At 44.2% G+C, this 288,358-nt stretch overlaps 2 protein-coding genes and 1 long non-coding RNA gene across 4 annotated transcripts; 2 read left to right on the top strand and 1 right to left on the bottom strand.

The window, feature by feature from the left end:
• The first annotated feature begins 84,041 nt into the window (after positions 1–84,041).
• On the top strand, positions 84,042–235,467 carry UBASH3B (ubiquitin associated and SH3 domain containing B). Its single transcript, XM_070473461.1, has 14 exons — positions 84,042–84,582; positions 199,188–199,241; positions 199,960–200,146; positions 201,642–201,840; positions 205,299–205,468; positions 210,560–210,768; positions 214,606–214,738; positions 217,092–217,212; positions 218,028–218,150; positions 219,415–219,507; positions 220,749–220,893; positions 228,190–228,296; positions 229,610–229,719; positions 230,929–235,467. Exons 1-14 carry the CDS (start codon positions 84,422–84,424, stop codon positions 231,064–231,066), a joined length of 1,950 nt encoding a protein of 649 aa, XP_070329562.1. The 5' UTR covers positions 84,042–84,421; the 3' UTR covers positions 231,067–235,467.
• On the bottom strand, positions 214,695–249,203 carry LOC139037150 (uncharacterized). Its single transcript, XR_011489977.1, has 7 exons — positions 249,040–249,203; positions 224,211–224,291; positions 221,413–222,249; positions 218,070–221,018; positions 217,828–217,978; positions 217,069–217,714; positions 214,695–216,799 (listed from the first exon to the last, which is right to left on the bottom strand). It is a non-coding gene; the product is annotated as an uncharacterized lncRNA (long non-coding RNA).
• CRTAM (cytotoxic and regulatory T cell molecule) lies at positions 249,074–277,389 on the top strand. Of its 2 annotated transcripts, XM_020879283.2 has the most exons (11): positions 249,074–249,092; positions 249,214–249,303; positions 256,927–257,070; positions 259,892–260,044; positions 261,776–261,919; positions 263,343–263,504; positions 266,551–266,631; positions 269,338–269,421; positions 271,820–271,966; positions 274,063–274,149; positions 276,502–277,389. In XM_020879283.2, exons 2-11 carry the CDS (start codon positions 249,258–249,260, stop codon positions 276,630–276,632), a joined length of 1,179 nt encoding a protein of 392 aa, XP_020734942.2. In that variant the 5' UTR covers positions 249,074–249,092; positions 249,214–249,257; the 3' UTR covers positions 276,633–277,389. The 2 variants fall into 2 exon arrangements, with proteins under 2 accessions (XP_020734942.2, XP_070329563.1); XM_070473462.1 differs by lacking the exons at positions 249,074–249,092; positions 249,214–249,303 and adding an exon at positions 249,318–249,413.
• Positions 277,390–288,358: the final 10,969 nt, after the last annotated feature.

The raw sequence follows: 288,358 nt of genomic DNA, 5'->3' as shown, positions 1-288,358 counted from the left end.
AACTCAACAGACATTTCTCCAAGGAAGACGTACAGATGGCAAAAAAAAAAAAACACATGAAAAGATGCTCAACATCACTCATTATCAGAGAAATGCAAATCAAAACCACAATGAGGTACCATTACATGCCAGTCAGGATGGCTGCTATCCAAAAGTCTACAAGCAATAAATGCTGGAGAGGGTGTGGAGAAAAGGGAACCCTCTTACACTGTTGGTGGGAATGCAAACTAGTACAGCCACTATGGAAAACAGTGTGGAGATTTCTTAAAAAGCTGGAAATAGAACTGCCATATGACCCAGCAATCCCACTTCTGGGCATACACACCGAGGAAACCAGATCTGAAAGAGACACGTGCACCCCAATGTTCATTGCAGCACTGTTTATAATAGCCAGGACATGCAAGCAACCTAGATGCCCATCAGCAGACAAATGGATGAGGAAGCTGTGGTACATATACACCATGGAATATTACTCAGCCATTAAAAAGAATTCATTTGAATCAGTTCTAATGAGATGGATGAAACTGGAGCCCATTATACAGAGCGAAGTAAGCCAGAAAGATAAAGACCATTACAGTATACTAACACATATATATGGAATTTAGAAAGATGGTAATGATAACCCTATATGCAAAACAGAAAAAGAGACTCAGATGTATAGAACAGACTTGTGGACTCTGTGGGAGAAGGTGAGGGTGGGATGTTTCAAGAGAACAGCATTGAAACATGTATATTATCTAGGGTGAAACAGATCACCAGCCCAGGTTGGATGCATGAGACAAGTGCTTGGGCCTGGTGCACTGGAAAGACCCAGAGGGATCGGGTGGAGAGGGAGGTGGGAGGGGGGACCGAGATGGGGAATACATGTAAATCCATGGCTAATTCATTTCAATGTATGACAAAAACCACTGCAATGTTGTAAAGTAATTAGCCTCCAACTAATAAAAATAAATGGAAAAAAAAAAAAAGTACGTGGAAGTGTGCAATGACGTAATATCTATTATGGAGGAGTATCTAGTGATGAATTAGCTAGGACCATTCCTGTTAGTCCATCTACTATAAAAAAGAAAATTAAACCTAGGGTTTATTATGGCTGGAGATCATTTAATATTGCCTCTGTGAAGGGTTGCTAATCAACTAAATACTTCCACTCCTGTTGGGATAGCAGTAATTATAGTGATGTAATATATGCTCATGTGTCAACATCTATACCTACTGTAAACATGTGGTGAACTCATATGATGAAAACTAAAAATCCAATTGATATTATAGCTCATACTATGCCTACATGCACTATTCCCTCTGCTCACTGTTGACCTCACCTTTCACTCAATAACACTAACTAAAACATCAAGATCCAGGGGAGGGACCTGAGGGAGGGTTGGAGTGGGAGGTTAGGGTTAGCCGATGTGAATTATAATATAATGCACAGAATGGATAAATAATAAGGTTCTACTGTATAGCACAAGGAACTATATTCAATCATCATTAAAAATAATATTTTTAAAAGGATACACATATGTATAACTGAATCACTTTGCTGGAAAGCAGAAATTAACAATATTGTAAATCAACTATACTTCAATAAAAAAATAATAAGAAAGCATCAAGATCCATCTCAGGTGTCACTCCCTCCCCTGACACAGACCATGTTAGAACCCCCTACTCTGCATCTTCAGAGCAGTCCCTGCTTTGTGTGAACACTGATCAAAAGTACTTTTGTTGTTGTTGTTCAGTCACTAAATTATGTCCAACTCTTTGTGACCTCGTGGACACATGGACCTCCTCTGCCCTCCACTATCTCCCGGAGTTACTCAGATTCTAGTCCACTGAGTCAGCGATGCTCTCCATGCATATCAGCCTCTACCACCCCCTTCTTTTGCCTTCAATCTTTCGCAGCATCAGGATATTTTCCAATGAGTAGGCTCTTTGCAGCAAGTGGTCAAAGTATTGGAGCTTCAGCATCAATCCTTCCAATGAATATTCAGAGTTGATTTCCTTTAGGACTGACTGATTTGATCTCCTTGCAGTCCAAGGGATTTTCAGGAATCGTGTAGCAATTGGTTTATCCGCATCAGTCACAAATACATCAACTTCCAAACAAGGACTGTGTCCTGTGTATCTTTATATTCCCTGAGTATTGCAATGTCGATCATACAGTAAGATACAAAGGTGGGTGGCTGAGTAAACCAATTACATAGTCAGGAAGCTTAAGTGTTTACAATACCAGGTATAGAAATCCTATGACTTTAAAAATGATTTTGACTATATATTATGGTAAGCTTGAATTTGAGCATCTTGCCCACATTCATGCCAGGCAGTGCAGCCAAAAAAAAAAAGTAAACAAACCATAAACACCCATAGAGTTAACCTCACAAAATTAAAAACTTACTGATGTTAATGAATATCAGAAGTGACAAACTAGGATAATTACACATTCTGTTCTCACTTTAAAGTTAAAGCAATGCTCAGTCTTTTTCATGAATGGATTGAATATTTTGCAGATGAGACATATGTTTTTAAATGTGTAAATCTGATGTTAAAACTGAGAATCTAAAACTCCTAACTCTTACAGTTCCCTTATGCATTTTGTCAACTCGGTTATGAAATCATAAAACCTCTGGATTCACAACGAACTTTGCTGTACTCATCTCACACACAGAAAAAGGAGTCTTAGGGTCTTGCCTGTCTCTGAATTCTCTTCTCTGTGTAACTATTGGATGGCAACACCTCACTGATTTCAGTGTAGCAGCGTTAGATGTTTTACTACCTGCTAGGGACTTTCCCTTTTTACTCCACCTTTCCACTTGTCCTTAATATTTTTTCCTGCTGCTTCTCCTTGGTAAAATTCAAAAGTGCAAAATGATTGCAGTGTGATTTTGAGTTTATGTTGAATTTTGAAGGATTACCATCCAATAATATTTTGTTTCCCTAAAGTGAGGCATATACTAATACATGTATTATCTTTTACTAATAAGTGTATTAACTAAATATTATTACGTCCCATCTTACAAATGAAGACATGAAAGTACTGTAATCCCACAGTTTAATTCTAGCACTGACTACCCTGGGTTACCCTGGCGGCTCAGACAGTAAAGAATCCACCTGCAATGCAGGAGACCTGGGTTCAGTCCCGGAGTTGGGAAGGTCCCCTGGAGAAGAGAATGGTTACCCACTCCAGTATTCTTGCCTGGAGAGTCCTATGGACAGAGGCACCTGGTGGGCTACAGTCTATGGGGTTGCAAAGAGTCAGACATGATTGAGTGACTAACACACAAATACACTAACTACCCTACTTATCACAGACCCCAGAGGTCAAGGGGCACAGTGCCCAACAAGACTGCCCAGGGCATCCCTGGCAGTCCAGGGGTTAGGACTCATGCTTTCCCTGTTGTGTTGGGTTGGGCTTGGGTTCAGTTCCTGGCCTGGGAACTAAGATCTCACACTCTATGCAATGCAGTCACATAAAAGGAAAAGACTGCCCTAACTTCAGATGCCGGTCATGCGTATGCTTATAATGTATATAATACATGATAGTATATTATGAACTTCATAAGTACACATAAAACAAGAGGTGAAGCTCAAACATGATTCTTACAATCAAAATTTAGAGGAACATAATCTGCTACCACCAGTAAATTACTGCGATGATACTAGAATGAGGCAATGTATTCTTAAACCGGGAAAAGATGGAACAAATGTGAGAAACCCACAGGAATCTTTACAACTCAGAAACTGTGAAATAGTGACATTTAAAAAAAAGTATGGTTAAAAATAACCACCAAAGGGCTTCCGTGGTGGCTCAGTGGTAAAGAATCTGTCTGCCAGGGTAGGAAGCATGGGTTTGACCCCGTGTTTCCAGGAAGAACCACATGTGCCGCAACTAAGCCCATGTGCCACAGCTACTGAGTCCAGTTGCCGCCGCTGCTAATGCCCCAGTGCCCTAGAGTCTGTGCTCCACGGCAGGAGAAGCCGCGCGGTCAGGAGCCTGCACGCTGCAACTGGAGCGGAGCCCCCGATCGCCACGAGAATAGCCCAAGAATCAACGAAGACCCAGCACAGCCAAAAACTTAAAAAACTGATCATCGTAACCACCAAAGACAGTTTTGAATGTGGTAGTTTAACCCCAGGTCCCTATGTTGAAATATTTTAGAGGCCCTACATATTTTTAAATGATTTGAAATAATCGTGTGAACCTTCTGAGCCACCTGGGAAGCCCTGTTTTATCCCACTGGTTCTCAAATACTCCTTAGAGCGATGTCAAATCTTGGTAAGTTTTTCACCCGTTTGTAAATAATAAAAATAAGAAAGGTGTGATGATATTTTAATTAATCCAAATATACCATTAAAAGAGCTGTTCTTTTTTTTTTCCTAGAAAACACTGTGGAATATTGTCCTTTAAGGATAAGGTGATAGTAACTATAGACGCTGGATTTTTAAAAATTTTAGTGGCCAGACTAAAAAGTTGCAACCATGAGCTGGCTTTATTTATTTTTTCAGACTTTTTGTTGGGTTTTTTTTTTTTGCTTGGTTGCTTGTTTATACTTCTTGTTTTATTATTCATAAAAGTTAAGTCTGGGAACCATGCCCTTTTCAAACTGCACTCTGTCCACCAGATGGCGGAGCAGCTCTACTTTTGCCTTCCTGAGGCTCCACCTTCTGTTCCCTCTGCCGCTTTGCTCTTGGCAAAAAGCATCAGTGTATCTTTTGAAAAATACCTTATTTTCCTCTTTTTAGGACTTTCTGCTAAGTAAAATTTGGAACAGAAATACTTTACATCTCAGCTTAGAAATGAATTCCCCCCACAGCGTTGTGTTTACATTTGCTACCTATTTTTTTTAATTCATTATCAATCTCTATTAATAAAACAAAGACCTAACCGAGCTGCTTCAGAGGTATAGAAAGATGATGTGAGGAAAGGAGAGAACAATCTATCCTAAACGTTTATCTTTCTCCCTTCTAACCCCAGCCCTTATCCCTAGCCACCTCCACGCGCGCGCTCACACCCACACACACTACAGCTCAGAATGTGTAGGGACAGGACAGGGACATTCGGGGAGGGAAGAAGCAAAGGGCTGTGACTCCTTGGAGCCACTTACCGGAAACAAAAAAGAGCGCCCCACTGCCACCCAGCGGTACACGTGAGCTGTTTCTGTCTAGACAGGCGGACAAGACCTTTGTGTCCCTGCTTCACGTGGGCTTTCTGTGACACCTGTTACAGCGCTGTCCTGTCCCCCCCAGCACCTCATGGTGTCAGTTCCGAAGTGGGTGGTCAGTATATTCACAGATGCCTGTGAGGACTTGGTCGGTCTCTCCCACCTTTAACAGTCCCAGTGAACATTGCAAAGGACCTCTCATGCTCCCTAAGAATGAAGGCCTTACCCTAGCACCCCACTATTATTTGAGCAAGAGCCTCAAAATCAGGGCATGCAGTCCGTTTTCTCTAACCCCCCACCATTTCAGAAAGCCTAAGTAAGTCTTCGATTCTCCTCCAAAAGCTTTGTCTTAGCAACAACTCCCAGGTCTCCCTAACAGCATCTTTCTCAAGCTCCTGGGCCAGGAACACAGAACCTAGCAGAGGACCAGGGTATCTCTGGGTGCAGAAGAAGGGAAAAAACGGCACCATGTTTTTCCTACTTCAGTTTGGCCAGAGGAAGTGTTCAGAGTACCCGAGCTCAGCCCAGAATCTCCCTCCCTTCCTCCCTGCCCCCCTCCCCTCCTCCTCCCCCTTCCTCTCTTTCTCTCCCTTCTTCCTTCCCTTCCTCCCTCCCTTCTGCATTTTTCTTCCACTTCCCAAGCCACCACTCTTCCACACTTTGGCCTGTGACAGATCTGGGTTTAAATTCAGATGGCCTCCCTTGCTAGCTGGATGACATTTTCATGTTTCTCGACCTTGTTTCTCATCTGTGAAATGACAGTACCGGAATCTCAGCAGCCCGCTCTTGTAGGGCTTCATCCTTTCAGTCTAACCTTTCTTTAAAAACACCCGCATGCCTCCAAATTACATGCTCTGTTCCTACCTTGTCACCAAAACTCATTTTTCTTCAGTGTCAGGCTATGTCAGTTTCTGAGAAAGCAAGCTCACTGAATTGATGTACAATCATGTGAAAATGACTAATAACAGTCTCTCCCTCTTGGATCCTAGCATTACATAATCCTCTGTCAGAATTTTAGAACTGCTGAATGTTAGAAATCAGAGAGAGCTTAGAGGTTGTCTGGCTCACATCCTATATTCTCCAAAGGATGCAGCTGAATCCTGAAGATGTTTAGTGTATGGTCTGAGTCCCAGAGTATTTCCTGGAAGTGCCCAGGCTGGGACACAGTAGATTCAACATCCAGACCTGTGCCCAGATTCCTTCCAACATTCCACACTGCTTGTGGGATTCTGGTCCTGCCTGTCTCCCTTGACTTCTTCCCAATGTCTGCTTCTGAACCTCTTAGTATCAGTACAGTTCTCCTCCCCCTCACCTCTTTCTAATTATCACCATCTCACTTAGGTGATGCAGCAGCATCACTCACAGACCGCAGTGCTTGGAATTCTTTAGGGAATGGCCCTCAACTCCACACCCAAGATAATCTAGAATGGAGTTACTTTGTAGGAACAGGTAGAAGAAATTTCCCGGAGACGACAGTATGAGCAAAGGCATGCAGGTGTGGAGTGCTGGCATCAGTGCCTATAAAGCACTGCAGGGATGTTCCTGGTGGTCCAGTGTTAAGACTCCATGCTTCCACTCAAAGAGGGGTGTGGTGTTTGTGGTCAGGGATGCTCTGCATGCCAAATAAATTGGTCAAAAAAAAAAATTGCAAACAATGTAAATACAAACTGAAAGGAAACAGATCAGACCTGAGTTTCAAGTATGAGCATAAAAACAGCTGATAACAGAACAAGAACAGGAGAAAATGATATGGTTAGGATAAGGCTACCACATCTCGTAAAATGGAGCAGGACCACATGGTCTGTGCCCCCACCACCACCACCATGTCCTCTGCCTGCCTTTTGTCTGTGGAAAACTTTATAATCAAATAATAAGTTTAATCAGAGAAGTGAGAAAAGCTGCAACAAAGGAAAACAGTCTCAGGAGACTAGATAATAATCACACAGTCATTAAGCTTAGTCAAGGACCTTTAGTGCTTTCTCAAGGGCTGCAGATAATATTCTGAGCCATATCCTGTGAGCTGTCTTATAGACACCAAAACACCAGGTGGAGAAGTTAACTACAGGATGGCCAGACTGTGCCCAGGACTTGAGCTGCCACAATTCCAAGAACTGGCTGCAAAGAAATGGGAGTAAGTGCACCCTGGAACCAAAGATTAACTGAACCTAAAACTACCAAGGTGATGCTAGTCAGACCACTGGTGATCAATTGAAGATGACTGTTAGAGATGACTGTGCTGCTTCCGCATGGAACCTTCCCCCACCACCTGCCCGCTCTGTCTATAAAAGCTCTCACCCCTGCTTGTCAAGGGTCAGTGGGGTAGGGGCGAGTTGACCTTTGGACAGATGTCTGCCAACCTCCCCTTCAGTTGCCAGCATCTGAAATCAAACTTTCCTTTCCACCAGCCTGGCCTGCTTATTGACTTTTGAGCGGCAAGCAGCCAGACACCCCCATGCATACCTTTCCGTAACACTAGTAAGTCGATTATGGGAGAAAACCAGAAAGTTGGGTGGCAGGTGGGAAGAAAATCTGTGCAGAGGAGTAAGAGTGATTGGACAGCACAACTTTATAAGGCTTTGTCCTCACTGATGGTCCTACCCCTCCCATCCCACTGCCTCTGGAAGCTTTATAAAATATGAGTGCTCAGGCCTTCTTGGAAAATTAAATCAGAATTTCTGGGAGTGAGGTTGTTATAATGTTTATGTCCCCTCCCCCATCCCCTCAAAAAAAAGTCATATGTTGAAATCTTAATCCCAAATGTGATATTCAGAGGTGGGGCCTTTGGGAGGTGATCAGGTCATGGGGTGCAGCCAGTGTAAGCCACCCAGTCCACAGTATTCTATTACAGCAATCTGAATGGACAGAGGTCTATGCATTGGTTATATTTTCCCTTGACGTATCATTAAAAATTTCAAACCTGCAGTGTAACTGGAAGAATTTTATAGTGAATATGAGTAAATCTACTACCACCTAGATTCTACCACTAACATTGTTAATCTTACTTTTCAACATGGAGTATTATTAATATTAACTTATTTTGGTATATAGACCTTTGAAATTGAACACATATATATATTCATGTGGCTCAAATGATAAAGAATCTGCCTGCAATGCAGGAGAGCTAGCTTCAACCCCTGGGTCAGGAATATTTCCTGGAGAACTACATGGCAACCCTCTTCAGTATTCTTGCCTGGAGAATCCCATGGACAGAGGACCCTGGTGGGCTACAGTCAATGGGGTCGCAAAGAATCATACACAACTAAGCAACTAACACTTTCATATGTTCATGTAACCACTACCTAGAACACAACAGTCCATCACTCAAAATTTCCTCATTCTCTTTTTATAATCACACCCTCTCTGCCCTTCTAACCCCTGGTGACTTCTGATCTGTTCTTCATCACCACAGTTTTGTCTTTCTGAGAATGACATATAAATAGAAACATACATTATATAACCTTTTGAGAAGGTTTTTTCACTCAGCGTCATACCTTTGGGATTCATCCAAGCTATTACAAACATCAGCCGTTTATTCATTTTTATTGCTGAGTAGTATTCTATTTTATGCATATAATGTAAGCCATCTCTTAACTTGTCGAAAATATATGGGTTGCTTCCAGTGTTTGGCTATTACAAATAAGTTTGCTATAAATAATGTGCACAGGTTTTTTTGTATACTTAAATTTTTCATTTCCTTAGGGTAACTAACTATCCAGGAACAAAAATACTGGGTAATAGTATTTATGCATTTAACTTTGAAAGAAATGTCCAAGGATGTTTCCAGAATGGTTGTTTCATTTTTTATTTCTATCAACTATGTGTGAGCATTCTAGTTATTCTGCATCCTGCTCAGCACTTAGTATGGTTGGTGTTTTAATTTTAGCAATTCCAACATGCATACAGAGGTATCTCATTGAGATTTTAACTTACATTTCCTTCATGCGTAAGGACGTTCAATATTTTTCATTATTCATATTTGTTGCCCATATATCCTCAATGTGAGGTGTTTGCTCAAGTTTTGCTCTTTTTAAAATTTGGTTGTTTGTTATCTTGCTAATGACTTTTGAAAGTTCTTTATATATTCTGGACACAAGTATTTTTTTTTTTTGTCAGATACATGATTTACAAATATGTTTTTTATTCTGGAACTTGTTATTCTCTTAACAGTGTCCTTCCCACTTCAAGTAGAATGTAGAAATTCTACCACCATGTAGGGCTATTTACACATGCTCTTTTATGTTATAGTTGTTTAATATATTACATCTACATACATTAAAACCCCATCAGGCAATGTTATAATTTTTGCTTTTAAACACTGACTGTACTTTAGAGAACTCAAGAGAAGAATCATAAAACTTGATTTTTTTTTTTAATAAATAGGCAACAAATACAGAAAATAAGGAATGCTATTGAAGAAAAATGTTCACCCTTACGGAGGAGATTAAGGTTTTCATTGAGACTGCTTTGCTCAAAACTATGCATATAACTGTAGAAAATCATATGAGGTGGTTGGCTTCCTGGGAAGATATTACTTAGACTAAGAAGTGGAAATTTAACAGATCAATTACCGTCAAAGGACTAGAGTTAAAGAAAAACGTAGAAGGGGCTTGACAGGAAAACTGTCAAACACTAAGGGCAGTGAACAGATACTGTGTACATACTATATCAGGAGAAGTAGCTGACAAGAGGTCAGCGGGCTGCTTGCCTATAGCAGATGAGCCAAGTTCCAACAAAGATCCCCTCCCCTGTGCCTGGGATGTAGATCGTGCCGGGCTGTCCAGTCCCTCTAGTGGCTCGTCGTGGCCTTCACAGTCCTTCAGTCTTCTCCCTGCAGACTTCCTGCTTCATCCAGGTTAGTAGGCTTTCCTGCACACAAATCACCGCCTGAAATACTCCTTCTGAAATACCTTCCACACCCATGACAGTCTCCCACGGCCTCTGGTTTTAAAGGTGTTGATGGGTGTTCATTCACCTAGGGGACTGCGCTGTGAGGCCTCACCTGCCTTACTGCGCTTCTCAGCACATTGAGACCTGCAGATGCTCTGATGTGTCCTGGACGGGTTTAGCCTCTGGCGAAGTGCTATGCAGACAGCTGGCACTTTGGGAATATTCGCTGAATTTTGTTTCAGTAAATATTCTCCTCGTGTGTCTTCTACATTTTGTCCCTTTAACTGGACTGTCAGACCAGTTCAAGCATGGTTTACCTTTTTCTCCAGTTGTCCACCATTTCTCGGAGTCACCCTGGATAGATTATTTTAGAAGGATATGAGTAAACCAAAAAGTTAATGCTGCGGCCCTTCTGGGAATGCCTGGTGAGTCTCTGTTTCATGGTCTCTCAAAATAAATTACCGAACAGTATTGTCTCCTGAAATGGTAGTAGATATTCTGTAGAAAGGATGGGCAGCCTCTATATTGACCCCAATGGTCACTACCTGTGGTATTCAAAGTCCAGTGTAATCCCTTCCCATTGAGTATGGGCTTGATGTATTAATTACATCTAATGAATGAAATATGACAAGTTGGCTGTCATTTCTAAGATTAGGTTATCAAAACACTGTGTCTTAAAAAGAAGGACAAAGTCAGACACAACACGTCTTGATTTGAAAAGTTGTTATAAAGCTACAGCAATCAAAACAATATGATACTGCCATAAAGACAGACAGACACACCAGTGGACTAGAATAGAGAGCCAAGAAATACACGCATATCATATACATATATCATCAGATGATGTTTGACAAAGGTGTCAAGACACTTCAATGAGCAAAGAATAGTCTCTCCAACAAGTGGTAATGAAAAAATTGGATATCCTTATGAAAAAAGAAAATGAAGTTGACTCTTACCTTAGCCACATAAAAAATTAACTCAAAGTAGATTACAGACATAAATGTAAAAGATAAAACTATAAGACTCTTTGAAGAGAATAGGAAATGACACTTCATGACATTGGATTTGACAGTGATTTCTTGGATGTAGCACTAAAAGCAGAGGGAACAAAAGAAAAATAGATAAATTAGACTTCATCAAAAGTTTAAAAAATTGTACCTCAAAGGACACTATCAAGAGAATGAAAAGGCAACCCACAGAATGGGAAAATACATCTATAAATCATATATATGATAAGAGATTAACATCTAGAATATATAAAGAACTTTCATAATGTAACAACAAAAAATCCAGTCGAAAATAGGCAAAGGACTTAAATAGAAATTTCTCCAAAGAAGATAAACAAATGTCCAATAAGCATGTGCAAAGATGCTCAATATCACTTAATAGTTAGGGAAATCCAGATCAAAACCACAATGAGATATCACTTCATACCCATTAGCATGGCTATTCAACAAGATCCTGGAAGAACCCACATGCCACCCAGGAGCAGCTAAGCCCGTGCCACGACTACTGCACTTGTGCTCTAGAGCCTGGGAGCTGCAACTACTGAAGCCCACGGTCTCCAGAGCTTGCACTATGCAAGAAGAGATGCCACCTCAATAAGAAGCCTTTGCACAGCTACAGAATAGCCCCCACTAGCCACAACTAGAGAAAAGCTCTTGAAGCAAAGAAGACTCAGCACAGCCAAAAATAAATAAATGTTTTAAGAAAGCTAATGTCATGATTTATGAGGCTTTTCTCCTATAATGAAACATTAAAAAAAAAAAAAATCTATCCTCGAACTTCCCTGGTGGTCAGGTGGTTAAGGCCATGCAGTTCTACTGCAGGTTTGATCCCTAATGAGGGAGCTAGTTCCCACATGCCACATAGCGCAGCCAAAAAATAGGGGGTGGGGGGAGGGAAGTAGAATTAAAAAAAAAAAAAAGAAAAAGTCCATCCTCACTCCTGAAAAGACAATTCAAGGTTCATGTGAACTCTAGCTGTTCACATTCATGAAACAGTTAAACTACAAAACAGTCATGAGGCGGAAGTTATATTTTTTAAGCCCAGCTGCTTCAGAGGGACAGATATTTGAGAGGGGGACATGGGAAGCAGTTGTGGGGTAAGGAGTTTATAATCATAGGATGGAAATCTCTTGAGAATAACCCAGCTGGGAAGTTGTTCTTTCCCTGCCAAAATTCGTTCTAAAAATCCCCTCACTTAATGACCTCAGAGGGTATTATCTTAAGCTGGAGCAAGTCTGTGAGCATCTAAGCAGACTTCAGATGCAATCAGAACAGAAACTTCCAGACCAGTGCAGATCCAGGTGGTGAACTTGAAGCAGTCCCAGGATGAATGACCAAGGACTGTTTACAATTGATGTGTCCAAAGGTGATGGTGACAGTGAGATGGGTACCATTGGGACTTGTAGAAAACAGTTGGACAATGACCTCAAAGAGGGGTGGAAGGAACTTAACCAAAATCACAATAGACATTTACCAGGCATTCCTGACCAAGAGGTTCACGAATGTCCTGGCAGCGAGGTATTGGCTAGAATCAGTTCAGAATTATTATTGTTGCAATTGCTCTGTCTAATGTTGAGCATGTTTTCTGTCCAGAAAGAGAATCATGTTATGTCTGTTGTGGATGAAGGATGCTGTCTGCCATATCAGTAAACAAAGGATGCTGCAGCCATCAAGCCAGCAGCCTCTACAACCACCCCCAACAGTGCACCGTCAGGATGGAGAGAAACAGGATACTGTTTCAGGATACTGGCCCTAGTCAGTTAAGGTGCATCTCAGAGAAATGATTTCATGAAGTCCAGAGCCTTGCATCTTCTCATACTTTGAAAAGTGCTACAGTTATTCACTTTAGATGTTTTGTTTTTCCTTTAATTAATAGTAATCTTTTGGTGTTCCAACTACCTGAGTTTTTTTCCCCAAAACCTCCTATATATCTTGGCTCTTTCTTTCCTATTTTACAGCAGTCCCTCAGAGTTCTCTGAGAGGCTGTCTCAGGCTTGAATCCTCAGTATGTTCACCAAATAAAACAACATTTTCAACTTCCAGGTTTTGCCTTTTTTTTTTTCAGGCCACCTTATGTTATTTTTACTCTCACAGTGTTTTTGGACATAAATTCTATTGTCCTGCAATACACAAATGAAAAGAACATTTGGAAAGGTTTAGAAACTTGCCCCCAAACCACATTGGCATTAAGTGGTAGATGGAGGATTCCGGTAAAAATCTCCAAGGTCCAAGCCTTTTTCAGAGGGCCACCTCTGGTCACTGCAACACAGAATGTCTCTATCAGTAACATTTCTTTTCTATAGTTTGTTGACTAGGTCTTAACTGGCCAGTAAATTCAGCTCAATCTAGTAGTTAACACTTCACTCACTGTGCAATCATGTTACTTTTATAATTTAAAAAATCTGGGACTTCCCTGGTAGCCCAGTGGTTAAGAATCTGTCTGCTAGTGCAGGGGACATGGGTTCAGTTCTTGGTTGGGGAACTAAGATCCCACATGACTCGGAGCAGCTAAGCCTGCACCACAGCTACTGAAGCCTGCATGCCTGGAGCCCATGCTCTGCAACAAGAGAAGCTACTGCAGTGAGAAGCCCGTGTCCCACGATTACAGAGTAACCCCCACTCTCCCCAACCAGAGAAAGCCCGCACACAGCAACAAAGACCCAGCACAGCCAAAAATAAAGAAACACAATAGTTTAAATCTAAAGGCCTAAGAATACATTAGCGACTGTATTCATTTGCTATGGCTGCCATAACAAAATACAACAGCCTCAGCGGCCTAAATAACAGGAATTTATTTTCTGAGAGTTCTCTTTTGGAAGCCAGGAGTCCAAAGTCAAGGTGTCAGCAGGCTTGATTTCTTTTGAAGCTTCTCTCCTTGGCTGGCAGCTGATCACCCTCCTGCTGTGTCCTCACATGGTCTTTTCTCTGTGCACACAAGTCTGTGTCCAAACTTCCTCTTCCTTAAAAATATCAAGCATATTAAATCAATGCCCACCCTAATGACCTCCTTTTAACTTAACTATCTCTTTAAAGAACTTATCTCCAAATACGATTACATTCATAGGGCTTCAACCTAGAAATTTGGTGAGGACAATAACAGAGGCTCTAAGAGCCTAAAAAAAAACCTATGGATGGTGTTTTTATTGAATTATTAACAAATATACCCATCATCTTGGCCATCAGGGACCCATCCCCAAAGTTTCTGTCACTGTGACTCTTAAGGGATCCTGGAATGGATTAAAGCCCAGGATCAATTGGTTAGAAGATTCATGAGATTGTGCTTATATAGCACATTATGAAAATTGGATAGTGTTTCAGTTTCCATCTGAATTGCATAAAAGGTTTTCAAAAGATTTTACATTAACTCCCACTGCCCTCCTGAATCACATCTCCAGTCACCATGGAAGACCAGTTGGAGGAAGCCTTAAAGACCCACTGATTACATTATCGTAACTGCTTTTCACTCTCTTGGGAATCCAGCAAGGTTTACAGACTCTTGATGATTGCCTGTTGTTCCTAAGTACAGAAGGGATCTGTGTCTGTCCTCCCAAAAGAGAAGCTATAGGCTTGCAACCAAGAAAAGCACATATTTTGTTTGCAAATTTCCTGTGAAAAGCCTATCTTTGCTCAGAAATTATACATATTTGTGAAGTATTCATTAAAAAATAGGGAAGGAAATTCTCAGTGTCCAAATAAGATTTTTAAAAAGCAAGGCGGGGATGAGATGCCCTTATAAAACTTGCTTCAGGGACTTCGCTGGTGGTTCAGTGGCTAAGACTCCATGCTCCCAGTGCAGGGGGCCTGGGTTCATTCTCTGGTCAGTGAACTAGATCCCACATGCTGCAACTAAGACCCGGAGCAGCCAAGTAAATAAAAATAAATATTAAAAAAAAAAAAACTTGCTTCAAATTATGTAAGAGACATGTTTGAATAATACAATTGGCCTACAGGTTCTGCACTGAAAACAATAAAAAAAGGGGGAGAGGGGTCAGAACACGTCCCTCCTTCTAGGTGCGCCCCTGGTATAATGGCAAGGACGTGGCTACAGACACAGCAGCCGACTCCTCAGTCTTCTGGCTGTAAACACTAAGTGAATTGAACCTGTTCTGAGACTCTGAACTATTTGTATGATTGAAGACTTCCACCCTCAGAAAGAGGTCAGGAACCATGCTTAGAATATAGAGGCATTTCTTGACACTACATACTGACGTCCTGACGTTTTCCTCTCATTGTGATTAAAAGAATCAAACTATGGGGATTTCCCCAGTGGTCCGATGGCTAAGACTGTATGTTCCCAATGCAGGGTTCCAAGGTTCAATCCCTGGTCAGAGAACTAGACCGCACATGCTGCAACTGAAAGATCCCACATGACACAACTAAGACCCAGCACAGCCAAATAAATAAACTATTAACTAAATAAATAGAACCTAGAGGTTATACTTTTTTAAAAAAAGAAGCACATTATGAGTTGCAGCCGCAGAGGAGGAGTTTCCAGTTTGGCAGGCCTAACACAGCCCGTGTAAGAAAGACAGAGGTTCTCCTTACCTTTCGGTCTGGGAGTCTTATCTTGCCTTTTGCTCTCCCAAAATACATGGGATCACTAAGAGGTCAGTCTTTTGGGAAAAAAGGAAGTCTTCCTATGTTATTATATATGAGGTTGTTTATTTTCAAAGAGATGACATTGGAGGGGAAAACGTGTTAACATACAAGGAGGGACAAGAAAATGTACAAAAAGGACAAGCAGAAAGTTGATAATGCAGATATCTAACCATCTCTATACGTCTTTCTGAAGGAGCTCAGCTACAAACAGGGTCTAAAGGAGGGTGTGAAGGTTTTCTGCTCTCATGAATTATCAGGACTTTGAGAATTGTCAGATCTCTTACGCTTTTTCTACTGCATGGGTGTGTGCTAAGTTGCTTTAGTCATGTCTGACCCTTTGTGACCCTGTGGACAGTAGCCAGCTGGGCTCCTTTGTCCATGGGATTCTCCAGGCAAGAATCCTGGAGTGGGTTGCTATGCCCTCTTCCAGGGGATGTTCCCAACCCAGGGATTGAACTTGCATCTCTTACATCTCCTGCATTGGCAACCAGATTATTTACCAGTAGCACCACCTGGGAAGCAAGCTTTATTACTGCTCAATACTAATATAATACTCCAGAATGTTATTACTAGAACTACAAAGATTTTCCTGGCCCAGATTTTTCAAATTTTATTTAGCTATAAAAGTCACAACTTTTTAAAGGAACAGAAGAATGAATGAATGAGTAGAGGACAAGAGAAATAAGAAAGGAAAAAACTAATCATTACTTAATATGTGAAGTGGAGGGAAGGAGGGGTCACTGTTCCTGAAGAAATGAGGGGTGTGGGGACTGACTAAACTCCCACCTTCTTTTTTTCTTCAATATTTATTTATTTGGGCTTCCCAGGTGGCACAGTGGGAAAGAACCCGCCTGCCAATGCAAGAGACGCTAGAGACGCAGGTTCTATCCCTGGATCAGGAAGATCCCTTGGAGGAGGAAATGGCAACCCACTCCAGTATTCTTGCCTGGAAAATTCCATGGATGGAGGAGCCTGGCAGGCTATAAATTGAGCCTTGTGTGTAAATTTCACTCAAGGAACTTGAGCAGTGTTTCAGAGAGGATTCCCTTCTCTTAATTAGTTACAAAGAATGATTCCTCTGTACGGAAATATCCCCAGGCATTCCTTACCAGACAGCAGTATATTTCTACACACCCGCGTCCCACCATGTTTCTCGGTGACACTCTTCTCCTCCCAAGTTCTCCCACCACCTTCTGTGACATCCCAAGTTCTTCAACTCAGAAGTCTCAGGGCTTCTCCCTCAGCCCTCCCCGTCTCCTCCCCAGTCTCACTCCTCCGTTATACTTTCTCTAATCCTGGCATCTTCCCCTCTCTGACTTCAACTTGTACATTTTGCAGCTTCTTTCTCTTCACCATCCTCTGAAAAATTCAGTGTAAATGGAAGCAAGAAGGAAGTCAGAAATGACCATTCTGTTTTGCTTCATGGACATGAAGTGTGTCTCCCATCTCTGAGTCCCAAACTTGCTCTCCATTGAAATCACATGGGTTCTTAAGGAAAAACTGATGCCTGGGCCCCACCTAAGCATCCTGATCTAATTTGGGATGGAGTGCAGCCAGGCACCATGACTTCTAAAAATCCCCCAGGCCAAGTCTAATGGGCAGCGGGTGTTGGGGGCTGCTTACCTGTAGGCATGAGACATGGGTGCCCAACCATGGGCATCTGCACATGGGTGCCCTGGGTGCCCACACAGGGGTATCCACATGAGTGTCCACTCATAGGTCCCCACACATGGGTGCCCACTCATGGACATCCACATGTCTGTCCCAGTGGCAGAGCCCAAGGGATTTGGAGTAAATGGGGGGCCATTTTAAAGATTCACAGCCAGGCTAATCCCTTCAGAACAGAGTCCTGGACCCTTCCACCAGTCTTAAATTCAGATTGTCATTCTCGAGCAAATGTAAAAGCAGGATTATGGAGCAGCATTGAGTCAAAACTGAAAAGTGTCATGAGGATGTTCCTGGTGATCCAGTGGTTAAGAATCTGCCTGTCAATGCAGGAGACACGGGCTCAATCCCTTGTCCAGGAGGATTCCATATGCTGTGGGGCCACTGAGACTGTGCTCTAGAGCCTGTGCTCCTCAACAAGAGAAGCCACCCCAGTGAGAAGCCCTGTACCCCGACAAAGAGCAGCCCTTGCTTGCTACAACTAGAGAGACCTCGCAGCAACAAGAGAGTCAGCACAGCCATGAGTAAATTAATTTTTTAAAATACATTCTTCAAAAAATAAATAAAAATACAAAAAAAAATAAAATAAATAAATAAAAACACATTCTTCAGGATAAAATCTACCTTGTACTCATCTTAAAAAAAAAAAAAAGTACCATGAGTTGCTCAGCAAAGAAATAAAAAGGGAGCAGGGAGGGAGAGAACTCATGATTATATTAGTCTGTCAAGTACAAGGTGGAAGCCAGTTTATTTTCATACAGGAGATGTTGACTCTGGTCAAAATTTGATCATCAGCAGAATCTACACTCTAGACATGATAAACCTGAAGCTTAGGAAAATGGTGTTATTGTCCTAGTGTTAGACAGCCCGATTATGGTAGACCCAGACCTAGAAAAACTCAGGTGTCCTGAGAACTCTCAGGCAAGTTAAAATTGCCGTTGAAATTCTGCGGTCAGTTCTAATGAGGTGGATAAACCTAGAGCCTATTATACAGAGTGAAGTAAATCAGAAAGAGAAAAAACAATATCGTATATTAACACATATATATGGAATCTAGAAGGCTGGTACTAATGATCCTGTTCACAGAGCAGCAGTGGAGAGGCAGACATAGAGAACGGACCTATGGACAAGCGTGGGAGAGACGAGGGAGGGGATGAGTGAATGGAGAGAGCGCATGGATGCATATACACTGTACTCTGCTTAGTCGCTCAGCCATGTCCGACTCTTTGAGACCCCATGGACTGTAGCCCACCAGGTTCCTCTGTCCATGGGGATTCTCCAGGCAAGAATACTGGAGTGGGTTGCCATTTCCTTCTCCAGGGGATCTTCCCGACCTAAAGACTGAACCCAGGTCTCCCGCATTGCAGGCAGACTCTTTACCACTGAGCCACCAGGGAAGCACATGCGCTAAAATATGTGAATAGCTAGCCAATGGGAATTTGCCATGTAACTCAGGGAACTCAAACTGGGGCTCTGCAATAACCTAGAGGGGTGGGAACGGGCAGGAAGTGGGAAGTAGATTTAAGAGGGAGGGGACATATGTGCACCTATAGTTAATTCATGTTGATGTATGACGAGTCAAATCAATATTGTAAAGCAATCATCAATCAATTAAAATGAATAAATATTAAAAAAAAAACAACCCCCCCCAAAATCTGCTAACATTATTATCTTAGTAATAACTCATTACTACCACTGATTTTTACAGTAATAAGTGCACTTGGCTGTGGCATTGCCCATAGTCAAGAGCACAATGATGAGTACTTCTCCAGTGGTCCAGTGGTTAAGAATCCACCTTTCAATGCAGGGGACATGGGTTTGATGCCTGGTTGGGGAACTAAGATGCCACACGCAACTAAGTCTGAGTGCCACAACAAAGATACTATGAACAGCAAGACTCAATGCAACCACATAAATAAATAAATATATAAAACACAGTGATGACCTCAGATTGCCCCTCCCCTCAAAGGAATTCTTGTACTAACCCTCTCCAGCTCTACCTCGCTCCCCAGTCTCTGACTGAATTTCCTGATGATGAGATCACAAGGTTTTCACTGAAAAGTGACACACATTAGACTGAGTGACTGGGTGGTCCTGAAAACAGGCAGCCCTGCATGTTGGTTTTTAAGCCAACACTCTGCTCCCCAAAGGGAAGAAGCCTTCTGCTGAGTTCACTTGAGTCCCTAAAGCAGTGGTCCCAGCCTTTTTGGCATCAAGGACGGGTTTTGGAAGATAATTTTTCCGTGGACCAGTGAAGGAGAGGGTGGTTTGGGGATGATTAAAACTCGTTACATTTGTTGTGCACTTTATTTCTATTATCATTACAGCAGCTCCATCTCAGATCACCAGGCATTAGATCCTGGAGGTTGGGGACTCCTTCCCTAAGAAGTGACTGACAACCTGCTGGAGAGGGAGGTGCCGTGCTTGCTGCCAAGCCTCAAAGCCCAGCCCTGGCTCTCCGCTGACTAAGGAGCAGGGTGGCCTTGGCCGGCTGTGCCCACTCCACGTCTAGCAGATGCGGGCCTTGCACAGGACAGTCTCAAAGGGCCCTCTGACTCTTGGATTCACAGATTCCGTGGTCTGACTCACAGAAGAGCCATGCAGAGCCAGGCAGATTCAGAAATTTGCAGCTCCCTGGAGTTCCATAACCTTAACCAAGTAAGCTTCTTGGAGTAGACTCAGAAGTTGGGGGAATTGAACGCCTCGTTTGTTGTTGGGCCACCTATGTGTGTACAGAGAGATAGCATCATTATAGAGACACAGAAGATCAGATTTTCCAAGATATTTCATATTTTAATTGTCCTGCCCCATCATCCCCATAAATGTAGTTTTTTCAAACTATAGTGCTGGTTATTGGATAAGGAAGCAGTTTCGAGAATTCCCTGGCAGTCCAGTAGTTGGGACTCCATGCTTTCACAGCCGAGGTCATGGGTTCAATCCTTGGTCAGGGAACTAAGATCCCACAAGCCACATGGTATGGCTGGGGTGGGCTAGGGAGAGGTGAAGAAAGCACAGTTTCTATTGGCATAAACATTTCAGACCAGCTCCCTATCCTTGACTTACAGAAAGCAAATGTACAGTTGCACAGCCTTGCTCTTTGGATTTATTCTACAGAAATTGCACCTTTATGTATTCTGTCTGAAAATAAAAGCCACTTAGAGCACTCCCACATGTGTTACCTCCATTTAAAGTTTTAGGAATCATTTGCTTTGTCCATGAATGCTTCATCATAGGTGGTACTACAGGATGTTATCCTACTTTGCAGATGATAAAATTGAGGCCCAAGAAGGTTAAGTATTTTGCTTGTAGATGTCAGAGCCTCTGCTGACTCTGATCTTCCAACTTTATTTCATGTTCATTTTCTTTTTTGTTTTTTATTTATCTATTTTTAATTGGAGTGTAATTGCTTTACAATGTTGTGTTAATTTGTGCTGTAAAACAATGTGAATCAGCTATCAGCCTGCAAACACCTGCCTCTGGACCTGCTCATTCTAAATTCAAAACAATAGAAGTTTCTACCCTGAGAAAACTTAGCTACCACTTGATTTGGGGTCTTGAATTTGGCAGCTATAAAACAGGTTTACTGGAATGAAACAGGGATTAAATACTGGTTCAGAGTCAATGACTATAAACAACTCGAAGGTTCAGAGTTAGACTCAGGACTCAGTGATCAGGCTCAGGGTGCTCACATATCCTGGATCCATGATACTGATCTTTATGGTCACCTAAAGCTGTGTTGCGGCTTCCCTGGTAACTTAGTGGTAAAGAATCTGCCTGCCAATGCAGGAGATGTGGGTTTGATCCCTGGGTTGGGAAGATCCCCTGGGGAAGGAAGTGGCAACCTGCTGCAGCCTTCTTGACTGAAAAATTCCATGGGCAGAGGAGCCTGGTGGGCCACAGTCCATGGGATTGCAAAAGAGTCAAACACAACTTAGCAACTAAACAACAACAACAAAGCTGTGTTGTGCAATGAAGCCTGGCTATTTGTAGTAGACGTCAGACTGGGTGTTGGAAGCAAGGGTCCTTCAGACTGACTCAGAATGGAATTGGTCTCTATTCTTGCTATGCAAGTAGCCTGGTGGGCATCACCTGGGGCTCATTAAAATGTAGACTCCGCACTCTACCCTAGAAGCACTGAATCAGAGTCAACATTTTAACAAGGACCCAGGTGGATCATGTGCCCACTCTGCCTGAGAAGCTTATCTGTACTCCCCTGCATCCTTGAGATTTTACAAATGCAGCTTCTTGTCCGGCACCCTCTGGCCAACGTGCCAGCAGGTAGGGGAGTAGCTGTAAGTCCACTGCCAGCATCTTGAACACTGAGATGACACACCAGGGCTCAGCAAAAAGGTGATAACAACTGTAGAGCATCGAGCACTGTTCGGGGCACATGGGAGCCCGTGGGCAGCAGCCCGTTGGTCCATCATGTAGGAGGGTAATGAGATCACTAGATCTCACTATCCTTGACCTACACTTGAGAAAGTGAGACTTTAAAAGCCAGCATCACTGAGCTTTCCTCTCACTGCCTGGCACAGATTTTCTCAGCTAGGTTTTCTCCCTCTGTCCTCCCACTGTCTTTGCTCTTGTTTCTCATGGTCCCTTCTCCTTGTGTCTTTCCCATCCCACCCACCCACCACCAACACACACATGCACACACAGAGTTAGATTTTCAAAGTTAAAAGAGATGTGAAGAGCATCTCTTCTGATTAGGACCCAGGAGAGAAGCTTCTGCAAAGCCGTTTGCATTAATTACCCCATTAATTTCTTGTCCCAGGGAAAGCTCAGCAAAGCCTAAAGCCTTCCTGCAGGCAAACACCTGCAAGACCTGGCAGTGGACTCAGGGGACTCTGGGTGACTGAGGCGGTAACGAGAGTGCTGGAAAGGAGCCAGCGAAAGGCTTCCGTGCAGGTGTTCAGCATAATAGGGTGTTAATTGGATAACAGGTGGAGACACAGAGGGTGGGGTGAGCGAAGAGTGAATAGGGCAGAAGCTGACTGCCATAACCTAATTTTAACCAGAGTGGAATTTTCCTCCTTTTTATTTCAGTTTGGGCTCCTACGCTCAGCCACAATAGAACAGAACAGCACAACATCATTTGTAACACCTAATATTTAGAGCTGCTTTCTAAGTGCTGGCCCTGCGCTACATGCATTGCACATTTTATCCAAGATCATCAGAGCAGTTCTTCAGGACAGGTATGAAGGGCTTATTTTCAGAATGCAGAAGCCACGGTTCAGAACAAGATGAATAATTGCTCAAGGGCACACAGTATGTGGCAGGGCTGGTATTCTTCGCCTTAACCCACTGCATGGTACAGTCTTCCTGTATCAGTGTTCTTCTTAGAGAGGCAGCTAGGAAGCCCATTAGACTGTGTGTTGGTCACCCTCATCTGGAGGTTGTCTTCAGGTCTGGAGGCCACCTTTTAAGAGGAATGGAGGGACAAGGAGTCAATCAAATAGATGAGATTTGAGAAATCAATAGTGTGTGTGTGTGTGTGTGTGTGTGTGTGTTAGTCACTCAGTCATGTCCAACTCTTTGAAACCCCATAGACTGTAGCCTGCCAGACTCCTTTGTCTGTGGAATTCTCCAGGCAAGAATACTGGAGTGGGTAGCCGTTTCCTTCTCCAGGGGATCTTCCTAACCCAGGTATTGAACCTGGGTCTCCTGCATTGCAGGCAGATTCTTTACCATCTGAGCCACCTCCTGGGCAATAAATCATCAGAGAATTAGCTAAATCAGGGCTCAGCAAATTACCGCCCAAGTCCCAACCCACCCCTGTTTTTGTAAAATAAAGTTTTATTGGAACACATCCATGTGGTCTGTGGCTCCTTTCATGTTACAACTGCAGGCCTGAGTCATTGCGACAGAGATTGTACAAAGTCTAAAAATCTATAATCTGGTCTTTACAGGAACAAATTGCCAACCCCTAGGCTAAATAACAGAGAAGGCAATGGCACCCCACTCCAGTACTCTTGCCTGGAAAAATCCGTCCATGGACGGAGGGGCCTGGTGGGCTGCAGTCCATGGGGTCGCTAAGAGTCGGACATGACTGAGCGACTTCACTTTCACTTTTCACTTTCATGCGTTGGAGAGGGAAATGGCAACCCACTCCAGTGTTCTTGCCTGGAGAATCCCAGGGACGGGGGAGCCTGGTGGGCTGCCATCTGTGGGGTCGCACAGAGTCAAACACGACTGTAGCAGCAGCAGCAGCAGGCTAAATAAATTATTGCCCATAAGCCTAATCACAGAGACCCTGCTTTGAATCACTGCTTAGGGCTGTCAAAGACACTGGGCATATTTTACCCAAAACAGAAGACTCAAGAGCACATAACTGACATTATGTAGAAATGGATTTGCTTGGAATCCAAGGGGCAGAAATTTCCAGGACATGGGTTTTTTTTTTTTAGCTGAAGCTAAAGAATTTTCTGTTCCTAACGTTTATGAGTTAACTTGTAGGGTAATAAGTTCTCCATCACCATTAGTAATTAAATAGTCAGATGAGCATCCACCTCATCCAGGGGTGAGAGAACTTCCCTGGTCATCGATTGATTAAGCCTTTGTGTTTCCAGTGCAGGGGGCATGGGTTTGATCTCTGGTCAGGGAAATAAGGTCCCACCAGTCCAGGTGATGTGGCCAAAGAAAGAAAAAGGAAGATGACATGATAAGAGGCCTTGTTCTGAGGAAAGTTACAAAGAGCAGAAGTTTTCCGTCCTTTACCTGAGACCTGTGAGTGAAATACTATGATTTTAAAACTATTTTAGTTGCCTCAGTGTATCTTTTTAATCACCTAGCTTTCCTGACATTGGACAACAGGGTTATGGCATTATATGCATAAAACTTTAGTTTTTTAATTTATAAATTAATTTGGAAATATTTCTAAAATGTGTCACCTATGTTCCTGCTTTCTTGAACAGAAAAGGCAATAACTTGCCTTCTCTTAATGATTTGGGGTTATATTAGAGGGGCTCCCCCCTAAACAAGACATTTCCTCTTGCTGTTGGGGATGTCGTTCTATTCTTCCTGTCTCTGGCCTTTTGTTTTATGTTTCAATTTTGTTTTTTGGCCATACCACACATCTTGTCAGGTCATAGTTCCTCAACCAGGGTCAAACCCATGCCCCCTGCAATGAAACCATGGAGTCCTAACCCCTGGACCATCAGGGAATTTCTTCTGGCCATGTCTGAGGAGGGGCTTCCCAGGTGGCACAAGAGTAAAGAATCTGCCTGCCAATGCAGGAGACACAAGAGACACAGGAGATGTGGGTTCGATCCCTGGGTGGAGAAGATCTCCTGGAGAAGGAAATGGCAACTCACCCCAGTATTTTTGCCTAGAGAATCCCATGACCAGAGGAGCCTGGCAGGCTACAGTCTATGGGGTCACAAAGAGTCAGACACAACTGAATGACTAACACTTTGACTTCTTTCATGTCTGAGGATGTCACCTTAGGCAATCCCTCACTTCCATCTCTACATCAGTCCTTCATTGCAAGACCTCAGACAACCAAACCAACTCACTTAGGCTGAAAAAATATGTTGGGATCAACAGACCTGAAAGTGGTTCCATTCTCTACTGAAGCAGAAGGTAAAGGATACAAGCTTTGTGAAATCTGTTTTCTTCTATCTTATGCCGCTTCCTTCTAGGTTCACAGCTACCCTGCAAACACTTGAGAATGCTACAAGTCAAAAGCTGATGAGTGAGGGACTTCCCTGGTGCTATAGTGGATGAGAGTCTACCCACCAATGCAAGGGACATGGGTTAGATCCCTGGTCAGGGAAGATCGCACATGCCTCAGAGCAACTAAAGCCCATGTGTCACAACTACTGAAGCCCAAGAGCCCTAGAGTCCATGCTCTGCAAAAGAGAAGCCACCACAGTGAGAAGCCTGGGCACTGCCACCCAGAGTAGCCCCCACTCGCCACAACTAGAGAAAGCCCACGTGCAGCAACGAAGACCTAGTGCAGCCAAAAAAAAATTAAAAAAAAATAGATTAATTTTTTAAAAACAGGATGAATGAAACATCACTGCAGTGTGAGGACCTAAGTGTGACTCTGGCCAAAACTGAAAACGCTACATCCTCTCCTAGGTTTGGCAGAGGAGATACAGTGAACTCTAATAGAGGATGAGCTCTTGAACAGTCTCCCTCAAACCCACTTCAGATCACAGCCAGAGCAGGTAGGCAGACTGGTTTCTAAGAAACAGGAAAGGGCCATTGTACTGACCCCAGTGAATTCCTAGGTGTATACTAGTGGTACCAAACGGATGCTAAGTAGCCAGGCAGAGTCATTTCATCCATCTTTGGAGTTAAAGAGAATTGACAGCTTAAGCACACCCCATCTCCCCCTTTCTCTCGTATCTGGTCCTCCCCTTTGTAGATTCAATTTACTGACAACTTAGTTTGTGCTAGCAACTTTACTAGGCACTGAAGAAGTACAAGGATGAATAACAGGGGTGGGGGGGTGGACTTTAAAGGAGCCCCCAGCTGAGCAGGAGAATGCAGAGAAGTAAACAGATAAAGAACACAGCAGAGTGAGAACAATGAGAGAAATGAAGCCGCCTGCTCTGGAAGCACTAATTCTTTTAACAGATTTATTGAGATGTAACAGATAAAGGACTGCCCATCACGGACTTCCCTAGTGGCCCCGTGGCTAAGAAGCCACCTTCCAGTGTAGGGGACAAGAGTTCACTCCCTGGTCAGGGAGCTAAGACCCCACATGCCATGGGCAGCTGAACCTGAGTGCCACAACTGGAGAAGCCCACACACTGCAATGGGGATCTCACTTACCCACAGCTAAGACCCAGTGCAGCCAAATTAATAAATATTTTTTTAAAATAGGTTTTCAATAGCCCCACAGATAGAGTGCTAATCAAACAACTCCTGAAATGCCTGGGGAAATCCCAAATCAGGAAGGGCGAACAGGTTGTCCAGTTAGAGTCTGGAGTCTTTTGGCTTCAGAGCTCAGAATTTCTTTCCCACATGTCTATACTTCAGTCTTTACCCTGCATCCAGAGTGCATTTACGCTATGTCCCACCATGCCAACTCTATTAGTTATCTGTTCCCATGGGGTAAACAACCTTAAAGAATGGCTGAAAACAGTAGCAGTGATGCCTGATTATTGACTGGTCCTAGAATTTGACTGGGCTTAGCTGCAATGGCAAATAGAAGGTGGGTGGGGGGAGTACAAGCAGGGACAAATTTTATTTTCTTGGGCTCCAAAATCACTAGAGACAGTGACTGCGGCCATAAAATAAAAGATGGTCTTGTAAGGAAAGCTATGACAAAGCTAGACAGTGTATTAAAAAGCAGAGACATTACTTTGCTGACAAAGGTCATTATAGTCAAAGATATAGTTTTTCCAGTAGTTATGTATGTATGTGAGAGTTGGACCATGAAGAAGGTTAAGCACCAAAGAACTGATGCATTCAAATTGTGGTGCTAAAGAAGACTCTTGAGAGTCCCTTGGATAGCAAGGAGATCAAACCAGTCAATCCTAAAGGAAATCAGCCTTGAATATTCATTGGAAGGACTGATGCTGAAGCTAAAGCTCCAATACTTTGGCCACCTGATTCAAAAAGCTGACTCATTGGAAAAGACCCTGATGCTGGGAAAGGTTGATGGCAGGAGGAGAAGAGGGCGACAGAGAGTGAGATGGTTAGATGACATCACCAGTTCAATGGACATGAATTTGAGCAAACTCCGGGAGGTGGTGAAGGACAGGGAAGACCGGCATGCTGCAATCCATGGGGTCGAAAAGAGTCAGACATGACTTAGCAGCTGAACAACAACAACAAAAGTTGCAGTGGTTCTCACTCAGGGCATCTCCGTGGTGGCTGTCAGATAGTAGCTGGGACTGGGGTCACTTGTAGCCTTACTCACCCCCACGACTGGTACCTGGCCTTGGAGGACTCAAAATCTGGAGGCTCCTTGGGCAGCACTATTTTAATATGATCTCTACTCATGGTCCCTCCAGTGTAGCATGTGCAAGGCAGCCAGACTTCTTACATTGTGGCCCAGTGCTCCAAGGTCATGAGCCCCGTGGGAGAGCCAGTCGGAAGGTCTACAGTCTGTTCTTGCCTGGCCTCAGAAATCATTCAATGTCATTCCCACCACTTCCTATTCAATGGAAGTGAGTTACTTATTCTGAGCCACTTTCAAGAGGAGTTGAATTAGACTTTCTCTTTTGAAAGAAAGAGCATCTTGTCAAGAGTTTAGAGAACTACTCCATGCTGTTTGCTGCCTTGACATCCATTTTATTTGGCCAAGCATCCTCTAGGGCCTTAAACTGACATTAGCCCTTCATACAAGCTCATGCCCTAGGTCTGAGGTCTCCAACCTACAGGATCTAATGCCTGATGATCTGATGTGGAGCTGATGTAATAATAATAGAAATAAAGTGCACATAAATGTGATGAGCTTGAATCATCCCCAAACCATCCCCCTGACCCCTGCCCAGCCCAGTCCATGGAAAAATTGCCTTCCATGAAACTGGTCCCTGGTGCCAAAAATGTTGGGGACAGAACAGCCTGCAGGGCCATAAACAAACGTAAGTTCCTGGTACGACTTCCCAAGCAGCCCTCATAAGCACCAGTCTCCCTCACCTCCTAAGGCCTTCCCTTATGCGCCCCCTGGAACTCACCCAAACCTCACCCTTTGGGGATTGAATTGACCCATCCAGCCATAGCTGGGGAGCCACAAAGCACTCCCTCTGCATGTCTTAGTAAAGGCAGGTGCCCCAGGCCCTGCCACTCTATGTGCCTGTACCCACCCTTGACCTCCCTGTGTGGGCCCTCCAGGAGGGATGTGTACCTTCTCCCAGACCTGTGAGCAATAAATTTCTCTGCTTCAATTACCCTGGTAGTCTTTTCTTGAACCTTGGCTCAGTGACTGACATCCCAGGGGTCTACTGAACAAAGTGTTAATTTTCCAAAGTCACAACATGACTTTGCAGACAGATTTTAAGACTATGACACCATTTCTCCTCCTAACATCCATCAGCTGTCCCCCACTGCGTTCAGGATGAAACGCAAGTCCCCGCAGCGGGCTCTCAGAGGTCTTCTTGATCTGGGCGTTGTTGGGCTGTAAGCTCGTCTCACCAAACAACTCTGGGGAAGTCCCTGGTGGTCCAGCAGTTGAGAATCCCCCTGCCAGTAAGGAGGGCACACGGGTTCAATCACCGGTCCGGAAAGATTCCACATGCCTTGGGACAGCTAAGCCCATGCACCACAACTACTGAAACCAACACACCTAGAGCCTGTGTCCGCAGCAAGAGAAGCCGCCACGATGAGAAGCCGGTGCACCACAACTAGAGGGTGGTCCCTGCTTGCTGCAACTAGAAAAAGCCTGTGTGCAGAAACAAAGACTCAGTGCAGCCAAAGATAAATAAAATATAAAAAATAAAAAAAACAACTCTGAGGTCCCTGATTGAACATGTCAGTCCCTGGACCACTTCTGTGTTTTGAACGTGAGTGCTCCACTGCTATCCCACATTGCAGCCCTACTCTCACGCAGCTGATGTGAACTCATTCTCCATACAGCTCTGCAGAGCCTTCCTCTGATCATCGTCCCATCCTTCGGGTCTAGTACCAGCCTCAAATGCCACATGATATCCGTGTGCACTTCTACCCCACTCCCTTCACTGCAGTGTTTCTGCCTCGTGCCTGCCTGTGTCCTCCACTCCACGGTGGTTGCCTCAGTCACACAGTCAGATTTTGCTCAGCATCATCTCCCAGCTCCTATCAAACGCAGCATGTTGTAGGCCGTCAAAACATGATCAGTGAAGAAATGAGAGTCAGGAGTCTTCAAAAATTCTGCTGTGGTGCCTGGAACTTAGACTTGTACATTCTAAAGATAGGTAGGTAGAGAGATCTAGAGATAAATAGACATCTATAGACTATGACCATGCCTGCATGCTCAGCTGTGTCTAACTCTGTGCGACCCCATGGACTGTAGCCCGCCAGGGTCCTCTGCCCATCGAATTTTCCAGGCGAAAATACTGGAGTGGGTTTCTATTTCCTCCTCCAGGGGATCTTCTCAACCAGGGGATCAAACCCAGGTTTCTTGCATCTCCTGCAATGGCAGGTGGATTATTTACCACTGAGCCTCCTGGGAAGCCCAAAATAGATACATATTCTGATATCTGTATTGTTATCCTTACATATGGAAAAATCACTGTGAAAGCTGCTTAGAGACTGTATTGTCCCTGTAGCTGTGTTTAGTTAGGGTTCTCTAGAAAAAAGAGCTTGATAATTTGTGAGATACAAATCTAGGGCAGGAAAAATGAGACAAGGAAAGATTCATGGCAGTGCTAGCATTCTGGCTACTGTTCATGACAAGCCACAGTGAGACAAAGCAGATCTTTGCAGATGTGTCCATTTGGCACGTGGAGTGTCTCCAGAAATTCTGTGTAGAGAAGATGGGGAGGGGGAAACGACCTGCCTTGCCCTGCCTCCTCCCAACCCCAACCTCCGGTCTGTCTCCTTGTTGATCCCAAGTTCACTCTATAGGGAGTTAGCTCTTCCACATGTTTAAGTTGCAATTAAGGAATTTAAGTTGCAATAAAGCACTCAAATGGAGAAGGAAATGGCAACCTACTCCAATATTTTTGCCTGGGAAATCCCATGGACAGAGAAGCCTGGCGGGCTACAGTCCATGGGTTGCGAAGAGCTGGACACAACTGAACAACTAACACAAAGGATTCAAAAGAGATACTAACCATGTGTGCCATACACAAGCAGCATATCACAACGTGTGCTAGAGAACAATGCTCCTCAAACTGGAGAGTGACAGTTTGTCTTTTATTTCCAACTTATATGGCAGACTGATATTTTTGTAGCATACAATAAAAACGAATTACTTGAAAAATAAAATTTCTAAGACATTTTACAAACTACTCTCTGAGTAGTACTGCTACAAAACATGTGAGTCACTCTTGGCAGAGGCCAGAGCGAAGTTGTATGGCCAAATAAATGTGGAAAACACTGTGTGCAGACTGTGTCTTCCTCTCCGAGACGCCCTATGTGTCTAAGGTTCCCAGATACTCTGCAGTGAAGCAATCTGGTCCCTTGTTGAAGCCTGAGTTTATGAAATGTAATTGATCATCAACTCAGTCCTCACAAAACACTCATTAGAATTTATGGACTTCGGACTCATCCACTGATAAACTGAAAGTAGTGGTTTGTTAGGTATATTCAAAGAGTGAATTCAGTCAACTTAGAAGTTAGTGGGAGAAGGGATAGTTAGGAGTTTGGGATGGACATGTACACTCTGCTATATTTAAAATGGATAACCAACAAGTACCTACTGTATAGCACAGGGAACTCAGCTCAATGTTATGTGGCAGCCTGGATGGGAGGGAAGTTTGGGGGAGACTGGATACATGTAAATGTATGGCTGAGTCACCCTGCTCTACAGCTAAAACTGTCACAACATTGTTAAATGGCTATGTGCCAATATAAAATGAAAAGTTAAAAGAAAAGGAAAAAAAAATTTTAAGTTGGTACTAACGAAGTAGAAAGTGCCCAATACTAGGGGTATTGGCATCATTACAGTCTAACTAGAGAAACTGAGTGCTATGTGTAAAACATTTACACTAGCACAGGATAATACCAAGCTCCAATGAATATGGCACAGGGTACAAGTGCCTTAAAATATAATAGAGAAAATGGAAAATGCTATTAAAGGGCTTCCCATTTTAAAAGCACTGTGTATGCTTAGTCATGTCTAACTCTTTGCAATACTGTGGACTATAGCCCACCAGGCTCCTCTATCCATGGGATTTCCCAGGCAAGAATACTAGAGCGGGGTGCTACTTCCTCCTCTAGGGGATCTTCCTGACCTGACCCAGGGATCAAACCCACGTCTCTTGCGTCTCCAGCATTGGCAGGCAGATTCTTTACCACTGAGCCACCTGGGAAGCCTCCTGAATCATTTATATTAGACATTGATCATGCCTGCCCTTTGCTCAAAAGGAAGACATTATCTTTTAAGGCTGTTGTGCAAACAGCCTTATAAAGATAGTTTGGAACAAAGGCAGAAACCAAGACACAGAGAAACATGACAGACCCTTGGAGAATTGTCTCCCAACATATGCAGAGAAAACTTTAAAATGCCATTTGAGGATATAAATGAAGATTATATAAATTAAAAGATCTATTTTATTCTTGAATAATCACTGAAGGTAATGAAAAGATCAAGCATGCATAAATTAATCTATAAATTTAATGATATTCTAATGAAAATACTAACAGGTGGAGCAACAGGACTCTCATTCATTACTGGTGGGAATGCAGAATGATACATCCACTTGGAAGACAGTGTCTTCTTAGAAAACTAAACGTAGTCTTACCATGTGACCCAACAACCTCACTCTAAATATTTACCCCAGTGAGCTGAAAACTTACATTCATACAAAAACCTGCACACAGATGTTTATAGCAACCTTATTCACCATTGCCAAAAATTGGAAGCAACCAAGATGTCCTTTGGTAGGTGAATGGATACTGAAATGAAATATTATTTACTGCTAGAAATGAGCTATCAAGCCATGAAAAGACTGGGAAAAAACTGAAATGCAAATAGCTAAGTGAAAGAGTCAGTCTGAAAGGTCATATCATATGACTCCAAATATATGATATTCTGGAGGCTAAACAGGGTCCTCAGTTTTACCTGCCAAATAAAATACAATTCTCAACTTATAACTGGTGCATTTTTTTAATGTTTTTTTTTCTTAATAGTTGTCCCAATGTACTGTGTCAAAGGCCTTTAGTAATGTGGTGGTGAGGAATGGATCGAGGGGAAACTTCCTACAGTCCTGTGACAAAGTCTCAGTGTTTTATTGAGCCTATGCCTCTGGACTGTGAGCTTCACAAGACTTTCTCAGGTTTTCCTTTTCCCTTCTTAAGAGGTAGAGGATGGTGGAGTGAGCTAGTGTTGTGTGTTTCCTCCTCCAGGTCATTTAGGTTCTAAGAATACCCTGAAGGTTAAGCGCTTGTTGACTAGTTTCCCCTGAGGGCGAGAGTAGCATTGGTGTTCAGATGTTAAGTCACGTCGGACTCTTTTCCACCCTGGGTAGTGCAGCATGCCAGGCTTACCTGTCCTTCACCATCTCATTGCTCAAACTCATGTCCATTGAGTCCGTGATGCTATCCAGTCATCTTATCCTCTGTTGCCCTCTTCTCCTCTCGCCCTCAACCTTTCCCAGCATTGGGGTCTTTTTCACTGAGGAGGCTCTTTGCATCAGGTGGCCAAAGTATTGGAGCTTCAGCTTCAGCAGCAGTCCTTCCAGTGAATATTCAGGGTTGATTTCTTGTAGCATTGACTGGTTTGATCTCTTTGCTCTCCAAGGGACTTTCAAGAGTCTTCTCCATACCACAGTTTAAAAGCATCAATTCTTTGGCACTCAGAAGAGTAGAATGCTCCGGCTTATTTTAAATGGTTCCTTTTCCTCTCCTCCAGCTGGAAGCACTAGGGGATTTTTCTCCAAAATTTACTATGAGAACATGGTCAAGCTCCTGGAGGTAAACTTACAATATTGTGACGGTCCCCCATGACTGGGTTTTCGTAGAGTTTTTAATTCTCAGACTGGTACATGCCGAGCCTCCAGCAATTTGCCAATTAGAGTGCTGGTTTTCCTGTGCCTGTGCTGGCCTCCAGGCGGTTTCCATTTGTGTCTGTTCGGGGAAGCGGGGCCTTCCTGTATTCATTTGACTGCAGTGTGCCTGGTATCCTCATGCTGCTTTCAGATCCTAGAAATGTTATTGATTTTTCAGTCTCTTCAGCTTTTTACTTGCTAGGATGAAGTGGCAACTTCTTTTTTTTTTTAATTTATTTTAATTGGAAGCTAATTACTTTACAATATTGTGGTTGTTTTTGCCACACATTCACACGAATCAGCCATGTGTGTACATGTGTCCCCATCCTGACCCTCCTTCTCACCTCCCTCCCCACCCCATCCCTCAGGATCATCCCAGTGCACCAGCCCTGAGCACCCTGTCTCATGCATCGAACCTGGACTGGTGATCTACTTCACATATCATAATATACATGTTCCAATGCTATTCTCTCAAATCATCCCACCCTCACCTTCTCCCACAGAGTCCAAAAGCCTGTTCTTTACATCTGTGTCTCTTTTGCTGTCTCACATATAGGGTCATCATTACTTTCTAAATTCCATATATATGTATTAATATACTATATTGGTGTTTTTCTTTCTCACTTAACTTCACTCTGTAAAATAGGCTCCAGTTTCATCCACAGCATTAGAACGGATTCAAATGCATTCTTTTTAATAGCTGAGTAATAAAGAGGAGAGTGAAAAAGTTGGCTTAAATCTAAACATTCAGAAAACTAAGATCATGGCATCTGGTCCCATCACTTCATGGCAAATAGATGGAGAAACAGTGGAAACACTGGCTGACTTTATTTTTCTGGGCTCCAAAATCACTGCAGATGGTGATTGCAGCCATGAAATTAAAAGACGCTTACTCTTTGGAAGGAAAATTGTGACCAACCTAGACAGCATATTGAAAAGCAGAGACATTACTTTGTCAACAAAGGCCCATCTAATCAAGGCTGTGGTTTTTCCAGTGGTCATGTATGGATGTGAGAGTTGGACTATAAAGAAAGCTGAGCACAAAAGAATTGATACTTTTGAACTGTGGTGTTAGAAAAGACTCTTGAGAGTCCCTTGGACTGCAAGGAGATCCAACCAGTCCATCCTAAAGGAAATCAGTCCTGAATATTCATTGGAAGGATTGATGCTGAAGCTGAAACTCCAATATTTTGGCCACCTGATGCGAAGAGCTGACTCATTTGAAAGGACCCTGAAGCTGGGAAAGATTGAGGGCAGGAGGAGAAGGGAATGACAGAGAATGAGATGGTTGGATAGCATCACCAACTCACTGGACATGGGTTTGGGTGAACTCCGGGAGTTGGTGATGGACAGGGAGGCCTGGCATGCTGTGGTTCATGGGGTTGCAAAGAGTCAGACACAACTGAGTGACTGAACTGAACTGAATATTACATTGTGTATAAGTACCACAGCTTTCTTAGCCATTCATCTGCTGATGGACATCTAGGTTGCTTCCATGTGCTGGCTATTGTAAACAATGTTGCAAAGAACATTGGGGTACACGTATCTTTCACTTCTGGTTTGCTTGACATGTATGCCCAGCAGTGGGATTGCTGGGTCGTATGGCAGTTCTATTTCCAGTTTTTTAAGGAATCTCCACACTGTTCTCCATAGTGGCTGTACTACTTTGCATTCCCACCAACACTGTAAGAGGATTCCTTTTTTCTGCACCCTCTCTGCATATATTGTTTGTAGACTTTTTGATAGCAGCCATTCTGACTGGCATGAGATGGTACCTCATTGTGATTTTAATATGCATTTCTCTGATGATGAGTGATGTTGAGCATCTTTTCATGTGTTTGTTAGCCATCTGTATGTCTTCTTTGGAGAAATGTCTGTTTGGTCCTTTGGCCCATTTTTTTATTCGGTCACTTATTTTTCTGAAATTGAGCTGTAGGAGTTGCTTGTATATTTTTTAGATTAATTATTTGTTAGTTGCTTCATTTGCTATTATTTTCTCCCATTCTGATGGCTGTCTTTTCACCTTGCTTAGAGTTTCCTTCGTTGTGCAAAAGCTTTTAAGTTTAGTTAGGTCCCATTTGTTTATTTTTGCTTTTTTTCCCCATTACTCTGGGAGGAGGGTCATAGAGGATCCTGCTATGATTTACATCAGAGAGTGTTTTGCCTATGTTTTCCTCTAGGAGTTTTATAGTTTCTGGTCTTACATTTAGGTCTTTAATCCATTTTGAGTTTATTTTTGTGTATGGTGTTAGAAAGGGTTCTAGTTTCATTTTTTTAAACAAGTGGTTGACCAGTTTTCCCAGCACCACTTGTTAAAGAGATTGTCTTGTCTCCATTGTATATTCTTGCCTCCTTTGTTAAATAAGGTGTCCATAGGTGCGTGGATTTATCTCTGGACTTTCTATTTTGTTCCACTGATCTATGTTTCTGTCTTTGTGCCAGTACCATACTGTCTTGATGACTGTTGCTTTGTAGTATAGCCTGAAGTCAGGCAGTTTGCCTCCAGTTCCAGTCTTCTTTCTCAAGTTTGCTTTGGCTATTCGAGGGTTTTTGTATTTCCATACAAATTGTGAAATTATTTGTTCTAATTCTCTGAAAAATACTGTTGGTAGCTTAATAGGGATTGTGTTGAATCTATAGATTGCTTTGGGTAGTATACTCATTTTCACTATATTGATTCTTCTGATCCATGAACATGGTATATTTCTCCATCTCTTTGTGTCATCTTTGATTTCTTTCATCAGTGTTTTATAGTTTTCTGTATATAGGTCTTTTGTTTCTTTAGGTATATTTATTCCTAAGTATTTTATTTTTTTCATTGCAATGGTTAATGGAATTGTTTCCTTAATTTCTCTTTCTGTTTTCTCATTGTTAGTTTATGGGTATGCAAGGCATTTCTGTGTGTTAATTTTGTACCCTACAACTTTACTATATTCATTGAATTAGCTCTAGTAATTTTCTGGTGGAGTCTTTAGGGTTTTCTATGTAGAGAATTATGTCATCTGCAAACAGTGAGAGTTTTACTTCTTCTTTTCCAATCTGGATTCCTTTTATTTATTTTTCTTCTCTGATTGATGTGTCTAAAACTTCCAAAACTATGTTGAATAGTAGTGGTGAGAGTGGGCATCCTTGTCTTGTTCCTGACTTTAGGGGAAATGTTTTCAGTTTTTCACCATTGAGGATAATGTTTGCTCTGGGTTTATCATATATGGCTTTTACTATGTTGAGGTATGTTCCTTCTATTCCTCCTTTCTGGAGGGTTTTTATCATAAATGGATGCTGAATTTTGTCAAAGGCTTTCTCTGCATCTATTGAGATAATCATATTTTTTTATCTTTCAAGTTGTTAATATGGTGTATCATGTTGATTGGTTTGTGAATATTGAGGAATCCTTGCATCCTTGGGATAAAGCCCACTTGGTCATGATGTATGATCTTTTTAATTTGTTGTTGGATTCTGTTTGCTAGAATTTTGTTAAGGATTTTTGCATCTATGTTCATCAGTGATATTGGCCTGTAGTTTTCTTTTTTTGTGGCATCTTTGTCTGGTTTTGGTATTAGGGTGATGGTGGCCTCATAGAATGAGTTTGGAAGTTTACCTTCATCTGCAATTTTCTGGAAGAGTTTGAGTAGGATAGGTGTTAGCTCTTTGCTAAATTTTTGGTAGAATTCAGCTGTGAAGCCATCTGGTCCTGGGCTTTTGTTTGTTGGAAGATTTCTGTTTACAGTTTCGATTTCTGTGCTTGTGGTGGGTCTGTTAAGATTTTCTATTTCTTCATGGTTCAGTTTTGGAAAGCTATACTTTTTTAAGAATGTGTCCATTACTTCCAAGTTGTCCATTTTATTGGCATATAGTTGCTGATAGTAGTCTCTTATGATCCTTTGTATTTCTGTGTTGTCTGTTGTGATTTCTCCATTTTCATTTCTAATTTTATTGATTTGATTCTTCTCCCTTTTTTTCTTGATGAGTCTGGCTAATGGTTTGTCTATTTTATTTATCTTCTCAAAGAACCAGCTTTTAGCTTTGTTGATTTTGGCTATGGTCTCCTTTGTTTCTTTTGCATTTATTTCTGCCCTAATTTTTATGATTTCTTTCCTTCTACTAACCCTGGGGTGCTTCATTTCTTCTTTTTCTAGTTGCTTTAGGTGTAGAGTTAGGTTATTTATTTGATTTCTCTCCTGCTTCTTGAGGTAGGCTTGTATTGCTATGAACCTTCCCCTTAGCATGAAGTGGCAACTTCTAAGCTCCCTACATGTAGAACTTGAAAGCAGAAGTCCTTAACTTTTTTTAAAGTCATAAATTTTACTTTTTAAAAAAATTTGCATTTTAAAGGGGCCATTAAGTTGAAAAACAGATTACAGCTTAGGGGGAAATATTTTTGATTCACACTATATGCAGTTTAATCTCCTTAATAGAAAATGGACAAAGACAAGAATGAAATACAGAATAATTACAGATGTCTTTTAAGTATTTATAAAGGTGTTCAAATATATACAAAGTATTTTTTAAATGCTTACTTAACTACTTGTTACTTTTATTATTATTACCTTCCAAATAAAGTATATGCAAATTAAACTATTAGACATCATTTTAAATTTTCATTGGCAAAGATTTAAAAAAATGGATAATGCAATGTATGAGCATTTCTATACTTTGTTTTTGAGAGGATAATTTGATACAAATCTTGCTAAATCTTGCTAAATTTGCAAGATCATCAAGAGTGAAGAGTTATCTTCCCTTTGTGCAGCAATTTCAGTTCTAGGGTTGATCCCTCAGATATATATGTGCCCAACCATGCATGTACAAGAATATTAATTGTAACATCTTTAGTAATATAAGACTGAAAACAGTTATATACCCTGTGATAAAGCAATATAATAAAATGTAGCTCTTTAATAGAATAAGGTGGTGCTCTAGTATATCCATGGAAAGATTTTGAAAATGTCATATTAAGAAACCAAATACAGAAAAAGACTGTACTACCAATTATGTTTTTTTTTTTTAATGGGGATAATCTGGAAGGAGAAAACAATGTTTGTGGTTGATTCTAGGAAGTCGTGGATTAGGAGTCTGAGAGGGAAGACTCACCTATGTCTTTCATTATGTGCTTTTATTGCCTCAGAAAAGGAGAGGGAGAGAGAATGCAATCAAGCACACCTCTGTAGAGCCTTGCTGCTAGTCACAAGAACAGATAGCTCAGTTAATGCTTTTGAAACAGGAGAGAAGAGGACAGGGCACAACCTTTAAAAGAATGACAGAGCTGTTGTGAATACAACAAAAAAATTGGTTAGAACCTATTAGGCCCAAGATGACAGGAGATTTGACTCCCAATAGACCTCGAGCCTCATTATGTACTCCTGGTGTTACATTAGCCTATGCTGAATGACACACCCACAGGCATCATGACAGTCCTGAGGCTGACCATAAAAGGCAAAAAGTGGACAGTGGCCCAAACCCTGGAAATCCCACCTCTTCCCCAAAATAATTGAAAAAAATACCCTTGCTTCTTAGCGTATGAAATTACCCAACCCTTAAAACCAACCACCCCGTATTCCAGGGCTGCTTTTGCCTTATGAAACAGACCACATTCTGTCTATAGAATGTGCATCTCCCTAGAAGACATACGTCTTACCTATCACTTTGTCTTTCACTGAATTCTTTATGCACTGAGACATAAAGAAAAGAACCTGAGTTTCATTAAGTCCTGACACCAAATGTGTGTGCATGCACTCTCCACTTCAGTTGTCTGACTCCTTGTGATCCAGTGGTCTGTAGCCCACCAGGCTCCTCTACCCATGACACCAAGTGTGTGATTCTAATTAAAAGACAGTGGACTGAAGTCCCAATCTGAGTTGTGCAATTTCAGTTTCAGTGCTTTTCTAAGTTTAGGAAGATGCAAGTAACCTGGTTCCTAAAGAATCTCTCCTGGAAATACCTAACTGTCTGAAGCCCTGTTCTGCCAGTTCTCTTAGAGCACAGAATGCCTCATTCCACCTGGAGTTTCTTTCAGAGTGTGTTGAAGGTTAGTAATGGCAGTATCTAATAACTTAATTCTTGTAGAATCAGGTGGTGAGAGATACTCTTTAGTTGCAAGCAGGTAAAAATCTTCAATTATGCAAGATGAACAAATTATAGAGACCTGCTGTGCAACCTTGTATCTATAGTTAGCCATACTGTAGCACACTTTCTTATTTGTTAAGAGGATAGATCCCATGTTAAATATTCTTGCCACAATGAAAAATATGCTTGACAACAAACAAGAAAATAAGTAAACGCATTTTTAATAAATAAAGTCCCATACACATCAGCTGGTTCTAATCCTTAGCACAGTAACAGATCACCACATGAGGATCCTTAAGAAACCCAAATGAAATCCAATATTTTAATTTCTAAACTCAATAGGGGAAAAACAACAACAAAATCAGGCTTCAGTAAGGCATCTCTCACATTCCTACATTAATCAGCACAGTCCTTTGAATATAACAGAATCTCAAAATCTGCTCTGGGTTTCATTAATGGTTTTCACTACTATTGAACATTAGTTTATCTGCATTGATACATATAGGATATTTCCTCAGTTAAAAGCAGACTTCCTTAGACAAAAAGTCGTTGAAAATGTAAACATCATTAAAATGTCATCCCTCAGCTTTCAACTCCCTGAGGCTGATCACACCAGAGATTTTCATCTTTTGCTCAAGTATAAATTGGCTCTTAGATCAGATGGCTGTTGCGGGCCTATGCTCTTCTTTTGCAAAATAAGCGTTCAACTGTGACTGGAATAAGCATAGCAGCTGTTCTTGGGAGGGAGGGGCACACGGGAAAGAGTGTGAGCAGACTGCTCCGGCTGGCAGATGCTGTGATTTCTCTCTCGGTGCAGCAGTTATGCTGAACTATACAATTCTGCACACACACATTCCCTTGGCAAACAGACTGTTCTTTTTGATGTATGCCTCCCACAGCCTGGTGGCATCTTATGTGGGCTCCTCTGGGGACCCATAAGCCAGCCCCTAGGGATTTCTAAAGGAAATCAACCCTGAATATTCATTGGAAGAACTGAAGCTGAAGCTCTCTAATACTTTGGCTACCTGATGCAAGAGCCGACTCATTGGAAAAGACCCTGATGCTGGGAAACGTTGAGGGCCAGAGGAGAAGGGGCCGACAAAGGATGAGATCGTTGGATGGCATCACCAACTCAGTGGACACGAGTTTGAGCAAGCTCGGGGAGATAGTGAAGGACAGGGAAGCCCGGTGTGCTCCTGTCCATAGGGTTGCAGAGTCGGACATGACTTAGTGACGGAACAAGGAATGCAGAGCCCAGGGAAAACCACAAGGGGGCACTTTTGTGCACAGGTGAATCCGACTTCAGGAGACAAAACACCACCACCAGCAGAGAGAAGGTAGCTGGAGATTGTGGCCCAATATGTGAAAGGAGAGACTGCCTGCTGTAAAAGCCACTCAGGGCTTTTATTTTATTAATTTTTTTTTTTTTACTGTGCTGGGTCTTACGTGCAGCCTGTGGAATCTAGTTGCCTGACCAGGTTGAACCCAGGCCACCCGCATTGGGAGCAGAGTCTTAGCCACTGGACCAGCAGGGAAGTCCCCACCTAGGAATTTTAAAAGTGGCATAAATAGCTACTTCACTCCAATCTAGATGTGTGTGCATGCTTAGTCATGTCCTACTCTTTGCAACCCCGTGGACTGACTGTAGCCCACCAGGCTCCTCTGTCAGGGGTTTCCCAGGCAAGAATACTGGAGTGGGTCGCCATTTCCTTCTTCAGGGGATCTTCCCCACCCAGGAATCGAACCCAGGTCTCCTCTTTTTCATGTATTGGTGGATGGATTCTTTACCATTGAGCCACCTGGGACCTTGATTAAAATGAAAATAAACCTCAAACCAAATACATGCACAAAATTATTCAACAAGGGTCTTACCCGTGGTCCAATGGTTAAGAATCCACCTTCCAATGCAAAGGACACAGGTTCGATCCCAGGTCAGGAAATGGAGATCCCACATGCCTGAGAGCATCTGAACCTGTGCACCGCAAGTAGTGGGCTGTGCACTCTAGAGCCCAAGCTCCACAGCTAAAGAAAGGCCGCACGAGGCAATGAAGACCCAGTGTAGCCAAAAGAAAAAAAAATAAAATTCAGCAAGCATTAGGAGCAAACAGAAAGAGCACAGTTCATATAACTTGTTTGCCAAACACAATGAATCCTAGCTCTCTGTTCCTTTACTGCTTCAAACGTTCCACAAGGCAGGCACAGCATTCCAAAGGAAAGATTCTGGTACCCAAAGAAGCATTATCAGGTGACCAGAAGCCTCCCTAAACCAATAGCTGGACACAGGACTTCACAGGGATCGAGTCCTGTGCGTTGTTTCCCAAGGGACCCAGAGCTCAGGGACTTTTTATACTCTGTGTCTGATAGGGACAAAGTGAAGGGACAAAGTAGGTGAGTAGACAGTTCATCCCACAAGGGGATTATAAGTAGAAAAAATATGGTGACCCCTGTAGGTTAATGATTACTCAAGAAAGCAGGTTTGCTTAACCACAAAACCAAGCAGGCTTGCTCAGCAACAAAACCATACAGCAGAAGCATGGAACATGCCCCTAAACAATAAAACAATGGCAACATGGGACCACAGCCTGCCCAATCAGCTCAGTAAATTAATGATTCCTAGGACATGCTCTGCACACATGAAAAACAACAATTTGTTAACCCAGCGTGACCATGTAGGGACAAGAAAACTCCTCTGCTCAACCTGGAGAAGGGGCTGATGATGAAAACATGATGTCTACTTAAGAAAGATGGTCTTCTCCCCCTCCTCACTTTTCCTTTGATTATAAAACTGTAACCCACCAAGTTCTCAGGGTGCAGCATTTCTCTCCTCTCTGCTTGCAAGCCTCACAAGCAGCCTATTCTAATAAATCATTTCTTATCTATCACCTTGCTCTCACTGAATTCTTCTCTGTGCTGAGACACAAAGAACTATGGTACTGGAGCTCTCCAGAGCCCCAGGAAACGACACCTAATGGTTTCATGTTATCTATGTTATCTTATCCACAGGAAGGTGAGACCATGAACTCCTTTAGGAAAAAAAACAGACCTTATTCACATTTTATTCCCCTGCTGTAGGCCACCAACATTTCCTACCAGCCCTTCATGAGGTGGGGCCTAATTCCTATTCCATTGAATCTGGGCTGGTCTCGATTGCTGTGACGAATAAAAGGTAGCAGAAGTGAGACTGTGCCAATCCTAGTCCTAGACCTTCTGAAGACTGGCGGCTTCCTCCTCTTGGAAGCCCGCCACCGTGTAAAGAAGTCTGATTACCCTGCTGGAGATAGAGGCCATGTGGAGAGAGGAGAGCTGTGAGAGATGAAAGCAAGAGAGACCCGGCAAGCCCCTGCCATTTCAGCCTCACCAGCTAAGGCACCAGACATATGAATGAGGCCTCTCTGGACCTTCCAGCCAGTACCACAGGAGCAGAGACATGCCAACCCTACCATGTGCAAATTGCATAATCAGGAGGGAATAAATAGTTGTTTCTACCCACTGAGTTTTGGGATTGGTTTATTACATAACAATAGATAACCAAACACCCCCCTTGCCACGTGCCCCAGCACCATGGCAGTCACATTCACTGCTGTGGACAAAGAATGCCACCTGCCGCATCAGCAAACAAAGGATGTTGCGGCCATCAAGCCATCAGCTGCTGCAACCACTGGGGTTGATGAGCCCTGAGGGTACTCGGGATGGAGACAGAGAAGCTGCCTACCATCAAGCCAAGCCAGTCAGCCACTGCAGTCACCCTCAACTGTACAGCTTGAGGGGATTCACATTGGTAAAGAACTGGATACTGACCCTAGATAGTTGAGGTACATATCAAGGGAGTAGTTTCATTAAGCCCACACTGTTGCATCTTCCCATACATATTAATAGAAAAGCACTGAACTCACTAACTTGAGAAGTTTGTTTTCTGTTTAATCTTTTGATGTTTTGACTACCGGTTTTTGTTGCAAAAACTCCCATACATCCTGGCTCCTCCCTTACCTCTTTGGAGCAGCCCCTCAGCTATTTAAGAGGCTGTCTTCCGGGAGTACATCCTCAGAATGTCCACAGATAAAACATAATTCTCAACTTTTAGGTTGTCATTTTTTTTCAGTTGACAGAATAATAGCACAAAAGTAGGCTTGATTTCAGATGCGCACAGCAGTATATAGCAGCTTGCAGCAAGCAGCAGCAAGCATTAGCTAGAAGTAAGGTATTAGTTTATCAGACTGGGTGTCCTAACCACTGGGCCACAGGGGCCAGCAGTTAGGAACTGAGTCCCTTATCCTTGCCTGCCTAGTCAAGAACAAATTCAGTAGGGGAGGCAGAAGGTAAAGAGTTAAGTAAAAAGGTTATTGAGGGCTTCCCTGGTGGCTCAGTGATAAAGAATCTTCCTGCCAGTGCAAGAGACACGGATTCAATCCTGGTCCAGGCAGATCCCACGTGCCTTGGAGCAACTAAGGGCGCACCCCACAACTGCTGACCCTGTGCTCCGCAAGAGAAGACACCGCAGTGAGAAGCCCACAACTAGAGAAAAGCCTGTGCAACAATGAAGACCCAGCACAGCAAAGAATAAAACAAATAAATAAATTTTTAAAAAATTTTTAATTTTATGGGAAAGAAAAGTACATGTGAAAAGGCTCACAGGCGAACTCAGAGAGAGTCAAGACTTTGGGAAGCTTAAATCCTTTATAAGGGGGCAGTTTTCTGGGTCTTTGTCTTCCTACAGGCTAATCTCTTGCTTTGTCCCCCCCGCTTCCTGACTAATTTGTCTCAGGACCTTCCCCTGAGGTGCACATGGACCCCTCAGCCAAGATGGATCGCGAAGTAAAAGCTTGTGGGAAGGCTTATGTCTTCCACGCTTCTGTCCTGGAATTATCCCCTGACTTTTGACCCCAAGGAGCCTTTCTGCACACGTGTAGTATCTCCCTTATCCCCAGAAAAGGGAGAATAGCGATCCCTTTTATCCTAACAGGGTTTTTCCCTTCTCTGTCCTTGCCATGACTATTACCTTAAGGCATTCACAAGAGACAAAAGACTGTTCTTACTTCCATTTTGGAGGGCAAATAGAAGGTAAGTGATTGTAAATGCCTTAACTGGAGCCCATCTATCTCCTGTCTCAGGAAATACAAACAGGAAGCTAGTTGTAAGTATCCAGCCTGAAGCCCATAGAGGCCAGCTGTAAATGTCTAACCAGGAACCCATCAATCTCCAACCTCATGATTTTTCTGCCTCAGAAAAAAATGTGTTTCTGTGGATGAAGGTGCAGAGAAAGTGATACCTACCTACAGTGGAATACTAGTCAGCCTTGAAAAGGAAAGTGAAAGTGTTAGTCACTCAGTTCAGTTCAGTTGAGTCACTCAGTTGCATCCAACTCTTTATGATCCCACGGACTTGTAGCCCACCAGACTCCTCTGCTGATGGAATTCTCTGGCAAGAATACTGGAGTGGGTAGCCACACGTTACAACATGGATGAGCCTTGAAGACATTATGCCAAGTAGAATAAGTCAGACACAGAAAGACAAATACTGTATGACTTCACTTATATGAAGTAGTGGAAATGTCAAGTTCACAGACAGAAAGGAGAATGGTGGTTACCAGGGGCTAGGATAGAGAGAGAGGGAGTCATTGTTTAAGTTAGTAGGTGCGGAGGTTCAGTCTGAGAAGATGAGAACGTTCTGGAAGTGAAGGTGGTGCTGATGTCTGCCCAGCAAAGTTAACTATTTTTAATGTCACTGAACTGTACACTTTAAAATGGTCCAAAATGTCATGAGTTTGTATTCTATATATATATTTCAGATTATATATGTTTCAGGTTGTATTTTACCACAATGAAATATATAGTAATTATTTGATAATTTTATGAATTAGGAAATTGTTCTGTCTCCATCCCTCCTCCCTCTCTCTGCTGCTTCCCGTACCCCTCATCTCAAATTCTCCTTTAAATCTGAACATTTGGCACATATGTGTCACCCAGAATGCTAGATGTAGGTCAAAGACGTCTCTATTTTAAAAAGCAAGAAAAAGAGAAGCTCACTAGCTCCCAGTGGTTGCAAGGTGGCCAGCCCACGACGAACTTTTCAACAGCTGCACTCCTCAGTAGAGAAGGCTCAGACTCCATCTACACACTGGCACTAGGGTGTTCTGCTTCTGCCAAATGAATCAGGTGGTTGAAAATGCTAATTATTTGAGTAGGCATTTCAGAAAAGCTCTGGAGGGAAAAAAATCTATAACTAAAACCAGGTCAAAAAAGGCACTGCTTCCCCTATTTCTAGTCAGATTTGCCCAGGGTCCTTAGAGTATTATCAGGTCTGACTCCGAGTCCCCACCTCTGCCCCGGAAATCTTTGTTGACAGTCTCTCTCCTGAGCCTCTCACCCTGGCCCACTGTATACTCCATCCCCAATCTTTCTGACCTCAGGTCTCATTTTCTCACTTCACGTTTGGGTCATAACACTTGGCATCACATATGGCTTTACCATTGCTTTGGTTTAGTTTGGTTTTGCCTCTTTAGACAAAACGTAGTCCACCTCCCCTGACATTTGGCCACCAATACCTGGAATCTGAACTTTTTTTCTTTAATATTTATTTAGATCTCTTTATTTGGTTGTGCCGAGTCTTAGTTGCAACACACAGGATTTTTGATCTTCCTTGCAGCATGCAGGCTCTTTAATCACTATATGCAAACTGCTAGTTGTGTGGCATGTGGAATCTAGTGCCCTGGCCAGGGATCAAACCAAGGCCCTCTGCATTGGGAGCACTGATTCTTAGCTACTGAACCACCAGGGAAGTCCCTGGAATCTAAACTCTGGCAAAGAGCTCATGACTCGTGTCCCTGTGGACTCCCCCTCACCTGCAGATAGTTTCTCACTTCCTTTATTTCTTTGGCCATGTTGCCAGGGTAACTGGAACATCCAGAGGGAAAGAAATTAATCCACATTAGGAGGCAAGTAGATTTCTTTAACTCTAAAAATGAGAGGGGAAATGGAATTGGGAGGGGAAATAGGCAAAAACAGTCCAGTCCAGATGAAAAACAAACTCAGGTCTGAGCAGATGGATCCAATTTCACTTGGAGAGACAGTGAAGCACAGTAAATATGGTCTGGGCGTGGGGAGCAGACATTTCTGGATTCCAGTCCCATCGCAGTTCTTCAGGGTTCAGACAGGTGACTTATCCTCACTGAGCCTCAGTGTCCTTACCTGCGATAATAATACCTACCTCACGAGTTTAGGAGAATTAAAAGAGACAATATTTGTAAGCAATTCACCACAGTGCCCGACACAGAGTCAGTTCTCCATTAAAAATAATGATAATTATAACCAATCCCAAGTGAAGTGAAAAACCAAGTGAAGTGAACCAGTGCCAGGTGAAGAATCAGGAAGACCAGGATGACAAAAAAGGTGAAAATTGTGTCATGTCATGAAGTTTTTACCAAGGAAAAAAATAGATTCAAAAGTTCTCTTTGAGTATAGGATGGGGTGTCCTGTAAACAGTGGACTTTAAAGTGTTTTGTTTTCCTAATAAACTTATCTGCGGTTGCCAAGGGGGAGGGGTGGTGGGGGAGGGATGGAGTGGGAGTTTGGAATTAGCAGATGCAAACTATTCTATTCATAATAGGTAAACAACAAGTTCCTACTGCATAGCACAGAGAACTGGGTTTAATATGTGATAAACCATAATGGAAAAGAGTATGAAAAAGAATATATGTGTGTGTGTGTGTGTGTGTGTGTGTGTGTAACTGAATCACTTTGCTATATAACTATACTTTGATAAAATAAATTTTTTTAAAAAAGTGTATGGTATTCCTTCTGTAGTTGGGTTCTTAGATCAAAGATGAAAGCTGAAGGGAAACAAGTTGCAGCTCAATGTAAAGAAGGCTTTCCTTCTGAGTTGGCTTCCCTGGGGCTTCCCTGGTGGGCCAGTGGTTAAGATTCCGCCTTCCAATGTAAAGGGTTTGGGTTTGATCCCTGGTCCGGGAACTAAGATCCCACATGCTGTGGGGTGCAGCCAAAAATTTTTTAAAATAAATTTTTAAAAAAGTGAAATGACTGTGCCTTGATAAGCCATAGAATCTGAGAATGAGACTCATACTGGCAAAGGGAGAATGGCCTTTTTGACTGGATGTTTATCACAGATTTCAGGCCTAGGCTGGATGCCCATAAAGATTCCTTACAACACTGGAATTCTAGGTCTGCCATGTTCTATTGCTCAGTGTAAATATTATCAAGTATTAATTGGTCATTTCTTGAGCACCATTGTGGGGTTACAGGAGAGAAAAGAAGGTACAAAGACCTAGAGGATAGTTTCTGTTTCAAAACATTTCGAGTCTCCTTAGGCAAGAAAGATACACGATTCAATCCAATAAATATTTATTAAAGCTGACTTCTGGTGAAGCCTGTGGTTGTTGGTAGAAATTCAAAGAGGAATTAAGACAGCCCCAAGGATCCTGAGATGCCTACATCAGAGCAAGATGCTGTACTCTCAGGGTTAACTGAGTTTTTTACGTAAGTTCTACATGAATTCAGAGGGAGGAGAAATCCTTTGTTTTGAGCAGGAGCATAATTATGTATAAGCTGTAAGGCCTTGCTGAATACTTCGTACACACAACTCTTCTGACTAATCTCAAGAAAATGTGTTTTGTATTTTGATATGAGAACTTGCTATGCACAGGGTTATGGGACGGAGCCCTGAGGCATGTGCCAGATGTCAACAACCAGAGGAAACGATAGGACCTTCCACCCTCCAGAGTAGTGACAGTAAAGGCAAGGAGTTGGAAAGACAGGAAGTGAGCAAAAGGTACCCTGCTGGGCATAATGCTGAAGAAAAATAGTACCACTGACTAATTTTTTTTTTTTTTTTGGTTGCTTTGTTACTTTGTAAGTTGCTTAAAGATTACTCAAGCCTTTGATAAGTTCCCAACATATCCAATTTTCTACCATCACATCTTCACCATATCTTTGCCAGAGTTTCTGTCTTCTTTAGAGACAGAAGAAATGAATGGAAAGGGCAGTAATATTTTAATATTTATTTAGCTGCTCCAAGTCTTAGTTGCAGCATACAGGATCTTCAATTTTCATTGCAGCAGGCAGCATTTGTAGTTGCAGCATATGAACTCTTAGTTACGGCATATGGGATCTAGTTTGCTGACCAGGAATTGAACCCTGGGCCCCCTGCACTAGAAGCATGGAGTCTTAGCCACTGGACCACCAGGGAAGTCCCAAGGGAGTAATATTTTTTGAGCCTCAATATCAGATACTTTCCAAACTTGTACGGTCAGTCCATTCAAGATGGTTTGTCTCTTGCTCTCTGTACATTCCCTGCTTGACCAATCCTGCTTCAATCCTCTTAATTATGGTGCTTCATTAGTAACTGCCTATGTGCTTGACCCCTGCCCCAGCCTCTGATTTCCATGGTAATTGATGAGCCAACCTGGTATCAATTCCCCCTATAAATGGTAGCCTCCTCCCCAAAGTGACAAAGATTGCTGCCACGTCCTGCCTGCCGTCTGCTGCACTGAATAGGGTGTTGCTCCAGGAACCTGCTTCATATGTGTAAGATCTCATCCAATAAGCAATGGATGTCTCTGTCTCTAGACTCTTTCTTCGCGTTAAGGCTGGGCAACTACTAAGGCTTGCAGGCTACACCCCAACAATATTTTATCCTAGTTTCTTCTGAAGATGGTTATGTGGGTATCATAATCACTTTCATTTAATCAGTGCAGAAACTGACATACAAACATGCTAGTAAAGCACCCAAGGTAACAGTGGAGAGGGAAGAATTCAAAATCAGATCTGTCTGGTTCCAAAGCATGTGGTTTTGAAGTACCCGACACTGTTTTTCCGTGATGCTGATGGTGACCATGAGGACGATGGTGATGTCAGAGATGATGATGTGGATATCGGTTGCAATAAGCTGATGAACTCACATGTAGAATCATCATGTTCTTGGGGCAGAAGCAAGACAATGTTAGCAACCAACACAAGAGGGACCTGTAACACCAGACTACAGGGCAATAGCGCCATATTCTAAAGCAAGCCTGCCCACTTCTGAATCCCAGGAGTGAAACAGTTCTGGCAACACCGTTGCTTCCAATTTAGCCAGTTCAATATTTCATTTTTATCTTTAAGTCAGCGCTTACCCTTTGGTTAAATTTTAATGAGTCTTTTAGCAAGAGTCTTTAGCAAGATATTAAGATATTGTGCATGACCTTCAAAAAGATTGCAAATGACTTAATCTAACATGATTTTATTTATTATTTTATTTAGAGTTATTTATAAGTTAAATAGAAAAACTCTCATTTTCATGAAAAACAAATATTTTTGATTGAACAATCCAAGACACCTTGTTTTGAGTGGGAACAAGGAATTCTTTCATTTAATCCCAGTAACAAACCTGACATTCCCATTAAAGCGAAGATAGTCAAATGAGGTTACTATGCTCCCAGCTGAGCTGTGTGTTCTTAGGGTGGGGGAGAGGGAGGGAAGAAGAGCAATCAGAGAAGAGAGGAGAAATAGAATGAGAAACAGATGGTCTCTAATTTTCAAACCGGAAACTTCTTTTGGTTGTTTACCGTTTGTAATCTGAACCAAAAAACAGAAGGCAGATACAAGTGCCTTCAAGTGATAACTCCCTCTGGCTTGGAGCAAGGGAACGGGAGCCTTGGGGCCTTTGGTCCCACCCCACACATGGTCCTGGCCACAAGGTTCTGCTGGCCCTGGCATCTTCCCATTTAGGACTTGGGAATCTCTGGTCTTGGGGAACTGGCCTTGCTTTCAGCTCTGTGTGTGGTTTGCATGCTCAGACTGAGCCACACTGTAATGAGTGAAGAGGCCAGGGGCTGGGTGGTGTGTCTGCTGGTTCTTCCAAGTTCCAGCTTCGTCTTTCCAGTTTGCTACCACATTGGCTTTTCAAATGCAATGTGTCCAAAATTAATTTTGCAAAAGTTTCTCCAACTTTTCAGAATGGCATTTCTTTAGTCCTCTAACTTCAAATATTTTTCTTTTTTTTTTTTTCAAATATTGTTCATTTACCTCCCATATCTAAATCATTTTCAGTCCTCTAGAATGGGTAGATTTACTTCCAAAATATCTCTTGAATTTAATTCTTTATTTTCAACTGCACTGCCAACATTCTGTTTAAGCAGTTTTCTCACCTCGATTTTTGTAACATCATAATCTCTCTGTATCCCTGAAAATAATATTGACTTTATACCAGACAGGGAAAAATCTTGTGGTCCTTCAGGGTTGGTGTAATACATTAATTTAAATATATGCAGGCATAAAATTAAAATTATGAACTTTTTACCTATAGTAGTTATTACTAGGAACAGTCAGCCCCCCATATCTGCAGGTTCAATATCCATGAGTTTTGCATCTGCAAATTACACATCCACAGATTCAACCAAACTCATATCAAAAATATTCCCCAAAATTCCAGAAAATTCCAAAAAGCAAAACAGGAGAATTTGTCACACACAGGCAGCTATCCACAAAGCCCTTACATTGTATTTACAGCAGGAGACATAAGAGACACGGGTTCGATTCCTGGGTCGATAAGATCCCCTGGAGGGGGAGCATGGCAACCCACTCCAGTATGCTTGCTTGGAGAATCTCATGGACAGAGGAGCCTGGCGAGCTACAGTCCATGGGGTCACAAAAGAGTCAGGCAAAACTGAAGCGACAGCACGCACGCACGGATGCATACAGTATTTGCACTGCATTAAGTATAATTAGTAATCTAGAGATGGTTTAGGGTATACTGAAGGATGTGTGTAGGTTATATGCAAATACTATACCATTTTATATAAGGAATTTGAGCATCCACAGATTTTGATATCTGTGGGTGTCCTGGAATCAATCCCTTGAAGAAACCCAGGGATGACTGTAACTAAAACATTTTACATTAAAAATAAACATGCAAGACTAATGAAACTACAATACATTAAAGTGACAGTATGTTGTCCTGCTGAAACTAGTGTTAGGTAAATTTGTTCGTTTGTGTTTCACGTGTTATTAGCTGAATTCTGAGTGTGGTGGGCCACTTTTTGGGCTTCCCTGGTGGCTCAGATGGTAACGAATCTGCCTGCAATACTGGAGACCCGAGTTTGATCCCTAGGTTGAAAAGATCCCTGAATAAGGGAATGGCAATCCATTCCAGTATTCTGGGCCACGTTTTGAGTTATAGCACATTATTTTTTAAACAAATACTCTTGAAACTGTCACTGAATGATTTTTAATAGTATACCCCTAATTCTAACACACAAATATTTGTAACTCTTTCTTATTTACTTGCTAATGAGCAGTTTCAGGGCTTCCCTGGTAGCTCAGCTGGTAAAGAATCTGGCTGCAATGCAGGAGATCCTGGTTCAATTCCTGGGTCAGAAAGATCCCCCGGAGAAGGGATAGGCTCCCCACTCCAGTATTCTTGGGCTTCCCAGGTATCTCAGAAAGTAAAGAATCTACCTGCAGTGCAGGAGACCTGGGTTTGATCCCTGGGTTGGGAAGATCCCCTGGAGGAGGGCATGGCAACCCACTCCAGTATTCTTGACTGGAGCATCCCCAAGGACAGAGGAGCCTGGTGGGCTACAGTCCACGGGATTGCAGAGAGTCAGACATGATTGAGCGACTAAGAACACACAGCACAGAGCAGTTTCAAATTAAAATGTGCAGAGGCAAGATACTCAGGAAAGATGCACCTCGAAGAGGTTTCATGTTTCAAACTGGTTCTTTGGGATCCAGGAGGCTGACACTTCCATGTGCCAGGTAAGGTCTCAATTTCCTCACTCATCTCTGTATAAGCTACTTTGCAACCTCTATTCTTTAAAAAAAAAAAAAAAATTGATTGCATCAGGTCTTGGCTGCAGTACATGGGATCTTTCAATGCGGCGCATGGACTCTCTAGTTGCAATGTGCAGACTCAGTAGCTGTGGCTAGGGCTTAGTCCTCTGCTGCATGTGGGGTCTTAGTTCCCCAACCAGGGATCAAACCCACATCCTTTGCATTGCAAGGCAGATTCTTAACCACTAGGCCACCAGGGAAGTCCCACAGCTTCTGTTCTTTTCTGGTACTGTGACATCATATTGCCTTCACTTGGTTGTCAATGCATCATAAGCACAAATTCAGACACTAGAAAGTAAACTCCATAAGCAGAGGGTTTGTTTTTGTTTTGCTTTCTTGTGAAAAACATTAAGTGTACATAAAGTAAGTAAGGAGAATAGCACAATGAACCTTTTCATCGTTGCCCAGCTATAATCATCCATTTGTAGGCGATTTCATTTCATTTATATTCTCATCCACTTTTCCTCCACCCCTAGTCCCCAACTGGGCAGTTGTGAAGCAGATCCTAGACACCAAGTAAATCCATACATAAACATTTCAGCACATATCCCTGAAACTCCTTTTATTTATTTTTTTAAAAATATTAGAAGCTATTAATTAATTTATTTTTTGCTGCACTGGGTCTTTGTTGCTATGCACGGGTTGTCTGAAGTTGCAGTGCACGGGCTTCTCATTGCAGTGGCTTCCCTTGATGCAGAGCACAGGCAGGCTCTAGGGCATGCAGGCTTCAGTGTTTGTAGCACATGGGCTCAGGAGTTGCAGCTCGTGGGCTCTAGAGCACAGACTCAGTAGGTGTGGCACACAAGTTTAGTTGCCCCACAGCAAGCGGGATCTTCCTGGACCAGGGATCAAACCCACATCCCCTGCATTGACAGGTGGATTCTTAACCTCTGGACCACCAGGGAAGCCCAAGAACTCCTTTTTTTTTTTTTTCCCCAAGAACTCCTTTTAAAACATGACCACACACCATGATGATGTCTAAAAAATTTTTTCTTATTATTGATAAGTAACCAGTTAGTGCTCAAATTTGCAGAGGGAGACTTTCATCTGTTTTGTCTGTAGCTGTATGCCCAGGGTGTAGAACAACACCTGGCACATAGTAAGTGCTCAATTATTATTTGAGTAAAGGAATGGACATTGAATTTGAGTGGCAGAATTCTGTTATATAAGGTAGTTGTTCAAATACTCTAGGATATCATAGTATTTTAAGATTCTCATTAGAATAAAAGCACACAATTTGAAAATTATTGTAGAATTCTCAGAGCACTGAGAATATATCCACAAACCCCGGTTGGGTGACACTGTTATATACAATAGATTAATATATATTAATCTGCCAATTAATCTTCAAGTTCTTATTTTGGCTCTTCTGATCTTAAAAACCTTTGGTACTTCCTGTTACTTGCAGAGTTTCAATTCACATTTCTTGGCCAGGCATTTGAGGCCCTTCGGACTCTGGCTGCAACCTGCCTGGCTGATCTCTCACTGTGGTCCTCCATCATCCTGTTCAGAAGAGTCTAAGGAGGCTTCTCGTCCCTGCTCTCTTGCTTTTTCCTCCCTTCTCATGACCTTCCTGATCCCTCCTCTACTTGTTCCCATCACTAGTGATGGAAACCCTTCCTTTTCTTCAGACAGCCTCAAAGAGCATCGTCCTCATGAGATCTTTGGTGATACTCCAACTGAACTGAATCACTCTCTTGAATTCAGCTACCATTGGATGGTACATCTATTATCACAGTTTTAATATTCTACCAGGTTTTGGGTTTGAGGTTGTGTTTGTTTGTGTTATTGAAGTATAGTTGATTTACAGTAGTGTGTTAGCTTCAGGTCATAGCAAGTGTCTCAGTTTTATATATATTCTTTTCCATGATAGTTTTTACAAGATATTGAATCTATAGTTCCCTGTGCTCTACGTAGAGCATTGTTCTTTAACTATTTTATACACAACAATTTGTTTCTGAGCTTCCTTGGTGGCTCAGACAGTAAAGAATCTGTCTGCAATGCAGAAGACCCAGGTTAGATCCTTGGGTCAGGAAGATGCCCTGGAGAAGGGAATGGCTACCCACTCTAGGATTCTTACCTGGAAAATTCCATAGACAGAGAAGCATGGCAGGCTACAGTCCATGGGGTGGCAAAGAGTCAGACACAACCAAGCAACTAACATTTTCAGTTTTTCACTTGCCAATCCCAAGTGAATAGTCAGACACGACTGAGCAACTAATCTTTCAGTTTTTCACTTGCTAATCCCAAACTCCTAATTTTTCTCTCCCGCATTTTCCTCTCTGGTAAGCTTATGTTTGTTTTCTATGTCTATAAGTCTGTTTCTGTTTTGTAAATAAGTTTATTTATGTCATATTTTAGACTTCACATATAAGTGATATCATATGATATTTGTCTTTGGCTTACTTCACTTAGTATGATAATATCATTCATGTTGCTGCAAATGGTATTATTTCATTATTTTTTCTGACTGAGTAATATTTCATTGTGTGTGTATATATATATATATATATATATATGCTTTTGTTTTGTTTGTTTTAAGCCTCTTCTTAGACTGTGGGATTTTTAAGGGAAAGCTGTGGTGTTCTTTTCTGTGTATTCCCTACCAGGTTTGGCTTAGAGCTTTGTGTGATTGCTTTCAACAAATAATTGTTGACTGGGCAAAGTGAAAAGAAGCTAGCGATCTCTCTTCACTCAGCCCTTCATTCCCTTCTCACTCCTCAATTCCTTGTTCACCTCAGTTTAAGCTTAAAACTCTTCACTGGTTTCCCATAACCTTCGAGGCATCGTCTGGATTCCTTGGCTGGGCTTAGCAACCCGAGCATAGCCAGCTCTGCCTGCCTCAGGGTCATCTCTTCCTGTCTCCCCAGCGGCCCCTTATTCCTGTGGGTCCTGAACCCTGTGTGCTGGTTTGCCTTCTGCCGTCACTCCATTCTGTTTGCTAGAAACACTGTCTCCTAACTCTCTTCATCTATTACCATCATCTAGGTTTTAGCTTAGGTGGCACTCCCTTTGGGAAGTCTTCCCTGATCTCCTAAAACTGGTCCAGGCATCCTTCCTGTGAGTTCCCGTAAAACTCAGAACTTCACAATCACAGCATGGATCTCTCTGCATCATGACTGCCATCGGCCTTGTCTGCTGTCAAGAGCACCAATGTACATCTGGAAGGCAGGGTCACAGTGTCACTTGCCACGTATGAATTGAAGCCCACATTATATATGTTACTGGTAGTGATGGGGGACTGAAGAGGTGGCAGTGGTTACATGATGTGAAGTTATAGAGGAAAACAGAGGCCACAGGGAAGAGGGCCTTGAAGACAGTGTCAAGGTATCTGGCTTTATCCTGAAGGCAGTGGAGGACCCTTTAAAATGGTCTCTAGGGACTTCCTGGGCAGCTCAGTGGCTAAGACTTCACTTTCCAATGCAGGGGGTTGGGGTTCTATCCCTGGTCAAAGAGCCAAGATCCCACATGCCTCATGGCCAGTAAGTCAAACATAGAAAAAAAATGGAAACAATATGGTAACAAATTCTATAAAAGACTTTTAAAATGGTCTATATAAAATATATATATATATACATACATATATATCTGGGCTTCCCTGGTGTCTCAGTGATAAAGAATCCACCTGCCATCCAGGAGACATGGGTTTGATCCCTGGTCTAGGAAGCTACCACATACCACAGAGCAGCTAAGGCCCTGAGTCACAGCTAGGGCACTCTAGAGCCCAAGAGCCACACTGCTGAGCCCGTGAGCCCTAGAACCCGTTCTCTGCAACCAGAAAAGTCATTTCAGTGAGAAGCCTGACCACCAAAACTAGAGAAAAGCCTGAGCAGCAATAAAGACCCAGCACAAAGATAAATAAATTTTAAAAATTACTTTTTCAATCTATAAAAATAAATAAATAAAAGGATCTTTAGCTAGGGAAAGGCATCAGCACTTTCCCTGGTAAGGTTTGAAAGAGAGTACTTTAGCTACAGTGAAAAGGATGAAAGTCAGCCAAGATTAGTGCCTCCCTGACCCCAGCTTGAAGCTCTCTCACCAGCCTGCCCTGTTCTTGGGGCATTCACTTTCCAGGTCCCTCCTGACTACCCTCCCCCTTGCCAAAGCTGACTGGTCCTGGGTCCTGGGGTCTTGTTCTGTGACAGCGGCTACAGAACTAATCTGCTAATGTGCTCACAGGGGCCATAGATCTGTCCTTCTAGATAAGGAAGTGAGATATAAAGGGCATGGCCTGGAGTCACAACGCTGAAGTTAATTTTCATTTCAGTTACAGCTAGCAAGAGGCCATGAGTGAGACGCTTCTGGCTCTAAACTTCACATGAGGTTGCTGTGAGGATCAAAATCAAGGTAACTTGCAGTTTTGGAGAAGAGATTTTTTCCTAGAGGAGAAGAGGAGAAAAGGAATTGGAAAAGTTTCATGGCATAATTCACCAGGCTTCTCTGTCCACGGGGATTCTCCAGGCAAGAATACTGGAGTGGGTTGCCATGCCCTTCTCCAGGGGATTTTCCCGATCCAGGGGTTGAACCCGTGTCTCTCACATCTCCTGCAATGCAGGCAGATTTTTTACTGTCTGAGCCGCAAGGAAGCCCAGATAAGACTCAGATAATGCTCATTTTTACTGTTTTAGCTCCTTTTATCTTACGCTCCCAGAAGACCACCTTGTATTAATTCTCTATGATCTGCAAGTCTATTCCTCATTAATGTTAAATATTATAATTTACATTTAACATTATAAATATTTTATATATTAGCATAATATGAATGTTGAATATTAATATTTAACATTAATACTGTTCTGGGCTCTTGCTTGGATTTGGGTCATATTCTGATTATCTTAGGACAGGTGTAAAATGACCTATTTTAGGTGGACTAATGTGTGCATAGTAGAGCTTATATTTGTTTAATCAGATTCTAAGTCACAGGGTAACATTTTCCAATTCTGTCCTATCTGTACGGAGAGAAGACACAACCATAGTCAGGACTGTGGACCTCTGCACACCTCATTCATAGTCCAAATGGGGTCAAGTCAGAAAGCCAGACACCTCTGTTCACTTTCTAAATCATTTTTAAGCACCTCCTCAGGTGCTCAAAGCACTGAAGAATGCTTAGGATTTTTCCAAAAGTGTGATTCTCAACCCTCTCGAAACTAGACAGCGTTTAGGTTCCAAAGGAATCTCAGATAGGAATTCTCAGATAGGAATTCTCCCCAAATTGTGTAGATCATTCTTATTCTAGTTCTATTAAGGTGCAGATTGTCCACACCCCCTGCCCTCTTCACACCCCATACACACACTCAGCACTTCCATGCTGAGACAGACACAGGAGAGAGGGAAGAAGTCAAAGTCTAGAACCTGAATCCCTGGGGTGGAGCCCCGTTCTCATGCTTACAGGCCCAGGGGCTGTTTCTGTTTTCAGTCACTCAGCCTCATCCAGCTCCTTGTGACCCCATGGACTGTAGCCCACCAGGCTCCTCTGTCCACGAGTTTCTCCAGGCAAGAATACTGGAGTGGGTTGCCATGCCTTGCTCCAGGGGATCTTCCCGACCCAGGGATCGAAACTGTGTCTCTTACATCTCCTGCATTAGCAGGCGGGAACTGCAGCCTCTCACCTGTAAAATGGGGGTAACCATCGAAGCAGCCCTTCTGGGGTCACGGTGTCACAGACATGGATCAACTGTAAAGGCTCCTTGATGTTCAGATACTCCCGAAGTCGCCATTATTTCTTCCTTTGCTCTTCTCTCTGTTTGCACAGCTCAATCGAAGCTGAGTTGGGAGGAAAGGTGTGCAAAGGGGAAGACCAGAGTCCCGGGGCCGTTCAGGATCCGAGAGCATGTCAGGGAAAGATGCCGGCAAGCAGAGCAGAGGCTGCAGCTGGGGTCGGTCAGAGGAAAGCCTGTCCTCCTTCCTGCGTTCCTTTGTCCCTTCCTCCCTCTCCCTCCTTCTGTCCCATTTGGCTGCACTTGGAGAAGGTGATCAAAGAGTAGACGCCTTGAGTCTTCCTCCGGCGGGGGGGCCTTTACAGTCAGGTGAGTAAAGCTAGGAGCACAGAGGGACCAGTGGTGGGGGGGCGGAGGGGGGGGCGCTGAAAGACACTGTGGACACCCCTGTGAAGACCTGATGCCCGTAAACTGGGAAGAGCTCTAGAAAGACAGGTGAGGTACATAGGGTGGGGGTGATGTGTACTTACTGGGTTTGCAGAACCAGAACTCTGCCCTTCTAGAGGCCACTCCGACCATCATTCTGAGACAGGCTTGGGACCTGGGACCCATTGCAGCAATGCTGCAGTGCTTGCACCTGGACACACCTTTCCTTGAGCAAGAAAATACTAAGAAACTGTACGGGACTAAAAATAACTGCAAATTCTGGACCCCAAAATACAAAGAGACCAAAAAACCCAAATGCCACTTTTGGGGAGCCTGGAACACAAACAGGGAGTTGAGAGCAAAAGCAGGGTACTGCACATGCCCCCTGTACACACCACCACCTGGGGGCGGGTGAAACGCCTAAACCACCCCTCCCGTCTGGACACACCCCTCCCATCACCCCATATAAGGAACAAGCTTGCCCCTTTTTTCCCTTGCTTTTGCCTGGTGTCATCAGGGGCACCTAAAGCCTGGCCTGAATTTCCTGTCTAGCCTCTAGTCCATTTCTGTTGATGGGAAGGCCAAGAACCCTGGTTGGTATCATTGCCTTCTAGCCATTTCTACAAAACACTAAGAACAGCTTTGTTGTTTAGTCGCTAATTCGTGTCCAACTCTTTGTGACACTATGGACTGTAGCCTGCCAGGCTCCTCTGTCCATGGGATTTCCCAGGCAAGAATACTGGAGTGGGTAGCCATTTCCTTCTCACAGAGATCTTGCAGACCCATTGGTGTCTGTGTTTCAGTTTGGAAGACATTTCCTTTCTTTTCAACAACTTGATGCTCTCTGTTGTTGTTCAGTCACCCAGTTGTGTCTGACTCTTCATGACCCCATGGACGGCAGCACGCCAGGCCTTCCTGTCCTGCACCACCTCCCAAAGTTTGCCCAAGTTCATGTCCATTGTGTCAATGATGCCATCCAGCCATCTCATCCCCTGACGCCCTCTTCTCCTTCTGCCCTCAATCTTTCCCAGCATCAGGGACTTTTTCAGTGAGTCAGCTCTGTGTAGTAGTAGCCAACTGACAGGTGAAGAATCTGAGGCCAGTGTCAAGTGACTTGTCCAAAGTCACACTGCAGGAAAGCCACAGAACCTGGCCCAGCCGTGAAACCCTGTGATGAAACCCGCTGATCATAGCAGGACAGCATCCAGCATGCTGAGCTGGAACCTTTGGACCTGGGCGAGTGGGGAAGCAGGCCTGAGGGAGGGGAAGATGATCTTACTCATCCACCACCCGCTAGCTATCTCCCCCCAGAGCATCCATCACCCACGCCATCCCCCACCAGCTGCAGCTCTTCTGACCACAAAACACTTCCCACTTCACATCCTGCCCCAGACCTAGAAGTACAATAGCCGCCACAGCAAAAGGAAGCAGTTAAAGGGCTGGTTCCTCCCTCTCTCTCTCTCTCTCCCCCTCCTCCCCTCTCTGGCCTTCTCTCCCCCGACCCTGCCTTCATCCCAGCATAACGTAGCCAGGTTTTTAAACCCATTCAGATTACTACTGGGGACCTTCTGGAACTGCATTCTCCCCTTCTGATGGGCCCAGGAGATTTGAAATTGCCTAGCATTTCAAGAAATTTACTTCTTTTCATTCCTTGCAGACCATCCCTGCGAAACCAGCATCAGCTCTCCTTCTGTGGTTGTTCCCCTGGGCGGGTGAATAACACACAAAGAGGCTTCCTCTGCAGGCTTTCAGGAGTAAGCGCAGAAACAGTTAGGAGCTGGAGGGGGATGGGCTTGCACTCTGTCTCTACCTGTATCTGTTTTGTTTTCTCTTTTCCTGTCTTCCTTCCCATTCTAATGCCAGGATTACAAGTAGTCTCCTAGTGGGCTAGACCCAAGCTCACTGCAGAGAATGACTTTTCTCTATGGCAGTCATAGGCTGACCACATGCCTGTTTAACAAGGGACAGTCTGACTTTAAATATTACCTTATTGTCAGAGCCTGTGAGCTGACGCTGGGTTCAAAAAACATGGTCACTTCGTTTAATACCTCCCCCTGGAGACTTTCAAGGCTCATTTCCCAACCATGTTTCTTGGGGAAGAAAGCCAGCCTGGCTGTGTCCGTCCTGTCTTCATTTTTGTAGCATGTACTGACCTCCCCCACCCAGTTCCAAGAATTTGGAGGGAGTTTAGCATGAGAAGAGGCTGAGACGACAGACCGTAAACGAACATCCATAGTCCAAGCCCTGATGGATGATGTCCTTGCCCTCATGTGGTCCTCACCTGGTAGTAGGGACAGTTAGCTGCCTCAAATGTGAGCGCTGTCACTGCAGGATGTTGTTAAAGGTGATTCCCAATTTGGCCACCTGATGAGAAGAACAGACTCATTAGAAAAGACCTTGATGCTGGGAAAGACTGCGGGCAGGAGGAGAAGCAGGCAACAGAGGATGAGATGGTTGGATGGCATCACCGACTCAATGGACATGAGTTTGAGCAAATGCTGGGAGCTAGTGAAGGACCGGGAAGCCTGGCCTACTGTAGTCCATGAGGTCGCAAAGAGTTGGACTCAACTTAGCAACTGAACAACAAATAAATTTCCTCATCTGTCAAATGACAACAATACTTGAAACTTCCCAAGACTACTATGAGACAATTCATGTGATAACTGGAAAGCACCCCATAGAAGAAGGCTATTCTGATGCCCACCCAGTTACAGGCTGTTAGTAGGACTTCATCAACTCTGAACAAGAATGAGGAAATAATGGAAGAAAGAATGAACGAATGAATGAATATAATGTTTTACTGTCAGTGTAAGAGTGATGGGCTAAGTCACCTTTTGTGGGATTTGATAGCCTGCAATCAAATGTTACAAACAATTCTATGCAAACCACATGTGCATACAAAGATGTATGCACTGACTTCTTTTAATATTCACATTCCTTTAAGTAGCTTTTCATTTCTTTTTTCTTTAAAAAAATGTTTTATTGCAATATGGTTGCCTTACAATGTTGTATTCATTTCTGCTGCCCAGCAAAGTAAATCAGCAATGTGTATACATGTATCCCCTCTTTGTTGGATTTCCTTCCCATCTAGGCCACCACAGAGCAGTGAGTAGAGTTCCCTGTACTGTGCAGTAGAATCTCACTAATTATCCATGTTATGCATGCAGGCGTGCTCAGTCACTTCAGTCATGTCCAACCCCTTTCGACTCTATGGACTGCAGCCCGCCAGGCTCTTCTGTCTATGGGATTCTCCAGACAAGAATACTGAAGTGGGTTGCCACGCCCTCCTCCAGGAGATCTTCCCAACCCAGGGATTGCATTGCAGGCAAATTCTTGATCATTGAGCCACCGGAGAAGCCCTATCTATTTTATTGAGAGTATCAATAGTGTATATATGTCAATCCCTGTTCATCCCACATCCTCTTTGGCCCCTTGGAATCCATACATTTGTTCTCTACCTCTGTATCTCTATTCTGCTTTGCAAATAGGTTCCTCTGTACCATTTTTCTATATTATACATATGTGCAATTAATATATGATAATCATTTTTCCCTTTCTGACTTACTTCACTCCATATAACAGTGTCTAGGTTCATCCGTGTCTCTGCAAATGACACAGTTTCATTCCTTTTTATGGCTGAGTAAAATTTCATTGTATATATGTTTCATATCTTCTTTATCCATTCTTCTGTTGATAGACACTTAGGTTGCTTCCATGTCCTGGCTACATTAAATAGTGCTGCAGTAAAGGTTGGGGTGCATATATCTTTTGGACTTACTGTTTTCTATGGTGTTTATTTTCTTCTTTTTGCAGACCAGGAATGTGAGGTTCAGACTTGCCTACAGCGTGCTAGGTAAGAAGTAACAGACTAGAAACTTGAACTCAGGTCTTCTCCCTCTAAGCCCACACCATTGCCATTTCCCTCTGAAACACTCTCTGCTTCGACTTCACCCCACCCCCCACCCCACCCCTCCACCCCCAGCCCCCGGCATTCATCCAGTCAAGGTGCCCTCCTCCCCTTCATTCTCTTTCTTGCATTCACCTGTTTTATTTCCTTCACCTCGTGTATCACTTCCGCTATTGGACATCATCTTATTTGTTGTTGTTGCTTTTAAGTTTGTTAGCTGTCCTGTGAGCTCGGCTCTGTGCTGAATTTTACCTTCATTCTTTAATAAAACAATCACAACAGCCTTATGAATTTAATATCATTTTTATCTCTATCTTATGTGTGAAAAAATGAAATTTATAGAGTTTAGGTTATCTTGCAAGTTTTCACAGAGTAGCAGAGTTACTCTAAGTAAAAGAGTTCAGATATTTGGTATCTGACTGCAAATGTTCACACTTTTCAATTCTGTGCTATCTCCTAAAAGTGCTAGATGACTGTTTTTTAGGATAGTGGTGCTTTTGTCACTGTTACCATTGTTTTCAGAATTAATATATAACTTCTACAACATCTCTTAAGAAAATTGGTGACACCCTGGTATCTACTGATTTCAGGAGGATTGAGAGTTACTGAAATAAATGATATAACAGACGTGTACAATAATGGAATGATTCGAGTGTGTTTTTCAGACTCTGGGAGACAAGTAGCAGCGTGAGCCTCATTAATATCTGGCTTGAAAATGCATGTTCTTATACTTCTCTGCAGATTTTACCGAAGATCATTACCCAAGAGCATATGCTTGCTGGTCATGAGAAGGAGATGGCCCAGATGTGTATTTGGAGCTGAAAGGAACTTAACAGACTAAAATCTGCTGGCTATCACCTATCACACAAATACTAGAGTTGACTATAAATGACTGGAGATAGTAAACAGAGCAAGGATTACATCTTCTGAAACTTCTAACTGTATGGTTTGGGTAAGTCTCTCAGTTCTCCAAGTCTTGATTTCTCATCTGTAAAATGAGGAAAATAAAAACTTTGTTTTCAGAAATGGTGTAAGACGTGGGTTTGATGCCTGGGTCAGGAAGAACCCCTAGAAAAGGAAATGGCGATCCACTCCATTATTGTTGCCTGGGAAATCCCATGGACAAAGAAGCCTGGTGGGCTACAGTCCACGGGGTTGCAAAGAGTTGGACACGACTGAGCAACTGAGCGCGCACACACATAAAGGAACAAATGAAACAATTCGTATAAACTACCTGGCGTGCTGCTGGTAATAAGTAAACTTTAGTCTGGCGTGCTGCTGGTAATAAGTAAACTTTAGTCTCCTTCCACTATCCCCTGCTTTATAATGATTTACTAGTCCATACACAAGACTTGATTCTAACATAAAGACTAAGACCAATACTGCAAGTAAAGAGACTGGAATGCTAACATCTAAATGAATGCTGTCCCCAGCATAGCAGTACGTCTTGGGACATTACCCACTTGGCTTAACTATGCTGTGTTAGCTCAAAACATTTTTGGAATGCTTTTCTCTACCCGTCAGCCCTCTGTGTAGAAGACATGCGCAGGAAATGAAATCAACAACTTGCTTATTTATCCATCTCAGACTGTTACTCATCTTGAACAAGTGAATGAATGATTATTTTCAAAACAGACGAACAGATAAGGAACAAGCCACAACATTACACTGCTTTGTGGAGTGGCCGACTCAGCTCTCTGGTCAAGTATCACTCAGCTTCCCAGAACTTTTTCCAGAAATACTCAGAGAAGCACTTGTTAGCAATTTTACCAGTAGCCACTTTCTAAAAGGGGAAGTGGATTGGCTCCGAGGGACAGTATGTATTAGTCACAGGAGGTGAGGGATGGTGACATTCTTAAAAACACAGGGGACCAGAATAGTATTGCAAATACCTACAGCATTCCTTTCTGTAAACAAAGGTTCAAAAACACTAGCTTTAATGAGGGTGGTGTGTAACAGGGCTGGTGTGGGGGGTGAGGCAACCCCATTTCAGGGAATAGCAGTCCCCAGGGAAGGATTCAAAAGCTGTTATTTACAAAAAAATTTGCTTTGATTGTGAGCTTCCTGAACTACTTTACTTAGATTTCAAAGACCAATGATGTTGATACTCTTGACGAGTAATTACTAGCTAGATGTGTGGATTTATGCCTTGGGGCTCTTGCTGCCTGTGCCAGAGATTCTTTGTTGGAAGAAGGCCCGCATCTCCCATTTCGTCTCTAGCTGTGCTAACCCTGCTCCAAGGCCATCGGACCATCCCCTGCTCAGGTCTGCCAGCTTTCTTGTAAATGCATCACTACTATCAGACAGAAACCCAAAGTCGTTTGTAATGTGAAAGGCTTAACCGCAATTCCTTAAGTCCAGCTCTCTATATATTTATGCCAACCCTTCCCTTTAGCCATATCATCCAAAAGTACACTTCCCATTCCATGACACTTCACCCTTAGAATCTTCAGCTTGCATCTCCCAAGGACAAGAACATTCTCCTTCATTATCACACTTAGGAAAATCAACATTAATATAATAACAGCAGACAACGTTGAATCCATATTCAAATTTCCCAAATTGTCTCAACATATTCTTTTAGGACTTCCCTGGTAGTCCGATGGTGAAGAATCCGCCTGCCAATGCAAAGGACATGGGGTTCGATCCCTGGTCCAGAAAGATTCCACACACCACTGGGCAACTAAACCCATGTGCCGCAACTACTGAGCCCACACTCTAGAGCTCATGAGCTGCAACTACTGAAGCCCACACACCCTAAAGTCTCTTCACAACAAGAGAAGCCACTGCAATGAAAAGCCCGCACATCACAATTAGAGAGTAACCGCCGCTTGCTGCAACTCGAGAAAAGCTCCAGTGCAGTAACCAAGACCCAGTGCAGCCAAAAAATAAATAAATACAAATTTAAATGTCCTTTCATAGCCTATTTTTTGGATCCAGGATCCAATCAAGGTCTAAGTGTTGCATGTGACTGTTCTGTCTCTCTACTTTTTCCCCATGTAGAGCACACTACCTTCTCACTCTGATCTTCATGGTGCTAGGGTCTTTAATAAGCCTCGGCTCCTTGTCCTGCAGAATGTCCCATGCTCTGAATGAATGACTGTTTCCATGGGATTAGATTCAGGTGACATTTCTGACAAGAGCATCACATAGACTATGATTCTCATCTCAAGAGTCACAAGTCTGTCACTCCATGATTGGCAATGCCAAGGTCTAATTCTTGGTTAAGGTAGAAACCACAAGGTCTCTCTTTTCTCCTTCTGTGCATTAATAAATAAGGCATGGGTGACACTTTGAAATACTGTGATTATATCCTACTGTCAGGCGAGTGACTGCTCCTCGGTTCTTTGTCTCATCACAACAAAAATTTGGAGTGACGGACATTAAAGCCCCCTCTGCGGGTCACAGCTCTCGGCGGGTCACAACTCTCGGCGGGTCACAGCTCTCGGGTCTTGGACAGACCCTGTTATAGCTCTTAAATAAATCAGTGTTACAGCTCTATTTTATTTAGATAATAGCAGGAAAATCCATCTTTGAGGTGTGAGGGCAAGTTGATCCAAAGACGCAAAGAAAAGATCACCCCATCGTGCGGAAGAGAGAGAGAGATAGAGTATATACATGTGTGGGGGAGAGAGGGAGAGAGAGAGAGAGAAAGAGAGAGAGAGAGAGAGAGCAAACCCTTCGGCTCCTCTTTTTATATGTCTTTTTCTTCCCCCTGGGCCTGTACTATGCAAACTGGGCTTGGGCAGGAGCGCTGTTCTACCTGAAGTCCTCACTCCGGTCCTCGGACCTTCCTTTGACCTTCCTCTGTTCTACTTTTGTGTTCTTTTCCCTTCCTTGTCTTTTAGCCACCGCCATTTTGGACTCCTTTTCCCTATTCTAACTACCTAACACTACTCCCCAACAACCATTTTACCCAATGAATGTGAGGGTGTGTGCTTAGTCGAGTCCGACTAACCCCATGGACTGTAGCCTACCTTGCTCGTCTGTCCGTGGAATTTTCCACGCCAGAATACTGGAGCAGGTTGCCACTTCCTCCACAAAGGCATCTTCCCAACCCATTATTTATCAAACCCATGTCTCTTGCGTCTCCTGCATTGGCAGGCAGAGTGTTTACCACTTCGCTACCTGGGAAGTCTTTTACCCAAAGACTTTAACATCCCTTAGTGGTTCTTACCAGAACCTGCCATTGTTACACTGAAGGCTGCAAAATGGTGATTTTTCTAATTCTATCATTGTTCCTTCACTCATTTGTCAGCACTGCTTTGTGAAAAACTGTTTTTTCTTCCCCCTCCCCTTTCCCCTCTTCTTTTTATCTTTGAAAATATCACTATGGATTTATGGGTTTTATTTGCCTGCTATAATCCAATATCATCATTTGAGGGCAGGGAAGGGGGATGTTCAAATTGGATTTAGCTGTGGGAGCTCCTTCAATCTGGCTCCTGTGTACTCTTCATATAATCCCATTCATTTGGGGACAGTTGAAGCTTTGTGACATGAGATGTTCCAGGCCAACTTTGTAGTTCCCTTGCTTGTGACCTGGAATCAGCATCTCTCCACGGAGCCCTGCCTCTTTTTAGTAGGAAATGGTACTTGGAAATCAAAATCTATATGCTAGGAGAGCTTTCAACTACAATTTTAAGATGCAATCTTAAATCAAATTTCTAGACTGCTGCTAACCAGGTCTGGGATTACTCAGACATTATGACAGTCAATAGCAATACGTCATGACCCCAGAGGATGCTTAAACCTTCCTCCTGGGAAAATCTCTGTCTTAGATGCCCTTCTGAAGCTGAGGGGTGATCGATGCCTTCACTTGGCCTCACCTGAGAGAGTTATCTACACCAGAGGTTCCCAACCTCCAGGATCTAATGCCTGATGATCTGAGGTGGAGCCAGTGCAATAATAGAAATAAAGTGCACAATAAATGTAATGCATTTAATCATCCTGAAACTATCCCCCATCCCCTGGTCCATGGAAAAGCTGTCTTCCACAAAACTGGCCCCTGGTGCCAAAAAGGTTTGGGACCACTGACCTACATTACTTTAAGGAACTTTCCTTGCACTTAAGAGTGCCAAGTCATAAGACATTTTTGGTCCCAGCCCAAGACAGAAGAAAATTACCAGAATGGCTCTCATTTCTGCAAAACCTGGGTTTAAACACTGATTTTCTCTCATGCATCATTGCATTATCATAGTTACATTGCATAATTTTTTTCTGAGCCTCAGTCTTTTATTTTTGTCACTAAGAAAAGTGTATGTAATGTAACTTCTTTATATTGTTCTGTTTTCTGGGCGGGGGGGGGGGGGATAATAATTAAACAAGGTATTATGCCTAAAAGCGCTTGAAAATCGTAAGGAGCTATGTGAACACTATTACTAAAGAGGAAGTGAAAGTGAAAGTTGCTTAGTCATGTCCGACTCTTTGTGACCCCATGGAAATCTCTAGGCCAGAATACAGGAGTGTGTAGCCTTCCCCTTCTCTAGGGGATCTTCCCAACCCAGGGATTGAAGCCAGGTCTCCCGCATTGCAGGCAGATTCTTTACCAGCTGAGCCACCAAGGAAGCTCAAGAATACTGGAGCGGGCAGCCTATCCCTTCTCCAGGGGATCTTCCCAACCCAGGAATCGAACTGGGGTCTCCTGCACTCCAGGCAGATTCTTTACCAGCTGAGCTCCCAGGAAGAGGAGGGTAAAATTTCCAGTGGGTGGAAGCAGCATAGATAATAGAAATTCAAGAGTATCTCAGTCCCTAGTTCTTTAATTAAAGTCTTTAACCAAGGAGCAGTTTGTACTTGCATTTCTTCTCTTGGCTTCTCTTTACAGGAGCTTCTAACTAATAAGCAGAGAACCAGCCATGAGGAAACTTCTAGGATTGGTCTGAAGGCTCCATCCACACTCATGCTGGACGCAGCCCCAGGAGCACCCACAAGTAGCTAGGTGGGGGTGGGGGTGGTGGTGGTGCAGTGACTAATGTCAAAGCCAGCGCCTAAAAGAACAGAGTCCCTTGTCATTTAAAGACATGTGTTTCCCAGGATTTCCCTGGTGGTCCAGTGGCTAAGATTCCATGCTCCCAATGCAGGAGGTTTGGGGTTCCATCCCTGGTCAGGGAACCAGATCCCACATGCTGCAACTAAAGATCCGGCACGCCACAATGAAGATCAAAGATCCTGAGTGCTACAATTCAGACCTGGTGCAGCTAAATAAATAAATAAAATATTTTTTAGAAAAGACACGTTTCCCAAACCGTCCTTCCACTGAACATTGGAGGTTTCCCTAAATATCACCTCTCTTCCTGGTTCAGGCCATCTATTCAAAGAAGGTCATTCTTCCCTCCATAACCCCTACAAGTCTCTAGTCACAGGGGCTCTGGTGTGAGGTCCTTAGACAGACTTTTCCGTAAGGATGGCTTTAAGGAGATTTGCTTTGAGCTTATTCACAGCATGAACTGGAGATGTGAACTAGGATCTGTCTAATCACCAAGGAAACTGAAGGAGAGAGAAGCGAGGTTCAGGCCAGGGCTCTGAGCCAGTCCAGCCAGTGGGGTGGGAGAGAGAGTTTCTTAGCCTTGGTCTCAAGATCAGGGAAGCGAGGAAATGCAATTGCACATGTGCTATCAGGGCATCTCTCATCTCAGCTGGAATGCAATTCAAGTAAATTCAGGAGCATTTATTAAGTGCCTACTGAGTGCACAGCTCTGGGTAAGGCACATTGAGCCTTATGGAGCTCACATTGTCCCCTGGAGGTAAACATTAAGTGTATGAAATGCCTTTCACTGCACTTAGTGCTATGATAAAAGGGAAACAGAAGACAGAGTGAGTTGCAGATTTCATCGATGCAGTATGCACAAGCCAGGCAGGTGAGCTCAGGTAAGTCCCCTTAGAAGAGGTCATGGAAGGAAGAGCTGCAGGCAGGGGAAACAACATAAATTAAGGACAGGGGCCTTTTCCAAAAATATTGAGAAAATATGAACTTTCTTACTCATTTTCTGCCCCTTATTTCTGTCTTACTCATTGTCTGCTCCCATTAACCCAGATCATGCAGTTGAAAAAATTTCTCTGTCTCTCTCTTTTTACTTTTTCCTCTTTATTTTGGCTCTGGTGGGTCTTCACTGCAGCACATGGGCTCTTCATTGTGGCATGCAGACTCTTGGGGCAAGCAAGCTTAGTTCCCCAACCAGGGATCGAACCCATGTCCCCTGCATTGGAAGGCAGAGTCTTAACCACTGTACCACCAGGAAAGTACCCCTCAAAAAGCTTCTCTTGAACCTTGAAGTTCATCCAGCCTCACAGTGAATTGCTCCAAGAACTACTAGTGTAGGAGGACTAAATAATGGCCACCCAAAGGTATCAGGCCCTCATCTCTAGAACCTGTAAAATGTTTCTTGGTAAGGAAAATAGAGGTTTCACAGAAGGAATGAAATTAAGGGTTTTGAGATGGAGAGATTATCCTGTATTTTCCAGGTGGGCCCTGAATATAATCATAAGGATCGTTGTAAGGGAAAGGAGATTTCAGACAGACACTTAAGAGGAGAAGCTGACGTGAAGACAAAGCCAAGAGAGATTTGAAGACACTGCCTTCAAGACCAGAGGGATGCAGCCACAAGCCAAAAAATGCCCATAGCCACCAGAAGACGGAAGAGGCAGGGAACGGATTCTCCCCTAAAGGGTCTGATGAGGTACAGCCCCTGCTGACACCTCAATTTCAGCCCAGTGACTCTGACTCAGGACTTCTGGCTCTAGAACCGTGAGAGAATACATTTCTCTTGTTTTAAGCCACCCAGAGTGTGATAATTTTTCATAGCAGCCACAGCAATGAACAACATTCAGATTCCTCAAGAGATGAATAATCTGTTTTGTTCAGGGGACTTTAGGAAGAAAGAAAGAGAGGGGAAAAGGGTGGTCTGTTCCTTGCTGTATTCATTTAGCTTTTATTTTTCGGGTGATAGTCCAGTCACCCACCCCCAGAGATGGATCCAGAATCCCCACAAGACTAGCCACTGATGGTCTCCACTCTAAAGAGTCACATTTGTGGAAAGACTTGTCCTGTAATTTTGAAGATGACAAGGCTGACTGTGCCATCTTCTCTTCTGGGCTTTTTTACAACACTGTTCACTCAGGGCACAAATTTTCAAGCAAATCTATGTTTTTTTTCATTTATTATTATTAGTTGGAGGCTAATTACTTTACAATATTGTAGTGGGTTTTGTCATACATTGACATAAATCAGCCATGGATTTACATGTATTCCCCATCCCGATCCCTCCTCCCACCTCCCTCTCTACCCGCTCCCTCTGGGTCTTCCCAGTGCACCAGGCCCAAGCACTTGTCTCATGCATCCAACCTGGGCTGGTGATCTGTTTCACTATAGATAATATACATGTTTCGATGCTGTTCTCTCGAAACATCCCACCCTCGCCTTCTCCCACAGAGTCCAAAAGTCTGTTCTGTACATCTGTGTCTCTTTTTCTGTTTTGCATATAGGGTTATCGTTACCATCTTTCTAAATCCCATATATAAGTGTTAGTATACTGTAATGTTCTTTATCTTTCTGGCTTACTTCACTCTGTATAATGGGCTCCAGTTTCATCCATCTCATTAGAACTGATTCAAATGAATTCTTTTTAATAGCTGAGTAATATTCCATGGTGTATATGTACCACAGCTTCCTTATCCATTCATCTGCTGATGGGCATCTAGGTAAGCAAATCTATCTTAACAGACTCTTCAGGCTTATGCCATGCTCCCAACTAGCTGGGAGCTCTTAATTCACTGAGAATTGTCTCCATCAATGACAAACAAATTTAAGTTCACATGGGAGGTAAAAATATTAATGTCTGCATGCCACAACTGAGAGTTCACATGCCACAACTAAGACTCAGCATAGCCACATAAATAAATAAATATTTTTAAAAAGGATATAGTGATAGTGAGCAATCTCCACTCTCAAGTAATTTATAACTAATCTGCCTAGGCCTGAGCACTCATCATTTATTTTACTAAAAATCAATGGAAGAAAATGTAACTGTTGATCACTTCTGTCTGAAGTGATTGTTTTTCCTTCTTTATCTGATTGACATTAATTTTATGATTAAAAAAATACCTCACTGTATTGCTTCTATATTTTATAAAGCATTTACACTTAAATAGAATGAAAATGTGAAGGAAAAGAAAGGGCAGGATATTGTAAATTATCCCTGAGATTTTAAGTTTGAAATGTGCTCTGGAGAAAAAAAAAAAAAATGTGCTCTGAGTTTCAGAAGCTGGGGGCCTGAGAAGACTTCTTGGAAATTTCACTACTTTGATTGAGTGTGAAGAATGAGTAGTATTTTGAGATGTCATACTGATTTTCCCTTGTGTCATCATTTGTTTGAGCTCCTGTAACAAAATGCCATATACTGGGTGGCTTATAAACAACAGAAATTTACTTTTCATAGTTCTGGGGGCTGGAGGTCCAAGATCAGGATGTCAGCATGGTCAAGTGAGAGTCTTCTTCTGGGTTGCAGCCTTCCCAGTGTCCTCACATGACGGAAGGGGCAAGGGAGCTCTCTGGGGTCTTTTTTTATAAGGGCACTAATCCCATTCATAAGGACTCCACCCTCATGGCCTAATTACCTCCCCAAAGCCCCTCCTCCTAATCCCATTACTGTACAGATTAGGATTTCAACATATTAATTTTGGGAGAACATAAAATTTCGGACCATAACACCACAGTTTCTAAGTGGTTTTGTATTAGTCATCCAGTCATTGGGTGGTGATGAATTTCCCAATAGAGTATCAAAGCTGGGCTTACATCAGGCAGGGAAGTATTATCTATAAAGAAGTCTGTTTCTGCAGTAACCCAAATTCTCCAACCCTGATCTATCATCTGAATCTCTTCCATTTCCTCCAAGCCCTGTGCTTCTGCCATGCCGGGCTTCCAAGATGATCTTTCAAGATGACCAGATCTCTCCTGTCTTTGGCCTTTGCACTTGGCATTTTCTCAGCCTAGAACATCCTTTCTTTCCTTCTCTTTCTACCCAGCCTCATCCCACCCCTACTTTCTCATTCCACTTTTGATGGACCTTCATTCATCTTTCAACATCCAACTCAGACATCACATTCTCTGGAAAGCCTTCCCACCCACCTTTCCACCATGTTGCCCCTGTCAAAATTCAAGGAAACCTCTGTCTCTCAATCATCCTGTTTTCTCATGGTCTAATCATGCCTGTCTCCCACTAGACCTGGCAAACCTTGAACCCACCTCTATCTTTGAGCCCATTGCATATAGTAGGCAACCACTTACTGTAGACGGAAAGAGCTACTGAAAGGAAAAATTTTGTCTTTTACTTGTTAGTCACCTGACGATGAGTTTAGCAAAGGTTACTTCAATCCCAGATCTGCTGCAACCCCTTTTACTCACACATCTTCCAATAGTCTCAAGCAAGTCTGTGGTTCATTTAACAGTATATCCAAATAAATCATCCCCTCAAATGAGTTGCCTATTAAAATGTTTTAACTGATATTAATGAATTAAAGTTAATTGTAATATGCCCTGAAGCTAGATTCCGATGTCTTATTTTTCTTTTTTCTTTTAAATGGAGATACCAGTTGTTTTTATTTTTTTTTACAATTTTATTTATATATTTATTTTGGCTGTGCTGGGTCTTCATTGCTGTGCAGGCCTTTCTCTAGTTGTGGTGTGCAGGCTTCTCATTACAGGGGCTTCTCTTGTAGCAGAGCACAGGTGCTAGGACACACAGGCTTCAATAGTTGGCTGCATGTGGGCCTCGTGGTTGCGGCACATGTGCTATCGAGCACAGGCTCAGTAGTTGCAGCACATGGGCTTAGTTGCTTTGCAGCATATGGGATCTTTCCCAACCAGGGATTGAACCCATCTCTCCTGCATTGGCAGGCAGATTCTTTACCACTGAGCCACCAAGGAAATCTTTCTTTTTTTTAAAAAAAGTATTTATTTATTTTATTTGGCTATGCCTGGATCTTTGATCTTCATTGTAGCATGCAGAATCTTCAGTTGCAGCACGCAAGATCTAGTTCCCTTAGCCATGGAGTCTTAGCCACTGGACCACTGGGAAAGTCCCACTGATGTCTTAGTTTTCAATGCCAGTTCACCGCTTAGCAGCTGTGAGACCTTGGGCATGTTACCCAACCTCTCTGAACTTCAATAGGTTTATCAGTAAACTTCCCATGTAGTTATCTCCCTGACAGTATTGCTGATGGTGTGAAATAACAATATGTGAGAGTTTTAGCCTATAGTGGCCGCTCAACATATGTTTGTTCTTTTTCCTCCTAGGAGCTTCATGACCAGATGGTTGTAGGGTAGGGAAGCTGGAGAAGGAGTAGGAAAATTGGCAAGAGCAGGCAACTGCTCTGTGGTCACTGAGCACTCTTCCTCCACCCTGTGCTTTAGATGAACCAACTCATCTAATTCTCACAGTGACCCTTTGAGATTGGGTGCTGAGAGGTGAAGCAACTCTTTAACTGTATCTGCTCAGTTGTCTTTTCTGCTCCCCCACCTCACCCTACCCCCTGACTCTCAGGGCCATGGGGAAGAAGCCCTGGGGAAGCATTTGTCAATTTCCATGGTTTAAATACTCCCACCACCGCTGATTTCCTGCTAATGATTTGATGAACGGTTCCAGGTATTCCTGAAACAATGAGCTCTGCCCTGGAAGCGGGAACTGGCTCTGCACACCCACTGCAGGTCTTCATTCTCCCCTCCTTCCCTGTGTTGCAGCTTCTCTGGCCTCTTTTACATGCCTTTGAGTATTTTTACCTTTGAAGGGTTTGTATTTTTCTGTGGCTGCTGCCTGCAAGTCTCCCCCTCCACCTCTTTGTTCAGCTGCTTCCCTGTGATCATTCATATCTTAGCTCTGAGGTCACCTCCACACAGGTCACCTTCCCAACTCGCTTTTGCTAGAGGACTTTCCCACCCTCAGTTACTTCTAAGCACATCACTCTGTTTTCCTTCTTTATAGCACTTATCATTGTATGGAATTTACATTTACTCACTATCTGTTGCTTCCCTCTAGGATGTAGGATCCTTGGGAAGAGGGACTTTGTCTTCAGCACATACATAGTAGGTGCTCAGTGAATAATTGTTGAATGGATGAATTTGTTCAATGTTACATGGCTCATAAGAAAGAAAGTGGAAGTCAAACACAGAGCCCATACACTTGAACTCTCTGACTACATTACCTCAAGTTCACCTCAAGTTGTTTGTAGAATAGTCTAGAATATAGAATAATTATGTAGCCACAGGCAACCACAATGCAAAGGAATCTCTTATGTGCTGTGATGGGAATATAAACTGGTGTAACTACCTTGGAAAACAGTTTTGTATTATCTTCTAAGTAGAAAGTGCCCCAGCTTCTACTCCTAGAATTGGGTTTCCCTGGTGGCTCAGACAGTAAAGAATCTGACTGCAGTGTAGGAGACCTGGGTTTGATCCCGGGGTCAGGAAGCTCCCCTGGAGAAGGAAATGGCTATCCACTCCAGTATTCTTGGCTGGAGAATTCCATGGACAGAGGAGCCTGGTGGGCTATAGTCCAAGGGTAATTCTTGCACAGATACGATTAGAGACTTAGAAAGAGTGGTGTTTACAATAGCTAGGACATGGAAGCAACCTAGATGCCCATTGGCAGATAAAGGATAAAGAAGTTGTGGTACATATACACATAGAATATTAATTACACAGCTATAGAAAGAATGCATTTGAGTTAGTTTTAATGAGGTGGATGAAACTGGAGCCTATTACACAGAGTGAAGTAAGTCAGAAAGAGAAACACCAATACGGTATATTAACACATACATATGAAATTTAGAAAGACGGTAACAAGAACCCTATATGCAAGACAGCAAAAGAGACACAGAGGTAAAGAACCGACTTTTGGATTATGTGGGAGAAGGCAAGGGTGGTATGATTTGAGAGAATAGCTTTGAAACATATATATTGCCATATGTAAAATAGATGATGAGTGTAAGTTCAATGCATAAAGCAGGGCACTCAAAGCTGGTGAGAGAATAGCTTTGAAACATATATATTGCCATATGTAAAATAGATGATGAGTGTAAGTTCAATGCATAAAGCAGGGCACTCAAAGCTGGTACTCTGGGACAACCCAGAGGGATGGGGTGGGGAGGGTGGTGGGAGGGGTGTTCAGGATAGGGAACACATGTGTACCTGTGGCTGATTCATGTCAATGTATGGCAAAAACCACCACAATATTGTAAAGTAATTAGCCTCCAATTAAAATAAATAATTTTTTTTAAAAGAGTGGTCATAGCAGCAGAATCATAAAAGCAAAAACCTGGAAATAATCCAAATGTGACATAACAAGAGATGGACTATTATACAGCAACCAAACCAATGGACTACCCTATAGTCAGCAGTATGAATATACTTCAGTTATATACCTTAGCTATGTACTATTGAGCAAAAAAACCAAAAGCAAATCTCAAAAGATTACAAACAGCTTTATACTCTGTTATATCAAAACAGCTAACACTATTATAAATAAAATAGATAACCAACAAGGGACTACTGTATAGCACAGGGAACTATGTTCAATATTTTGCAATAACCTGTAAGAGAAAAGAATCTGAAAAAATAGATATATATATGTATAACTGAATCACTTTGCTATACACCTCTAAGTAGCACAACATTGTAAATCAACCACAGTACACTTAAAATAAAAAGGTTGCAAAGGGACTTCCCTGATGGCCCATTGGTTAAGACTTCTTCTTCCAATGCAAGGGGCACAATTTCCATCCCTGGTTGGGGAGCTAAGATCCCACATGTCCTATGGCCAAAAAACAAAACAAAACATAAAACAGAAGCAATATTGAACAAATTCAATAAAGACTTTAACAAACTCAGTAAAGAATGAAAAAATTCTTAAAAATTTTTTCAAAAAAACAGCTAAAAATTTCTTTAAGAATATTCTTTATGATATTTAAAGATTCACTAGGGCTTCCCTTGTGGCTCAGCTGGTAAAGAATCTGCCTGCAATGCGGGAGACCCGGGTTCGATCCCTGGATTTGGAAGAGCACCTGGAGAAGGGAAAGGCTACCCACTCCAGTAGTCTGGCCTAGAGAATTCCATGGACTGTATAGTCCATGGGGTCGCAAAGAGTTGGACATGACTAAGCGACTTTCACTTTCATAGATTCAATAAGATTATATGAAAAGGAATAGAAGGGAATGATGAACATAGAATATTGGATGAAGCCACCTAGAGTATGGGAAGGCAAGGAATAGGATTGTTGGAGTAGATTGTGGTCATTTGGTAAGATATTAGTTACTATCAAGGTCCTAACTTTTGCTTCAGGTGAAAGTTTTGTGGGTGCTTATGGAAAGGATCACCAACTCAATGGACATGAGTTTGAGCAAGCTCTGGGAGTTGGTGGTGGAGAGCAAAGCCTGGCGTGCTGCAGTCCGTGGGGATGCAAAGAGTTGGACACGACTGAGTAACTGAACTGAACTGATTGAATTATTAAAAATGAACTGATTAAATAAGTAGCTAGGTGGCCAAAATTGAACCACATATGGACCATGGATTATGATTAATCTAATTCTACAGTCCTAAATTCTGATGAAACAAAGAAACTGCACAAATGTCATGAGAATAGGAAGGTGAGTAGGGCACAGGGATAAACAGTTTCATTACAGCTTCAGCAAGCATGTGTCACTTTGTTTGGTATATTCATATTCACAATTCACTTAATTATCACAAAACCCTATGAAGTATATCTTGTTATTTCCATTTTAAAGATGAGAAAACAGAGGTAAATTATCCTACACTCCCAAACCTTAACTCAATCCTAGAAGGGAAAGTGTCATAAAATATAGCTAAACAGTTTCTAGGGTGGCTGGGGAGACAATGGGACAGGCAACTAGGTGGGGAGGCAGCAACTGGCACTTTTAGTATTTTAATTTCCAGAATGAAGATGGAAGAAACAGCTAACTGGCCTGAGTATTATTCTACTGATGACTTGGCATTACAAAACTTCCCCTATTTGTATAGGTCATAAGTTATTTATGTTGACATTATGTATTATGCATGATTTGGAAATATATCTAACATCAATGTACCCAGCCTCACAAAGATTCATTAAAATGCATTCTATGAAGTTTTAAACTTCCATTTTTAAACATAAATATTCAAAAATTGTATCTTGTAACCCCTGAAACCGTTCTGAATTTTTAAATGGTAAAAAATATTTTTCCAAGTATTTCGGTCCATGGCTGCTGTTTCCACTCTTTTAGGGCTTGGAGGTTATTTTTGCTTGTTGTTTTTTGTTGTTGTTGTTGTTGTTGTTGTTTCCACATACTTAGGTTTTTATAGCTACTTAATTTTATTCTATTTTTTATAAATAAAATTTCCCCCTTATGTTGCCTGTGCGAGTTGCTCAGTCGTGTCCGACTCTTTACGACCCCATAGACTGTAACCCGTTAAGCTCCTCTGTCTGTGGATTCTCCAGGCAAGAATACTGGAATGGGTTGCTGTTTCCTTCTCCTGGGGATCTTCCTGACCCAAGGATTGAACCCACATCTCCTGCATTGCCAGATTCTTAACCACTGAGCCTCCAAGGAAACCTGTACATTTGTATGTTGCCTATACATTTCTTTTTTTGGATGGCCCACATGGCATGAAGAACTTCCCCAGCCAGGGTTTGAACCCATGCCCCCTGCATTGGCCGTGTCAAGTCTTAACCACTGGACCACCAGGGAAGTCCCGTACATTTCCTTTTGTATATAAAAAGAGAAGTTGTGTGAGAAGAGGAATAAGCCTTTTTTAAGCTTGTACTGTTTATTTCCTTACACGCCTATTGTCACGTGGCAAGTCAGGGACACACAGGCTTCAGCAGTGACATTTGGGATTAGGCCTATCCAAGGAGGAAGCACAGACAATGGAGTATCTCCTATGAGGATTCCAAAATAGACCCACTGGGATTATTGCTCAGAGATGGATGAAAAGAAGTGAAAATAGACTCCCTGTGCTCTCTCTTCCTTTTGCAACTGAGGGAGAGATCTTAATTTTTTCAACATAGGAGAAAAATACAAGATTTTTGTTGGGTTTGAAGTGATGCTCCAAACTTTGTTTCAGTCTTACCTTTTCCTACCATAAAACATGGCTTCGCAGATTCAACAACCCATCAATAATTGTGCGAGTATAAGCACTGTGCCAAGTCCTATGGGCAAATTCAAGACTGTGAAGTGCTCACAATCTCCAGGTCCTTGTAACTGTGCTTTGGGACACAGTAGAAATGATATGACTCTTTTAAATTTAAATTTTATTTTTTATTGAGATATAATTAAACTATAGTATACATTTAAGGTATAGATACATATTGATTTGATACATTTATATTGTAATATGATATCCACTGCAGCATTCTACCAAGTCACACAACTATTATTTCCTCTAGTGGTGGAAATAATGTGAACTTTTTTTCTTTTTAATTGAAGTATAGTTGATTTACAATATCATGTTAGTTTCACATGTACAGCACAGTGATTCATCCATACATATATATGTATATCTTGCTTTTCATACTCTTTTCTCATAGGTTATTACAGGGTATTGAGTAGAGTTCTTTGTGCTGTACAGTAGGTCCTTGTTGTTTACTATTTTATATATAGTAGTGTATGTATGTTAAGCCCAACCTCCTAGTTTATTCTTTCCCCCTCCCCATTTCCCTTTTGGTAACATAAGTTTGTTTTCTATGTCTGTGAGTCTCTGTTTTGTAAATAAGTTCATTTGTATCATTTTTTTCAATTCTACATATAAGTGATATCCTATGATACAACAGCTTGACTTTTTAAAGTCTGTTTCACCTTAACATTCGAGCTGTGTGGACCCTTCTCCTTTGTCCTCACCCCATTCCTCAGGTGTCCCTCCCTTCCCAGCTACCTTGGGCCCCCCCACCCACCCCCACCCCACCCCACCCCTGCTCACCAATCCCACTCCATTCCCCTCTGCTTTCTCTCCTGTTAAATTATGGTCTCTCAGAACTAAATTGGGCATTAGAGATCATCTAGTTCAGTCTTTTGCAAAATGTTTTTTGATCCTGTAAACCATCTTCCCATGGAAAACCTTAAATAAAACGCCCAAGACATACAACTGATCAAATGTACCCAATTCAAAAAGAGGAAGGGAGGAGAGGATACCACGCTTTGCCCATCCTGACTTTCAGTTGATAACACCATCCTCCTCCCACAAGAGTCCTGAGGGTCCCTGGGCAAAGTCCTGGGAACCGCCAGCTTAAGTGAAGCCCTCATTTGGCAGAGGAGGAAGCTAAGGTCCAGAGAGGGGCAGAGAAAATATCTAAGTTACAGCCTGACTCCCAGTTCTGGAACTTTCCTCTGGTGCTTCTTCTCTTTCCTTACCAGATAGTGTCAAAATCTTCTGATCATGAAGAATCCCCTTGACCTCTAGGGGCCAGTGGCATCCCAGTGATTCAATATCTGAACTCTGGGGACCGGAGACATTCTGCAGACTTTACTGCCTGTGCTTGAAGGGATCACGCGATCTCTTCTCAAGGGCAGAGAGAAGCAGAAGGGAAAGACACAGGACTCGCTTTCAGAAATTATGAGTGCAGTTACTAATAACTGGGCTCATTCTGGCATCCTTATGGCCATGTTGGAAGGGCTGCCACACCAAGACAGAAGGGTTTGTGGGGACTTACCTGGAGGTCGGGGCCTTCCCAGGAGGCACTAGCAGTAAAGAACCTGCCTGCCAAAGCAGGCGATGAAAGAGACGTGGATTTGAGCCCTGGGTTGGGAAGACCCCCTGGAGGAGGGCATGGCAACCCACTCCACTATTCTTGCCTGGAGAATCCCAGGGACAGAGGAGCCTGGCGCGCTACAGTCCATAGAGTCGCACAGCCAGACGCGACTGACGTGACTTGGCATGTACACACGCACCTGGAGGTTCAGTGGTTAGCACTCACGGCTTTGGCTGCACAGGGCCTCGGTTCGATCCCTGGTTGCGGAACTAAGATCCCACCAGCCACGCGGCATGACTTAGAAAAAAAGAAAAAAGAGAGAGAAAGAGGTTTGTAGTTCAGGGAGGATTCTGACTCGACCCGTGGATGCAGGGGAAACTGACAACTCGCTTCCCTTCTGAAGCTGATGTGTCAGCTTCCTCACCATGCGAGGGCCCCTCCCACCTCCCACTGCTGTCAGATACCCTGTCTAATAAATAGTCGTTCCTCTTCTCTCTGTGATATAACAATATGGACTTTTATAAAGCTTTCCCTAGCTCTTCAAAGTCAATACAATTGAAGCACAATGCATCTTAATTGCCAGCACCTCACTCTGTGCAGAACTGAGGGCAGCTATCTTAAATAAAGTGATCGCTGGCTCCTGGCTGAAGGGTGAGGTCGTTGGATGGAGATGTTGGTAAAAGTGCCCCAAACGCAACTAACTGTCCGCATCTAAGGTGTCTGGTTTTCCACAGTGCTTTTCCCAGGCTACCTAAAACTATTTTTATACCCATCATTTCCTCTCACAGTTTGCCTAGAGGAGGGAGAAAAACAGTTCAATTTTTTGAGAGGAAACAGAGATCTACAATTCTGTGTCAAGGGACAGAGGAGTGAAACTGAGTCTGCATAAAACCAAGTTCCCTTACCAGGTAGTAGCAGTAGTGTTAGTCGCTCAGTCGTGTCTGACTCTTTGCGACCCCACGGACTGTAGCCTGCCAGGCTCCTCTGTCCGTGGGATTCTCCAGGCAAGAACACTGGAGTGGGTTGCCATTGCCTCCTCCATCCCTTACCAAGTTTATGGCTAATTTCTCTATACAAAACTTTATTCCCTTTCTCGCCCCACAGACCTCAGTCTTAGGCTAACTGAATCCTTGTCAACCAGAGTCGGATGACTAAAATTGCTGTTACTGATAACATCAATGCTGATAAAATTGCTGTTGTATCATTAGATACCATCATTAACAAACTCGGGTTTCTCCAGGGCAAGATGAGCTAACAAAACCCCTAAGTCATGTACCACCTGGCCAGAGAATTGCAAGACAGAGACATCCTGACTCCGAGAAATGCCACAGAAATGTCAGAAGATAACAATTAAGCCCAGTTTTTTTGTTCTTAAAAAAAAACAAACAAAAAGCTCTCACTCAAAGATCAAATTGGAGTGGATCTGGGGCTTATCGCCCAACTCCCTTGCTTGGCGCCTTGCAATAAACACTAAACAGTAAGTCCCCTACATATGAACCTCCAAGTTGAGAACTTTCAAAGATGCGAATGTACGTCCATTCACAAGTCCAGTCATGTAAGTTAGTTCATGTGTCTGATGTACATGGTCCCGAGTGTGTATCCTTTATGAGTGGTTGTGCTTGTACTTTACCGTACAGGACCGTATAGAGTACAGTAGTACAGTATATTTCTTTTCTTTTTTTTTAGTACAGTATATTTCAAACCCAGGATGTCCAGAAGCAAGAATAAGCAGCAATGATGTAGCTCATACTGCTAAGAAACGCCAACTGTTGTACTACTGTACTTTGCAAAGTAGTGAACTATAAGATTAAAATTAGTTTACTTTTGGTGTTTGTTTTTATGTATTACTTGTATGAGAAATATTATAACCCTATTACAGTACAGTACTACATAGCCAATTGTGTTAGTTGGGTACCTAGACTAACCTTATTGACTTATGAACAAATTGGACTTACTCTTGGAGCAGAACTCATTCGTATGTAGGGGACTTATTACACTTTCCTTTACCACAGTGTCAGTTGAATGGCTTGGCTACACGTTTAGTGAGTTGACTCAAATTCGGCTTGGTAACAGGAGGAGTCAAAAAGGTTATTATTTGAACATGTTATTTTGCTGGTTGGCATCTCTTCATCATCATCATAACAGCAGAAGTGGTTGTATGGACAAATTTTAAGAGTTCAAATCACTTACTGGCCATGTGATCTTGGACAAGATTCTTGCTCTCTGTCTGCTTCAACATCTTCATTTGTAAAGTGGCCAATGACAATATGGTGGTACCTACTTTATTGCACTGTCAAGGGATTAAGTTATTTACGTAAGAAGCTAAGAGCAGCATCAATGTGTAGTGAGTTTTCAGTAAATTTCAGTTATTTATGTAGTATAGATACTTATGGTTTACAAACTGCTTCCACAAGACAGTATCGCTTGACTAGGTTTCTGATCATTTAACTCTCAACCCAAGGTTTTGGAAGAAGTTCAGAATATCAGGTAAGATCCAGTGTCCTTTACCAAACCCATCCCAAGGAGGCTAGTCCACTAGATATGGTTTCCCCAGCCCAGTTTTGTCTCTTTCCTCTGTGTCCAGGAGAGGCCCTCTGCATGGCTTCGGGACACTTCTGCTTAGGCAGAGGCCCCCACCCAGGAAGTATGGACTTTTTCCTCATCCCTTATACAGCAGCAGATAGAACTATGCACATTGTTGCTTAAGCCCAAGTAGTCCTTATCTCCCCACTTCCAAACACTGCTGGATATTTTTTAGAAAACTTCATTCTGGGCTAAGAGAATTAAGCTGTGTCATTTCCCCCCCCGGTAAAACCCTTAGATGCTTTAGAAAGCAACATCAAAAAGCTGCTCCTTGAGAGCTGGTCATCAGCCCTGCCTCCACGCTCCAGGCAGGGGAAGGAACTGACATTTTTGGAGAGCCCAGCCCTGTGTAAGGCCAGTTACTACGATACATACAGGTAAGGACTTGGGGCTGTAGCAGGCAGAAACAGCTTGTCCAAGGCACCAAAAGCTCTGGCTCTGACGCCTCATCTGTACCATCTTCCTCAACCTCTCCGGGCTGTTAGAGGTAAACCGGGATAATAGTTATACACGCACCATAGGGTCATAAAATTTTTTTTTCCATTTATTTTTATTAGTTGGAGGCTAATTACTTTACATCATTGCAATGGTTTTTGTCATACATTGAAATGAATTAGCCATGGATTTACATGTATTCCCCATCCCGGTCCCCCCTCCCACCTCCCTCTCCACCCGATCCCTCTGGGTCTTCCCAGTGCACCAGGCCCGAGCACTTGTCTCATGCATCCAACCTGGGCTGGTGATCTGTTTCACCCTAGATAATATACATGTTTCGATGCTGTTCTCTTGAAACATCCCACCCTCGCCTTCTCCCAGAGTCCACAAGTCTGTTCTATACGGGTCATAAAAATTAAATGAGCTAATTCATTTATTATCCTGAACACAGTTATTGACACATAAAACAACCTAATAAACAAATGTTAGGTGGTAGTATAATCATTACTTGAAAAAGAGCAGCTAGGGTTTAGTCTGTGCCTTTTCCATTATACCGAGCAGGGTCCTCCTAGCTAACTGAGGACCATAAATTTGTCTCTGAATGAAACAGCTTTAACATCCCTAAGCCAAGTTCATGGTGTGGAGCTGTGGGGAGAGAGGGGTGGTTAGGACTTCCACCTTCTTTGAGGTGGGAGTAGTTTGGGCAAACCTATGATGCAACTTACTTGTCACTGCTGATCTGTGATGAAGCAGTCTTTCTTTGAATGCTTTTACTGACAGGGTACTCTTTCGCTATTGAAAATCAACCCTTTCGGCGCCGAACACCTCTTACAATTACAAAGTGTTCTTTCTCAGTTCCTGCTCCCCCACCCTCCTCCACATCCCACTTCCTCCCTCTCCAGCCTTCTTCCTCCTTTCATCTTCCTCTTCCTCTTCTTTCTGCCGTTCTCTCCCTCCCTTGTGCTTCCCCGGTAGCTCAAATGGTTAAGAATCTGCCTGCAACGCGGGAGACCTGGGTTGGGAAAATAGCCTGGAAAAGGAAATGGCAACCCACTCCAGTATTCTTGCCTGGGAAATCCCATGGTCCATCATGGAGAACACAGAAGGTCTTCAGCGTGATTCCTTGGCCAGCTGACGGGAACTTGGTCTCCAGTTGCCATTAACAATCCTCTGGGTCTTGCACGGTCTCTGGGAAGCAAACCCTTTTATCTGGATGCTATGACTTGGCCTTCTGGTCCATTCATGTCATCCATCAGTTTGCCCAATTTCCACTAATAACCCCATCTAGAACCACAGGAAACTTGAAATGGGTTGGTCTGGTGTCTTGAGGCCCCGCTGGCTCCGGATGGAAGTCATGGAGAAACTGGAGCGCTGGTAGTGACTCTCCGGAACCAGCGTACACAGGCGGCCCTTGCTGGTTCCAGTTCTCTGCCCAGAAGCACCTGAACTTTTACAGCCTGCGCCCAGCCGGGAGCAGTCACGGGCCGCGCTGCCTCTTTAAGAGAGGGGCGGGGCCCGGGTACAGGCGAGGCAGAGCCGGCCCACAAAGCTCCTTTTCCTTTTTGATCCATTCAAAAATTACTCATTGCAAATTCCCGGACTGCTGGGAGCGGAGAAGGAAGGGGGCGGAGGAGAGAGGGCTGCTGCGGGCGCCGAGCAGGGGGCACCCGGGGCCCGAGTGGCGGCCGGCCGGCCGGGCAGAAAGCGGCTCGCAGTTTTGGCTCCGGTGGCCTCACCAGGAAGCGTCAGTCTCGACACCAGGGAACCTCGGAGCGCCGCCTGCGCCGCCGCCTGCGCCCGGCTCCGGGTCCCCGAGCCCCCCTCCCCTGCCCCGGGCCGGCCCTCCGCCCTCCCGGGCCCTCCGGCTCGGGTGCCTTCCCGGGCGATGGCTGGCCGCTGAGCATGGCTCAGTACGGCCACCCCAGCCCGCTCGGCATGGCTGCGAGAGAGGAGCTGTACAGCAAAGTCACCCCGCGGAGGAACCGCCAGCAGCGCCCCGGGACCATCAAGCATGGATCGGCGCTGGACGTGCTGCTGTCCATGGGGTTCCCCAGAGCCCGCGCGTAAGTGGCCGAGCTCGCTGCCCCGGCGACCCCTCCTGCCCCACGCGGCCGGCCCTCGGCTTCGCTCCGGCTCGCCTCCCCTGCCCGGCGGGAGGCGCGCTCCCCGCTGCCCACGACCTGTTGGGGGCAGGCTGGGCGCGCGGGCGGTCCGGGACTCGGCTGCTCCCGGAGGGGGGTGCAGGGGAGGGCGCTGCGCCCGAGCGCTGGGCCGGGGGCTGGCTGGGCATGCCTACGATGAGGCGTGCCTAAGGGCGCGGGATGCCTCCGGGCGAGGACACCGGGTTCGAGTCCCCGGGACCGTGGCAGGCCCCAGGCCTCCGCGGGTGTTGCTAAGCCGTTCTCTCCCCGGGCTCCCCGAGGTCTCCAGCGCCGAGCCCCCGAGGGAGGCGGGGCCCCACGGAGGCTACGGGCACGCTCTGGATCCTGAACGCCGGCCTGGCTGGAGGATCCACTGCTGACTGGGAGAGGGCAGGGACGGACGGCGGGGCCGGGAGCCCGGAGCTCCCGCGGCTGCGGCTTTCGGCTTCGGATGTCGTTCTGGGTTCTGTCTCCCTCCGGAGTAGGAGCAGGGAGCGTAGGGGTTGTTGCGTGTTCATTGATGGGGAGGTTGGAATGAGAAGGGGAAGCAGTTCCCCCAGGGGACCTGGGTTCTCGTCAGTGGTGACGGCAGCGCAGGAATCTGTGGGTGCCTGAGAGTAAGAGGGGGTGCGTCCTCCCTCATCCCTTTTCCTCCTGGAGGGTGGGGTAGGGCAGAGCTGAGAGCGCGCAGGTGGCGCGCAGCAGCCTACTGATAAGAGGCCTGGTCGCCAGGACAAGGTAGCAGTGGCCCTAGGAGTTTTCGGAGGTTGGCCACCCAAGTCTGGACCTCTGCCTGGAAGGAAGCCAAGGCCGGGTGGCCAGGTCCTTCGTCCCCCTTTATTCCTCGCATGCAAATTTCTTAGGCCGGGACACAAGGCCTGGGATCCTTGCTTCTTTGCATGACATCACCTGCACAGGGAGTTAGGCAAACTTTATCAGAAAGGGCCAACTTGATTAAAGTGTTGTTTTTTTTTTCACGTGATAGTTCTAGGTTTCTCTTACTTGGCCTCTGGGCAAACCTTTATTCTTTACTGACTTGGCTGTAACCTCTTATCAAAGCTCATTCCTAATTTTATCATTCCACCCAACGTGCTGGGACAGGTTGGTGTACCCTATGGTCGGAAGGCCATAAAAATGAACTTACAGCTCTGCCTCACACTGACTTCCAATCACTGGGGCTCCAGTTCCTGATGCCAGAGTTACAGGAAGGAGATGCGCTGAGCTCTGCAGGGGTGTGCCAGGCATGGAAGCTGCAAGTCAGGTCCTCCTGTGTGATGGATGTGCATAGCTGTCTTTAAGAAGGGGACATAGGGGTTGGAAGTCTGTGGGTCGAAGCTGCAGAATTAGAACAGCCCCCTGCACCTGCCTTTTCTAAAATGAGGCCAGCATTCTAAATTGCTTAATTAAGGGAAGAAATACTTAACTGAATTCTTCAGACTGTCATGTTTGCTCTTAGAAGTGGTTTAATAGGACATCTTCTTTCCTGCACTGATGGGTCTTTCCTACATAGATGGGTCCAAGAGGCCTCATCTGTGTCCTGATAGATTAGGATGATGGTTTAATTTTGGCTTGTTCAATCCTTGAGATCTCATACAGCTAGCATTTATTTGTTGTTGGTGGTGTTTAGTCGCTAAGTCGTTTCTGACTGTTGTCGCCCCCATGAGTTGTAGCCCTCCAGGTTCTTCTGTCCGTGGGATTTCCCAGGCAAGAATACTGGAGTGTGTTGCCATGCCCTCCAGGGGATCCTCCTTCATCCAGGGATTGAACCTGCATCTGTGTCTCCCACATCGGCAGTCGGATTCGTTACTGCCAAGCCACCTGAGAAGGCAGCTAGGCTTTACTATGTGGTGTTCTAATCACTTCATGTTTATTATCCATTTAATCCTCCCAGCAGCCCAGTGAGAAGGGTAATTATGTGCCCATTTTATGAACTGGGAAAGACATTTTTTAGAGAGGTCACATAACTTGCTTAGGCTCACCACCATGAGCAGTGAATCTGGGATTCACACTCAGAGCAGGCATGTGTCTGCTCATCCCAGGCCTCAGAGCCAGGACCAGGATGTAGTGAATTAAAGTGGATAAAGTACTTAGAGTGGTGGTGCCTGGTACATAGTTTGAGTGATCCTTAAGTGTTCCCTCATAGCTCAGTCGGTTAAGAGTGTGACTGCAATGCAGGAGACTTGGGTTCGATCCCTGTGTTGGGAAGATCCCCTGCCAAAGGAAATGGCAACCCACTCTGGTATGCTGGCCTGGAGAATCCCATGGACAGAGGAGCCTGGCAGGTTACTGTCTATGGGGTTGCAAGAGTCAGTCACGACTGAGCGACTCAGCGTGCACTGTATTAGCTTTTGTGGCTGTTGTAACCAATTACCACACTCCGGGTGGTTTTAAAAAAAAAAACAGAAATTTATCCTCTCACAGTTTTGGAGGAGGCCAGAAGTCTTAAATAAGCATCTCTGGGCTGAATTCAAGGTGTTGGCAGGACTGTGCCCTCTACGGAGGTTCTAAGGAGAATCTGTTCCTAGCCTCTCGTAGCTCCTGGTCTGCTAGCATTGTTTGGCTTGTGGCAGCATTCCTCCAGTCTCTGCCTCTGTGGTCACAGGGCCTTCCTTTCTTTCTCTGTCAAATCTCCCTCTGCTCTTTCCCATAAAGACACGTGGTTGCATTTAGAGCCTCCCCAGATAATTCAGGATAATCTTCCCTATCTCAAGATCCTTAACTTAATCTTATCAGCAAAACCCTTTTTTAACCATAAAGTAATATGCACAGGTTCCAGGAATGAGGGCATGAAAATTTGGGGAGGAGCCCCTATTTAGCCTATCAGAGTTACTGTTATTACTAACATCACCTCTCTTTACTGAAAAGGTGATAGAGTGGGTCATGATGAAACATCCTGGGGATGGGGGTGGGTTTACTGTTCTGTCTCCTCAAATTCTCTGTTTCGGGGGGTCAGAGCCCTTGGTGATCACGTGATCTAGTCCACTTCCTTCCTGGGCTGACATCTCTTATAGTTAAGCCCAGGGAGGCTGATGTGGTCAGCCTTCCTCTTCATAACTTAATCAGGTCAGTAAGAAGAGGGTCTCTCCCCGGGGCCATCTGAGATTCCAGAGAGCAGACTTGGCGCTTCATTTTGGAGAACTGTGAGCATAGGGAGCAAGGATATCTGACTTCGATTCTGAGAGGCCTCTTAGCCTTAAGCCTGGAGTGTGATGAAATGGCAAGCGGGAGAGAACAGTTGGCAGTCCCTTGGGTTCAGGAAGACCTGGCTGTGGTGATGCTTCAAGAAGAGATGAGACTGACATCTGGAACTTGGCCCTCTGGAGGGAACGGCGGCAGCCAGGGCTGGCTGCTCTGGTTTCCCCTCTGGGTGTGACTGTGTCTGGTCTTGTTCAGCAGCAAGAAGGGCCCTTCCACTGGGCTCTGGGTGGGCTGCAGGGAGCTCCCACGCCAGCAAAGCCCAGGTCCCCTGCCAGCCTGCGTGGCGCTCTGGTCTTGAATAAATCACCCAAGCCCTCAGGGCCTGGCTGGCTTCCTCTGAGGGGAACAGGGTTAATTAATGCAAGCTTGCTAAGTGCTTGACTGAGAGCAGTGCTGAACAAGCAGGGTGACCTCAGGGTATGTTCCTCCAGCTCATTATACCCCTGAAACTGTGTTAGGTATTTTCCAGTCCAACCCTGTGACCTTTGGTCCAACTTAGACACTGCTGTAGAAGAGCCCACTGTGTGAGGAAGGATTGAGAAGTGGTCACTTTTATGGTGTGTGTGTGTGTGTGTGCGTGCATGCACACACACGAATGCAACCACAATGCAAGGAGGTGTCAGGGAGGCCTTAGGAAGGAAGATTTTAAGGGGCCAAAGTGGCCTATTCCTTCCTTTTTCTTTCTATGTGCTTAGCTCCTCCTTTTCCCCAAAGTTCTAAAAATAAAGTCCCAGCTTTGTCAAGACTGGAGTGAGGTTGGTTGGAAGGAAAAGGAAGAGTGTGTGTGTGTGCTGGGAAGGCCTGGGGCCAGGACAGGGCTGATTGTATCACCCAAGAAGGCAGGAGGAATTCTGATGGAATGTTGCTTTTATGGTTTGTTTTTGTCTTTTGTATCTTTTTTTTTTTAAACTGGAGTATAGTTGATTTACATTGTTGTGCCAGCCTCAGGTGTACAGCCAGGCATACCCAGAAATCTAACCCCTCCCACATAGGTCATCCCAGAGCTCCCAATAGAGTTCCCTGCACCATACATCAGAGTCCCATTAGGTACCTGTTTTATATGTAGTCGTGTGTATATGGCAGTCCCAATCTTCCCATATATCCCTCCCTCTACTCACCCCCTTGGAGTGTTGCTTTGCTTTCCCTACTTGCTTTCTGTGGTTCTAGGGGACAGTGAGGCTCTTTTTCTTCTCTGCTCTGCAGCTGGAGGCCAACTCTGGGAGCCATCACCCCGCAAGTGAACTTGAGGAGGCCCCCTCAATTGGTAAAGAATCCTCCTGCAGTGCAGGAGATGTGGGTTTGATCCCTGGGTCAGGCAGACCCCCTGGAGAAGGAAAGGGCAACCCACTCCATTATTCTTGCCTGGAGAATTCCATGAAGAGAAGAACCTGGTAGGGTGCAGTCCATGGGGTTGCAAGAATCGGACACGACTGAGTCACTAAACCACCACAACTGATAGAACTCTGGCCTTTTGTTTTGGTTCCATTTATTTGAGGCTGCCTGTGGCTAATACTTTGTCTAGAGCACAATGGCTGTCTAATGATTGAGAAATAGAATCTTACAAAAGAACACTAAGGCCAGGGTCTGGTGTCCCGAGTCCTAGCCTAGCTTCTGACTGACACTTGGAGAATTTAGGTCTTCTGTGTCATCCCTTTCCCTCAGTATCCCGATCAGCTGCTGTGCATGGCAATCCCTGTTTGGTGTAACTCAAAACAAGGCTTTGTGAAGACCAGACAAGCTGATGGGCAGGAAGAGACTTAGAAAACTTAAAAATAGAATCTGGACCAGGTAGATAGGGTTGTTGTATGATTGTGTTGGATTGAAAGAAAAGGAAAGAGGTGAGATGGTGGTTGGGGTCTCCAGCAAGGATTTACATGTGCAGTTTCGTCATTACTGTTTGAACAACGCCCAGCTAAAGCGCAGGACAGTGGCAGAAGGAAAGAGCAGGACTAAGCACCTTTGACTCTGGACAGTCAGCAGCGTTAGCTACGTCTCTCTGCCCAAAGAGAAAAGCAGTTTCGAGCTGGTGACACAAGGAATTGAGACGCATCTTCCAGAACCGATGAGTTCAAGTATCCAGTTTGTCTGGCCTTCTCTAGCTTACCTGCTGCTGGACGCTGGATCCCCTGTAAGTACCTGGTCAGCTCAGCATCTCTGCGTGCACGTGTGCTCAGCCGCTTCACTCTGTGTCCAACTCTTTGTGACCCCGTGGACTCTAGCCCACCAGGCTCCTCTGTCCATGGGATTCTCCAGGCAAGAATCCTCCAGAGGATCTTCCCAACCCAGGGATCGAACCATATTTCTTGTGTCTCCTGCGTTGGCAGGCGGATTCTTTGTCCACTGAGTCACCTGGGAAGCCCAGCATCTCTGAATCATGGTCAATTCTGGGTGGGAGCTGCAGCTGCTTTCCCAGGGACCTTGGGCAGAATGAGGAGACCAATCAGGGGCCCCTTGGAGTGATGGGATCTTAGAGGTAGATGGGCAAGAAAGTCTCTATTCCACCTACAGTTACCGTGTGCCCACGCACCACTCCCTTGCATTTGTGTGTTATTTTGTGGGTGAAAGTTGTGCTCCTGTGCACTCAATGTCCCTCTTGATCTTGAGAAAAGCTTCATTTTAAAGATGAGGGGACTTGAGGCTTAGAGGGACTTACTCTGCATTTGGTTATTTATGTTGCTGTGACAGCCTTAGGCTAGAACTGCAAGTCCAGTGAACTTCCGATGCTACCCAGAGCAGGGGTCCCCAACCTCTGGGCTACCGACTGGTACCTCCTGTCAGGTGAGCAGTGGCATTAGATTAAGAAATAAAATGCACATTAAATATAATGCACAGAATCATCCTGAAACCATCCTCCTGCCCCTCCCCCTGTGTATGAAAAAATTGTCTTTTGTGAAACTGGTCCCTGGTGCCAGAAAAGTTGGGGAGCACTGACCCAGAGGATTTGGCTCCAAAGGAGCATGCATTCTTTTTAAAATTTACTGAGGTCTAATTTATGTACAATAAGCTAAACTTACTTAAAGATTGATCAGTTTTGACAGATTAATGAATATACCCATAGAATCGCCTCTTCTCACCTCTTCGAGACCGCTTGTGTCCTTCACTCCTGTAAGTTTCCTTGTGTCCCCACGTGGTCAATTCCTTCTCCACCCTGGGCAGCCACCAGCCACCAACCTGCTTTGTGTCACTGGAGATTAGTCTACATTTTCTAGACTTGCATACTACTGGAATCATACAATGCCTACTTCTGGCTTCTCTCCTGATGTTTTTGAGACTCATCCGTGTTGTATGTAACAATAGTTTGTCTCTTTTTATTCCTGAATAGGCCTTATATATTCAGTTGGGCTGGTAATGTAATTATAATCCCTTGTACCCAGCGTCTGTGAAAATTCCCTATTATGCCCTAATACTACTTTCCATTTTTAGACCACTTTAGAGATTTCAAGTGGCCTCCTTGGTGGCTCAGATGGTAAAGAATCCGCCTGCAATGCAAGAGACCTGAGTTTAATCCCTGGGTCAGGAAGATCCCCTGGAGAAGGGAATGGCTACCCACTCTAGTATTCTTGCCTGGAGAATTCCACTACACAGAGGAGCCGGGTGGGCTACAGGCAAAAGGAGAAGAGGGTACAGAGATGGTTAGATAGCATCACCGACTCAATAGACATGAATCTGAGCAAACTTCAGAAGATAGGGAAGGACAGGGAAGCTGGCATGCTGCATCCCTGGGGTCGCAAAGAGTCAGACACAATTTAGCGACTAACAGCAACAACAAAGAGATTACAAAGCTGATTCGTACACATAATCACTATTAAGTTTCAGACAATGATAATTTCATGAGAAAACTGAGGTTCAGTAGATTAAGTGCCCCAGAGAGTAAAGAGAACCCTGCCTCATGACTCTATCCTGTGGTTTTTGTCAGTACCCCACCCTTGGTGGCCTCAAACTGCTTTTCACTGAGTGGATTAAAATGCTCAGAGCTAAGGGCTTTGCTTTTCAGAGGCAAGAAACCAAGGGAGCCCTGTCGCCCGCCAGCTCTCCTCCTGCCAACTGCGGTGGTGGCAGAGCTCAGCACCACCCCCATCCCTACAGGCATCTGGTGTGGGTGTGTGTGAGAGGGAGTCCCTCTTCTTGGGCAGCCAGGAACCAAAGAGACCCCAGTCACTGTCTGCATGTCACACTGACGTCTCACTCATGACAGCTGTTGGCACTGCCTGGGTTTGAAGCCCAGCTCTGCCTCTTTTCTGCTGGTGACCTTGGTTGAAGAACACTCTGAGCCTCGATTCTCTGTCTTTATACTGTTGATAGTGTTGGCTGGAAAAAAAATGCATGAGACTTCCCTGATGGTCCAGTGGTTAAGACTGGGCACTTCCACTGCAGGGAGTGTGGGTTCAATCTCTGGTTGGGGAACTAAGATCCCACATGCATTATAGCAAAAAAAAAAAAAAAAAGTGTATAGCCAGAAGTTGAGAGTTATGTTTTTCGAGGGGGGCTTGCTGAGAACTCAAGCCTAGGAGGCAGCTTCTCAGATATCTCTGGCGGACCTCTTTGAAGAGGTGAGGGAGCACTCAGGATACAAAGGAATTTTGCAGCAAAAAAACCAGGCAATAAGAACATCAAGTAGCAGTGAAAGTGTTAGTTACTCAGTTGTGTCTGGTACCCTCCTCTGTCCATGGAATTCTCCAGGCAAGAATACTGTAGTGGGTTGCCATGCCCTTCTATAGGGGTTCTTCCTGACCCAGGGATCAAACCTGGGTCTTCTGCATTGCAGGCAGATTCTTTACTGTCTGAGCCATGGAACATTAAGAGATCACTATAAATTAAAGAAAATCAGACATCTCAAGTTAATGAATGAAGCGCCTTTCTATGTGTGGGAAGATGCAAGAATTGGGGCTCACTGAAATCATTCCTTTGATGTGCACCTCAGCTCTCTGGGGCCAGCATCCTGCCTTTCTCCATCCTGAGTCCCCTAGGTGCACTGTTGGGGGTAGCTTCAGTGTCTGTTGGCTTGATGGCTGTAGCATCATCCTTTGTTTACTGATATGGCAGGTGACATTCTTTGTCCACAACCATAACTGTACTTACCTTGAAGTAAGGACCCTTATGAGGGTTAAGGTTGCTGGATCTTTGGGGAGTGGCTGTAATGCCTCAGTGGGGAAGGAGAGTGACTCCTCTCTGGTGGTGATTTCATTCTGCATGATTCCCTTTGTCTTGGGGTTCCCAGTTGCCCCCCACTTTTACATCTCTCTGCTCCTCACTGAGCTGTGGCCATGAAGTCTTAAGTGTGGAGCAGAGGTGAGGTGGATAGCCACCTTCCTCAGCATCTTGTCTTTGCAGAGCGCCCCAGGGCTGCCAGCCAAGTGGAAGCAGACCTGAGCAGAGCCCGGGCCATCCAAACTGCTGACTCTAATAAGTGGCCAGGCTGGGGATTTGAAGGAGGGCCATATGGTTATCCTCTGATTCATCTCAAATGGAATCAGACTCCAGCCCTGGGGAGAAAGAAAAAGCACACTGAAGAATGGCTCCTTCATTGGGAAGTTCTCTGGGTGCCACTGGAGGTTTTCCTAGAGGCTTATGGGAGAATCTCTGGGTTTTCTTTCCCCTGGATGGAAGGATAGATGCGGCAGCAGCCTGAGTCCTCTGGATCGTCTGTCAGGAGCTCAAGCTATGATAGCTGTTGTCCTTCCTTGCTGGTCCCTCTTGCTAACTTCCCGTTTCACTGGTGACTTTGCTATCAGGTTCTTTGCCACCTGCTGCCTAAGAGGAAGAGGCTTATGATGAAGTGCCTCCAATGGACATCCAGAAATTGTCTAGCTCCTACTGTGTGCACAGCATGCCATTAAAATCTGTGCAGGAAAACATGAATGTCAAGTTCTGCCACCTAGCACTCTGAAGTCAGCTGCTGGCTCTAGCTGGTTGCAGATCCTCCATGGTGACTCTCTGAGGAGCAGGTTGCCTTTCCTCCACCTGGATGAATAATCCTCTGCAGATAATTGACAGGCTCTGGGTTCAGTTCACACCCCACAGGGTACAAAAGTAATGCACAATGAAAGCAAGCTCTGTGTACCTTTCTTTCAGAAGCTGGCTTTGGGCTCTCACTTGTTAGCTCTTTGGACTCACATTTATCCTTTTCCTTCCCTGGGCCTCAGTGTTCCCACCTGTAAAAGGGGCTAAGGTCAACCACCCCTCAGATCCCAGTTCTGGTGACTCAGGGGTGATGTGGACAGTGTTTTCATTCCACCCAAGGATGTTTTCACCGCCTCCTGTGTGGTTTTCTGTTCTGGAGTGTTTGGCTTCTCTGTTTTTTGTTTTGCTTAGTTGTACTTTCCCCAGTGCTGTATGGTCAAATCCTTCTCCCTTTCAAGGAAACTCTTTAGGACTATTGATAGTCTAAAGAGTAAATAAGTGGAAAGAAAGAAATGAGGCAATTGGAGTGGTGGGGAGTCATCTCACTAGGATGCATTAGTATAATTTTCAAATTGGTAGAATGTGCAAATTCTTGCAAATACAATCAAAATACTGGTGAAATGAGAGAAAAGGTTAGTGCCTTGAGTCCAGCCCCCGGGGGAAAGAAATTGTTCCTTGGCACCTTTTTAATTAAAGGGACATCAGCAGCTGTTTTTGCAACAATTCCCATTGTGTTCTGTTGCCCCAGTGGAAGCATAAACATCCTTGTACAGAAAGCACCAGTGGCAACGAACTCCACTAGGACCAGCTATTGCCACACAGTGGGAAGCTGAGAGAAACACCAGCATCGCAGCTCACAGCAGTCCGGAGCACGCCAAGGGGAAGCTGAGCTCACAGATGGCCAGAGGCAGCCAAATGTTTCTGATTTCTTTCCAGCTTTTGCTGGATAAACCTTCTCTGTGAATCAGGTAGCAGGATTGTTTAGAATCCTACTTCCATGTCGATGGTGCCCCATGCAGAAATATTTAACTGTGAGCGTTTGCTGTCTAAATGTTTATTCTCTTCTCTTGGGCAGGAAGCATAGAGAGAGAAGGAAAGATACCTTCCTCCAATGGCTGCTTCTGTGTACAGTCCCTTTAAATACAGGCAAACACATGCAGAACCACACAGGGTTGCTGGGTTTCTGAACCCGAGGCATCTGCTGTCTCCTCTCTTCATCAACCTGTCCTTGAATTGCCTGCATGCCCTTCCTTTCTCCTCTTTCTGCCTAATCAGATTTCCCCCGCCCTGGAGAACTAGTTCAGCCACAGAACAGCTGACTTCCCTTCCCTTTGCTTTCTTCTCCCTTTCCCCGCCTCTTTTTGTCTCTCTTATCCTCTCTCTTTCATCTCTTTTGCCTCAAGCCTTCACCTTGTGAAGTAAACAGGGTAGAGAGCATCATCTTTCCATCACTGATGATGCGCTTTGTCCAAGGTCTTCAGCCACTTCTGACAGTTATCTTGGGGACCTCTTATATCTTGACAGTCGAAATCTTTGAAAAACAAGACTGAGAAAAAAAAAGTATATGTTTTTATCGTCATGAAAAATTCCAAGTAAAGCCATTTAAAAAAACAAAATATCTATATATGTATATATAGATACAGATATTTCAGGGTGTATTTATGGGCAACTGTTATAGCCTATTATAAGAGAAGTGGGAGTACAAAGATAATTAGATGTAATCTTTGTCCCCAGGGGACTGATGATCTAGTGTGGAAGATAGAAAATTATGATAAAATGTTGAAAATGTGATGTAAGTGGTAGATGCAGTATCTAAGTGAGACGAGGAGGAGGTGATATAACCAGACAAGGGGGCCCCGAAGTAAATTTAAAGGACAAATAAGCAGGGAGCAATGCTCTGCTTTGGTTTGAGAGGTCGGAGTCAGGGAGATCAGCAGACAGTTCAAATGATTTCATATTACACTGCAAATGCAGATAGAGGCAGAGTTTAATTTAAATTAGCTGTCTTGCCACCACCCCCTTCCCCCAGCTAAGTGAGTAACTTGTTACTGTTTAGCTTAGAAGGAAAAGGAAAAATCCTGAAGGAAACAGTTGGCCCATTAGTTGAGCCCATCTTTGTATCTGGCATTCTTTTATTCATTTTTCCATTAGGCATTTGTGTTGCTTCTGCTGTGCTGCTTGGTCGCTCAGTTGTGTCCGACTCTTTTCGACCCCACGGACTGTAGCCCACCAGGCTCCTCTGTCCATGGGCTTTTCCAGGCAAGAATCATGGAGTGGGTTGTCATGCCCTCGGCCAGGGATCTTTTCAACCCAGGGATTGAACCCATGTCTCTTATGTCTCCTGCATTGGCAGGCAGGTTCTTTACCACTAGCACCACCTGGGAAGCCCATATAAACCATAAACATGATTTAATAATGCAATTAGTGCCATATTAGAGGTTTGGAAAGAAGCTCTGTGGGACCACAGAGAAAACAATTAGTGTAACTTGAGAAGGTTGAGGAAAGCAGAGGAGGTGACAATTAAGGCAGAACTTAAGGGATGAATAGAGATTCTTTAGGTCCAAAAGAGGGAAGAGCATTCTGAGAGAGAACAGCATGAAATCCAGAGTGTATGGCACATGGGGTCTGCAGACTGATGAAAAAGATATAGAAAAGAAGTCATGAGAGATGAGAGTGGACAAATTATTGGAGCCAGATTGTTTCCTAAAGATTATGGAAAATAACGTTTGAAGGCAGAGAAGTCAGTATAAAGTGGAACGGTGCAGAGGAAAACTAGCCATGGAAGCCAGTTAGAAGGTGGTTGTAATAGTCCTGGTGAAAGATTAATAGGACTTGGATTAAAATACATTAAGAGCCAGATGCTAGACAGGTTCTTGAAATTGAAGTGACAGGATTTATGATCTGTGGGGTGTGAAGAGTAGGGAAGCATAAATGTAGCTCAGGATTTCCTGCTTGGGAAACTAGAGAGGCGGAAACATTATGAATTGAATAGAACATATGGAAGATAGATAAAGAGCAGGGGTCTGCAACCTTTTTGCACCAGGGACCAGTTTCATGGAAGACAATTTTTCCATGAATAGGGAGGAGGGATGATTTTGGGATGATTCAAGCACATTACATTTATTGTGCACTTTATTTCTATTATTCTTATATCAGCTCTGCCTTAGATCATCAGGCATTGGATCCTGAAGGTTGGGGACCCCTGGTTTAGAGGATGAGGCAATGAATTTGACTTGAGACATGTTTTAGGTGCTACAGACATACAGGTACAGATGCAGCTGGAGATGGGACGCTGGAGCTCAGAGGAATGGTTATGGCTAAGTTTCGATATTTATGATAGTAGAAGGTGTGGGAGTAGGTATAATGAACCAGGCAGCGTATAAAGAAAAGGAAAGTGGGGTGGGAGGGAGGTTCAATAGGGAGGGGACAAATGTATACCTCTGGCTGATTCGTGTTGATGTATGACAGAAACCAACACAATATTGTAAAGTGATTATCCTTCAATTAAAAACAAGTAAAAAGAAAAGGAAAGAAATTAACCCCCATGGGTAGAATTCTGGGGCACCAATTTTTGAGTAGAGGAAAGAAAAGAAACAGGTGAAGGAGGCTAAGAGGCATAGTTCAAAGGGCAGGAAAAAACAGAGATGTCCTGGAAGAAGAGAAGGAAGAAGAGAATTTCACATAAAAGATTCAGGTCAACCAGATGTTTCTTTCCCTTTGTGTTTCCAAAGTGAGTAAAAATCATTGGAAGTGAATGCAGTGGGTTGTGAATGAGATGTTTTCAGAGGATGATTCTAAAACTCTCTGTAGGGTGTCTGGTAATTCCCTTCAGCTTCCCCAGACTCCACGACCAGGACCCTGAGATGCTGCCCAGCTCTTTGTCAGCTGTTTCCACTGAGAGCTGGAATATGTTCTCTGAAACTGAGACCGCTGACAGAGCTGACTGAATAGACAGATGATCTGGGATTTCTGGTCTAAGAATCATCTGCCCTTTAGAATTCCCCCACTGCTAAGTTCCACTTTAGATTCTACCTCCCCTCCTCCCATCCCTATCTCAGTACCAAGTATCTCAAGTACCCATTCATATGACGTCCAAACTTACCTGTTCTCACTGGAAACCAGGCTGAAGTCACCTGATTATCTTTGCTGGTGTGACCCTTCATTTATTTATTTATTGGCTGTGCTAGGTCTTCGTTGCTTTGTGAGGGTTTTCTCTAGTTTCTGTGAGCAGGGACTGTCTTCGTTGTGGTGCATGGGCTTCTCATTGCAGCGGCTTCTTTTTTGTGGCGCGCAGGCTGTAGATGATCAGCCTTCAGTAGTTGCAGCACACAGGCTCAGTAGTTGTGACGCACAAGCTTAGTTGCCCTGCAGCATGTGGAATCTTCCCAGACCAGGGATCGAACCCATGTCTCCTGCATTGGCAAGTGGATTCCCATCCTCTGCACTACCAGGGAAGTCCTGACCCTTCTTTTTTCAATTCAACAAATCTTTCCCCATCCTTGCTATGTGCAGTCAATGCATTAAGCACCGTGGGAAGCTGTGCTTAAAGCATTGGGAAACTGTCTCAGTTCCTCCTGTTTTATATCTCAAGAAGCTGAGATCTCAGCCTGCCGTGTGCTAAGCTCATTTTCTATCATTTCCTCTCTCTGGTAAGTCCCTGCCGCCACCACCTGTCCATCAGGAAGAGCTCATGTCGAGGAATTCTGGGTATCCATGCTCTGTCTTTAAGACCTCAAGATTCAGGAGGTGGCTGTTGGTCAGGGGCTGGACCATCCTCTGTGTCCCCAAGAGAAGATTTTCTCCAATCTTCTAAGCCCTTGCAAATTGTTCTGCATACTTGGGTCTGTCTGTACTCAAGTACACCAACTCAAGTTGGTGTCTGTTGTACACCAACAACCTGGAGATGAGTAGGGAGGTGTGGAATCTGGATGGGTGATGGGTGATTTGAAAGGAAATGATAGAGGAAAGAAGACGGAGAAGGAAATAGCAGAAGATCTTGAATAGGGAGAATGGGGAGGAGGGAACTTGAATCAAGGTTGGATAAAGTAGATTTACTCCCCAAAAAACGAGTTGTATTTTTCATGGTAGGTTGTATGTTTCTGGGAATCGAATTTCTAAGAGCTGACAGATCCTGAAGCTATAAGCACAGTATATACCTTTATTTTTTTTAATTAAAAAAATATATTTATTTCACTGTTCTGGGTCTTAGTTGTAGCACACGGGATCTTCAATCTTCATTGTGGCATGCCGAGTTTTAGTTGAGGCATGTGGAATCTAGTTCCCTGACCAGGGATCAAACCCTGGGCTCCCTGCTTGGGGAGTCCTGAGTCTTAGCTTCTGGACCACCAGGGGAGTCCCTGTAGTTTTTAAATTTAGGTGATTTGTTGAGTGATGGTTCTTCATGAGTTGCAAAAGGATGTTGAGGAAGGAAGATGAACAATATCCTTTGTGAAAGATGTAGATAGAGACAAGTGCTCAAGAAATGTTAGTTATTATTCATAACTGAGACAGTTCCTAATATTTAGCTGCATGGTAGCAATCATTTGCTCCTGACTTGAGAGTCACCTATGACAGAAGAAAGGTTTTGCTTCAGAGTGAAGAAGCTCAGATAAAGTTCCTGACCTTGGTTGAGAATGACTCAAATATCTCTTTCAAAATAGAGTATTTCTACTTGTAAAAAAAACTGCAGAGACAGAAGCTCAGAAGTGTCTAGTTGGAATTGCTAGTAAAGATTATCTATTCCAGCTCCCGCATTTTACACAGTGTCAAATGAGAGTAGCAAATGAAGTGACTTTTTCAAGACCCATATCTGGCTTGTGGCCAAAGCTGAGCCGAGGCCTCTCAGTCTGACCGCGGTTTCCTTTTCTTACATCTGGTTACTTCTCTGAGTCCAGGCTCTGCCTCTAAGAAATCAACTTCTGACAAGGTTTTGGCTCTGTTTTCTGAAGGAATGGACTGGTCTGCTGTCTGGATTAGCCTTTTCATATATTGTGTTGGTTTTTTTCTTTCCCTTTCACTCCGCTTCTTCTTCCTGACTTTTGTTTGCATTTCAGCCCATAGAAGAGGAAGCTGATATGCGGAGAGGCCGGTTGGAATGCTGACCTCTGAGCCGCAGGCGGGGTGGGTGGGTGAGGAAGTGTCACACCAGGAGCATTGTAGGTGTTGGAGGTGATCCTTCGTTGTCTCAGTCACCTACCCGTGAGGGGTGTTCTTCTCTGGGGGAGAGAAAATTGGCTTTAGAGACAAAAGATCTGGCTCTCATTCTAGAATCTGTTACTTTCTGAGAATGTGGCTTTTAATTTTTTTATTTGTTCTTTTGGCCACACCTCGAGGCATGAGGGGTCTTAGTTGCCCAGCCAAGGATCAAACCCACGCCCCCTGCATTGGCAGCCTGGAGTCTTAACCACCAGACCGCCAGGGAAGTCCCGAGAATGTGGTTTTCAAACAGATTATTTTTATACGTTGAATGAATCAAAATAAAGCAATGTATATAAATGTAATAAAAACCACAAAAAGGCAGGCACATGTAAAGTGATACTACTATTTGTTATCAATGGTTGGGTCCTGGTACTTTGAGGCTTTTCCAGAAAGTCTGTGACCTGTTGGTTTTGTGTGACTTCTGGTAGGTTGTTCAGAACCAAGCTCCGTTCTCCCAGAGAAGCTAATTCACAGTGGGGAACATGAGAAGCCTTTTGAGAGGCCGGTTCTGTCAAAGTAAGCACTTCCTTCTGGAAACTTGAGTTTTCACTTCACCTTTTTTGGGAAGCAGGGACATGAATCATAATGAATTAGAAAGTGTCTTTTGTGAAAATGAGAGGTTTTGTGAAGTAAAGCACATGTGATCAAAGACACATATAGTAGTTTCCTGTTGGTGCTTTAACAAGTTCAGCAGCTTAAAACAACGCAAATTTATTCTCTTAAAGTTTGGACAGCAGAAGTCCCAACAGGGCAGTATGGGCTCAATTCAAGATTTCAAGAGAGATGCATTCTTTCTGGAAGCTCTAGGAGAGAATGTTTCTTGATGTTTCCAGCCTCTAGATCCACCTGCATTCCTTGGCTAGTGGCCACTTCCTCCATTTTCAAAATGCATCACCCCAACTTGTGCTTCTGTCATCATGTCTCCCATTGGTCTCCTTCTCCTCCCTCTCTCTTTCCCTTACAAAGACAATTATGAGTACATCTTTCCAACTCAAGATCCTTGGCTTATTCACATCTGCGAAGCCCTTTTTGCTGTATAAGGTCTGGAGATGAGGACATGAGCATCTTTGTCTACCACGACACGCACATGTGTAAGCACTTTGTGTGTCTCCTTAGTTCAGGTCATTTCTCACAGAGCAGAGGTCTGCCTGGCTCTCCTCACCCGCAGTTGCTATTGTTCACTCCTCATTTGCTGTCTCATCACCCTCCGTGTTCCCAATCCATGCACCAAATATTCATAGCCAACTTTTGCTGAGTGCCTACTGTGTACAGTTGTGTTGTCATTGTTCAGTCACTAAGTCGTGTCCAACTGTTTTGCTAGCCCATGGACTATAGCTTACCAGGCTCCTCTGTCCATGGGATTTTCCAGGCAAGTATACTGGAGTGGGTTGCCAGGGAATCTTCCCAGTCCGGGGATCAAAGTTGTGTCTCCTGCATTGAGAGGTGGATTCTTTACCACTGAGCCATCAGGGAAGCCCTACTGTGTACAGACAACATTTTAAACAGATGATGCATGGGTTATTTTGCTTATTTCTTATAACAGGCTTATGAGATGGGAGCTATTAATATTCTCTTTTTATAGATGAGAAAACTCAGGCACAGAGGGGTTTTTTGTGTTTTGTTTTTAAAGTTGCCCAAGATCATACAACTAGCAAGTGGTAGAGTTTAACTTGGATCAAAACTCCAGACAGTCTGACTTAGTGTGATCTCTTAACCAGCCCCCGTAGGATTGACACGTAACTGATGTTTAGTAAAAGTCAGTGAATTGCAGGAGGAAACAAGGTCTGAAGAAGCAGTGTGCTGTTGGTAGATTACACAAAACTGGTGTCGAGGGGGCAACCTGCCTTGCCCCTTGGCTTGGTTGGGGCCCCAAGTAACTGCAATGTGGTTGACTGTGTAGAAATGTGATCTGGAGTTGCAACGCTGTTATCACCCTTTCTGAAAGTGCGCGCGCGCGTGTGTGTGTGTGTGTGTGTGTGTGTGTTTGTGTGTACTACTCATCTTGGTTCCAAATTGAGAAGACAGGATTGTTCTCAGGAATTAGGACTCCTTGACATCCACCTCTCCCAGCCACCACAGGCTGCTGCCAATTAAGCCTCCAAGTGGAAACAGGAAGCCTGCTCCTATTCCTGTGGCCCCCCAACAGGGCTGCTCGGCCAGAGTGCAGAGTGGTTTGCTTCGTACTTGAGTTTGTGGTCAAAGCAACATACATTTGAATTCCTATTGCACTTTGAGCAAGTTACTACACTCCTCTAAGCCTCAGTTTCCTCATTTATTAAATGGGGATAGTGAGATCTGCCTCAAGGGGTTGTTATAGTGATTAAATGAGATAATAATGCATAGAAAAGAGTGCATAGTAAATGGTAGGTACATTGGTGAAGATCAGCAGCTCTAGAGCCAAGAGGCAGTGTAGTGTATGAGGCACGAGGGCACTCCGGGGTAAGTTAATGAACCAACCAACCAACGTGCACAGTCACTCAGTCGTGTCCAGCTCTTTGAGACCCCATAGATTGTAGCCAGCCCGCCAGACTCCCCTGTCTATGGCATTCTCCAGGCAAGAATACTGGAGTCAGTTGTTACTTCCTCCTCCAGGGGATCTTCTGGACCCAGGGATTGAACCCAAGTCTCTTATATCTACTGCATTGCAAGCAGATTCTTTGCCACTAGTGCTACCTGAACTCTGGAGTCAGGTGAGGGGCATAAGGGGACTCCAGGGGTAAGGTAATAAGCCGACCTAAATTTTTGGTGAAAGTCAGTTTCCAAGTTTGCTCCCCAGTGTCTTTATTGAGATAATTTAAATAGCCTTCATTCCACGGCAGGAGCTTGCTGAGGAATGTGAATGTGGAATGGCTCTTCTCCTAACCTCTTCTGCCTTCTTCCTGGCTTCACAACTCTGCAGAGCAGCTCCCCTCATCGAGAAGAACCCCTGACATGTCAGCAGGGTGAGGAGGATGGCAGGGGGTGCCAGAGGAGTCCAGTTGTAAGTAGGCCTGGAGAATCAATCGATCCATCAGGAGGAGCCTCGTAGGAACCTCAGACCTCATGCAGACCTGTGGCAACTCTGAGCATCAGAGCATTTGAAGTTCTTATCTCCCTCGGAATGTGAGATCACAGACTCACAACCGATGGCTGGACAGACAGCCATACCCCTTTGCTGTCTGGCTGCTTGAAGGAGCTCCCTGGATGTCACTTCATCCATCAAGACTTGGCAGGGAGGTGGCAGGTGTGGTTGTCCCATTAGGGCTGCGGCTGCCTGCCCTGCTGTCCAGTAGGGAGGGGACATGGGGCAGAAACAGAGTGGCTGGACACCAGTAAAGCCACTTCAGCAAGATGGCCTATTTCGTGTGTGACCGGTGAAGGCTTTAGAAGGGAATGACTCTCTGGGGACCTTGAGCAAACAAAGGCTGCTGTTTGCTAGACAGTGGGCTTGGAAAGATGTGGAGGATAAAGGGAAATCTCAGTGAATTTCTTATTTATTTCTCCTTTCCCTCTATTGCAGGCTGGCAAATGAGCCACTGTTTTTCTTTTTGAATTTATTTTTTATTGACGTACAGCTGATTTGCAATGTTCTGTTAATTTCTGCAGTATAGCAGACTGACTCAGTTGTACACATATATACATTCTTTTTTATTGATATATTCTTTTCTATTATGGTTTATCCCAGGATATCGAATATAGTTCCCTGTACTATATATACAGTAGGGCCGTGTTGTTTATCTATTCTGTATCTAGGAGTCAGTCGCCATGGCTTTCTGAGTTGGCCTGGGAAACAGGTAGCGTGGGGGCTAAATATACTTAGTCTGAAGAAGACCTGAAGGCATGAGGAAGATGCTGAGACAGGGCAGAAAGAGGATGCTATTAATTCAACAAGAATTTACTGAGCGATGACTTTACGCTGGGCACCTGGGATTTGTGCTGGGTGCTGGAGGTTGAAAGATGGGTAAGACCCAAGTACTGACCACAAGGGGCTCCCGAGATCTTGGGGAGGACAGACTCAAGCAGATGACTTCGATATAATGTGATAAGATAGTAAAGGAGGGAAGGTTTCTCTCCTCTAACATCTGGAGGACTGTCATGTGAAAAGAGGATGCTTAGAGTTGCTGGAAGGGGCAGGGGGAGGCGCTGATTTCAATTCACCAAGAAAACAACTTTTGCAAACCAGGGACCCAAGTCTGGTATGCTCTGCCACCCAAGGCAGTGCCTTCTCTCTCTGGTTGGGATTGATTGTAAATAAGTTTCCATATCAACCTCCTCAGAAGGACTCAAGCCTTCTAGGTTGGTGTCAAGAATGGATCTGAAGTCCCTGGCGGGGGTGGGGGTGGGGGAGCTGTGTGGTGAGGTGGACCTGCATAGGATCTGAGGTCTGTCGGGAAGAGTATGGAATCCAAGGGGTCCTTTATAAGCTTTTGGATGGGTACTTTCACATGTATGATTCTCTTCACAGCTCCAGCAGTTAACAGATGGCTTCTCCTATCTAAAATAAGAAAAAATAATGAAGCTCACGGAACTAAAATTCACACTAAGCTATTAAAGAGTGTAACAGGGTGGTCCCAGAACCAAAAGCATGAAGAGAGAAGGACCCCAGAGGCACCTCACTGACGCCCCGAGGTATTGAACAGCCAAGGTGGAGGAAGGCGGTTGGAGGAATCCCACAGTGGGGGTGTGTGGCCCTTCCTTCTAAGCCTGCTGTCTTTAAAGTGCCAAATCTCTGGGATCCTCTGAACATCCGAATCTCAGACATCATCTTTTGGAGCAGTCCCACCAGGGTTAGTTAGGCATGGCTTATCCTCACAGCAGGACTGAAGAGACATGCGTGATGAACTGAGGGAGTGGAGCACAGATCTCAGGGGGTGAGCCTTGACACTCACTTGCTGGGCAAGTGGTACCCACTGATGGGCATTTTGGGATGTGGAGATGGGCAGAGGCTGAGAGAAGCAGCAGCAAGCAAGATGCAATGAAGGACATGGCAGATTAAGTCCAGTGTAACCTCGCCAGAGCAGAACAGTGGCTGTAAGAAGGAAGAGAAAGAACTGTTAAGCTGGAGAGAAAGGAAATGAAGTGGCTTTGAGTTTCTTAGATTTGGGAGACTGGAGTTTTCAGCAGTAAGTGGAATAGCTTTAGGTCAGCCTTTCACTCCTTACAAGAGAAAATTGCAGAAAGACTGATGCTCTTCCTGTTTTCACTGCAGTTTTTGGTGATGGAGAGAATGTATATTGCAACACTTTTTTGCTAAAGAATCCAAGGCTGTTTCCTTGTTTAGTCCTCTTCACTCTGGAGTTGCTTCTGTTGCAGAGGGAGTTTTCTTCTTTGAAAGAAAAAGAAGGTTATGATAAAGGAGGAAGTGTTGTCATGTTCTTTCAGCCTTTCTCAGCTCACTGCTAAACTCCTGCCAGAATACTGAAGCACTGTTTTAGAGCTATATGTCAACGGTTCAGGATTCCTCTCCTCCTTCCACTGATTTTCTTTTAATAGGGTTGTTTGTGCTTGTGTGTATGTGTGTGTGTGTGTGTCAACACACATTTGTTGAGCCTGCACAGTGCCAGGGTCAAAAGAAACAAATACAAATAAGAAACGACCTCAGGCTACCTTGGTGCTTTCGGTCTGACAATGAAGAAGTCATCAAATAAGAATGTTGCACTCTGCTATGTGCCTAGAAATACAGAGATATGAATGGTGTTTTGAAGGAATTGCACAGGACCAAGAGAATATCTCTACTTGAAAGGTCCTTAGTTCTTCCAAAGATCTGGATATTGTCAAGTGAATATTGTATTAGGTCCTCAAAAGTGTTGGAATTACATACACTTTTCTTAAGGTTTATTTAGAGTGGTTTTAGGGTTCATAGTAAAATCAAGAGGAAGAGTGACTTCCCTGTGGTCCAGTGGCTGAGACTCTGCTCCCAGTGCAGGGCGCCCATGTTCGATCCCTGGTTGGGGAACTAGCTCCCACATGCCGCAACTATAGATCTCATATGCTGCAATGAAGATTGAAGATCCCAAGTGCCACAACTAAGACCCGGCTCAGCCAAATACATACATAAATAAAAGTAAATATAAAAAATTGAAAGGAAGGTACAGAGATTTCCCATCTACCCACTGCCCTTACAATGCACAACCTCCCCCCTAATCAATGTCACTCACCAGTGGAACATTTGTTACAGTTGATGAACCTACATCAGTTCAGTTCAGTTCAGTCGCTCAGCTGTGTCCGACTCTTTGCAACTTCATGAATCGCAGCACGCCAGGCCTTCCTGTCCATCACCATCTCCCGGAGTTTACTCAAACCCATGTCCATCGAGTCAGTGAAGCCATCCAGCCATCTCATCCTCTGTCGTCCCCTTCTCCTCCTGCCCCCAAACCCTCCCACCATCAGGGTCTTTTCCAATGAGTCAACTCTTCGCATGAGGAGGCCCAAGTATTGGAGTTTCAGCTTCAACATCAGTCCTTCCAAAGAACACTCAGGACTGATCCCCTTTAGGACGGACTGGTTGGATCTCCTTGCATTCCAAGGGACTCTCAAGAGTCTTCTCCAGCACCACACTTCAAAAGCATCAATTTTTCGGCGCTCAGCTTTCTTCACAGTCCAACTCTCACATCCATACATGACCACTGGAAAAACCATAGCCTTGATCAGACGGACCTTTGTTAACAAAGTAATTTCTCTGCTTTTTAATATCAACACATCATAATCGCCCAAAGCTTGTAGTCTACCTTCAGGTTCACTCTTGGTGTTGAATGTTTTACGGGTTTGGAGAAATGTATAAAGACAGGTGTCCATTATTGTGGTATCCTGCGGAGGATTTTCACTGCCCTAAAAATCCTCTGTTATCTACTTGCTGCTTATCTATTTCTCCTTCCCCTGCAGCCTCTGAAAACCACTGATCTTTTACTGTCTCCATAGTTTTGCCTTTTCCCAAATGTCATCTGGTTGGAATCAGACAATATGCAGCCTTTTCAGATTGGCTTCTCTTAACACTTACTGCCGCTAAGTTACTTCAGTCGTGTCCGACTCTGTGCGACCCCATAGACAGCAGCCCACCAGGCTCTGGTCCCTGGGATTCTCCAGTCAAGAATACTGAAGTGGGTTGCCATTTCCTTCTCCAGTGCATGAAAGTGAAAAGTGAAAGTGAAGTCGCTCAGTCGTGTCCGACTCTTAGTGACCCCATGGACTGCAGCCTACCAGGCTTCTCCGTCCATGGGATTTCCCAGGCAAGAGTACTGGAGTGGGTTGCCATTGCCTTCTCCCTAACACTTACTAATATGTATTTAATGAGGGCTTCCCAGATGGTGCAGTGGTAAAAGAATCCTCCTGCCAATGCAGGAGATGCAGGAGACACAGGTTTGATTCCTGGGTGGGAAAGATCTCCTTGATGAGGAAATGACAATCCACTCCAGTAGTCTTGCCTGAAAAATTCCTTGGAAAGAGAGGAGCCTGGCAGGCTATAGGGCTCTAGGGGTCGCGAAAGAGTCAGGTATGACTGAGCATGCATGTGTGCATGTATTTAATGTTCCTTCATGTCTTCATGGCTTGATTACTCAATTCCCTTTAGCCCTGAATAACATTCCATTGCCTGGATGTACCACAGTTTATTTATCCATTTACTTAACAAAGAATATCTTGGTGGCTTCCGATTTTTGGCAATTATGACTAAACTGCTGTAAACCTTTGTGTGCAGGTTTCTGTGTGGACAGTTTTCAACTGCTTTGGATAAACAGCAAGGAGCATGATGGTAAATACCATTTTTAATCCTCCTTTACGTGCCAGTCACTAGCCTCAGCTCCTGCAAACACAAAGTCACTCTTCACTGAAAGCCTATTATTAATAGACCTGTTGACAAATGAGAAAATGGGAGCTCAGAAGGTTATCTAACATGCATTTAAATGGCAGAGCTGCCAGCCTGAGTTTTCCCATTAGAACCACAATAAGGCACCTCAGTTTCTGCTTTACTGGTTTATTTTCATTCCTGGATCACTGCTTGAAACTCACACACAGAACTCTAGCACCCTGACTGGCAAATAAATGTTGCCAGCAACTCAGCCAGCTGCCGTTTCCTGTGTTTATAGACCACATAGCAGGAAAGTGTTTTAAGAGCCGTTTCGAGTGTTGTGTCTGCTTCTTCATGCGAAAGTGTGGATGCCGCTGCTGAGAGGAAGGATGGGGACGTGGGATGCCCTGGGTCGGGTGGCGGTTCCGGTTTGGTGGGGATTCGGAAAGGAATGCGTACCCCCCTGGATAAGATCAGAGTCTTTGTTCTGTTTGGTCTGACACCAAGTGGTCTCAAAAAATCAATGGACAGTGAGGTCAGAGTTCTAGAACTGACTCCACCATCCATCTGTCTTGTGACTATGGTTAAGATAGTCGGTGTCCGCTTTGCACATCTGTGCCATTGAGTTTCAAGGACCTCCGATAAGCCAAGCACTGTGTAGCTCCATGGGCTCCAGAGACAAACAGGATGGGCTCCTGACCTTCTGAATCCCTGAGATTAGGAAGGAGGGAGGTATGGAGGCAACAGATAATCATCAAAGAGGCTCATTGTGCTGCCGCCGTGCTTCCTCCAAGCTTTCAGTGGCCCATCTTGGAACTGTAGGGTGTTTGGAGCTATTGCTGCTTTTTAAATCATTTTTTGGGCTGCGCTGGGTCTTTGCTTTCTCTAGTTGTGAACAGGGGCTCAAGGGCACGCAGGCTCAGTGATTGTGGCCCGAAGGCTATGTTTCCCTGCAGCATGTGGGATTAAGATCCCTGACCAGGGATTGAACCTGCATTCCCTGCATTGGAAGGTGGGTTCTTAACCACTGGACCACCAGGGAAGTCCCTCTGGAGTTTCTTAGGGACAGAGAGACAGATAGCTGGTGACAGCTTACATCTGTTGTGAACCTACTGTGTGTTGTTTACTCTTTGTTTAATCCTGAGGAGATTTGTAAGTAGTATTTCCATTTTACAAATGAGAAAAGTGAGACAGATCAATTTCTTAAAATTATCCAGCTGGTAACTGACTGCAACAACATCCCAGAATTCATGTGACTTCAAAGCCTTATGCCTTTCTACCTCACCTAACAGCTCTTTGAAGATTTCATTTCTTGAGTTCCGAGATAACAACAGTCCAGCATTGCTCCACTATTGAAATGACTTCTGTCTTTCCCTTCAGTGTTTCTGGGTATCAGTGTCAGTCAGGAATTGACCACGCCCTGGCTACTGCCTTTCTCGACCCTTCTCTCCCCCAACCTTCTTCTCTCTGACCACTCAGCTCTCATTGACAGCTTAAGTTCCTGCATTTTTGAAACTGCTGGGTCTTGCTCCAATTTGTTAATGAATTGACAAATCAACAGATGTCTTCTTGGGTGCATTTTTCTCTTAGGTGCAAATGTATACAGTCTCTTCAAGTATATGCTCTTTTGAAAGTTTCTCAAAAGATTGTATCACCTGTTTCTCATTCCTCCACCCACCTGTCTACTCTCATATCAAAGCAGAATGTGTGTGTGTGTGTGTGTGTGTGTGTGCGCGCGTCTGCACGCGTGCTGCCTCAGCACATTAGATGTGCCCCAACCCACATCTCTGTGAGAGTGCTTTTGCTATCACATCATCATGGTTGGTTTACATTAGTCTCCCAGGCTAGATGTGTCTCCTTGGGGTGATAGTGCCCTGGTTTTTTATTTCTCTAGCACTTTGCCTGGTGTCTAGTACTTGGCAGGAACTCAGTTCATTCATTCATTTCTTTATTAATATTTGTTATTCTTATGCCCTGTGGGTGCTAGGGAGACAATGGCAAGCAAAACCAGAATTGTCCCTGCCTTCCTGAGCTGAATAAAGGTTCACTGGAGGAAACTGAACTTGATCAACTTACCCGTGAAAGACGGCTGCTGTCTTAGTCTGTTTGAGCTGCCCTTAAGAAAGTACCATAGCGGGGAGGGATAAATTGAGAGATTGGGATTGATACATATAACATAGTTAACTAATAAGGACCTACTCTCTAGCACAGAGAAGTTTACTCAGTGCCCTATAATGACCTGTATGGGAGAAGAATCTAAAAAAGAGTGAATGTATATGTATAACTGATTCCACTTTGCTCTATAGCAGAAGCTAACACAACATTGTAAATCAACTATAGTCCAATAAAATTTAATTACATATATATATATATATATATATTGCATGAGTGCTCAACTGCTCAGTAGTGTCTGACTCTTTGAGACCCCATAGACTGTATATGATTAGGCTCCTCCGTCCATGGGATTTTTTTCTTTTTCAGGCAAGACTACTGGAGTAGGTTGCCATTTCCTCTAGGGGATCTTCCCAACCCAAGGATTGAACCGAGGTCTCCTGCATCGGGAGGCAGATTCTTTACCACTGAGCCCTACACACGCACCACACACACACACACACACACACACACACACACACACTTACACACAAAGTAACACAGACTGAGGGGCCTAAACTACACGCTTTCTTAGAGTTTGGAGGCTGGAAGTCCAAGATCAAGGTCTAGCAGGTTTAGGGTTCTGGTGAGGATGCTCTTCCTGACTTGCAGAGGACCACCTTCTCCCTATTTCTTCACATGGCCTTTGCTGGGTGGGTGCTTGGGGTGAAGAGAGAGACCGGGAGCTCTCTGGTTATCTCTTCTTATAAGGACACTACTCCTATCAGATCTGTGCTCCTCCTCAGGACCTTATCTGACCCTCATTCCCTCCCAAAGGCCCCATCTCCAAATACCATCATACTGGAGGCTAGGGACTCAGTAGATGAATTTGCAGGGCTGGCATGAGGATACATTCCCTCCAGCCCATTGCAGCAACTATCAGTGACCTTCTGGAGAGACTGCCTCAGTGAATTTAATGATAGGAATTTGGAGAGAAGGAGAGGTGGGGAGGCTGCGTGTAGAGCAGGTGGAGGCACATTACAGGGTAATCTATGGCTCCATCTACACACTCTCTTCCCCACCTCCCCCTCCCCCATCCTGGGCTGACAAGAAGGGATCATCCTTGCTACCCCTCTTTCCCTTATAGTTGCGCTCAGCCTACATCTAACTGTCTGATCTACCTTCCTCTGAGTGTGGCTGGCCAATAAGGAGATAGAAGCCATAAGAAATGAGAAGTGAAATGCACGCAGCCTCAGAGAGAGAAGGTGGTGATGGCTGTATCTTTCTCAGGCCTTTCACTCCCCACTTATAAGAGATTTGCATGGGGTGGTCCCAGGATAACTGACTCACTGCAAGGGGTGGTGATTCTGCCAATACTGCTGCTGGGACCTGCCCCAGAGAGGCTACAAGCTGAGTTCTCAGGCTCTGCCCTGGGCTCAGAAGTTCTCTGTCCTCCTCAAAGTGGCAGCCATGGAAAAAAGCTGCTATTCCCTAACCCTCAAAGAGTCTCAGAGTACAGGCAGAATTTCCCTCTGTTTGAAATGCCATGAGACTAATTCCTTCATCCATTTCTAAGTCACAGCTTAGGGAAAAGAAAACACACACCAGGATTCTGAAGGTATGGGCTGTAGTCCTAGCTTTTCACATGATGGCCTGCGTAATCCTGGGCAGTTCATTTGTCTCATTTCAAATAACGTGTGTGATACCCCTGCCCAGGTACCAAGAACTGTGTTTGGTCAATGGGCATCTAGGAACAAACAAAACTACTTATTCACTTTTTAATATTTATTTTTATTTGCATATTTATTTGGTTGCACCAGGTCTTAGTTACAGCACATGGAATCTTTTAGTTGTGCCATGTGCACTCTTAGTTGTGGCATGTGAGATCTAGTTCTATGATCAGGGATTGAACCCAGGCCATCTGCACTGAGCCTTAGACCACCAGGGAAGTCCCAACAAAATGACTTCTGCTTTAAGGATGTCAGTGTCATAGGTCATGTGATTCAGGCTTCAAAGAGGAGAATGAGGTGGAGACTCAGGGATCGCACTAAAGAACCACCTAGCTCAGCCTCAGGGAATCTGGGAAGGCGTCTTCCAGAGCTGAAGGACAGAAGGTGGAGGGATAAGGAGAGAAGAGGATGTTACAGGTGAACAGACCAGTGTGTGCACAGGCATGTGGATGAGAAAGGCGGGCATCAGGGAGCAGAGGGCACGGGTGTTAGGACATGGAGTGCGTTTCCTGGTATGTGCGTGAGAGGCACTGGGGACCAGCGAAACTGGGCCGATGGGCAAAATTCACATTGTAGTAAGGGTCTGAGTTAATTCAAAGGCTCTGGAAAGGCACCAAAGGATGTTAAGCAAGTCCACGGTGTAACCAGATTTGTCTAATAGAGCCAAGCTTTGCCGCACAAAATGTGGTCCCCAGACCAGTGGCTTTGGCACTACCCAGGAACTTGCTAGAAATGTAGAATCTGAGCTCCACTCCAACTCACTAAATCAGAATCTACATTTTAATAAGATCCCTAGGTGATCTCTAAGTATGTACCTGAAAGTTGGAGCCATACTGAACTATAGTAAGGGTCAGCAAACTTTGTAAAGAGCCAGAGAGTAAATATTTTAGGTTTTGCTGGCCACATGGTCTCTGTGGCAACTACTAAGCTTTGCCTTTGTAATGTGAAAGCAGACAGACAGTATGTAAACAAATGAGGTAGCTGTGTTCTCATGAAAGTTTATTTATGGGCACTGAAATTTGAATTTCATGTCATTTTCACTTGTCACAGAATATTCTTCTCCTTTTGATTTTGTTCAACCATTAAAAAAATGTAAATACCATTCTTAGCTGGGGGGTTGTATAAAAGTGGGCGGCAGGCTAGATTTGACCATGGCCATCATTTCCTGACACCTGATCTTTAGGATTCTGATCCTCAGCTTTTAAGTAATACCTCCTGATTGTTATGCTTTACTGTGAAAGTCCAACAAGCTGGAAATGACACCCAAACCAAACCTTTATTTTTCAGATGAAGAAATGGACCCTCAGAGAGGGGAAACTGACGTGCTCATAAGAAACACAGCTACTTACTGGTTAGAACTCAAACACAAACTTGCTTATTACCAAGTGCTCATCCTCTGCTCCATATAGAGCTGCTTTGAAAGAACTAGAGCCCTGTTTTTCCCCCACAACTGCAGCAGAAATAAGGAATGCTTAAAAGGCAAATTAACTTTTTATTTCTGATAAGTTACAACTAGTTAAGGGCTTTTTAATGTCAAAGCTGCTTTGACAAAGCCAAATACCATGAACGGCCTGTGTTCAGAAAATGTATTATGCAGAGCAAAACTGTAGACTTTTCAACACCTGAAATAAGATAACAAAGCTCTTTTTTTATTTAGCAAAATTAAAGTTAGATTAGGTGCTGCTCCATAACAAAGGAAGTTTGGCTAGACATTGTTTCAGGTATACCTATTTGTTTTTATTTAAAACTTGTTTGTTCATAGTCATTGATGTAGTTCATTATAATAGTTGTTTGAAAGCATAATAGAATGAGTCTTGTGTTCCATTTGTCTTCTTATCCAAAACTGGAGAAATCCTAAGGGATTCTTAGAGCAAAATTCGAAACACTGTAAATGAGAAGAAACACTCTACTGGGAATTCCCTAGTGGTCCAGTGGTTAGGACTCTGCCCTTTCACTGAAGGGGGCACAGGTTGGATCCCTGCTGGGTGGGGTAACTAAGAAAAACAAAAAAATTAAAAAATGATAGTGATGCATTAAAAAAAATTGGGTTATGATATAATTCTGCTGAATACTATTTACCACATTCAAATAACAACAAGTGACTGAGGGATAAAAAAAAAAATCTACCAAAGAATCCCACATTCTCCATAAATACATATCCCCAGCTGCGGCCCTTGGTCAAACAGAAACAGTCACTCACAAAGGAACTGGAGTTTCTGCCTCCTCTACCTCCTGTGATTTGTCTTTGAATATAGTAAGATGGTGATGAGATTCAGAGTGTAGGTCTCAGATCCAGCAAACTGAATACTCCACTTGGAAACAGTACTGCAGGGAGGTCCTCCAGAAACATAGCTGAGCACACCTCTAAATAAAGCGGGGCCCGGGCCAGTGGCATCCTGCCCCCTGTTCTTCCACTGTGGCACTGGGACAGCGCACTGCCCCACTGAGGCACAGGTTCACTTGCGTCCTCTTAGACACGCATCTCCACATGCACACAAACACGCACATGTCCCCATGCCTCTTGTTAGCCTGATCCAGGCGCGGTTGGGAAAAATGTGCTTCTACTCAGAGGCTGGGAGAAGCCTGTGAGGTTGCTGGGTGCTGCAGGGGACGGAGGCACAAAGTATGGTCATCTGTGGCCATCACACAACGAGGCTTGGTCAGAGCATCCTGGATGCCTGGGCTCGTCTGAGGAAGCCTCTTGTCATGAAGGTGGCAGCGGCAATGCTGATTCATCACTGCCCCTGCCCGCCGGGGGGAGGGCAGGCCAGCTGTCAGAATACCATTCCCCTGCTCCTGCTCTCCATCCTGCCTGCTTCCTCCCCAAAGTGACCAGTTGGAAATCAGCCTCGCAGATAGAGACAGGAGGGAACCTCAGAGGGTGAGAGTGAGGACTGGCAGAGCGCAGATTCTCCTGCTGAGTAGTACCCTGCTGACTCACTTTGAGGCCGTGAACAAATTGCTTTTTCCTAAATAATTAATTATGACAGTTTTCATTTATTTACAACTTGACCATGTGGATGGTAGCATGGAGCCACCGTTCAGTGGCTCTGATCTCCAGATCTCTAATCCACCGCCTCACACTGCCTCTCATCTTCCCAGAGGAGATCCCCTCTCACTGTCTGCACAGTTCTTTGATATTGAGGTGATGATAGTCCCATTTTAGAGATAAGCACACTGAGAACTGAGAAATTCACAGGTCCTAGTTGGGGGGTCAGGAGGGAATCCAAATCTTCTGACTCCAAATCCCAGATTCTTCCCAGTCTGCCTTTCCCAGGCTTTCGTTTTTTCATAGAAGTGAAGAAATATTTCTTTTCCTTTTCTTGGGTTCCCAGAGCCTGAGATACACATTTCTAGCTAAATGGGAGCTTCTCTGAAGAAGACATGAATCAGGATCTGGGGCTCCGCTCTCTCTGCAGGGCTGAGGACTCACCCAGCCCTGGGCTGCCTGCAGCCTGCCCTGCCTCTCCAAGAGGGCCAGCACCCAGCACAGCACTGTCATGGAGGAACCTGCTCTATAGAATTCGCCAGATCAAAAATTCAATAAAGTACTGATTTTTAAAATTTTAATAGGACTCTTCAGACTTAGCTAAAGGTAGCAAGAAGAGTAGAATGAAACAACATATCTAGCCATTCTTGCCTCATTGTATTTCATCTGCACCACATACTTGCTTACCTATTTCTCCACCCTCCTCCAGGTTATTTTGAATTAACTCCTTGATATATCATTTCATCTATAAATAGTTCCATATATACCACTAATAAGAAGAGATTACAACTCTTCTTAAAATATAACCACAGGATCATGATCACACCTAAAAAATAATCATTTAATATCAAATATCCAGTCAGTGATTACATAACCTTTATTGCTTGATAATGTTTTTTTAAAATGTGTTTTTTTGTGAACCAGGATTCAAATAAGGTTCCTACATGAGTTGACAGATATGCTTCTTAGCGTGGATACCCTCCCTTCCCGCCCTTCTCTTATTTTTTTTAATTGAAATTTTTGGCTGATTCATGTCAATGTATGGCAAAAACCACCACATTATTGTAAAGTAATTAGCCTCCAATTAAAATAAATAAATTATTTAAAAGAAACCAGCAAAACCACATTAAATCCTCAGCAAGTTGGTAGCACATAGCAAAAACTATTTCATATTAAATAATATTATTTAAGAAAAGGAATAAATGTTCATTTGAGTTAAAAAAAATTTTTTTTTTGGTCAATGAAACTAGATCATATGTCTGTAGTTTCCCGTAGTCTGGATTATGCTGGTGGCAGCCCCAGGATGTCATGGGTCATCTTTTTTTGGTAGTTCTTATAAATTGATTATTAGATCAAGATGAAACAACCCATTTTTAGAGTAGGTTTCTTTTTGTTTTTCTATTTTATTTATTTTCTTTTTAAAAATTTATTTATTTATCTATTTTATTATTTCTTTTTGGCCATGCTGGGTCTTCATTGCAGCGCGAGGACTGTGTCTAGATGCAGTGAGCAGGGGGTGGGGGCTCCTCTTTGTTGCAGCGCTTGGGCTTCTCATTCTGGTGGCTTCTCTTGTTGTGGAGCACGGGCTCTAGGATGTGTGGGCTTCAGTAGTTGGGCGCATAGGCTAGTTTCCCTGCGGCACATGGGATCCTTCCAGACCAAGGATCGAACCTGTGTCCCCTGCATTGGCAGGTGAATTCCCAACCACTGGGCCACAAGGGAAGTCCAGAGCTATCCATTTTTAATGTAGATTTTATTTGGCTCAAAACTTCACCTGACCAGGAACTCTTGGTGAGACACCAGGTAAGCACAAGTCCTTATGATAGAATCACTGATGATCAAGTGAAGACAGAACATTTGTCTTGCTAAAGCACCTTGCACAGTGTGTCCTGGAGTCTGTGTCCACATTCACACTGGCTATAGATACACGATGGGCCAGTGAGAAGTGATCTCATGAGTAAGCATGAATTGAATATCTGTCATGTTTGTCCTCCATGATACTTAGGTGTTAGGGATTCAAGATCAAATAAAGCATAGCCCTGGCCTGAGGCTGCTTTTCCTCTAGACAGGGACAAACCAGTAAATCAGGGATGATAGGTGGGATATTGTTAAAAATGCTGTGTAGAGTTACTAATGGATGCCAGAGCTTCAGAGAAGGCTGGTATTCATCTCACTGGGTGACGGGAGGCCTCCTGGAGGAAGTGAAATATTATCAAGGATGAAGTGTGAACAATTTTTAAACTGAAATTGTTTGGTTCAGTGTTCTGCATTTGGAAAACTGGAGTGAAACTCAAAGTGATACAGGCTTGTATTCCATTTTTTAAGACTTAGACAAGGATTCCCCGTCAAGGCTTGAACTTATAACTGAAAGATCATTTATCCAGATCTCTTATTCCTTAACATCTTTGACTCATCAACATTTCATTGTGCTGTTATTTGGCCAAGAATATAAAGAACAAACCTATCTTCGCATGTCCCAGGTCTGAAACTGTGAATCTTGTCCTGTTGGAAAAAGTAACTTTTTTCTTTTTATTAATTCTGGGTCTTCTTGGATTAACACTGAGTTTGCAGCTAGGATTCCTGCAGCCTTGGAACAGGAAAATGGGGAAGGCAAAAGCCCACTTGTGCCCACAGTGGGAAGACAACTGACCTTATTTTCTGTTTGTTTGCTTCTTTTTTCTCTGCTGACTCTCCTAATAGAAAGCAGCTTCCTGGTTACTGCCTTTATCCTTTTCACATACCCTTGCCTGACTATATAACCTCTCCCTATTCACCAGGGAGCGGGGCTCAGTTCTTGAGGCACTAGCCTACCATGTTCCTCTATTGCTTATACTCAGTCGCTCAGTCATGTCCGACTCTGCAACCCCATAAACTGTAGCCCACTAGGCTCCTCTGTCCATGGGATTTCCCAGGCAAGAATATTGGAATGAGTTCCCTTTCCCTTCTCCAGGGGATCTTTCTGACCCAGGGTTCAAACCCAGGTCTCCTGCATTGCAGGCAGATTCTTTATCTTCTGAGCCACCAGAGAAGTCCCAAAGTTGCCTGGCAAAGTAATAAAGCCACTCTTTCTCCTCCATTAAAAAAAAAAAAAATCAGCTTCCTGAGAGCAGGGACCTTGACTGTCTCCTTCATCACCCTGATCCTACTGTCTAGAGGAGTTTGCCAGAGCATGTGCTCCATAAATCTTCTAGAATTATTGTATTCATCTTTGTCCACTCCCTATTCGTCTTGTTCGAAGTAGTCCCCTCTGAACATTTCCTCCAGAAATGGGCTCATGAACATATAATTTCTTTTGGCCAGGTGCATCCCCATCATGATGGCACCCTCATCCTTATAGTGCATTACAGCTTAAAACAATTTCTGCTTGTCTTGTCTTCCTTGAGCTTCACCTCAGCCTTGTTAAGGTGAAGGCGGAACAGATACTGTTACTACTGTTTCTCGATGAGGAAACTGGGCCTCTGAGTTGCACAAGGTCCCAGGGCAGAGCAAGCAGGCGCTGACCCCAGGCCTTCCTGGTGCACCCTGGTGCAGCTCACTGCAAACCATCAAGCCCGTCTCCTGCATCTGCTCACGGGAAACAAAACCAACAAGGAATAGAGTTCATCCCAGGCCAGCCTGTGAGCCCTCTGGGGAAGTTGCATCCTGGCTTCAGCCTGATGTGGCTATGATCCAGGCTGCTTATGGAAAATCAGCCAGACGAAAGCTAAGGGGATCCTGGAGAAGCAGACTTTTTCTCCAGTGAGCTGAGTCATGTCAAATTAGAGACAGTAAACGCCCATGAGAAACTGTAAGAAAACCAGCTAATACATGACCTGGGGTAGAAGCAGCCAGACTGGTCTCCACTCTGAGGACATTCAGGACCCTGCCTGACTTCAGGGCTCGGAGCCCGGAGCACTGGTCCCTTTCCTGGAAACCAGGGGTGCCATGACTGCAGTGGGAGATGTGTCACAGAGGTTGAAAGGGGGCGGAGGGGCTCTTAAAGGTTCAGAAAACAATGACAAACCATTTGTGAGCTGGATGTATGCAGGGTGAGTGAGGCTCAGTCCTTAATGTACAGAGAAAGAGCATGGCCTTGAAGGAAAGTCCATCTAGGCAGAAGATAGAGCTGGGGGTGGTGGATGCTGAGGGGAAAGTAGAGACTAGAATATTCTGTGTTCCTCTCCCTTTCCTGCCACAAATGCCTCATTGAAATAACCAGGCATCTTCCTCCTTCACTTATGACCCTTCTTCCCCTGCCTCCACTCCCACATGCCGACTGATCTCGGACAAACCCATCAAACCTCTCTAAATGAGCCCCATTCTTCCTTAAGTAAAATGAAGTTCTTTCCACCAGTGAGGTGAGCATGTAATAAGTAGGATGAGGTCAGGGCATCTCCAAGTGTTTGTAGCTTAGCAGTTGCCATCTGTTCGGGATCCTGCCTAAGTCTCAGGTGGCTGTGATGACTGATTAAATGGCATGGCACTTTGACTCAAAAACTTTCCATTTAAGATGGTCCCTCACAACTCCGGGTTTCCAAGGGAAGGTTTTTGCTCTCTTCTGCAGTATGGAGATTTCAGAACTTGAGGATGATGGAGTACAGATGTGTTGTGTCGGGGTAAGGATGGGTGAGGAGAGGCTGGAAGAAATATATGAACACATTATTGATCAGAGACATATTAATATGTCTTTTGTTACCTGAATGTTATTGACCAGAAATCTATTGATATCACTCACATAACAAATTGCTGGCCACAGGTGTCAGTTTCTGTAAAAATTTCCCGGTCAATAATGAGTTAAGCACTGACTACATGGTCCCTAATATGCTTTCAAGAGCCCCTTCAAACCTATTTCACAGATGAAAACGTTAAGGATTTGCCAGTGTCACTCAGGAAATGGGATCAGGATTCTAACCCGTGTCACCCTGAAACCAGAGTCCATGTTCTTTCTCCCACTCCTCAGAGTCTTGCCACTTCTCCGTCACCATTTTCCAGGCACTCCCCAGTCTCAAAACTAAGAGAATTCTCCAAGTCCTGAAGCCAACTCTGTATTATCTCTTCTCCCTATCCTGACACAAGTGCCTCATTTAAATAACTACTCCTGCTAGAGATAATGATAACAACAATAATAATAATTGAGCAGAGAGTGTTCATGGATTTTGTTTTATTTAGTGGTTTCATTTTAGGTTCACTGCCTGGCTTCTTTAGGGCATAGTGATCTGGGTAAAATGGCATCACAGGAGCCACAACCTAAAGAAAGAGTGATTCATCTGCCTTAAAATTCTACTCAATCCCACACTCATGCCTGAGGAATAAGCTGAGGGGACCTCTTGCTTCTGATTGGAGAGATGCCTGCCGTATAGAAACTGAATTTGTTAGACTATCCTCTCTAGAATCTAGACACTAAGAAGGATGGGATGGGCTTCTAGTTATTTGTGATGGGCCTTTGCATAGCCCCACAGTTAAAAAAAATGATTTATATGCTTACTGTATAAATTTTGGAAAACACAGAAAAATACAAAGAGGAATAAACAAATACCATAGTATATATAATATATAAGTTAAACACAGTTGGGTTTATTAGTCATTTGTTGCAAATATTTTTTTCTGTGTCATTAATTATTCTCACATGATATCTCATGCATTTCTAGAATGCCATTAGATGAATATACCATTTAATCAATTCCCTATTTTTGGAAATCTGGGTCATTTTGTCATGATGAACACTGTTACACAAAAATGTCTGTGTCCTGAAAAGCAGAGTGAGACGAAAAGCCTTGGTTTTATCTTTTGTAAAACAGGGTTGATAGTACCCATTTCAAAGCCCTGCCATGAAGATTATATAGTACATATAAAGTACTTTGCACAATGCCCTGCACTTAGCGAGCTCTTCATAAACAGTAACTTATCATTGGCTCACTTTATGTCTGATTATTTTCTTAACTGCCAAAAAGTAGAATTACATTCTCAAGGTTTTTGAGGCTTGTGTGGTTTAACTGTGTTAGCCTATCTGAAGGTCAGTGGAAAGAAGGTTATACAGGAAGCCACGGTGGCACGTCAGCTCAGCCAGTGAGTAAGCTGATCAGTTAAGGCAGCCACCGACCCACAGATGGGGTCCTGCTGTCCCCAGCATCCCTGACCAAGACCCGAATTTCTTTATTTTTAAGATTTTTTTTTTTAATGTGGACCATTTTTAAAGTCTTTTTTGAATTTGTTACAATATTATTTCTGTTTTATGTTTTGGTTTTTTCTTTTTTTTTGGCCATAAGGCATGTGGGGTCTTCGTTCCCTGACCAGCGATTAAACCTGTGTGCCCTACATTGGAAGGCAAAGTCTTAACCACTAGACTGCCAGGAAGTTCCAAGACCTGGGCTTCTAATGTGCCAACATATTGAGTGACCCAGCTGCTGCTCAAATTTAAACATATGCCCATGAGGGCCATTGAGAGCCAAGTAAGGTTGTCCCTCCCACTGAAACTCATCCTTGTCCCCTTATTTTGCATCTTTGTGCCTTAATTGACAAGGAACAGTGGCTGAGGGTGGTCTTCTAGTCTCCATATAATCGTTGCTACTGCTGGAAGCAGATTTGCCCCAGGACGTGACACCCTAAGAATAGGTCGGATGTGTCTTCTCGCTCTGTATAACACATTACCGAGTATCATAGAATTTCAGAGCTGAAAGAAAACTTAGTGACGGTTGGGCCTGATCCCCTTACTTCTGTGAAAGGCTGAGGCCCAGAGCATTTAAATGATTTGTTCAAGGTCATAAAACAAACAAGTGGCCAAGCCAGAACCAAATCCCAGGTCTTCCGGATCCCTCCCTCTTCCAGGATTTTTCTCCCTGGACCGTGCTTATTTCCAGCAAATGAAAAAGAAACCCAGCACTCGAGGTCACGGTTAACTTGTTGTCCAGATATGTCTGCCTCTTCTCCAAACCGAGCATTTCTCCTGAGAGGTTCGTCACTAGGAAAATGAAACCATGTGGCTGCGTGTTTCACCGGAGGCCTGTGCTGGACCTTTCCTGCAGCGGAGTCTGTTAACATCATCAAGAAGCAGTAGGGGGCTTTAGAAGGTGGCTCTTGTTTCTTTTCTCCCCTCCTAAACATTTCATACAAATATTGAAACTGATTTTTTAGGAGAAAGTCTTTCTGTTCTGGACCGAAACTAGTGTAGCCAAGCAGCATTTCTCTCACTTCTTTGGGTATGAACTGGAGGAAGCTGGCCTTTCTTACCTGGATGCTTTCAACACAGGACTTAGAGTGAAGAAAGAGCAGCTGCCGTCCCATCTCTGGTGCAGAGGAAGCGGTTAGAAACATTGTCCTAAGCCCCTTGCCCTCCCTGGGGTGCAGCTGGATTCTCACTTTGCTTCTCAGTCAATTTCAAGTTTAAACTCTTTATTTTAAAAGTTTTTCTTGAACTTTCAAAGAAGTCAGTTCATCATCTGTTATGACTATTCACCCCACCACTGGCAAGAAAATCCCCAAATGCCAGACTGTAGATTATTTTACAAACGAAAGAGATACCTCTGACATTTATTATTATTTTTGGCCATGCCATGCAGCATGCAGGATGTTAGTTCCCCAAACAGGGATCCAACTCAAGCCTCGCTGCAGTGGGAGCACTGAGCCCTAACCACTGGACCACCAGGGAAGTCCAGAAAGAGACACCTCTGGAATCAATGAAAGGCTGCCTAGATTTGCCTTCTGACGGGTGAGAAACTGGTGATTTGGTCCAGTCTCACGGTTCAGGCCTTGTGCTTTGGGCAGGGCCTGTCTGCTGGCTTCATTGCGCTCTCAAACGCCACAATCAAAGCTTCCCACAGCAGATGGACCTTCCTGGGTCCGTCTGCCCAGGACTGGACTTCTGATCCCAAAGGAGGGCAGTAAGTCAGACAAAGTAAGGTCATAGATCAAGCTGGACTGGTTGTTACAAATATCAGAGCTTTTCGGGCCTGAGTCCATTTCTTGGCTCTGCCACTTATGTAACCTTGGACAAGTGACTTAATCTCCTTAAGTCCAGCCTTCCTCACCTGCAGGCTGGCATCAATTCAAGTCCCTACATCATGAGGTGGTGTGATAATTAAATGAGAGAATGCTTATAATGCACATGGCAGATCGTAAGCACTCTATAAATGTCAGCAACCAATGTCATGTTTTCTTGCTTTTACTGACCATGACTCCAGATCCTTTAAAATGGATAAGAGAGGAGAGGTGAATAGAACGCTGTTTTCTTGCTAGTCTTTAATTCCTTTCATCAGAAAATATTTATTGATTATGCATCAGACATTCTCTAGACCTTAGGGACACAAAACCGAGAAGCTTATAGTCTACGGAATTGTGGTGGCATGGAAACAAAGAATTGTACTGAGGGTGGGATAAACCCTCCAGGAAAGTGTTATATGGGTGAGAGGTAGAGGGGGGCTGTTGTTGTGGAAACAGGGAGCAAGGACTGTCACAGCCGGCTTGGGGAATGGGCCCTGAAAAGCTTCTCAGAGCAGGAACATGGAAGGGAGTTTGCAGATTGTCAAAGGCATTCCCAGCAAAGACACAGTCTACACAAAGACTCAGGAGAGGGGAAGGCAAGGTCTGTCTGAACAGCGAGAGCATGTGGGAGAGTAGCCAGAGACACTTTCATTCAACATCAGGGATAGAAGGCACATTTTCAACCTTCATGGAGCTTAGAGACTGGTGGGGAGAGAAAGACAAGCAAATTAGTGATTCTCATGTGATAATTATGCTGATGAGGGTACTCAGGTAGTGGGGACACCAAAAAGCACGGCTAGTCTCAGCCTGAAGTGGTAAGCGAAAACCATGCAGGGAAGATGACGCAACCTGAGACTTGCGGATCTGAGACTAGGTAAGTTGGAGCAAAGCAGAGGAAGGAGGAAAAATATTCCATAAAGGATACAAGTAGAAAAGGGCATGGAGGTTTATGAGTGAGCATGGATTCTTTGAAGAGAAGTAAGCCTATAGGTATGGCTGGGATAAAAAATGATGAAGCTAAGCTATGCATGTATAAGCTCATTCAACAAATACGTGTTGAGTGCCTCCTGAATTCCTGTGTTCTAGGCTCTGGGTAGAGGGCCAATCATGACGTGGGCTAGAGAGCACAGATGGGGTTTTTAGTGGACCATGAAGTTTGATTTGAGTGATATGCAGATGTGACCCCAAGAAACAGTGAGTCACATGGTGATTGATGAATCACTTTTCTGATTCTGAAGAACTAATGAAGGATCTTCAGGATCCATGAGTCCTTTTCTGATTCTGATTACAGGGGGAGGGTCTCAGCTCAGTTAGTTAATATTTAATAACTCATTAATCTGTCTTTTTAACAGAGAGCTATAGGTCTTAGCTTCAGAACACTCAGACAAGAATGTGTAACAAGATAGTTTTGTGTTTTTTTTAATTATTGGATATTTTCTATTGTTGGCAAGTGAGACTAGTTTTCCATTTATAGACATCATAACAAATTTTGTCTAAAATGTGTTTGAGGTAAAGTAAATGAGACCAACCCTCCAATCTAGTAGAGTACTGATATAGATATAGCAAAACTAACAAGTTGGTCTAGAAAGAGCTGAGGCCCTGAAAGTACTGCTGATGGCAAGCTGTTGCAAACATTGGGAAGGGAGGGAGAGCTGCTAAGAGACGTGTTTGAACTGGAGGTTCCTTGGGTGCCAAAATTACATGTGCCATATTGATGTTTTTTGGTTGGGCCACGTGACTTGTGGCATCTTAGTTCCCTGACCAGGAATTGAACCTGCACCCTCAGCAGTAAGAGCCCAGAGTCCTAACCATTAGACCACCTGGCGATTCCCAAGTGTGCCATATTGGTTTTGAGGTCCCAGTACCTGGCATAGAGCCTGGCACTTAGCATGTGCTTAACTTGGGGCATGCCATTCACAATTAGTAAGTCTGGTATTTTAAAATCCAAAACTTGCATTTATTCCTTCTATTCCATCCACATCTGTCATCACTAACTTGCATCAATGCTTGGAAGGAGCTGGAAACTCTGGCATTATCTGACAGGAGCCTGTGGATGGACAGGAATTCCCATACTCGGACCAGCATGCTGAGGAGTGCATGCACCTGGATCTCCCCTTACAAACATGTAATTGCTTACAAACATGGTCTCCCCTTGCAAACAGGAGTTCTCCTGACTCTTGTGATGACACTTCCACCCCTCCCAGGACTGGAATCCTATGGTATCACTTCATTAATCTCAGAGACGTGACAACCGGAGGTGGTGAATGCTGATAGCATCTAATTCTGTCACTGTTTTAGTAGTTCTAAGAGACTTTTGTGGTTTCTTTCTTACTCCTTAAAAAAAAGTTCTCTTTTCACTACTCATAAGCATTTATGCTTGTCATGTTTGATCCTCTTAGCTCTTTGGATGTGTTGTTTGGACCCTCATTTACACTGTGCCTCTCTTTCTGGAGGTCTGATGATGTTCAGGAAAGACAGAAAAGAAATGCCTGGCAGCACTTATGCATCAGTTCATCAGTTCCTGCGTCCCAGCCATATCAAAGGGGGTTTAAAATGGAGTTTTCAAATACATCATTTAGACCTGCCCATAGCATAGAGTGTTGGGAAGTTTCTAAACAGGCACATTGAGCTTACAGCCCCTGGCCTGATGACCAAATGATTTTTTTTTTTTTGGTTGCTGCTTTGTGGCATGTGGGATCTTAGTTCCCTAATGAGGTATCAGACCTCCGCCCCCTGCATTGGAATCACAGAGTCTTAACTGCTGGACTGCCAGGGAAGTCCCCTAAATGATTTTAAATTCCTTGGTTCTAAGCATACAGAATTTTTTAAAATTTTATTTTATTGAAGTATAGTTGATTTGCAATGTGTTAATTTCTACTGTATAGCAAAATAATATCTATATATCTATACAGCAATATATATATATATAATTTTTTCATTATGGTTTATCACAGGATAGTGAATATATAGTTCCCTGTGCTATGCAGTAGGACCTTGTTTATCCATCCTGCATATAGTAGATTTAAGCAGGTAGGATTTGAACCTTAATGATGATTCCTACAAGGCACTGTGTCACTAAAGATGTATCTTAAAAAATGTCTACACGCTCGAGTGAGATGCACGTGTCTCCAAGCCACTGTCTGGCCTTCCTTAGGTGTGTTCAGTACCGCAGCCGCATCAGAGCAGCATTTGCAGGTGACTGCATGGCCTCTGGCTTCCCGTCGGTGCAGGATAGACAAAAAGCAGTCCTACTCTGGGGGAGGCCTGAGTCTGTTGACAGACGTTTCTCTTTATCTTGTTTTCGCATCAGTTGCAACACCATGTCTGTTCAGAACAAGCGTGGGTGGGGGTTCCTCCTGCCCTGCCCTATGCTAGCTGTTAAAATAAGAGGGTGGTTTATCACATTGTTTTTCAAGCTAATATCAGGCCACCTGTAGTTGGTGACTCCAGTGGGTCACAGGAGGGATCTGTTGATGGCTAAGGGAAACAAGCCCAGCTTTTTAGAGGGGTTACATCAACAATGCACTTGATAGTCATTCAATTTTGGAAATGAGAATTTGGGGCAAGTTTGAGGTTTTGTTTGATTGCTAAGGTCACTTCAGTCGTGTCTGACTCTTTGAAATGTAGCCCACCAGGCTCCTATGTCCATGGGATTCTCCAGGCAAGAATACTGGAGTGGGTTGCTATGCCGTTTTCCAGGGGGCTAATGTCATTAGGTAGCTCTCAAAACATTTAAACTACATTTTCTTTCTTTCTTTTTCAAAAACTTTTTATTTAGTGTTGGAGTATAGCCAGTTAACAACGTTGTGATAGTATCAGGTAGATAGCAGAGGGACTCAACCATACGTATCTACCTGTATCCATTCTCCTGCAAACTCCCCTCCCATCCAGGCTGCCACATAACATTGAGCAGAGTTCCATGTTCTCTATAGTATGACCTTATTGGTTATCCATTTTAAATATAGCAGTGTGTACATGTTGATCCCAAATTCCCTAATTATCTCTTCCCCTCTTTCTTCCCCACTGGCAACCATAAGTTTGTAAACTACATTTTCAAACTCGTATAATTGGACAAATTTTCAAATCAATCGCCAGGAATTGTGGCAGGCAACTGACCACTAACATTTCAGTTGTGCTTCCTAGTCCACAAAGCAGTTATATGTATACAATTATTCCCATATTACAGACGAGAAAACTGAAGATCAGAAATACTAAGAAAATTTTGACCAAAGTCATATGTTTTATGGCTAGTGACCAAGGGAGCTAGAAGTCAGCCCTGGATCCAAGTATCTCCCAGTTCTGGGTCCTTTTACCTTCACCACCCTGCCTCTTGTTTGTTTCCACCTTCTCATCCAAGTTCATCTGTCTGTTTGCTGCTTCAGTGGACAGTACCTCAGTGCCTTGATAGTTGAGGTTTAGGGAGGGAAAGGTGGCCATGTAAATCTCTGGGGACTGACTCATTGCATTGCACCATGGATTCATATGTTCACAGCAATTCAGAGCTAGAATTAAGGAAACAGACCAGTATTAACTGAGAAGGCAGCTGCTGTGCTGGGAGCTTCATGGACCTGTCACTGTGCAAGAAGAGAGATCTATCTACCTACCTACTTCCTCCCTTAATTCCCCACCAGCTTCTTGAGATAAGGTCTCTCATCCCCATCTGAGACAAGAGAGCTCTGGAGCTTGAGGATACAAAGAAAGTTGTCGAACAAGTAAGTGGAGCCTGAATTTGAACCTTGGCTTATCTGATTCCAAAGCCAGTCTGGTCCCACCACCACATTCCATGGATGAGGAAACCAGAGCAGTGGAATGTGATCTCATGGTAGTAACAGAGTTGGGTCTCATCAGCCTCATTCCAGTCTTCTTGTCAGCACACCTGGCAGACGTCATCTCTTAGGGTTGGGAATCTCCTCTGTTCCATCAGATGAAAAGTAGTCAGCATTGTGGATGACGTCCCCTTCCCCCACCCATGACTCTGTAGTCATGAGAACTTTTGGTTGCAATTCACCCCAGCCATTGATTTCTACCTCCTGGCCCTTGTTCAGAATCCACCATGCCCATCATCCAGGCTCTGACAAAAGTTGTTCATAAGTGATACCATTTGATTCTTTGATTTTTCCCTAACTTGCAAGAAAATAGGAGCCCGGGGTAAATGATAAATAGGCATCAGCTTCGAGGATACTATAAACAGGGCTCGGAGGCATCCTGAGTGCCACGTGTGGAGGCTCCCTATGTTGCTACAAAGGCCAGAACCTACGGTTGCCCGCACCCCACCCCCCAACCCCAGTGTCCCCACAACCTCCATCCTCTGCTTCTTACACTCTGCACTCCAGTGCCTTTGGAAATCCCATTTGCTTCAGTGCTGTCACTAATGTTCATTTTAAGTTGTGCATAGAAATATATCATGGATGCAAACCCTGCGTAGGGATAAGTTTTAAATCTTTGTAGAAGACAGAGCGTCAGGGGCATAGGAGGGAGGAATAACTGTAAGATGCCTGCTCTACATAGTTATTGCATTTAATCCTCACAACTCCAGGAGGTGGGTGTTCCTCCCATTTTCCAGAGAAGATTGGGAGATTCACGTTGGGGTAGCAAGGTTTGCTAATCAAGGTTTCCCAGCTAGCGAGTAGTAAAGTCAGGATTATAATTCAGCTGTCTCTCCAGAACCAGTACTCTTCTCTTTACTGTGTATCAGCTAGAGCATCTTGCGGGGAGGGGATAATATGACCCCTGAACTTGAAGGATTCCTGTGCGTGGCATGTGGAGCCACAGAATGGGGTCTGAATCCTGGTCCAGGAGAATCCTAGCTGTGTGTTCTTTCTGTGCTCTCTCTTCTTTTCTGAAATTTCTCAATAATACTTGAAACACATCAGATGACCTATTTTTCTGATCTCTAATAAGCTCTACCATTATTAATTCCTTGACTCAATCAAGGACCTCATAATGGTACCCACAGGCAAAGGTGAGGCCAGAGGGAGAGAGTGGCTGTCAGGAACTCTACTCACATGGACCAGCCCCTGGCGACAAGTGTGCGGTGTTAGGAATCTGGCGAGGCTGTTAAGAAATCAGGCGAGGTTGTTAGAGGAGGCCTAGCGCGCATGCGCCTAGGAAGCCGGAAGACGCTGTAGCCGCCGTGATGCTTCTTGGAGCAGCTCTGCAGTGGGAGTGAAAAGTTAGTCCCCGGTGGTTAGCTGGGGAGCCAGAAGTGATTTTCAGCAAATTTGGTTTGAGATCTGACTCCTCAAGACCTAGAAGTAAGTTTGGGGGCCGCAGTGCTGAGTGGACAAGAGACCTTTGTCTCCACTTTGGTTTGGGCCCTGACGAGAATTAACCATTCGTGGGTACTTTTTTGGTTTTTAAATCATTCTCTAAGTTAAGGATTGTTTGTTAAACTTTAGAGTTTAGTGGATAAACCACGTTTTTTTGCGTTTAAAATTTTTTTCAATTTAAGTTTTTGTGTGTTTATCGTGTTAGTTCTCGTAATTTACTCCTAATCTTAAGGTTAGCTGTTTCAAAAGTGGTTTGAAGACTATTGTTGACAGGTAAGGGGAAGCTTAACCTTGGCGAAAACTGTAAACTGCTGCAAACAAGGGGCTTTGTGCCTTGGGGACAGGCCATGGGAGATTGTTTGCTCCAGTTTAACCAGAATCATCATGTCTCATCACAAAAGGAACATTAAAAATTCCCGGCTCCCAGTGTATTAATTCTGTCCAGCCCGTGGGCCTGTACAAATCTGCGTGGTTGTGTGATTCTGCTCCATCTGCATTGAATTTCTTTGCATCTTTGTTCGAAGGCATTAACAAATCTGGTTGTTTCTCTGGAGGGTCTAAGCACAGGATCCATTGTTTTTGGATTATAAAGAAAAACAAAAAGATGGTGGTGGGAAAAGTTCTAGTTGGTCTTTTTATTGTGCACTGTAGCCTGGAGGCTCCCCCATGTAATTAACACAAGTGCGGAAAGTTAACTGTTCCATCTAAAAGGTGGTGGGAGAAATTACAGAGCATGGAAATAATAAAATGGAGTCTTATTAACAAGCGCAAGGCCGTTGCAGCGGCAAGTTTGCTGGTGACCTGATGGGATGGAAGCCTTATCAGGTGGCTTTTTGGGCAATACTCACAGTTTCTGATGTTGCAGGGCTTTTCACAAGGAGATCTTCTTCCTTCTGACATGCGCTTCAGGACCCTGAGTTGCATAAAGGTTTCCCCAAAGTCACAGGGTTGGGTCTACACTCACACTGTAGCACCTACCCACCAGCCCCCTGCTGCTCATAAGGACAGTAGGGTGGTCAGAGTGGGACGGATAGAGGGCTGAGAATTGGACCAGTTCTTTCCTTGTGACTCTCCACTGGAAATGTCCTTCCTCCACCTCAAGACCTGTCCTGACAACCATTGCCCACAGGGAGCCATGTCCCTCCTCTGAATTCCTAGGGCACGCATTGGCCTCCTCCCTCACGAAGCCTGTACCGCCATTTAACTGTTTGCTGTGTTTTAATCTTGATGCCTGTGGAGAGTACAGTATCCACAAGGGCAGTAATAGCCTTGCCCTTAGTCATCACACGTGGCTTGCATACACTAGAGTGTACACTCCACAAAGAGACTGGCAAACACCTCATGAGGAGAAATGGCCTGTTTGTTACTTAAAAAACCAAAAATTATTTGCTTTCGAAATGAATCCAAGTCTTTGAAAACATTTCATGCAAAACACTAATGATATCCGCATGGAGAGAGAAGAGTTTAAACTGAAGATGTGGTGAAAGTTCTTACAGGAGGGCAGAGAATATCATCCCATAAAATAAAATATATAAGACTTTATCCCAGAAGGTCTGAAGGCTCCTTGCCTTCATCATTCAAGATCAGGTTGGAGACATCAGAGACCCCCAAATTGCTAAAAATTCTAGAAACCAAAAATGAGTATGGGGTTTGGTAAAACATGAAGCAGGAAGAACCATCAGATTTAACTCAGGAAAATTTTTGTTTGACACTTTGAACCGTATTAATGCAATTCAATGAAGGAGTAGAATTGCTCTCAGACTTACTACTAATCCTGATTTTGCATTCATTTGTTATTTGTGTTCATTTATTCACTCATTCCTTTGGACGCGTCGCATGTTCCTTGAGGACCAAAGCATGTCTGGTTCATTTTTGGAATGTCCTCTTCCTTTCCGTTCCCATGAGCTTGGCTCATGGCAGATTTTTCTTCATACATGGTTGTTGAATTGGGTTAGTTGTAGACATGCCACATACTTCTTTGAAACAGCTTTTTACTTTTCACAACAAATATCATGCAAGTGGTTCTTATCTTTTTGAAAAATCATGGGAAAATCTGCCTGATTGAGAGTCATGGACTAAATTTTGAAACTTAGGCAGTTTATTGATTTTTTAAAAGTTTCAACCATGTCTAAACAGAAACTTTTTAAACTATGTTTTTAAAAGGTTACACTCTATTTACAGTTATTACAAAATATTGTATATATTCTCTGTTGTACAGTACATCCTTATAGCCTATCTCACACCCAACAGTTTGTACCTCCCACTGGTAACCATTAGTTCTCTCTCTGTGAGTCTGCTTTTTTTGTTATTGAATAGAAACTTTTAGACCTTGAGACTAAGTGGGGCCATGTGAGACTCCAGGGTTCTTGGCATGAGTATAAAGTATTGTTTATTGTTCATTTGAGCCCCTCATTTGTGAGAGCAAGCATCCTGCCTCTCAGAGCACAGGAAGGGACTGTCTGAGGGGCTTAGAGAAAGAGGACTTGGAATCCTGTTAACTGGTTTCGGGTTGATGGAAAAGCACATATTTCTAGTGTGGAAGAGAGAAGAGCAACAGCAAGGGCCCTGGGAGGTGTACTCTAGGGACCTGGCATCCTTGGAATGTATCTTTTTGGCTTCAGAGTGGTGGTTCTTCCCTGTCGTGGCAGATAGGAGGATCTCTTGGCTCAGGGGCCAATGTCCCCTACAGGCTCACACTCCTGGCCTTGAGGATGACTCACTAAGCTGACTTGCTCAAGGAGCCTGTGGCTTACACTTACCCTTAGAGATCAAAGCAGAGTTGCCAACAGCAGCAATTGCTTTCGTAAGCTGTGTGTGAACTCAGAGGAACCAAAGTGGATTGATGTTTTACGTTGGGGCTGAGTCCCTGGCTTGAGAAACCTGCCAGTTGAACCGTCTAATCTGGCCAAATATAGAGCATTCTCGCCTCTCGGGGCCTGCCTTTGAGAAGTGGCTGTGAGAAGTTTTGACTTTGAAAGCACCTGTTGCTGTTAACCTTGCTGGGCAGTTGTCTTGTGAAAGGTCAGATAGACCAGTGGGGACGAGAACAATTTCCACAGGGACTTGATAACAGGGGTCTCTTTCTTTTTCTTTTTTGGAGTATAATTGCTTTCCAATGTTGTGTTGGTTTCTGCTATACAACAAAGTGAATCAGTAATATGTATACATATATCCCTTTTCTCTTGAACCTCCCTCCCACCCCTCTAGGCCATCACAGAGCCCCAAGCACAGGGGTCTTAAGAGGCTTCATTTGGAGCAGATGTGGAGCAGAGCCCAATTTTAGGGCTGGTGGAAAGAGGAGGCACTTTCCCTAGAGGGATTATGGACTGATACCCCTAGAAACTGTAGTTTAAATATTATTTTTTTCCATTTATTTTTATTAGTTGGAGGCTAATTACTTTACATCATTGCAGTGGTTTTTGTCATACATTGAAATGAATTAGCCATGGATTTACATGTATTCCCCATCCCGGTCCCCCCTCCCACCTCCCTCTCCACCCGATCCCTCTGGGTCTTCCCAGTGCACCAGGCCCGAGCACTTGTCTCATGCATCCAACCTGGGTTGGTGATCTGTTTCACCCTAGATAATATACATGTTTCAATGCTGTTCTCTTGAAACATCCCACCCTCGCCTTCTCCCAGAGTCCACAAGTCAGTTCTATACATCTGAGTCTCTTTTTCTGTTTTGCATATAGGGTTATCGTTACCATCTTTCTAAAGTCCATATATATGTGTTAGTATACTGTAATGGTCTTTATCTTTCTGGCTTACTTCACTCTGTATAATGGGCTCCAGTTTCATCCATCTCATTAGAACTGATTCAAACGAATTCTTTTTAATGGCTGAGTAATATTCCATGATGTATATGTACCACAGCTTCCTCATCCATTCGTCTGCTGATGGGCATCTAGGTTGCTTCCATGTCCAGGCTATTATAAACAGTGCTGCGATGAACATTGGGGTGCACGTGTCTCTTTCCGATCTGGTTTCCTCAGTGTGTATGCCCAGAAGTGGGATTGCTGGGTCATATGGCAGTTCTATTTCCAGCTTTTTAAGAAATCTCCACACTGTTTTCCATAGTGGCTGTACTAATTTGCATTCCCACCAACAGTGTAAGAGGGTTCCCTTTTCTCCACACCCTCTCCAGCATTTATTGCTTGTAGACTTTTGGATAGCAGCCATCCTGACTGGCGTGTAATGGTACCTCATTGTGGTTTTGATTTGCATTTCTCTGATAATGAGTGATGTTGAGCATCTTTTCATGTGTTTGTTAGCCATCTGTATGTCTTCCTTGGAGAAATGTCTGTTTAGTCCTTTGGCCCATTTTTTGATTGGGTCATTTATTTTTCTGGAGTTGAGCTGGAGGAGTTGCTTGTATATTTTTGAGATTAATCCTTTGTCTGTTGCTTCATTTGCTGTTATTTTCTCCCAATCTGAGGGCTGTCTTTTCACCTTGCTTATAGTTTCCTTTGTTGTGCAAAAGCTTTTAAGTTTCATTAGGTCCCATTTGTTTATTTTTGCTTTTGTTTCTAAAATTCTGGGATGTGTGAGGATCCTGCTGTGATTTATGTTGGAGAGTGTTTTGCCTATGTTCTCCTCTAGGAGTTTTATAGTTTCTGGTCTTACATTTAGATCTTTAATCCATTTTGAGTTTATTTTTGTGTATGGTGTTAGAAAGTGTTCTAGTTTCATTCTTTTACAGGTGGTTGACCAGTTTTCCCAGCACCACTTGTTAAAGAGGTTGTCTTTTTTCCATTGTATATCCTTGCCTCCTTTGTCGAAGATAAGGTGACCATAGGTTCGTGGATTTACCTCTGGGCTTTCTATTCTGTTCCATTGATCTATATTTCTGTCTTTGTGCCAGTACCATACTGTCTTGATGACTGTGGCTTTGTAGTATAGTCTGAAGTCAGGCAGGTTGATTCCTCCAGTTCCATTCTTCTTTCTCAAGGTTACTTTGGCTATTTGAGGTTTTTTGTATTTCCATAAAAATTGTGAAATTATTTGTTCTAGTTCTGTGAAAAATACCGTTGGTAGTTTGATAGGGATTAAATTATTATTTTTTAAATAGAGAACTTTATCCCGGGTTTCTTTAAGGACCACACTTTCTAGAGGTGGCAGTGGGTAGAAACAGGCCACCTTCAGGGGATAGAAGAAAGGAAAATAAAGCCACCCAGATGAAAAGACCTATGCTTAAGGAAGAATTTGTGTTAGGACTCCAAATCTAGTTACTTCAGTGGAGGGAGGAGGCAGGTGCTAACCTGGCCAAGATGACACATTTGGCCACATCTCAGCTCTCCAGCTGGGCCCTGCCCAGAGAGACCCAGGTGGCCCTCCCAGCTGCCAGCCAAGCTCACAACTCCCAAAGGGAAGTGACTTTGAGGCTGCAGCTGGCTCAGCCTAAAATCCTCTCCACCACCACCACCACCAAGCAACCCAAGATCCCACAGTCCACTGTCTGAGGGCCAATGACCCCTTTCCTCTACACACCATAGTAATTTTTCATAAAAACTGTAGAAGCAAGCGCTGCTTTCCTAGTCCTAATGAAGAGAGACTGTTTGCCCAGGAGCTACCATCCCTGATGTTCTTGTGTGGCTCAGAAGCTTCTTTGCCAATGGCCTTGAATGTCCCCAACCCGGGGGGCATCCCCATCACCAGCTACCTCAGGTGATCTGTTAATAGGTTGAGAGGCCTTGTGAGCAGGCAAGTGGAGGTGGATTCTTTCTGACCTTCCCATCCACACCGGCCATCTTTGTCACCAGACTTTGTGCTGCCCGTGTTCTGCCCAGCTCCGTCCTCAGAGGCTGTGAAGCAAGCAGGTGACCAGCTGGAATCCTGTGATGGCAGGTATGGTGTCAGTCTCCGCAAGTCACCCTGAGGCACTGGTGCACAAACTGGCTGACTGGGTCCAGGCCTCAGGCCACCTGACGCCCTAACAGCTCTTCTTCGTGAATCAAAAAATGTTCATGGTAAAGAAAGAAGATTAAAAAAACATTCTCTTATCTGCCAAAGCTCTAGTTTTTAATGCTGCTCCCAGATTCAGATCTAAGGCATGGGACTTGAGAATGTGTGAGTTATTTGGAAGAATCATTCATCCATTTCCAAGCAGAGTTGAAAAGGTAAATTTGAGACCTCTCTTCTCAATCCTAACCTAACCCTTTTGGTGGCTTCTATAACCTGAGCACACACAGGCAGTCAGAGATCTTGTTTGTACACCTGGCCAGCTGTGGGAAAGTTCCTTCCATAAAGATCTGGAGAAGAGGTTTTGTTGCCAGCAGTTTGGGATATGAAGTGACAGTGTACATTTTGCATTTTACTCTGGTACCTTGGATACAAGATTCCCTTGGGGAATTACTGATCCTCATCAGAGTGTGTTGGGGTGGAGGGGTGTGTGTGTGTGTGTTTGGGGGATGGCCTTTTTTGGGGATAGACTTCAGAACAGTGAATTTTAGGCTTATTGTTCTCCTAATGTTGGAATCTGAAGAGGAGTGGAAGTCTTTCAGAAGACATGTATAGATGGATAGGTCTAAAAATCTTGGCTAGAAGGAATACCAAGGAGTCATAAATGTATAGAAAACTAATAGCTTACAGCTTAGTTCATATTCTGAAGAGATACGATAAGATGGGGAATTTCAGTTGCACATACCTATAAATTATTTTTTGTATGCCAAGCAGAAGATTTTACCATTCTAGATAGAAGAAAATGGTTTGCCTTTATTTAAACTGGTCTAAATTTAAATTTAGGGCTGATGGGCTTTGTTCTTCAACTCTGCCTTTGGTCTCAAATCTTATCAATGTTGTTAGTCCAAAGTGAAATAAGTAAGCGAGAACTGGTGGAAAGTTTCCAGCTGGTCTTCTTTGGGTAGAAGTGCCTCTTACTCTGAGGTTGTATCCTTCCTACTTTTTTTGAAATAAAACCTTTCTGTTATGAATCACGGTGATAACTGAGAGTGGAGACTTTAGAATAAGATTCCCTGTAAATGAAAAGTTAACAACTCCATGAGTCCACTCAAACCCCACTGGCCCCTGCTTTCAAAACGCATTGGGCCGTAAAATGCAAATATCTGGGACCAACTGATCTACCCATCTTCTTATAAGCCATCAGGCATATAACACTTTTCTGCTCATTATGCTAAAGGATTCTACAAAGCAGTTCAGCAGCCTTTTCCCATACAGTTGGCCCTTGGGGTTTAGGGGCATTGATCCTCCTTGGGTCCATGGATTCAACAAATAACTGTAAAACCACTACAATATTGTAATTAGCCTCCAATTAAAATAAATAAATTAATTTTAAAAATAAAAGTTTAAAAAAATAACTGTAGTATTCACTATTGAAAAAATATGCATATAAGTGGACTCATGGGGTCAGATGTACTTTCTTCCTGGCCCTGATGGGAAGTCGGAGCCTTTCTTGGCTTGTGCCTTCTCTGCTTGATGCCCTTCTATTTTATCTTCCCAGTGAAACTCCTGACAAGAGAGCTTATGTGCCCTTCCTCCTCTGGGCCACCCAAGCCCCTTGTTCATACTTTGTTCTGGCCCTTACTTAGTCATGATCACAGTCCTGCTGACAACCGCTTAATCATCATCGTGTCTGACTCTTTGTGACCCCATGGACTGTAGCCTGCCAGGTTCCTCTGTCCATGGGATTTTCCAGGCAAGAATACTGGAGTGGATTGCCATTTCCTTCTTCAGGGGATCTTTAAACTGTTGTCTCCTGCTTTGGCAGGTGGATTCTTCACTGCTGAACCACCTGGAAATCCCTGCTTACCATGATAAAAGATAATTATTTGATTGAGCCTCTTTCTCGCTAGACTGGGAGGTCCCTGACAACTTATCTTTTTTTTTTTGGTCCTTACTAAACACAATGCCTGATAAATATGTATTTGTTGAATGAATAAGTATCCTAAATATCAGGTTACAGTTAACGTCTATTAGACTCTTTGTCTCCCTCAGTAGGAATGAACAGCTAGGCTCCTTTATAATAATCCTCATGATTCATGGATCCTGTGATGAATCCCCTCTTTGGCCATCTCTTCTCCTGACATTATTGTAATACTAGTAGAGAGGCACTGGGCCAGGAATCTGCACACCTGGTTTCTAGTTCCGACTGTTAACAAGTCTCTCTTTGGAGACTCCATGTTCTCTCTGTTAAGGAAGGGGACAGAGAGCCAGGGTCTTGAAGGTTCTCATTATCCTCAGCATCCTACAGAAGAGCAAGCAGGAGGAGGAGGGCCTCAGATGTGAGACACATGACTGTTCTCCAGGAAATTTCCCTCAAGTCATGTAAACTTGAGTTTGATTTGGAGTAACCTGTGTGTTCATGCATCCAACAAGATCTGCTGTCAAATAGACAGTACCATTCACTTTGTTTCAAAAGGCCCAGTGGGTTTTGGAATCAGAACATCTCAAAGTTGGATGTTCTGAGTTTGGTCTCCATGTTCTAGGAGACATGTAACATGGGATAAGTCTCCATCTGGACTTCAGGTTTTCTCATGGGCAGAGCATGTATAATGATCCTTGTGTCGTAGTTGTTAAGAGAGCGTAATGGGAAAATGTAACGCATCCAGCATGGTGCCTGGGGTACACATGTTTAGCACTTGGTCATTCCCCATCCCCTCTCCTGAATGTGGGGAGCCTTCTCATGACAACCCCAGACCCAGCTTGCTTACACAGGAGAAACTCATCCTTGAAACTTTTCACCTTCTTTCCCTATCTGTACCTTTACGTCTTGTTGTTCAGTCCCTCAGTCGTGTCCAGCTTTGTGACCGCATGGATTGCAGCACGCCAGGCTTCCTGTCCTTCACCATCTCCCGGAGTTTGCTCAAACTCATGTCCGTTGAATTGGTGATGCCGTCCAACCATTTCATCCTTTGTGCCCCCTTCTCCTCCTGCCCTCAATCTTTCTGAGCATTGGGTCTTTTCTAATGAGTTGAGTCTTCACATCAGGTGTCCAAAGTATTGGAGGATTAGCATCAGTCCTTCCAATGAATATTCAGGGTTGAGTTCCTTTAGGATTGATTGATTTGATCTTGCAGTACAAGAGACTCTCCAGAGTCTTCTCCAACACCACAGTTTTCATATCCATACATGACTGCTGGAAAAAAAATATAGCTTTGACTATACAGACCTTTGTTGGGAAAGTGATATCTTTGCTTTTTAATACGCTGTCTAGGTTTGTTATAATTTTCCTTCCAAGGAGCAAGCGTCTTTTAATTTCATGGCTGCAGTCACCATCCGCAGTGATTTTGGAGCCCAAAAAAGTCTGTGACTGTTTCCACTTTTCCCCATCTATTTGCCATGAAGTGATGGGACTGGATGCCATGATCTTGGTTTTTTGAACGTTGAGTTTTAAGCCAGTTGTTGTTGATTTTTTTTTTTGCGGGGGGGGAGGGTGGCAGAGGGTTACTTTTTTGTCTACCAGAACTTTGTGTTTCTTTGTAAAATGTAGGCTGCTTGAAGAGAAGCTTCAGTCAGAGGGCAACACTGATATCTATACCACAAGAATTTGGGAATGATGGGATTTCAGAAGTGAAGGTTTCAGGGAAGAGCAGGGATTCATCGCTTACAGTTCAGTCCCAGTAGAGCTGGCCAGGTGTGCTGCCTGATACATGAGCTTTAACTTCAGTAACTCAGAATGAGAAGGCCAGTGGGTGTGGGTGTGGGGAGGATTAGAGAGTCAGTGTGCGTCCTGCTGCTTCGATTCCTTGTTAAGGGTGGTGAAAATGACCTCAGCAGCTGATGCTTAACGTGTCAGGTGTGTGCCTGTGCTCAACAGCCACCACAAACTGCTGGCATCCTGAGTGGAATTCTCTAGTCCACGGCTTTTGCAGATGGGGAATTTGAGTCCCCACCCAGCTTTTTCTCCCAGAGACTTGGAAGAGATCATCACAAGGTCTCAGAAAGCTAGAGCCCTAAGCCATTTTTTGTTTGTGTTCATTCATTCATTCACTTGTCTGGGATTAAGAGAGAATTCTAACTCATAGATGTAAGATGATGGATAATAAATGACACAGTCTGGCCTTCCAGGTCCCCACAAGGGAAGGTGAGACCAACAGAAGTAAAGTTAGAAGATATAAATGCAGTTTAGGAAAGACATCTGGGAGCAGGAGGGAGAACAAGTCCGGGATTGTGCTGTGAGCTGGGGAGATGGTGGGGGCCAATGTTTGCAGGCTGATGCCATGCCAGGCATGGTGCCATCCTTTGCATGTGTTTTCTTCCCCTGCGTCCCCACCCCTCTGCTAGGCAGCTCCAGCCCCCTCCCATTTTTCAAGGAGAAGGCTCAGACATGTAGCCCCATACCTGACACTCCCCATCAGAAAAGTGGTGGAGCCAGAAGTGAAATCCTTGTCTGGCTGGTTGTAGGGTCCCCACCCTTTGCCTCCAGAACTCTGTGATCTTGAGTGGCAGTTAATGGTAGCTGACCTTGGCCAAGCCACAATGGGACAGTAAAGGTGCTAAAGCAGAAGTGACGAGGGTGGAGGTGGCCCTAAAAAGTGCATCCTGGGGAAGTTGGGAGGCGGAACTGGTGGGCTCTGGAAACACAGCTTGTGCTGCACACCACTCCCCTAGAGCTCATGTGCTGTCTTTCCACAGCCTCCCAGGTGGAGGGTCTGGGGAGCAGGGAGTCGGGGGAGGTGGTTGAGAGGTAGTAGAAACAGTTAAGCATACCTTCTGGGTTTTCTAGGACAGTCTTCACCTGTAAGGCATGCCTTTCGTTGGTAGTCTATAGAGGAAAAAAAATTATCTTGACAACTGCTTCTGAAAATAAGGAGCCCAGTAAAGTTATAGGGTCAGGAAGGAGGTGAAGGCGAGGGGAGGTGACAGTTGATTGAGGGCTGTTGGAAGCAACATTCATAGAAAGCAAACTCTGAGCAATCCTGACTCAGGGCCTCTGTGTCCAGGCAGGATCCCTTCAGCCAGGGTTCCCAAGGAAGCCCCTGTCCTCCCTTGTTAAAATCTCTGGCAAGGAAGCTTCTCAGCTTGCAGTTCAGATTCCAAGAATCTCTGCAACAGATACATTTTAGCAGGGAGGACGCCATCCTCAATCCCACCCCTGGAATTCATGTTTTTAGTACTTTAGTGCTTAGGGGGAAGAGAAGAAAGCAATTGGATCCCATTCAAATCCATCTCCTTCCTTCCTTTTTTCTTGCCTCTCTCTCCAGAGAGGTGGGTCCCCCTCTCAGGTCATCAGTGACTAGGTTGTTGCCCATGAGTCCTAGGCAGGCTCACAGGACACAGGCAGGGAGGAGCTAAGATCAAACCAGGATGGGTAAGGGGGAAAGCAGGGCTGAGAAGTGGGCAAGGAAGGTTGGGCACAGCAACTCTCTAGTGCACTGTGAGGCTGCCTCCTAGGAAAACATCCGCCCAGGACGCTTGTCAGCACATTCCCTGGAAATGTTAGCCTGGCCTTGGCCTCTGCCGTCTCGCTCTGCACACTGGGCACAGACATGTGGGAAAAGAGCCGAGGTTTCTGACAGAACTGATGTCCTGTGTTTAGGCAGACCCCCTGCTTGCCCTGGTGGCTCAGATGGTAGGTGTCTGCCTGCAATGTGGGAGACCTGGGTTCGATCCCCGGGTCGGGAAGATCTCCTGGAGAAGGAAATGGCAACCCACTCCGGTATACTGGCCTGGAAAATCCAACGGACAGAGGAGCCCTGTAGGCTACAGTCCATGGGGTTGCAGAGAGTCGGACATGACCAAGTGACTTACCTTTTTTCAATTTCATGCCCTGAGCTTTTCTTCTTCACCCTCTAAAGTGGGAATGATGGGACTTCCTTGGCGGTCCAGTGGTTAAGACGGTGCTTCCAACGCAGGGGGTACAGGTTTGATCCCTGCTCAGGAAACTAGGCCCACAGATGCTTCAAGGTGCTGCCATAAAATAAATAAAATGGGGCGTGCTGATCTCGTCCCCAGGGTCCACACACCCGCCCTCTCTGGGATACTGTGAGGACAGGAGAGTCAAAGCAAAGAATCTCAAGGCTAAAAATCACTGCAGGATTCATTTTGCCCATCCTCCCCCTCCAGGCCTCTCCATAACAATACCCACAGCAGACAAAGGAATGTGCCAGGGCATAGAGACCACCTCGGAGGGAGAACCCACAGCTTCCCCTTGGTTGGGAGCCAAGTTACAAGTTGTCATGCCAGCTTTTTTTTTTTTTTTTTGGTGCTGCATGGCTGTTCATCATCAAGTAATTCAGGCCACTCAAAAAAAAAAAAAAAAAAAAACTTCCCTGAAAATGAGGGAGTGATTTGCAGCATCTGTTACTTCCTTTTTAATTGAATCTGTTCTTCTCAGATACCAGGAACAAGTGCCAAAGTCAGCAGCAGAATTCAGCTGTGTACATTTTGAAGGCGCTGGAAGATAAATTTCTGTGCGCTGTACGGATGCAGATTGTACAGAAACCAGATGGCCACACTGTCCCCGAGGTCCTCTTGTGGGCAGTGGCCGCTCTAGGGTGAGGAGGTCAGCCAGCTTTCCTAAGGAGCTGCCTCAGTGGATCCATGCCCAGGATGGACTTGGAAACTTCCTTCAGAGAGGGGGGCATGGCTTCACATGAGACAGGCTTTCTCAGCAGCCCAAATAGACCCAGAGGTGCTCACGCCTCCTTCCATCCTGCTCCCCACCCCCCCACCCAATCCCCCAGCGATGGGTTGGCATAGGATCCAGTAGGTTCTCATATCTTGATTCTCCAGCCTTGTTGAGAACCAGGAGGGCTTCCGGGGGTGCTCTGGAATTCTCTGCCCCATGGGATGTCCCACCTGGAAGAGTTCAAATGCTGGGAGGCAAGGAGCGGAGTCAGTGGGGACTGCAAGGTCCCTTCCCCCCCATGATTTTGAAGACAGGTGCAGACATACATGTGTATTTACATACATGTGCACACGCAAACCCCAGAACCATGTAAGCTTCAAGTACAGCTTCTTAAAAACAGTTGTTTCCAGAAGAATTGGGGATTTTGCTCCATTCAGGAGGGGTGAGCCAGAAGCATACAGGAATGTATGCTTTTGAGCTGAGCCCCAGAAAGTTCATTAGAAAGTCATCCTTTTTCTCTATAAATGGTAACTTTCTGAGCCTTCTAACCAGAACTGGGAGATCATGATGCCCCAGCAGCTCAGCCTTCTTGTGCTGTGAGACTGGACAAAGGAGCTTGGTCAGTGTTCCCCATTTCAGGCAGGGAAGTCGGGGCTCAGGGTGGAGATGATGCTTTCCCTCAGGTGCATGGAAGGTACGTGGTAAATCCTCAACACAGCATCAGTGAAGGGAGGCCTTGTGGGAGGTCAAAAGCCTTCTGGTTGGCTGACGTTGTAGCAGATCTTAAAGGTGTGGAGTAGTACCGGCGAAGGTCAAGATCTGTAGATGGGAAAGCCCTTGGGGAGAAATATTCTGTGGCAATAGAAGGAAAATCATAGCCTTAGCATCTGGGAGTGTATGCTACTTGTCCAGGGAGTTAAACTTCTTGTTAGCAAATGTAAATATAGACATCCTGCCTTTTTCTGAGAGCCCTGCCCAAATTCTTGGTAAGAAATGTTCAGAGAATCAGAGTATTTTATCTTGGGGACTTAGAGTTTACTATTCTAGTCGCTGACAAATCTGGCTACATGTCAGAATCACCTGGGGAGCTTTGAAAAAGTAGTGATGTTCAGAGTGTTCCCCCTGAAGACTCTGATGCACTTGGTCATGGTAGACCTGGGGATGTGGAAGGTGTATTTTGACTGAGTGCACTGGTAACCCAGATGTGTGGCCAGCTCGAGTACCTGATCTACCACGCCTGGCTGGGAACAAAACAGCTTCTGTGTAGCTCACGGCACTGGCCTGGAACCTGGATGACCAGGTTCTGAAAATAGGAACCAAGGACACTGCTGCCATCATCTCTGTACTTTTGGTCACCCCTTTAAGGGTCCAGGTCTTTAACAGGAGGAGTTGATTGGCTAAGTCCAGGTCATTTGTCTGTATATCATCTGAGAGAAAGTCAAAAGAGAACACCTGCCCCATCGCTTACTTAGGGGGCTCCCTTCTCACCCTTATTGGGATGCCCCTAATAAGAGTGGCGCTCAGATACTAGACAGCCAAAGCAAGAGTGATCCCTGCAAGCTCCCTCTATCAGGGGAATACCACCAAATGTTCATCAGGACTGTGCTGGGAACATGCCCCCAACCCTCACCATGGTCGAGGAGCTCTCCATCTTACAAGATGATCCATTCGGTCTCTGGACATATTCCATGATTAGGAAGTTCCTCACAAATCCACCTCCCTAAAATGGCTACCGACTGGCACTCAGGTTCAAGTCTTTCTCCAAGTCGCAGCTAAACATACATACGGGATATTTAAGAGAAATTTCCGAGCTTCCTCTTCTACTTTTACTTTAACACTTGAAGCCGTTGAGAGGCAGTTCCCCTCCTCCAGGAGTCTGGTCCAAAGACAGCATGATGAAGAGGAGAAAGCACAGGATCAAGCTCAGTCCCGACTCTGAATCCTGGCTGTGCTGCTGCTTCATGGTGTGACTGGGGACAAATGTATTCAATAGAAAACTGGAGATACTAATGGTGGCAGATTTTAAGCTCAAACACTTGACCAATGTGCTTCCTCCTCTTAGCCTTGCCTTACCAGTGAAGCCATGCCAGCTGATGAGGCATGAGTGGGATAGTGGTTAAGAGCAGAGGTGCCAGGCACACCTAGCCTGACTCTGGGTCCCTCTTACTATTTGCATAACTGTGAAGAAATGATTTACCTCTCCTTTGCTCATCTGTAAAATGGGCATAATAATAGTAGCTATACCATAGAGTTCTGGAGGTTAAGTGAGATAAATGTCAAAGGCCTACATGTTGCTTGGTATATAAATAACACTCAGGAAGTGTTATTTCTTGTTCTTATTGATTGGCAGTTGGGGGGGGGGGGTGGCGTATAACTCCTTGACTTGGACTCGCTCCCGTTGGGGAAGATGGCTGCCTCTTGCAGGAGAGTCTTCACTTTGCTCTCATTGTCCATGAGGAAGGAGACAGGGCACCCACTGGTTTATTGTGCTTTGGCAGCGACCATCCAGGAAGCTTCTGCATCAGTAGGCACCTGTGACTGGTGGGGTTTTGACTGAGCTGTTGTTGAGGGCCATTGACTCCATCTCTTGCCAGAAGAGACACAGCACATCTCGTGGGAGAAATGCTGATCAGAAAGTCCATAATATGCTCCTCTTGTCCTCCTACTGCCCCCCTCCTTCGAAGCACACACAGACACACATACACACACTCCTTTTTTCCTCTCTCTTTTTTGAAACAGGGAATAATTAAAAAACCCAAATCCAAACATCCAGCAGAAGTTTATGCTTGAATCTCAGAACACAACATATGGCTTCCCAACCATTGCCAGGTTCTGCAAACCACAGAGAGAGAGAGAGGTCTTCAGCCTCTACTGTGGCCTCTCCTAGTTTTGGGACCGTTTGCCACAGAGTCAGCACCCCTCCCTCAAAGACTCGGGGTCCTGGAGTTCAGCCCCGTGAATTTTACTCATAATTATATTTTCCACTCCTTTGAAAACATTCCAAGAATGGCTGAGATTCAAATGCTTTTCTTCCTTCTCTTTACTACTTTCTCACCTTCTGCATGGGGTTTAGAAGCAGTGGGGACCACAGAGAGAGGATTTGGAGGCGAAATTTTATGGTCATGTCATGTTCCTCTGTTGGGGCAGAAAATCCGTGTGGTGGTGGCAGCAAGCTGGAGCTGGTGAGAACCCATAGAGGAACGGGATTCTGGAGACACGAGTAGGATTGGTGCTGAACCACAGTAAGGGCTCTCTGTTCACCCTGAGTCTTGGGCCGTTACGAGGCCATTTCATCTTCTGAGGCCTAGGGACTCTTCCCTTCTAGTCTTGGCTGCTCCATAGAGAAGCCTGGGTTATAGACACATAATCTCTCCACCGGGCAGATAACACAACTGGAATATGGCCCGATGGAATAAAATTCTTGTCTGTAAAGTCCAGATATCCAGATCTTTGGGTATCAGAACAGGCTGCAGGCTGTGTCCCAGAATGGTTGAGGGGGATGGGGGGTGGATAAAAGGAAAAACTCCCCTATTCCTCACAGTGAAAGACTTAGGGCATGGCTGGCCAACCTCCACATTGTGTGGGTCACAGAGGAAGCCAAGTCAATTACAGAGTCATGCCTCCTCCTCCTCCTCTCCTGCCCAAGTAGAGAGACAGGTTCAGCCCGAGTTTCCCGTAACACAGCTGAGGCCACAGTGTAACAAGCTGCACAAGACTTGAGCAGCCTTTCAGGATCAGGGTGACTCTTAGGTCCAGCCCAGTCTCATGGGGTTCCCTCAAGGCTGCCTCTCAGCCTGGGTCTGGCTGCCTCCATGTGGCAGAGCCCTCTATTCCCTCAGGTCCCAGGATAATCTTCCATTATTGCCAGATTCCCTGCAGTCTCCGCAGAAGCAAGCATGGCCCAGCGACAGGAAGATTCTCTCTTCTCTTCCCTCTCTTCCGTTCCAAGACCTACTTTCCAAAAATCTTCATTGCCTGCCTGGGAATGGCTACAGCCTGGACTGACAGTGGGAGTGTTGGGTCCCTCCACCACTCCTAAGGAAGTGATCCTACCCACAATATTCCATCAGAAGCTAAAGGACCTGTCACTGTGGAAGAAATGTCCTTGCAGGAGCTGACATCTCAGCTCAGGATTCTCGGGAATGGGAATCCTCTCCCACCCCCACCCCCTACTAGGCCATCTGGATCCTGTGGGCTCTGCCACATGCATTAGTTGTGGCTGGGGCTACCAATCGATAGAGGGAGAAACATGACCAGCAGCAGAGGCACTTGTGAGTGTCCACTGCCCTCTTTGGGGTTGGGGGTGTGGTGGCTGTAATCAGCTTTCCAGCACTCTGTGTTCACAGAGGGGCAAACGAGCCCTTGGAGATTGTATATTTTCCACTGCTCTGCCCCGTGATGTCACCACAGGTGCCTTCTGGCCGACCCCAAGCTTTTCGTTCTCCAGGAACTGCTGCGACTGTTGGTGGCAGTTTTGTAACTCTGAGAAGTCACTGGGGGCTTGGTCAACCACCAGCAAATGATTTCCTGTTCCCTTCCCCACTACCCACCACCCCCCCACACCCGCCAGTGGCCCAGCCCCCATGACACCAGGCCAGCACTTGCTTGGTGAGAATGAATTCAACTGTAAGTGGATTTCTCACCCAAGTTTTAAATACCTCCAAGAAAGTAGATGTACACGTATCTAGTTGGATGTGTAAAATACAAGTCAGATAGAACTCCTTTTCCTGTTCTAAAATGACCTATAAGAAAGCCCCGGAGCCCTGGGTTCCTGGCAGCTCCCTGGGACGTCAGTATGTGGTATCAGCCTTGAGAGTTGTGTCGGCTTGTGGAAGGAGTGAGCATATGGAGTCCGATGGTGTTGGGTTTTCTCAACTCTGCTGCCTTTAGCTGTATGATCCTGGACAAGTTATTTAACCCTTGAGCACTGACTTCCTGGTCTGTAAAATAGAGGTAGTAACTTGCCTCACAGGTTTGTGTGAGGATTAAGTATATGTGTTAGTCGCTCAGTAGTGCCTGACTCTTTGCGATCTCATGGACAGTAGCCCGCAAGGCTCCTATGTCCATGGAATTCTCCTGGCAAGAATACTGGAGCAGGTTGCCTTTCCCTTCTCCCAGGGATCTTCCCAGACCCAGGGATCAAACCCGGGTCTCCTGCATTGCAGGCATATTCTTTACCATGTAAGCCACCAGGGAAGCCCAAAGTATAATATATGTAAAAGCAAATAATGAAGGGCTCCTGAAACACTCAATAATGGTATTTGTTGTGTTAATAGTAATAGCCTGGAATAAAGTATCTTTGTGATTGGAACGAATAAAGGGATGATAGAGGGTCAGAGATGAAAAGCTAACTCATGGAGTGTGTCTTTTTTAGAGAGGAAGATAAGGTTCTTTGTTAGGATTTTCATCAATTTTTAGTAGAAAAAGGATGGTTCTACCTTACCTTGCTCCTCCAGTATGATACAAATCCTTTGATGGACTTGCTCAATTGCAATTAAAAGTAATGATTTTTGAGCATTTACCATGTGCCATTGTTCTAAGACTCGCATATGTATTGATTATCTTAATCTTTGTTACAACGCAAGGTGGTGGGTATTATAATTGTCTGTTTTACAGATGGATTAACTGATGCATTGAGCTTGGTTAAAAGAAACTGCCCCGTACCACACAACTAATGCCTGAAAGAGCCAGAAAGTCATTCCCTCTCTGAGCTTCATTTTTCTCTTCAAAGGTTGGGTGAGGGTTAGAGATTCACTAATACCCAGAGTTCTATGTGTGTCCTAAATTTACCTGGGGAACTTTCTGGAGTATGTGGAAATTTGAGTTACTTTAGTGATGTTGGTGATGGAAAAAGAAACCATTTAGGAACCTTTCAGTGACCTGAAACTCTTTAAAATATTACATATTCACTTGCCTCCTTTTTCACTTCTCTTTCCTTGTCTTTCCTCTTTCTCTAAATGGGTCTCTGAGAGGGGAAGACCTGAAGTATATACATATTATTAGTTCTCAGAGCCAAGCTCTTTTCCCATCATATAAGTCAAGGAGTGTCTGAAATTGTTGAGAAAGCCAATCCTATTAATTCTCACCACAAGCAGAGAAATATATATATATATATATATTTTTTTTCTATTTCTTGAATGTTGCATCTGTATGAAGTGGTGACTATTCACTAAACCTATTATGGTCATCAGTTCATGATGTATGTGAGTCAAATCATGCTGCACACCTTAAACTTACACAGTGCTGTGTGTTGATTACATCTCAGTAAAACGGAAAGAAAAAAAAAAGAGCCTCTGATCAGAGGTTGTAACAGTCCAGCCTAGCATCTTTTTTTTTTTTATGATTTTTTTCATGTGGACCATTTTTAAAGTCTATTAAATTTGTGACAGTATTGCTTCTGCTTTATATTTTGGTTTTTTGGCCTCAAGGCATGTGGGATCTTAGCCCCCCCTCACCAAGAATTGCACCCCCACCCCCTGCATTGGAAGGCGAAGTCTTCACCACTGGACCTCCAGGGAAGTCCCTAGCTTAGCATCTTGAGAGATCATTGCAGCTGTTTCTCTCTTGCAAAAGCCTAAAGCATTAGAAACAGATCCTTCAAGAATAAAACTTCTTGAAGTGTCATCTGCTCTGGCTGTTTCTACTTCGTTTCCTCCTCTTGTAAATTGAGTCCAGCCATGCTTTTAGTCCACCTTCTGCCCAAACTGCTCTTGTCATGGTTGGCAATGACCTCGGCATGTAGATTCAGTCAGTTCTCAGTCCTCCATGTGTCCATCAGTGGTGTTTGAGCCAGGTGACCCCTTCCTTCCTTCCTTAAGCACACCTGCCTGCCAGGAGTCTCTTGTCTTGATCCCCCTTCATTAGTTGCTTCTGCTCTGACTTATCCCCTCACTTCTATATGTTGAAGGATCTCGGGCTGAAACACTGACCACTTCACTTCTCATCCAACGTAGGATGGATTATATCACTTCATGGCTCACAACACCTCCCATGTTTTTCCCATCAGGGTCAAAGTAAGATCTAGTCTTCAGGTTTCTATCTGGTATGTTTCCTTGGCATTTCTCTGAGTTTCTTTCGTCTCCTTGTACCCGCCTCCTCGCTCTTTGAACCAAAGCCACTGATCTGCTTGCTGTTTCTTGAATATATGAAACATGCTCCTGCTCAGGCCTTCTGTACTTGCCAGGAAGGCTCTTCACATAGAGATCCACATGATTCCCTCCCTCGCTAGTTCATTTATCATCTCATCAAACTGCCCTATATAAAACAGGAATCCCTTCACACTGTTCGTTGCTTTGTTCCCTTCCAAAGTTCTTATCATAATATGCAGATATTTATTTATTATCTGTCCTCTCTCTGAGAACATAAACCACATGAGGATGAAGATTTTTGTATATTTCATTCACTGCTGCATCCCCAGGACAAGAACAATGCCTGACACATGGTAGATGTTCCACTAATATTTATTAACATTAATAAACACTATAGGTCAATTTTTACAACAGATTCCTAATGACTAGCCCAGCTCTTTATTGAACTCTGTTCACTTAGAGTGAGTGAACTGTCACACTGTTGAGGATAGGAGTGGGAGCATGGTGTTTGGAAGGGCCACTTGTCCTTTTCCTCCATAGATTCTTTTTCCATCTGATGGTACTTACCATCCCAGGATCTTAGTTCTAGCTCAGATTTGCCTGAGGATATTTGTCAGGATGATCTGGACTAAGAATTCAGTGATGCTCAAGATGGTTTCCCTGAGAAGATCCTCGTTGGAACACCATCCCTTTAAAAGTCCTGAATCCAGACTGCCTGTTCTGTAGACATTCTCAGATGCATTATTTAAAGTTATTTCCAGTGGTGCGTGGGCTGGAGGTGGGAGCTACATTTGTTACTTAGTGGTTTCGAAAAGCCTTCCAGGATCTCTTTCCTCTTTACCCCAAAGAATTTGCTCACTCTTAACCCTCCTATGTTGTTACCTAACATAACCTCTTAGACTTCATAGCTCCCCAGCAAATCTTAGTGCTTTCATCGGCATGCCCAACTCTTAGTGGGTGAAATTTAGGAACATGCCATTCCTTCTTTGGGGATGTCTCTTAGAGTGAGACTTCTTTTCCTTGGGGAGGCTGAGAATGATATTCATAGAGGATACTTTTTATTGAATGAACCAGTTGCACATACTTTTAATTCCTTGGAGAATGTTCCATATTCACGGTACAGCATATTAGTCATAATGGTTTTAAAGAATAAAAACATTGCATTGAATTCATGTGGTTTTCCATCATGCTCTGCAACCCTTCACGTCTGTTATTTCATTTGACTCGCATGTAGCTTCCTGTAATAAACAAGTAGTATCCACATTTTACAGATGAAAACAGAGGTGCCATCGGGGTAGTGACTCGATTAAGAGTACTCTTGGTCAGTGGCCCAGTCTGTCTCAGGTCTTTGGTGCTCCCACTTCCTGGCCTGCAGCCTTTGACCTCCCCAGGTGTTCTCTGGTTCTCCCCTGCACCCCTGGAGCTCAAGTATCAAACCCTTGATGATTGCCTTTCCTGCGGTAGTCCATTTCTAGCTTGCAGCATCCTACCGTGGATTCTGCCAGGTTCTGAGGGGGCAGCATGGGGAATGTCTGTGTGTCTGGGGACCATTCTTTTCCTAGAAGGATGCTCAGTGGCAGAAGGGACCTACACAGATGAGACATAGACCCATGGAGGGCTGCCCTTCTCATATTCATGGATACCCAAGCTTCAGCTTGGTCCAGAGTTGGGCTTCTTCTCTGGACATCCATCGGGAAGTCACATCCCTTAGAAATCTTCCACTTGTCTGACAGGCAGCTCCAGAGGGGTACTCCTGAAACATAATACTCAGACTAGTATTTCTTTGACCATAAAATTACAATAACGGCAACCTTTGTACAGTGCTTTAAAAGTTACAGCCATGCTTCAGAAGCACACAGGGAGCTTTTTAAAATGCGGGTTCCTGTTCCCCCAGAGACTCTTAATTCAGTAGGTTTAAGAAGGATCCAGAAATCTATAATTTTTTAAAGGGAATTCCTTGGCAATTCTAACAGTCAGGTTCTGAATTCACTATTCAGATTACAGAGCCCTTTTGTTTATAATATTCCATTTGTTCCTCGCAACACATGAGGAAGCTGTTAACCTATTTCGCAGATGGGGCGTGATTATGGTAAAATGACTAATTCCAAATTCCTAACTTAGGGAATGGCAGGGCCAAGGCTCCAGCCTAAAGTCTTTGTCTCCAAACCTGATTCTCTTTGCACTTGATTCTCCCTTAGACTCCTCCCCTCTCTCAGTTGCCCTGGGGTACTGGTTTTCTTTCTACCCTGATTGCGTGCCAAGAGTCTCACTCACCAGGCCTAACAACTGTTCTTCCCTGAGTGCAGCTCTGAGCAGGTTTGGGAAGATGGTGGAAACCCAGGCCCTGGGGGAAGTTTTTCAGACCATCCTTCCATGTTATTTATCTGGGAATATCAGGCACCAACGGTAGCCAGGCCCAGCCCCATCCTGGAGGGACCCCCACCACCAGTTGAGCGTTTCAGAGGCCCCATACTGGCCTTCATGCCCAAATAAATCATCAGCCCGCTTCCAAGAAAGAATTCTGGAGAGCAGAGGCAAAAACCACTGGCTGCTGGCATGGAAAAGCAGTGGTAAATCTCTCTTCTTTCCATGTGCATTGCATTTGGAGCTAGCTCATCATGGAGAAACCTCAGCATCTCAGGTTTCATTGTAATAGGAAGGATGCAGGGTGGCCCTGGGGGTGGGTATGGGAAATTGTGAATGAATTTTCTGGTGTCTGTGGATGAGGAGATGCCAACGTGTAAGGGTCACGGGAGGTCAGGGCTCCCTTGTTCCAGCTATCCCATACCACTGGGCACACCGTCCTGTGGTTGAAAGGCTTGCATTAGCTTTGGAGGGTCCCTTCCTTGGTGCTGACCCCATTGTGCCTGCTGTCTTTGGAATTGCAGAAGTTAGATTCTGGAGGACCTTTGCTTTAGGAATGGGGCTTGATTTCTAGTTATTTATTCACCGATTATAGGTGTCATTACATCGTGGTTAAAAGCACGGGCCCAGTCTGGCTGTGCCCATGCTGGCCTTGTAGCTATGTTGCAGTGCCTGTTTCCTCATCTGTAAGATTGTGACACTGCTTCGCACCTCCTCGGGTGGTGAGGATTAGATGGACACGTAGAGCATTTAGAATGGAGGCAGGCACTTACGAGGTGCCACCTGCTGCTCTCCAAACATCCGGCTCCGTGGCGTGCCCTGCTATGGCATCAAGGAGAAGAGCCAGGGGCCCCGCCTTGCAGGAGTTCACAGTTTATGGGAGACAGACACAGAAGCAGATCACTGACGTTAGATGGGAAGTCCTGTAATAGAGGGACATTCAGAGTGTCATGGGGGCACAGACAAGGGACCAGCTGTGTACTGTTGATACCCAACCAGGATTCTTGGCCTTTCCCGGTCAATAGAAATTGACTAAAGGCCAGACAGGAAATTCAGGCAAGGCTTTATTGGTGCTTCTCCTGCGCCGGCCGCAGGAGGGAGCGAAAACATGTAGTAGGTTTCTTTACTGGCCCCTTATATGGGATGAGGGTAGGGATGTGTTCAGAGGTTGAGGTCGAGGAGTGGCTTGGGTGGTTTGCCCACCCCGTGATGGTGTTGAGTATCAGAGGGCATGCACAGTACCCTGCTTTTGCTCCCAGCACCCAAGTTTTGCTCCTGGTGCTTCATAAATGGCAGTTGGGAGTTTTTGTCTTTTTGTGTCTTTTGGTCCAGAATTTGCCCCAGCTGCATGTGCACACAGTTACTTTTAGTCCCATAAAGTTTGTGTGTTATGTATCTTGAAGAGAGATGTCTCCGGGGCAAGCTTTGTCTCAGGTCTCCATTGTGTCTCACCACAAGGGGCTGGGGCGAGGCCAGAGCTGGAGGTGGCTTCCCAGCAGAAATGGCAGCATTTGATTTTGAAGGGTCAGTAGGAATCCACCCAAGGGAGAAAAGAGGGAAAGGCATTCCAGGCAGGGGCAGCAGCGTGAGCAGGGCCACAGAGGTACAAAAATTCCGACTGGGGAGGAAATTATATCAAGTGGAGAATGTGATGCCTCCAGAGCGGGCAGGAGATGAGACAGAGGGTCCGCGATCATGGTCTTAGGAACCGTAAATGCCAAGGGGTTTGGACTTTGCCTGAAGGAAGGGCACTTGGTGGGGCCATTTGAGCAATGTGCTCAAGTTTGTATTTCCACGAATTTATTCCAGTTGTTGAGAGAAGCATAGAACAATAAAAAAGGAAACAGACCAACTGGTTGACTTGAGTCTCTCACCCTCCTTAAAGATGAGTGCTGGTCATCCACTCATTCAGAGAGCACCCAACTCCACCTGTGACCAGCAGACAAGGGCATGGAGAATTCGGTGCCAGTTCTGTCTGTGAGTCTCAGGGTGACCTTGAGAAGGGCCCTTAAGTGTCTGGGCCCCTGGGTGCTCTGTAGGTCAGTGGGGGTTGCCTACTCCCTCTCCTTCCCCCATCTCTGCGTCATGGAGGAACAGGGTGCTGCACTCTGTTCTCTCCATCTGTTCCCCCCTCAGAAGGAAAACTGTGGGTTCAGTGCCTGTTTTATCTTTCTCTAGAGTATATTTGCATTTAATTTCATTATTTAATAGGTAGCATTTGCATGATGCAGAAAGCATCAAGATAGAAAAAGTTACCCATCACTAGTCTTTTTTTTTACTCCTGTGCCCACCCCCCCGCCTGCCTCCATCCCTCCTCAAGCAGCCCCTCTGCCTAGTTCCTTCTAGCATTTACTTAAGCAAATAAAAACAAATACAAATTTAGATTCTTACTGTACTCCTTTCCTTATATAAGTGCGGACACTTCTAGAATATACATCATTTTCTTCTTCAGGCCAGATACCAGCAAGCTCTTTGAAAAATAAAAATCATGCATTATCAAGGGCTTTCTGACTAGGCCTGTTATTGCCTCCAGAATTTATTAGCAGAGAGCTCTGCTGTGACATTGTTTCCCTGCTCTGTAAAATGGGGACACTCTTCTGTCTATCCTGACCGCCATGGGGAAAGTTATCAATCATTTCACACTTAAGTCACTTCATGCTAGTGGAAGGGGGTCTCACAGTGGGACTGTTCTGATGATTTCTCAGTGAAATATTCCCCTCTTGTTTACTGGTTCCAGGATTTTCTTTTTTTTTTGTTTTGTTTTTATTAAGACTACTAATTGTTGGGTTTTTCCTCCCCTCCAGCTCTTCCTCTTAAAACTTCTAAGCCTTAATGGGCGGCCTGTGTCTCCACCAGGGCTGTGTGGGGCTGATTGTAAGCTGCGTCCTGCCGGGGATGCCTGCCTGCACATATGTGGCTCCCAGTGCTTCTCCTGGTTTCTGGTGCACAGTCTTCTCTTTCTCTTTTTTTTTTTTTTTCCACATGTGCTGAGCCATACAGAAGCTTCAGGACTTCACATCACAGCACAGCAAGTGAGCCAGAGCTGGCTGTAATTAGCTAGAACTGAAGATTCCTCCCAGTCGGAAAGACATCGTATCTTTGCCTTTTCGCTTGCGGTGGAGGATTTTTTCTGCTTTCTCTAAGGTCGCTAGAGAGGCTCAGAGGAAGGAAGCTGTCTGTGTGAGGGAGGAGGGGCTCACTCGATGAGATCTCAAGATCTCCACAGGCCTCAGATTACCCTTTAATGCCATCTTCCCTGGCTGCCCATCCCCAGGTCAGGAAACCATGACACACAGTAGGACTAGCAGATGGTGGGAGTGGAGGCCTCCGAGACGCGCACCAGGAGGAGGAGGACAGTGATGCTATTGTCTGGAAACCGCAGAACCTGGTACATGTTTTGAAAGGGATTTGGTTTGGTTTTACTGGCAAGCTTCCTGGAAGTCTTTTCTCGAGGCAGAGAGTTCATGTTATTTCTTAGGTAGGGTATAAAGCCGATGTCTCTCAGATGTGGACATGGTAATGGAGAGCTTAATTCTGAGTCATGGTTCAAGACTTTGCTGGTGCCAGCTTTGAGAATTTGAGAAACTCAGGTCCCACCCAAGGGCCCAGAGGGCTTTTGAATAGTCCGTTCACCCTCCCTGCCCAATCAGGCAGGACAGCAGCCAGTGCATCTTCTCTGTCCTGAGGACTAACAGCCCTTACCTAGGGAATTCATCCCTTCGTGACTGCCTTCTGCCCTGTTGTCTTAGCACATGTTGAAGAAGAGCTGTGTGGTTGTCCTGGGTAAATTGAGGAGATTCCAGAATCACTGAGTTCCCTTATGGAAGGTTTAGCTGTAGACAGCGTGTTAAAAAGCAAAGACATCACTTTACCAAAAAAGGTCTGTATAGTCAAAGCTATGATTTTTCCAGTAATAACGTACAGGTGTGAGAGTTGGACCGTAAAGAAGGCTGAGTGCTGAAGAATTGATGCTTTCGAACTGTGGTGCTGGAGAAGACTCTTGAGAGGCCCTTGGATCTCTCAAGAAGATCAAACCAGTCAGTCCTAAAGGAAATCAGCCCTGAATATTCTCTGGAAGGGAATGATGCTGAAGCTGAAGCTCTGATACTTTGGCTACCTGATGCGAAGAGCTGACTCACTGGAAAAGACCCTGATGCTGGGAAAGATTGAGGGCAGGAGGAGAAGGGGGCGACAGAGGTTGAGATGGTTTGATGGCATCACTGACTCAATGGACATGAGTTTAAGCAAACTCTGGGAGAGTAAAGGACAGGGAAGCCTGGTGTGCTGCAGTCCACGGGGTTGCAGAGTCAGACACAACCAAGTAACTGAATAACAGCAACAAATCATTCCCATGGGCTTTCCTTCAGGAAGACAGATGCCTGAAAGGACTCTGGGTGCTGCTTGGGAGACATTCCCCTCTGTAAATTGGCACAGACAGCTTTCTGCACTTTATTTTGCCAGGACCACTCTCGGTGGTATTTCTGTTGGAGCAGGTGGGGTTCAACTTGAGGAGCAGGAGAATCTATAGTTTGGGGCCACCAGCCTGGGGCCTGTATCATAGGTCTGAGCTGAGAAGACCCACAAGCACTTCTGTTACAATTGGAGAACTTTACTTCTCCATGAAACAGCTCCCTGTTGAAACACTTAGCTTCTCCAAGGAGACACGGGTAAGCCCTAACCCAGCACCAGGTCTGGTTCCCTGGGAATACACTGTCATTGGTGGTTAGATTGGATCCTTCATTTAGCAACATTGCCAGAGTTCCTACTATGTGCATGGCACTGTGCTAGAATCTGGCAGTGCCAAAACAAGATTGAGCCCCTGTCCATGAAGAGCTTACAATCTAGGAGAGGCACCAGTGTACACCCAAAACTAGCACAGTGCTAGACACATGGCCATCAGTTGATGGCTTTTGAGCTTGGAATTATGGAATAACAGAGCTAGAGGGTCTCGGGGTCACAGTGTCCCTCCCTCTCATGTCAGAAATGAAGAACTGATGGGTGAGGGACTTGCATTCAAGGCCACCCAGACAGGGGCAGAGAGAGCACTCATCCTCAGTTCCTGCTCTCTGCTCTTTTTAGCACCCCACACAGCTTTTTTGGGCCTTTAACTAGAAAGATCAAATCCTGAAAAGTAGAGGCAGTACCAGAACGCATAGGAGCCCACTTGTACTTCACACCTGCTGCTGCTAGGCGACCTGAATCTGTAAGCACACAGGAACTCCTGACACTGGTCCTCAAACCAGTGGACTCCCCAGAGGCAGTAGGGGTCCAGCCACCTGCAGTTCCCACTGAGATGGCATTCTTTGCAAGCTGGAGCTCCCAAGCTGGGGAGTCCTCAGTTTTGACCTTGTGGCTCTTTGAGCTGGAGTACCAAATGGTTTTCAGGATAAGGTGTGTGAAAAGATCTGGTTCTTAAACCACACAGAAGGGCTTTCCATCCTGCTGAAATAAGACTGGGACCTTGTTTGACCCTGATTCAAACAGAGTAGCTATAAGAAGATGTTGTCGAGATAACCAGGGAGAAAAGAATGTGGATTCTCTATTTGATGATATTAAGGAATGATCATAAATGGTAGATATGATCACGGCCCAGTGATTGTGTTAAAGGAAAAAGTCATCACTTAGATGTACTGGGTTGTTTGGAATACTCTAGGGAAAAATACAAGTTTTCATAAGTGTTTGGGGTAAGGTGATATGATGTATGACATCTGCTTTAAAATATTCCTGGAAAAAAATTGAGAACTAGATGAACAATTTGGCAAAACATTGCTCTTTGTGGTTACTGAAGCTGGGTGATAAACGCACGGTGGTTTGTTGTACTATTCTGTCTACTTTTGTATGTGTTTGGAAAATTCCAGAATGAAAAGTTAAAGAAATAGGGCCTAGATCTCTCTCTCTCTGCCCTCCATGTCCACCGGTGAAACTCTTCCTTTGAAGGTGGAGGCTGGCACTGCAATGACAGGCCATATGAGGAGGATGCTGCAGGGGCCCTGAAGTTGTTGGCTAAGTTCCTGATTAGCTTAGAGACACACGGAAGGGCTGGGCACTCCTTTTAAACCAGGGTGACCTTGTGCGATGTCACCCTACACCCCTTTCTCATCCCTGTTGTGTCTTTGGCAGCTATCTCCTCCTCAGCCAGAGGGAACTTAATGCCATCCTTTGTGTTTTCCATCCCCTGCCATCAGACCAGAGTTTCCTTAGACTCGGCCAGAGAGGCCCACCTAAGGCAAACTCCGCTGAGCAATTATCACAGCGCGTTACCAGAACTGCACGCGGGGGCATGACAGCTTCTCTCCCCAGTACCCTATGTGCAGCTGTCTGAATCCTTACTCACCCTTGGCCCATATCCGTCCCTTTCTTCTCCCTCCCGGACAGCGGGGCCATCGTTGAATCTCCCCAAGATGGTCTGCAGGAGGACTTGCAGTTACCCACAGCCGTTATAGTGCGGACATTTCACTGTTACTAGTTTGTCTCACTTTTTTCCTCTCTTGTCTTGTACATGAAGACATTGTACCCAACCTTGATCTTAGACCAGAGGGTTCCAGCCTGATCTTCTGTGGCTTTGCCCTTTAGAGCAGAGTGAAGAGTCCCTAGGTCCAAGGGATCATGCTTACCTGGAGCCTGCGTCCCTCCCCCCACATACCATACACACGTCGTATGCTCTGGGTATTAAGGATCCAAGGGACTAGAAGGCTGCTTCCTGGGTGTCTCCCCTGTGTCCAGCCTCCTAAGGATAGACACCCCAACCCTGAAGGTGACCAGGGAGCAGCTCTTTGGTTTGTGGACAGAGCTTTGATCTGCTCCTGGGCTGTCCATGCACAGGCATGTGAAGCCCCTAACCAGGAAATCTAACCAGGCCTTTATGTGTCTAGTAAGAGGATAGTGTAGTGTTAGTCATTTAGTCATGTCTGACTCTTTGTGACCCTATGGACTGTAGCACCCCAGGCTCCTCTGTCCATGGAATTCTCCAGGCGGCAATACTGGAGTGGGTTGCCATTTCCTTCTCCAGATAAGATCTATTTTATTTACTGGTTTGTTTGCTTGATTTATTACTTCTAAGCATGAGACATTGGATAGGTGAGTCTCCTTTTACTTTCTTGCCCAGGCCCTGCACATTTTAGGTACCTGCATCCTAACTGAGACGCAGGATTTTTGCTCATGCCTGGAGTTCATCTCATCTTGAGATAGGTTCATGTTCTCGCACGGCATTTCCTGCGGCTTGTAAAATACAACTTGTGAGGCCCTATTGTAGCACCACTTACTTCCTGTGTTTATAATGGAGGTGAAATCATGGTTTGTCTTTCCACCACCCTGCTTCCCATTCCCAACAAGCAGGCCTCAGTTACATAAGCTAACAAGCTAATCTGGAATAACCTTAAAGCGAGGGTCACCTGTGTGTGCCAACGACTTTATCATAAACGTCTTCCCTTGTAATTTCCTATGCTTGTTCAAAGGGACTGGCAGTGTTCTGGCCTCTGTTCAATGGGAATTAGCTGTAAGACCTAAAAAGTTGAGCGTTTTTTTTTAATTACAATTTCCCAAAATGGCTTTTCCTCTTCAAATAGGTGCTAGAACTCCACTTTCCCTGCCTCTCCCCCTCCAGTGAAACATTTTCATCTCTCTCAATGAGTTTTATTGAAATTCCTGACTTAATGTGATACACTCATCACTATGTTACTGACCAGAGTTATTGGCTCCTTAATCAGTAGAAACTGTTAAAAGGCCAGACAAGAAATTCAGGCAAGCTTTTATTGGGGCCGCTGCTGCAGCAGGAGGGAGTGAGAACAAGTAACAGGTTCCCTTGCTCATTCCCAAAAGGGGTGCAGTCTGGTTTCCTGTATGGAGTGAGGACAGGGGAGTGTCCGGGAGTCAGACCAGAGGGGTGGCTTAGGTGGCCAGCCCACCCCTTTGGTAATGTGTGCAAGGGACATGCACAGGACCCTGCTTTTGCTCCGGGCTCTTCAGAAGTGGGAGTTGGGTTCCTCTGGTCTTTCTGTATCTTGTCCGTAATTTGTTCCAACTGCTCATACACACAGTTATTTTTAGTCCTTTATAATTTCTTTGTATTTTGTTGCTCCAGGAGACATTTGTTCAGATGCAAACATTGCAGTAAAGAATCCCAGGTTCCAGCCTGTCTGAACTATACCCGAATAATATCCAACAGAAAGGTTTTGAATATATTTGGAGGGGAATATTAGAGCCCATGTCTCCCACCCATATTGGTTGTGTAATTGGCCTCTCTTTAGAGACACTAAGCCCTCGTGTTAAATAGAAAATAAAAATATATTAAAAAAAAAAATGTCTATATGTATGTAACTGAGTCACTTGGCTGTATAACAGAGATTGGCACAACATTATAAATCAACTAAACTTCAATTAAATAAATAGGAAATAAGAGAGGACTGTGGATTTGGGGACGGAGAGTTGGGGTCAGAAGAGGAAGTAGGCGGCTTCACACACACAGCAGGTGTGTTCTCCTCCACACCAGAAGACCAACCTTGGCTGTTTCCCCCCTCACTCCATCTCAAACCCCAGTTAAATTTTAATCCAGATCATCGTGAATGCAAAGTGTTTTCTTCAAGCTCCTTATTTCGTGGAACTCCCAGTTGCCCAGTTTAACATGTGCTTCAGAGAAAGATGTCTGGCAGGGATTGGATGCCGGTATTGACTTTGGAAAGGGGAGTCTTAACATCCTCAAATATGTCTTCACATGCCCGAGTATGTCAGCGATCAGTCCCTTTAAACATCCCAGCCATCCAGCTCGCTGGTTTCTGTGGCTCGGCTCAGGAGTCTTGCCCCCAGTCTTGGTCCCAGTCCAAGTTTCACATTGGCCATCCCTGACATTCAGCGTGTTTGGATCTTGTCCGTAAATGGGTGTCAGCAGACAAAATCTACTCTCCTCCTTTATTCAGAAGTGCATTCATTCATACGTTTATTCCACAAATGTGTATTGAGAACCCCTGCATGAGGCGTGGGGGAAGGGAGACTGATCACAATGCAGGCCTTGCCATAAAGGCAGCCAAGGTGTATAAGCAGATTATCACAGTGATTAGAAGAGTGTGTGATAATAGAGGAAGGTACAGAAATGTATGAATACAGGTGAAGTAGTGTCTTGTCTGGAGGAACACGGTGAGATATCAGAGGAGGGGACACCTGGTGTGGACCTCGAAAGACGCACAAGAACCCGGACGGCTGAATCAGGCCATTGAAATTTACATTCTCCTCTCTTGCTGTTTTCAAAGACATTTGGTTTTCATGAGCACAGAGAGGCCTGATGATCCACTGGGGGCCTGGTCCACAGTTGCTCTGAAGAGAGGGAGAATGGAAAAGAGATTTAGCTGCTGAACCAAAGGAAAGGACTCTGCCCAGGCAGAGGGGGTTTACCAAGGAGAAAGGAAAAGGTTCAGGGGCTGGCCCCTTTTGCTTGGGCAGCATTCACAGATTTACTGGTTGTTGGTATGCCACTGGGATGAGAATCAGCTGTCCTGAAAGCCTAGTGGGGGTTGTAGTCAGCACTGCTTATCTGAAGATGTGGCATACTTCACATACAAACCTCACTGCAACTATGCCTTGATTCACAGCTTGAAATAACTCCTCATCACTGGATGGGTATTTTAAGATGCAGCTTTCATCAAGAAGCTTCCATTAAAGCAATTCTAGTAGAGTGAATAATCATTTCCCCCCTTCATCAGACATGCTTGTCTTACAGAATTATGAGTTCAATTCTCACTTTTTTTAGTCCCATCTTTTAAAAAAGAAGAAGAAGAGAGAGAGAAAAAAAAAAAACCTCCGAGAAATGATCCTGCATCTGTATCAAAAAGTTTCCCTTTGCATTTTCAGATCCGTCTTTTCTGGGTCAGCATTTCTCTTTATGGCCTTCCTTATCATAGTTGTTTTTTTTTTTTTTAACTTCCTGTTTCCTATCAAGCTTTGTACAAACTCATTTTGTCTTAAGCTATTCAGAAGTGAACTTTTCCCCTTTTTGTAGGCCGGTGTTTTTTCAACAACTTCTTATTCACTGTACACTCGAAGGTCGTGCTTGTTCCAAATGTTTTGACAACCTTCAATTATTTGCACTTAAGGATTTGAGTAGAAAAATAGACCTGCATAAATTACCAGCAGAATGACATTAGAGCATGACATAGATGACACCCAATGACGTTTTCCCTATGTGTTTATTTGCCCTTGGAATGTTCTTAAGGTCTTGTATTGAGCACACTACACTGCTTTAAATGCAGTTGTTATGCATAGAGTAGATGGGCAACAAAACTTCCCTCGCTATGTAGGTAGCGGTAAGCTAGAGTACTGAAACTCTTCTGTAACAGGAACAACTCATCATAAAGAGAGGCCAGGTAATCTAGTTGAGGAAAGAAATGGAAGCCGAGATAGACACCAGCCTGACTCACAAAGACCTTGGCTTCATTCCTTTACTAGTTTTTAAAAAATTTTATCTATTTATTTGGTTGTGTTTGGTCTTAATTGCATCATACGGGATCTTTCACTGAAGCATGTGGACTCTTAGTTAAGGCATGCGGGCTCATTAGTTGCAGCATGTGGGCTCTCTAGTTGTGGCACATGGGCCTAGCTGGCTCCGTGGCATGTGGGATCTTAATTCCCCAACCAGGGATCAAACCAGTGTCCCCTGCATTGCAAGACATATTCTTAACCACTAGGCCACCGGGAAGGTCCCTTTATTCCTTTATTTATTCAGCACCTAGTAAACGATGGGCTTCCCTTGTAGCTCAGTTAGTAAAGCATCTGCCTGCAATGCAGGAGACCTGGGTTTGATTCCTGGATCAGGAAGATCCCCTGGAGAAGGAAATAGCAGAGCACTCCAGTATTCTTGCCTGAAGAATCTCATGGACAGAGGAGCCTGGGAAGTTACAGACTATGGGGTCACAAGTGTTGGATACAAGTGAGTGACTAAGCACACAGCATACAGATATTTAAAGAAGCAAAAAGACATTTCCCTGTCTTTGGGTCAGCAAAGGCAAACTACAGCTTGACAGAAGCCAAACACATCTGTGAATCCCTGGTGGATTCGAATAGCTAACTCCACTGTACTGCCCAGAGTGAGTGTAGAAAAGTATGTCAAAGGCATGTATGTGTGGAAATGGGAAACAGTGCTCCAGGCAGAAGGCCCAGAAAGTATAAAGACAAGGAAGGAAGCAGAGTATTACTGGGGAGACAGTTCTGCATGGGAGGGAAATTGCAGGGTTGAGCTGGAAAAGTAGATTTGGGCCACATCATGTAGCTTTGGATGCCAGATGGAAAAGGTTATATCCTGTAGGTAACAGTGAGTCTCTAAAAGGCTTAGGTAGAGGTAATATGATCCAATGTCAGTTCTAGACTAATAACTCTGACAGCAGTGCAGACAGTGTATCAAAGAGGAGAAGGACGTGGGGAAGCCAGAGCAAAGTTGTCAGGTGAGAGCTGAAGCTGTCCTGGCCTGAGACAGAGGAGCTGCAGCCGCTACAGTTAATGATGCTTAGGTGCCTGATAGAGAAAGGCACAAGGAAGAGGGGCCAGTTGAGAATGGTTCAAAATTTCTCCTTATTTCAGTGGTGTGGCCCATTTTTGAAGTGCATAGATTAAAAACATCTACTGTTGAATTACAGTTCCTGCTGCTTCTCAGAGTTTCTCCATCTCCTTTCAGAAATGAGTAACTCATTTGCAGAGTTTTCGGGTGATACCACCTCGCTCTGCATTCCTGACTCTTCAGTCTGAGGACCTATATATAACCTGCAAGGCTCAGGCTTTTAGCTTTTCCTCTTTAATCAGTACCATTGGCATCCTGCTAGAAGGTAAGGCATGTAGAGTGAAGACCTGGTTTTTGCCACTATAAGTTTATGAGCTTATGGTGGACAAAAACAGGTACAACTGAATACAACTAAATGCTAACCAAGTCAGATTGAAGAGCCTAGGACTGTGTGAGGTTGCAGGAAATTTCTGACACCGGGTGGTGGTGGAGCCAGGCTGTTCATGTTTGCTGAGCATCTACCACATACCCTGAACTTCTCCCAGCACTGAGACTAACAGTCAAACATACGATATAAGGAGGGGGACACACACTGAATAAGTAATTACAAGCACAGTGAATCCTGGGAGAGAGAAATGCATGGTGTGTGGAGAGTGAGTGAGTACTTAGTCTAACGGATCAGGGAAAACAACCCAGAAGATGTGACCTGGGATGTAAGAAGTGAGTGGCAATACTGGTGTTGGAGAAGGAGGAATGTTCCTGAGGACAGAAGTACATGTTCACTTGCTCCATTGTGAGAAAATGTGTTCAAAGAAGGGAAAGAAATCTAATGTGACTGGAGCGTATAGAGAAGGGGGAGTGGCCTTAAGACTGGGAGGGGCCAGAAAATCAGACAGTCTTGTTAGCCATGGTGCAGTCATGGAACTTCATCCTAAAGGAAATAGGGAACTGTGGAGGTTTTAAGCAGAAGAGTGGTGTGATGGCTGCATATCTGGAGAATAAATTGGAAAAAGTAAAAGTGGAAGCTGCTGCAGTCATCAAAGTGAGCGGTGACGGTGGTTTAGCAGAGAGAGCAGGTGGCAGCTTGAAGAGACCAGGGATAGAATAAATTCAAAAGACAGACTCGGACTTGAGAACAGAGAGACAGGAGAGGTCGGGTTGATCTTCAGCTTCTCACTTGGGAAGTTGGTTGGATGGTGTGTCATTTACCAAGACAATCTGGAGAGAAACAGATTTGCAGGTGGCAAAGGTTAGTTTGGTGTTTGAACACGTGAGGTTTAGCACAAGCAAGATATTCAGGTAATGAAGGGACTTCCCTGGTGGTCCAGTGATTAACACTTTTCCTTCCAGTGCAGGCGGTGCAGGTTTGATCTCTGGTCAAGGAGCTGAGTAAGGTCTCACTTGCCATGGGGCCAAAAACCCAAAACATAAAAGCAATACTGTAACAAGTTCAATAAAGACTTTTAAAATGGTCCACATTAAAACAAGATCTTTAAATTAAAAACAGTAAGGAACATGTTATAAAAGCATGAAGTTAAGAGGCGGGAATGGATGGCACCCAGAGCATCAGAGTGTGGAGGTGGAAGTCACAGCCGCGGGATTGGCTGGGATCTTCCAGAGAGAGCAGAAAAGGGAAAGAAAGACTGGACAGGTGCCTGAGGAATACCAGCAGTGAAAGGGCCTGTAGCAGAGCCAGAGATTACAAAGAAAGCTGAGAAGGAACAACTAGAGGAAACAGCAGAAAACCCAAAGGGTAAAAGGCAGACAGCAGAGAGTATCCATAATGTGAAATGCTGCTGAGAGGCCCTAGAGTCGGAAATGCAAAAAGCCCACTGAATGGACTGTAGTCCAAATTCTCACTGCTGCTCCCCAGTGACCTGAGACAAGCTAGTCAATTTCACACCGAGCCCTGTCTATCAACTGGAGTTACGGTATGGCATTCAGCAACTAAAGGCTTAGTTCATATTAGCTGTTACTTTTCACATGATTTTTGACATGGAGAACTCTTGGGGACTTGTGGGGGAGCAATTTGAGTGCCTAGGCGCCCAGAGTCGCTTTAAGCTAGAGGGACGTGAGGTTGATGATTTAGAAGGGGTTGTCTACATGTCAAGGAGAACTCCATGGGGAGGGAGAAGCAAAAGATCAAGGGAAAGGATGTATTAGCTTTCAATGAGAATAAAGCAAAACAGCCAAGAATGAGCAGACTTGAGGTGTGTTATGACACAGTATAAGGGGGTGCATGGTCAGGAGGATAGGGAATGGAAGACAGGCCAGTGGGAATTGAGTCTGCAAACAACACGAAATTCATGGGTTTGAGTATTTGAATTTTTATTGCGGGTGTTAGGAAACCATTGACAGTTTTAAAGGAGTGGAAAGTTTAACTCAACTAGTTTTAGGAAAATTACTCTAACAGTAGTGAGAAGGATAGACTAAAGTAAGAAAGATTTATATAAGAGCGTTCCACATTGTGGTTGCTGGTGTCAGAATTTTAATACAGAGCTTTTTTGCTCTTAACTTGGTCACTCAACCTCATCGAGACTCCATTTACCCATCAATAAAATGGGAATGATAGTGTCTCTTAGGTTCTTTTGAGCATTACATTTCATGTCAAGGACCTAGGATGGTGCCCAGCAAACGGTGAACAACCAGTATCCTTCTACTCCCCACCCCCATCTCCCCTACCGCTTTTGGTAGCTACTTGAATGTCTTGCTGTTACCTGATTCTCAGGAGGTATATCTTTGTTTCCTATCTTTCTGGACTGCACTAAAATAGAACAATTTTATCTTCCAAAAAGTGTCCTTTAAGGAGTGGGAATAATTTGTCATCTCTGCTCACCCCCTGATTTGGCACATTGACGCAAGTTATTCACCAGTTTGTCCTGATGCAAAAGTCTGTGTTTGGGGCTGAGCAGTGGCTCAAGAGTATTGCTCTTCCATTAAGCTTTCAAGGCACTTATAACCTCCAAGATGGCTAACACATCCTTCCTGGACAGATGGCAAAACCCTGAAGTTGTTCCCCTAATTTCTCCTCTAATTTCTCCTTTTATCCCATCTTCTATGACATCTGATTTGGTTAAATTCATTTCCACACAGAAATAGCTGGTTTCTGGAAAAGATATAATACAGATTATATTTCTCTAAAGCCATATGCTCCATATATCCTGGCATCTGCACAGATGCCATTTGATTCCATTTCATTTTGTTCGTTCAATAAATATTTATTGAGTGTCTGCTTGGTGCCTTGGCATCTATAGTGCAAAGAGGAAAAATACTCAGTTCTGCACTCTGAATGCTCCCATATTTTGTGGAAAAGTAAGTGTCAGAGACCTAATTTTAGTAGATGGTGGCTAGGTTAAGTAGGAGGTACCAACCAGTTTTCAAGTAGCAAGGATAAACAATGGGGTTACAAGAAAAAGCTTTAGCAAAGCTGGCGTTTGAACTGAGTCTTGAAATACAAGTTCGATTTCCCCAGGTGAAGAAAAGGAGTTCAGCTTTCCTGACAAGTTTCCTAATGAGACGGCATGTGATTTGAAAGAGGATGGCTAGCCCTAACAAGGGTGATTCATTCATTGTCCCAGGACGAGGATGCCAGCCATTGTTCACTGAGAGCTCAGTATATGCCATGTTAGGTGCTAAGTACCTTGTGTTTTATTTCACTTGAATCACAGAACAGCCATACAGAGCAGGTCCTGTTGTTATTCCCATTTTACACAGGAGGCAACTGATGCGCAGAGAGGTCGTGTGACTTGCTCGTGATCACACAGTGACACCACTATGACTGAACGTACGCCAGCCCCCTCCAGAGACTGGGTGCTGTGAACCTCCACCAGCCACAAGCCGGGTGCTGGCCGTGGTGCAGAGGACATGCAGAGGCAAGGGGACAAGCAGAAGGGTGGACAAGACCGCTTTGAGGAACTGCACATTAAGATAGGGCTAGTAGATATATCTTTGCATGTTTATTTTTTATAAAAATGTAATAGTATTGCTTTCAAAGTGAAATAGGATCCATTATTTAGACACTTTTTTTTTTTTTTAGCAGAAGTCCTGCTTTAGTGGAAGATAATAATTGTAAAAGAAACAAGAGGATTGGACTAGGAAATCTAACTTAAAAACTAATTGTTCTTAGGCATTTTTGTTCTTGGTTACTTGAAAAATGCACATTGACACATAAATTGATTTCCAGTCATCATCAAAGTGAACGCCAGTAATGTAAAAGGACTTATAAGTTACTCTTTTCACCTTAATAGTGGTGAAATTTATTTTGCATTATAAAACTAAGGGATGAAGATTGGCTTTAACTGATATTTTAAGGACTAATGTTGTGATGTGATTCAGATTTCTATAGGACCTTTCCCAGAAAAAAATACCTGTTCAAATTTACTTTCAGTTCACAGACCACTGTTGTGTGTTCTGGGTACCCCTCCCCTCAACAAACCGTGTTCTGGATACTCCCCCTCCCCCCCAAAACCTGGTGAATTTTAAGAATTATCAATTTGAACCTAGTACCAGTATATTCATGAAGTGTTTCAAAAAGCAAAAATAAACCCAAACAAGTCACAATATGAATCAAACACAGAAATAGCACCCTTGTGTTGGTTGTAAATGAATGAAATTTGGTCTTGTGACAGAATTTAACTGAAGGAGAACAACTCCAGATCCTGTTTGCTTCGTTTCAAGCCCCTCAGTTTAAGGTCTAAGTCAGTTTATGTAGTGGTTATTCAACTTCCCATCTCGCACGAGCTGCAAAGGAATTGAATTCTCCGGATTTACAGTCTTGGCCAGCCTTCCGGGAGGAGTGCTGACCTGTTTGGATTCTGAGGTCTGGAGGTCTCTGCTTGGAGGAGCGCAGACCCTAGCAAGGAGCCCAGCTGCTCCCCTTCCCTCTCAGAGGCCCTCATGACTTATGGGTCCCACGAGCATGAACTTGCTGGACTTGGGTGGCCAGGCTGCTCTGGAGCCTCTCCCAGAGTGAGCAGCCCAGCTCCCCTCCCACTTCTGCTTTCTGGACCCTTCTGCTGACCAGTGAAGCCAGCCTTGAGCAGTTCCTTGGTGTGTCACCCAACCCTGGCAGGCCGGCTCCCAGACACCTCCCCTCTCCTCCTGCCAGGTCTCTCCTGGGACCCGGGCCGCATCCGCTACCAACACAAGCTGGAGTTTAGCCTCTCAGGTCTGAAGGTGGAGGATAACCCTGAGGACCCCCTGCACACCCCCAACAAAACAGCACAGGGATAGCAGACACCAGAGTTGAGTACTATTCAAGGTCATCTCAGGCATCCATCCACTTTCTCACTTGTCAACCAGCGAGACTCCATTGGTCAGAGTCTCTGACCTCAGGGAGCATAAAATCCTGCAAAGATCAGGAGAGGCTTTTAAGGAAAGGGTGGGACTTGGAGAAAGAGTGGTTTGGACCATGCTCCAGACAGGAGGGACAGTGCAAGCCAAGGGGAAGACCAGGACATTCCCCCCAGTGCAGGCGTCTCTCATTTCGGTCCCAGAGAGCTCCAGGAAAGGAAATTCCAGGGCTTCCCCTGAGCCTGACCCATCCTTTTCCATGACCTCTGTTGTCCTGTTTTATAAGCCCCGGCTGTTAAATATGTGAAACCTACAAGGCGGGGAACGTGACAGTGGGGGGCGCGGTCTGACAGAAGTGCTAGCCTAGCGGAAAAATCCAGCCCAGGCTCGTTTTTCGCCCCCTCTTGTCTCTTTCCAGCCACACACATGCTGTCATCACTCGATCCGAGTCTCTCAGGCTGGTTTGGGAGGACAGCCTGCCGCCAGCACCCCCCTCTACCTACCCTCCAGAGCATCCTTTGGCAGGAATACAGCACAAAGGGCTGTGTGTGCACCCTCCCTCTCAGCTACAGAGCAGCGAGGCCAATTTCCTTTGCAAGGTCACTGCTGAAGGAAAAAAGGTTTTTAATAAACACTTCTCTCAGAGAGAAAGTGAAGTTCCAGAAATGTCATTCATCCCCAGAAATGTCATCTCGCCAGCCGCTTCCCCTCCATCTTGCTCTGTAAGTTGTGGAAATTAGTCCCAACTGCCCTGGGCGATTGAAGTTTATATGTGGACCTACCCCAGCTCCTGGAGCCAGGCCAGCTAGTCTGTTTCTGGGCCTGTGGTTTGGTGTGTGAGAAAGAGGGGAACAGGGATGGGGCCAGAGGTGGGGCGTGAAGTTCACCAGCCTGTGACAGAGCTTCAGTCCTCTCCCTCGTCTTTTCTCCCTGCTCACCATTAGTGTTGCTCTGGCTGTTCTGACACATTGTCGCCTCAGACACACCTGCGCTCTGAGTCAAGGTGGCAGGTGGAGTGCTGACATTCCTGAGAATGGTGCCTTGAGGTCAGAAGGCACCTCCTGGGACAAGTGACTAATCTGTTTGCCCTCAGCTTCCTCATCTGTAAAATGGGTATAGTGTTTACCACATCATGGAGCCGTCTTGAAGATTGAAGGAGATGCTGGTTATGAAAATCTGTAAAGACTTCCCTGGTGGTTCAGTGGTTAAGATTCCATGCTTCCAGTGCAAAGAGCATGGGTTTGATCCCTGGTCAGGGAAGTAAGATCCTGCAAGCACATGGTGCAGCCAGTTTAAAAAAAAAAGAAAAGAAAATACATGGTGTTGCAAGGATTTCATCTTAGAAAACAGGTCCCTGGTCTGTTTCATCTTGGAGTGCAGGTGCAGGAAAGGCACAAAAACTTAGTCTTTCCCTGGTATAAACGAGCATGGCTGAGTAGGTAGCAGAGGACCTAAAGGGTGAGGTAGAATAGCTCTTAGGAGTCAGTCCTGGAGGTCTCCTGGAAGAAGTGGTTTCTGAAAAAGAGGGGACTTTATGTCTGCAAACAAGAAGACAGAGGACATTTCCCTTTCTCCTCAAGAGAAAACCCCTCATTGAGGGAGAGGTGTGATTTGATCTGAGTGACTGCCCAGGCCAGCTGAACGGTCTGCGGCTGCTGCACCCTGGAGAGGTGGGCCCAGGCTCCGCCCCACTGCCTGGTCTGAGCCTCGTGGCTGTGAAGGGGATGGGCACCCGTGGGGCTTCCCTTTTGAATCCAGCCTGTGCACCTGGGCCCCTCACACAGCGCTCGCCTCAGCCACACCACCCCTCCCTGCTCAGGCTTCCTGTTTTGAAACCTCCAATAGATGGAAAATGTGAGTGCTGTCACTTTAACGGCTCAGGCTGTGTGTGTGTGTGTGCGCATGCTGTGTGAATGTGTGAACTGAGTATGAGTGGGGGCAAGTGTGTGAGTGTGAGCATACGTTGGTTGCGATCCTGTGTGTTCTGTGTGAGCGCATGTGTGAGTGTGAGTGTGTGAGCCTGAGTTGTGAGTGTGAGCATGTGTGATTGTGTGTGTGTGTGAGTGAGAGCATGTGTGTGCCGCGCAGCCTGGGAAAGGCAGCTGAGGCCCGGAGCTTGCCCTTGCCAGTGCACCTGTAGGAAGGGGCCTGCCAGGAGCTGTACCCTCCCTGCACACCTGTCTGCCCAGCAACACGAGGGAGGAGCATGTCAAGTTAGTGTCGCGAGTGTTCTGAGGAAGGTGGCCGAGGCCCTTCCTGTTAACTCTCTAAAGCTCATCTCTCAGCTTGTAGAAAGATCTTTTGTTTCTCAAGCTTTGAAACAGAAATAATTTCTTGTCGATCCCAAAATGGCTTCCTAAGGAGCTAGTTCATGTAATCGGCCTCACTTAAAAGGCAGGCAGTGTGTCCAGTCCGTGCCTTTATCCCCAGGACCTACTACAGTTCCTGGCAGGTAGCAGAGTCCAGTGGATTCATTACGCAGATGCTTATGGGGTGTTTACTATATACCATGGGTTGCTCAAGGCTCTTGGGATTCAACACAGATCATAACAAAGTCTCTGATCACAGGTAGCTTCTAGTAAATGAGGGAAGTGAAGTGAAGTGAAGTAGCTCAGTCGTGTCCGACTCTTTGCGACCCCATGGACTGTAGCCTACTAGGCTCCTCGGTCCATGGGATTTTCCAGGCAAGAGTACTGGAGTGGGGTGCCATTTCCTTCTCTGCCAATGATGGAAGACAATTGCAATCCCACAGATAAAAATATAAATGTGGCAGGTGCTGTTAAGTGTTGGATGGAAGAATGGATTCATTTTAAAGCTCTTGGATTTTTAGATGCTTTTCTGGCTTTTGCTGGGTTCTGCAGTGTGAAGGTCATAATCAATACACTTTTCTTCATTTACCAAGATAATAAAATTGACCCATGGTATTTTGGAAACAAAAAATTCCCCCTAGTGAGAAAAGATGAATAGGCAGGTTTCTTTTCCCTTCCATGCTCCTCCACCCCACTGTTGGCCTTCCTGAAGCTTCTAGCACCTTTGCTCCTTCCCTATATCACACCTGCTGTTCCCTCTGTCTTCCTGTCTGGATGGCAAAAGTCCACTCACCCATCAAGACTCCATTCAAATCCTACCCACTCTATCAGCAGAGTTAATTTCTCCCTCTTGGTGACCTTTATTTTTTTAATTACTTGTTTTTAATTGAAGGATAATTGCTTTATGATATTGCTTTGATGTCTGCCATACATCACTAGGAATTAGCCACAGGTATGCATATAGCCCCTCCCTCTTGAACCTCCCTCCCGCTTCCCACGCCTCTAGGTTGTTGCAGAGCCCTGTCACTGAGTCTTAGAGCAAATTTCCATTGGCTATCTATTTTACATATTGTAGTGTATATGCTTCCATGCTACTCACTCCATTTGTCTCACCTTCTCCTTCCTGCCCCCTGCTCATGAGTCTGTTCTCTATGTCTGCATCTCCATTGCTGCCCAGCAGATAGGTTCATCATTACTGTCTTTCTAGATTCCATATATGTGTGTTGGAATATAAACAATTCTTATATTTATTTTAAATATTATTTATATGGAATATAAATAATATTTATATAAAATAAATATAAAATATAAACACAAATATATATGATATTCGTTTTCTCTTTCTGACTTACTTCACTCTGTGTAATAGCTCTAGGGTCATTAGAGGTGACTCAAAGGCATTCCTTTTTATGGCTGAGTAGTATTCCATTGTATATATGTACCACAGCTTCTTCCATTCATCTGTTGATGGATGACATCTGGGTTGCTTCCATGTCCTAGCTATTGTAACTAGTGCTGCAGTGAACATTGGGGTATATGGATCTTTCTCAGTTTTGGTTTCCTCATATTTATATGCCTAGAAATGGTATTCCTGGGTCATATGATAGATTTATTCCTAGTTCTTTAAGGAATCTCCATACTGTCTTCCATAGTGACTATATCAATTTATATTCCCAGCAACAATGTGAGAGGGTTCCCTTTTCTCCACAACCTCTCTGGCACTTGTTTTTTTGTGCATTTTTTTGATGATGGCCTTTCTGGTTGGTATGAAGTGATACTTCATTGTAGTTTTGATTTACATTTCTCTAATGAGCAATGTTGAGCATTTTTTCCTGTGTTCATTAGCCATCTGTATGTCTTCTTTGGAGAAATGTCTGTTTAAAAACCCACTTTTTGATTGGGTTGTTTGTTTTTCTGGTATTGAGTTATATGAGCTACTTATATATTTTCGAAATTAATCCTTTGTCAGTTGTTTCATTTGCTTTTATTTTGTCCCATTCTTAGAGTTGTCTTTTCACCTTGTTTATAGTTGCCTTTACTGTGCAAAAGCTTTTAAGTTTAATTAGGTCCCATTTGTTTATTTTTGTGTTTGTTTACATTTTAGTAGTTGGGTCATAGAGGATCTTGCTATGATTTATGTCATACAGTGTTCTACATATGTTTTCCTCTAAGACTTTTACAGTTTCTGGTCTTACATTTAGGTCTTAAATCCATTTTGAGTTTATCTTTGTGTATGGTGTTAGGAAGTATTTTAATTTCATTCTTTCACATGTAGTTATCCAGTTCTCCCAGCACCACTTACTGAAGAGAACATCTTTTCCCTATTGTATATTCTTGCCTCCTTTGTCAAAGATAAGGTGCCCATAGGTACCTGTACACTTTAAATGACCTCCAGAACATGTGTATTATGGTGCATTGTGATTATTTGTTCCATGCTTGTCTTCTGCCCCAGCTGAGGCCAGGAACTCTGTTTTTGTCTGTCAGTGAATTTCCCAGAGTCTGGAACATGTGGGATGGATGATGGATGGGTAGTTGGGCACATGGATGGTCAGATGAATGTTCCCTTAATGAAAGACTGACACTCTTTAGTGACATCTCTTTAGATGTCACCCCAGGATGAGGAGACCAAGACCTAAAGAACATGCAAGAGATGGAGTTTTAATCTTGGCTGATACTGAGTCTAGGCTTCTTTGACATTTTTATAGAGGTTCCGGAAAAGGAAGTTCAGAGTGAAACTCACACATCTGTGGATGACACAGAGCTGTTTGGTCGTGAGGTGCCAAGCCATGGGAGGATACCCCAAGATGTGAGTTGGCAGACAAGCAGAACTGGCTTGGGTGTGAGCAAATCAAGCCGCTGCATTTAGTTAGAAGTTATCTGAGGTGTGTAAGATGCGCTTCTTGGCGATTTGCATTGTGGGAAAGAGTGTGGACCTGGTGGTCGCTCCATTCACCCAGTTAATTGAGCTCCTACTGTGTGCTGGGCTTTGTGCTCAGGACTGACATCCTACCCTTGAAAAAGATCTCAGTCTAAGGAAGAAGGATAGTTCCAGTGTAGTAGGGAAAACAGGCATAGAAGGAAACAGAGGAAGACATAGAAGGGAATGGAAAGAGGCCAGAAGTGCTCGTAGAAGAACAGTATCAAGTGCTGTAAGACCTCAGAAGTCAGCCGATCTGCTGGGGTGGGGCCACAGAGGGAGGATTCATTCATTCCTCCCTTATTGAACATTCTGAGAGTTCAGTGTGTGCCATATCCTTAAGGCACACAGTTAAACAGATAAGGAGCTTACAGTCCAGTGGGGGAGGTGGAGAAGCAAAGTGTGCGAGGGGCCGCCAGCAGAAATGTGTGATTCAGAAAGGAAATTCTGGAAGGATTCCACTAAAGAGATGAAATCTTGACTTAGACTTAAAGTCGTCCTCTAAGTGCATTAGACAGAAAAGAGGAGGTGTAGGTAATCCCCCTAAAAAAAGGAGAGTGGGCAAAGCCTCGGGGTATTTTGGGCAACTGTGGGACTCCTGTGGCTGAAACTGAGACTGCATCAGTTGAGGGCTGGGGGATAGAGTGGTGGGGGGAGGGTAATGACAGGAGAGACAGCCAGGCTGGTGGGGAAGCACCACAGGCTGTGACCAGGGATTTGGGAGTTGGGGGGCGGCTGTGCTCTGAAGGATCTTACATAAGACAGTTGGCATGATCCAGGTTAGTGTTTTAGGGAGATGATCCTGGCCTCAGTGGAGGATGGACTGGGAATTGGGGAACAGAAGAGAGGGTGAGACCAGCAGCCAAGAGGATCTCTGAAATCATCCAACAAGAGCTTATGTGGGAGAATAGAATGAATGAATGGACCCAGCATGACCTAGGGAGCGGGATTGGCCTGGTGACATCAGCCAGGGTGCCCTGTAGAGGCAATTCTAAGACCAGCACTAGACAGCAGAGGGGAGAGTTACTAGAGGCTGAGCCGTGGCTCTGTGACCTTGGACAATTGTCCAGGCCTGCCTGCGCCCATAAACCATAGCGTCAGCACCTTAAGTGATGTTGGGTCATTTGGGCTCTTGCACATTAAGAGACAAAAACCAAGGCTGGAGAAGCTCCAGAGAAGGGCAGTGGGATATTAAGGGATTGGAAAGTTCTCTTTATGGAGACACAAAGGAAATATTAGAACTATGCAATCCATAAAGAACAAGGGGCATTGGTAAAGCTTAGGCTTTATAACCCAAATAAATAATTAAAATAGAGGAGAGGAGACAGAGGCAGGCAAAGTGCCTACATTCAAATCCTGACTCTTGGGACTTCCCTGACGGTACAGTGGTTGAGACCCTGGGCTTCCACTGCAGGGAGCACAGGTTTGATCCCTGGTCAGGGAACTGGGATCCTACATGCTGCCAGGGGAAAAAAGAAATCCTGACTCTACAATTTGAGATCCTCCTAGGCCTTGGGCAAGCTCCTTAAAGCCTGAGTTTTCTCATCTAACAGGGATGGTGATCCTAAGCTGATGACATGATGATGATGTAAACAGTGAGGATTGAATGATGGTAAAGAGCTTGGTACAGGGAGTGATGAGCACTGTCTGTGAGCCATTAGCAGGAATTGGAAGAGGGTCTCTGCCCAGTTAATCCCAGACAGAGGAATCCCTCCCTTGTGCTTGAAGAAACAAGTTGTGGCAAATATGATGAAGTAGATGGCTCTCCCACAGTGGATGGGAAGTGATGAAATTCATCAGGCCAGAAAAGAGCGTGGGCAACTGTGGACTCTCATCCTGCAGGCCGGCTGTCGTAATGCCTGGTCACTCGCACGCATCAGTGCTTAATGCCGACTGACTACCTAACCAAACTGCTCTTGGCCCCGAGTGAGGGGTGGAGCCTGTGGAGGAGGAGGGCGAGAGCCCTCAGCGTTGACTGCTCTTACAGCCCGGGACAGCAGTGTGCTTTCCTGGTCCCGGAGTGGTCTCTGCACAGTGCGTGCCCCAAACCACACATGGCACTCGCTTTATGCTCCCTGGGAGAGGAAGAGCCTCCTGCTGACACATAGAGGTTACTCAGGTCGAATCTCTTGTGGCTTTCGCTGTCACCAGAAACCCTCCCCTGAGAGGCAGCTGAACCGTGAACTGTCTGTCTTTAGTTGGTCTACTCTAGGGCTGGCAGCCTGGAATGTCGCTACTGTAAATGATACTAATCTCTGAGCTGAATTCAAGTGAACCTACTGCTATATGGATGACATAATTACATGTACTTACGCTTGCAGGTACTTAGGCTTTTGCCAGATGCAAAGCACTTCATATACTGACAACATTTGCCCAAAACCTAGAAAATAATCACAGTTGACTGCAGTTGTGTTGTGCATTACCGCTTTTATCTGCGACACTAACAGGGAGAGTTTGCTTGTGCACTGTGCATCAGGCACTGTGTCAGTGAGAACTCTCCAAACAACACGACTGCCATTTTCTAGTGTCTCATGAGAAAACTAGGGTTCATTAGACTCAGTAAGTTACCTGGGAGATTCAAATCCAGGCTTGTCTCTTGAGGCGTGGGTATGACCACTCTGCCATCCTGTCTTTTGTCGTTGTTTAGTGACTGAGTCATGTTCGACTCTTTTGTGACCCCATGAGCTGTAGCCCACCTGGCTCCTCTGTCCGTGAGGTTTCCCAGGCAAGAATTCTGGAATGGGTTGCCATTTCCTTCTCCAGGGGATCTTCCTGACTCAGGGATTGAACCCATGTCTCCTATATTGGTAGATGGGTTCTTTACCACTGAGCCAGCTGAAAAGTCTTCGTACTGTCTTTTACTTCCAGCAATAGCTTTGTGAAGTAGTGATTATCACTCCACTTTTATAGATGAGATGCTAGTGCCCAGAGAGGTCTTCCCTAAATCACAGGTAATAAACAGCAGAGCCAAGCTCAAAGCCAGATCTTCTGACCCCTATTCTCAGTGAGTGTGTTTACTAGTGCAATTCCCATCCCTCCGTCAAAGAATGCCTAGCTGCAAAGGGAACAAGGTTATGGATGCCCTTTGTTGAGGTGGGGTTCAGTGTCAGGGGTCTCTCTTCTAGCATAGTGTTCAGGCTGGTGTTTTCTCCCCTTGCGGGCACCATATACTCTGTTATACCCACATAAGGTGGTGGTGTACTTTTGACCTAAACCCCTAAAGCTACAGAGACCTACGCTCAGCCAGTGCTATGTGAGCTAAGGACACTTGACTAACAGTATCATCCTGTATGAGTTAAGGGGTCACATCCCATCCTTTTATTGTGTAAAAGAAACAAAAAGTCTTCTCCCCCTAAGAGGCTAGGAAAATGATTCCAGAGGCTGAAATCTGGACTCTGCCTCAGGTCCACCTGGTAGCGTCCACTTCTTGCAGTGGTTTGAAGGTTCACTAGCATGCTTCAAGATGATGGCCTTGACACCTGCATTTCAAGGTCCTGGTCCAAGCTGTCATCCTAGGGGGGATGGGGGAAAGTCACTTGAACACAAAGCCCCTATTCTCCACCAGTAAAATTCAAATGTTCACCGCTCTTATCAACCTCTTGGTAAAGTTGGAGTAGTAGATGCCTGTGAACCATGTACACCTATGGCTGATTCATGTCAATGAACAGCAAAAACCACTACAATACTGTAAAGTAATTAGCCTCCATTTAAAATAAATAATTTTTTTAAAAAGAAGAAGAAATCCTAGTAGGGAAGACGTCATAGAAACGTACTTTATTTTATTATCAGCATCACTGCAGAAGGTTTATTTGTGTGATGGTTGAGGTGGAGTTGAGAGGGGTGAACGCCTGCAGGAAGAGCTCTGTTTTGGGCCTCTGCTGTTCAGAGCACATCTCTGCCTCTGGCTTTTTGGGAAAGCACATAATCTATTGCAGTGCTCAGCCCAGAGCAGAGAGCTTTTAGATTACACCTGGCTACATTTATTTCATAATTATGCCATGAGCTAGGTATCCCCTTCCTTAGATGAGGCAGCTGGGTTCCCAAAGTGAAATCCCAGTTCCCCTGTGCTAAGGAGCATTTCCCCCGTAGGCTTCCAGAACACTGCCTGGAGGCTCCTTGGGAGAAACACTCCCACAGCCCTACGAGTTTCTCCCCTCTGGGAGGGTTCTCTTCCACCCTCCCAACCCTCCAGTGTATCTGTCCACTTGTGGGTTCCCTCCAGTCGGAGACCAGTTGTGGCTGCTTTGGGAGAAGCTGGCAGCCTGGCTGGCACCTGGCCTTGGGGACGCCAACAAAGCCCCCTCCTGGTTCCAGCCTGCCCAATAATTAAGTGTGTTAATTGGGCCCTCTGTTTATACTCAGCCAGGACTGTTGTGCTGGCTTAGGTCTCACGCAGGCAGTGACCGCCTGGCTGCAGCCCTGTTCCCAAGGAAGACGGTGTTTACCGTAGAGAGGATGAAGTCTGGGGCCGCACACCCTGGCCTTCTGCGGTGGATTCGGATCCTGGTCACACCTTCTGGGATGACCTTGGCTAATCACTGCTCTCCGCTTTTCCCTCAAATGTCATTTTAAGTCACTGGGCTCCACATCACATCCATCCCTGATGTACCTCCTCCTCAATCCCTGTGAGAAGCCTCTAGAGGAAGCGTGGGGGTCAGGGAGGTCTGATTCAGGGTGAGACCATTTACTGAAACCAAAGGGAGTCAGTTCTCTGAAGGAAAGCCTCGTTTAACTAAAATTCTGTTCCTGTGGGCGAGATGATATCAACCTAAAGTATAGTAAAATGGGGAAAGGAATTTATTATTACTTAATAAAAATAAGACATTTGAAGTGTGTGTACTATTAATAAAACATGGAGTCCACTGAAGGAAAAGCATAGTCCACTTGTACAAAGCTGGCCGGACTGTCTTTTCAAGCCTAATCTTCTTCTTGGCTTACCCTGCTGCCTATCTATCTGGCCCTGTTTATACCCAGGCCTCCAGGGCCAGGCACCTCACCCCCAGCTCTAGGTTCCCCGAAAAAACCCACTGCTGCCTAAGAACAACCCGCTGTTTTGATTGTGGTTCATGTGGTGGAGGAGCTAAGATCCAGGAAGCGATCAGGACAAGCCCATGCAGGAGAACTTACCATGTACCAGACAGGAGAGGCACTTAGAATGCTTGGGTTTGGGGGCCTGGAGTTAACAGACGGGGTGAACTCAGGGAGCAGGTGCAGCTCGAAGAGGTGGGAGAAGCAAAGGCACACGTGTAACAGGAGTGATGGTTCTCATCTCAGGAGTGCCTCGTCTGATAATCACGGAATGGGAGCTTCCTGTGCAAAGGGGACATATAATGGTACCACATATTAGAAGACGGAGGTTGGTCTGGATCCTAGAGACAGTAAGGAGCCATCTCCGTCTTTGGAGCACTGGGCCATGCTAACAGTGGTGTTTCAGCAGAAATACATCCTTAGAGGTGTGCACAGTGGATTGAGGTTGTGATCCCAAGGCAGAGAGAGCAGTTGGACAAGGCAAAATACTCAGGGATCATGGCAGTGGGACTCAAAAGCAACTTGAGGGCAAAGTCAATGACATAAACTCCACGCACTTTCTGTTATCCATTTGGTCCATATAAACAACTCCTTGGGGAGAGTAGTATCGCTCTCATTTCACAGCTTCTGAGAGATTCAGAGGAGCTGCTTGAGTGACCCCTGCTTGTCCTTGTGATTGGGTCTGGACTGGAACCTCTCCCAGTCCTCCGCCCCTTCCAGTGCATTGATTGGCCTTCTCTTCTTGTTTTCTTTTCTTTCTAAAAAATATTTATTTATTTGGCTGTGCTGGGTCTTAGTTGTGGCACACAGGATCTTTGATCTTTGTTTCACCATGTGGGATCTTTAGCCGCAACACGTGGGATCTAGGTCACTGATCAGGGATGGAACTCGGGGCCACTGCATTGGGAGCACAAAGTCTTAACCACTGGACCACCAGGGAAGTCCCTTGTTGTTTTCATATCCCTCTTAGTACCCAGGCAAGGGGTCCACCAGTGGGGACTCAAAATCATCTTAGAGAATGAACACTAGAGGAAATCAGAGTTTCTTGGAATAAGTATGCCACATAATTTTAGCTTACCAGCTAAAAGAGCTGGCGCTACTATTTTCTTTGCCCTATCCAACCTGCCTATCCATGAATTCAACAAATGCATTCAGTAAAGTGCCAAATATATGCCAGACACTTCACTGGGTACTGAGCTCAGAAATGAACAAGGCCCAGTCCCTGTGTGTGTGTGTGTGTGTGTGTGTGTGTATGTGTGTGTATTTTAATATTTATTTATCTGTCTGCCCTGGGCCTTGGTTGTGGCAATGCAAGATCTTTAGTTGAGACTTACGAAGTCTTTTTCAGTTGCTGCATGTGGGATCTAGTTCCCTGACCAGGGATTGAACCTGGGACCCTTGCATTGGGAGCATGGAGTCTTAGCCACTGGACCACCAGGGAAGTCCTTCCAAGTCCCTGCTCTTAGGGAGCTTGCATTCTAATGTATCACTGTCCACTTGAAGGCTCTGAGTGATGAGAAAGTTCAGGTCTGCACAGCCAGCATGGTAGCCACCAGCACCTTAAATGGACCTATCGTGATGAGGAAATGAATTTTTAAAAATGCTGAATATTTCTGTTTTGCATGTGGCTAGCATGTTGGCCAACACAGTTCCCATGGAATGGTTTTACGGACAGTAGTGAGGGGAATTCCACACTGACACTCAGTTGCTAAGAATAGAGGGCGAAATGTCTTTTCTTCAGACTAACGGAGGCTGCCTTTCGAGTGTGTGGCTGCCACTCCAGAAGCAGAGATGGGCCTTTCAGCTTCCCTGGGGCTCAGATGGTAAAGAACCTGCCTGCATGCAGGAGACACGGGCTCGATCCCTGGGTCGGAAAAACCTCCTGGGGAAGGAAATGGCAGCCCATTCCAGTATCCTTGCCTGGAGAATCCCATGGACAGAGGAGCCTGGTGGGCTGCAGTCCCTGGGGTCGCAAAGAGTTGGGCACGACTGAGCGACTAACACTTGTGTGACTTTTGACTTCTCCTCAAGGAAACTGTCTTCCTGAGATGTTAAAAAGGGCATCTCATTTTCCTGAAGCATCATCTTCTTGAGGTCTTAACTACTGAATCTGTGTTCAGTGGTTGGAGGAACCCAACCTGTATTGCATCTGGGAGAGCAGCCAAAGGGGGCAGACAAAGCACGAATGGCCAAGAGCCAGAGACTATGGTCCTTTCCCTCTGGGGTGAAGCACAGCGACGCTTGAAGCTGCCGCCCTTAGAGAGGGCTGCAGTTTGAAGTGGCCGCTTTCCGTTGCTTTGGGTATTTGTTCACGTGACTCCTGCTTTGGTATGTGGTGTTAATCCCAAGTGAAGATTCTCCATGATCCCTCCATCCCTCCTCTGCGGGCCACTTTTCATGATCGGCCTGCACCTGGCACTTCTTTTTACCCATCATTGTCATCTGAGGGTAAAGAAACAACTGCCTCCCCCAGGGAATGGAATGGAAGAGAACCCACAGGACATATAACTCACAGGCTGTGGGAACTGCAAGGGGACTCCAAGATCCATCTAAACCTTTCCATTTCCCACTATCCACGAGGGCTAGGGCCTTGCCCAGGGTCATGTGGTGACAGAGCCAGGTCCAGAACTGGCTGTCCCACCAGGTCTCTTTCTTCTGGGGTAACTCAGTGGACAGAGGGATAGAAAGAAGACCAGGGGTTGGAGCCTTGGGATGGGTACATGATGAGGATATGGAAGTCCTGGGTTCTTTTTATTTGTTTGCGTTGGGCCTTCGTTGAGGCGTGTAGGGGCTCTCTAGGTGCAGCACAAGGGCTTAGGTGCCCAACCAGGGATTGAACCTGCGTCCCCTGCATTGGAAGGCAAATTCTTAACAAGTGGACCTCCAGGAAAGTCCCAGACCTGGCTTCTAAGTTGACTTAGCACCAGCTCACCATGTCATTAGGGAACTCATTTTTCTTCTCTAAGCCTCAGTTCCTGGCCCTATGAAATGGAGAAGTTAGGCTCCGCCTTCACAGTCCGGTGCTGAATAGGAGTTTCAGTGAAGCCCCAGAACTCTGCGCACATTTAATGGTTACTACCCCGTCGTCTCACACTGCACAACACTCTGAATGCACTTTAATGCTCAAGCATAAGGAACATGCAGTCCTTGCCCCTCTGGGCTTCTCGGTTTCCCACCTCTTCCATAAAAAGACTGAGATAGCAGTTGACTTTTTGACTTGTAGCCTTCTGTGTAAAGGGCCTGAACACTTTATACTTTTCTTTCTTTCTTTTTTTTTTTTTTTAAAGAAAAGCGAGGATCAAGTTGTTGTTTCTGGGGAGGCAGCTGGGGCTAGAAAGTGTAGCCACTCAAAGTGATGTCTCAAGGAGTTTTGCCCAGGCTTGCTCCCTGCTCCCAAAGAATAATGCCTTCAAGTCTTATCTCTCCCTCCCACCCCAAGAGGGAGGCTTATCAGCTCAGGGGGAAGCCGGCAGGGGGAAGTGACTCACTTAGGATCCTCTTCTGAGCTGAGGACTTAGCCTTTGTCAGCTGAGGCTCAGGGTCCTACGATTCTAAGACTGGATTTATATGTAGAAAAAGAGAACAGAGCAGAAAGCAGTTTTGTAAATCTCGTGCCTAAAGACAAACCCAGTCCAAATATAGGTAATTAATTATAATCTACTTTGGTTTCCTTACTCACTGGTTAATTTGATTGTCTTGTTCCCTGGGGTTCAGAGCTAATTTCAGAAATTGTTTGTATTCAAACACTGCGGCGCCCCGGGCCCTGTTATCATGGTGGTGCCGGACACGGGTGTTGCTGGGCAATTCAGGGGCTGGTTGAAGAAGAGGGTCAGTTAATTAGGCCGGAAGGAATCAAGCCCCACATTTCAGCATAAGACGAGATTGTGGTGGCCTGAGAGGAATCAGGGCCCACCGCGGTCAGGGTTGACAGTGGAAGGTGGCAGTAAAAATAAACCGTGTGAAAAATTCTTAAGCTCTTTTGGCCTTGACAGTCACACAGAGCTACCTAGAGCTGAGTCAGGTCTTCCTGGTGCCTCGGAAAGGTAGCACTATGTCTTGCTCACCGGAGCCAGGGACTGGGCTGTATTCTTAAGTTCCCACGTTCTTAAACCTCAGTGTAGTAACCCTGCCTCCCTCTCTAAGCCTCAGTTTCCTCAAAGACCTGCCCTGAGGATTCAGTAAGGTGGTTTCCTGACACTTCCTCCTTCCCCTGCCTCCTCCCGAAGCACCCATGCATCCCCAGGGACTAGTTCCCGCATCCCAGGGAAGGGGAGCAGGTTGGCTCTTTGCGGACTCTGCTCCCTTCACACGAAGGCTGTAGTGCCCTGGTGTGGAGGGCCGTAGTAGGACGGGGTTGCCGGGGGAGCCGTGCAGGGAGGAGATCAAAGCAGGAAGCTGGACCGGGGAGGGAGGGCTGCGCTGCCTAGACCACGCAGGGGGACCCGAGGCAAACCGAAGGGTCGCCTCCCGGTGCTGCTCCCTGTGAAGTGGGTCCCAGGGGCCCAAGAACTGGTGTCAGATCAGGAGGAAACCGAGCAGCAGGATCTGAGGAGAAGAGGCAGCGCCGCCGCCCAGCAGCGTGCCTTTGGTTTGCCTCTGCGGGTCTCAGTCCTTCACCTGAAACACAGGAGGATTGAGCTCGAAAGCCTGAAATTCTTGTGTTGTGTTGTGTGTTAGTTGCTCAGTTGTGTCCGACTCTGCGACCCCATGGACTATAGTCCACCAGGCTCCTCTGCCCATGGGATTCTCCAGGCAAGAGTACTGGAGTGGTTTGCCATTTCCTCCTCCAGGAGATCTTCCCAACCCCGGGATCAAAGCCAGATCTCCTGCATTACAGGCAGATTCTTTACCATCTGAGAATCCTAAATATCATATTTTAGTATACACACTGTTAGCAGTATCTCAAATCATGGCTGGACGGACAGACACACACCCATGCTCAGGAGTACCCAACACAGTCCTGGATATTAGTAGACAATCTGTTAAGTCTAGATATTCTGGACTGTGAGATACTAGACAAGTGGGCTGTGTATCTCTATGCAAAAAAATAAAATGAATTGTTGCCCTCTGGCCACTTTTTTTGAGAAGGAAATGGCAACCCGCTCCAATACTCTTGCCTGGAAAATCCCATGAACAGAGGAGCCTGGTAGGCTGCAGTCCATAGGATCTCAAAGAGTCAGACACAACTTCACTTTCACTTGCACTTTTCATTTTCATGCATTGGAGAAGGAAAAGGCAACCCACTCCAGTGTTCTTGCCTGGAGAACCCCAGGGACGGGGGAGCCTGGTGGGCTGCCGTCTATGGGGTTGCACAGAGTCGGACACGACTGAAGCGACTTAGCAGCAACAGGTCCCTGTTTCCTTCCCTTCAAAGACACTGAGGGAGGAGGGCTTTTGAGGTGGAAGAACTCAAAGCTCTCAGAAGCCTCATGGGAAAACAACACTTTATTTATTTAAAAACACACCATCCAGCCCCTCCTTTGACTGAAGCTTCCTCAGGGTCCCCAGGGTGGCAGCAGGCTTTCTTCCTGTCCAAGGGGACCTCGCCTGGTTTCCTGAGCTCTGGGGGCAGAGGGGCGATGGTCCAGGGGGTGGGAGTTTGAGACTGCTGTTACTTCCCAGCGTGTTTTGTAAAGTCCCACTTATGTACAGAAAGTGCTCCCTTGACAGGGGAAGCAGTAAGTCATTTCAGGAAATTGGCTTGATCACTCAGCAGCCTCTCGGTGTTGGAGCAGGCAGGGTAGAATTTTCTGGGATTTCAGCTGCAGCGTCAATCTCTCAGGCTTCAGCCAAGAGCTGTTCAGTCCAGGAGAATCCCAAAGCGGCCTTAACGTTAGAGCCGGGGAAAGTGGGGGAGGGCGGTGGGGGTGGGGAGGGAACCAGTGGCCACAGAACACAGACCTTGAACCTGTCACTTCTTGCCATTTCATGCAGTGGCAGCAGGGACCTGGAATCAACCTTGGTTCCCCAGGGGACTGAGCTCAGGGAGGTTAGGTCATTTACCTGGAGCGCCGCATCTTGAGAGGAGCAGCTGCAGATCCCGCCCCGCTCTGACTCCAAGTCTGTGTCTTGGCCACTCCATTCTGCCCCTCTATTAAGTACTAAGTTGTGACCCTTGGCCTTGTAACAGCCTCAGTCAGGTACGAGTGATGGCAGGAATGAAATGGGAGGTACGTGTAACGAAAGAATGAGATCGGCCCGTTTCGGTTAGTCCTGGAATTGAGGTGTCCCATCTCCTGAGTGAAATAGAGAGGTGCCTCCTTAATGCTGAGGTTGGTCTCACCAGCTTCTACAGGCCAGTGCTCAGTTGATGTTACTTTCCTGCCTGTTTTCCCTGGACATCCCATTTCTTTTCTATCACGCCACACTAGAAACTTTGTGACTTAAAACACACACTTTTTTTTAATCTCCCAGTTTCTGTGGGCCAGGAGTCCAGGCCTAACTGGGTTCTTTGCTCAGAGTCTGGTTGCAATTAAGCTGCTGACCAGGCTGTGTTGTTATCTGGCAGCTCAACTAGGATCCACCTCCAGCCTCATTCAGGTTGCTGGCAGAATTCATTTCCTTTTGGTCGTAGGACTGAGAGCCTCAGCTTTTTGCTGGATGTTGGCTAAAAGCCACTCTCTGGTCTTAGAGGCCACCTGCATTTCCCTGCCACACGACTCTCCCCATAGCAGTTTACAACATGCCGCTGCTTCAAGGCCAGAAGGGCAGTGAGTCATTTAGAGTCTTACATGTGTATCGCAGTGGATCACAGCAGTGACACCTATCACCTTTACCATATTCTACTGGACGGAAGCAATAGAATTGGACAGACCCGTATGTTAGGTCTCACCTACACTCTGTGGGAGAGGATTATTCATCGGGGTGAATGCCAGAAGACAGAGATTACTAAAGCGTTGCCGTAGATTCTGTCTGCCACCCTGGATATCTAGACCTTAAACATCTTTCATGAAGTTCACTTTTTTAAAAAAATTATTTAACACCTACTCTGTGCCGAATACTATATCATCTATTAGGACTATGGTCCCAGCTCCATGTAGCTCACAGTCTGTTGCACAAGATAGATCATTTACAAGTAATGCAGGAGGTACTGGAGTACAACCAGGACCAGGGTGTTCTGGGGGTCCGGGGTCCAGGCCAGTCGGGGACAGCTTCCAGAGGAGACAGGACGTGTGGAGTGTTAAAGCTTAGGTAGGAAGCAGTCCGGTGGCTGAGAGGAGGGTTGACCTTGCAGGAAGAGGACCACACAGGAGGCAGGTTTGGAACATGAGACAGGACCCAGAGAACAGCATGCCTGAGGGTGAGGCTGAAGAGTAGACAGGAGTGAGGCCGTGGAAGGTGCAGGGTGCGCAGTAGGGGGTTTGTACGTGTTCTTGGAGGTGACAGTCTGGAGTAACAGGATGGGCGTGCTTTATATTGAGCCCTGAGTGGCAGCAGGTGCCTAAACCAACCAGCCCCCTTAGCTCTGAGTACCTGCAGCCCTTACTGGCGCATCTTTCTGCCTCTTCTATCCTGGGTGCAGCTGCACTGCTTGTTGCTCATACAGTGGACTCCAAGACTGTCCAGTTCTTTTGCCAGCCTGGATTCTGATTTTTTAGTATATGTGCTGCTGAAGCGAGCACTGCCAGCCTGAATTCTGATCTCCACAGATAGCCTCTTCTTTTTTTCTTTTTTAGTGTAAATTACTCCTTTATTTATTTATTTATTTTTGAGAAAATGGGTTTTATTTGAATTTCTCATTTTCTGTACTTTAACTTTACAAATTAAACCAACATTGCAACAATACAATAAAGAAAAATTACTAGAAAAGAAAAACAATCCATCACCTTAATACAACTTCAGTGTGTTTTTTTAAAGTCGCCTATTCTTTTTTTTTGAAGTACAGTTGATTTGTAGTGTTGTGTTAACTACTGCTATACCGCAAAGTGATTCAGTTATACATATATTTGCATTGAACTTTTTACCTTCTTTTCCATTATGGTTTATCATAGATATTGAGTATAGTTTTCTGTGCTATACAGTAGGACCTTGTTGTTTATCCATTCTGTATATAAAAGCTTACATTTGCTAACCCCAAGCTTCCACTCCATCCATCTCCCTCAACCCCCTTCCCTTCCCCTTCCGCCTTGGCAACCCCAGCTTGTTCTCCATGTACATGATTCTGTTTCATAGATAGCTTCATTTGTGTCATATTTTAGATTCCACATGTAATTGATATCATGTGACGTTTGTCTTTCTCTTGACTTCAGTTGGTATGTTAATCTCTAGGTCCATTCATGTTGTTGCAAATGGCATTATTTTATTCTCTTTTTATGGCCACGTAGTATTCCATTGTGTATATGTACCACATCTTTATCCATCCCTCTATCGATAGACATTTAAGTTGCTCCGTGTCTTGGCTATTGTAAATAGTGCTGCAGTGAACATTGGGGTGCATGTTATCTTTTTAAATTATAGTTTAGTTGGATACATGGCCAGGAGTGAGGTTTCTGGCTCACATCTTTAGTTTTCTGAGGAGCCGCCTCCTGTTTTCTGTGGTGGCTGCATCAGTTTGCATTCCCACCAGCAGCGTAGGAGGATTCCCTTTCGCTTCACCCTCTGCAGCCACAAATACATCTTCAAATAAGTGGGTGGCAGAATGGGATTGGGCCTGGTAGACTTTGGCTCACTCACAAGACTCAGTGGTGTCTCTGCCTTACATCCTTCTTCAGAGGTCCACTCAAGCATCCTATGATAATAATGCATCCTCCTGGAAGAAGACCCTCAGCTTAATTCTTCAAATCCAAGGCTTATTTTTGTTTATCCACATGGTGACTGACTTCCATCATTCAGTGGAGGGAGAGAATGGGAGTAGGGCAGGGACGTGGGATGCTGACTGGAAGAACAGGGGTTTGAAAACAAGACCTGTTTTAATGTCAAACTGTCACTGACTTACGTGTGCCTTCAGCAACGCTCTTAATCTTCCTGCATCATGGTTTCTTTGTGTATAAGATGGAGGCAATAATAGCCACTCCATCAAATTGTTTTAAGAATCATACAGGCTGATACCTGCAAATGCACGGCATGTTAGGTGCCCCATTAATTACGTTGGCTTCCTCCTCTTTCTGATAACTACTTGTTGAATTGGTCATAGGGTGACTTCCCTTAAGGGCAGAGGCCATGGTTTCCTATCATTATATTCACTGCCCTTAGCACAGCGCCCAGCAACAGAGCTGGACGTGATACATGCTGGTGATGGAATGTTTAACTGAGTGAATGAACAAATGAACGAACCATCACAAGTTGTGAGAAGGCAGCGCCATCGTGGTTTGTAGCAAGTTTCCGTGGAAGACCATCGCTGCCCTTCACCTCACCGTGATCCGTTGGTTGTGAGAAGGCAGTGCCGTCGTGGTTTGTAGCAAGTTTCCATGGAAGACCATCACTGCCCTTCACCTCACCGTGATCCGTTAGTTGTGAGAAGGCAGCGCCGTCGTGGTTTGTAGCAAGTTTCCACGGAAGACCATCACTGCCCTTCACCTCACCGTGATCCGTTGGTTGTGAGAAGGCAGTGCCGTCGTGGTTTGTAGCAAGTTTCCATGGAAGACCATCACTGCCCTTCACCTCACCGTGATCCGTTAGTTGTGAGAAGGCAGCGCCGTCGTGGTTTGTAGCAAGTTTCCATGGAAGACCATCACTGCCCTTCACCTCACCATGATCCGTTAGTTGAGAGAAGGCAGCACCGTCGTGTTTTGTAGCAAGTTTCCGTGGAAGACCATCGCTGCCCTTCACCTCACCATGATCCGTTAGTTGTGAGAAGGCAGCGCCGTCGTGGTTTGTAGCAAGTTTCCGTGGAAGACCATCACTGCCCTTCACCTCACCGTGATCTGGAAGCAGGGTGGCCGCACTGGTCCTGACGTCTGTCTTCTCCGAGGAGGTGTGTGCTTCTCAGCACACGCTTGAATGCCATACCTTCTTCTTCCTGGCCTCCTTCTATTATCCAGTCTCTCTAAGCCTCACTTTTCCCACCTGTTTGGTGAGGGAATTGAATGAGATCATTTCTATTTAAAACGTCGGTACAGTGCCCGGCTCCTAGTAAACACTCACTCATCTTGGCTTGTGTGAAGAGGTATGCGGCGATGGTGTGAAGCGACAACGGCTCTGTTTGGTCTGTACTCTTCTCTGACCCCCACACACTGTGAGTCAAAGCCTCTTGTGAAGCTTTGGGCTGAAACCGTTTCAGAGGGACTAAAAGCCCTCCGTGTTTAAGTATTTTTAGGTGATGCTAGTGACTTGGTGAGGGAGGGAGGTGGAAATGGGAGGAGGAAAAAAATTAGTTTCTGCAACCTGGAGTGACTCCTCCTTTTCATCTGTTTCTCCCGGATCCTTTTTGGTGATGGTGGAGGTGGGGCAGCTCCCTCCGTATGTGATAATTCCCGCTTGCCAATCCTTGTGGCCAAGATTAACCTCACAGACTCAGTTGTACCTCAGAGCTCATGAAAAAGCAGGTGAAATCAGGTCCTACTGTGTAGCACATGGAACTCTGTTCAGTGTCGTGTGGCAACCTGGATGGGAAGGGAGTTTGGGGGAGAATGGATACATGTATATGTATGACTGAGTTACTCTGCTGTGCCCCTGAAGCTATCACAACATTGTTAATCAGCTGTACTCCAATATAAAAAGTTTAAAAAGAGCAAGCTAAAGCCACAGTCATGCTACTGTGTGAGCTGAATAAGAATTTTGACCTATCTGTTGCTGCTTTCTCATCAGTTAAATGAAAATAACATGGATGCCCTGTCTACCTCTCAGGGCAGTTAGGAGGGTCCAGGAGTGATTATATAGAAATCTTGAGCAAAGCCTCAGCACTACCGTCCTGTTTTATCGGTGAACCCTGTCCTTCTCCACCCCCTGCAAGTTCCACCTCCCCAAGGGCAGTCCTTTCTCCTGTGTCTTCCTGCAGGAGCTTCCCTGTCCGCCTCGGAGCACTTCCGCATTGGGCTGCCAGCCTGAAAGGCGTCTGGGGGCTCCCTGTGGCTCTTTATTAACTGCCACCACCACCACCCCCCTCCACTGTACCCTCTATTATGCAGGGAGACAGAGACTGCTCAACAGACACTCCACCCCCACCCCCTCCCAGGGGTGCCTGACCTCCATGGTTTTCTCTAGAACCCGTAACCTAGAAACAGAATCTTCTGGACTGACAGAGTCAGAGACCAATGCATTAATGTGAAAACCGAACGCAGTGACTTGTGAGAGCACCAACCCACTTCTCATCCTCCAGTCTCTCTTAGAGGAGGAAAAGTGTACGAAAGTTCTCAGAAATGGTTAAGTGTCCTGGAGAGGACAGAGGAGATTGTTATCAAAAGATAAATCTTGGCCATTTTTATTGAGAACTTGTTCCAGGCAGGGGACTGGGCCACATGTGACTCTAACACTGGTGATTTCCTTTCACCTGATTCTGGGATCCATGGGTCCCCAGCTTGCTGTGTGTCTTTGGCCCAAACAGGTGGTTTCTGAGCTTCTGCTTCTCAGGAAATAGTAGTAGTTCAGCATGCACAGAGGATTGAACTTTCGATACTTGTATCCTGTTCCTTCGGGGTGTGGTTCAGCTGGTATTCCCCCTCGGCCTGGGGAACACAGGCCCCACAGGGAGAGCCAGTAACAGGATCTCAGAGGAGGAAGGGAACCCTGGCCAGTCTCTCCCCGGTGCCTGATGACCACAGACACCCAGATTGGGGCTGGCTGTCCCTCCTTCCCTTGGCTTCCTTCAGTGAGAGGAAACTCTGTCCCTCCCCTGCTCGGGGCCTCTCAGTGACTCCAAACTTCCTTTCTGAAGGAGGCTGAGCTCTCCGGCCGCCTCCCAGCAGTCTGGGCTGTGTCCCACTCAGTGAGAGCTCCCCTGTAGACTTTCCCATAACAGCCACGTATCACTGGCTGGTTTTCCCTCCGTGCCTCTTCCTGTGTTACTGCCTTTTCTGGGAAGATTTCTCTCCTCTCTCCAATCTCATATACTGCTCAAGACCTTTAAAAATGGTTGTAGGTTGTTTTTAGCAGAGAGGGGATCTGGGTCTTCTGTTGCCCAGTCTTGAAATATTCCTATTAGCATGGAACTCACAGACATTTATTCTGGGCAAATAGCAAAGATTGTTAGATAATATGCATAGGCGTCTGTGCAGATGTTATTTTTAAGCACCGAATATATGCCAGACGCTGTGCCGAGCTCTTCAAATGGTCTGATATTGGTATTAATCATCATCATATCGCATGGTAGGTATTGTTAGCCCCACTGAAGAGACTGGGAAAATGAACCGTCTGATAATTAACTCGTCCACAGTCCCACAATTAGTAAGAGGTGGGCTCCTGAGAATGTGCCCCTTTTGACATGGCAGACACTCCCTTGTTGCCTCTGTGCAAAAACACATCGATCTCAGGAGGAGGAACAGTCTTTGTCTCAATCCCAGGGAGACTTATAACAGAGGCAAAGAGAAGTGTATTTTCTTATGTCACCACCCGTGGTCTAATGGCTGGTTTCCCCATTACAAACGGCTGCCTCCCTACAGCAGAGGCCAGAGCCCCTGCCCCTTCTTAGCAATAACAAAATATGGCCTCTCCTGTGGGCTGCTGGGCCCCACCACATAAAACATCAGGGGACCCGAGCTGCACTTCCCCTGCTAACTGCCCCCTGAGGAGAGCTGCCTAATAGACTCTTTATGGGTTGGGAAGTAGAGCCTTGTTGATGGAGAGACAGAAGGGCATCACCGCGGGTTGAAGTTCTTCCATTGGAAGGCCTTCTTAAACCCCCAAAAAGCTCAGCAGTTTTTTTCTCCTTCTCTGATTAGCTCTCTATAAAAGCCCACAGGTTTTTCCTCCCATTGGTCGGCCTCTTGGTGGTAGCATCCCCGGCCCCCTGGCAGGCCTGCTGTCCCATTGATTGTTAGATGCACGGCTCTCAGACAGGCCATTAGGCCCTGGCCAACTGAAAGGGTTCACCACCAGGAGACTGATTGTGAAATTGGGTCTTTATGATCAATATATCTTTCTCCATTAGGTTCATTTCCTCTGAAGGAAATGGGTCGGCCCATTAGGGTTTATGTGTATTGACAGGCCTCTCACTGCCCTCCTTCAGCTTCACAGGGAGGGGGGCCAGAGATACGCTTGTTAGACTGAACTGCCCGGGTCTTAGCAAGCCTATCTTACTGGCCGTGATGACAAAAAGTAGCCGGAATCCCTTGTGTAAAAATGACAGAATCCATGATTTTGTTATATAGGAAAGAGTGACCAAGTCTTCTAGGTACAGAAAATATGGCCTGAGTTTGGGCACAGCTGGAAGAACTTTCCCAGCACAAAGATTATTGAGCAAAAAAGAAACACTGTTGTCCCCTTTTCTTAAGGTCTGTAAAGAGACAGACAGGAAAGATCCCTTGGAGGAAGTACAACCTTGTCTGGTTAAGGAGGAATGGACAGGATGATCCTAAGATGCTTTGCAGCTACAAAGTCACTGTCTGTCACTTTTTGTTGCTTCGGAGGACCTCAAAACACTTTGTAAAAGTCCCATCTCTCTCCCTCAGCCTCGTGTGTGTGTGTGTGTGTGTGTGTGTGTGTTCAGCATCTCCTCTTTGGAAATGAAAAAACTAAAGCTCCCAGGCAGCTGAAAACCAGCGCCCGTGTTCTCGATCCTGCAGGGACCCACTCGGGCAACAGTACTTGGCCAGTCCTTGATTTTTATTTGACTTTTGCTAAAATGCCACCTCTTCCCCCTTCTTGGCTTGTGTTACTCTTAGCTGCTCCAACAAAGCTAAATATGGTCCCTCATATGTGTTTGGCTTTTGATCAAATAAAAGTGGGTCTAAGTCTATATGGATCTTATTGGCCACTGGTAGCCATGAGGGTGGGCTTCCCAAGTGGTGCTAGTGGTAAAGCACCCGCCACCAATGCAGGAGACATGAGAGACGTGGGTTTGATCCCTGGGTTGGGAATATCCCCTGGAGGAGGGCATGGCAGCCCATTCCAGTATTCTTGCCTGGAGAGACCATGGACAGAGGAGCCTGGCAGGCTGAGTCCATGGGGTCACACAGAGTCAGACACAACTGAAGTGACTTAGCACAGCCTAGAGGGTAACCATATCAGAAACCAAAGTCTCAACTAATAGGCAGTAATGGGTGAGAGGGCTACAGGATGTAAATTTAGGGGGTTACTTTGGTTGCTCTCAAATCCTCTCCATCACTGGCCATAGAGTAGCCTGGACCCTTGTCTGCTCTGTATTTTGTGTTCCTCCACCCCATCCTCATACCCTGCTGGTCCTGATGGGGAAGCGCTGCTCATGGGGGATATTTTCTCTTGCCAAGAAGTCCCATTCCAACCTGGAAGGCATCCCAGATCTGCAGGATCACACCCAGTGAGGCTTAGGGTTCGCTTCTCCTCGAGATTCCATAGAGGATGGAGTTTGGAGGCTGCTTGCTGAGATGCTAAGTCTCGTGTTTTGACTCCTCAGTATACTCCTTTGATTCATGCAGACTTTGATCTCTGTCTCCAGAACCAACCCTTGGGTTGGGACAGCCACAGAGATGACTGGACAGCTGACCTGTCGGGGAAGAGCCACCCAGGTCCAGAGAGGCGGCTCATAGTACCGGCTTCACCATTTGTCACAAGGCTTAACATCTGAGTGCCTGGTACATAGAAGGCCTTCTGCCATTGACATCCTCGTCCTTATTTTTCTCCCACGAGAAACAGAGATGCAGAATTACCCGCTTGCGCTTTGTTCTCAGGATAGCCGTCAGCTTCAGGCAGGCTCAAGCTGCTGCAAATCAGCCATGAAGGAGCTGGCACTGAGCGGGTGACTCTTCATGGAGCACAATAAAAGTCTCTGTATCTCTATCTAAAACCACATTACAAGACAGTGTCTGTTTTTCAGATACAGACACCCTTTTAAAATTCCTCCGTTTTGCTTAGGGGCACCAGTGGCTTCTTTATATGACAAGACTCTCCAACCAAGAAAAACAGAAGTTAGGTTCCAAGTTTGCCCCAGTCTGGTGCAGATCCAGGGAAAAGAATGAGATATCTGATTAATTAGGTCATCTTTTAATTGAATTCACAGTATTAGATGTGGAAAATTTAACAACTGGTATCTTAGCATTTAAAAAAATCCTATATTAGCTGTAAATGTTTCTAAGTTGAGATTGTCTTAGCTACACAAGAGAAAGATATAATTCAACTTTGGTTGCCCAGGGAGCCTTATCCACTTGGAGGATTATACACTTGACCTCTTGTCTCTTCTTCACAAATGAGTAGGTCACAGGGAACCATTGCACAGAGCTTATGGGATGCTGAGACCATGAGCACACACCTACCAGCAAACCAAAGCCAAGGACTGCACAACCTCAAGTAACTGGAAAGCTCAGCAAATTCATTTTCTACGCAATTGAATCAAAGTCTTACTATTTCAAGGGAGTGTTACTGCTCTTTCCATTGTATGTATGCTGCCTGTTGTTTATCACTGCAGGTGTCAGATATTTGAGAGTTGTCCAGTGCAATAAAGTGAAAGATTAACTCCCCTCTGTGAGTGAGAGATGAGTCAGCCTGAAGAACCTGGGGCTGATAACCTATCTGCCTGAGCCAGGGATGGCATTTACTCACCTCAGTACTGAACAAGTTGGGAGCTGAAGGTATTCCTTAGACAGGAAATAGGAATTCAGTTGGTAGCCGAAAAGAAGTGTCTGGCTTTCAGACAGAGAGACAAGGAATCCTAGTCAAGCTAACAGAGAAAACTTTGGGGACATGGCACCCTATACCTAGACCTGCTGTCTGTTAATGGTATTTGGTCTAGCTGTAGTTAGCCGGGACACCTAGGTTCTCCAGGGGACAATAACAATTCATCACTCACCACCCCAGGCCAAACTTGTTCTACCCTGCATTCTCAGTTAGGGGTGTCCCCACCATCCATATAAGCCTGTAAGCTACAATTGCTAATCCATCTCCAAGCTTCGCTCAATCAACAATCCAAACATCTTTCTTAATATCCCCATCCTCATTATAGTTCAGTCTCTCAATGTCCCTCTTCTGATCGATTGCCAAGGCCTTTTAAATTGTCTCCAACACTTGGTTTAGTCTCCCTTAAATCTGTCCCTCATACGCATATCTGATCATGCCTTCGTTGTTCCCCACTGCATAAAGCCATCAGGTCGCAGCTCGAAAATGGCATGAAGACTTTTGTGAGCTGTCCCCTCCAACCTTTCCAGCTTCATACTCACCTTCTTCGAGCATTACAATTTTTGGTCTAGTATCACCAAATTCCAGCTTCCTTACACATACAATGCTGTCTCTCACCTTCATATAGTAGTTCTTGACATGGTCTTCGCTTCAGATACCCTCCTCTCCTTGTGAATTTCTCTAGCCAGCTCTGATTCTCTGTTTAAGCATTGTTTCTTCTTGGACAGATTGCAGCCTTTTCAGTTCACAGCATCCTTGAGTGTGTGAGTAATTTTTACATAGAGCCTGTAGACCAACAGAAATACCTAATGGTTTTGTGTATTTAGTAGCTAAACCCAAACAACTCAGTTAATTGCTCCTAACAACTTTAAAGGCCATATGAAAAAAATAATACATAAAATTGAAAGAAAAATATTTTAATTTCATTCTTAAAAAATCGCAACTACTTACTAATGGGATATACGTATCTGTTGGGCACTGCACAACTGCTCAAACCTTAGGATCAGGTTGGACATTGCCACTGTTATTTCCTGTTCACCATTGGGCCACACTGGGTACTTGCTTTTTGCTACAGCAGTTGCCAAAACCCTAGCTTCACAAAGATAAGACCCCAGGGGCAATACAAGAAAGTCATCTGTTGCGACTGTAACTTTGGAATTGACATGTACACACTGCTATATTTAAAACAGATAACCAGCAAGGACCTACTATATAGCACAGGGTACTCTGCTCAATGTTACATAGCAATCTAAATGGGAAGGAGAGTTTGAGAAAGAATAGATACATGTATACTTATAAATGAATCACTTTGCTGAATCACATTTCAAACTAAAACATCAACTGTACTCCAATACCAGATGAAAATTTAAAAGAATGAAACTGGAACTACGTTGAGCTCATAGCTTATGGGGGATGCTCAACAGATAATGAGGGTGACTTTGTTGCATTCAGAAGTTAACAATTTCCTGTGGCATCTCTGAGTTGGCTCTGGTGTGCTGACCTAGAGTGGCTTTGTGGATAGTTTGAGAAGCTCAGCCCCCCTACCCGAGTCAGCAGCCCCCTATTCTGAGCTACCCTAGCACTAGCACACTTGGCACTTCTTTTATCACGGCCATTAACATGTCACTGTGTAAGCCGCTTGTGTGTCTTGACACTGTGAACTCTTGGAGGATGAGGATCGTGCTTCCTCCTCCTCCACTTGCTGATGAGAACACAGTGCCTGGCACACAGCCGGTGCTCGGCTGGGAGGACCTGACCTGGGAGTGTCAGAGACGCCAGTGGAACCCAGAGCAGCACCAGAGCGGCTGCAGGGCAAGTCAGCCTGGGTGACAATTAAGCAGGAAATTCCAGTTGGGCTCAGAACCTGTGTTTCGGAGAGAGGGGCTGAGGATCCTGCTGGGCCCAGACATGGGACCGGCAGAGTCCACTCATCAGGCCTGAGTTCAGCCACGGGCCCCAGAGACCATGGTTTCTGAGAGGACACCAACCAAACTTCAGATCAAAAACGACACCCAGTAAACTCTTGGTTTTATTCTTGATTTACATTTGGTTTCCTGGTAAGAGTTCCTTGGGAGGAGAAGGAGATCAAGAGAATGGAGGGCAGGTGGGTGTGGGAGAGGAAGGAAGGATGCTGCTCTGCCTGCCACAAATGTGACTGTGGTGTCTGGATAGAACTGTGGTTCTGGGGCCAGATCTGCAGGCAGACTGCAGGCAGACAGGAGTCCTGGCCATCCTGACTGCGAAGCATGGCCGTCCCTGGGTGCTCCTGGGTCCTCCCCATCTGGCTGATTTCCTCACAGCTGCTTGCCTGGTTTTTTTGATGAGCCATTGCTTATACCTGCTTTGTGCTTTTCTTGCCCATTATTAGCACGCATTAGAGTTTGCATCATTCCCCCCCCACACACACACACTCTGCTAAGAATGAACCCTAGACATAACTGGGAAGGTTAGAACCAGGGTCCAAAGTCAAATTTGTGTTCTCATGTAATACCTCAGTGGCTCACATGTTTCTCTGATGCTAACCATGAAAGTGCCATCTAAAATAATGAGCAGCTGTCATCCAGAGACTAGAGTGCAGTCCTTGGAGTTTAAGGAGGTATTTCCCCCTTTATCTGCCCAGTGCGCTCTGCCGACTTCTGCGTCCCTCTGAGGGGGTAGCAGCTGTTCGAACTCAGCCTGGGGTGTGGGGCCCACCCTCCGTGCCCCACTGTTCTTGGCACCGGCCCCACCAATGGACCCTGGAGGTGGGAACTCTATGGCAACAGGCTTTCTTCAGCGGGCTGGAGCGGGGAGACGTTCTGCCACCGCCCGTGTTCAGTCTGTTCTGGGGGCAGAGTTCTGGGAACAAACTCAGCCCAAAGCACTGTCAGCCTGGCAGTGGTGATGGAGCAGCAGAGCCCAGCACCCTGGGGAAGCCATGCTATTCCCCCTCCACGGCCTCCCGCCTAGAGAATCACACACCTGGGTCAGATCGGTAGCTACTTTCTAGAAACTCCCCAAACAAAACCAAACCAAAAAGCCACTTTAAAGCATGCTGTGTGTGTGTATGTGTGTTTTTAGTTGCTCAGTTGAGTACGACTCTTTGCAACCCCATGGACGGTAGCCTGCCAGTCTCCCCTGCCACGGCAGTTCTCCAGGCAAGAATACTGGAGTGGGTTGCCATGCCCTTCTCCAGGGGACTTTCCCAACCCAGGGGTAGAAGCCCTCAAAGCATGTTACTGCCAAGAAACTTCTTACTGGTGTCTAACTTGAGTTCCTTCTGATATGGCCAAACGGCGTTTTACTTTAGCTGACCCTCATGAGAGAAGGTACATCAGATATGATAACCTTCCCTAAAATTGAAGACCTCTCAGCCTTCTCCAGAAAGAAGAATTTGGGTTTCTTTCACCTTTCACCACAGCCTTAATACCCAGACCTTTTGTTATCTTTCTCAGTTGTCTCTGAATCCTCCCCAAAACTTGGCTTTTGAATTGCAGGGACCATAACTTAATGAGAGCTTTCATTTCCAGAGGATATTCCTAGTGCTTAAGGAAAAATAAACTTCAGATAGGATATATTTCATTGGAGGAAGAACCTAGAAAAAAATGGATCCTTGATATAAATAGCACATCGTACGAGTGAGCTTTCCTTTTCCCAGTTGTTTTTGAAATGATGGGCTTTTTTTGGTGAGCTTAATCTCTTGGACATTCTAACCTCTAAAAGACCATGTTGCCTCTGTCTAGGAAGTGGTAAAGGAAACAGGGCTGGCATCTTGGCAACAATTAAGTGCCGTATCCAGGTGTGGGGAAGTGGGATTTCCTACATTTGCAGTGTTTTTCTGCACCAGTCTCTGTTCCAAGGGGTTCCAAGGAGTCTGTCTTGCTTTTCCATAACCTCATCTTACTGTAAGGAGGCTTGTCTTCTAGAATGTTGTTCTGCTTAGCTGTGCAGATTTTTTATTCTGATCATTTGGTATTTGTGCTTAGATTTTTGTGGGGGTAAAGGCATTTCTCTTTGGACCATGGAGCAGAGCAACTGGGGTTGGCCTTTAATCAGCTGGAGTCTGCCCTTCCCCCGGCGCTCACTGATTGAATCTGGCTGTCCTGATTACATGACTCTACTTCCTTCACCTGAAGTTCCCTTCGTCAAGTGAAGCAATTGGGCCCCTAGTTGATGTCTGAGGTCCCTTCCAACCTGACCCTCTGTGATTGTCATGGCGTCATCGGTTCTCACTGCTCCGTAGAGGGACCAGGAAAAGAAAGGAGGAGTTGGGTTCAGCAGCCAGTCGGGAAAAGGATGCTTGGGAAGAGCATCAGTTTAAACTAGAAAATCCTCCCCTTGCTCCTCTCTCCCAAAGACCCCGAATTGGGGTAGTGTAAATGGACATGAGTAATTGATTATTAATCACCTCCAGTGTGAAGGGCACTGTTCAAGGCTTCTTGCTTATAGAGTAGAGGTACTTGGTGAATTCTATCTCCATAGCCCCCACACCCCTACCACCACTCCCTCCCCAGGTCAGGTGCTTCCAGCCTATGCACTTAGGGTTCTCTGTGCCCTTCCCTTGTTGCATTGACCACCAATGTGATTAAATAATTATCTGTGCAATGAACATAGTCGTGCCTGTTTGGCTGAAGACCCTGTGAGGCCAGGGACCATATAAGTCTCGATTTTCACCGTATTCCTAGGACCCAGCACAGTGCTGACAAAGTCATTGCAATTCAAGATGTATATATTAAACAGTCATAAACTTGAATGCATGAATGGATGGGGAAATAGCAAAACTGGGTACAAACCTAGAACTGTGGCTTTTGGAGACCCAGCTGACATTTCAGAAGGGCTCTCCTCAGATGCCTGAGCACAAGGCTGTGACCTTCTGCCAGGACCACCCTGCGAGCCCGCCCCGCTGCACACGGAACTCTTGAGTGTTTCTCCAGCAGTGGGCCTGACAGCTTCCCTTCTCTGGCCAGTCCCCTTTGCCATGTGCTGTGTGTGCGCTCAGTTGCTCAGTTGTGTTGGCCTCTTCTGCAGCCTTTTGGACTATAGCCTCTCAGGCTCCTCTGTCTGTGGGATTTCTCCCAGCAAGAATACTGGAGTGAGATGCCATTTCCTCCTTCAGGGGATCTTCCTGACCCAGGGATTTGAACCCTCATCTCCTTGGCAGGCAGATTCTTTACCACTGAGCCACTTGGGAAGCCTTTACCCAGTGCTACATGTCCCCAGAGATGTCGGTAAAGTCGTTGGAGACTCTGGATCCAGTCTGAGAATGCTGGTGGTGATTGGAGGAAAGTGGGAGGAGGCCTTGGATTGAACCAGACCAATTGTCCTTGTGGGCAGTTAGCCTCAAGTCTTAACAGCCCCAGCACCACTTTCTAGCACACTTTGCCAAAAGGCTGCAAATGAGAAAGTGCTCTGCAGGGGATCTGGGTCAGGAAAAGTGAGTGGGTGAAAGGGAAGGAGGGAAAAGCAAGACATGACAACCTTTAGGGAAGCAAAAATAAAAGTCTAATGTGGAAATGGCTAAAAATAGATGCCATGAGCTGTCAGGCTGCATGCGCGTTGATTGCTAATGACATGGAAATTAATCACAGGTTCTCAGGTCCACACACTTTGCTGTGACCCCTGGGGGGACACCCTGCTGCAGGTGTCTCCCCCACACCCCTGAAGAGGCTTCACCATGCCTGCTTCACACCCATCTTTGTCACTGTGGTGGGAAAAGCTGATAGGAGGCTAAAAATACTAACAATAGAAATCTGATTTCTCCTTCCAGACAAAAAGCCTTGGCATCCACGGGAGGAAGAAGCGTTCAGGCAGCATGTGACTGGTTGGTATAAAATAAATAAATTGAGAAAATAGCATGTAATTAATCCCAAGTGTGTGTGTGTGTGGTTAAGAGGGGACGTGCAGCCTGTCTCTAATGGACCCTTCCAGCGAGGAGAGGGGGCCGTGTGACAGGCCCATTTGCCCCCTGTGTCCTGGCCCCAGAGTGTGCTCTCCTCAGAGCTGTTGAAAGAAATTCAGAGCATTTCCAAGATGTGGTCTCTGCTCCCCACTCAGTCACTTAAAGATACAGTGTAGATACTGGACAAATCAGGTGATAAACATCCACTGACCTTCCAACAGGATAGGACGGCCCAGGGCCGACCCCACAAAGCGGCCCCCTCAAAGCTTCCCTTGTCTTCAGAGGCACGTGGGTTTAAGCGTAGACCAAGCTGGAGGGACAGGCAGTACTGGTGGCCTAGGAAAGGATTTGGAGGTGATCTGCAATGCTTCCTGGAGAGGGTGGCCTTAGAATTTTAGGGGGGAGCTGTGGGATGCAAATGCAATAGGACAGGCAGGAGAAGAGATGTTGGTGCATCTGAGAGTTGGTTACAAAGTGTGAGCTTCAAGAGGTAGATTTTTTTTAAGTACAAAACCGAAGACCCTCCTGCTCGTAGTGCGTGATGGGTGGAGGCTGCAAAGGATGGATCTTGATTTCGGTTCTCCCTTGGCTTCCATGGTCCTCAAGTGAGGCTGACCTGGCCCCCCTGTCTCTCTGGCAGGTTGTTCTCCCACGTCGGTGACCCCTTCCTGGATGACCCCCTGCCCCGGGAGTACGTCCTCTACCTCCGCCCCACTGGCCCCTTAGCGCAGAAGCTCTCCGACTTCTGGCAGCAGTCGAAGCAGATCTGCGGCAAGAACAAGGCGCACAACATCTTCCCCCACATCACCCTCTGCCAGTTCTTCATGGTGAGCCACAGCCCCCACCCCCAACCCCAGGGTGTCTGCATCCCTCGGGCTCCGAGGGACTGGAGTCAAAGCTGGGAGCCTCACAGGATGTTGGCAGAAATGATCATGATTCCAGAGCGGAATGAACCTTGGGGGAATCAGTTGAGGTCAGCTGCTCACCCCAGTCGTTGTCCTCTCTTTATTTTGAGGACAGGGTGTGCTATGCAGCATGCAGGATCTTACTTATCCCATCAGGGATTGAACCTGCACCCCCTGCAACAAAGGTGCAGGTTCTTTACCACCGGACCACCAGGAAAGTCCCTTGTCCTCTTTTTAATATCTGCCAATACCCGGGAGCACACCAGGTCTGGTGTAGCATTGTGGTGACCATGTGCTCCTCAGGACCCAGGGGACAAGCCTGACCCACTGTTCTGGCAGCCATGAGGGGAATGGGTTCTCTAACCTGGCTTCTCCCTGTCGATTGTCTCCCACCCCTCTGACAAGGAAAGAGCGGGCGTTAGAAAGCTGGGGATGAGAAATGTAGTCTATAGACGGGGAAGTGACTTTGGTCTCCTGCACACTGTCTACAGGTTTTGCCATGCTAGAGGTCTTTCTAGAAATGGAAGGAGATACCTTTCTCCTGACATTGTTACTTGACCCATAATTCTAGCCTCATGGAGCTTAGGTAGTGACTGAATTAAATCCCTCTCATTCCAGTAAATATAAACACATTTCTTCCCCTTTGGTTCTCTGCAGAGACGGAGAATAACAGATGTATCCAGCTATAGTCACGATAAGGCAGAATGATCACACTTTAAGACAATATGTTTTTCTAATATTTTGGGTGGTTTTTCCAGAATCTCATTCATATTCTCCATCCCCCACGCCCTTTTATAGGTGAAAATATGTTCCTAACACCTTGTCTTCCACCATTCACGCTGAAAATTAAAATGATGATCATTTCCTCTTAGTCACCCAGGATCTTTCTCAAAAACACGTGGAGTTTTAGACACTCTTGTTCTTTCTTCCAGCGCTTGGGGGGTGGGGGTGTAGGAGGAGGAGGATGTCACAGCTCTTGGAGCCTCATTCTCCCCCAGTATTGTGGGGTAGAGGTGGCATCAGCTTTGGATCATTTAGGCTGAAGAGAAAAGGTGCAGATGATGCCGAACAGTAGAAAACACACAGCAACTTACCGCAGGGTGCTGCGCGCTCTCCTGGCGTGGCCCTCACGCTCCATTTCTGCTGGACCAGCCCTACTGCATTCTGGCGGGGCTCAGAGCACAGCATGGAGGGAGGGAGGGGGGAGGTGGTCCATTGCCCTGGTTTAGTCTACCCACTGGATAATCCGTCTCCAGGTAACTGGGAGGCTGCGGGTCTTCTCCCTCCTTGCAGACAGGAGCAATGGTTCCAGGGCTGCCTCCTCAGCCCCCAGTATTGGGCAGAGGATACAGAAGTTAAGTCGCGGCAGACACCGCCCCTTGTCTCTGAAAGAAGCCTCTTGTTTCCCCCCCACCAGTGTGAGGACAGCAAGGTGGACGCCCTGGGGGAGGCCCTGCAGACCACCGTCAGCCGCTGGAAATGCAAGTTCTCAGCCCCGCTGCCCCTGGAGCTCTACACCTCCTCTAACTTCATCGGCCTCTTCGTGAAGGAAGACAGTGCAGAGGTTCTCAAGAAGTTTGCTGCCGACTTCGCAGCAGAAGCTGCCTCCAAAACTGGTGAGCCGCCAGCTGCCAGGCCAGCCAGGCCTGGGAATCGGGAAGTCAGGGAGGAAGGGGACAGAAAGTGATGGTGGAGTCGGGAGGTCCCACAGGAATGGGCAGAATGTGGCCAAGAACACAGCCATTTCCTGCGGAACCCACACCTCTTGCCCCTTTGAAAAGCATTCACCTGCGGTTCTGCTGACCTCCTTGAGAGCAGGTGATGACACCCATGTTGAAGGCACGAGATGACTGTTCCTATTGATCTCTAAGTGTGTTCCTTTACAGCCCCCCATCAGCTCTCGGCTCCTCCCTTCAGTTCAGGAACCTTTTGCTTTTTTTTTTTTTTTTTGCCTGCACCTCTTAGCTTTAGGGATCTTAGTTCCCCACTGGGGATCGAACCCAGGCCACAACAGTGAAAGCACTGAGTCCTAACCACTGGACTGCCAGGGCATTCCCAAGGAACCTTCTTTTCCTCCTTCCAACCCCCCTCGCAGGCAGGCGTTTATCTGGGTTGCCCCGTCCCCTCCAGGAGCACTGAGGCCTTTGTTCAGGAGGTCGCACAGCCCAGAGAGGAGAGGGGGACCACTTAGCATCCAGTAATAAATCTACTGAGCCGATGACACCTTTCATTCGGCTAGCTGAAGCCCAATAGACAAGCCCCAGACGTTACCCCTTCACGATGCCACGTGCTCTTTGCCTGGAAGGCCTCAGTTCAAGCCAGCAATGAAGGTTTACTGTCAAAGGAGGTTTACTGTCAAAGGCATGTGCTTGGAGGGGTGCTCAGGATGTGTATCGACTCAACAGCAGGCAGCAGGCAGAGGGGTCAGAGGCCAAGGTTTGCAAAGCCTTCCCGGTGACTGAGGTGCCCACAGCTTACTGAGCTCTGCACGGGCTTTGCCTGCAATGGGACGGACAGACAGACAGATGGTGGGGGAGTCTGCTCGCTCCCTTTAGAATGGAATCACAGTCAGCAGGTATTTATTGGGCACCTAACATGTGTCTCTCTGTTCAGAATGCAGCAGGGAAGAAGCAGTGGCTTCTCCTGGCAGAGGCATGCTTGGGAAACCCCATTCGTGTAATGAGAGCTGTGAGAAGAGGAAAGTCACCCCAGGAAGGCATCGATCCGCCAGACAGGCATAGGGCCTTGCATGAGGGCAGCAAAGCACAAGCAAGAAGGAGCAGGCTGTTTGCAGGGGCAGTGGGGGAGGGGGGAGCAGCACCCTGACCAGAGCCAAGGCCGTGTGTGTGTGCCCACTGGGGTCCTGGGTGTTGAGTACGGAGCTAGCAGAGCCCCACCGTCTACTCCTTGGGCTCCTGTCCTTTGGCCTCCACCTCACGGGCCCATGTCCCTAGCTGCTGTTTTCATCCCCAGCTCAGGCCCTTTTGGGCCTCCCTGGTAGCTCAGCTGGTAAAGAATCCGCCTGCAGTGCGGGAGACCTGGGTTTGATCCCTGAGTTGGGAAGATCCCCTCGAGAAAAGGGAATGGCTACCCACTTCAGTATTCTGGGCTGGAGAATCTCATGGACAGAGGAACCTGGTGGGCTACAGTCCATGGGGTCGCAAAGAGTCAGAAACAGCTGAGTGACTTTCACTTCAGGCCCTTTTGCTCAGGATCCTTTAGCAGAAAATCTCCAAACAGGGCCCAGGATTCCAGGAAGAGTGTGGTGAGGGCCCAGACTCAGCGAGCTTTGCGCTCTCAGAGGGACCCGGGCCCTTCGGTCACCTCTGTGCGCTGGGAACTGGGTCTTCTTAGACCCCTACCCCACGCTCTCACTCCCCAGGGCTCATCTCTTCTGGCTTGGGTGGAGCCTGCTGGCTTCACAGACACTTAATATTTCAGACAAATGGCATCATCGGCAGCTTATTTCCTGTTCCCATCCCTCCATCTCGGGGAAACGACTCTTTTTCATCCCACAGTAGCTGTTGTCAAAACCACTAAAACTCCCACAAGAACCAAGTCTGCTCTTGTAGCCACAAAACCCCAGTCCCTCCCAAATGAGTAAAACAGGTCTTGGCCAGGACGCGGCTGGTTTATAAAGCGCATATAGTGGGCCCTTGCTGGCTTTCCTGCCAGGAAGGGGGCAAACCAGCTCCCTCACAAATGCCTGAGCCATCTCCCCAAGAACGGGCCTGCCAGGCTGGCGTCTCGGTCCTGGTGCTGCCCCCTGGTGGTGACTCGGAGAACTGGCTGGCCCTGCCTCAGCCATTGGCCCGGCCTGGACAGGTCTTTAGAACTTGTGCCCTGGTATTCAGAGGTGTGGCAGACCCAGATTCCAGCAGTGAGTGAGTAGATGAAGTGTCATCCTTCATCCTTGGTGGTTTAGGGAGATTCATGTGTGTGTATTCACTCATTTAACAAATACCGAAAGTCCACAGGGGTTCCTGCTGAGCAAGGGAGGAGGAGGGGTGCTTTTAATATACAAACAAGACACAGAGCCGTCACCTCAGGGGCTTTTACACCAGAGATTCACAGTGCAGCATAACAGAAAAAGTACTCAAAGCCACCGACCCAGGGGCAATCCCCTGGTTGGCGAACTAACTCCCGCATGCCACACAGCGTGGCCAAAAACCCCCAGAGACCCACATCTACTTCCATTTCTGTGTGACTAGAGCAGGCCCCTTGATTTCTGGAATTCCCTTCTGTTGTGTCTTCTTCAGTGTTCTAGCTTGGACAGTAAATGACTCTCCCCAGCTAAGAGAGGCATATGAAAGACAAAAGCCATTGCCTTGTGTAGATAGGCTGATTTGGTTTTTCAGGGTGTCTTAGATAGCCTGCATACTTGAAGCCTGTGGGTGTCGGGTGATTCTGCGCGCGTGCGCACACACACACACGCCCTGGTACACTTGGCAGTCTCTGGAGTCATGTGTGTGTGTCACAACTTTGGAGGTGCTACTGACATCTGATGGGTGGGGGCTAGGGAGGCAGCTAAAGACCCAATAATGTGCAAGATATCCCTGCTACAAATAATAACCTGGTCCAAAATGACATTGAGAAACCCTGTTTTAAACTTTGAAAGTAATCCATTTCCCCCCAACCCCCATTTCTCCATCAGAGCCACCCAGAAGCTAAGAGACTTGATTTCAAAATGAAGACAATTTGGCTTTGGGAGTCGCAGGATGACAAAATTTGCTCCATACTTAGTTCATCCCTTTAGGTCTCGATGTCCTCACCTGAATGGTGGGGCCAGTGATACTCATCTGGATTTGTTGTGAGCAGCCAGCAATCAAAACGATTGCCTCTCAGCTGATCCAGAAAAGCCAGACACGTGGCTGTTCCTGTCTTGGACTGTGGGTTGTTACATCCCCACCCACTCTTATTCAGCTGCTGTGAAGGAGAGAAACAGCTTTTGTCTGACCGAGGGGCTCCCTCCCCTACTTGTTGGGAAGCAGTTTTATCAGGGCACCATTCTGTGTTCTCCCTCATGTCTCCACCATTGCAATGCACCAACTGCGTGTCTCCTCCCTTCCTCTAGAAGTGCACGTGGAACCCCACAAGAAGCAGCTACACGTGACCCTGGCTTACCACTTCCAAGCCAGCCACCTGCCCACCCTGGAGAAGCTCGCCCAGAACATCGATGTCAAACTCGGGTGTGACTGGGTGGCCACCATATTCTCCCGGGATATCCGATTTGCTAACCACGAGGTAACATCTCACTGGGGTTCCTGCCCCTGCCGGGGGTGCCAGGTGCCGTCAGCACCAGCAACACTGGCTGCTGAGGGGAGACGGACACCCGAGGAAAGCAGTGGGGCCAGCACTGGACCAGGAGTCAGCCGGCCTGGGATTTCATCCAGGCGTTGGCTGGCTCACTGGGAATCTGTAAGTGTGCATCTCTCGTCTCTGGGTCCCAAGTGGCTGAGCTGTGTAATATTCCCCACTGTTCTGTCTGCCCTGCCAACCTTACTGGAATAGTATAGAAATGAAACAGGAGAATAGATAGAAAAGCATGTCGGTAAATTTTAAAATATTCTATCTTTTCACAGGATTAATAGGTAGAAGACATCACCCTCATCTTAGGTGAGAAAGATACCTAAATACAAAAGAAAATCTGTGAACACATAGTTAACAGTATTTGCTGTGGTATGCAGGTTACCCTGGAACATACTAAAATTTTAAAATGTCCTCTCCTCAAGGAGTTTGAGTCCAGTGCGGAAGAGAGAACAGATGCATATGAAATGAAGGCACGGACCAAATATCAGGAGAGTGTGTGCATCACATAAGAGGCATGAGAGGGGCAGGCGGAACCACTAGCATGGTGCTGGCATCCTTCTTTTGAGGGAACCCACATTGCTTTCCAGGATCAGCATGTGCCACCTCTAAAGAGTCTTGCTCTCCTTTTTCTCCTGAAAGAGAAGCTGAGGTACAGGGATTCAGTGACTGGTCCAAAGCTAAAGAGCAACTTAGGACCAGAACCGAAGCCAAAAGCCAGAGGTTCTGATCAGTAAAGATGGTCAACCCACCTAAAAAGAGACCACAGAGTCTGCAAAAATTGTCCTCCGGTTTAACTACATTTGTGAAACATAATTAATTTCCTAGTTTTTCAGCAGCAAAAGAACTGATATTTTTGTTTATATAGACTTTTAACATCCTTTAGACATTTTTTTTTAATTATGAAGAGATTGACGGTCTAGGTCAGGCGACCTCATTGTTGATTTGCATGTGGTGGGGAGACCCAGCCAGTGATTGAGGTCCATGGGGTCTGAGAGGGTCAGGGATGTGCAACTTTGTCTGGCTCTGCTGATGGGACCGTCACATCCTCCTTCCAAGTCATTCGATGCAAGTTTCTGTAAAGACACAGCAGAGAGACTGGGCTTAGCCTTCCTTCAAAATTCTGACATTTCCTGGACTTGCTTAGTGTGAGCCCTAAATAGAACAAAAGAGGTGTGGCTGAATGGATTCCTTCCGAGGGCAGGGGAAAAACTGTCAAAGGTGGTGTGCCAATGAGCTGTGAGAAGTCACCTTTCTAAGCGAAGGGAGGTGGCGACGGAATTTTCCAAGGAGTATCTTCTAATCAACACTGCCCTCCAGTTAACTCAGAGGGTAATTGCTTTTCTGCCTGACCCACATTCTGCTCAATTGGCACCGAGGGAATGAGGCAGCTAGTGCCCACAGGAATTATTTTCTAAAAATAACATGGCCTCTTTTTATCTCTTATTTGTAAAAGCTCATTTATTACTGTTCCTCCTGATCGAGCTCTCCCTCCAGGGTCATCTGGCTTTACCTGAGCCCCCTGCATATATAAACTTCACCTTGCCTTCTACCTCCTCCTGTGCTCAGAAGGCAGGATTGAGTGATCGGTCCAGTGAGGGGTAACAGATGTCCAGAGAAGGCGAGTGGTTTAGGCACGGACAGTCAGCAGGTGATGCTTAGGCATCCTCCGAGATCTCACCCCTGCGCCGTTCAGGTGCTGACTTCCTGTGGGCTTGCAAGTGCCTGCTTTGCTTCACACCGTCTCTTCCACAGTCAGTATGCCATGCTAGTTTTATGTGCCAAGCACTGGAAATCTAGAGGAAGGACAGAGTGCTAGAAAAAGCATAGATTTTGGAGTCTGGCACACATGGCTTCAAATCCTGACTCCCTATTTTAGCAGTAGTTAGATTCGCTTTTGCAACTTCTAGACAGTAACCCAGTCCTTAGTTCTCATGTGTGCAAAAGAGTGATGACATTTTGCTGGACTACTGGCATGGACCAGAGGCCCTCCCATAAGAGAGGTTGCAGCAACAAGAACAAAAGTGCCACAGCTGTAAAAAAGGGCTTCAAAGGCAAAGAGGGTCAGTTCCTATCATCACGAAGGGCTGTACCTGCCCTTCCCGGGGTAACAAACTTTGAGTTTAGTCCCCAAGTAGGAAGGGAGGAAAACATACTTCAAATAGACTCAAGAATTCTTACAAGTAGATGCTAGGCCTGAGAGTAAGTATCATGTAGGACAAAACTTGGAGAAGGGAAGGGCAACCCACTCTGGTATCTTTGCCTAGACAATCCCATGGGCAGAGGAGCCTGGTGGGCTACAGTCCATGGACTTGCAAAGAGTCAGACACAACTGAGTGACTAACACTTTCAGGACAAAACTAGGCAGTGTGTCCTGACATTTCCCAAACTTGGGCTGGCTTTTGCATGCCATGTGCTTTCGGTGAGCAGGAAAGAACTATGGAGACCTGAGCAGCGGGTATGATTTGAGATTTGCTGCAGTACTTTGATTTTTTTTTATCGCTTATTCAGTAAATCAAAGCTCCTTGTTGTCCAACTGCTCTCTGCCCAGGAGTTGTCCCCTCTGCTCCTTTCTGTGCCTCGATCTCCCTGGGATCTCCTAGAGCCACAAGACTCACCCCCAAGTGAAAGGAGGGATGAGATCTTCTCTGTCATTTGTGAGTTTCTCAAAGAAAAGGCCCGCTGCTGAGTCAAAGGCATCATCACCCAAGACTGTGCTGCACTTGAGCATCTAAGGAACCTGAGTTTAGACTTGTTCCCCGTGACTCGGTCCCTCTCTCCACCCTGTTCCAGGAAAAGGAGCATTCCTTCTGGTGTCTCATCACATACCTAGCTTAGAGATTTAAGTGGTTGGTTGTGAGTTTTTTTTTCTTTTTCCTTAAGCTGTTTTTTAACAACCCAGCAAAAGAGCCTTCCTGGTTCATTTGGAAATGTGGTTTGAGTGTATATGTGGCAGAGGAGTGGGGAGGCGACGGGGTGGAAGAAGATCTAGAGCCGATAGATGCTGGAGTGAGAATTCAGAGAGGAATAACCTAAATAACCTAACCCTAAATAAAAGGGATGTCAGAAATCCCGTGGGGCAGTTGAGTTCTGTGCATTATCACGTTCATTCTCTGGGGGAAAACATCATTTTTACTGCCTCCTCTCATTAGAGATTTCCAGAAAGAAACTGTTTATGACATGTTCTGATGGATCATCTTGACCCTAGGGAGCTGATTAGCTCACAGGCCTACCTAGCATAGGCTTTGGGGGTTAGCATCAGCTTGACAGAAAGATAACCCCTTGAAAGCCAGGTGTCATGGTTTGATAGAAATAATTATGCCTCTTCTGTGTACCAGAGTCCTCAGGAGTTTTGGAGTTCAGTTCAGTTCAGTCGCTCAGTCATGTCCGACTCTGCGACCTCATGAATCGCAGCACGCCAGACCTCTCTGTCCATCACCAACTCCCGGAGATTGCTCAAACTCATGTCCATCGAGTCAGTGATGCCATCCAGTCATCTCATCCTCTGTCGTCCCCTTCTCCTGCCCTCAATCCCTCCCAGCATCAGGGTCTTTTCCAATGAGTCAACTCATTGCATGAGGTGGCCAAAGTATTGGAGTTTCAGCTTCAGCATCAGTCCTTCCAATGAATACCCAGGACTGATCTCCTTTAGGATGGACTGGTTGAATCTCCTTGCAGTCCAAGGGACTCTCAAGAGTCTTCTCCAGCACCACAGTTTAAAAGCATCAATTCTTCGGTGCTCAGCTTTTTTCACAGTCCAACTCTCACACCCATACATGACCACTGGAAAAACCATAACCTTAACTAGACGGACCTTTGTTTTCTTAGGTTGTCTCATTTAACTTTTATAGTCCAAGTATTATTTTACAGATGAGAAAATGAAATGTTAGCTGCTCAGTCATGTCCAACTCTTTGCAATCCCATGGACTGTAGCCCACCAGGTTCGTCTGTCCATGGGATTCTCCAATCAAGAATACTGGAGTGGGTTCCCATGCCCTCTTCCAAGGGATCTTCTTGACCCAGGGTTTGAACCCAGATCTCCAGCATTGCAGGTAGATTCTTTACCGTCTGAGCCACCAGGGAATCCCTTGCAGATGAGAAAAAACAGAGGCCAAAGTTAAAAACCCGTATGTGGGAACCAGAATACTTAGCCTTCCTCTCATGGCTTCAGGATTGAAGGAAAAGCTGATAAATCAGCTCCATCTTAGTGTCCCCTTATGAAACACACAGAAAAATATTTCCTTAGTATTGAGGTCTCCTGCTGTTAACAGAAAAGTAGTAAAATATTAATAGATGTTTTCCAAAGTATCTTCATACCTCTGCCTGTGATATTTCTGTATACCAGAAAAGGAGGCAAAATATGGAATAAATCAGACAAGGACATGGCCTGAGGTTGGCCCGAGGGGCTTTTTCTGAGCCCAGAGAGGGAACACGTGATCTCCACCTGTTGACTGACAGGAGCTGGTTACACATAGGACACTGACGGCTGTGAAAGATAATTTTCTTTTGAGGTCTTTGTTAAACATGGAGGTTTAAAGAAAGCTCTTTGAAGGCAGGACCATGTCTTATTTGAGCCGCTCAGTTACATGCAGAGGAGATCACTTTGTCCCCAAAGCCTTCCTAAAGCAGAGGCTCTCATCTGGTTGTTGGTGACATTGCATGAAGGCTCCTTTCCGTGAGCTGTGTGTCCAGGGTCTCTTATGGCATCGACCTGGCAGACGGCAGGGAAGACGAGGTCCAAACCCGTCTGTAAATCAGTTTACTGGAGAACCCACGAGTTTCCATATGAATTTCTACAAGCCATGTCTTTTGACGCAAAGCTATGCCTGAAGGAAAGTCTGGAACCAGCCAGAAGCACTAGCACACCCTGAGAGGAGAAGAAATGCCTTCTGGTCTGAATCCAGATCTGCTCGGAGCCTGCAGACCCGAGGTGCCTGTGAACAAGAGCAGAGCACATGGGTGGGCCCTGAGGCGCTCAGCAGGGCCAGTCCGGTGTGGGCCTCACGCCTCCCTCTCCTCCTTTTCCAGACATTACAGGTGATCTACCCGTACACCCCGCAGAACGACGACGAGCTGGAGCTGGTCCCCGGGGACTTCATCTTCATGTCGCCCATGGAGCAGACCAGCACCAGCGAGGGCTGGATCTATGGCACGTCCCTGACCACGGGCTGCTCCGGACTCCTGCCGGAGAACTACATCACCAAGGCCGACGAGTGCAGCACCTGGATCTTTCACGGGTGAGCCCACGGCAGGTTCTCGGAGGTGGCGGGACACGCAGCAGGAGAGCACGTGGAGTCCAGCGCTCTTGGTCCCAGACCTTCAGGGAAGGGCAGAGCTGGGGCACGGGAGACGTGGGAGACGGCGTGGCCTGCTTCACCCCGCCCGCCCTGCCGGCTGGGACATCTGTCAGAGCTCTCGATCAGAGAGTAAGCGTAAACAGGCTGCTCAGGGGACATATCTTCTGGCCCCAGTGTGTCATCATACCACCGAGTCTTCATGGCTTTGGGGCTTCTGTCCACTTTGTCCTGGGCCATTGCACAGACTCCCCAGAGAAGCAGGACAGAGTCCCACTATGCCTGCCAGCCAGGAGTGAACAGATTTGCCAAGGTCAGGGGACCTAACCGCCTGAGCCAGTCCTCAGACCTGGCACATGAATGCCTAGATGACAGAAACCATTTCTATGGACGTGGGTAACCTCCAGAGCCTAAGAAAGGCAGGAGGGCCCTTCCCCACCCAGGTCTTCTGTGGAGTGATAGTTTTCCAGCCACGCTTCACTCCTGCTTTGCCCCCGGACCAGCCTGCTCCCACGTTGAGAGTGGCCTGTGTTGTATGGCCAGCTTTGTCCTGATAGGTGCCTTTTGTTCCTCTTTTATGTTTCTTAATCCGAGATGTTCAAAGCCAGCCCTTCCCTGGTGCATTTGGGCATCAGGCCAGGGTGTGCGTGCTGGTTTGTTTCCCTCCCTCTTGTTCTTGCCATGTGCCAACGTGGCTGAGAGCCGGAAGCTCTGAACACCAGCTGCATGGTGTGTAACGTTGTTATTACTGTCATAAAAGAGAAGCAGAGACGGGCAATTTCACTGAGTGTTTTGCCTAAAGGGAGAAAAGAAAAGACAGTCCCCTCCCCTGATTAGCAGCAGGCAGACCACAAACCCGATGATGAGAAAGAGTATCTTCTTCCCTAATAACCCTCCCCAGTAAGTCTCCCTCTTCCTTCCCACCCCCACCCCATGAACATCCAGCATTTTGTAGCTCAGAATGGAAGGTCAAAGCTACCTCGTGTTCCCCAGACCTTTGCTTCTTCAGAAATGTTTCTAAGTTGGGTTTCCAAAGTCACCATTGTTTTTTGTTCAGTTGGTTGGACTTTTTTTTGGCCATGCCAGGTAGCATGTGGGATCAGACTCATGCCCCTCTGCCTTGGAAGCTCAAAGTCTTAACCCCTGGGCCGCCAGGGGAGCGCCCAAAGTAACCATTTTATCCCTATAAAAAAATAAGTGAAGCACAATATTCATGAAGAAACATAATCAAAAGATGATTTGAGAAGGAAATGGCAACCCACTCCAGTGGGTTTTTTGCCTGGAAAAATCCATGGACAGAGGAGTCTGGTGGGCTGAAGTCCATGGGATTACATGACTGAGCATGTGTGCATGAGGGTGGAGGGAGATGGGTTGGTAGCAATAAACTGGTAGAACTAAAAAAAAAAAAAAAAAAAAAAAGATGATTTAATGGTATCCGGCTCCCAGATCATTCTTACCAGTAGGGCTCACTGTGGAAGGATAGCATGTAGGGGAATTTTTGCTGACCCAGTTCAGGTCCCTGCATCCAGACCACTCTTGCCAGAGTTAGAGCTCAGCCAAAGCAGGGGGCAGCCTCGGTGACCTCAGTCCATGGATCCCAGGGAGGTCAGTGTATCACCTCCCTTTATTTTGGGAACTATGTCTGCAATTTCACTATCAGCTTCCACAGCCAACCCAGCTGAGAGTGGGGAAATACTAATGTATTAGGTGTTAGGGTGCCATAATTAAGAATTTGAGTTTTTATTCCAGTAGTCTTGGATTCAAATCCTGATTCTCCCATGCACCAGCTGTGTGACCTTGGCCAAGTTGCATGACCTCTCTGAGCCTCAGTTTGCTAATCTATGAATGAAGATAACAATTGCATTTCCCTCATAGGTATCTGTGAACACTGCTTCTTAGGGATCAGTGCCATGTATAAAACAGCACTGGGTCTAAAACAGCCATTAGCTTTATGGTTATTCTTTTCCTCTAACTTGTCTTTCCTGGTCCTCTTACATGCTCACCAAATCAGATGTCCCTTCCACTGCAGTGATCCTATAGAAGAGCAGTTCTCTCCTGTTTACCCCAGAAGTGGAAATGATTCAGAGAGGCTATCGGATGGTCTTGTTTCAGCCCTAATCCCAGGTAGCCTGGGGGAGGGAGAATCACGGGGCTCCTCAAGTAGGACCTGCTAACTTGCTGAGAAGTTGCAGGGGGGATTCCAGCATCAGGTAGGGACTTGGGGGTCAGCGACCCTTCACGACTCTTCTTCCTCTGTCCTTCTCAAGTGTTCTGAGTCCCTCCTAAGGAAATACTTTCCTACCACCTTTGTGAGAGCACCTTGCCTGGTTCTGAACATCTCCAGACACATGTTAGTCAGCTGGCGGAAGCCTCTGCATTGGAGTGGGCTAGCCAGTGCTCCTCCTCAGCTGACCCCCAGGTCTGATGTGTCCTTTGGAGGTGTTTCCATGGTAATTATGGGTGTCAGGTACATCGTCCTCTCTACTCTGCACCTCATCGGACTGTGGTCTGACTGGAACTGTCAGCCTCACGCTGTCTCAGGGAGTTGGGGCCTTTGATTCCAGTGACGCCTGAGAAGAGGAGGAGACTGGCAGTCTCCTTGCCGACTGAGCTGAAGGAGAAGGGATCCTGTCAGTGTCTTCACAGCTGTAATACAGTGCAGAAATCAGGAAACATGTACAGGCACGATGTCAGGATGATTCCATAGATCCAGACGTTTCAGGCCCTGGAGCTTTGATGAATCAGACAGTGAAACTGAATTTTCTTTAACTCTGTGATGTTTAGGAGGGTCTCAGTTTAAAATGAAAGCAGCCAGTCTGAGACTGAGTGGCACAAGATTTCCTTAGAAATAACAACAACAAAAAGAATAACCAGCAAGCTAACGGCTGTGTTAGAGCTGTTCTGTACATATGGAACTTTACCCTGGTTATAAAGCAGCAAGAAATCTAAAATTAAAATGTTCTCCCTTGACGCCACCCAGTGATGCAGGAGGAACTGTCCGTCTCATTTGCCTGACAACCATATTTGAATTGCAGTGTTTTATTAGATAAAGCTTTTTGGAAGCTTTGCTAATCAGAATAATTTAAACATGGCATGATCTGCTGCCTGTCTTTCAGCAAGACCTCTCTGGGGGGCTTCTGTAGTCAGTGTTACATCCAGAAATAAGAACTCTTGGCTCATAGCTCCACACAGCTGGTGAGAACGGTGTCCTCTAGAAAAATGCTGTATTTAGTCCTCTTGTTGGAGGTGTGATTGAGACGGAGAGGGGTTTGGAGAGGGAAGGAGGTGGCATAGGGGGTGACGGCCAGGGACTTCTGTGGCTTCACTCGGAGCCACAAGCAAAGTGGTGGGGAGGGTCAAAACCTTCCCTCTCCTTTGTCAGTTCAGATGTAAATCACTGTGGAAAAGATTAAAGGCAGCAGGAATTGTTTATTTCTTTAGAGCCAGAAAAAGCTGGAAACAGTGGTACAGAATTGATACCTCATTATTCTGCAGCATGCCTCTGGTGCCAGCCAGGCCCGTGGCACCCGAATAAGCACAGCATCGCAGGCCCCGTCCCTGCCCAGAGGGATGAACACATCTGTTCCAAGCACAGAAATCCATCCACCCCTGATTTATTAACTGCAAGACTTCAGTATGAAACAGGGCGTTCCTCATAAAAATATCCAATCACTGTGTTGCGTACTCGAAACTCATATAATATTGTCAATTATACTTCAATGAGAAAATTTCAAAAAGATGTTCCTCCTCAGTTAACATCTTCCTTGTCTCCCTCCACAGCTCTTACTCCATCTTAAACACATCCTCTTCCAACGCGCTCTCGTTTGGGGACGGCATCCTGGAGAGGCGGCAGTATGAGGACCAGGGCCTGGGGGACTCGACGCCCCTCACCATCATCTGCCAGCCCACCCAGGTAGGGCTGACCATCAGGGCCACATCCTCAACTCTGCTCAGGAGTCACTGAGCACCTGTTTTTTTACAAAGCGCGAGGCACTGACTTCTCTGTCCTGAAAGGGTTACCGATCTCTCAGGGCACACGATCCTAAAAAATAGACAGAGTCAGATGGGTGGTGCTGACAATGATTACCAGCTTCTGGGTCTAGACTAGTAAGGAAGACTGCTCTGCAGAGCAAGGGACGTGTTACCTATGAAGAAGTAACACAGTGGACCCTTGAACAGCCCAGGGGTTAGGAGTGCCAAACCTCCAAGCAGTGGAAAATCTAACTAACTGAGAGCTGGCCCTCCATCTACCCAGTTTGGTACCCTCATATCCACCACTCTGCGGATCGTGGAGTACTGTAGTATTTACTTTTGAAAAAAAAAAAAAAGCTGTGTATTAGTTGGACCCCATGCAGTTCAAACTCGAGTTGTTCAAGGGTCACCTGAAGTATTTATTTCACAGGGCATTGTGAAGATTAAAGGAAATAAGAATACGGTTCTTAGTACAGTATCTGGCACATAGTGAATGCTCCGTGTATGTCTGATATGTGCCAAAAAGTTTGCAGAATGGGGGAGTTGGGGGAGGGGGTTTGGGGTTTTAAAAGAACTTTTTATTTTGGAGTATAGCCAGTTAACAATGTGATAGTTTCAGGAGGACAGCAAAGGGACTCAGCCATACAAATACGTGTATCCATTCTCTTCCAAATCCCCCTCCCATCCAGGCTGCCACGTGACATTGAGCAGCGTTCCCTGTGCTAATACAGTAGACCCTTGTTGGTTACCCAGTTTAAATACAGCAGAGTGTACACATCCATCCCAGGGGCGTCCCAGATTCGCTAGTAGTAAAGGACCTGCCTGCCAATGCAGGAGATGTAAGAGATGTGGGTTCTATCCCTGGGTCGGGAAGATCCCCTGGAGGAGGAAATGGCAACCCACTCCAGTATTCTTGCCTGGAGAATCCCATGGACAGAGGAGCCTAGTGGGCTTCAGTCCATGGGGTCACACAGAGTCGGACACGACTTAAGTGACTTGGAGCCCACACGCACACATCCATCCCAAACTCCCTAACTTGTTCCTCTTGGCAACCATAAGTTTGTTCTCTTAAGTCTGTGTGTCTGTTTTCTCTTATAAATAAGTTCACTTGTATCATTTCTTTTCAGATTCCACATGTAAGGGATGTCATACCATATTTCTCCTTCTCTGTCTGACTGACTTCAGTTAGTATGGCAATCTCTGGGTTCATCCATGTTGTGGCAAATGACATTATTTCATTCTTTTTAATGGCTGAGTAACTTTCTATTGTATATGTGTACCACATCTTTATCCATTCCAGTGGAAGGGTGGTTTTGAACAGTATAGATTAATACAAAGCCAGTTGAAAGTTCAAGTGTGTTAGGGAACAAGAGACTGGCTGACATTGGCTAGAGTCCAGAACTTGAGTTAGGAAGCAGTAGGAGAGGCAGTGGGAAAGACCACAGCACCATCTCACATGCCAACCTTGCCAGGGCAACAGGAAGCACAGGTAAAGTGTGTGTACTGTACTGGCCAATGCCAAGTCCACAGGAGCTGGCAGCCCCTAAGGAAACTGGCAAGAGCTGCCTCCATCAGAAAGAAGAAATCTAGAAACATCTGTAAGGATCCATCCGCAGTGATGGAAACCAGGGTCATTCGGACAATCCTTTGACTGGACTTGCCAATTTCATCACCCAGAGGTAGCTGCTGTCCTCCCCGAACCATTTCCAGGAACACCATCGTGCGGGCAGCCGGACAACAGAGCCTAACCTGTGATTAGTACTGGCAAAGCAGGACCTTCTGGCTGGAGGAGACTATGGACCACGTGGCCTTACCACCATGGGGTGGAGATGAGGCAGGGGTATCTATGGTAATTAAAGTTCTCGCCTCCTGAAGAACCTGATGAAGCATCTCCTTAGGGGAAGAAGCTGTCCTCTAGATGGTGTCTCTCCATACTGGCTAGTTTTGCCTCTGAGCTGTAACTCAGGTTGTCTTCCTGTTCAGCAGTGGCCAGGTGTTACACCTATGAACAGCAACAGTAACGACACAACCACTTTCATAACCCTTCTTAATTTGCAGAGCACCTGCAATTCATCTCATAAAAGCCTCAGAATAGCTTTCGAGGTCAGTAGATGAGGCTTTCTACCCCCATCTTATAGACAGGCCAGCTTAAATCCAGGGTACTTAAGGGGCTTATTCCAATCAAATGTTAGTGAGACTTTTTCTAGAGCCCAGCTCACCCAGCACCCAGCCCTGAGACATGTCTACTTCCTTGTATGCCCCCACCCTTACCTACAGCCTTTCTTTGTCCACAGCCTCTGAGGATCAGCAGCCAGCCTGGCCCTCAGAAGAGATGCCTCTTCGTGTGTCGGCATGGTGAGAGGATGGATGTCGTGTTTGGGAAGTACTGGCTGTCCCAGTGCTTCGATGCCAAAGGTGAGTGGTTGGTTGGTCTGCTTAGCACTGGCATACCTCTCATGGCCTCTAGAGGGCAGAGTCAAGCTACATTTATCTAGATGGAGTCATTGTGTTGTAGAAAATGCCTCTTACCTGTTACACTGTAAGTCCTTCCTGATAGTCGGGAGTGTTAGACTGGAGGTGAGGACACCTCTCTCTCACCTATCAACTGGAACACCATGGACCAAAAAAGGCAGATGTCTTGCCCACAGCCATAGGACAGAGGCAGATGCAGGTGTCCTGATTCCATGTCCAGAACTCCCTCCAATTAGTTACCCTGGCTCATTTGGTTCTGTTTCCATTTGTCTAAGATAGGCTTGCATCTCAGAGAATCCGACCTGCTTTGGAGTGTCTGGTTGTTACTTTCACTTGAAAACCATCTCTTGGGACCTTCCCTGCTGGTCCAGTGGTGAAGACTGTGCCTGCCAAATGCAGGAGCTGGAAGTTGGGTCCCTGGTCCACGAACTGAGATCCCAGATGCCTTGTGGCCAAAAAAACCCCACAAAACATAAAACGGAAGCAATACTGTAACAAATTCAGTAAAGACTTTAAAGAGAAAAAAGAATACTAGTTATTTAAGAAAAAAAGGCTTACCTCTTGCCACTTTTGTCAGCAGAACGGAAGCATGGATTTGAAGACACTCTGCCAAAGGAAGAGTGTCAGTATTTTCTAGAGAGCTCAGTTCAGTCTCTTGGGCCGAAAGGGAATGGAAGTGGAGGGGCCAGCAGGATCAGCATTAGAAGTCCTAAGGAAACAAGAAACTCACGTCACCTTGGTCTGACATTTCTTTCCAGGTCGCTACATACGCACCAACCTGAACATGCCTCACAGCTTACCTCAGCGGAGCGGCGGTTTCCGGGATTACGAGAAAGATGCTCCAATCACGGTGTTTGGATGTATGCAAGCCAGACTCGTGGGTAAGTGTCGCGGACTGACCACACAGCCTTTCCTGGCTACTTCTTCCAAAGACTGGCTCCGGTGGATATGCCAAGGACACTGCCTATGGCTCTCCTACAATTACTGCATTTCCTCAATTCAAAAGAGATTTATTAAGAAACCGTTAGGTTCAGGGCACTGGGTTGGTTTACCAAAGTGAACGAGGTATGATCCCTACGGAGGGGTGTGTGGCCTAGTAATGGGGCAAGGTCAGGCTCAGCATGGCAGGTAGGTCAGCTTCTGCGTGCGGGTGAGGAGGAGGCACTCGGTTGGCTGAGAGTGTAGAGGCCAGTCAGTCTCCAGGATGCTCAGCTCTCTGCAGGTCTGGTCCTTACCCGCCACACAGAGCCAGCAGCCTTGTCCCATTCAGTCATTTAACACACAAGGATTGATCACTTACCTAGTGCAAGGCACTATACTAGGTATTAGGGATCTAAGCATAAGTCCCTACCCTCAGGCAAGCTTCTAAGTGGATGAATATCATAGAGTGTGCTTTACTCAAGAATGCAACTGTGTACAAAATGTTATGGGAGCACAAAAGAAGACATAAGCCCAGAAGAGAGTATAAGTTAGCAGGAGGGCGGGAAGGCATCTCAGTGGGAGGATCCGCATCAAGTCATAGACGTGAGAAGCAGCATCTAGAGTACGGAGGAAATAAGCCGTCTTGTTTCTAGAGCATCAGTTGTGAGCAGAGACTGGTGGGCTGGAGACAGAAAAGTTTGTGGAAGACTTTGACCACCATGGAAAGGTGTTTGGACTTCATCCAGGAGAGAAACATGGGCATTTTACTCCTTGTCAGGACCAGAGAGGCAGAAAGCGAAAGACAAGAAGGGGTATGTCCCTTGGTCTTCCATAGAAATAACTGGGCAGGAGAGTTTTTGAAAATGAGACTGGGACTTCCCTGATGAAGATTGTTTAAGATTCCACTTGCCAATGCAGGAGATACAGGTTCAACCCTGATCCAGGAAGATCCCACAGGCTGCGGAGCAATTACACCCATGTGCCGCAGCTAGAAGCCTGACCAGTGCAACTAGAGAAAAGCCCGAGCAGCAACAAAGACCCAGCACAGCCAAAAATCAATCAATAAATTAAACAGAAAATGAGACTGAAACTGCTGGCCCCACGTGAGCCCCCATCTGAGAAGAGAGGTTTGCAGGGTCTCCCTGGCACCCTCTCTTCCACACTGAGAGTCATGCTGAGGCTGTGTAAATTATCAGATTGATTCTTCTCTGGTTTCCTTTGCAGGGGAAGCCTTACTGGAGAGTAACACCATCATCGACCATGTCTATTGTTCCCCATCCCTGCGCTGCGTCCAGACTGCATACAACATCTTGAAAGGTGAGACTTGATGAAGGTCAGCTAGTCCACCCCTCCGTCTCCAGGCAACCCAACACTTGCTAATAAATTACCCTAGACTCAGGGGAACATCAACCAATTCAAAGTTTTGAATTTGAGATGTTTAGCGATGATACTTTCAGATTACTTTGCAAAAAGTCCCCAAATCATACTCTGGCAGCAGAAGCAAGATGAAGAGAATATACAGATAATGTTTTTCTTGAAAATCTAAAGCCCTCTTCAGTGAACAGGCTTGTAAAATGTTGTTGTCTGGCAATGATTTAGAGCCTGCAGAGCGTGATTTTCTTTTTTTAGCACTAAAACAAATTGTCTCCTCCCACTCTGCTCTGTCTGCTTCTCCCTCTCAGCAGCAGCAGTTCTCCTAGGTGTCTGGAAACACGAATCATCCTTGTTTTAGTTGATTGGAGTAACTTCAAAAAGCACCATTGTTATATAAAGATATTCAGCTTTTGCCCTAAAATCCACAGAAGCCTGTGTTATAGGAATCTCCATTCTCATCTCACTGAGAAGAAAAAAAAACTAGAAGAAACAGGCTTGACTGTTTACTTGTACCAAACAACAAATAAGCCACAAACAGCTGAGGCAACAAGGAAATTACACTATATTTGAGACGTCTATTCGTTTACCTTAAGTAAGCCAGAATGCCACTATGTATTATCTTTTCCATTTGCACAGAAAAACTGGGCTAAATGCAATACAAAGAGTTAAATAGAGCCAGTTTCTACTCCAAGAAAAATCACACTATCATAAAAGACAGGAGTTGTGCACTGGCCTTGGCAAATATTCAACACTCGATTTTCTAGTAAAGAAAATTAATATATGATATGCAAATATAATGTAAGCTATTATAATGAATGCTAAGAATTTCTGAAGTTTCTTGATAAGAACATCTTGGAACTTTAGAAAGAATTATAGTAGTCATAGAGCTGTACAAACTACAAATAATGATTTTTTTAAAAATCAGAGACCAAAAAAAAAATCAGAAACCATTCAGAGTGCACATACATCCTGGTGGTGTCACCAGAATATTATACTCATGTGTTTGATATACAGCCATGAAAAACCCTTGTCTCAACCTGCATGCTTCTACCATCTTTAAGCTATATATAGCATCCAATAGGAAAGAGAAGATTTATCAGAATTTTTATAACAAGTTGGTCTCTAATTCACTTTTCCAGTGAGAACATTGTTGTACTTTGTTCTTCTTCATTTTATCTCTTAAGGTTTACAACAGGAAAATCACTTGAAGATCCGAGTGGAGCCTGGCTTATTTGAGTGGACAAAATGGGTTGCTGGGAACACCTTACCTGCGTGGATACCTCCATCAGAGCTAGCCGCAGCCAACCTGAGTGTTGATACAACCTACAGGTAACTCTAAAGCCACTGTTTCCCTGAGGTCACTGTGGAAGTACTCTTCCCCAGGTCAGGCTAAGTAAGGACATGAAGGACCAGGTGTAGCCCATAGACAGTTGTCCATATTGGTGGAGGTCAAGCTACAGTTAAAAAAAAAAAAAAACAAAAAATTGGAGAAAGTCAACATTCTCTTGTATTTGGCATTATTATGGAGTATCTCTCCCTCCAACACACATTCACTAGGGTTTTCTGATTTTACTGCATCCATTTCAGTGGCTAATAAAACCACCTGCAGTGCCAGAAGCACACACCAGCTAATGATCAAGCAGTTCAGAAGCTTGTTGGGGAATAAGCGAAACTGCAGTGCCTTGACTTGGATTGTCGCTTTCGATTTTTCAAAGTACTTTTAATTATCTTTATTTGTTACTGCCATAACCCCAGGATGGCAGCAAGCCACTCTCATATATAAGAGAGCTCAGTGACCTCTGAAAGTTACCCATGTAGTGGACATATCTGACAATAATAATAGCTTACCTTTATTGATCATTTTATTCAATGTCAAGCACTGTGTAATCAGCTTTATAGTAGTCCTTTGCTTTTTCCATTAGACTGTTATTGAAAAGAAATATTTGTAGGTTGTAACATAATTATATTAACCATCAGAAATCCACTCAGCACTTCTTAGTGACGTGATAGAAAAGGCTTTTTGTGTTATTACACGACTTACTGACTAAACAGTAACAACAAGCCATATTTTAACTATTTTTAATAAGCAATGAGATTTTCTTCACCCCTTTATTTGTTTTAAATTTTTTTGTTAGTTGTTATCATTACCTTGTTGGTGTGAAGTAAAGTTTCAGGCTGAGTGTAAGAAAAAAGAAATCCACTCAAGCAAGAATTCCACTTGAGCATTTATAAAATGTCTTGAGGAAGGATAGATACTCACAACCATTCAGATCAGTTCAGTCGTGTTCGACTCTTTGTGACCCCATGAACCGCAGCATGTCAGGCCTCCCTGTCCATCACCAACTCCCGGCGTTCACCCAAACCCATGTCCATCGAGTCAGTGATGCCATCCAACCATCTCATCCTCTGTCGTCTCCTTCTGCCCTCAGACTTATCCAGCATCACAGTCTTTTCAAATGAGTCAGCTCTTCGCATCAGGTGGCCAACCATGAGGAATTAAGTTCATAGTTCTTAAGACAGAATTTGGAACAATTCTTGACTAATACAAGTAGAGCTTTCTTCCTTGTGACATCCCATGACCTTTCACTTCAAATACTTACCCAAACCTCAAAGCAATGTGACTTTCTGGCTAAGGTCTGAGAGGGTTATCTTTTCTTCCATCCTCATTTTTGGCTCTGCAAAGACCTATAAATATGAGGAATGAGCATTCCTAAGAAATAAGATTAAATCAATCAATCAGATCCCCTACTGAAGTGCATCCTACAGTTCTTCCCAAGCTTATTCACACATACCCCATCAGTAGTATGAACAGAAGGATGAATGCCAACCTTGGGGTCAGGACATGGTTCACATTCCAGATTTTTTTTTCCTCTACAGAAAATCAAAATGTAACCATTTTGTGTTTGGGGGAGGGGAGTGAGGTTAAGCATCTAATTCTATAAATTAGTTGTGAAATTCACCCATCAAGCACAAGAGAGGCACCTTCCCTAGAGTCGATTTCCCTCTGAAAGTAATTATGTCAAGTGAGCAGTTCTTTTAAAGCAAGTAGTGGTACCCAAATGATTGAAGAAACATGGTGATGGGCAGAGAGGCAAGGACTAATAGCCAGAGTATTGTAAGTCAAGCAGGCACAGCTTATAGATCCATATCACCTTGAACAGGAGGGAGGAGATGCTAAAAGGTGGATTCAGGCTGGTAACTAATATACAGGCCTCGTCCATGGGTAATAAGACTCGTCTGAGTGTAGAAAGCTGCCCCAGTGGAGCTGGGTGGAAAGCACCAGACAGAAAAAACAAAATACACACCAGTTGGATGTGTATTTTGGACCCTGATGACTGGGGGAGGTAGCAGAAAGGGGGTGTGGAGCTTTGGATCTGGAGTATTAGAAGAACCAGTCAGACTTTGGTGTGGGACTCAAGGCAAAAGCCTGCTCATCTAGGCTGGACCAGAGTAGGCTGGGGAGTAGTGTGTGCCGGGAAGGATACTGTTCCAAGGATACTACCCGAGTACCCAGAGGTCTGGGTTCCAGTCTAGGTGGTGGTTGGAGACCCGCCTGACTCTGAGAACAGCACGTGGGTCCTGTAGATGTGGCTGAGGGGGGTGAGAAAGCTGTGACGGTTCCATCTTCATCGGGGCCCATTCAAACATGGAAGCCACTCACAGGTGCAACTTCAAGGCAAGAACTGACCACCAGGAACTGGATTCCCGCATCTTCCAGCTCTCCACTTACACAAATCGTGTGCATTACCATGTGGTTTCCCCTGCAGTGACTCCTGGGCCATACAAAGAGGCCTTTTGTCAAGAGTGCTGGGGGCATTCCTGGGAGACCAGGTGATGTAAATGGTAATGGAACTGGATGAGAAGGAAGGAGGAGAAGAAAGACTTTGCTTCTGAACAGCACGGCACATCCCTAGTGAGCATCATGTTTCTCCCTATTCCCCAGGGTGTTATGAGATTCAGAAGGTTGTTTCCTAGGAGAGAGATGCTTGCTATGAGAATGTTATTTAACTGAAAGTGGGTTTCCTTCAAATGGAACAGCATCCTTCCTCTCCAGACAGTAAACCCAAGTTCACAGAAGGGTAGTTTTGAGGAGGACACTGTCAGAAGCCATCCAGGGTAGAGAATAACTTTACAGGCATCAAGTTCAGCCTCAGGTTCAAGTCCCTGCTCTTAAGAGTTCTAATGATGTAAACAAGTCATCTGTAGCCTCCCCAAACCTTCTTTTTGTCATCCACAAACTCAGAATTTTCAGAAGTGTTGCTAGATGGGATAATGTTCAAAGAACACTGGTGCTCCGCACACAGCCTGACACGTGGGAACCTCTCAGTAAGTCTTAGCAGCAGCAGTGCCTGCTGATGAAGATGCCATGAGCACTCGCTTCAAGAACACACTAGCTCCTCCGTGCACCAAACACCAGCAGCAAAAGACAAGGAAGCAGAAAATGTCATATAGTTGTACTTTACAAAAACAAGATAAACATCTCATAGCCCAGAAAACTAAACAGTAAAGGAAGGTGGAAGCAGACACAAGTGACTGGGATTTAAGACATACAGGGTCACCAGGATCAGAGGGCCCTACTTGGAACACCCTTTTGTATGCCATGTACATTGTGTCATAACTATCATTTACATTGATAGCCTACTCACCCCAAACACACAGACTAGGTTCTCCTCATCTTTATGTTCTCTGGGCTTCTCCTAGGGCCAAGTATGTGGTCTCTGTTAAAACTAAGAAAGAAAAGGAAAGATTGGTGAAGTGTTATTAGCTCACAAACCCAATGGACCTAACATCTGTTTTTAAAACCTATCCTTAACAACTTCCCAACTCATTTTATGAGGCTAGCATTACCCTGATACCGAATAAGAATACTGCAAGAAAAAAGTACTACAGGTCAATACTCTCAACAAAACAGTAGCAAACCAAATTCAACAGCACATCAGAAGGATCACATACCATGATTAAGTGGGGTTTATCCCTGGGGTGCAAGGATGGTTCAATATGTAAAAATCAATAAGATATACCACATTGAATAGAATAAAAATTATATGATCATCTCAATAGAGAAAAGGCATTTGACAAAATATATCATCTTTTCATGATAAAAATGTTCAACAGATTGTGTACAGAAGGAACATATGTAAACATAATAAAAAACCATATATGGCAAGCCTACAACTAACACACTCAAGAGTGAAAGATTGAAAGCTTTCCCTTAAGATCAGGAACAAGACAAGGATGGCCACTCTCACCACTGCTATTTAACATAGTTCTGGAAGTTCTAGCCAGAGCAGTTAGGCAAGATAAATAAAAGGCATGCAAGTTGGAAAGAAACAAAACTCTATTTGCAGATGATGTGATGTTATATATACAAAATCCTAGAACTGTCAGAACTAATCAACAAATTCAGTGAAGCTGCGGGATACAAAATCAACATATGGAAGTCAGTGATGCACAAAAGGAAATTTAGAATGTATCAAAGACCTAAATGTAGAGCCAGACACTGTAACACTCTTAGAGGAAAACATAGGCAGACATTCTTTGACACAAATCTCAGCAATATCTTTTGTAATCCACCTCCTGGAATAATGAAAATAAAAACAGAATAAGATGTGATACATATATACAATGGAATATTACTCGGCCATAAAAAGAACAAAATGATGCCATTTGCAGCAACATGGATGGACCTAGAGATTATCATACCAAGTGAAACTCCTCTGTCTGTGGGTTTCCCAGGCAAGAACACTGGAGTGGGTTGCCATGCCCTTCTCCAGGGGATCTTCCCAACCCAGGGATTAAACCTGTACCCCAACATTGCAGGTGGATTCTTGACCCTCTGAGCCACCATAGAACCCCCCAAAGTAAGTCAAAGAAAGATATCATTCATATGTGGAATCTGATTTTTTTTTAATGGTATAAATGAACTTATTTACAAAACAGAAAGAGACTTTTAAAACAAACTTACAGTCACCAAATGAAAAGCAGGGTGTGGGGGGAGGGGGCAGGGAGGAATAAATTAGGAGCTTGGGATCAACGTATACACTACTGTATATAAAATAGATAACCAGCAAGGACCTACTGTATAGCACAGGGAACTCAACACTATGTAATAATATGTAAAAAAGAATCTGAAAACGAATGAATATATGTATATCTAAATCACTGTACACCTTCAACACTGTAAATCAACTATATGCCAATAAAATTTTTAAAACAATACATTTTTAAAAGTCAACAATTTCAACAATAACAAAAAGAAGTCAGCTGTATTTGTATACACTAACCTCGATGATATGAAATAGAAATAAAACAAACCCATTCACAATAGCACCAAAAGCAGTAAAATACTTAGTAATAAATTTAACCAAGGAGGTGAAATGATCTGTACTCTCAAAACTATGAAACTTTGGTAAAAATTGAAGAAGATACAAAGGTGTGTCCTACACTCTTAGATCAGAAAAAAGAATATTGTTAAAATGTCCATACTCCCCAAAGCCATCTATAGATCAAACATAATTCCTATCAAAATTCTAATGGTATTTTTCACAGAAATAGAAGAAACAATCCTAAAATTTGTATGGAACCACAATAGATGTTAATAGCCAAATAAACCTGACATCACACTTCATGATTTCAAGTTATACTACAAAGCTGTGGTAACTGGCATAAAAATAGACACACTGACCAATGGAACAGAATTAGAGCCCAGAAATAACCCTCAAGTATCTGATAGGGGAGCCAAGAGAACTCAATGGAGAGAGGGTAGCCTTCAATAAGTGATGTTGGGGGTTTCCCTGGTGGCCCAGTGGTTAAAAATTCACCAACACAGGGAAGGTTGGTTTTGATCCCTGCTCTGGAACACCCCACATGCCCTGGAGCACCTAAGCCTGTGCGCCCCTGCTGCTGGGCTCACGTGTCACAGCTGCTGAAGCCCCTGCACCTATGGCCCGTGCTCGAAACGAGACGCCACAGCAATGAGAAGCCTGCACACAGCAAGAGACCCAGTGCTGCCAAAAATAAATCTTTTTAAAATGCCGTTGGGAAAACTGGATAACCACATACAGAAGAATGACATTGGACCCCTATCTTACACCACTCTCAAAAATTAACTCAAAATGGATTAGAAATTTAAAGAACTGAAACAAAACACCTGAAGAAAACATGGGAAAAGCTCTTTGACAATGATTTTTTTAGATATGACACCAAAAGCATAAATAATAAAAAACAAAATAAGGAAGACTACGTCAAACTAAAAACCTTCTATGAAGCAGAAGAAACAGTATGAAAAGGCAACCTACAGGATAGGAGACGATATCTGTAAAAATATATACCTGATAAGATACAGAATAGGAGAAGATGCTTGCAGATCATATACCTGATATCGTCATACACTTAACATCCAAAATAATGTGAACAATTGATGCAACTCAATAGCTAAAACACAATCTGATTAAAAAGTGGGCAGAGGAACTGAATAGGTATTTTTTCCCAGAGAAGACAGACAAATGACCAAGAAGTACATGAAAAGACATTTCATCATCACTAATCAATTGGGAAAATGCAAATCAAAACCACAGAGAGATCTCACACCTGTTAGAACAGCTATCATCCAAAAAAAGATAAGATGGTAAGTGGTGGCGAGGAGATGGAGAAAGAGCACCCTTGCGCACTGTTGGTGGCAGTGTCAGCTAGGACAGCCACTGGAGAACACTCTGGAGGGTCCACAAAAAGGTAAGACTAGAACCACCCTATGACCCAGCAGTCTCACTTCTGGGTCATATCCAAAGGAACTGAAAACAAGGCCTCCCAGAAAGAGTCTGACATATCACACGTGTGAAACCTGAGCCAGACTCAGAGAAACAGTAGCGTAGCCGTGGACACCCACAGACATACCACGTGACCGTGGGGGGAGGTTCGTCAAAGGGGTACAGACTTAGAGTCACCAGATGAATAGTTCTGGGGCTCTAATGTACAGCACTGTGACTATAGTTAGCAGTATTGTATTATATACTTGAAAGTTGCTAGGAGAGTAATTGTTCTCACCATAATAAAGAAAATGGTAATTATGTGACATGATGGAGGTGTCAGCTCCGACATGATTTCTCCAGAATGTATTCATCTTATAACTAAGTTTGTGCCTCTTTGTTATGAATGTAAAATGTATCAAATCTGTACTTTGTACACCCTAAACTTAGACCATGTTCCTGCTTATATATCATGTGTAAGCCTAGAGGCTTGGGAAATCTGATTACTTAAACAGATAAAGAGATCTAACCTCTGCTTTGCTTCCTCGTACATGGGTGACCTAGGACAGATTGTCATTAAAGTTAGTTCAGCAGCTCTGGGTCATCCTGCAAGGGAAACCCACACTGAATGTTTCATTTTTCAGCTGGTCCCTTTGACAGCATGCACACATGGCATTCATTTCTGTACATTCTGCACATTTGAACCCCACTTCTGCAGAGTAGAAACACTCTTTCCTGTGCCTCCATCCTTTCTAGGGAAATGGATAAACAGAAACATGGGAACTTTCGAAAGGTCTTGAAATAAAGCTGAGAGTAGTGTCAGTTGCTTTGTCTTGAGATCAAAATGTTTTCAATGCCTTGGTTCATTTTTCTGTTGCAGACCTCACATTCCAGTCAGCAAATTAGTGGTTTCAGAATCCTATGACACCTATATCAGTAGAAGTTTCCAAGTTACAAAGGAAATCATAAGTGAATGTAAAAGTAAAGGTAGGTGTTACCTTGGACTCCATACTTAAATCTGTGATCATTTCTCCATTACGGTTAGTCACCTATTCAGGATGGCTCAGCATGCTTTGTCAAACTCATTTAATAGGAAAGAAAAATATGTCTAGACCCTCTTGTAGATACTTTAATGTAAAATTTATCATATTCTGAATACTTTAAATACTAGATATTCCATAGAAATACATCAGACTTAGTTGCTATTTGAAATAACAGAATTTTGTATCTCAGCTATATATCTTGCACTCTCAGAAGGAGGTTCCCTATTATAATTTCCATAAACTCTTTAGCGTAACACAGTTTTGCCTGTAATTTGATCCAGGAGCATGAACACACCTACACAAACACACCTACCATCATTGCTGCCACCAAGAGCAGTGTTCTGTACAACTCAAGTCTGCCACTGAATTTTATAGTCCTTGAACTCAGTATTTAATGATATGTAAGACTATAGTATTTTTAGTAAAGAGGGCAGGTTACAAAAGAGTCAGCCCATTTCCAGCCCACCCCCCCAAAAAAAAGTTAAAAATACTCACCTTTGTAGAGCAAAGGCTGGATTTACATATACCAGAACATTAACAGTGGGGAGCCCTGGTTAACAGTATTGTAGATGGTCCCCACATTTCAGTTACCACTTACAAGCCACTCACTTCATTACCACCCCCGTAGGACCACCCATTCCCCCGTAAAGAAACCCAGCATGTTCTATCAACCAGAAAGTCTCATGTGCTCACAGTTCTACAAGTGGCAGCATTGAGAACTGCATTAGAGGTAACAGCAGGGAGCCTGTAGACTTAGAACGGTACTCTATCTTGATTGAGGTGGTGGTTACAGAAAGCTGCACGTGTGATAGACTTGGGTAGCCTGGTAAAATCTGAATAAAGCTATGTGGACTGTACCAGCGTTCATTTCCTAGTCTTGACAGTCTACTCTAGTCAGGCAAGATGTTGCTATGGGAAGAAGGGGGGTGAAGAATACTTGGGACTTCCCTGGGGTGTACATGTGTATGTACATACATAGTGCATAACATGTATACACAGTGTATATAAAATATACATATATAATATGTAAAATATATATTTGTAACCTGTGAAGTTACTTTAAGATTGAAAGTGTTTTTTTTTAATGACATCAGCCTGCCTTAACAATACAAAGCATTTTCAAAATATTACTTGGCCAAACTGCCAAATTTCTTGAGAATGTTTGCCCCTCCCTGGAAAACTTGACTTTAGTACTTACAAGGTTTACATGTATCTTTATAGAAACAGATTTTCCAGTCCTTGTTTTTTTGCCCCCAGGAAATAACATCCTGATTGTGGCTCACGCATCTTCTCTGGAAGCATGTACCTGCCAACTACAAGGCCTGTCACCTCAGAACTCCAAGGACTTCGTACAGATGGTCCGAAAGGTAATCCCCACTTGCATTTCAGGGGCCTGTGGTGCCTTGCAGTTTCAGAATGGTTCAGTGCTGACTGATAGCAAAGTTCTTTGGAGCTGGGAAGATGATACATTTATTGGTTCACTCAACCAAGAGGTATTGAGTGGGGCTCTGTTTAAGGCACTTTATCAGGCCTTGGGTAAGAGAAAAAGATGTGTTTGAGCTAGATCTAGCTTCTAAGAGCTAAAATTTAGGAAGGAGCTAAGAATTATAAGCAAATTGTCTGGATTTCCCTGTAGGACGGTGGATTGGACAAAGAAGAGGTTTGTGGGCCAAATTAGACAGCTCAGCTGGAAGGGAGGTCCTGGCAGGTAGGCCAAAGGAAGCAGTGAGTCAAAATGAGGAGGCTGAAAGGCAAACCTGGGAATAAGGCAGCGAGACAGAAAACCCACCAGGCTGACTCGCACATCTGGATTCCTCCTCCTCCTGCCTGTGGAAGGTTTTCCATCAGCCGTCCTCCCACACACGCTTCCCTCCAGCCTGAGTTACACGCTTCCTGTATCTGTCCCCAGAGAAACCGGTTCAAACTTGATTGCAATTCTTTTTCTCATTTTTAAAAAGCTTGTTCATGTGTCTTTCCTTCCTGTTAGTCTGTAAGCTGCTTGAGGGTAGAGACTTTTGTCTTATTCATAAACGCAGCTCTGGACAGACACACACACACATATAAGTTTTGAAATGCCATGCCCACTGAAAGTAGGAGGGGCAGAGCTTCAGTTTTGAATGTTAGATACACATGCCAAAAAATAATAAGACATAAAGCAGGATGAAACATTTTTAAAACTCGAATAATCTTTCCCATTGTCCGAGTATAATTTCAGAAACTTTTGAGCTGCATTTTCAGCCTGACTTGCAATTGGGAATGAACTCTTAGCACCTTAGCTTTATGCATGATTGCTTTTCTCTCCCATGCTATTAAGAAAGCATCTATAAACAGTTACTTATCTATATTAGGAGAGCCCACCATTTAACGAATCCCTTCCAAAGACTCCTCTTGCATTGTAAATACTCTTCCTTCTAACTGATCAGTTTTATCCATTTCATTTTCTTTAGTGATATTTTGGAGGGGATGCTTGCCTGCAAAGCCCCTATTCATCCCTTTGAATTTTCCTTCATCCAGGTAAAAAGTAAAGCACTCAACCTCTGTTTTCTATTTTCCCTTTCTTTTCTATCTTCCTTCAGATCCCCTACTTGGGATTTTGTTCCTGTGAAGAATTAGGAGAAACTGGAATCTGGCAGCTGACAGACCCACCAATCCTCCCTCTGACCCATGGACCAACCGGGGGCTTCAACTGGAGAGAGACCCTGCTACAAGAGTAACCGGGCGAGCAAATGAGAAGAAAAGGCTTGAGGAAGGCATGGGGAGAAGTGTCTCTGTGTTTAATATCAGTGGGGAAGCCTGCACCACATCCTAAGTGGACAAAGAATAATGTTAGCATCTTTCAGGCTTTAAAGTTCTTAGGGTGAGACTGTCAAGAAGAGAAAGACTTGATTCAGGGATAAAATTCATTCTCTCTGGACCCTTTTGAGAATTTTCTTCCTCCATCAGGGCACCTGCTACCGTGGAGGGTATTTTCTCGCTTCCGTATGTGCTGGCTAAGGAGCCTGGATCCTCCCAGAGGGAGCTGCCAGCCCACCCTGAGGAAGGATGCAGGAAGGTCCAGCTGGAGGCACTCCAAGCTGCCAGGCTGGGGATGGGGTTTTCTTCTACACTCCGTGCTCCAGTGAAAGCCAAGCTGCAGGATTCCTTTAAGGTTACTAGAAAACATGTGGCTTACCATCAATTTCAATGCTCAGTGCGACCCACACACTAGTGCTGCTGACTCAAGACATCTGCTTGGGGACCCTAACCTTTATGCTGGTACCACCCCATCACATTTTCTCTACTGACTGCAGCTTCTTGCTACGGTCCTACCCTCTTGCTTCTGTCTGTGAAATGGAGAGATAAAGCATTTTTGCTCTCCAGAGCACTTTTGGATACTCAGGAGGAAGAGAAGATGCACGTGTGAAGCATTCAATTGTAGGCACAACAAACTTGCAAAACATCAAGTGACTTGGAGTGACTCATGTTGTAGCCTAACGAGCCACAGCACTTCTGAATCATTTGCGATTTGCTCGCCTTTGCCCCAAGAGTCTAGACCATGTTAACCAGTTAAGGATGTTGACATTTTCAAAAGATGTATGTCAGATACATCCTCTGAGTCAGCAAGAAGCTCATTCTTGTGCAATATGGACATCTTTCTAAACAATACCAAGGGTCAGTTCATCATACAGTTGCAGTACATGTCAACCAGAACAGAACATCCACAAACGCATCCATCACAGCCAGGGATGTACTGCGAAGTCAGGGAACGAACTTAAATGGTGACAATCACGACCGCACTGTTGATTGTGCTGTCGTGGAGGTTGGTTTGTTTTGCTATGATAATTTAAAATAGGTAGGTAGGGCTACTTGAGGAAAGTTGGGAGAGCCACATCCTGCGGTAGCTCGTCACACCTGCTTCCTGAATTTAGAGGGAGTTTATTTAAAAGAAAAATAAATGACAATCAAACCAAAACATCAGTTATTGATGTCTAGTTAATTGTGTGACTAGCTGACTGTTGATGGTAGCAGACAGTGGTCTGGCACAGTGCAGTTCACGCTAGGATATACCTGCAAAATGAAATCCCAGCCATTTGATGAGAACATTCATGTAAAACAGGATCAATGTATACTGTAGCATTAAATAAGCTTCAAAACCCAAATGCAGAAAACACATGGTATATAAAAACAGATCTGTGCTCCTATTTGAAACCAGAATTTGATTATCCTTGAAAATAGGAGGAAGTGAAAGGATGCTGGCTACGTATGTTAATCAGCAAGAGGATCACTGTTGGGTTTAAGTCACTTAGAGAAAGATGTCATGAATTTTATATTTTAAGAAACAAATCTTGATTTCTTCCATCACTGTACACTGATCCATCTTCTGGATCTAGAAGTAACTCTGCTGACATGATTGATTAAAAGTTTTCAGCTCAAAGTGGGGGAAGTACATTAAAGGTGTTTAGAGAAAAGTCACATTATGGCCAGTGTAATGTCACTGCCAGTCATTCTTTTATTTGTAATGAGGTGAATCCACTGTCACCAGGTCTATAGTGTTTATTAGATTCTCCACAAATTTTCATGGACTTTCAGTGCTCAGAATAAAGCTTGAACATCTCCTATCCGATTCCCTTGAAAAGTGAAGCAGTGTGTGCTGGGCAGGGTCTGTACTTGTACAGAAGAAAGTTCAGAACTTACCCTCTCTCCCCCTCTCTGTGGACTTAGGCCTTTGATGACCTGATAGGTTGATTTAGGTGGGCTGCAGTCCTATGTGTGAGCAAAGGAAGGCAGAGATCTGAAATAATTTTCTGAATAATTTTAGGTGGAAACCCTTGAGTAAAAGAGTTAATTCCTCTGATTACCCAGATTGTTGATCAGAATGGCCTGAATGATCTCAATTCGCATGAAATTCTCCTTTTCCACATTTACCTACTTGAAAAACTAAACTCAGACGACCCCATTTGAGAAATTCTTTGGAAATTACATTGCATCTATGTATATACGAAAGAGAAAAGACAACTGTGTTATGTGATTTCATATCCATTTAAAATTCTCAGTTGCTGTCTATCACAACTCAAAGTTCAGGCTGGTTCTTTTTGATCTGAGGCTCATGCTTATTAACAAATATTTTGGGGGGTTAGGAGAAAGGAGGAAGGGAGAATGGAAGGAAATGCCAGACAGAAGCAGCAAATGGTCGCTGTAAGAGGAATTCTTTTTTCTTAATGTAGAAAGTTATCTGAAATAGGTGAAATTAAAGGATTTAATCTGGGCTTGAAAGTCTGACACAGTCGGCCACTCTCACACGTGTGCCACATCATCCTGCTGACGACCCAGTGTTATTCACAGACTTTGGTTTCAGTGATTCTAAAATGCCAGTCAATTCTTCTGTGGACTAGAATAATTGGCACATTTTAATGCACAAGCTGGGGTTTCATTTTCCCAGGCTCCTTCTCTCTCCCTGCAACGGTAGCTAGGAGCACATTCCTTCACCCCAGCAAGGAGTTCAGAATACAGTGTTTTCCATTACATTTAGATTCATAGAATCTGAATGGCTGATTAAATGGCCATCTGATGGCTGAAAGAGGGGGTATTTTTCACCCTGTATTGAAAGGCTTGGAGGAGTTTCTAGTTTTTATTTTCATTATACTTTAACCAAAGAATTATTTTAAAGTAACCTTATATTTGAAAGATGATTTTGCAAAAAATAAAATAAAAATAAAAAATATCTTCTGGAGTGATGTCAGTTTGGTAAATCACTGTTGGTAATTTTCTTGCATTTTAGGCTGATGTGGTCGTTTTCCTGTCAGTAATCTGAAATGCATATAGATTGTCATCCAGTTGTGCTTAATATTATCGTAAATGTATCTTTTCCACTCAACTAGCTGTGTTCATATTAAACCAAGTCTCTTATTTCAGTCACCCACTGTCATCGGGACTAATTGAAAAACCACAGTCAGAGAAGTTCCTATCTCGTTGCCTTTGTAGAAAGGCGGCCCTGTGTGATCAACAGGGAGGCATTCCACGTAAGCTAGGCACTCGGCAACTCCAGTGTTTAATTTGAAAGCAGTGATGAATTGCTCTTTTGAATGTACTCCTAAGTCACGCGTGTGTCAGAATACAGATGAACCCCTTTAATTTTCGCAGGCACAGTCACAGCCGCGCTGTGTCTGCACCAGCTCCTCAGATAATGCGGCTCAGGGTTATTTGCATTTAAATTGTAGTCCTGCACACGTGTGAACGCTCAGAGATGCGATGGGGCTGCCTCCCCAGGAGGGATGTGATCTGCAGAGGAGGGTGGGGAAAGAGCCATTTAATGTCCATACTATTTAGCTTAATGTTCACTTTACAAAGGTGATGTGGGATATTTTGTTAGTGATGGCAGATGCTTTTCATGTTCAAACTTGGGATTAAAATTGAATCTGCTTCTTTAATACTTCAACATATTGAATTTTCCTAGGGAAGTGACTGGCTATAACAAAACTTTAAGGGAAGGGAGGAAAAACTGCCTCTGTGCAGAGGAAATAACTCGGTTTTTAAATACATATAATATTTTGTTCAGTGTATGTAGGCTTAAAATTATGATGGATAGTCAAACTTAATATATAATCAGTTCTTAGAATGGTTTTATACTGAACCATTTAGCTGCCATTACTCACACAGAAATTTGAATTTTACAATTGCTCAACTATTGGACTCTGTACGGGATACATATATATACATATGCATATATGTATGTATGTATAATGGGAAACGTGCTGGTACTTCCTTTGCTTACCACTCAAGACAGGAACAGCACCCTGAAGCATTTTGGTTACATAGACATAGACCTATTCTAAACCTGCTGTTAGGGGAGGTGTATTGGTTTCTCTCTCTTTTATAAGGCTATTGTATCATTAATTTTCTGTGTGATTCAGGTGTATTTATTTGTGACAAGGCTTTGTAATTATAAAAAAGGGAACCCACGCCTGACTGTACTGCCAGCTCCCTTGTAAACCACCTGTGGCGTCTTCGCTTCCTGGTCGCGTGCTCTTCCTCTCCTCCACACAGCTCTGGCATCATTGTAATTAGTTCATCCATCCCATTAGCATCTCCATTTAAGTGGTTCCCAGATGATTTAATAAAGAGAAACTGTGTCCTCAGTCGATCTGGAGCAGTCTTATATTACACTGAGTGGTCTCTACTCCCACCATGTCTTCAGATGTTACTATGGTCATTATTATTTTGTCAGTGTCAATTAACAACTTATTGACCAAAGATGTTTTATTAATAATATGTCTCGTTGCCCAGATGTTGATGACCAGAGACATTTCAGTATTCACTTACGTAACAAATCGCCGACCACAGGAGTTAGTTTCTGCAAAAATGCCCCCTGGTCAATAGTGTCTTAAGAGTGAGACCCCTCCCTCAGAGGACCAGAGGGGCACTTGCTGCTGATGGAAATGAAGAGGCTGCTCCAACAGCATCCGGTCCCTTCTGGTTGGGCATCTCTCAGACATCCTGGCTGAGGAGGTGAAATACCATCCAGGAGTGAAAGAGTGAGCTCAAAAACGCTTCCTCTGCCCCACATGCGAGCCTTCATCCCTCACCACTACCCATCTGGAGGAGGGGTACCAGGAACAATGCAAAGAGAAAGAATTTGGGTAAGAGAGAGGGCAATTCCAGTTCAAACTGAGTTCCACACTACTAAAAGCCACAGACCCCATTTCTGAAGTCATGATCATCATATCAATCATAATTGAGTTTTTCTACACGAACACTCAGTCATGTCCAACTCTCTGTGACCCCATGGACTGTAGCCCACCAGATTCCTCTGTCCATGGGATTTCCCAGGCAAGAATACTTGAGTGGGTTGCCATTTCCTCCTCCAGGGGATCTTCCCAACCCAGGGTTGGAACGAACCCACATCTCTTAACATCTCCTGTATTGGCAAGTGGATTCTTTTATCATTAGCGCCACCTGGAAAGTGATGATATGTTGAGCTAATAGGTTTTAAAATAAGCCATATATGCAAACTCATACCCAGAACAGGAACACAGGTTTCACTGGCACCACCAGGACTACCCTGGCAGGGTAGGGGACTTAACAGCCAGTGTTCATATCTGACAGAAGACCAAGTGATGGTTCACCTGTAGCTGGTTCTTGGCTGTTCTCTTTCTCAGAGATTCCCAAGCTCACTTTGCCCTTTTGTGATAAGTGTAAAAGCTTCCTGTACATCCACAGAAAATCATGGTGCTTTGGATTTAAGCTGAAATCAGCAAAAAGCCTTTTTTTTTTTTTTAATTGAGAATCAAAAAGCCATCTTCATTTGGAAGAAACAGAATACGTCATTTTGCTGAAATAAACATGTAAAACCCAGATGGCTTGCTCCTGGCCACAAAAGGATGCCAAGAGTTTATGTAACCTGCTGGTTGTCATTGTATTGATGGGACAATCTGGAAAGTCTGTATCAGTGGAGAGGAACTTGATATTGTACCACAGAAGAAGCCCAGATTCCAGAGTCAGATAGAGCTGGGTTCTGATCCTGCCTCAGCTGCTTTTTAGGTCCCTTAAACTCATTTCACCTGTAAAACTGGGCATATAATTTTTTATAGCATATAAGCATATAGCATACTTATGTGTGCTGCTGCTGCTAAGTCGCTTCAGTCATGTCCAACTCTGCAACCGCATAGATGGCAGCCCACCAGGCTCCTACGTCCATGGGGTTTTCCAGGCAAGAGTACTGGGGTGAGTTGCCATTGCCTTCTCTGACTTGAATGCATGCATGGGCTACTAACTCCAGTATTCTTGGGCTTTCCCTTTTGGCTCAGCAGGTGAAGAATCTGCCTGCAATGCAGAAGACCTGCCTGGGTTTGATCCCTGGGTTGGGAAGATCCCCTGGAGAAGGAAATGGCAACCCACTCCAGTGTTCTTGCCTGGAGAATCCCAGGGACAGGGGAGACTGGTGGGCTGCCGTCTATGGGGTCGCACAGAGTCAGACACGACTGAAGTGACTTAGCAGCAGCAGTACTGTCCATGGGGTCGCAAAGAGTCGGACACGACTGAGCAACTTTCACTTTCACTTTCACTTCACTATGCGTGCGTGCTAAATCACTTAAGTCATGACCAACTCTGCGACCCCATGAACTAGCCTGCCAGGTTCCTCTGTCCATGGAATTCTCCTGGCAAGAATTTGGAGTGGGTTGCCATTTCCTTCAGGGGATCTTCCTGACTCAGGGACTGAACCCGTGTCTTTTAAGTCTCCTGCACTGGCAGGCCGGTTCTTTACCACTAGTGCCACCTGAGTGTCAAATGGGATAATATAAAATATGTAATACTAGATGCTAATTAATGAAATCACTTCTAAGGCCAAGGTAAAATCACAGATCTAGCCATTCCTCTTGTCTATGGGGAATATGAGGGACAGGAATAAAAATGGCCTCATTCATAATGATGTCACTTTCCTATTTGCCCCATAATTTAGCTCCTGTAGTAAGAAGAGTAAAAAGTGGGTGTGCTACTTGAATTCTGTGATTTGTCCAAGAGGCTGCCCTAATGATTTCTATTTGTATAACCGTTTATAGTTTTAAAAGCATATTCTCATTTGATCTGCAAAACAGTTTTACAAGGTAAGTGAGATCGGGTATAATTAACTTGTATGAGAAAAATTAAGATACTGATGGACCTGGAGATTGTCATACTGAATGAAGTACGTCAGAGAAGAATATTGTGTGGCATCTGTTACATGCAGAATCTAAAAAGAAATGATAAAAATGAACTTATATACAAAACAGAAAGAGACTCACAGACTTACAGAATAAACTTATGCTTGCTGGGGGAAGGATGGGGGAAGAGATAGGGAGTTTGGGATGGACATGTACACACTATTTAAAATGGACAACCAACAAGGAACTACTGCCTAGTACAGGGAACTCTGCTCAATGTTACGTGGCAGCCTGGATGGGAGGGGAGTTTGGGGGAGAATGGATACAAGTATATGTATGGCTGAGTCCCTTCACTGCTCACCTGAAACTATCACAACACTGTTAATCGGCTATACTGCAATATAAAATAGTACTTTTTTTGCTTGTTTGTTTTCCATTTATTTTTTATTAGTTGGAGATGATTACTTTACAATATTATATTGGTTTTTGCCATATATTGACATGAATCAACCAGTATACTAATGCATATATATGGAATTTAGAAAGATAGTAACGATAACCCTATATGCAAAACAGAAAAAGAGACACAGATGTACAGAACAGACTTTTGGACTCTGTGGGAGAAGGCGAGGGTGGGATGTTTAGAGAGAACAGCATCAAAACATGTATATTATCTATAGTGAAACAGATCACCAGCCCAGGTTGGATGCATGAGACAAGTGCTTGGGGCTGGTGCACTGGGAAGACCCAGAGGGATCAGGTGGAGAGGGAGGTGGGAGGGGGGATCAGGGTGGGGAATACATGTAAAATAGTATTTTTAAAAAGAGTAGTGCAAAAATGAAAAGAAACGTTAAGACAGTAAGATCCTGAGGTAGTGAACTTATCCTTCATTCTACAACACTGACTGAATGCGACCTTCCTAGCAGGTGGTGAACATGAAGTACCTTCAGAAGCATGGCAGGAAGTGGGCAGAAATGAGGCTGGAGAGCAGGGCAGACCCAGAAAGAGGGCCGTGCACACCAGGGCTCCGCAAAGCATGGCCCACAAGCAGAATCTGGCCCACAGCCTGCATCTGTCATAAGCTAAGACTGTTTCTACAATTTTAAGTAGCTGAAAAGCATCAGAGGAATTAGATGTGAAAAGATAACATGCACTCCTACGTTCATAGCAGCACTATTTACGGTAGCCAAAACATGGAGACAACCTAAATGTCCACTGGCAGATAAATCAATAAAGACATGGTACATATATACAACAGAATACTACTCAGCCATTAAAAAGAAAATAATGCCATTTGCAGCAACATGGATGCAACTAGAGATTATCATACTAAGTGGAGTCAGTCAGAAAGCCAAATACCGTTTAATACCACTTATATGTGGAATCTAAAATATGGCACAAATGAACCTATCTACAAAACAGACACAGACTCGCAGACGCAGAGAATTGACTTGTGGTTTCCAAGCAGGGTGGGGAGAGGGACGGCCCGGGAGTTTGGGGTTGGTAGGTGCAAAGCATTCTATTTAGAAAGGATAAACAAACCCTACTGTATAGCCCAGGGAACTACATCCAGTCTCCTGGGATAAATCATAATGGAAAAGAATATTAAAAATATATATATATATATATGAAACTAATCACTTTGCTGTTACAGCAGAGACTGGCACAACAATGTAAGTCAACTATACTTCAATTTTTTTTAAAAAAAAGAATATTATGTCAGGACACAACTCGATAATTGTAGGATATCCAAATTCCAGTGCCCACAATAAAGTTTAGTTGGCAACAGCCATGTTCCCTGATTGGCATATTACTGACGGCTGCTTCCTGGACACAAGGGGAGAGGTGAGTGCGAGAGGACACAAGACCCACAAAGTCCGAAATCTTTACTACTTGGTACTTTACAGAAAAATGTGCCCGCCTCCGCTGTGGACCAAGGTGAAGCATTTGGAGTTTGCTCTAAGCCCAGAATCCAGCACAGAAACCATTCCCACTGCATAACAAATGAATAGATTGGTGATGTCTAGTAGCTGGTAAAGTGACAGCCAGCATTACTGGGGGCCTGATCTCTATCAGGCACTTTTCTAAGTATTTTACCTGTGTTGTTATTCAGTCGCTAAGTCGTGTCTGACTCTTTTGTGACTCCATGGACTATAGGCCACCAGTCTCCTCTGTCCATGGGATTTCCCAGGCAAGAATACTGGAGTGGGTTGCCATTTCTTTCTCTAGGGGATCTTTCAGACCCAGAGATTGAACCGAGGTCTCCTGTATTAGCAGGCAGATTCTTTACTACTGAGCCACCGGGGAAGCCCTATCTTACCTGTGTAAATGTCTTTAATCTTCTCAACAACCCTATTCAAGATACTATTTTTGTTCCCAATTTACAAAAGAGGAAGGTGAGTCTTAGAATCAACAACCTGCCCAAACTCACATAACTGGATTTGCCAGATGTGAGATCCCAGGCATTTTCAACCTGGTTCCAGAGCCTGGCCAAATAGTTTGAAATATTTTTGAAACAAATTTTAAGGAAACTATCTCAGAACTCTGAGGCACCCGGTAAATGCTTGGATTCTTTGGAACACTGCTCTCATCCAACCCCCCTGTTTACACATGAAGACACCAAGGGAAGTCACTTGTTCTGGGAGATCTGTGAGCTAAGGCCAGAAGCTGGCGCTTGCTGCTCTGCGGTCCGTTCCCCCAAACCACAGTTTCCTTCTGAAACTGGCTCTTAACTTGGGTTCTGTTTTCAGAATGATCTGTTTGATTACATTAAGCTGTAGGCAGAAGCCTTAAGAACGAAAACTGAGCTGATCCTTTCCTTTTCCAAGTGCATCTCACTTGCTGTGGTTCCCACGGGGATGAAATGCAGCCCCAGTCCCCTGAGGTCTGCAGATTTATGGAGCATCTTCAATGTGCTGCCCCGCTGGCCACATTGGATTCTGTTTGATTCAGACCTCCCAATCACCTTATCCTGTGATTATTCTCCCCAGTTTACAGATGAGGATGCTGATATCAAGAGACAAGTAGTCTTCTTGGGGCTACACAGCTGCTAGTGACAGGATCCAGGTGAAAAGTCCGGGTCTGTCTGCCTCCTTCCCCCTCATCCTGCTAAGCTTTGCTGCTCCTAGGAAGCCCTTTTCTCAATCAATAACTAGTTACAGGGACTTTGCTAGCGATCCAGTGGTTAAGACTTCGCCTGCAGGGGGTGCAGTTTCAATCCCTGGTCTGGGAGCTAAGATCCCACATGCCTCTCGGCCAAAAGACCAAAACATAAAACAGAAACAATATTGCAACAAATTCAACAAAGACTTTAAAACTGGTCCACATCGACGAACTATTAAAAGAAAAATAACTAGTTGTAGAGGCTGCTTCTCTGTTTTAGAAACTCCCCAAGCGCTCTAAGTCAATGCCAGTACTTGGAGAATCCAGACACAGCATGATAGGGCATCCCGTATCTGCTGGGAAATTCAGGTCACCTCTGTGCCTGGCATTGGGAAAGACCACAGATTTGTCACAGGAGCCATGAAAGGTCAAGAAGAAAGTTTAGCCCCCTCTGTAATTGCAACAAAAACCCCAGAGTCTTCTACACATGGGGAAATCCCCTGTCTTTTCTGACCCTTCAAATAGTCCATCTTTCACCTACTTGATAAATCTTTTCAGACTTTTTTTCTTCTTCCTGACAACCTAGGTTGACCAGGATGATGATGTTTATATCTCTCAAATCTGTCCTAACACCACAACCCTATCGAATGCTACTTCCTATGAGTACAAAAGCATACTATGGGGATTTCATAAAACGTAGATCAAAGAGACAAATGGGCTTTCAGCGCTGAGATCTCCCACATACAAAGTGGTCAGTAGACACTTTTCCATTAGAATATAATAGGTAGACGGTCACTCCTTGACCACTATGCTCCAACCTCACCCTTTCCCTCCACTCGCTAAGCGGCCACAACTTGCTACCTTCCCCTGCTGAGCCCCCTGTGGGTTGCAGGCTAAAGTGAGGGTGTTGAGAGTGGGAGGGATGATGCAAACCACAAGGCCATGTCACTCAGAGCCGGCCTTGCAGCATTTCCCCCACGGACCATTCGTCATCTCTGAGTCCACTGAACTATCATGACATTTCTCAAGGTTGGCCACCGGTTGACAGCACATCCAGGGGTGAATACAGTTACATTCATCATCTTCCAGAGGACAATTTAAAGTAAGATCTTCTTTATTACTCTGAAAAGCTGTAAGACAAACATCCTTTCAGGCTCAGAGAAAAAGAGCAGTGTTTCTATCTCAAGTGGAGGATACAGTCATTTTTTTTCATTCACTTGCTTATTTGACAACCTATTTCAGATGCTGAGATGGAGATTTGTGTACTGGGGTTTATAGCCGTGACCTCAGGACAACACTTGTGAAGGAAGCGGGATGAGGCAGAGAGAGATGCTGAGATGGGGTGCTGCAGCAACAAAGGTCTCAGCTAACCCTGATCCTTCCTGAAGGGAGCTCTGGAGCTGGACCATTTCTCTTTACAGTTGTTCCACCTGCAGGCCTTTCAGGTGGAAAGGTGAAAGGTGAAAGGCACAGGACCTTTCAGCCCCTCTCAGGGGCCCCTTGGAGGAGGTAATGTCTTGGATAAAATGGTTCTCCCCACTGGAGGCAATGCTCAGAGAAGGACCCGGCTGACATGTCCCAGCCTCTGGGGAATAGAGGGAGAATCTGGGGAGCTCTCCTGAGTGTACACTCCAGGTGCCAACTAAGAACCAACATTTACTTTAACACCTCTTGCTAACCTTGAACTTTTTCTGTAAATTGGAAGATCGTCACAAAAGGCCAATGTGGTTCCTCTTATTTTAAAGTTTTGCTACAACTGATTCAATTTAATAACCAATTATTTAGCTCTATCCCATGGTACACAAACCAGGAGTCCATCTACAGGTGAGTGGGCAAACTGGTAAATTCATATCATGAACTACTACCCAGCCATAGAAAGGAATGAACCCTCTCACATTATTTTGAGATTAACAGTGACAGAAAGCAGATCAGTAGCTGCTGAAGAGGGGAGAGAGGGACAAGAGAGAGGATTACAACAGGCAGGAGGAAACTTTTGGGGGTGCTGGATATGTTCACTGTTTTGATAGTGATGATGATTTAATGGGTGTATGCATATGCCAACATTTATCAAATTGTCCACTTTAAATACATACAATTAATTACATCAATTATATCTCAATAAAACTGTGTAAAAGATACCTATGATCTTTGACTAAACAACAAAGCTACAGTAATCAAAACTGTACTGTTTTGATCTGTACTGACACATGGATAGATGAAACAAAACAGAAAGCTCAGAAATAAACCCACACACTTATAGCCAATTAATATATGATAAAGAATGCAAGAATATATAATGGAGAAAAGACAGTCTCTTCAATAAGTGACACCAGAAAAACTGGACGGCTACATCAAAAGAATGAAATTAGAACATTCTCTAATATCATATACAGAAATAAACTCAAAGTGGGGGAAGAAAGACCTAAATGTAAGACCAGATACTATAAAACTCTTAGAGGAAAACATAAACAGAACACTCGTTGACATAAATGGCAAAAATATTTTTTGAATCCATCTCCTAGAGTAATGAAAATAAAAGTAAAAATAAACAAATGGGACCCAATTAAACTTAAAAGTTTTACAACAGTAAAGCAAACCATTCAAATATGAAAAGACAACCTATGACCTGGAAGGAAATATTTGCAAATGATACAACCAACAAAGGATTGTTTTCCAAAATATATCAATACAAAAGCTCATACTGCTCAATATCTAAAAAACAAACAACACAATCAAAAACTGGGTAGAAGACCTAAACAGACATTTCTTCAAAGAAGACCTACAGGGAGACAACAGGCACATGAAAAGATGCTCAGTATCGCTAATTATCAGAGAATCACTGCACATGGGTCAGAACGGCCATCATCAGAAAGTTGACAAATAATAAATGCTAGACAGATTGTAGAGAAAAGGCAACCCTTCCATACTGTTGTTGGGAATGCAAACTGGTGCAGCCACTATGGAGAAAAGTATGGAAGTTCCTTTAAAAACTAAAAATAGAGCTACCATATGATCCTGCAATCCCACTCCTGGGCGTGTATTGGGAGAAAATAATGGTTCAAAAGGAAACATGTACCCCAGTGTTCATTGGAGCACTGTTTACAACAGCCAAGACAAGGAAACAACCCAAATGTCCATTGACAGATGAATGGACAAGATCCAGTATGATAAAAAGAAACTATCATGGGGGCAAAGAACGTGGAGAATTGATTTTCCCCTCCCTGGGGGAATGGACAACAACAGCTAACTCATATAGTATTTACTGTGCGTGCTCAGTTATGTCCAACTCTTTGTAACCCCATGGACTGTAGCCCACAAGACTCCTCTGTCCATGGGATTTCTCAGGCAAGAATACTGGAGTGGGTTGCCATTTCCTCCACCAGGGGATCTTCCTGGCCCAGGGATTGAATCCATAATTCCTGCATTAGTAGGCAGATTCTTCACCACTATTCCACTCACTGTGTGTACTCAGCCCCTTCAGTCACATCCAATTCTTTTGCAACACTATGGACTGTAGCCTGCCAGGCTCCTCTGTCCATGGGATTCTCCAGGCAAGACTCCTGGAGTGGGTTGCCACGCCCTCCTCCAGGGGATCTTCCTGACCCAGGGGTTGAACTCACTTCTCTTACGTCATCTGCATTGGCAGGCGGGTTCTTTACCACTAGCGCCACCTGGAAAACTCTACACATCCTTTAATTCTCACATCAACCATGGGAGTGAGTGCTGTCATTCTCCCCATTTCACACATAAGAAAACTTCAGGCTTTGATTCCAGAAAGATGGTTCCAGAGTCCATATTCTTAAACACTAATAACTATTCCTCTTTGAGAAATGCCGGATCAATCTGGGCCTCAGAAGACAAATAGAATCTCCTCAGTAAAAGAAGGTCAGTTTAAGCGGATAGGGTAGTGTGAACTACAGCACTGTGTAAACCGTGACTATGAAAATGTGCTGCATGCTTGAACTAGGACAAGAATTTTCTATGGGTGCATTTGGGGCCAGGGTGGAAAAGAGGGCTGAAACAGCAGATTGGGGCCAGAGTGTGAATGGCCTCAAATGACCTGCTGAAGAATTTGTACTATAGCCTTCAGGCAAAAGGAAGCTGCTAAAAGCTTCAGAGCAGAAGAATAACATCAAATTTGTGTTTTGAAAGAGAATGAAGATGTGCCTACCTGCCTACCGTGAAACAAACACCTGGCAAATTTCCTGTGTCTCCATTCTCAAACAAAAGACCATTTGATTCATGAATATTGTACTAAAACCACGTTACATCAACAGATTTGGGACAAACTGTGCTGTAGATTTAGGTTTCAATCTCACAACTTTTTTTTTAAGATAGGGAAAGATTTTTTAATCAAAACACAAAAAGCACCAATCATAAAAAGAAAAAGTGACAAACTGGACTACGTTAAAATTAAGGACCAGGACACTGCGCTGCCACAGCAGGGAGCACAGGTTCAATTCCTGGTTGGGGAATTAAGGGCCCACATGATGCAAAGTGCAGCCAAAACAGAGAAAGAGGCTTTTAACAGAGTAAAAATGTAAGCCACACACATGGAAAAGGTATTTCCAACACCTGTAACTGACAAAGGGCTTATTTCTAGAACATGCAAAGAAGTTCCATCAATTAAAAAGGAAGACAATCCTATAAAGAAAATGGGGGAAAGACATGAATGAATACTTCACAAAAAGCTTACCCAGGTGACTATTAAACATAGAAAAGCTGTCAACCTCAGTCAGTCAGTCAGTTCAGTCGCTCAGTCGTGTCCGACTCTTTGCGACCCCATGAATCGCAGCACGCCAGGCCTCCCTGTCCATCACCAACTCCCGGAGTTTACCCAAACTCATGTCCATCGAGTCGGTGATGCCATCCAACCGTCTCATCCTCTGTCATTCCCTTCTCCCTCTGCCCCCAATCCCTCCCAGCATTAGGGTCTTTTCCAAGGACATCAGGAAAATACAAATTAAAATTACAATAAAACAAAGAGCTGAGATGAAAAGACAAGCATGGGTGACAAGGTGGAATAAAGACCCCCACAGGCTGCTGGTGGCAGAGTAAATTAACAGAACTTTAAGCAGACACATAATTCCTAGGAAAGTACCCAAACAAAATGTACATGCTTGAGCTCCAAGGGCCATGACAAAAATGTTGAGAGCTTTACTCTCAGTGACTCCGAAACTGGAAACAGCTGTAAGTGTCCACAAAAGAATAGACAAAAGTGATAAATTTATAAACTAGAATATTCTACAGTAATGAAAATGAGAGTACTATATCTACATGCAAGAGTATGAATAAGTCTCAAAAACATAATATTGCATGAAAGAAGCCAAACACAGAACACATGGTTTATGATTCCATTTATATAAATTTCAAACACAGGCAAAACCATTTTTACAGTGAAAACGTAAAGATATTATTTATCTTTGATTATCTTTGGGGGAGGCAGGGAGGGTCTGATTATAAGAGGGTTTCTGGGGTCCTTTGTTGTTGCTTAGTCACTGAGTCATGTTCGAATCTTTGCAACCCCATGGACTGTAGCCCGCCCCACTCCTTTGTCCCTGGGAGTCTCCAGGCAAGAATACTGGAGTGGGTTGCCATTTCCTTCTCCAGGGGATTTTTCTGACTGGATCGAACCCATGTATCCTGCATTGGCAGGCAGATTCTTTACCACTGAGCCACCTGGGAAGCCCTAGCAATGTTCAATTTTTTGACCTGGGTTATGGTTATTCTCCGGTCACCTAAGTCTTATATTCATTAACTTATTTCTACCCAATTTCCCACATTTTTACTGAATAGAAAATTAGAGAAAACCATGATTAAAAAAGAGAGAAGTAAAGTGACCCTTCTCCAGGTCCTGAATTTAGTTCCAAAGAGGTCAAAGCTTTCTTTCCACCAGCTTAAAATGAGAACTTCCATGATGACACTTTTACTTTTGTTTCTTATCAGTATTTTTTTTTTTACCTCCTCTTAAATACATTCAAGTTAAATGACAAGCTCAAGATCTGAAAAATCAAGCAGTAACTAAGTCCAGACTGCTTCTGGCTTTATGAGAGCACAACTGACACCATTGTGTCATGAAGAAAAGTAAAGCCTTTTCCCCTTGTGCTTTGACAGGAAGGTTAGACAATTCTATAGGGAATAGCATTCTTCTAGGTGAAAACAAGCCTGAGAAACTACTAACTAGCCACAGGCAACTCACTCCTTTGAAGGGAGGCCCTAAGACACCTTATAGCACTTCCCCTGGGCTTCCTTAATGGGAGCAGATCAAGCGTCACTCCAAAGCAGAGACAAGACATTAGCAGGAAAACCAAATGCTCAGAGCGCCATGGAGCCGTAAAAAGAAAAACTTGAAGTTCCTGGAGGGAATCTTATGGCGGGAGTCGGGGGCGGGGGAGGTGGGGGGGATCAGACCAAATATTCAGCAGTCTTGGTTTGTACTCTCAGTTCTGCCACTGACTGTCACCTCAACCGAATCCTTCAATTCTCTATTTTGAAAAGTGGTACAGTGCAACCTGAGCACCAAAGAACTGCTGCTTTCGAATTGCAGTACTAGAGAAGACTCTTGAGAGTCCTTTGGACAGCAAGGAGATCAAACTGGTCGATCCTAAAGGAAACCAACCCTGAATACTCATTGGAAGGATTGATGCTGAAGCTCCAGTACTTAGGCCACCTGATGCAAAGAGCTGAATCATTGGAAAAAATCCTGATGCTGGGAAAGATTGAGGGCAAAAGGAGAGGAGGAGGGAGGCAGAGGATGATATGGTTGGATAGCATCACTGACTCAGTGGACATGAACTTGGGCAAACTCTGGGAGACAGTGAGGGACAGGGAAGCCTAGTGTGCTGCAGTCCATGGGGTCACAAAGAGTCGGACACGACGTAGCAACTGAATAACAACAATGCGACCTACTGATCTGCCACTTCTAGAAGCAAGTCCATACATTTCAGTATATTCAACAAGGAGAACCTTCTATGGCCCTAGTCACACCAGCCGGTGGCAGAGACAGGGTTATTTCCCACATCTCTTGGTTTCAATTCCAGAAAACTCTCACCATCAGTGCTGCTCACACTTGCCTTCTGATACCTGGAGACCTTGCTAAACATACCAGCAGCTACTCACTCCAATGAAATTCTCCTTAATCAGTCTGGAGTGAAACCTACCAGTCTGCATTTCTTAGCTGCACGGCCCAAGGCATTTAAATCCTCAAACAATTTGAGAAACCGGACATTATACCCTGCTAAACTATACAAGGAAACTCAATTTTCTCTCTTTGTATTCTCTATCTGTTAAATTAGGAAAAATATTTGAAAGACATTTTTGATGGATATAATGTTCCCTACCCAAACTATCAATACATTTATGAATATTAACATTAATTTCAACTAGAACTAGTAAATATTATTTCCTTTACGGTTCTCTAAACATTGAAGACTAACCTATTTTCTAAACTTAAGTCTATTTGTATTGTGCTGTGTGTCTCTGAAGAAATGAAATAAAGTCTATCTCAATTCGTCCAGTTAATGAGAATCAAATGCCCAAACTGCATATTGTCACCCCACTAGATCATTTTCTCCTTAAACACAAGGCTTTATCTTTCATATCTGATCATATCTTAGAGCAGTACTGAACAAGATGGCTAGGTACGGATGGTGGATGAATGATGGGAGGAGAGGGTGAATGGATACATAGATTTTTTAAATGAGTAAATATATGAATTAGTGAATTCTGCCCCCGACAACTACAGGAAATTGTTGCCAGAGTTAGAAATATATTCACAGGGGTTTAGCAAACCTTGTCTGATTTAAACTGTTTAATAAACTAGAAAAGTGAAAAGAAGCTGACATCACTACACAGGAACCTTTTCATTTCTCTCCCACCTCCTCTCTCTCCAAAAGCCCTCCAACTCGTTGACTTATAAGGACTACCCACGTGCGGTAGAAAGATCTGTGCCACCAACACGTCACTCACCCCTCTCCACCATCGGGGTGACACATGTGGTCCCCTGAATGTTCCACCTGGAGGTATTTTGAGGGCAGCTAACGAAGAGGGGGCTTCCAGAGCCAATGGAGGAGGTGTGACATGAGGTCACAGAGCCACTGCCTCCCCCTCTGAAGAGAAACCACTCTGCTCTATTTATTTCAGAATCCAGAGGAAGTCGACAAAGGGTGACAGCAGCGGAGCACAGCATGTGGTGGAGAGTTTGCAGCTTGCTGGCGTGGTTCCCCTTACAAGGTAAGGACTCGGAGCTCGTGTCTTTTTCATGCTCAGTTGACCTAATGTTTGGGCACATCTATCAGTCAGTCTACTGCTCTCAGAGAGGACTGACTGCAGAAGCAACTCAGGTAAACCTCTCACTTTCCACGTAAATCTCTCAGCTTCCACTACGATTACAAACTGGAGGGATGTTACAGGATTGACTCTCGTGTTCAATTGCTAAAGGGTCTATAGAAAGGGTCATTGTCGTGTATGTCTCCGTGGAATCTGTGTTATGGCAAAGTGTAACTAATAAGTTTACTGTCTTTTAAGTTGAAAGAGCATCAGTTTGGCATTTTAAAACCTTTTTATTCTTTGGTCTTACTGTACAGCACAGGTAACGCTGCTCAAAGTTATGTGGCAGCCTGGATGGGAGAGGGGCTTGGGGGGAATGGATACATGTATATGTATGGCTGAGTTCCTTTGCTGTCCTTTGCTGAAACTATCACAACATTGCTAATTGGCTATACTCCAATACAAATAAAAGGTTAAAAAAAACTCCTTGTTGTATAAGCCTGAGCAAAATAATTTCTCTGAAACAGTTTCTACATCCTGAAATTAAAATGATAACGATGTTTGATCTACCAAACCCTATGGTTAAAAGGATCAAATTTCAATTGTAAAAGTACTTTGAAAATGGCAACATGCTAGACAACCCTTAATTAGTTCAGAAAACTTTTGTGCTTATTTTTTGAGTCACTTTTCATTTCCTTATTATTTGCAAATGTGATTTTGGATGCTTAATTCTAATGTTGCATTATGAACATTAAAGAAAGATACATAGTTCTTCTCAGCACAGGTTAAATCATTCCTACCCCAAAGTGGGGGCAGGATGTATTGTCCCCAATCTCTGATGGCAACTTGTATCATTTTCTTGCAAAGAAAATCACACATAAACAGGGCTGCTTGCTTAATCTATAGTTACCTTCCAAGTGAAGCACCTCTCCTTCTAAATCTTCCTTCTCTGTAGAACTGCATCTGGAGAATGTATCTTTTAAAACTAGATTTCCTTATGGCTACCAAAGGGAAAGGGAGGGGGATGAATGAATTAGGAGTTCGGGATTAACATACTCACACTACTTTATATAAAACAGATAACCAACAAGGACCTACTGTAGAACACAGCGAACTCTATTCAATATTCTGTAATAACCTATAGGGGGAAAGAGTCTGAAAAATATGTGTAACTGAATCACTCAGCTCTACACCTGAAACCAACATAGCATTGTAAATCCAGTATACTCTAATACAAAATAAAAATTAAATTAAAAAAGACTAGGTTTCCTATTTTACACAGTACTCCAGTTTCCTACTTTATACACTTCAATTAGTGCTCTCATGTTTGGTCCCTGTACCCTGAGGCACTTAATAAAGATTCAATTTTGGTAATAAATAAGTTTCTTCAATAAGTGGCTTGAAGAAGAGCTAACACTTTCATAAAAAGTACATGTAAGTGGCTAAAATTAGAATGCTTTCTATTATTTCAAAATGTAAAGCCTTTAACTGACCTTCACTTTTTCAGTGAGTCATTTCCTTTCAAAAATACCTCACAAAAATAATGTTTTAAATAAAAACTACAGTAATCATGCTCTAAAGTAAACCTAAGATAAGTCTTTTAGAATATAAATTACCCAAGTACTGTTTATGAAGAAAGGGGAGTAAATGTATTTATTGCATCATGCACAGTGCTGAGTAATTTATGTTAATTTCATTTATCCTAGCCCCCCCAAAATGAGAGAGGTATTCATATCCCTAATTTATATATGATAAAATTGAGGTTATAAGAAGTTAGATAACCTGGTAGTAACTAACAATGTAAATATCAGTAAAGCACATAGTAAAAGTACTATCTCAAGAAAGTTTTCCAGGAGAGTGTATGAATTGGATTGTGATAGAAAATATGTTTCTTGATGTGGTTCAAAAGTTTGAAAGCCAATGATTTGCACAATATGGAAGATTCATTGTTGAAAAATCCTCAACTGAAAACTCATCCAAAGGGGGCCATGCAGAGGGCATCTAGGGTCAGTGGTATTTAGAACCAGGTGCCCACTGTATGTGCTGTGTGTTCAGTCCCTTCAGTCGTGTCTGACTCTCTGCAAGCCTGTGGACTGCGGCCACCAGGCTCCTGTGTCTATGGGATTCTCCAGGCTAGAATACTGAAGTGGGTTACCATGCTCTCCTCCAGGAGATCTTCCCAACCCGGGGATCGAACCTGGGCCTGCCTGTGTCTCCTGCATTGCAGGTGGATTCTTTACCCACTGAGCCACCTGGGAAGCCCACTCTAAACTAATCTTACTCATGTCCATCAGGGTCTCAAACAGGATAGGAGCTGACCATGCTGCTTCTTATCAGCAAAAAGGAAATCATCAGTTTGGGCAACATAAATTGCCAGCTGTTTTTAGCTAATTGAATTATGGGAAGATCATGACACCTTTTATTGCACAACTTCAACGGGTGCCAAAAACTTACAGACCAAAAAAAAAAAAAAAAGACCTATAATCTTGGAACCTGCCGTCTTTTCAGGATTCCTACTGGCAGCCCCTAGGGTGGGTCAAAACACAGTAAGAATGGAGAATTTTTCAAAATTCATCCCATTTTCCTATATTGTGGATGATGAAAACCCACCAATTTGCACCCTCTATTCTGGTTGTTTCATGGAGAGTAGGATGCAGGGAACACTCCAGTTGGAGATGGAGTGAGGTCCTCGCAATACTTCCTTTGACCAGGAAAGAGTCATCCATTTACTGACATGTTGAGACAGATTCTTTAAAGCTATACTGGAAATCATTTAATTTTGACAAAGTTTGATTCATTTTCACACATAATTTTCTCTACTGAGTCTGTCTAAAGAATAACAATGATGCCTTTTTATAATGATCTGAATCCAAGCATGTTTTGCCTGCTAACCTCAAAAGAGGAACACAAATAAGGCTCTGATTTGAGACTTAACTCATTGTGTGTCTCTGATTCTAACTTAGCTCCAGGCTTTATTATTTAACGTAAAGTGAGCACCCTATTAATATATTTATTAGTGAATATATACATTTACTCATATTTAGCCACTGATTGAGAAATACTTAAAATCTGAGATTTTGCTCAGTCCTGGGAATACAAACAACTTTTGTATGAGGAGTTTGTAATCTATCCACAAGAGACATACTCGTAACTGAAAAAGTGGTGTGTGAAGTGCTGTAAGAGAAATCTACTTGAAGCCTTCGGGAATCTGGAGGAGAGAGGAGGCCCCTGAAGGGGAGAGAGAGGCGAAAGGCCAGTTGAGTTGGGCAGGTTCGACAAAAGTGGTATACATTGACTTGAGTCTTGAAGGAGCTAAGAAAGGCATTCAAGGCTGAAAACAGCATGGACAAAGGCACAGCATCTTCTTGAGTCCAAAATTTCCGAAGTTTGCAGGCGGCCATTTACATGGGACACCTGAAAGGGAGTATCAGCAAATAAAACTGGAGAAGATAGAGGGTCCAATTATCTGAAACACTGGCCTGATTCATATAGGCAGTGGGAGCCACAGCTAATATTCTAATGAGGGATCGATTGAATTTGTATATTTTATATGCAATTTTTTTTTTTAAGAATCTGAGTTTTTATTTTATTTTTAATTTTTGGCTGAACTGCAAAATCCCACAGCTTGTGGGATGTGGGATCTTAGTTCCCTGACCAGAGATCAAGCTTGGGCCCCTGTTAGTGAGTGTGCAGAGTCCTAACCACTGGACCACCAGGGAATTTCCTCTAATTGTAATGCTGAAGCAGATAAAAATAAGTTAGTAATAAAAGTAAGTTAGAGGGAGAGAGGCTAGAAGGAGGTTACTGAAATGGTCCAAGAAAAAAAAACAATGGAGGCAGTGATAGTAGTGAAAAAGAAAAAGAGGAATGAATTGATGCAAGAGATGTTTTGGAGAGGGAAGAGGCTGGGGTGCCTCTCAGATACCTGGCATGCTTGTGATGACAGTGATGACCACAAAGGAATGCTGGGATGGAGCAGGTGGTATGTGTTAGGTAGGTGTGGAGCACAGAACAGTACAGATGACGGGTTCCAACTGGACGCGCTGAATTCAGGGTCCCTGAAGAACAGACTGGCTCTGTCCTGGGGTTTTAAAATTGGTTGCAATTCAATAATTGGGCTACTAAGAAAAAGAATCTTTTCCTTCAGTCTGCCATGATGACCTATAGTAGGGCAGATACACTGCAACTCCCCAAACCTTGGGAAAAACCAAGGACTCTTAGGAACTGTGCAAATTTTATCTCCAGGTGCTCTGGTAGGTGGTTATGACTCCTGCTTGCCGTTTCGCTTCAGAGTCAGTCACGTGTGCTTTGCTGTGAAGCTATTCCACTCCTAGGACAATGGGCTCACGAGATGGGGGATGGAGATGATGGTGAAGGTCATAGGTTCCCTTTCCACATAGAAACCAACCACACAGACACACTCTATAGCCTTAGACTTAACTAGTGACCTCATAACACATGGCAGTGCATGGATGGATGAACCCAGTCAGGGAGATAACGACCAAGCCCAGAAGTCAATAATCCACTCAATAAACATGACCTACCAGTAGTAAGTGGTGACCTCCTAGGAGAGACACCACCAGGATTCATTGCCAAGCTCGGGATGTCCAGCATTTGGGAGTCACATCAGAGAACTCTGAAGACTGACAGAGAACTAGCAAGTAGGCATGGGGCACTTGCTGTCTACGCTAGAAATGCGAAGGTGAATAAGGATATAATATAAATGCTTTTAGAGCCTGCAGGGGGAGGAAGTGGTGAGCTAAGAAGATACCCCACACCCAATCCCTCTGACAAAGGTGAAAGTTTGACTCTAAACTTCGGTGAAAAAAAGATTTTAAAGACAAGTTCCACTGTAGTTTTCAATAGCAGCAAGAGCATCATGGGGAACTTTTTTCTTAGAAGATGTGGCATCAAAACTTAGGAACCACTGTCCTTCTCTTCTACTCTTTGACATGATTTAGAGATGTTAGCCAACATTTTTAAGTACCGCAGCTGAAGCAGTGTGGTGCAGTGGCTTCTCACTGAGCTAGTCTTCCTTTCTACAATGATTTCCTGTCTCTGAATCAAACATGGGGTCTACATGACAACACTGCAAGAGAAACAGGCTTAGGAAGCCAAATGCAAGGCTAGGAGCCAAGAGCAGAGGAAATGACTGGTGTTCTAAGCCTCAGACGCATCCTTTCCATCTGGAACTCAGTACCCCTTCTTGTGGTCAGCAGCCTGACCCTGACATCTCAACAGCAAGAGCAGACACTCATCTTGGGACATAGAATTCTTTGCCATATGCTAAAATGCCATGCTACATTTTCATACAATTTTTAAGACACTGTAAGGATTAAATGACATGATTTAATTCATAAGCATGCATTCTCAAGACAATGATATATACACCTTTAAAATGGGAGACATTTATCCATAAACAGAGTGCACATAAATTTTGCCTCTCCCTTCTCCCCCAGTGTGGGCTTCCTGTCTAGACAATCATTTTATCAAAGATAAGAACATTGGCAAAGCCTCTGACTGTCAACTTCTTGCCTGAAGGATGAAATCAGGGGATGTTGCTTAATACTAGTCTTTATCCTAGTCTTTATCCTATCCATAAATATATTTATGTAGTAACTTTCCTCCTCTCTCTCAATATTCTTATGAACAACAGGAGAGCAAAGATAGCTATCCATTGCCTGTATTACAGTGTCATCATGAAAGCTAGCATTAGACCCTTACTTTCCAAGCTTATACTGTGATCGTTTCTGTTAAGAAAGAATTGTAGAGCACAGTCACTGCCCTCATGAAGCTTCAATCTGTGGGAAGCAAGATCATGCACAAGGGCTCGAGATAAAACAAGAATCATATAATGGGATGATACAGTACAAGTTGGTCCAGATTCAGATTCTTGGCTCAAGAGTTGCTTACCCTTAGAAGAAATTCCATTATCATTTCAATGCATCTCTACTAATGTTATCCTTATTACCCAATCATGGGTTGATTTTATAGATGAGAATATTTCCAAATGACCTACCTAAGCAGAATTCTGGCCTATGCCTCAATGGTTTTTTTGAAAACAATCTCTTTTTATTGAATCCTTGTTGTTCATTATAGTATTGGCTGATGATATGAGTATTTTTCCATCTGGACTCAAGGTAACTCTTTTCCCATGAAAATCAATATGAATACAATACAATAATTTTGGGTGATTATTGCTGGAGGCTAGGTTGAAATTAATGACCTCCAAATGGAACAAACTAAAAAGCCTGTAACAATTAATTCCCAGAGCTCTTCAATGTGCTTTTCCTAATACTTGAAATTTATCACAAGGAAATAAAGTCATTTCTTTTTCCTTTTTTTTTAACAGCTAAGATGATACAGTAAAACTCATTGCATTTGCTATTCATATTTTATAACCCCATGGTATTCTTCTGTTTATAGACATGTTTTGTACTTTCATTGATAAGAACTGTTTCATCCTCAGGAAAAAGAATTCTTTAATTTTAAAGCTGAAAAATAACAAATGGCAATAAATGTGCCAAATCAGCAGTAAAGCCAATTTATTCTTCTATCAATTTCTTTTTTGGGGAGGATAACTTTGCAGCTGCTTAGAACTATTGTTTCTCATTCTCTGGGGGTTATGATTTGGGGAAATTACAGACTCTTACATGTGCCCGGGGAAAGCACTGCTGTGGAATATTAAATCAGAAGAGATCCAAGAACATCCACCCTCTGGTGGAGAAGCTCTTCCACCCCAGGGACTTACCTACTCCCCAGGAAGAGCAGCTCCATAATTCACAATAGCCCCAAAGGACATAACATTCTTTTTTAGAATCTGAGACACCCCCCACCTCTGCCACCAACTGTACTTGAAGACATGAGTTGGCCCTTTTATAAACAGAGGCCAGAAAGGCCAAATTTTCTGGGGTCTCATCACTTAGGTAGTCTGACCCAGTTATATAAGCATGGGCTTAGAAGCCCACAGACCTAGGCACCAATGCCATCTGAGGACCTCTGTGACCTTGAACCTCTACTCCCTCATCATCAAGTGAGCAAAATCACTCTTCCTTTAGAGCAGGGACACCCAGCCTCTGGGATCTAATGCCTGATGATCTGAGGTGGAGCTGATGTAATAATAATAGAGTGCACAATGTTGTAATGCACCTGAATCATCCCAAAACCATTGCCCCTGCCTCCATGGAAAAATTGTCTTCCACGAAACCAGCCTCTGGTGCCAAAAAGGTTGGGAACTGCTGCTTTAGAGTGTTAGTTTGAAAGTTGAGTTTAATATGGGTAACATGGAAGACACAATTTCCAGCATATGGCAAGGCAAGTGCCTCATGGATGCTGCTCAGCTTTCCTTTCATCAAAACCCAACCCACTTCATTCATACTCCTTCGGGAGACATCCTGATTGCTCTAGCACACTGCTTCCCTCCTCTCCTTGCAGTTTTTGGTGTGGACTTTAGGCTCTGTTTCTCTAACAGATGTATACAAATGACCAAATGATGAACGAGGCTGCCTCGAGTCTAAGCCCTTGCTTCAGTTCAGTTGCAGTGTGGCCCATGCCAGTCTGACGGTCCCCAATTCTCTTTCTCTACAGAGGCCTTTCGGACCCACCACATGGAAACTGTCCCCATAGAGGAAGGCCAGACGCTCACTCTAAACTGTACTGTTTCTCAGGAGACCACCTCTCTGCAGTGGCTGGCCCCCTCGGGCTTCACCATTTTCTTCAATGAACAACCTGGTAAGTGAAGAAGAAAGAAACCACCGCCAGACCTCAACCTGACGGATTTTCCAGACAGACAGGCTGGTGGGCCAAAAAGTCAGCATGAGTCACCCCAATGGTGGGCTTGGCCCCACCTACTGTGAGATGTAAATCGCACCCAGAAGCCTGTGTTTTACACACGGCTGCTTTTTTTCTGGCAGGAAGTCTGAAATGGAAACCCCACCAGCATGGTTGGTAAAGGGGGCTCAAATGACAAAGCCCATTTCCACCATCCCACCTCACCCCCAGGTCACTTTTTGACTCTTAATGACCATGAAACCACCCACAGCACAATGATAGATGGCAACAGACAGACAGGTGGGGGGCCCATGGTCCTCGGGCAGCCAACACATCACCCCACTTCTACAGACAGGAGCTCCGTTTTCCACCTGAGCAACCCAGAGTCACACATCAAGGCCCACCCCAAACTGGCTCCCCTTCTCCCAACGGTCTTAACAAAAACTCAGGGTCACTGAGCAATAGGAATTGATGGCATGTTTTACTCTGAAAAGGACAGCAGCCTTCCTCTCTCACAAACACGCATTGAGTTCTAGATGCCTAAGATGGGAGGGAACTCTTTTTTCCTCCAATTTTATTATGATATAATTGACATATAACATTGTATTGGTTTAATGTGTACCTTATAATGTTTTGATATATGTATATATTGGAAAAGAATACCACAATAAGTTTAGCTAATATCTGTCACCTCATGTGGTCACAGCTTTTTTTTTTTCCTTGTGGGAAGGGATTTTTTAAAATCTATTTAGTTCATCTCTTTGGGAAGTATTTATGAAACCCTTCCTTTATAACGAGACTATTTTTTTAAATTCTGGATTTTTAAAGTTTTTTTTTTTTTTTTAATGTGGACCATTTTTAAAGTCTTTTTGAATTTGTTTCAATATTGCTTCTGTTTTTATCATTTGGTTTTTTGACCCCAAGGCAAGTGGGATTTTAGCTCCCTGACCAGGGATCGAATCTGTATCCACTGCATTGGAGGGCAAAATCTTAACCACTGGACCACCAGGGATGTCCTGATAATGAGACCATTTTATACCTCCATTTAATACTCCTAATTACCAAATGCTTAGAAAAGTATCCAACACAGCAAATTTCATTCTGCTTTGTAAAAGCAGACCCTCTAGAAAAACTTGATGTGCCTTAGAAAGTATGATTAAACATTGATAGGTTCACTGTAAAATAACTAAATATATTATTTTAAGCTAAACCAACTAGATTCCAATAGAATAAGTACATATTAATCGATAAAAGTTGAGGGGAAACCTTTAAAGAGAGAGAATTCTGTTAAATAATGCTTTCTGTTGCTTTGTTTTGGTTAAACTGGGCTTCCCAGTGGCTCAGCAGTAAAGAATCCATCTGCCAATGCAGGAGATGCAGGTTCAGTCCCTGGGTTGGGAAGATCCCCCGGAGAAAGCTATAGCAACCCACTCCAGTATTCTTGCCTGGGAAATTCTACAGACAGAGGAGCCTGGCGGGCTATAGTCCATGCGGTCACAAAGAGTCGGACACGACCGAGTAACTAAACAACAATAATACTGGGAGAAGATGGACATTCTCAAATGCCCTGATCTAGCGTATTGGTTCTCCCTCAAGGGTATTTTTTTTGCCCTCCAGGGGATATTTGGCAATGTGATAGTTTTGGTTGTTATAACCAAGGAAAGGCATGGGGAACTGGACTGTAGTGAGAGAGGCCAGAGACGCTGCTAAACACTGCATAATGCAGAGTGTAGCCCCCCGTACCCCCACTCAACAGTGAATGATGGCTTCAAATGTCAGTAGTGCTGAGGCTGAGAACACCTGGATTCCAGCTCAGGTAACATCAGTGTCCCAAGACACCATAACCATTATTTCAGATGAGAAACAACCTTCCTTGGTCAGCCAATTCAGGCTTGTTCACACTATAAATCTTAACATTAGGAAAAAAGAAACAAAGAAAACCACTCATTTCAGGAGCCTCTGATTCGTTAAGGGACCTTTGACTTGAGATGGAAATCCCAGATCAAGACAGAATCAAAAGGAATACTTGCTGTTGGCTAGAACTTTCTGGAATTGTGGGAGGTTTTATGTTCTTGTGGGTTTTTTTTTTTTTTTTTTTTTGGCTTTGTTGTTGCTTTTGTTTATTTTTGCCATTCCCTAAACATTTGAAAGTACTACATACTCTTTGGGAAACTTCAAATAATAATGAACTTTTCTTCTAAACGTATCTCGGTTATTCACTGTCATATGAAATTTTAAAAACAGTAGATTTTACAGCTTTGTCATCAAATCAATTGGACAACTATTTTTGTTCCAATCTTATTCATATAACTATAAAATTTAAATAGTGATAATTATGGATAGCTTTCCAATAGTTTTTAAAAATTTAATTGGAGTATAATTGCATCACAATGCTGTGTATGACAAGACAGAGAATTGAATTTCTAAGACAAATTACACTGGGGCATTTACATAATGTAAAAAAAAAAATTATTTAACATCCTCCTGCCACCGGAACCCTTTGCCAGCCCAGGGTTCTAACTTCCTACCAGCATAAATAAAACAAACTGCTTATTTCACAGGTCCTAGTATCAAAACACTTTATTTCCTAAACTAACTTTGAACTATTGAGAGGTCTCCAGCTGGTAACACTAGAATCTGGAAGGCAGCTCAGTCAAAGATGCGACATCCATCCCCTTAAAGTGTGATAATCAAAAGCTATTCCTGTAAAAAATCCATCCACTGAGAGTCTGCATTCATCTGATACCTCTCCTTATAACAACTCTTGTTCCCTCTTGTATAGCTCTAAAAAGTTCCAAATACCAGCTTCTTCATCACTCCTCCGATCAGCTCTCCATCAGCGTGCTGAATGTAACACAGCATGATGAAGGCGTGTACAAGTGTCTGCACTACGGCAAGTCTGTGAGAACAAAGGAAGTGAAAGTGATCGTGTTAGGTAGGTGCCTGAAAGCCGGTAAACCCAGCCTGGGAGCAATACACTTAGGAACGGGATATATCATTTTTAAGCTCAATATTATAATTAAAAAGTGTTGCCTGCAGCAAGGCATTTCCTGGCACCTCTGCCATCTTTGTTGAGAGAAAACAGAAAGGAGCAGTTTGAGTGGCAAGTCCCAGACTAAATGTGAGTTTGTGAAAATTGTCTTTGGCATCAACTAAGTTTTCTCTGCAGGGAACTAAAAGAAAAGAGAATTCGTACTGGCTGAACTGTGACTCTGTGCCAGGCACTGTGCTGGGCTGCAAGGAAACAAAGATGAATTAGGCACAATCTCTGCCCACAAGGAGTTTGCACACTTGTTCAGGAAGGCAAAACACATATACACATCTAGCAGAAACTTCTGACAGCATATCCTAAGATAGAATATATTCAGATGTAACTCTGCTGGACAATCAGCTCACACCCTCTGCAAAACAAGTTCCTCTCTTCTGTTGAGGGATGGGGTTGGGAGGCTTGGCTAGGAAGTGACAGCTGGAACTTGCTCAGTTCTGCAGATGGTCCTTTGTGTTCAGTGTTAAGTCTTAGTATCTTGACTTTTTTGCTTGTAGCAGAACAGATCAATTTAAAGCATTGCCTTTTATTGATCTCTAAATGCCATAATTCTGTGTATCACACAAGGATTTCCTAAGACTCCTCTTCTTGCATTAGTTGAGTGTGGTACCTGCCATAAAGTAAAGGCACAGTGACAAAGTCTCTGGGAAGGAGTGGCTCCCTAGGGGTTCTGAGAAGCAGTGAGACTCAGCTTTGGGGTCACCTTTCCCTCATGTTGCTGGTCACCCTCAACATCACTCTGGGTCAGGCCAGGTCTGTGCTCTACTGGGGCTCTCATAACACCTCTCAGAACACCCCATGCCTACCTCTGTCATTGCACCTGATACGTGATCTTTCAGTGAACAGTTTAGGGGGCTGCTTCTATCACCATGCCCCTCTTTGAGGGGCCTCATCTTTACCACATTTGTATTGCCAGCATCTGGTACATACTTGGAAGTGACTTCATAATGTCTTAATGGCAGACGGATGAGTAAATAGATGTTAAAGGGTCCCATTCTGTACCCCACAGTGTGAGGTAGAACAGAGAAGATGACATAAGCCTATCTGAAAAAACTTTCCTGGACAGAAGTAAAAAGAAATCAGACTGATGGGCTCTTTAGAGAAATGCCTCTTTGATGGGTGGAGGGGACAGAAGTAACTTATACTGAGGTGAGTCCTAGACTCACGAAAGCTTAGAGCTCAAACAGCCAACTCATAAACCAACTCCTTCACGTCTCAGACAAGGAAACTGTTAGACCAAGAGGTTGTGGGACTTACCCAAGTTCTTACAAATAGTTGGTGACAGAGATGGGACCAGAATTCCAGCTTCTATTCCTCACCTAGTGTTCTACCACTCAAATGCACTCATCTATAAAATTTAAGAATTACTGTTGTAACACAGTCTGCTTGGGAATTTCCAGAGACTAATCACACACTGGGTGACAAATATTCTGATGACAGCCAGAGTAGCTTTACAAGTACATAAAAGCCCCTTAACTATATTCTGAGAAAGGTCAAATGAAAAAATATGCCGTTATTTAGACCATCCCCTACAATGATCCCTACAGATTATTAGGCTCTGTGCTTTGCTGAGATATGTAGACCAGCTAATTAAGCACAGAAAAATCAATTTTCTTCTAGCAACTCCTGTCATGCCAATCCTGCAAGTTTCAGTTATCAAAACGCACAATGGAGAAGAACACGTCATTATGAAATGCTCCACCGTGAGAACCAAGCCCCCTCCACGGATAACCTGGCTTTTAGGGGATGGCATGGAGCTCTATGGTAAGTGAAGAAACCATTCTCTTTTCTCCTTTGTTTTCCTTCCTATTTATAATTTTAAGGAATTTTTAAATGTTCTGGCACCCTCTGGTGGCTGAAAGTGCCGGAAAACCCCATTCAATATTTCATCCATCCTTTTCCAGACAAATTATCCTTATTAACCAGTCGATACTATGTCTTATTCTTGAAAGCCTCAACACAAACAGCATGGTTACATGCTTTTGTTTAAAAAAAGGTAGAAACCTAAAATGGTACATGTATTAAATGTTATGGTTTCATAGACTCAATGGACATGAGTTTGAGCAAACTCCGAGAGATAGTGAAGGACAGGGAAGCCTGGCATGCTGCAATCCATGAGGTCACAGGGTCAGACACAACTGAGTGACTGAACAACAACAACAAAGGCTTTGTAAAATTTCATTTTATGAAGGGCAGGAGAGGATAAGATGGTTGCAGAGCATCACTGATTCAATGGACATGAACGTGGGCAAACTCTGGAAGATCATGAGAGACAGGGAGGACCGGCAGGCTGCATTCCATGGGGTTGCAAAGAGCCAGACACGACCCAGTGACTCAACAACAACAACCAAATTTCATAAAAGGCACAATATAGCTATTACCTGTACCTCTGAGCATAAACTTCCTATCAGACACAGAACTGAAAATATGTTTAGGACTTCCCTGGTGGTTCAGTGGCGAATACTCTGTGCTCCCAATGCTGGGGGTCCAGGGTTCAATCCCTAATCAGGGAACTAGATCCCACATGCTGCAACTAAACATGCTGCATGACTCAACTAAAGATCCCACATGCCAGAACCAAGACCTGCCACAGCCAAATAAATAACTACATTTCTAAAAAATATATTTAACATAATACATGCAATTGGAGCAGATAAGATCTTGCTTGAACAATGGAGTATCATGTCATACTCTCTGTGGCAGATAAAACTATTTTGATAACAGCAACAACAAAAACCTAAGCTTTGAGCCTTTTAACTGAAAAGGAAAACCAACTGTCATGCTTGGGAACTGATTCCAGTTTCTTTACGTTTCATTCAATTTTATGTAACCATAGGTTCAGTCCACTGCCAATTCCAGACCTCTCTTTAATCTGCCTTATTCATTCAACCTGAATAAGGTCTTGGGTCTTTGTGTTCCACATTAGGCTGTCTTTCTTGTGTAACTGTAAGCTTTGGATTTTTTTTTCCAGTAGTGCAGGGTTTATAGGAAATTATCCACTCTTGTTCATCTGCTTCTCTTTGGGAATGGGGCCAAGCACATCCCAGGTGGCTGAGGGAAATTAGAGTGAGGTTAGAAGTCTAACAGGTTTGCCAAGATGTCAAGGCCATTGGTTTCTCAGAGAACCATGCCACCCAATAGCATTAAACTGTCATGACCTCACACACCACTTTAAATTGCTTCACAGGTGAAACCCACCATGAATATGAAACTGATGGGAAGAAGTGTAATAGCACCAGCACACTGACAGTCCACACATATGGCAAAAATTCAACAGCAAGTTGCATTATCCGACACAAAGGCCTGCAAGGAAGAAAACTGGTAGCACCTTTTCGGTTTGAAGATTTGGGTAAGAACCACCAATGGCTGTCTTTAATTATCTTAAATTTACCTTATATCTCACTATCAAACAAGACGAAATGGAGTAGGAAAAGTCCTTCAGAGCAAGCTCACTGTCAACAAAGCTTTTTTAAATAACAAATTTCTTTCATGATTGAACTTTCTCCAGCTGGGCAACAGAGTTACTGTTTCAACACAGAAGAATCCCAGTTGTGTAGAAAGCCTAACAGAGTGCCATATGCAAGCAGTGTCATGCTTGTTTTTTGATCATGACAGGTGGCATAACTTGACCTAAGATAGTTTTATTGCAGTCATGATTTTGGAGAGATCATGTGAAGCTTATTGCATCTCTGTACTTAATCCCCAAGGGGATAAAACTAACTGAAATAAATCTAAACTTGGCAATATCATTGTATGTTAACAATCATGTACCCACATTAAGTCATGACTATGCTTTAGATTTATTTTGTTATAACTATTTTAGAGAGCATAGTCCACCCATGTTAATATTCTGAGCAGGGACTTCCCTGGTGGCCCACTGGTTAAGAGTTTGGCTTCCGATGCAGGGTATGCAGGTTCAGTCCCTGGTTGGGGAGGTAAGATCCCACATGCCTCGCAGTCAGAAAATCAAAACATTAAACAAGCGGTATTGTAACAAATTCAATAAAGACTTTAAAAAATGATCCACATCAAAAAAAAACTTTAAAAAATATTCTGAACAGAACACCAAAAATTAAGAATAAAAGTGAAAAGAAATCAAACATTAAATGTGAAAAGGAGTTGCCTCCATTATCAGAATCTCTGTTCCCTGATCCCATCACCAAAGGTTTAAGAATTAAAAACTATATAAAACATTCTGAGCCAAGAAGCAGCCTCTGGGAAGTAGCAGGCATCACACATCTATCATTCATAGGACTCCAACCTTCATTACTTTATAAGGTACTTCTCAGTGTGACCCTGGAGAAGGGAATGGCAACCCAATGCAGTACTCTTGTCTGAAGAATCCTGTGGACAGAGGAGCCTGTTGGGCTAGTCCACGGGGTCGCAAAGAGTCAGACACAAGTGAGCACTCTCAGAATGAAAGAGGTTCCTGAAGGATAAGCATTCCCTCACAGGAGTGAAGGAGGAAGCTGCTGGGTGACCCTGAGTTTGTTGAGAAAGCTCTGCATCAAATGAAAGAACTGATGAGGAAGGTGCTTGTCAGCAGGAACCTCGCTGTGAGAAACTGCCCTGCTGCTCTGTGGGGGCTGGCGCTGTGGTTAACAGCTCCCCACTCACTCCCTGTGTTCTCCGCCGGTCACTTTCTCACCAAACCAAAAGTGGGTCTTGAGGAAGCCGGGTTTAGAAGAATCAAGGGCCCCCAGGCTGGGCGGAACTGTAAACTGACGTAAATATTCTTTCCCCTCTGTCATTCATCCCCCTCCTCACCTCCCACCCCCGGCCAGGGGAGGGAGCCTAGGGCACACGTGGAGGCGGGAGGGTCACCAAAGAGAAAAGGAGGCTTCTTCTACCTAAATGGCTCTGCAAGACGTTCAGATTTTAAATAAAAGAACCAACAACATCAATAAATATATCTCAGTTTTCAGCAATTGTTCAAACCATCTCCCAAAATTACTGCTGAAGGAGAAATCAGTTTCTCCTCATGAATGACCATAGCTCTATACATACACAGTGTGTGTGTGTGTGTGTGTGTATTATGTATGTATATACACACACACAGACTATTGAATGTATATGTGCACAGTTGTATATATACACTATGGCATATATATATATATGCCATATATACATATATATACATACATATATATACACATACATATACATACATACATATATATGTATATATATACATATATATACACACACAATATATACAATGTGTATAGAATATAGTCATATACACATAACCTGTTTTGTACTTAACTGTGTAATTATATGAACTCACATAGTATACATTATTCTAGATCTTAATCATTATTGATAAATTTTATTCTCTGTGTCCCCAGTAGTTGCCACACTATCCTTATCTTGTGATCTGCTTCCAGCTCTTCTATTTGACTTGTCTTCAAGCTTTTCACTGCCGGCAACTTCTCCTCTCTTCAATTTTCTCTGGCCTCTTTGTGGCCACAGAGCTCACTTGATCTGTTTTACTATTTCTCTAGTGTCTCCTTAGTGGTTCTTCTCTTCTCAGAGCCCTTGGCATGTGATTCAAGCATTTTTATAGTTTTAAATATTTAGTGTTTGACTAAGAAAATAATTTACAAAGCCACAGGAAAATCCTTTGATTAAATGAAAGACTGAAAAGCACTCACAGATTCCATAAAGATATTACAGATCAGTAGCCATATTTGTAAATTAATAGGTATTGTTTTTATAAGCTTCCTGGTTGCAGGCCTGTTTGTTGACTGATCAAACCTATGCCAAGTTGAACCTCTAGATACATTCCTAACCATTGCTTTTATAGTCCACAATAGCATTTAGTAAGCCTCTTAATGAATAGTCAGGTTTGGGGCTACACGTGTCATACAAATGAAATCATTTATCCTCACCAAAAAACTCCAAAAGATATTAGTATCTCCATTTTACAGGTAAGGGAAAGCCTTGCATATGAGAGATTAGGGACCTGGTCCAAACTTAATCAGTGGCAGGAAAGGAGCAGCACTGGAATTCAGCCCACTCTGACGCTGACTCCAAAGCCACCTAATAAACAGGCAGGTAGATAAGCGATTAAGTAGACAGACAGAGAGACTGACAAGTATTAATAGGTAGATACAGATAGAGATGAACAGTCTTTGCCCACCACTGCCCAATGCACCGCTCCACAGAGGTCCAGCCTGCTACGCTTCTAAGCCAGGCAGTTTAGCAGATGGACAATCAGCGGGATGTAGACTCAAACACCAGCACAAGGGCTGCAGAACACCTAATTCTGAGGTTTCGGCAGAACCTCCACAAGCAGGTAGCAGACAAGCATATTCTCCAATCTGCTGTACTGAACACAATGTGGATAAAATTGCTCTCTGTAGTTGCGGAATTCTGTTTTTCCCCTTTCCTAGTTGCTGATCAAGAGACAACTTCAGCTGCCCTGGAGACGAGCTCTCTATCCTCTCAAGACCCTCAGCAGCCCAATAGCACTGGTAAGTATCAAAAACATTAAAACTTAAAAAAAAAATCATGATTCTCTGGGAAAGTCACTTTTCCCATTCTAAGTTTCAAGAAGGTTTTTTTCTTGTAATTTGTAATAAAGCCATATAAGGCTCCTTCCAACTGGCTCCAGCTTTATGGTGACCAGGAGAAGCACCATATTCGGAGAGTTTAGTTAGTGGGAGGGGCTTCAGGGTAACTAACACCTTTTAAGTTCTCACTCTGTCTCTCTCACACACACACACACATGCATGCACACACAACTGTGACATCTGAATCCCTCTGTGGTAAAAGACAAGGTTGAATTCATTTATAAAAGGCTCACTTCTTTGTTTTTCCATCTAGAACAGACCAAACACAAAATAAAGACTTGATAACAGCAAAGCACAAATGCAGGATTTGCTGTTGTCACTGAATAACAAAATCACCCTGGAAGGCTCATCAGTTACTTGGTTGTCAAGAACTCAGATAGCTTTGTTTTGTTTTTATAATTTTACTTCTTTATTTTGGCTGTGCTGGGTCTTAGTTGCCGCACACAGGCTTTCTCTAGTTGCAGTGAGTGGGGGCTATTCTCTAGCTGCCGTGCACGGGCCTCTCATCGCGGGGGCTTCTCTTGCTGCAGAGCGCAGGCTCCAGGGCACTTGGGCTGCAGTAGCTGAGGCCTGTGGGCTCAGAGGTGCAGTTCCAGGGCTCTAAAGCCTGGGCTCAATAGCTGTGGTGCACAGACTTAGTTGCTCCGTGGCATGTGGGATCTTCCTGGATCAGGGATCGAACCCGTGTCCCCTGCACTGACAGGCGGATTCTTAACCACTGAGCCACCAGGGAAGCTCCTGTTTTGTTTCTTCAACTTGCCATATGCATTTTTTTTTTTAATTTCCTTTTCTATCATTAGTGAGGTTTGTAAAAACAAAAAAACACAAAAAACACACAGAGAAGCAAAAATGCGTATTTTTCAGCCTTACTGTACACACCTCTGAAGTATAGACATGTAACATTCTGAGTATTAAAATATATCTAAGAACTCAGTTTTTGATGACAGGATTGAACTATAAATGAAGGAGAATTTAGAAAACCTGGATTATAATCCCAGCTTTGTTAAACAGTGAATCACTGGATGATTAACTCTGGGCAATAATCACATATTTAACTTATCTTTGTATTTTACCTAGCTTGATACCTGCCAATAGCAGGTACTCACAAAATCCAGTGAGTGAATGAATGGATGGACAAATGAATGAATGAGTGCATGCAGTTGTCATGGTGCTTTGAACAAGACAGTAAGCCTCATTCAGAAAGGCATGAATCCCCACATATCCTCTTTCTGTTTCAAATAGAGTCTCTCTAAAATTTTGTGGTGGGAGAAGTGCTTTCATATTACTATCATGTCCATAGTTCTGAGTATCAGATCACATTTTTAAAATGTTTATCTTCACTAATACTTAAAAGTAAAATGTTTAGGTTCTTTAAGCACTGATAAATACATATGTACCATACATACATATATACTTTTTCTGTGGGGAGATGGAAATTGAAAATATTATGAAGTGGAACAGCCACATCCCTTGCTTAAATAATCCAATATTTTTAAACGTGTTTAGAATCTAGTTGTCTTTAAATCGGCTTACACCACTACTGAATAACTCAATTTTCTCCTCTGCTTTTTCATATAGAACAGAAGATTTAAGAAATGTGGTTTCTAAAATTCCTTTCAGCTTTCAATTTCTACGATTTTATTACTGTTAATAATAGCCATTTTCAATAGAGGAGGTGGTTTCATTCCCCTCAGGGCCCACATGGTGGCGCTGTGCAATGGGCTACAAACCAAGAGTGCAGATGGGGCGGGGGTTGGACAGGGAAAATAAACAACAAAATCGGGGGAAAAAAAGGATCTCTTACTTTTATAATTTCTCTTCGAAAAAATCATCATAGTACACCCTATTTCTAAGGAAGAAGTAAGCATTGGGCTGAATGGCAACTGAGACGATTTTCAACATAAAAATCACTGCTTTGTACATTTCAGGTTGTAGGGTTTCTATTCATCAGGCTTGGGGCACCATTCTTCAATATTCAGTCCTGAAGCATCCTAAAACTGTTTCAACTAATAGACCTAATTCAGGGAGGAAATATAAAATAATGTTTTAAATTTGGGATTCTGAGTTTTGATATTGGCTCTGCCACTTATCTGCTATAGAACTGAGACAATTAGCGTCTTGAAACCTGTTTGTTCAGAGCTATAGTGAGAAGTAATATATACCAAATGGTCATTTTAAGGTTTGGCACAGAGTAAGTGTTCAATAAACATTCACCTCGAATAAGAAGATCTTCCCTCGTGGCTCAGATGGTAAAGAATCTGCCTGCAATGCAGGAGATCCGGGTTCCATCCCTAGGTCGGGAAGATCCCCTGGAGAAGGAAATGGCTACCCATTTCAGTATTCTTACCTGGGAAATCCCATGGACAGAGGAGCCTGGCAGGCTCCACGGGGTCGCAAAGAGTGGGACACAACTGAGTGACTCTTTTTAAAAAAAGTGAACCTGACCATTTGCAACAATTTTTGGAAGAAGTCAGTAGTTCAAAAGTGATATTGTTTTGAATGAGGATTATTCAGTTTGGTTTCCAAAGGTGCTTTGTGATGAATATGTGCATATACACCACATAGCACATACACTGTCATATGTATATCTCATGTCTTTCATCTTAGTTGCAGTAACGGAAGATTCTAGTACGTCAGAGATTGACAAGGAAGAGGAAGAACAAACCACTCAAGTCTCTCACTTGGCCACTGGTAAGGCCCCAATACTTATTTATTTAGAACTGACACTTGATGTTTTAACCTCTTAATCAATACATCCAGTAGACTTTTTCAGTCCTCATTATTTTCGGCCTTTTGATTGATTAAGCATTCCCTTATCCCTTGACCTGTCCCTTGATCTAGTCATCTCCCTGGCTTCCCTGACTTGCTGTCTGGTCCTGTTACTCTGCTCACCACTCCTCCTGGTGTCCCTTCATTCACGTCCCCTCCTTCTCTGACTTCTATGTAGATTTGATTCTACTTCTCCATCCCTGGTTATTGCCTTAATCCTTAAAGAGTTTCCCCCTTCCCAAGAGTCTTTCTGTTGCCATCAAACAGAAGAGTTCCATACCTGCATTTCCAGAACATTCTCCTGAGCAAGAATCCCTGTTTCATTCCATTTCCCACATATCTCTGGCTGAATTTTCTGCCAGTTCCTCAAACCGAACATGGCTAAAAACTGAACAGCACCTTTTCCCACAAAAATCAACTTGCCCAAAGCATCACACAGGCCCAAAACCTTGGTTCATCCTTCCCTTCTGTGTGTGTGTGTGTATAGACACACACACATATAAAATCAACACGTTCCCAAAGAGTTTTGAGTCTTCTCTTTTGCCCGCAAGCACCGCCACCTCCTTGATGCAGGCCCCCATCACGTCCTGCATAAAGTATTGTAATGTCAACTTCTCCTCTTGCTGCGATTTTTCAGTATCCTACTATCAAAACGCCTCTCTGCACCCTCTACACCAATGATCAGACCCCTCTATGGCTCACCATTCACAGCAAAGAGCCTGAGCCTCAGCCCTCCACAGCTGCTCTCTACCACTGCCTCTGCGGTCCTGTCTCTGTGATGTCCGGACCAGAATACACATTTTTCTCTGATAACTTTCTGTCTCATTTTGATGGCCCTGCCCTAACTGCCCCGATGAAAGGAAATCCACATTACTCTTCTCCTTACCCCTCCTTCAAGACCAGCATCCTCACCGAACATTTTCCTGACCAGTTCAGGGACCACTCCAGCATCGGAACCCCCGAACACATATTATACTAATGTACGTGGGTCTAGAATCTGGCACAGTTATCTTACTGATGTTTGTTTTTTTAAATTGAAGGATAATTGCTTTACAATACTATGTTGGTTTCTGCCACACATCAGCATGAATCAGCCATAGGTATACATATGTCCCCTCCTTGAACCTCCCTCCCACCGCCCACCATATCCCATCCCTCTCGTTGTCACAGGGCCCGGGTTTGAGTTCCCTGAATCAAACAGCAAATTCTCACTGGCTATCTGCTTTACATATGGTAGTGTATATGTTTCCACTCTACTCTCTCCATTCGTCCCACCCTCTCTGTGCCCCCCTCACTGTGTCCATAGGCCTGTTCTCTATGTCTGCATCTCCACTGCTGCCCTGCAAACAGAAGCATCAGTACCATCCTTCTAGATTCCATATATATGTGTGAATATATGATATTTGTTTTTCTCTTTCTGACTTGCTTCACTCAGCATAATAGGCTCTAGGTTCATCCACCTCATTAGCACTGACTCAAATGTGTTCCTTTTTATGGCTGAGTAATATTCCACTATATCTATATCTATATATAATGTATCACAAATCCTTTATCCATTCATCTCTCAATGGACATCTAGGTTGCTTCCATGTCCTAGCTATTGTAAATAGTGCTGCAGTGAACACAGTGTCTTTTTCAATAATGGTTTTCTTGGGACTGCTGTTTGTTTTTATTAACCTCTTTTGTTTATATATAGAGAGAACTACTCCCTAAATCATAGGAGTGCCTTAGCAGCTCCAAGCACAGTTTTCTCTGAGTAGCTGCACTCCTTAATGGCTTGTTAGTTGAGATGAAGGGGACCTTGAATGACATTCTGCAAATGTAGAGCCCCAAAAATCAGAGTACTAGAAAGATCTTTAAGAATTCATATGGTTTATCTCCAGATGCCTTTACGGAGGACCACATTTAACCTAGCCAATATTAATGAAATTTCATTTGCAGAGTTTTTCAAACTCCTTAGTAACTTACCTTGCTACTTAACTACACTTTGCTAAAAACTCCATTCCTTACAGCTAATTTGAACCCTCTGACTATACTTCAGTATCCTCACATTTCCTCTAGAAATGAAAAATAAGTAGCCTGATATCTATGTAACTTGAAAACCTTTTTCAAGTCATCCCATGAAATTGCTTTGTTTATATTCCTGTTTGCTTATTTTCAGAGAATGAATAATGTGACTCTCTTTACCTTTAGGGTAAAGCTCTCCCTCATCTTTTCCTCTCAGCTATTATCCTTCATAATATTTTGCAAATACTGTATATATTCCTCAGTGATCAAAAAACCCCTCAGCCTGTCTAAAGCCCTTGCATTTTCCCTGCAGAAGCAAATCGGCAGTATGGGGGACTGACAAAGAAGAAGAGCGGTGTCCTGCTGCTGATCCTCGTGTCCTTCCTCATATTCATACTGTTCATCATTGTCCAGCTCTTCATCATGAAACTCCGGAAAGCACATGTGATATGGAAGAAAGGTGAGTGGGCAGAGAGCCTGGCAGAGGCTCCAAGATGCTGAAGCCACTGGCCAGCCCAAAGCGAAATTCTGTCAATTAAAGCTCTTCCATTCAATGCTGTACCATCTGAGCAGTGTACCATTCAATGCTATACCATCTGTCTGAGCAGGATGTGAATTTCCAGGGATTATAGTCAAAGAATGCATGACCAAGAGAAACTAGAGTAGCTCTAGGAAATGGCATTAAATTGTGGATGCTTCTATTCACAAAAGGGTACCAAATAGAGCGCATATTCATCCATTCATTCAATAAGCATTCAACGAACACCTACCATGTGCCAGGTACTCTTCCAGGCACTGAGAACACATCTGCCAATGAGGCAGACCAAACCCCTGTCCTAAAGGAGTTCCTATTCTAGGACTGATTGACCAGTCAAGGGTTGAATATGATAGACTATTTGTGGGCCCATTCTTACTCTGTAAGAATGCACTCAGCTTCTGTCAACCACATGTTCGTAATTTTTCCTAAGCATTCCGATTTAAAAGTTATCATTGGAAACAAAAACAAAATTATTTAGCTGGCATAGAAGATACCTATTAAAATATATAGACTCAACATCAGAGACAGAAGAGACCTTAGAAGTTATCCAGAATAACAATCTGCTCTGTTCATTCCATAAATGTGTGCCAAGATTAAATCTCTTCTTTAATTCTGAGTGGTTATTTAGACCTGGACTATTCAATACAATGTAGCCATAATATGGCTAGTCAGCACATGAACTGTGGCTAGGCATCCTTGAGAGGTGCTGTAAGGATTAAATACACATCCAGTTTTGAAGACTCAGTTCACACACACACACACACACACACAAGAATATGTCTAATAACAATACATTGAATCTACTAAATAAAACATATCAATTTCACCTGCTTCCTTTTACTTTTTATGATGGCAACTAGAAAATTGTAAATTATACGTGTGACTTGCATGATGGTACTCTTGAACCCTGATGATTTAGCCATATACGTCTCATACACCTTCAATGACAGAGAACGTATTACGTTCTATGGCAAACTACTATTAATGCATCTTTGAATGGCTCTGACCCTTTTACAAGTGTTGCTTCTCACGTGGTACATTTATATGATGGAATATTACTCAGCCGTTAAAAAGAATGAACTCAGGCCACTTCAGCAACTTGGATGGGCCTAGAGAGGGTGGTCCTGAGTGAAGTCAGCCCGCCAGAGAAGGAGTCAGTGCACACCTTCACAGTGAAGCACTTGATATGACATCCCTTACGTGTGGGACCTAAAAACAAACGATCAAATGAACTCACTGACAAAGCAGAAAGAGACTCACAGACTTAGAGAATGGACTTATGGTTGCCAGGGGTTAGGATGCGGGGAAGAGAATAGTTAGGGGGTTTTGGATGGACATGAACATACTTCTATGTTTAAAATGGATAACCAGCAAGGACCCACTGTATAGCACAGGGAACTCTGCTCTATGTTATGTGGCAGCCTGGATGGGAGGGGAGTTTGGGGGAGAATGGATATATGTATATATATGGCTGAGTGAGTCCCTTCACTGTTTATCTGAAACCATCACAATATTGTTAATCAGCTATACCCCAATACAAAATAAAAAGTTGGAAAAAAATTTTAAGTATTGCTTTTCCTAATTTAGTATATCTTTTGAGATATTCAGATGGACTAACATTTTTATCATAAACAGACCTACATATAGGATCTGGCTTTCCAGTTGTACCCACACAACAGGCAATCGCCACAGTATTGTTTCAAAATCTCTCATTGATACCTCCCCTACCATACTTCTTTAAGTGTTACTGGAATTGTTTCTTCCAAAAAGACAATATTTGATTCTAATATGCTGTCATCTGACTTCTGCAACTCTTATACTGCATGGCACAGTACCTGTAGGAATCACAGTAAACACTAAAAAATGATTTATTGAACTAACAAGTAATGAGGTACAGGGGACAAAGTGGTAAGTCTACTATTGCATAAAAACAGGTACCATCTTACTCAAACATACATTTCTAAATACAGATGATGTCCATGGCACCAGAAATCAATAACAATTTTTTCTTCTTGCAGAAAGTGAGATTTCAGAGCACACTCTAGAAAGTTACAGATCGAGGTCAAATAATGAAGAAACATCATCCCAAGAGAAAAATGGCCAAAGTAAGTCAACTATGGGACCTGAGACATGAAAAATGAGGTTCATTAACTTGTTGCCTTTCATGAGGAAAGGAAAAATCAAAGTTTGATCTTTAGCACAAGAAAAAGCAAATCACCTGAATCATTTCATAGAACTTAAGGAAATACACCTAAAAAAACAAAAAGTAGCAGTTAAGTTCACATAGCTGAATGTAAGCCCCTTTGGGAAGCCATCCCTGAGTCCTTGCTGTCACACACAGGTACATTTTGGGCTGTATACCCCTCCTGTGCACTACGGCATCCTATATACAGCTTTACCAATGAAGAACTTCCCCCACCAGACTGTCATTTTTGGTGTGTTAATCCATCTACCACAATACACCTCCAGGTGGTGAGCAATTGGATCTACTCTGTGTGTATCCTCAGGTCCTAGCATAGGGCTTGCCACATCATAAGTGGAGAGTCTGATAAATTTGTATGGAATAAATGAATATAGGGCTTTCAAGGTGGCACTAGTGGTAAAAACAAACAGACAAACCTGCCTGCTGATACAGGAGAGATGCAGTTTCACCCCTGGGTGGAGAAGATCCCCTGGACAGAGGTATGGCAACCTACTCCAGTATTCTTGCCTGGGAAATCCCATGGACAGAAGAGCCTGGCAAGCTACAGGCCAGGGTGTCGCAGAGAGTCAGACATGACGGATGCGACTTAGCTCTCACACAAATGAATATGAGGCTTAACAAATTCAAGCAGAAATGTTTCACGTCTTTTGGATTACTTTATTGCAGTTCTTCAAGCAAAATATGAAAAGAGAAATCTAAAAGGAGATTCAGTGTGTGTGTGCATGTGTGTGTGTGTGTGTACTCTTGACAAAGATAAAGTAGACAAAAGCCAGGAATATAGCACAGCAAGAATCTTATACCTTCCAACCACTGTTTCCTCCGTGTAAATTAACTTATTCCACCTGCCCAAAGTTGCAAGACAATGCAGTGAGCTTTGCCACTAGTTGCTATTGGTTTTCTTGAGGTTTTATAAGAAGCATTTCTTTTATAACACCTCTGGCTTTTTTCTGTTTTGACCTAGCAAGGTGTGAAATGGAAAGAAAGACTAGCTGTAGTACTAGGAAGAGAGGCACGAGTGAGCGGGGTGTGTGAGACCCAGGGTGGGAGGGGAAATGTGGGGCAGCTGCCTACAGGCTGCTACACTGCAACACGTGTTTCTATGACGTCAGTATAACGTGTAATTGGCGTTGTTTCCTATACCCATTAGGCAAGGGGAACAGAGCAGTGGGTGTAGCTTTGCTGTTCGCCTGAAACCATCACGACATTGAGAATTGGGTATACCCAATGTGCGGGCTCAGTTGCTCACTTGTGTCAACTCTTTGTGACCCCATGGACTGTAGCCCACCAGGCTCCGCTGTCCATTGGATTTTCCAGGCAAGAACACTGGAGTGGGTTGCCATTTCCTCTTCCAAGGGATCTTTCGCACCCAGGGATAAAACCTGTGTCTCCTACGACTCTTGAACTGGCTGGTGGGTTCTTTACCACTATACCCCAATACAAAATAAAAATTTCAGAAAAAACAACAACAATAACAACAACAGTGGGAGTAGAATTGTAACCTTTAGCAGGAAAAGTCCTCAGTTCAGCTGCTGGGCAAGCAGAAGCCCTTTAATTCACCTTTAAGAAAGTTTAAAATGAGCATTTACGTAGAAGAAATTAACACATTATAAATCAACTATTAATATATTTCACTAAAATATTTTTTAAAAATTTAAAAAATAGAATAAGTCTGTGCACGCAGGACTCCCTACCCAGAAAGGTCTGTCCCCTGCCCCAGTACATACTCCCTGGGGTGGGACGATTGCCACAGCTGTGGGAGGTTGCACTGTCTCCAGGGGTCTGATGCCCCACTTTGATCCTCCTTCCCTCAGCTCCCTCAAATCCAGCATTTCAACTCTATCATTTCTGCTCATTGTCTTCTGGAGACACTTCTGTACACTTCGTGTACAGAACTGCATGAGTTTTCAGTGAGCTGCCCCAAACCTCTTATCCCATAAGTCCTTTTACTTTCAGCATGAAATCATGTTAAAGGCAATGTATTTTTTTCCAGCAACACATCTGTTATTTGATAGCAGAGATGTCTATATACCTTATTTCAGGTTTATGAGCATAATGTTTACATAAGGCTTTTTGAAAATTAGGCTGTAACGGAGCATTCAAGACCATGTGTACACAGCAGTGAATTTCAGATTTGAGTTTTTTAAGACATTAACATTCAGACCTACAAATACCACAAGGCGATCCGTGTGTTTTAAATAAATGGGCGCAACAATGTTCAAACTAACTGTTTGGGTTTGCCACGTTTTTCTTTCAGCTTCCCGCTCTAGGAGCTGCATAAACTACATCACACAGTTGTACTCGGAGGCAAAAACAAAGACGAAGGAAAAGGCACAACCTTCAAAATTAAAAGGAGAGCTGTCTCATATACCAGAAAGCATCGTGTAGGGAGCCTTGCAACAGAAAATAGGATTTCAGGGCAGCCTCATCCTCACCTCGATGGAGCAGCCTGTGGGAAGGCACTTAATTACCGTCATAAGAGAAACGGCCTTTGAGTGCAATGCAAGTTGGCGTCCCCCGGTGGTAAACCACCCCGGGACTCAGAGCAAGAAGTGAGGACTAACCCATGGACATAAAGCTTTGTAGTTTAAAAGAAGAGAACTCATTATGCCTGACACTACTTCAGAGCGGGAGGATTCTACTAAGCTTTGGGATCAGGGTCAATGTGATCAGCTAACATTCTTACTGTAAAGGAAACAGATTTTAGATGCTGGGCTCCAGTGGAACTACTTAAACATTTTTAAAAAAAAAAATTTTTTTTTTAATCTTTCTTTCTTGTTTCCAAATAAAGATCTTTGGGATGAAAAGGACCCAAAGAAGGTGTCTAGTCCTACGAGCTGACTTTCAAGATGGACTTGAAGCAGCTGTAACCAGTTCATGCCCTGTCAGGAAGAAGTCCTGAATGAGTCAGATGAACATGAAGGTCCCAAAGATCATGCCCCAAGACCTAAGGGTAGTTCAAGGCAGACCCAAAGATTCCATGTTCTTAGAATTGTCTTGCTAAATCACAGTTGTTGACCTGGTAGACCATGTTTCTACCAGGACACTTCATTACAAAGACATGTACAAAAGAAAATAATGAGTTGAATTTCTTGATGACTGATTATGCTTTTTAAAAATTATTTAATAAAGAGCTGACTATGTATTTGTGTTTCTAGTAGTTGTTCCAAGGTGTACTTCCTCCCTTCGCTTTTACACATGAAAATGTGTGAAAACATTTATGACATGTCTCATTCTTTGGGTCTGAATAAACTATTTCTAAAATAATACCACCTGCAGTCCCCACCTCTCCCTGCACTGCTCTACCACACATAAAATTTATGAGTTTGTATGTTACAGAGGCCAGATCCAGCTGTGATTTTTTTTCTTGTGATAATTTTTTTAAAAACAGTCACAAAATTACTGAAAGGCATAAGGACAGAATGAAGTGCTTTCGCCTCTAATCCAGGGGTCCCCAACCTCTGGGATCTAAAGCCTGGTGATCTGAGCTGACGTAATAATAATAGAAACAAACTACCCAATAAATGCAATGAGCATGAATCATCTCAAAACCATCCCCATCTCCCTGGTCTATGGAAAAATTTTCTTCCATGAAACCTGTCCCTGGTGCCAAAAAAAGTTGGGGACCGCTGCTCTAAACCATTGTAAGTTGACATGATGACTCTTTAGGCAGGAGTAGGATCCTATCTTATTCCTTACATATAACTTAAGGTAGTGTTTCATGTTTCCTTGTTTCTGCTCATTGGAAAATGGAGCTAAAGAATAAGAAATCTCTATCCTTCTTAGTTTTACCTTTTGGGGATTAAGTCAAAAAGATGCTTATTTTACTTCTTTTCAAATGACTCAAGAAAAACCAAACCAAAATTCTCTGACTGCGAGCATCTCTCATTAGGTAAAAATAACAGAGAGAAAAATCCTACTACCCAACAGACTGAGTACACATCAAATAGGGAGGCTCCCCTCAGAGGAAGAGGACAGTTGAACTGCTAGTGATTCACAAGGTCACTAATTTTAACCCAATAACATAATTTCCTGTTACCTCCCCCAAGTGAAATCATGGTACTTTGCTATATTTATAATAACGTTTTGATCTAGCTGAAATGCAATTCTATTTTTACAGTGTTGCACCTACTAAGAGAGAAGCCCTTTTCCTTCCTATAATGCCTTCATGAGCAAATTTGTCATCACTGACCATTACTCTGCTACTGCCGCTGCCAAGTCGCTTCAATTGTGTCCGACTCTGTGCGACCAAATAGACGGTAGCCCGTCAGGCTCCCCTGTCCCTGGGATTCTCCAGGCAAGAACACTGGAGTGGGTTGACGTTTCCTTCTCCAATGCATAAAAGTGAAAAGTGAAAGGGAAGTTGCTCAGTCGTTTCCGGCTCTTAGCGACCCCATGGACTGCAGCCCACCAGGCTCCTCCGTCCATGGGATTTTCTAGGCAAGAGTACTGGAGTGGGGTGCCATTGCCTTCTCCAGACCATTACTCTAGACCTGTTCAAATATGATAATTTTTTCCCACCTTTTCTGTGCTACATCTCATTTTCACATAGAAGCAAACCAAAACTAAGGCAATAACAACTTTTTATATTCTCCCCAAATGCCTCAGTTTATTTTTTTAAGAAGATATCTTGCCTAACTGTAGAGAGACTTAGCTTTGTGGAAGCACCTTGTATTGACATTTAAACACAGAAAATAATTCTGCCAGATCTTTTGCAATCCCCTGAAAGAATTAGTCACATTTTTTAATTAAGATAGGATACCTCTTTTGAGCCAGGCCCTGATTTGTGAAATAAAAATTGTGTCCCATTAGAAAAATACTAGACTCTGTGACTTTCAGTGTGGTTTGAAGGACACTAAGCCTCAGAGATCCAGATGAAAATTTCAAATGAAGCTACCCCTCTGACTAGAGATAAACATCAAATCAATAACTAATATTACTCTTTACTGTTTTTTTTTTTTTTTTTTTTTTGGCCATGCTGCAGCTTGTGGAATCTTAGCTCTGATCAGGTATTGAACCCAGGACTGCCAGGGAATTCCCTAAATATTATTCTCTACAATGGGGGGTGTGCTCTCTTTCTTTTGCTTTTCCATAATTCTTTATTCCCAAGTTGTGGTTAGTTGGTTTTGGTCACAGCATAACTTCCTGCATCTTAAGCTTCCTCATCTGTAAAATGGGGATAAAAATTCCCACCAAACAGGATTAGTGTGAAGGCTAAATGAGATAAGAGTACTAGTTTCTTCCTGTACTAGTTTAAGAAACAATGGCATAGAGACCACTAAATCCTGGGTCTACTTACTGAGAACATCCTGGTAACTGGATATACAGAATTTTAACTTTACAGCTAATAATGCACACAGGCACTGCTATTGAAGAAAAACACATAGAAAAGCTTTTGATGAACTCTGTCACCTCATCTCATAATAAAATAAGCAGCAATTAGAAGAAAATGTATTAATACTGATGCTGTAAAATAAAAATTTTATATGCGATAAAGGTGGTATCTCAAATGATTTTTGAAAGAAAAGATCAACGTTTTACTAACTGGGCAGCCATATAGAAAAGGCAAAACTTGATAAAGACATCATAAACCAAAAATAAAATCCAAAGAGATGGAGTATTTAAAAATACAAATGAAACCATAGAAATACCAGAAAAAAATAGGTTAATTGGTCTATAACCTGGGAGTGGAATAAACATCTCTTAATCATGACTCAAAATTCAAAAATATGAGGGAAGAAGAGTGATAGCTTTGACTATATAAAAAATAAATGCTTCATGGCAATTAATAAATAGCAAGTGAAAGACTGGGGGAAAAGTGGTAAAATCCTTAAACAGCTTCTAAAAATAAGAAACACAATACCACACCAGAAAAAGAACAAGGGAAAAAGGCAAATTATACTGTATAACATGTATAACAATGTATAACAAGTATAATATGTAAAAAGTATATAACAAGGAAATTCAAATGGTTAATTGCAGGTTGGGGCAATAAATGCATAACTGGAGCCTAGAACATTTAATACTGGAAAGCAAGAAATTATCAGACAAGTCACTTTTAGAGATTGCTCAGATAAAAACTCTTTAATCTGAAGTTTAAAATACATTTGCAATAACTTGTAAAGTCACTGTGTAATAAAAACAACCATAAGTACATGAAAAGATGCTCAGTATCATTAGTCATTGTTGTTGCTCAGTTGCTAAGTCCTTTTCTGATCCCATGAACTGAAGCCCACTAGGCTCCTCTGTCCATGGGGCTTTTCCCGGCAAGAATACTGGAGTGGGTTGCCATTTCCTTCTCCAAGGAATCTTCCCAACCCTGGGATCAAACCCATGTCTCCTGCACTGGCAGGCTAGTTCTTTACCAGTGAAACTCCAGAGAAGCCCCGCCATTAGTCATTCAGTTCAGTTCAGTTGCTCAGTTGTGTCCGACTCTTTGTGACCCCATGAACTGCAGCACGCCAGGCCTCCCTGTCCATCACCAAGTCCCGGAGTTTACTCAAACTCATGTCCATTGAGACGGTGATGCCATCCAACCATCTCATCCTCTGTCATCCCCTTCTCCTCCTGCCCTCAATCTTTCCCAGCATCAGGGTGTTTTCAAATGAATCAGCTTTTTGTATGAATGAGGCAGCCAAAGTACTGGAGTTTTCAGCTTCAGCATCAGTCCTTCCAATGAACACCCAGGACTGATCTCCTTTAGGATGGACTGGTTGGATCTCCCTGCAGTCCAAGGGACTCTCAAGAGTCTTCTCCAACACCAAGTTCAAAAGCATCAATTCTTCGGCACTCAGCTTTCCTCACAGTCCAACTCTCACATCCATACATGACCACTGGAAAAATCAGAGCCTTGACTAGATGGACCTTTGTTGGCAAAGTAATGTCTCTGCTTTTTAATATGCTATAAGTATATACAAATCAAACCTACAATGAGACAGAACTTCTCACAAGGATGGCTATCATAAAAAGAGTCAGACAATAACAAATGTTGGAAAGGACATAGAAAAATTGGAACCCCCAGAGATTACTGACAGGAATATAAATATTTCAACCACTTTGGAAAGCATTCTTGAAGTTTTTCAAAACTCCAACAGAGAGTTTCCATATGCTCCAACAGTTCCATTCTGAGGTATATATGGCCACAATGATAACTAGATTAACCATGGTAATTGCTTTGAAATGTATATAGAGATACCAAATCACTGTGTTGTGCACTAGGAACTAACGTAGTGTTGTAGGTCAGTTATACTTTAAAAACAAATAAACCCATAGAAAAAGAGACCAGATTTGTGGTTACCAGAGGAAGGAAATGGAGGAAGGAGGTACTGAATGAAGGTAATCTAAAGGAACAAACTTTTAGTAATAAGATAAGTAAGCCCTATAGGGATGTAACATACAACTTGACAAATATAACTAACACTGCTTTATGAAAAGTTCTAAATCCTAAGAGGTCTCATCACAAGGGGAAAGATATTTTTGTTTCTTTAACTGTATATCTATGAGATGATGGATGTTCACTAAACTCATCCTGATAATCATTTCATGGTACATGTAAGTCAAATCATTAAGCTATACACCTTAAATTCATACACTGCTATATGTCAGTTATATCTCAATAAAGCTAGAAGGATAAAAACTGCCTAAGAGAATAGGAAAAAAAGAAAGAAAACTTATGTCCACATAAAAACTTGTACATGAACACTGCTTTATCTAAAATGGATAACCAACAAGGACCTACTGTATAACACAGGAACCTACTGTGTAGCTCCCTCCCAGCCTGGATGGGAGGGGAGTTCATAACAGAATGGATACATGTATATGTATGGCTGAGTCCCTTTGCTATTCACCTGAAACTATCACAACATTGTTAATAGGCTATCCCAATACAAAATAAAAAGTTTTTTTTTTAAATAACTTGTACATGAATGTTCATAGCAGCATTATTCGTGATAGTGAAAAGGTGGAAACAACCCAATAACTATTAATTGATGAATGAATAAGACATAGTATATTTATACAGTGGCAATAAAAAGGAATCAGGTACTGATATGTGCTCCAGTATGGGTGAAACTTGAAAGTATTACGCTATATAAAAAAAAAGCCAAACACAAATTCTATGATGCCATTTACATGAAATGTCCAGAAAAGGCAAACCCATAGAGACAGAAAGTAGTTAGTGGTTGGCAATGGCTGAGACGAGGGCAGGGAATGAGGAATGGCTGCTTTGGGAGAGATTTTCTGGAATTAAATAGTTTTGATGATTGCCCAGCTTTATGAATATACTAAAAACTACTGAACTGTGTGCTTTAAAGGAGTGAATTGTGCAATGTGTGAATTACATCTCAATAAAGCTATTATTTTAAAAAATCACTTTGTAGAACTTGTTTGGATCCTGATTCAAATTTACCAATTACAGAAAGATACATGGAAGACGGTCTGGAAATTCTGAACACAACTTAGTGTAAAACGATATGAAAGAGTTGTTAATTTTATTTCAGATGTGACAGTGCCACTGTGGTAATTTAAAAATTGTCTCTTAGATGCATCCTAAGTACTTATGGATAAAACTGTATAGCAGCTTGGACTGACTTTTAAATAATGCTTTGGGAGTACAGAACAGTATGCATAGAAACAAGATCACTCACAGATTGATCTTGAAGCTGAAGGAAGGTTACCTATGAGTTCATTATACCTTTCTCTCTACTGTTGTATGTTCTTAAACTGCCATAATAAAAATGCCTTAAAATTATTTTTAGACAAGCAAACCAAGGAAACAAAACAGAAGAAGAAAAGCAATCATCACTTGTTAATCTGTATTCCTAAGAACCATCCTATGGGATTATCTTGTTCCTAAAGCTTTTGATGCCAGCAGGCAGAATTCACGCCCCACACACACCCACGGACTCGCCCAGCTCAAACTAGTTCTCCTAGAACATTGCTAGCATTCTCTGCACATCTGCCTGTTGAATTGCATCGTCTGTATAAACATATATTTATCACAACTTCACTCCTCTAGAATTCTCAAGATGGGTTATTCTAAACAAGCAAATTTTTCTGGATGATTGAGAGTTTATCCCTTGAAATTTTAAACATTTTAATATTTTAAATAAAAACCTTTGTAAACTATACTGCATGACTTTTACTTTTCTAGTATTAAACTGGCCTATTCTTTATGGGTTTTTTAAATTCATCATTATGAAAATTAATCATGCTTACTGTAGTACTGGGATTCTCACAGAGGGTTTTCAGCTATACAGTGGCTTGCTGCCTACACCAAAGTACCCTCAGGCAGCTTTGGGTCTTTCTGAACATCTCTTACGTCATTTGTGTTCCTTCACTTCCTGGGACTGTCCTTTCTGTCCTCAGAGTGCCGTCTCTCCCCATTCCTAATTTATTACTTCTAATTGAACATGTAAGTGAAGGAACAAGACACTTTAATTTGTTAGAATTACAGAGTAACCACACTTTCCAGCTATGTGCTCAGTCGACTCAATGGACATGAATTTGAGCAGACTCTGGACAGGGAAGCCTGGCGTGCTGCAGTCTGTGGGGTTGCAAATAGTCAGACCTGACTTAGTGACTGAACAACAACAACAATCTATTTTAATAATTTTTTGACCTGTTTTTCTCATTCTTCTTTGTTTTTCAGTTAGCTCAGCATCAGATTGCCAGCTTAATTCTGAACAGATGATACATGCAAAAGCACTTTGCAAACCCTGGGAAATTGCTAATCATACATAAATTATCATCGTTATTTCCATGAAAGTCGCTCAGTTGTGTCCAACTCCTTGTGACCCCATGGGCTATAGCCTGCCAGGCTCCTCTGTCCATAGAATTCTTCAGGCAAGAATACTGGAGTGGGTAGCCATTCCCTACTCCAGAGGATCTTCCTGACCCGGGAATCGAACCGGAATCTCCTGCATTGCTGATGGATTCTTTACCATCTGAGCTACCAGGGAAGAGGGAGATAAAAACGATGCACTCTATGGCTTTATTTTGTTCATATGCTTCCACCTTATAATCTTTAAGAATTCTGAGGAACCGTGTACCACTGCTCTGCTTATTAATTCACTGTCTCTCAGCTTCAAACATACTCATGTACTTGGCCATCATGCTGGGTTAGCCGCTGCAAACCTTCTCCCTTGGCGAGTCACGCCTTGTGCGGCTCTGCCGGTAGAGGGCACTAGGGAGACGCCACACTTGCCCAGCGTCCTCTACGTCTCAGAATCATTCTGGGGTTTCTTCACCCCGACAGCTCAGCCTGTTTCAGCAGCAGTTGGCGCAAGTTTTCCCAGTGCTCCCAGAACCAGCTTCAAAAGCCTCTTCAAGACACCAGCACTCATCAGCTTGGAATCTCCTCCGTCTCCCAGCTCTGGCCCCTTCCTTCCAGCTTCCAGGTGATCATCACAAATTCTTCCCCGTGTTTGCACAGAAATAGGGGCGGTGGTTGATTCCTGTACCTACTGTTCCAAGGACACCTGGGGTCCTTTTGCTACTTTTCAGTGAATAAATCTTCATGTTAAATTATTTCCATTAAAATTACTGCTGTTGGGTTTCCCTAGTGGCTCAGTGGTAAAGAATCCACCTGCTAATGCAAGAGATGCAAGTTTGACCCTTGGGTCAGGAAGATCCCCTGGAGGAGGAAATGGCAACCCACTCCAGTATTCTTGCCTGGAGAATCCCATGGACAGAGGAGCCTGGCGGGCTACAGCTACACAACTTAGCGACTAAATCCCCACCAATATCAACTGTATAATATGCTGGACAGGACTATCCTTGTGGTCCAGTGGTTAAGAGTGCTCCTACCAATGCAGGGGACACAGGTTCAATCCCTGGTCTGGGAAGATCCCACATGCTGTGAGGCAGCTAAACCCCTGAGCTATGACTACTGAGCCCGTGCCCTAGAGCCTGTGCCCATGAACAAGAGAAGCCACCACATCAAAACGAAGAGTAGCGCCCATTGGCTGCAACTAGTGAAAGCGTGCACACGACAAAGACCCAGCACAACCAAAAATAAAAACAAAAATTTTAAATGCTGGACGGAATAAGATCAATGCTTTCGGCAACCTTGCTTCCATTTCTTCAAGTAACATTGAGGTCCTGTTGTATGCTCACCCCCTGCTGTCAAAAACATTTTGTTTTTAATCGAACTCTAATATAAAGCAGAATAAAAAGCAGCAAATTGAGTACTCAAGATATTTTCCAACACTCTAAGTTTGCTATCATTAATGACACCACGAATATTGAAGAATTTTTGCATCTTTGAAGATACTTAATCAAATCTATTTGTGGGTTTAACACTATTTTAATATGAATACAATCCCCAATCCTTCTTTATTCTTCTTTGAAGATTTTTAATAGTGAAACATTCTACATACATGTAAATGTTCAGCTTAATAAATTTCTATAAAATGAATATCTATGTAGCTAGCATTAAGTAAGGAAATATAATCTCAAATTGGCAACATGGTTGTCTGTGGAGGCCTTATAAATAGCTGAGAAAAGAAAAGAAGCAAAAGGTAAAGGAGAAAAGGAAAGAGATACCCATCTGAATGCAGAGTTCCAAAGAACAGCAAGGAGAAGTAAGAAAGAATTTTTAAGTGAACAATTCAAAGAAATAGAGAAACTATACTTAATATTTTATAATAACATATAATGGAAAATAATCTAAAAGAGACTATAAATGTCTATATATATGGAGATGTACAGATGTATATAAACATATATGATATATATGTGTGTGTGTGTGTATATATAACTGAACCACTTTGCTGTACACTTGAACACAACATTGTAAATCAACTAAACTTAAAAAGAATTCATTTAAAAAAAATGCCACTGTGGAGGGGTTCTCTGTTGGCCCGGTGGTTAAGAATTCACCTTGCAATACAAGGGACACGGGTTCGATCTCTGATCTGAGAAGATCCCACATGCTGCAGAACAACTAGGCCAGTGTGCTATAACTACTGGGCCGGCGGCGGCACTCTAGAGCCTGAGAGCCGAAACTTCTGAAGCCTTTGCGCCTAGAGCCTGTGCTCCGCCAAGAGAAGCCACAGCAATGAGAAGTCTGCACACCCGCAACAGAGTAGCCCCCTCTTATAGCAACTAGAGAATGCCCATGTGCAGCACAAAGACCCATCACAGCCAAAAAAATAAATAAGCAAGTCTTCTTTAAATGCCACTGTTAAAAAAAATTATTTCCAAATCAGTCAGAGGCCTCTTTGTCAGCTCCAACTATATTTATTTCAATAAAATACAGGAATGTGGGAGGAAGGAAGTTACTTTAAGTTTTTGTAATGCAATTTGACCAGCAAATAATAAATCACTGTTGAACTAAAAGTCAAAGGTGACAGAAAATAGCTATTTTTTAAAATAATAATAGCATCAACCACAAGCATATGAAACAAAACTAGGATGTAGCTTTTATCTAGTCAACCATACATTCCTAACTCATAATCAAATCAAACAAATCAAGCAGTGTTGTAGGGTTCAATTATTTTACCATAGTAAAGGTTATATTTCCCTTGTCAAAAAAAATCTAACTCTAATAAAAAGCAGAATAAAAATAGCAAAATTGAGTACTAATGATGTTTTCCAATTCTCTGTGTTTCCTATCATTAATGAGCAACTGGTATTGAAGATTTCTTGTATCTTTGAAGACAGTTATCCAAATCTATTTGTGGTTTTAATTCTGTGTTAATATGAATATAATTCCCAACACTTCCTTTCTTCACTCTTCTTTGAAGATTTTTTTTAAATAGTGAAATATTCTACACATACATGTGTATAGCTTAATGAATTGTTCTAAAATGAATATCTATATAACCAGCATTAAAAGTCAGAAAAAACAATCTGAAAGGCACTCTATCCCCAAGTCTCCACCCTGCCCTGCCCACCAGAACTGACCACAATCTTAAGTTTATGAGATTTACTTTTTTTTTTTTATAGTTTTCTTCACTAAGTATCCCTGGAGAAGGAAACGGCAATCCACTCCAGTAGTCTTGCCTGGAAAATTCCATGGACGGAGAAGCCTGGTGGGCTATAGTCCATGGGGTCGCAAAGAGTCAGACACTTTGTTTTCCTTCACTTTCTTTTTCTTTTCCACTAACTATGTATCCATAAACATAATGCAGTTCAATTTTGTCTTTTAAAACTATTTATGTACAAAATCATACAATGTATTGGGGTGTTTTTTAACTCAATATTGTATTCTAATATGCCTCTGTTTTATTGCATGCAGTTGCATTTCATTAATTTTTGCTCTTGTATAGTATGCCAGTATATGAAATCAGTTCAGTTCAGTCGCTCAGTCGTGTCCAACTCTTTGCGACCCTATGAACTGCAGCATGCTGGGCCTCCCTGTCCATCACCAACCCCCAGAGTTTACTCAAGCTCATTTTCATTGAGTTGGTGATGCCATCTAACCATCTCATCCTCTGTCGTCCCCTTCCCCTCCCGCTTTCAATCTTTCCCAGCATCAAGGTCTTTTTCAATGAGTCAGTTCTTCATATCAAGTGGCCAAAGTATTGGAGTTTCAGCTTCAGCATCAGTCCTTCCAATGAATATTCAGGACTGATTTCAATTAGGATGGACTGGTTGGATCTCCTTGCTGTCCAAGGGACTCTCAAGAGTCTTCTCCAACACCACAGTTCAAAAGCATCAATTCTTTGGCGCTCAGCTTTCCTCACAGTCCAACTCTCACATTCATACATGACTACTGGAAAAACCACAGCTTTGATTAGACAGACCTTTGCTGGCAAAATAATGTCTCTGCTGTCTAGGTTGGTCATAACTTTTCTTCTAAGGAGCAAGCCTCTTTTAATGTCATGGCTGCAGTCACCATCTGCAATGATTTGGGAAATACTACACTTAAATTAACTATTCAACTGTTGATGGACATTTCAGTTATTCCCAGTTTGGGTGCACATAAACATACACAGGTGGGGGGTAAACACCTAAAAAATGAAATTGCTGAATCACAGGGTGTACACATCCAAGCTAATGTGAAGCCATTTTCCAAATTATCTGCACGAACTCACACTCCCGTCTGCAGTATATGAGGGATCTTTGCCCTACCATCCTTCCCAACCCTGGGTGCTGTCAAGGGTGTTTGC

Source organism: Odocoileus virginianus, chromosome 10, assembly GCF_023699985.2.
Source record: "Odocoileus virginianus isolate 20LAN1187 ecotype Illinois chromosome 10, Ovbor_1.2, whole genome shotgun sequence".
NCBI classification, from domain to species: domain Eukaryota; kingdom Metazoa; phylum Chordata; class Mammalia; order Artiodactyla; family Cervidae; genus Odocoileus; species Odocoileus virginianus.
Note: the sequence above shows the minus strand (reverse complement) of the source record. Positions and strands in the feature narration are given on the sequence as shown.

What these genes read in the sequence shown, in the direction of transcription:
- UBASH3B (XM_070473461.1), top strand. Translation starts at nt 84,422, where the DNA reads ATGGCTCAGTACGGCCACCCCAGCCCGCTCGGCATGGCTGCGAGAGAG. An exon ending in AGCACCTGGATCTTTCACGG is followed by an intron (nt 210,769 to 214,605) that starts GTGAGCCCACGG and finishes CTCCCTCCACAG; the next exon opens with CTCTTACTCCATCTTAAACA. An exon ending in TCGTACAGATGGTCCGAAAG is followed by an intron (nt 229,720 to 230,928) that starts GTAATCCCCACT and finishes ATCTTCCTTCAG; the next exon opens with ATCCCCTACTTGGGATTTTG.
- CRTAM (XM_020879283.2), top strand. Translation starts at nt 249,258, where the DNA reads ATGTGGTGGAGAGTTTGCAGCTTGCTGGCGTGGTTCCCCTTACAAG. An exon ending in AGTCTCTCACTTGGCCACTG is followed by an intron (nt 269,422 to 271,819) that starts GTAAGGCCCCAA and finishes TTTTCCCTGCAG; the next exon opens with AAGCAAATCGGCAGTATGGG. An exon ending in ACATGTGATATGGAAGAAAG is followed by an intron (nt 271,967 to 274,062) that starts GTGAGTGGGCAG and finishes TTCTTCTTGCAG; the next exon opens with AAAGTGAGATTTCAGAGCAC.